The sequence below is a fragment of the Acipenser ruthenus genome, chromosome 17 (assembly GCF_902713425.1).
Source record: "Acipenser ruthenus chromosome 17, fAciRut3.2 maternal haplotype, whole genome shotgun sequence".
NCBI classification, from domain to species: domain Eukaryota; kingdom Metazoa; phylum Chordata; class Actinopteri; order Acipenseriformes; family Acipenseridae; genus Acipenser; species Acipenser ruthenus.
The window spans coordinates 22,566,593-22,812,947 of NC_081205.1; the positions used below are offsets into that span (position 1 = coordinate 22,566,593).

The 246,355-nt window shown below is 37.7% G+C and overlaps 2 protein-coding genes across 3 annotated transcripts; both read right to left on the reverse strand.

The window, feature by feature from the left end:
• Window positions 1–6,073: 6,073 nt before the first annotated feature.
• LOC117423409 (fibronectin type III domain-containing protein 3B-like) lies at window positions 6,074–240,096 on the reverse strand. Of its 2 annotated transcripts, none has more exons than XM_058990133.1 (26): window positions 240,009–240,096; window positions 162,326–162,464; window positions 157,434–157,509; window positions 99,813–99,889; window positions 93,627–93,870; window positions 93,069–93,350; window positions 76,284–76,342; window positions 68,106–68,263; window positions 64,461–64,520; window positions 62,296–62,434; window positions 61,400–61,453; window positions 54,614–54,738; window positions 52,234–52,408; window positions 51,768–51,854; window positions 47,256–47,394; window positions 46,235–46,306; window positions 45,132–45,250; window positions 43,762–43,867; window positions 36,441–36,613; window positions 35,303–35,416; window positions 33,461–33,610; window positions 32,306–32,586; window positions 24,478–24,696; window positions 20,152–20,318; window positions 19,444–19,571; window positions 6,074–9,559 (listed from the first exon to the last, which is right to left on the reverse strand). In XM_058990133.1, the coding sequence occupies exons 2-26, from the start codon at window positions 162,434–162,436 to the stop codon at window positions 9,248–9,250; spliced, it is 3,627 nt and encodes a 1,208-aa protein (XP_058846116.1). In that variant the 5' UTR covers window positions 162,437–162,464; window positions 240,009–240,096; the 3' UTR covers window positions 6,074–9,247. The 2 variants fall into 2 exon arrangements, with proteins under 2 accessions (XP_058846116.1, XP_033895028.2); XM_034039137.3 differs by lacking the exon at window positions 240,009–240,096 and adding an exon at window positions 219,502–219,611.
• LOC117423664 (transmembrane protein 212-like) lies at window positions 235,981–242,647 on the reverse strand. Its single transcript, XM_034039735.3, has 2 exons — window positions 242,488–242,647; window positions 235,981–238,155 (listed from the first exon to the last, which is right to left on the reverse strand). Exons 1-2 carry the CDS (start codon window positions 242,645–242,647, stop codon window positions 237,992–237,994), a joined length of 324 nt encoding a protein of 107 aa, XP_033895626.1. The 3' UTR covers window positions 235,981–237,991.
• Window positions 242,648–246,355: the final 3,708 nt, after the last annotated feature.

A 246,355-nucleotide genomic window follows, 5' to 3' on the forward strand; every position in this document is an offset into this window, starting at 1 on the left:
TCGATCTCCGCTCTCCCAAACCGTTTCCATATGAGGCTGACAACCTCGGGATGGAGTCTCCAATCTGCGCCGCCCGGAACCTGCCTCGAGAGGAGGTCTGCGGCAATGTTCACCACTCCAGGTAGGTGTACCGTTCGGAGTGAGAGGAGATGGGTGTGTGCCCAGACCAGAAGCCTGTTGACCACCTTGTTGAGACTGGGATATCTTGTACCACCCTGGTGGTTGATGTAAGCCACCACTGTTGTGTTGTCCATCCGGACAAACACGTGTCTCCCCCTGATTTCCTCTAGAAAGAACTGAAGAGTGAGAAACACTGCTTGCAGTTCTAGAAGATTTATGTGTCGGCCCAGCCACGGAGGCCGCCAAACCCTTGTGCACCCCGACCATTCCACACTCCACCCCAACCATGGTTGGAGGCGTCGGTGGTAACGACTTCTCTTCTTGTGACCGCTCCCAGCCTGACGCCTAGGCGTAGGTGGGCCGGTTGTTTCCAACAAGAGAGTTTGGAGACAATATCTGGACACTGTCACCAAACGGTTGCGGTTCAGCATTGGGTGAGGGACCATCCTGTTGAACCAGGCCTGAAGGGGCCGCATATGCAGGAGGCCCAGGGGAAGGGATTGAGAAGCTGCTGCCATCAGGCCCAGAAGTTTCTGAAATGTCACCACTGGTAAAGCTCTGCCTAACTGGAATAGGTCTAGGCAGGCTGATATGCTTGACACCCTGTCGTCCGACAGCACTGCTGTCATGGATCGGGCGTCCAGACTCAAACCCAAGTAGCGCGCTACTTGAGCTGATGTCAGTTGACTTTTCGCATGATTCACCTTCAGACCTAGTCTGGATAGGTGATCGGTGACAAGTTCCGTGTGTTGCAGCGCCTGACCTGGCGACTCCGCACAAATGAGCCAGTCATCCAGGTAGTTTAGAATTCTGATACCGTTGAGTCTCAGAGTGGCCAGGATAGCGTCCATGCATTTCGTGAAAACGCGTGGCGCTAGGGATAGGCCGAACGGCAGTACACGGAACTCGTAGCCTTTCCCTTGAAAGGCGAACCGAAGATACTTCTGGTGCCCTGATTTTATGGGAATGTGGAAGTAGGCGTCCTGCAAGTCCACTGTCGTGAACCAGTCGCCCGGCCTGATGGACTGCGACAGCTGTCGCAAGGTCAACATCTTGAACCGCCTGCGGCTCAGATACAGGTTGACCTGTCTGAGATCGAGGATCGGTCTGAGGCCACCGTCCCGTTTGGGCACCAGAAAGTATTTGGAGTAGAACCCCACGACCATGTCGGAGGGTGGTAAGATGCGAATAGCCTGCTTTCGCAGAGAGCCAGTGAGTCGTTGGCACAGGGGTCCCTGACCAGCGTATGGCTGAATTGTAAGGAGTACCCCCGACGTATAGTGGTGAGCACCCACGAATCGTGGGTGCACTGGCCCCAGTACTCCAGATGGGCTTTGGAGAAGGGGCCCTGGGCCTGTGGCAGCAAATTCCTAGGGCTGCTGCTTTGGTTTAGGCGCCTGCGGTCTCTTATCAGGCGCATTGCGCTGGAACCACCTTTGCCTACCGCGTCCCCGGCTTGACCTATCAGTGACCGCTGGAGAGCCCCGTGGACCGCCCTGAGGCTGCCACTGTGGCCGAGGCAGTAGCCTCTGATACCACTGCTTCTTAGGCGGTGGTGCCGGCTTAGGGGCAAGGTCACTAAATGCCTTTGTCGCTTCCCTTGCCGCTTTGGACCGAAGCAACAAATCGTCCACTGCAGGGCCGAATGTATGCCCTGGCGTGATAGGCGCGTCCAGCAGAGCAGCCTTGTTATTCTCCGTCAGCCTGGCTTGAGAGAGCCACAGCTGACGGCGCGCAGTCACCAATGCTGCCATACTGCGCCCTGTTGCTTGACTCAGAAGCTGTGCTAGTCGTAGCAACATTCGGGAGATCAGCCGCAGCTCCTCTGTCTGATCGAGGGTCAGTCCCCCCTCAGCAGCGGAGCCCCAAATGTGGCTCCCAAACAGGTATTGTAGTTGCCCAACCGGGCAACAAAGGCATTAGCGGAGTAAGCCTTCTTTAGAAGGACCTCCGTGACCTGACATTGCTTGTTTGGGCAAGCCGCATCTTTGGACAGCAGCGCAAGGTTCGCTGGTTGCGCCAAAGCTGGAATAGTGGACCCGACAGGGGGAAACTGGACTAGACCCCTTTTATCCCCCTCGTGAACCCTATAGGTCGTACCTGACCTAGGGACCGCAGGGGCTGAGGCCGGGTGCTGCCACGATGAGGTCAGTTCTTGCCAAAAATCCGGGTGGATGGGCGGGGCCTCAGAGGGTAGCTCCTTACGCTCGTCATAAACAGAGCACCTCTCAATTGTCGCACTCGGCCATGGCACCCTAAGTGCGTCATTGGCTCGACGCATCAGGGGTATGAACTCCCCAGGCAAGGGAATCAGAGGCATCAGAGGCAGCGAGTCCAACACTGGATCCTCTGAAAAGAACACCTTACGCTCCTCAGCTCCTTCTGAAGCGAGGACAGAGAGAGCGTCCTCCCTAGAGCGCCCCCTACTACTACCAGCTGCCTCTGCAGGAGGTAACTGCGCCGGGGTAATTGAGACATCACTGGACTGGCACATAAGCCTGGACCATAGTGATCGCTTGCTGAAAACAGCGCACTGCACACAAAAGGCAGGGTCTGCCAGAGCTCGCTCTGCGTGTTCCTGACCTAAGCAGCGCACACATCTTTCATGGCCATCAGCCACTGGCAGCTTGGCGCCACAGTCAATACAACCGTGAAACATAGTAGTGTAGGTACCAACAGGCTTAGTAAACTAGTGTGGGTACCCAATGTAAAGTACACCCAACAGTTAGCTTGGTACCAAACCTGGTACTGAGCGTTTGTTCTAGGTACTGAGGGAGTAGGTACCAACAGACTTAGTAAAACTAGTCTGGGTACCAATAAAAGCCTGGTACCGAATGTCAGTTCTGGGTACCGTTGGTATCAACAGACCTGGTATGAACCAGTCTGGGTACCAAATACAAATACCTACCGTCGGTACCGAAGCATATGCTAATGCGGTATCGTCCGTACCGAAGCGTATGCAAATGCGGTACCGAAGCGTATGCAAACGCAGTAGCGTCCGTACTGAGCGTATGCAAACGCGGTAGCGTCAGTACCGAGCGTATGAAAACGCGGTACTGAGACGCGGTACTGTGTTTCAATAGAGAATAAGTCAAAGGCTGCGTCAACTCTGGTACCGAGGTACAAAGAAGAAAAAACGCAAACCTATGCTAATGCACAACAGCAGCAGCCAGCAATCCTACAAAAGCAGGAGATCTCACAAAGAGATGCACGCCAGCTAACCGTACAGTGAAGAGACTGTGTAACAGTACTATACTTCAAAGGTTGCGTCAGCTCTGGTATGTCAGAAAAAACAAGGGAAGGGGTATACAATAATGTAAACAACACTGAATACACAAAATAATAATACAACAGCAAAACTCTCAGGGGATAGATTTTTTTTTTTTTTCTGGAACAGAGCCCTGTCCAGATGAGAGTTATCTGCCGTAATAGTGAACTAGACCCAGGGGAGGGCGAACGCAAGTCGCAGGCTCCCGCTGGCGCACTGCCAGGTCGGGCTGACTAGATCAAAAACTCGGCAATAATATAATATTTTAAACAACGGTAGCGACCATAGTAAAAACACTGTTAGAGACAGAATACTGCAAAGCAGGTTAAACAAGGCAATACTATTAAGTAATAAGAAATACTTAGCTCAGATGCTTTCACTCTTAGTGAAAAAGGAAAAAGAGAATTTGCAAGAGAATTTGAGAATTTGCACTCTCGCAAGAGTTTGTTGGCATAATGCTTTTCAGTTCTTGGGTTCTTAAAGGGGAATAACCCATTAGTGATGGTTAATATTTCATACTTGAAAGAGAACTACGTCAAATCAATATTTGGTGTGACTACCCTTTGCCTTCAAAACAGCATCAATTCTTCTAGGTACACTTGCACACAGTTTTTGAAGGAACCCGGCAGGTAGGTTGGCCCAAACATCTTGGAGAACTAACCACAGTTCTTCTGTGGATTTAGGCAGCCTCAGTTGCTTCTCTATCTTCATCTAATCCCAGACAGACTCGATGATGTTGAGATCAGGGCTCTGTGGGGACCATACCATCACTTCCAGGACTCCTTGTTCTTCTTTACGCTGAAAATAGTTCTTAATGACTTTTGCTGTATGTTTGGGGTCATTGTCATGCTGCAGAATAAATTTGGGGCCAATCAGATGCCTAAGTATCTGCCTGTACTTCTCAGCATTGAGGAGACCATTAATTCTGACCAAATCCCCCACTCCATTTGCAGAAATGTGGCCCCAAACTTGCAAGGAACCTCCACCATGCTTCACTGTTGCCTGCAGACACTCATTCGTGTACCGCTCTCCAGCCCTTCGGCAAACAAACTGCCTTCTGCTACAGCCAAATATTTCAAATTTTGACTCATCAGTCCAGAGCACCTGCTGCCATTTTTCTACACCCCAGTTCCTGTGTTTTCGTGCATAGTTGAGTTGCTTGGCCTTGTTTCCACATCGGAGGTATGGCTTTTTGGCCGCAAGACTTCCATGAAGGCCACTTCTGACCAGACTTCTCCGGACAGTAGATGGGTGTACCAGGGTCCCACTGTTTTCTGACAATTCTGAGCTGATGGCACTGCTGGACATCTTCCGATTGTGAAGGGAACTAAGCATGATGTGTCTTTCATCTGCTGCAGTAAGTTTCCTTGGCCGACCACTGCGTCTACGGTCCTCAACGTTGCCCGTTTCTTTGTGCTTCTTCAAAAGAGCTTGGACAGCATATCTGGAAACCCCTGTCTGCCTTGAAATTTCTGCCTGGCTGCTGTGCTCAGTCTTGCCATGGTGTATGACTTTTGACAGTAAACTGTCTTCAGCAACCTCACCTTGTTAGCTGAGTTTGGCTGTTCCTCACCCAGTTTTATTCCTCCTACACAGCTGTTTCTGTTTCAGTTAATGATTGTGTTTCAACCTACATATTGAATTGATGATCATTAGCACCTGTTTGGTATAATTGTTTAATCATACACCTGACTATGCCTACAAAATCCCTGACTTTGTGCAAGTGTACCTAGAAGAATTGATGCTGTTTTGAAGGCAAAGGGTGGTCACACCAAATATGGATTTGATTGAGATTTTTCTTCTGTTCACTCACTTTGCATTTAGTTAATTGATAAATATAATCTATTAACATGTCTATTTTTGAAAGCATTCTTACTTTACAGCATTTTTTCACACCTGCCTAAAACTTTTGCACAGTACTGTATGTATTTATTGGTGGTCAGTTTATTTGAACCTGAGGTACTTGGTTGATTGTGATCGGTTTAGAGGGGTAACTGTGCTAAAAGCTTTACTGAGTTACTTTTGCTTCTACTAATGGTTGAGAATGCTGGAATTCATTGTGCTGTGCATTATTTAATTTTGGCATTAGAAATGGTAAACTGTGATAAACAACTTTTAGATTGGTGCATACTTTACAATTCTAATTACACCAATTGTAATCAGAATTGTCCTGGAATAGTGTTTGTTGATTTGTTGGGAATTGTGTATATAATAGGGATTAGCAATTCCTGTTCACAGGGCCATTCAACTGTAGGTTAAAATGTATAATTATTAAGTAATTTAGAGCATGGCTAGAAATTCTAAACTACACAAAGACAATGTACTTTTCATATTGTATAAAACTGTGGTGAATCGGTGTGTCAAATAACCCAGTGGCAAACATCACACATTGTTGTTTATCCATTACCTAATGGCCTGTGGAGAACTGCATATTCTTTTGGACAGCCTTTTCTTAGCATTTGATTAGACTCTGCATTTATTTATCACAATCCCATTAAAGCTAATGTACCAAGCCTAATGAAAAAAATGTGGTCAAATTCTGTGTCAGAACCCTAAGCCAAGGTTTGTGATCTAGTGCATCTGCAGATGTCCTGAATGATGGTCTGTTTTTAATGATTTAAAACCAGACACAGTAAAATACCCTCATTGGGGAAGGGGGCAGGTTAAAAAATAAATTGAATCGACTTCAGAAAAAATTAACATTTATTGGGCATAAATATATTACATATACGCTACAGATACAGTTTAGTCTTACCTACATAGGGTAGTATTTGCAAAATCTATACATTTAAAATTGATATGGCAGTTTGTATATAATGCATATGAAATTGTCTAAAAATGTACATAACACAAATGTCTGATTTTTGTATTTTGAAAAAGCTTGGAATGTTTGTCTATCTGTGAGGTAAAAAAATCTTCATTTTTATTTTTCAGTTTAAAGATAATATCGAAAGAGTTCTTCTGCTAAACATTTCACTGGGAATACATATGAATCAGCACTGTACAGTAATCAGGCTCGTTGCTATTAGGATTCTGTAACATTAGCCCAGTCAAATAAAGAAACAAACATGATTTCAGCATTTTTTTTTAACAGTGTTTTCAAACTTAACTCGAGGGTACGTTTTCACTTTAGTATAACATTTGTGTTTTTTTTTTTAAATATATTTGTTTTCTTTAGAAATCTGATATTAAAACAAACTTGTATGCTGTATACTTAAGCATTACAGCTTTATATATATGAATATGAATGACTGTCATATAAAGACAATTATTTTGTTGAAAAAGTGCTTAAGTTCGGTTAGTTTCAATTACCATCAGACTAACACACACATTATATGTATCTATCTATATCTCTCTCTCCTATATATAATCTATCACAGGGTTGTTGGTTGTCTCAATATAATTTGGTTTGCTTTTTATCATACCTATTTTTTTAAACTCATCTCACAGGGTTAATAACGGCACTTACTTTTTTAAAGAATGACTTAATCACAGAAATAACAACATAGTGTTACAAAACATCTCATCACATGTAACGTTTTAAATTAAAGAAGAAATAAAATTAAAAAAAGAAGCTAAATAAAGTGGACAATTCTTAGCTTTGGCAAAATGCACAAGTTTATAAGCTTAATATAATAATACTATCTTGCATTGCCAATTTAGCAAGTTATATCCCAAAAAAGAAACTATATGTTGGCTAACATTGGCTACATCTACATAGGCACATCAAATACATGTTCAGCACTTTTTTTGAAAGGAGATAAATAAGTGTTTGGAAAATATGTAAACCTTTCTGTTGCTGATATTGGCATTAAATGTATTATGTGTTCCCAATTATTATACACAAATAATAAAACATAAAAAGGGTAATTGAATATTAGGAATGGTGGCCTGTAATTATAAATCTAAAATACAACAATACAAAACAGAAAAACAAAAATATATAACATGCTACAAGGAAACAAAAAATAGTACATAACTAAACACTTAATTTTTAAAATAAATAAATGAAGATTGCACTGTAATTGGCATTAAAGTACTGTATGCAATATTTAGTATAAATAAACCTAAAATAAAAGAATTATACCTTGGTTTCCCATTAACTTTGGTTAAGGTATTTGTTTTGAGCTAATAAATGACCTTGCTTATGGACAGAACAAGGCGCAGCTTAGGCAATGGAGAAAAAAAACAAAGACTAACAAAGAAAGATATTGAAAGAATACACAATCCTAGTCTTTGCAGCACCCTCCTGTAATAAATGACCTTGCTTATGGACAGAACAAGGCGCAGCTTAGACAATGGAGAAAAAAAAACAAAACAGACTAAACGATATTAAAAGAATACACAATCCTAGTGTTGGCAGCACCCTCCTGGAAATCATTTAATATGTACTACCTCACCTCTTTATGTCCCTGAGGTACATTTGTACAGGCTTTCGTATAAGAGCTAGGATATGACCCCCACTTCTTATATGTTCTTATGTTCTTAATACTACACAAGAGGCCTTCAATTTAATGGAATTGAATTCTTTGGATCATACGTATTTTTTTTTTTGGAAAGACCACTACCATTGCCTTCAGATATGTTTGGTTTATGTATTTTTTCTGGTATATAAAGGTTGTAAATGAGAAGAGACTGTTTCGCCTGTCAAAGCCTGGTTAGCACTTCATTACTGTACCTCTAGGGTTATTCTAGACAAATAGCATGTACAGTAGCTAACTACATAGACTACAGGAATGGTTTTATTCCAATGTTAACATTGAGTTTTAAGGCCAGTTTATATAAGGCATGGTCCCACAGTGATTAGGAGTATTATTGATTACAAAGTATTCTACTGGGACTGCAGCAGGATTTGGAGGGACTGGGTGGGCTAGGTATTTAGGTTTCGATACAATGGGTTCAGCTCAAATCACTGTAGTGTGACAAATTTGTGTTACAGCTCCTCTTCTTTTTAATGACAAAGTATGGCTTTAAAAATAATATACTTACATTCAGGTATTTCAGAAATGTACCGAATTACACTGTGAAGACTTTATATAGCCTCCTACATTTAGAGTAGCAGTGGATTACTGTAAATTCAGACCAAGTCAACTGACCTCAAAGTTTAAGCACCAATTATAAAATGCATTGAATTTTTTTTTTAATTTGATATTTGTTTGTGTTAATATGTAACTTGTGTTGCTTTGTATATAATCTATATATATATATTCATTAGATAACAAATGAGAACAACATACATATAGTGTGATCGATTTTCCTCTTTTTAAATATAGGATAGCAGCATTCATTAAAACATGACCACTGCATGGATTGTAGTTGGCTTTGGCAGCTTCATGCTGGCATTTGTGGCCTAAGTGTCCTGATAAAATATATTCTTCACTTGCAGTTTGTTTTGTCTTTTGATACTGTGATTTCAATAACCCTGACACATGTTTAGAACTGTATACATTTTGGATAACACTATTTGACAACTAACACAAGTATTTAACTATTTAAAAGGGCAGTGATTGGTTGCCATATGGTAAAGGTATTGTTCCTACATGCACAGTATATCGCTGAAAAAAAAAAAACACAAAAAAGCTAATCCATATAAACAGTAAACAAAGAATAAGGCCATAACTTTTTTTTTTTCTTTCTCGTAGCTTTAAAAAATATCATGCACATGATTTTAACCTGTTTTTGCGTACAACTTCTTTAGGGTTTTAAAATCAGACTTTTCTTTCCCAAACAAGGTGCAGCAAAACATAAGGCTGCTAGAACACCTTAGAAAAAAATATAATAAATAAGTGAAGGACAAAAACTAGAGCGAGGAAATGAAAAGAAGAAAAATCTGAATTACTTAAAAATATGTATGTGGTTTTACTTCATAAAGAAGTATTGTAAAATAAAGGCAATCAAAATGGACAGAGTTGCGAAGCCAACTACAATGATGGCTGCAAACTGTTCATCAGTGGGCATCATGCTCTTTGATTTGGTGATGTCTGTTGACCCCAGCTCTCCAGCCAGTGCCAGCTCGTTACGTCGCAGTGTGAAGAGGGTTGAGGGGCTGAATGCTCCAGTCAGTTCCTGCGTGGTGTCCGTACAGCGGCGACACACACACACACGGAAACGGTAATCCATGTTAAATTGAAGGCCTGAGATCTGGAATGCGGTGTCCTCCCCCTTGAACACCTGACAAGGAAATGAAACAATAAATAAACACACAAAACCCCATTTCTTTAAAAATAGGTTTTTCATAAATGAATGCTACCATATAAAACCGTTGTTGTTTTAGTTTTTTCACAGATAACAAACCAGGCCCTCTTTATTACTTATCAATTAAGCAAAAGCTGATTGTTTTACAATTGGTAAGAATCCAAGATCTGTAGGTAAATTACAAGTTAATGGAGATTCCTCTGTCTGTTCAAATCCAAGAGTAAAATTTCAAGGACCGGACTGCTTGCTGCTGGCATGAGGCTTTTTTGTCTCTTGTTCATGATCAAGGCTTTCGTTGCAGCACTCTTTTCTCAACTGTACGCATCATTTGGGAGGAAAGTACTCTATATGAAACACGAGAGCAGTAATTAAGAAAATAAAGACATCATGTTTTTTAATTTTGTTATTTTATTTGCCTCTCTAGTTTTCTAATATTCAGGTTTGCAGGCTTTTTGTATTATTTAGACTGTGGGTTACCCACTGTTACTTTCTAATTCTACATGATAACATGGTAAAAAGACAAGGGTTATAAGATAGAGAAATGGCCCATGTGAAAAATGGAATATTTTATGAATATTACATAACTGTTATTGCCATGACCAACGACTGCTGCATAAAGTAGTGCACCACACTACAATACACTATATAAACTTGCTAATGCTATTCTAATTGGTATTGGTGCCAACTTTATTCTCACATGCATTGTGTATCTCTCTCTCTCTCTCTCTCTCTCTCTCTCTCTCTCTCTCTCTCTCTCTCTCTCTCTCTCTCTCTCTCTCTCTCTCTCTCTCTCTCTCTCTCTCTCTCTCTCTCTCTCTCTCTCTCTCTCTCTCTCTCTCTCTCTCTCTCTCTCTTCTCCTCTCTCTCTCTCTCTCTTCTCTATATATATATATATATATATATATATATATATATATATATATATATATATATATATGTACAACATGTGTTAGAATACATTTTCATAGATAAACCATGTTATTTAACACATGTTATGCGTATCATAGCAAAAAATTATCATATGCTATGATCGTCAATGGATTCGTCACAATAGAAGAATGTTTTGCTCCTTGGTTGGATCTAATTTTACTATATTTTTTACATTTTAAATCACATGACACAAGCAAAATGTTTAATATTTCATTCACCACAAAGATTTTCAACCCGTATTTTAGTTTCAACAAACGCGAAACGCTTACAGAGATATATAATTCACTTAAAAAATGTTAAGCCCGACTGAGACCCTTACAATATAAATAGAAACCATCAAAATGAAAATAAGGGAGTAACTGTGACAATTTATTTTGAAAATAACACCAAACTAATTAACTAATGAACGAGGAACAGGAACCAGTGCAGCTCTGAAAGCAGACGGCACACGGCAGAGCAACTAGACTAGGCTTGGGTGAGCAAATCCATCACTTTGACAGGACATGTTGCCTTCTCCTCCACTACCTCAGTGGAGGAGAGGGGGGGGGGGGGTACAGTGTAGAGCTACTTATTACAATGTTAGTCATAATAAAATAGCATTTAAATCAAAATATTGTGTATTTGCAAAAACATATTACTGGGAAAATACATAGACTAAAAATCGGGTATAAATCAGTAAAAACTGAGGTTCAGTTAAAATAAAAATAATAAAATCCTTTTTTTTCGGTAAAATTCGGAATAAACTGGAAATAAGGAACACTAAATGGTAAAATTGGGTGTCCTTTTGTATCACTTCTATGGGAAACCAGTAGCTTTAAGGAATATTTGATTTAACTTGAAGCGAGGCAGATATGTATTCAATGTGTGTTATGGGTTGTCAACACATGCAACATCCATAAACTGTCAAGTTTTACTTTCACAGATTATAGGAAGACCACATACAGCCTTACTTTTACAATTACACATGGTTCTGGTGAGATTTAATTTCAGAGCATTTCATTAGTATTTAAATGTCAAACTTCTTTTCTTTATTTCTGGCACAGTATTTTAATATTTTGAAAATTGTCTCTGCTTGGTTGCTGCACTTCACTTAATGTATGCTTTATGAATGTGCTATTTAGAGTTTATTAACGGATATTAAACTTTTAACATTTCCAAAGCTACTTCAGTTTAAAGAGACAATGTTCTTTTCCATGAACTCTTGCCAGTGGAGAACTACAGTCTATAAAATGTATCTGTTTACCAGAATACTAAATCGGATTTCTGGAAATGCCTACCATTCAACAGAAATAAAAATAAAAACTAAATAACTGCTTTACGTTGGTACACCAACACACATATACAACCTTATTAGAGTACTTAAATTCAGTGATTCATCTTTTTATTGCTTATTTTCCTTTAGAGGTAGTAACAAAACACTTATAGACATATTCCATTTAGCTGGAACATTCTAGCCCAGGGGAAAGCCTACAAGCAACAGTTTTAATAGGAAAACAAGATACCAGTATTTTAATATGTTTACACACAAACCACAAAGTTTGAACACTGCTAAAAGGAAAACATATGTTGTAACTGGTAAAAGTACAAAAAAGGTTAAACAGTTGGTAAAAGCATCGGCAATTAGAATCTATCAAAAACGATTCCATACACAATAGAGAGGTGCTGCTGATTTAGTCTTTCAATTTACACACTTAACCAAATGCAACAGTGTTTGTTTTCCCATGTATTTTATTTCAAAACTGTACATGCTTTTGGTGTAGCAGGATTCAGGTTCCTGTGACTTAACCTTTCCTGAAAGGATGTCTTGCAGTCATTCAAATGTATGGTCCGCCCACGTAGGTAACTCTTACTGTATTTAAGAAACTTTTACAGCCATTGTCCTGGCGTTACACCAGTAGCTTGTGTATTAGGGTATACTTTCTTGGTTTCTGAATGTGTGCTCATCCTAATGTAGTCTATCAAAGTGATCATACACTACTGTACCTATACCAGGGCTAGGCAACCTAGTTTCATACAGTCTACAGCAGGATTTTTTTTTTTTTGTTATGGACAAAATATCATGGCATTGTCAGAAATGTAATGGGATTTTATGATTTTGGTATTTCCTTATAACACTTTCACCACACTAACACATATAAACAGCATACTAGAGAATTGGTGCAGAATATGAAACATGTGTTTTCAATTCCCTGGTCTTCATTGAAGCAATATCGTACTCTAGGATGAGTTGAGGGATATTACCTCATCTTGGGGTGTGTTATGAGGCATGGGTCATAGGAGCTTGAGATGTGGCGATATCCCACAATGACACACACACAAAAATAATATTGTAGGTTTTCAAGAGATATTATAGGACATAGTCAGGGCAATGACATCATAGTAGCACATAATTAAATGAATACAGTCAGCACTCGCATATCCGACCCTATAAAATTTTGACTTCAGTGACGGTTAAACGTTGTAACCTGCCTCCTACTACCCAAACAACCCCCCTGCCCTGCACACACACACACACATTTCGTACAAAGAAAAATTCTGACTTGCGTTTGAGGAACTGTACAGGGAGACGTTCATTCTTTCATTGAAATTTGTTGGGGGGGGGGGAACACTGCAGTAAAAGAAAAAATCTGTCTTTCAGGGAACACAAAAAAAATACAATGTCAAAAATACATAGCTGAAAGGACTGTTTTAAAATAAGTAGGCTTCCATTTAGATCTACTGTAGTTGGTTTTGTTGGTATAGTACTATATTTTCAATAGAAGTAGTGTTTTAATTCAGAACGACATGATTCTGAAAATATCACTTCCCAAAAGAGACGAATGGACATGTGAACTGTAATACTGTACATACTTTTAAATCCAGTACGTATTGTAGCAGTATGTAAAATTCCCCGTTAGCGACCCAACAACAGCAAAATGAAATCAAAATGTTACCCATGCACAGAACTGCTTAAAACATAAACACAATGCAATTTAGCAAAATATTTAAAAAAGTCTCCAGAATTAAAACTGTATCTAAAGTCAGTATTCAAAATTGCAGAATATAGCGCTCAATAAGGACCTAATGTCACAGTTCATTTGCAAATGAAAATGCACAAAAACTAAAGATCACAGATATATATTTTTTAAATGCATTGCAGTATCTAAGACTGTTTAATGATTACCGTGCCTTGTCTCGTTCGCTTAGTTTTTGGAGGAAGCGCTGTGTAACTGCAGTGCACGATAGACTGATTTGCCATCCCAGAAAAAAAAAGCAGACAGTGACGGTTAAACAAATCAATTGTAACACTGAAGAGATAGGCTTTGTATCAGAAAACTGGTGACGAGAGTCGGAAATCGAGTGTGACGGGTAAGTGCATTAATTTGTTTATATATATATATATATATATATATATATATATATATATATATATATATATATATATATATATATATATGGGGATTGATTTTATTCTTAATACAAGGATGGTAAAACATGACTGACTTGTATCTGAGTGTCGAAGACTTTCAATACAAAAGAGAATGAGATGATTTGTTGTGCAGCAGCATATATACTCCAAATGGAAACGCTGTTATCAGTAATAGCAGGTCTCATTGGGATTCTAGCCAGACCCTTAAATATGAAATTACCATGTTCAGAAGAGGGGGAGTAATGTATTCAGTTCTGCAACAGTTACAGATGTTTCCAAGTACTGTAAGTACAAGTTAAAAACTTGGAAGCTGGTTGAAGAACCGTCTTACATCCAGACATTCCCAGAGAAGTTTAAACAGGATGCTCAAGACATCGTTATGGCTCCCCTGATGCTTCACTCGAAGCCCTCCAGACATTTTTCTATCACTTTTCAAGCAGCTAAGCAAATACTTTCCCTATAAAGAAAATCCCTTAACAGCCTAGCCGATGAACAGACAAAATACACTGCTTATTTTAGGATTAAATTTATATAATAAAAATAAAAAAAAGTAATTAATGAATGCATGTGGATTAAATGTTCTAATACTTCCATTATTTGAGCTCCATGGATTAACCCATTTATATCCCAGAACAAATTAATGCACTTACCCGTCACACGCGATTTCCAACTCTCATCAGTTTTCTGATACAAAGCCCATCTCTTCAGTGTTACATTTTATCTGAATATCCGTCACAACCTGTGCTTTTTTTTTTTTTAATTCTCTCTAATATTGTGCAGTTACACAGCGCTTCCTCCAGTTTCACCTGATGAAAATGCAGCCAAAACAATGCGAACGAGACAAGCTAGGCTAATGCAACAGTTAATCATTAAACAGTTCTAGCTACTGTGATGTGTGTGTGTGTGTGTGTGTGTGTGTGTATATGTGTGTGTGTATATATATATATATATATATATATATATATATATATATATATATAATCTGTGATCTTTTGTACTGACTTTAGGGCCTTATCGAGCACTGTATTCTGCAATTGTGAATACTGACTTGGGATATTGTTTTAATTCTGGAAACCTGTTATTTTTTTTAAAATCTTCTGGTAAATTTTGCTAAATTGCACTACCTTTTACATTTTACGCAGTTCTGTGCATGGATAACATTTAGATTTTATTTTTCTGTCAGGTCGTTAATGGGAAATTTTACATACCGCTACAATTCGTACCGGATTTAAAAGTATGTACTGTATTACAGTTAATGTGTTGTCTCTCTTTAGTTTTAGCAAGTTATGTTTTCAGAATCCTATCGTTCTAAATTAAAATACTACTTCTGTTGAAAATATAGTACTGTACCAACAAAACCAATACAGTACATATAAATGGAAGCCTACTTATTTTAAAACACAGTCCTTTCAGATATGTGTTTTATTTTGTGTTCCCCAAAAAATGGACAAGGGTTGGAACGGGTCAAAATGAAATAATCAGATATGCGTCACACGCTTTTAACCGTCACTGAGGTCAAAATTTTATAGGGTCGGATATATGAGTGCTGACTGTATTGTGTGTCACAGTTTTTATTTTTCACTATTAAACACTGTAAACAACTCACTTGCCCCATTTGGGCATGTGCTGGTTATTCAGCCATTCTCATTTGTTCACAGTACTCCATGAAGTTTGGTAGAATATCCTCTGTGTAATTTAAAAATGAATGCAGCATATGAAACAAATAATATAATATAAATACAAGTCAATGGTATAATTTAATATTAAATTGTCATGGCAATGGCTGTTGACACTAAAGGATTAAAACACTTACAGCCTCAGTTTAAAAAGAGCATCTTTTTGTTTTAAATTAGTAAAATCACAGACAAAGCATTGCACATAATAATAATAAAAACATTTTGTAAGAAAGCGCTGTATTCTTGTATTAGAGTACACAGCGCTTTCTTATGTGATGTATTTGCTAAACATTTTTGACTGCATATATATGTATTATAAACCTATTATACACATTATTATTTATTGTTGTCAATGTCATTTAGCAGACGTTTTTATCCAAAGTGACAGAGACTAGGGGTGATCTATGCAAGTCGCACATCTCATCCGTGACTTAAGCTAGTGTACAATGAATTGCATTTTATTGCTAAGGGGAACCGAACAATCTAGTCCTACAATGTTTTAGATGCGCACTTACTGTAGCGCGTGGAACGTGTGTGCTACGTCACATACACTGTGGACAGAGTGATGACTTTCTAACCTGCATGGAAACTCAGCCACTGTTAATACCAAGTGTCATGACAATTTGATAACCAGTACAGATATTATTACTGGACCCCTTTATTTGTCAATTTTATATTTTGCGTGTGTGTTTTAAAATTTTTATACTATGCATGCATTTGAAATAAAGCTCTGTAGAATAAAGGTGTGGTTGCTACCTGCTACCTAATCACGTTCTCTATTTCAAAAGGCAGCAGTGTGATTAGTTATATTTTTTATTTGATCTGTATTTAATAAACAATATTCAATACAACGACAGGGGAACTAGTGACCAGGTTGCTTGCTCTAATAGGATTTTAAATCTTTGGTTAGCATTCATTTAAACCCTCCTAATCTCATTAACTTGAAGTAAATGCTCTATTACAGTATATTATCTAAAAGGAAACAGTTTTATTATAGTAGACGTCTAAATTAATTCTCTAGTATACTACAGATTAGTATACTACAGTACTACAGATTATACTACAGACCGCACCTACCTTGAGTGTGCACGTTTCTATTATTGTATCATTCAAGGTCAGACATCAAGTAAATCATTCCTGACCACTGTCTGCCACTGCAATTATTTATGAATTTAAAAGCAAGCTTGTCAGTCACCATTTCACTAATGTTTGAGAAATTGGCTGTCCTTTCTGGCAAAAATGTCTAACTTTATTCCCTTTATGATCCTTTGCATCACTGATTAGTACACTGATAAATGTATTCACTGTGTGCTTTAGCTCTGTACTAAACCTGCCAAAAAAGTGTCCACAAACATAATGTATAGACTGTCTGGTGTGCCAGTCTGTTCCACATGGAGACTTTAGGCTGCTATAAGTGGAGAATAACAGCTGGTAATAACATATTTGGCACTGTTGGGAACGTTTGCTTACATGACAAAGTGGTCTCCAGGATTTTCAAATACCAATAAGAAGAAAATAAAGGGTTATTTTGCCATTTGAAGGTGTCTCATCATGATTGTGCTTGTAATGCTTGCTTCCAGAATTCTGCAAAAATGATGAACTGGTGTTCACATCTTAATACGTGCACAATTCAAATTCAACAGAGGGGTGCTAAACTAGATGAAACTAGATTGAATTTCGTTTCAGTGCCCCCTGCATCTGTGAGCTATTCCCAATGGGACAAACCTCTATTTTTATAATGGCTCTTAAACTCCTGACATAGTTGCAACAAAAACATAAAAAAAACTCCAGGCTGAATTCATGAGAAGGGAACTAAATTAGACTAAACAAGTTAGTATGGTCAAAGTTTAAGGGCCCACACAGGTTTCAGGAATGAAATAAAAAAATCTTTGTGCTTGATTTCTTTTGCAGTCTTCCTGGTTTCTACTGCTCTATTACAACACTTCGTGAAGGGCTGAAGGGTACAACAGTAGGACGGATACTTGCAGTAAAGCCATCAGAACATGCAAATACTGGTAGGCACACATTTCATATATTTGCAATTGCAACCGGATATGTTGTACACTAATGCTTGATTTTAATATCCATTCTTTTTTAATATCCCTTTTTGTATTACAATATTTGCAATCTGAGTAGTCCCTGAAATGTTGATTTATTCACTTTCTATAAATGTCTCAACCTGGCTTTCAAATTTGCTTGGCTTGTCCTTGTTTGGTCATTGTCTGCTGTATATTTCCAAATTCCATAACAAGTTGAATAGGTCAGTGTCACATAATTCTTCTGGAACTGGGAAGCACAAACAATTTATTTAAATCCAGACCTGATTCTTGTGTTTACAGGATCCGATACAGCTGACCAAAAAGGTGCACACAAACTAGAGCGCACAACCTTGTTGGGTAGTACTAGCTCCAAATGCCCTTGAAACTTCTGATGTTTAAAGTAGCCTACGTCCTAGCACATGTTCTTGATTGTCGGTGTGAAACATTTAATCTACTGATAGACATAAATTGTTCAGTCCAAAAACCTTCTCTTTTTAAATTTTAGAGGCTCGATTTAAAAAGCAGTTCACTTCCTTTTTGAAAAGCTTAATGTCTTTTCTATACAAGTTGGAAGCAATAAAACTGAAAAGCAATAAACGCCAACTGAATTTATGCTTTCCGAGCTGCTAATTTCTAGGAGCTGTACCCAAGAAGGCTTGGCAGTTTTATTAATAGAAAATGATAAACTGCTGCAGCCATAATTTTTGCACTTGTTAAATATTAATTAAAAGCCAAGGATGCACTACAATGTAATTAAACCTTAATCTTCTTCTCCAATTACTTGCATTTAGATGTAACGTTCAGAGTATTAAAGCAACAATTACAACTGACCATAAAGCCTTACGATATTAATGCTCGTTCAGATTCATCTTGCAGTAAAACCTGAAGTGGCTCAAGCTGCGATGCAGTATCCTACTATATTTCTATAAGGTTGTGGTACTTTTATAAGGGCCAGAGAAAGGCATTGGATTGTGAGGAATTCAGAAACCATTGAACTGCTTCCTTCTCTGGGAAATTATATTCTAACTAGTTACATCAATACTTGTACTTGTGGTGGAGACAGTGAATTGGGGTTTTGGGTAACCCGTGCAGAACGGTCACATTTTCTGTGTATCCAACCTGAAAAGCAATACCTGTATTTTTTAAAAATGTGAACTGCAACAGACAGGCCAGAGATACTGGCTAGTGTTCTTAGAGTGTTTTTGATTTGAACTGTCCATTTCAAATAGGCAAAACCCCATTACAGTCACAGTAGATGACTGTGATTTAGATTTTTCTTCTTAAATTTTTATGGAAAACAAATTATTTTTAGAAAACAAAAGTGCAAATGATACAAAATGTCATTCCTGAAAAAGAGAGTGTAAAGTGGGGTGTCTGTTGGGACAGTGAGCCGTGATGCTTAGCACCTCCGCACCGCAGAAGATGCAGTACAAACAAGTATTTGTAACAATCGAGACCAGTGTTTTTAATAATTGGAACACTTACTTCACAAGTGCCATCATTCCAGGAATGGCAACAAAGCTAGATGCCAATTATAACCAGGTAAAATCCTGGGTGGTAACACTACTGACATTCATACAGTTACGTTGAAATTAGCCCCATTGTACACCCATTTATTTATATTCATTTAATCTTACAGTTCCTGCATTCAATGGAAAGGGACTGTTATGGATATGGATATGAAGTTTTAATTCAAACAGGTGCAGTGGCTTCATGACAAGATTATGATGCTAACAAACCTCTACTTAATGAAGATGAGTTTCCATTTACATCATGGGACATATAGTTCTCTTCTGACCCACCCACCTGTTTGTACTCTGATTCTCTCCCGACCAAGACCTGTAGAGTATAGCTGACTGGGTCGCCTCTCATTGGTGGAATAGCCTCCCACGTGACTTCACATGTGTTTCCTTCTAACTGGGTCACCCGGGGAGCTGAAAGCAAGTAACATCCAACTATTAAACTACAGCTATCTAAAAAGTGTAGATGAAAAATGATCAGTTACATCAGATCTGCAAGTAAGGAATCTGCATTGACAGGCACTTCTTGTGTAGTTGACTAGTAGAACAGTCAGAATCTTTTGCTTATGTTAAGGAAACTTTTTTGGAAAATAGAATTCACTTTGTCTTTGTGCTCCCAAATTGACTCGCTGCCCATTCTCAATAAAGTGTGAGGGGGAAAAAAGTGACATAAGCCCATATACCACATTGACAACCATAGTTTAATGAACCAGGGCATACCAGCCTCTCGGCACTGCACAGTGGCCTATCACTACCAACCAATCCTGTAATTGCATGCTATTTACAAGGTGCTTGATTTAAAAATATTACTGTGGTTGTGTGGTTGACAAACCATTAAAAGAAAAAAAATGAAAAAAAGTCCTGGAGTTAACTTCATGTTGTCTGTTCTTGATGGTTCCTTTAAGATACAATCTCCTGAGAAAATCATACATAACTATGAATGAATTGCAGGTAATGCGCTAGTTCCTGGAATTCATACAGTGTTTGTATTTACCTTTGACAGCTGGTGGGACTGATTTGGTTGTACTGAAGGTGTACACTTCAGAGAACGGGCCCTCTCCTGCTTCGCTGATTGCTTGCATTCGGAAACTGTAGCTGGTGGATTCTGTTAACCTCTGTACCTTGTAAGTATGACTTGGTCCTCTGTAGATGGTAACGAACCTAAAAAAGGAGACCAAGAAGAGGTAAAGATAGTCAACCCTGTGCCATTTTAAAAAAAATAACAGCATCAACTGTATGACTTAATGGAAAATCTATGACATGCTTCAGTTGGAAAGCTTGAGCAAAAAGGCCACAAGTTTAGAATTTGGTGCAAGGTGTTATAAAACCAGTCTATAAAACAGCTGAAATTTAACACGGTTTTTGGTCACAAAAAACCTCATTCAGTACTTGTTATAAACACTTTCAGATTAGAATAAAAAAAAAACAAAACATTATTGTTAGGTGATTCATTTCCAACTTCAAGAATATATTTATCTCTAACCTTGACTGAACCTGCACTGCTCACATTGCCTGATTTAGCTGTTCCTTGAGCAATGTTCTAAATCGCCTATTTAAAAAGACTAATGTATCTTTTGTTCAAAGTACATTTTATAGCGATAAATGAAGTCTACTATATGTACCACCCCAACACTTCAGCCTACAGTAACTTTCACAAGAACAGTTCAGCATTTCAATTTAAAGGAGACTGCATAACAAAAAAAAAAAACATTTTAGTTAATGTCATGAAATGCACTAGCTGAATAGTGTTACTTGTTCCTTTTGTAATTTAAATGTCAACACTTCACAAGTATTCTTTTTTAATTGGTGAAAGGAAAATATTATTGACCCACAATTAATTTGACTTAACAGGTAACAAACGCAGGTTGTTTGAGACCGTATTTTTAGACTGCAAAACCTTTTAAGAAAATCTAAATCTTTTTTAAAACTTTTTTTTTTATTATTATTGTGTTTTGCATTAAAACTGCCTAGTACTGAATCTTTTATTCCTTCTTGTACTTCTCTTTTTCTGTATTTCCAGTTTCAGTCACAATGGGCAAGACAGCAGATCTAACAAGCTTTTATAGAGGGCAGATGGTTGGCACTTGGTTGGCCGTACTGTTTCCAGGCCTGCAAAAATTACAGGTGTTTCCTTGGCTATCTGCCTCATTAAAACATTTCCAGGTATAATTCTGCACTATTGAACGAGTTTGGCACTTACGTGGTCCAAATGAAAAATATTTAAACTGCTTTATATCAACGTTCTGGATAACTTGCACCTCCAAATTTCACATATTAGCAGCCAGCTGAGCTTAGCAGTGTTGGATGTATTCATTTCCTCAACCTCCTCTATGAAAAACAGTTGCATCCTTCCAAGCGTCAGATTGGAACCTAAAATCAAATTGCCCCTCTTGATTCAATCTGAACCACAGCCTGACAGGATTCATTCCTATATAACCTACTGCAGCCATTTAACACATCCCTGCTTGCTTATTTGTTATTAGCGCTACATTTATCTGTCGCATGTTTCTTTTTAAAGGAACAGAACTGTTGCTCACCTTGAGCATTTAAAATCCACCAGGCATTAATCTTTCCTGAAGGCATAATCCATATATTGGATATTGCATTAAACGCAGCACGGCTTATATTGCTCCACTCTTTACAGTATGCGCCTTTTCTACATCACATGGCGCCTTTGAAGAAATTTGGTTTGCAAAAGCTATTGCTGCTTGCCTCCATGACTTTAAGAGCCAAGGTTGTCTTTGTCAAACGGAAAGCACTTTCCCGTCATGTTTGCAATTTAAAAGCTGAAGGGAAAAACAATCTTGTACCAGGTTGTGATTAAATACTGCTCCTTTATCTAAACTTACCAGAGGGCCTTCTTATTCAGACTGAGATGACTTTGTCAGGTGCTTTAATTGTAAACTGTAAAACGCCAAGGCAATACGCCTGTGTCGCAAGAATATGAGGAACAGAAAGTTGAACTGCACTTCTCTGTGAATAATGATGCAGTGCTAACGAGAATAGGAGATATAATTGAAGGAGACTAATACTAAATACTGAAGTATACCAAATAAGAAAACATACTGCAGTGTTGTATCTACGTCGATGCAGAGGTGAAATATGGGTCAGGCATATGTTTCTGTATGTTGAATGTCAGTGTCAAAGTGTATCAAAATACCAAGATTAATCTCCAATACTAATAGTATTCTTATTGAAGCAGGCTGGTTATATTTGATTTCCTTCAGATTGAAATGGGAGCCAAATATCAAATCTTTGAATCTTCTACTTCCAGTTTCAATAAGTTTGTTTGCAAGAAACCACATCCTCGAAAAAGTAAATTACCACAAGCTTCATCCACGGCATGTCCTGACGCAGACTCGTCAAACCGCTGGATTTGAAGTAATATATTACAAAGTCAATTCTCCATTAACAGCTTTTCTTGTTTTTTGGTAAACCGATCAATCTCGTTCTCCTCATCAGTGTCACTAAATAGCAATGCAAGGTTTGCTATAATTTAAATCTAGCCGTAATTTATAATTGGCTGGTCAAATTAATTCCCTGTCCCTTATACCTCAATGCTCTCATCTTGCCTTGTCCTTGTTATGTTTTACACATTCTTATTGCTATGAAGATAATGAAACTCAGAAAATCAAAGTACAATCCATATCGCTACCATACAGTCGACACTGCTTTTGTATTTTCACACTGTTAGAAGTGTGCTGACAGACAGCATGGAAAAAGCCCAAGTGAAAGCAGTCCTGAGAGGCTATGAGCCTGCAATGCATCATTATCGATGTATGCTGCACCATTAACCTTTAGCTTGCCTACATATAGCACAGCCTTCATTAACCTGGGCATGTCATATAAACATGTGTCTCTAAAAGCAGTTTTTACAACTACTTTAATACTCTGTACTGTTTATATAGATGGGTAATATGCTCAAAGTCTTTTAGTTTTAACAAGAGGTGAGTGGATGGGTAACGTGTTTGTATTACTATAAATGAGCCATACCCCTGGCATTAGGATATATGAAACCTTTTCAAACCTAGTTAAGTAAGTACAATCTATCTAAACCTGAATCTACCCTTTAAGCCACATTCAAACTTACCCTAAACTATAATTCATGTGTTTGTTTTCTATAGGGTGACATAAACGTTCTGTACTTTCTACTTTTTCAGACCTTATGAGTTTAAGCTGTTGGTACACTAGCTTCCTAACCCATTGAAACGTGCTTGTCCATGCAGCACTTACTATGTGTTACACACTGCAACCCAAATAGGTATATACTGCGACTGTCCATTGCAATTTATAAACTACACTTAGTCTGTTTATAGCTCAGGAACCAAAACTGAAAAAAGAAATAGGCTGTCCTTAATGTATGGAAGAGTGTCGTCTGCAGCAAATAACAGAAATCAAATGTGTCCCCGATTTTTTTAATTGTGATCAATCGTTGGTGCAACCACTGCCTCTGTGGCAATTAAGTTGTAGTACATGTTGACCTTTTCCATGTTTTTCTTTTTGACTTTAACTTGAGAGTGCACTGAATTGCTGCGTGTTCCATTAAGCTTGATTTTATTGATTTGTGTTTCTCTTTCAGAATAACTGGAACCCATAATTTTTTAGAGCACACTGAGTTAACAAAAATTGTAAAATGTTTTAGGTCAGTTTACTTTCAGTAAAAAAAGACTTTCAGTGGTTTTTCCACAGTGGGCAAATTGCCCATGCAATTTAATATGGAGGGGGAAATTTGCCAGCAATTTGCCCATCTGGGAAAATATAGGCTGATGTTATCTGCTATATATGATGTTTATATATTGACTTTGGAGAAAATGGCTGTGTTATTTTTAAGATTACAATAACAAAAATAAGGGGGGTGGGTTATACAAATATCCAGATAACATTAAATGATGGGCAGGGTTGGTTACAAACTCAAAAAACAATGCTGACTGTGTGAAATTTACAGCAACATGTTGTGTTGAAAAAAACGGTATAGTGCTCATGGTGAGTGGCGCAACTCGGGGAGGGGTGCAACTGATCATGTACCAATGAATGGGGAGACTTCCTTTACAAGAAGCGGTTAATACAATGCATAGGAACCCACTCCGTAGTGCGCCTTATTTCTTAAATCCATTGTTTTCAATGCAAAGCCCTTGTTAAACAGCCACCTGATGTACTAGACTTCCTAAGCACTGGGTGCCGGCTTACTTTAGCTCCCCAAGCGTCGACTTCAGTGTTGTTTGTTTCTGTCGCTTATTTACAACATGTGCCTCTATAATGTATTAATATAATACACAGCATTAAATAAAACCACAAGCACACAACTCGGTTTGCCTCTCACCCTCTGTTTTTGTCCTCTATTTGAAGCGCGTACACCATGTCGTCCATCACGAGCACTTTGGTGGTGGTGTTGTTGTCTCCCCACTTGAGTTTGAGGCTCTGGGGTCCGGCTGCAGCACACTCAAGCCTGGGGGGTGCGGGAGGCAGCGGCCTGGTCGTGCCCTGCACTGTCTGGCTGAAGGGACCCGCTCCGATCCCATTCACGGCCTGGATTCTGAAGCTGCACACACAAAAACAGACAGAAACTTTTAAAGACTTTCAAAAAGACTTCTAGTTTTCAATGTTTGTCATCAAATGTATTAATCTCTTTGCACTTCTTATTTCAGTACCGTGTAGTGTTTTATTGATTTATGGATGAAATATAAACTTTGAATAGATGTCTTTTTAACTGACATTTTGTATTCATTTCCCTTGCTATTTTATGACAATCATTGCAATCATTTGAGCTGGAAAAGCTCAAAGCAATCTCAAATCTAGATAAAAACTAATTGAATTAACAATTATAATAACTCCAATAGTACAGCAAGAGCCCAAAACCGCTTGGAATAAAAATCTCCATCAAATATTAAAGGTAATGTAACAATTGAATATTGTTTTTTTAAAAATATATCTTTCCTACGTTTCAAGCCCATGTCACAGTTTATGTCACAAGGTCATTTCTAACAAACTTCTAATAATAAAAAATAATCCAATATTTCAGTTTGGCCAGAACATATTCCTTATATTTAGTAAACACTGAAAAACCATGAGCAATACTGTTGTACGATTTAATATGAAGTGGACCACACTACTACAGCCAGGATATTATATGTTGTCCTTTTGATGCAATTGGTTTTATTTATTTATCTTTTCAAAGAAATTTAATTTAGAACAGGCACAGGAAGGAGACTCCACAGGGCCGCTTTTAAAAGCACTCGCTGTAGCAACCAAATATTCAATTTTGAAACTGCAGGATCAAAAGGATGCTTTCTTCCTCTTCTGCACTTAAACATATTGCACTTAAAATTGATACATTAGGGGGCTCCACGTAGAGTGCAGGATGCTCCCTATAGCCTGGAGATCGCAGGTACGAATCCAGGCTATGTCACTGCCGACCGTGACCAGGGGTTCCTAGGGGGCGGCACACAATTGGCCAAGCGCTGTCCGGGTAGGGAGGGATTAGGTCGGCAGGGCAATCCATGGTTCACCAGCGACCCGTGGCCGATAGGGCGCCTGCAGGTCTGCAGCGGAGCCATTCAGATCTGTGTTGTCCTCTGGCACTATAGGTCTGGTGGCTTCACTGTGGATCCGCAATGCAAAAAATGTCAGATTAGCAGGAACGCGTTTCGGAGGACGCGTGTTTCAGCCTCCGTTTCCCAAGTCGCCGGGGGGTTGCAGCGATGAACCAGGATAAAAATAATAATTGGGCATTCCAAATTGGGGAGAAAACTGAGGTAAAAACCATTGGCGACAACTAAATTAAATAAAATAAAATAAAAAATTGATACGTTAATGAATACATTCGCTGTGGAGATGCTATTTTGATGACAAAGAATATGTAACTTTGCCCTTTTTAATAAGCTCCTAAAAGACTGAATTGATGTCACTTATAAATGTGTTACCACACTCAACACGTATACATTCACGGTTCAGCTAATCCTGTTAACATTTACTGACTGGGACACTTCTGATGATTTTTACCTCGCTTGGGGTTTGTTAGGGGTAATCCTAATCACGGATAAGTGGTTAATGTAATCAAAGATGATTTTCCCAGTGCTGTAAAATCCTGGCAAGGTACAAGTATAGGTTGACCAAATCAACACCAAGACTTACTGCTCTCTAAATATCTTGCTATTCCTGTCTCAGTATTTTGAATAACTGTAAAGATGTTAATGCACACCTGAGTGGGCCATTTGTTTGCTATTCATCTATCTAAAACTGCTTTGAAGAATTAAAAAGGTAATGGCACTGCTTAAGTGATGTAGTGAAAGATATGAAGCTGGAATCAAGCCATTTTGATATAAAGGGAATTTATAAAAACGGCATTACTATTATAGTTTTGCTCTATTTGATAGTGATGTGTGTTTAGAATATGTGCTTTAAAATGAAGCGACCAAGAGAATGGCGCGCTCATGTGTTTACTTTAAACTGAGCATTTGATTGAGTCAGCTGGATCAATGAGGTATTGTATTTCCACAAACAAAGGGCTGCCTGGTTCAAACACGAGCACTTGTCAAATACTCAGCTGTCTACTCGATTTGTGTCATGTAATTTTGTTTTGTGAATCTGGTTATTGTTTCATAGACTTACTGTTTTAAGCATTCTGTAAAGTGCAACTCCCATATTGTGAATCTCAATCTCCTTTCCATAGGAATAAATGGTTCTGTTTTGGGGAATGATTTGAGAAATAGCAATGTTATTGTGGCAATAATGTCATAAATGAAAGTATTTATGTATATGTATATATGTATGTATATTTTTTATATAATTTTTTTTATATATATTCATATTTTAACGGATATTCTACCATGAATTATGCAGCCGTATGTTGATGATAAAACATGAACACACATGCAACCGTGCTGATGACCAAGATATAGATATATATTTTTTTACTCAGATATCTGATGCAGATATCTTTTCCAAAATAATGCACAGAGTATATATGTCATGATGTCCTCATATGCATATGACATACTACCATATTTGTTAACCCAAGAACAAATTATTTTGGTATACAAGAGTTAAAAATCCTTGGGAGCTTTTAGGTAAGGCCAATGTCACATCACAGCAAAATAAAGTGAAATGGAAATGTGAAAAATATATGCCTCAATGATATGACAATACAGTAGGTAAAAACAATGTGGCAGTGGAACTTAACTGAAATGATTGTAGAATGTAACTTCACACAAAATATGAAGATAACGATGTGTAGTAGTTGTAGAACGACAATACGACAGCAGTTGGTGGTCATCCTTTGTGCTAAAATTGTTTTTCTTTAGATTTTACAAATGTAAAACACTTGATTTCATGGTCAGTGTTGGGATAAATTCCTATTTTTCAATTCCAACTTCAATTCCCATTCCTTCGAAGTAATTGAAAAGGGAATTGCTATTTAAGAGACATATTAATAATTGTGCTTTGCTCAACTGCTTTCATTTAAAGCCAATTTAATTGACTAACAGTGTCTTCAATTTAAGTAATTTGTTGCCACTGTGAGAAGCTCATTTTAACAGAATACTGCTTATTGCAATTTTGATCAATGATGTGTTGGAATTGATTAAAAGGGAATCGTAGTTGGGGGGGTTTCATATGTAACATTGGCTGCTGGGGGTACCAATTCATCAGGTCTAAGCTGCCTTTACTAGTCAGGTGTCCTGACACATTTCCCAGGCTGGGTTCAGTAGCTTGGTAGCCTAAAAACAGCTGTAGTGCTTGGGTACAGTAGTTTAAACAATGTTATTAGTTCAAAGGTTCTGAACTAATAACGTTGTTTAATATCGTTTTGGTATGGTGTTTAGCCGCTACATTTCTTCTCCACATACCGTATAAAACCATACTGATCTAGTCTGTTGAGACTGTTTCCTCATTTTAAAAATGAGCAATTATAACTAAATAGCTTCTGCTGCAGATTAAGTAAACCAGGATTTGGGAATGAATAGGCAACACTGACATGTGCCAATTCATTTCAGAACAATAAAAATCAAGCCCCAGAGGTGTCATTAGTGTAATTCAGGCAGGCTCGCATTAATCTACTATTAGCAACAGAGGGATAGTTACATTCTAATTAAGCAACTGATGCACTATGAATTAAAAACAACAAAACATTTTAAAATGTCTAAGTAAAGTAACTACATACCATACTGAATGTATGAAATGCTTGCCTAAGATATTTAACCAGGTCAGTATAAACAAAACAGTGAAATGTTTAAAACTTGCATCTCAATTTAAGTGTTCACTGGAGTCTCTGAGCACTCATAGTTTAATGCTGAGATTCTCTAATCAATCATCTGGAGGCTGACGTGAGATGTGTTTAATAAGTAAGTTCTCATACTACATCACTGAAAGTCCTGTCCCACAGTGGGAATGCTAATGGAGATGTTTAATAGCTTCCACATCTGCAATGTGTTATGGTTCCTTAACGTATACTTGTGTTCACAAACCAGTCCTAGGAGTATATATATTCTGAATTTTCATATATATTTTTTTGGGACTTCAGTACTAAGTTCATTCGAGACAAGACTAGTTCCCATCTGTTTCTACTGTATAGTACTGAATATAGCCTTGGACACCTCAAGATCAACACATTGACTTTACAGTAGCATAATACTTAAGAATTTGCCAGAAATAGTTTGCTCTTTTAAATAAAAACTTTTCTTATCCAGCTGACATTTAAAAAAAATGTACAGTTATCAGGGAAATGTGTACACAAACTGCAGTAAACTAATGTTTAAATGGTAAACTTCTAACTTTATTTTTTATTGTGAACAAAGTATAAAGAAATATGAGCTAGGGCCATCTCACACAGTGTTTGAAAATTATATTTCCTGACATGCCCGGGGCATGTACAAATTTTGGTGGGGCATATAAAAAAATTGCTTACATGCTCAAGTCGAGCACCTACAATTTTTCAATGCCCTAAAACAAAAACCAAGCGATTACTTTGTTACAGATTTAAACTTCTGTATTTGCTCCCACATAACTCTCTTTTTTTACCTACATCACTTCCAGCCAGCATCTCATGGGTTCTAGTATTGGGTCCATGTGCACCTACGCGAACAGCAGAAAATGTGATGACCGAGTGTTTTGAACTGCTGTTGGTTAAGCTATTCTGCTGTCGGAGGGATAACGGATTGTATTTGCAATGGATTACCGAAACTGGGGGAAAATAACAAAGAGTTTAAGCAGAGATTCAGCACATTTTGAGCATTCTTTAAAGTGTATTTTAAAATAATTGTATTTTGTGTCATTGAGTACACCATTGTTAAACTATTTTGTCCGTCTGTCCCACCCCACAACACTTCGTTTTCGTGATAGTATACTGGATGTATGCTTATTTGATGAAAATAAAGGCAATTAAGAGGATGCAGCAGTGGAACATTGGATGTTTGAGACTGTTGGCAATAGACATACTGTTGACACACAGCAGGACATGCAATCCAGAATTCCTCTGTGTGGAATCACCAGCAGCAGAAAAGTTATTTTCAGTTTCACACTTGGGCGTGTAAAATTGTGTGTTGGGCATGTAAAATTTAGAGCTACATGCCCGACCGGGCATGTTAAAATTTGGGGACTTCTCTGCCCGTCACGCAATTGTAATAACAATAGCAATAGCAATAATTAACAGCAGCTGCCTGATTTTAATTCAAAATTAGAGCGACACAGTACAAATGACATATCGACAGCTTTAACAGAATAATGACAAATAAGAAATAGCAATGCATACAGTAGTTTTAATGTCATTTAATGTAATTTGGTAAGCAAATGAGGTGTTATACGTTATACTAAAGTGTACTAAAATGACTGATTTACAGTATGTGGCATTACTTCTTGTATAGACGGACGGACACCATATATTCCAACAGTCTGATGCATTTTTTTATGTGCATGTATTTTTTTTATTTTTTATTGCCTTGTACCAATTACTTGATATTAAAAGAAAATAAAAAACAAAACTGTTTGTTTGGCCAAAAATTAGGGTTGTTTGGCAAGAAAAATTTAGCCCAAATGGCATTTTATAATGGCAAAAATTTTGGGTTGACAATTAAGCAATAATAATTCCTGATAAATGGGCACTAACATCTGGCAATATCTGACATTATATAGTATGGGCATCTACCATCAACTCAAGTCTGCTAAACACTGAATCTGATTGCCCTGCTGGATACATTTGTGGTAATTTTATAATATTTGATGAGAGATAGTTACATGACCTTACTTGGTACGTTATAATGGAAGCTCAAGCATGCAGGCACAAGATTTGACTTCAGTATGGATGACTTTAATAACGACATAAGAAAAATAATGAAATTAGCCTTGCATAACTTCATCTGGGTAACTGCTTTTCTTGTAAATAGTCTAGAAGGATGGTTCAGAATACATTTAGAAAGAGTAACGACTAGGTTCAGTGCAGATTATGTGCTGTGTCAAAATTACCAGTATTGAACAATGCAGAACATCTTGGTAGAATTTCTTTCCCGTAATTACTGATAAGAACTGATGTATAACCTTGTGGCACGTATCCAAGATAAAAGGTGACCTTTATGTGCCTCAGAGAATGCTGCTTTTGTACTGCAAAATGCTGTGTCTCATTGTGTTACAGGAACATCTGCAGACTGAAATGTTACACTTTTTTGGAAAAACAATGAATCTTACTTTGAAATTAACAGGTTTTTTATTCTGTCGTTCTAATGAAGACTACCTAAACCACTTAAAGAGAAGATGTACATCTGAATATATGCAACTAACTAAGACATCTCTGGCAATTTATAATGTTGCAAATTGTGATTTGTAATGATATAAAACATCATTACATTCTAATATGTGAAATGGGCTAAATAAATAGATATTTTAAATAAGAAACCAAGGTTTCAGATGTGGTGGTGGGGAATATATTGATGAAAGCACATTCATATCCAAAAATTCAGCATGCACAATATAGTGGGAGTATCAGAAAATTAAATCTACTGCCACTATATATTTTTTGTTATGTTTTTGCTGATGCTTCAAAATAGTTTTAGATTAGGAAGAAACAACCTGCTTGGAATTTGCGAAGTTGCTCTGTGAAGTAAAAAGGTCTACAATTTTATAAATGTTTCAAATAAATCTAGTCTTTGATCTACTAGTTAGTAAATGGTATTATTGTGACAAAAAAACTCATGTGTTTCCAGCTTCAGGGTATCCATCTATAAAGGGAAATGCCAACACCCTGGCAAAACTCATCCTATTCTGTTCAAGTTTACCAAGTGAATTGCTAGAAAGGCTCTTGCCCAGAAGCTAAAACCATTTTTTTGACCACCTGCACTGTTCATTCACAGTAATTACTATTAGTCAAAGTGCAAATGTACTCTCTGTGACAACACTATATAGGTTGTTATTGTTTTTCAGTGTTTGTAAGACCACAAGGTGGTCTCACTTTGTTGTCTCCCCTGAAGAGCTATACAAATTGTTTAAGTATTTTCTCAGATAATTACAGCTTCACTTGCAATCAGTAATGACGTGGAACCAACCAAGAACGACATAGGGGAGCGTCATTCTACACTGTGATACAAAAGTTACTGGACATGGATATCACAGGGACAAGGTCTGCCCATTGGAGCTCCTGGCAGGTGTCCACATTAGATGAGGATGGTACTGTATGGTTTCCACCTTGTGTCATAGTGGGGTGCTGTCATCGCATGCTGTGCAGCACCTTCACTGCATCAATGTGAACAGTGTTTGTTTTCACAATGGCTTGCATCTACTGAATAACATTACCCACAGGAGAATGCATAAGTGGCAAGTACTCCAATGTAATTGACTGACTGCATGTATATGGTACAGGTATACATGGCGACAACTATCCCATAGATTAGATTGAAATAACTGGGGTTTGGTGACCAGGTATTACAGCATTCTAGTAGACACCCACTGTTTATATTAGAGAGAGCTTGTCAAGTATAAGCATCAAAGACAGCCACACTTGTTTGAGTTATATTTTAAATGTTTCAATGCTCAGGCTTTTTGAATCACGAGTAATAAAAGAAATGTGCACAACACGTTGCATTGCTCAGCAGGGTAATTTACAGAGAGAACCAACACTAATAATAGCAGTGGCGCACATCTGGGTGAATTATTTAATAGGTGCTTACCTGTAGTCGCTATCTGGCTGCAGACCCTTAATCACGAAGCTTGTTACATTGTCCACTTTGATCTGACTGCTTCCCATTTCGATGACATATGCAATAATTTCCGAACCATTATTGCAAGGCTCTTCCCATTTTAATGCAAGGCACATGGAGGGGGAAATGAGGAGTGTGTCTATGTGATCGTCATCTAGGACAAACAGCACAGGCACCACTCCTGGCTCCGTGGCTGGGGTGCTGCAGGTCACCACATCGCTGTAGGGTCCAGCGCCTGCTTGGTTTGCTGCCTGCCATAATAACAAAAACAAAATCAGGATGTTAAATCATCCAAAATAGTGGCTAGTTTCTAGATTGAACAAAACCATAGATGCCAACAGTCCCTATATGGTCGGGGCAGTCCCGATTTCCTAGCAAATGTCCCGGGTCCCGATGCATAGGAAGAAAGTCCTGATATTTACCCATAGAAAAAAAATCATTTATTCTGCACAGTAGAGTTAGTGAAAACCACTCGCTGTGCTCTTTGTGCGGCTAACACGTCTGCTGATCACTAACTTATACAAAGGTAAGAACGCTTCATTTACTCTCATGATGGTCGTGTTGTGTTGAGTTGGGGGGATATGTCTATTACATGATAATGAGTGTTTTTTTGCGTATGACTCCTCCCATGTGTATGATGCTGTACATGACTTCATAAGAGAAGACAGCGTTAAGCTTATACCTCTTGACTGCAAGAAGATTTTGTACCTTGCAATAAACGAACGTCAAAGGAAGTTCAGTGTTCAGGACTTCTGCTAATAGGAAAGAGACGTCTGCGAGTCAGTTTATCTACGCATCGAAAATAACTATTCCCGGCTCGGATACACATCTTTAAATAAAATGATTATGATGAGGTCTTAATTAACGTGAATGAATATGCAGATTATTTAACCGATAACTAATAGATTGTCTGTGTTTAGTCGTGATCTAATATGGCAATGGTCATATAGTATTCATTCAAGTTGATTAACGCACATTAATTTGAACTATTGTATTTCAACTTAATTAATTGTTAAACAAACAAACTAACGTAATTAGCCCCACAATGCGTATGGACGCCCCCCCTACCCCCCCTTTGTGTGAAGAACCTTTATGTAAATCAATTCATTTGCTTTAGTGTCCTACCTGGAGCCTGCAGCAGTAATGTGTTGCTGCAGCGAGATCTGTGATTTCATATTGTGTTTCTGTACCGCAGTAAATAAGCTCCAAAGACTCCTCTTCTCTGCTCCACTCCAGTCTGTACTCTGAAATATCTGCTCCAGTGTTCTCAGGGCTCTGAAAGAAAAATTTACTGGGCTATGAATATGAGAGAGGGAGACATTTGTCTCCAAGTGTTTTCGGGTTACACCTTTTTATATGACAAGTGGTCTTTTCTAAAAAAAAAAAAAAAAAGGAATTTACAGTAGGTGCCTTCTGAGTTTAACTTCAGTCAAATAACATCATTGTGCTCTGTGACAGGCTCCTGTTGCTATGTCAAGAGTCAATTGACTCTTTGTGACTTTATTCTGTACTGTTTTGTCGCTGCATATCAGGACTTGAATAACACAGAGACTCAGTTTGCCATGCAATAAGTATTAAGCATGAATAATGAACAGTACATTACAAGTTATCAGTCTTCTATGCAAGTGCCTTTCATCTCAGTACTGCTGAAGTTTAATGTATGTTGTTTGCGGTACCTAGTCAAAGCACAAACTTTATTTACTGTACAATCACAACCGGTCAAACAAAACAATTTTCTCAGTTTTTAAAATAAGTGAAACTCTGCTTTCTTCCATAATACTTCGACTTCTCTTACTGATGTAATATAATGTGTTTTAAATGAACACTGCAAGATACTGATGGATGATATTAATCAAAAAATATATATTGTAGCAGATTCATTAAAAAAAAAGTCAGCCATGTTAAAGTAAACAGTAAATGACACTCTGAGCTGCAAATCTCTATGTGGCTGTCCAATTAAAGCACATAGACTGCTGTGGATTAAATCGAGTCAAATTAAAAGCACAATATATCAATTCATTCTGAACAGTCATGACTCATCTTTAATTAGCAGGAGGATACAAAGGTTGCTTTTCAACTGCTTTTCAATTGAAGCTCATCTATTTGCTCCTGTTATTTTGCAGTGGAAGTTCAGTCTTCGGAGGAACTATTCTGGATGTTACATGCAAACTGTTCTAATGTATTGGCTTAGTTTTATAATAATTTAGTTACATCAAGTTTCAGAGTTTTTAAAAAAAAACCTTGGTGGTTTACATCATATTGGTGAGGTTGGATACATTTGGACTACTGCTGGTGGCCTAAATACTGAATACAGTGGTGCATCCTTAAAACTGAAGATAACGTTAAACCGCTGTTAATAGGAGCAAAGTGGGTCTTTAAAATGTGGTCTTAAAGCAAGGTTTTTCTCTACTTGAGTGCATTTGTTCAATGAATAACTCTTTATTTTACTTCTCTTGTTCTCAGAATCTGTTCAAAATATGGTAGTTTGGGGCCAGTATTCATTTTTTTCAATAATAAATCCATCATCAACAGAGACAAAAATGATGATTGCTGTAAATTGCTCTTCGATAAGCTTTGAAATAGAATTGGTACCGCATTTGTCTTGCCTATAAAAATCTATTGCAATAAAGCTGGAAGCCACAATGCAAGACAAAAGCTCATATTCAGGATTGCTCTGCAAAGAAGAAAATCTATCTTAACTGGTAGGCCTACATAAAAAGGGGTCTGTTTACTGGTTGTCATGAACCATTAGCATCTTTTATTTATTTAAAATCGGTGTTACTATCAAACTTTAATATAAAGTTGTTGGATAAAATACAGCTTTTTCATGTACAATACTGTATTGCTAACAAGACACCCCTATGTCCCTCCAACTCCAGCAATAATTATGATAGACACACAACCAACAACAGTTTATTTCTGTTTATTTCTGTTTTATTTATATAATCTATATTAACAGGGACTTACCTCCCAGCTTACAAGAACACAGGTATTAGATGTTAAGGTGAGAAACGGCGCCCTACACTGGCCTGGAGGTCCTGCTGCAGTAGTTACTTCTGTTGTTCCAGAATAGGGGCTGTACTGTATTTAAAAAAATAATAAAACATGAGGAACAAGTAACAATACTTAAAAAGAAAACAAGTACAAGCCAAATAGGCATGGTTGTGCAATCAATATATGTTTCTTGTAACCTAATTCATGTTTTACTGCAGAGACTGAGACGCTAAGCACCTCCTTGAGGCTTAATTGAAAAAAATATACAGAAAACCGTGAACCAACTGGAAAACACAGTGACTCAAAGTGTGTGTTCTGTATCATTAATTCACACAGATGATAAAACAACAAAGTGGTTCATTTTTACTGGACAACACTGATAATGCAACTTAATTGAAAAGAAATATAGAATACAGGTAGCTGTGTGCCAAATAGTAAGATAATAACTAAAACTGTTCTGTACACCAGATACAAAAGTCAATTGACTGCAATATAGCAGCCTCATATGGAGCTTTCGGAAATAATACAAACACAATCTATCTATCTGTCTGTCTCTAGCTATCTATCTACCTACCTACCAGTAGGTATCTACACATGAAAAAAATGACACTGTGGACCTACTTGTGTGCTTAAATGTGACCGACTCTTTCATACAACAATTGCCTCTGTGAATTTCTCAGAAGCATCAAAATTAATGGGCTTTTATGTTTCTGAGGTGAGAGTAAGGGAGTCAACTTTTGATAAAGTCAGGGCTGGAAGGGCACCTTCTGGTTTCATGATCTGCTTTTTTCCCCGTCCTATAGAGATGTTTAGTCAAACAGACCTGAGAGCTAAAATAAGACTGATATTCGACAAACCGTTCAATAAAGACATTGAGAAAGACTTTGCCGAAACTAGTGACAAAAAAATACTAATAATAGTTTTGCTGTAGTGTTACATGTAAAAGATAAATAAATGATACGGGTTGTGTAAAAGGCAGAGGCTGGTCTTGAAGTGGACTTAAACCAAGCAGGAGTCTCAAATTCAATCCTAGAAACCCCAACCCCCTCCTATTTTATCTTTTTTTCCAGTGATACAGTATATGTAGATTTCACCAGCTGAACACCCCTACCCCAGCCTCGTTGGTGGATCGGACTCTGAAGCTGTAGGTGGTTCCAGGGAGAAGACTGCTGACTGTACATTCCAGGTCAGGACCACGGTAGACCTCGGAGGGGTCTGCGTCTGCTTCGCTCATTTCCAGGCTGTACTCTGTCACCTCACAGGCACTGTCTGAGGATGGACAATCTGAAAACAAAGAGAAATGCAAGCAATCAGTAAGAAGATGTGTCCTTCTTATATGGTCCTTTTCAAAATAATCAATGAAACGTGATATAAAAATTCACCAACGTTTACGTCTTTTGTGGTAGGATAGAAAAGAATGCTATGTGAGAGAGTAGGTGTTGTGTTTCCTGACATCTATAAGTAAAATGAAGCTTGAATATATAATTTATAATTTCCTTTTATTGAAAGTTGCAGCACAAATATGCCCATTTGTCTAACATGGTGACTTACCCTGGGATTCGATTTTAAGGAAATTACAGCAGCTTAATGTACCAAATAAACAACAACTGTGATATATTACGGTTTTTTGTATTTTATGCAGTGTTAGCAATATGTTATTATGGGTTTATTTGGTCTTTTACTAAGGTACAATTGCTATGCAATGGTTTTGTTGTCGCAGTCAAACCACTAGCCAAATAATCTCTGGTCCTATCTTACTGTTTTATATTCTGCTACTGGCACTGTACTGTGTTGTTGTGCCTGTTGTATAATTACAGCAGTCTTGTGGGACAATGCAATTATTTATGAATAATACATAAAACAGGAAAACAAAAACAAATTGAAACATGGTAGAAATAGTGTTTTAAAGATGCAAAAAAAAAAAAAAACTTTCACAAAGTGGATGAATAAACCAGAATAATTTATGAATAATACATAAAACAAGAATTCATTAAAATAATAATTGAAACCTGGTAGAAATCGGTAAATGGTTAATGTTGTGTTCTTTCAGTTTTATGCAACTCATGAGGAATGACCTTTTAATAATTTCACTCAACAGCACATCTCTCTTAATAGAAATCCCATCTAGTTTTTATGCATCCCCTTGAGTAGTTTTAACCAGGTTTATTTCCTGCAGCTTCTTAGAAATATGACATGTGATTTCAAACTCAGATTCCAGGAAGGGTTTTTACAGTGACTGTATTAGTGTGTGCTGATGAACAGTCAGCCATGGAAAGAATAGATCATCTTTCAGTAACAGATGACTGTCATTCTGAATTAAGACAGTGGGAAAGACTTACTGTACCAAACACTTGACGTTTCAGTGGTACATGTTTATTTCTCATTTTGAAAGACTTCATGTAGTCTTCAGTGGATCACATCACAAAATTAGCAAACAGTTTGGTAAAACGTGGCTCAATTACATGATAGGGCCTTGGGTCAGGATTCGCTGGTGAAGCCCTGTGGGGGACGCTTGTTCAGCACTTACCAGCATATTAACCCCTCGCCTCTCACAAGCACTAAATCCATATGCATATGTAAAAGGGAGTTGGCCTTTGTAATCAATTAGCAGTGCACTGGGGAGAGGACTGTGCCTGTTGATATGGTAGTGTTACATAATCACTTCACTTTTTTGCATCCTGTGAAATGTATTCTGAAACCTATCCTGATTTTGTTTTGATATTTTTATGCATACATTATAGGGCATAACATTGGCTGGAAATATATTCCTCAACTTTTACTCATGATCATTCAGTAGGAGAAAGGTAAATTCTCATCTGAGCATCACTGTGTATCCAGTTCATGCTCTTTGACCTGCAACAGTGATGGTGCTCTTAATTGAAATTAATAATGTATTATAGTAACAGCAAAACAGAAGCATTGCAGGAGGGATCGACCTGGATACACTTCTATGCTTTCAAGGGAACATTTCTCATGTTGAAAGCTTGTAAAAGTTAATAAATGTTATTTATAGCACATGTTTGATTAAAAATATCAACACAATCAGGACTGAGTTTTGAAATGTATTGCAAGGTATATAGCAACTCCTGTTGCAACATCCTTAAATAGAACCTGAGAATTTAATAAAAACATCACTTCTAGTACAACAGAGGGGATTTCAATAAAGATAAAACCTGAAAGGGAGCAGTAGTAATAATCTTTAATTATAATGTCTTCTAATCTTGCCTAAACCATTCAGGTTAAACCATGCATTCTCAGAACTCCTGCATAAACATGTCTCCATTAAAAATGTTATTGACTTTAAACACTGCTAATGATCAATTAAAATTCACAATTGCAGTAAGCCAATTCAGTCCAGCTTTATCCAGCCCTTTGGATTTCCCAGAAAAGAAAACAAACACAGCATACAGCAGTACCTAGAGATCAGAAAAACACAGAACATTTTTTGGTCTTCAGCGGTGTAAAATTCAACATGTCAGGCAATGACATCTAAATGAGCAGCTGTCACATAATGCCTTCAGCTCTACCCGCAGATATCCATCACTTTAATATCCATCCAGTTTCACTTAATACTGTGATATATTCTGTTTTACAATATTTTTTCAGGGTTTGTCATTCAGGGGTTATTTAATACACTACATGTATAATTGGATACTGCATGATTTCAATCGCTATCTCTTACCTCACGTGATTATCTCAAAAAGAGATCTGTCACTTAGCTAGCTATTAAAGTAGTTGTATATATCTATTATCTCCCAACTCATGTGATTCACTGGGAAAAAAATGCTTCTTGCATTTTGTTATTTTCCTATAACTTTTTTTTTTTTTATAGCAATGCACTAACAAGGAACAAAGTGCAGTGTAATACGCAAACACCACGGTGACACCCAGGTTGGTAAATTATAGGGAGAAGCAGGATATGCTGGAAACTAGATGCTGTGTCTCAGTAGAGAGCCCTTTGCAAATTTGTTTCTAAATATAGTGAGAGCAATAGGATGGGGGTGACGTCTGCTCGATGGCTTAACCTGTTGGAGCATGACCCTCGGAGCTTTAGCATTGCAATGAGCTGAACGTCTGAATCTCACTCGCTCGACTGTGATTCCTATGATGTATGAGCTCAATCAAGGCTATCTATTCTCATCTTTTTCCAGATCATAATCGGCAAAACAAGTCTGGCATCCATCAATTTGTATTCCACACCTGTAGGGACAGATGGTCACTCAGACTGTGATTTGCTTTATTGGCACGGTGTTGTAATTCAAAGGGTTCTGGACCTTTAGCTGCAGATTATTTTGTGTAAATATACTGAAATGTTTGCAGAACTTAGGGATCGTTGACAATACAGTTTACTTTTTCAATAGATGGCTGTTTTTCTGTATTAAAACAAACTTAGAACAGTAACATTATTATTATTATTATTATTATTATTATTATTATTATTATTATTATTATTATTATTATTATTAAGCCAAGTATAGACAGGTGTTAAAGGAAGTAGTTGAACTTAAATCAGAACCCCAACTTCCAATTCATACAGTCAAATCCGTTTAATGTCACTTCTGTTAATGTCCCACTCCGCTTATTATCATCAAATTGAAATGTCCCAGCCCGAATATAATGCAAGTCAATGGAAACAAACACCTGATTTATACACTTCTGTTATTGACAGACTCCGGTTAATGTCAATCGAATTTAACAGACACACAATTAATTTAATTCTTACTTCATTTTATTCCTATTTAAGATCACTTTCAACTGCCAATCTATGACCAACCAATTTTGGCACATTCGGTCTACCTTAGTCTCGAAAGCCTTTTGCTTTCACGTGATCAATGTGGCTACATTCTGTAACTGTTATTGTAACAGTTAAGGCCTCAGTAAGCGTATGGATACAAAACATTACTGATCTCGAATGAAAATGGAACAATCAGATGTAACTTTTTAGCCACAAAAGCTGAAATAATTGCTCTATCAGAGAAAGGAGAAAAAAAAAAAAAACTCTGTCTGAAAAGTTTTCCATCCGAAACACACAGTAAACTGAAAGTAAGTATTATTAAAGCTGTTTGGGGTTTTCTTAAATTTACGGAAGCATAATGTATTTTTTTTTACTAAGTTATCGGCTAACTTCTGATAATGTCAACTCCGCTTATTGTCATAGTTTTGCTCAGTCCCTTCAATGTGATATTAAATGGTTTTGACTGTATTTTTTATCCGTTTAAACTCAGGTTTGAAATAGCCTTAGAGACATTATATATATATATATATATATATATATATATATATATATATATATATATATATATATATATATATATATATATATATATATATATATATATATATATATATATACACACTACCGGTCAAAAGTTTTAGAACACCTCAATTTTTCCAGTTTTTATTGAAATTTACGCAGTTTAATGTCTCAATGTACTCTGAAATTAAAGCATAGAACAAATAAACAATTGGAGATAAAAAAGAAATCATGGAATCGTTTTGTTTAACAAAATTTAATCTAAATTTTTGACTCATCAAAGTAGCCACCTTTTGCAGATATAACAGCCGAACACACTCGTGGCATTCTTTCTACAATGGAAATCAAATATTGTTCGGAAAGTTCTTCCCAACACTGTTGCAGAAGTTCCCACAAATGTGTTGCTCTTGTAGGTTGCTTTGCTTTCACCCTTCTGTCCAGTTCATCCCAAACCAGCTCGATGGGGTTTAAGTCTGGAGACTGTGCTGGCCATTCCATGATTTGAAGCCTACCGTCTTGTTCTTTTCTTCTAAGGTAGTTCTGACATAGCCTGGAGGTATGTTTTGGGTCATTATCTTGCTGTAGGATGAACCCCTGACCAACTAGAGTCGCCGACTCTGGATCCAGCAAAAGAGCCCCAGACCATCACGCTTCCTCCTCCATGTTTGACAGTTGGTGTCACACACCGAAGAACCATCCTTTCGCTTACTCGACGGTGTACAAAAACCCTGCATGATGAACCGAAGATTTCAAATTTTGATTCATCGGTCCATAAGACCTTCTTCCAGTCTTCAGTAGTCCATTGGCGGTGCTTCATGGCCCAGGCAAGCCTCTTTTTCTTATTTTGCCATCTTAGCAATGGCTTTCTTACTGCCACTCGACCCGTCAAACCTGCAGCTCGAAGTCTTCTCTTCACAGTTGAAACTGAGACTTGCTTACTCCGACCAGTGTTAAGCTGTGCTTGAAGCTGTTGTCCTGTGAGCCGCCTATCACGCAAGCTGTTGACTCTCAGAAACTTGTCTTCTGATTCTGTTGTGGCTTTGGGTCTGCCAGACCTCTTCCTGTCAGAGTTTCCTCCAGTTTCCAAGTGCCTTTTGATGGTGTAGGAAACTGTACTCACTGACACCTTGGCTTTCTTTGCAATTTCTCTAAAGGAAAGACCTACACTTTTAAGGGTTATAATGGTCTGTCTGTCTTCCTTTGTTAATTGCCTTTTTCTCGCCATTATGAGAGCAATATACTACTTCCTGCAGTACAATACTGTCCAAATAATGCTTAAGAGGGTGTAGTAACACAGTCTGTTCCAACACTGCTTTTATACAGACAGAGGGTTTGTAAGTAATCAACAAAAGTTGGGACACCTGTAGGAATTGTTAGCATCAACTTTCAAGGCTTAATTTACTTCCATTGCTGCAGAACAGCTGTAAGTTGTTAACCCATTACTTGTTCCCTGAAAAAGGCCTTTTTGTATAACTCTGAAATGTACATTATTTTTCAGTTTTTGGTAACCTAAACTTTTTTTTTCTAACCTCTGGCAGTTTACCGCTTACCTTTGTACCATTTCAGGTTATTCACTGGACTTGAACTGCTTAAATTTCAATAAAAACTGGAAAAATGGGGGTGTTCTAAAACTTTTGACCGGTAGTATATATATATATATATATATATATATATATATATATATATATATATAAGGTTTTGACAACTACTGCACCCAGACTCAATCTCAACACTTTCATATTCTGTCCAGTAACTGTTTTCATCTTGTAGTACTGTGGCAGTAAAACTATTTTCTTTGTTTACCTTTTCCATGCATTTGTATTTTCTTCTTGTTCATGTCATGTACTGTATGTACAGTGCGGTAAAAACATGCATTGTGTTTGTTTTGATATCTTTGGGCATTTTACTTTAGCTTCAGGAGATGGATGGTTGTAAGAAAAGGCAGATCTTTTGTGCATGCTCCCTGTGATTGAAGAACATTAGCCAATTAATATGGTCTAGTTGTACACAAAGCCCAGTGCTGTTTCCATGGTGATATATACCCTGTGCACAGTAATAAAGATGCTTCATGGTTGTATTTTTAATGATGGTGTACTGAATATGTGTTTGAGTGGTGTTTTCCGTCAGAGTTTTTCTTCAATTCCTGTTATTCATGAGAAACAGTAAGTGCAAATTTCCTGGGATTTATTCCCAGTATTATGGCATTCTATTGCACTAGCAGGACTACTGTGCAACATTTTGTTTGTTGTTGTCTGTTCTGTATAATAAAGTAGATTATAGTCAGCCACATGGGACATAAGCTTAAAACCTACAGGCCACTGCAGCACTCCATTCGAGTAGAACACCCAAAAGAGACAACATGCTTTGTCTACAAGGGACAGTACTACATAAACCTATTCATCACACTTTGACATCTAATTGCAGTTGCAGAAGTACATGGAAGTGGTGGGTCAGTGCCTCTACATTAGTATATTTTTAGTGCAAAAGCAGTCTGTTTCTGCCTGTAAGGATACAAATGGAAGTAAATTACACTGGTTCAGATCACTCTAGTCGCTGGATTATATTATCCGTTGTTTTTGTGAGATTCATCCTTTGGTTTGAAAGGGGGCTTTGCAATAAATTAATGGTTTCATTTTCTTACCAAATATATCCTACAGGAATAATCTGTAATGTCCAGAGTATCTCTGTATTCAGACACACAGTTTATTACAGCAATGGTTGTTAATAGTGACTAATTTGCTGCATTTCAATTGGCTACTTTTTATTTAAAACAAATACAACAGAACCATGTTGGTTTTATTGTGTTATCTATCCCACGTGAAGTATATGCATTAAACATTCTACTAGTGATGTGATTGATGTGGATAGTACTCTATGTTCAATAACTTATTTAACAAAACTTTGATCCAATTCAGACAAACGTTCCCAAGATATGTCTTGCATTAGTGTAACTGATCGCCAGAACTTCTGTACTATCATAATAATGTTCCAAAATTGGCATCTAATAATCAACTTCAGTGTGTTGGCCACCTTTGATAATCTGGTGAACAGTTGCTAATGATGGTCCACTTCAAGTTTCATCACAATTGTATCATTTATAGATACCTGCCAAGTGTGACATAAGGAGATACTATTCCAATTGGGAGGGAGGGATTGGAATACATCGTTAATGTCTTACCCCATTGTAAGAGGACTTCCTTGTGTTTGGGTTTTCCTACAATTGTTGGGGGTTGACACGGCCCTGGTGCAACACTTAGTGTGCGAACAGGCAGGCTTTCAGAACACTAGGAAATAAAATAAAATAGATTTAACATTCGTTAACATATGGTAAAACCAAGCACAGCAATGAATGGGCAGAAAGGAAAATGCATGTTTTGTAAAAGACAGCTGTGAAGATGCAGCATTAAGAGACATGCGACACATCTGGATTGGTACAACCATCAAATTAGTTATGAACGGCTTTACCACAGAAGCATTGCGAAGTGCCCATCTGACTTTATAACAGCCGTGGAGATATACAGTAATTTAAAGGCTATCAATGTTTAACACATTTATTAAAAAATAAATAAATAAATAAAACCATCTCTACATTAGTTGTACTTTATGTAGTATACTCTTTTAAATTAATGATTGTTATATTTTATGTTATTTACTTCTTAATTCTTGTGCCAGTAGCCAAATTGTTTACAACATAATTGATGGATGCTAAAACAGCCAATAAAAAGATGCAGAGAAGGAATATGACACTCTTTTTAAAATGTACCATAAGTTGCCCCCCGCTCCCTTTTTGAGGCAACAATTTCAGGAAAAAGCCTATAGGTCACAACAGTGTATAAGTCGCTCCCCCCTTTTTAGGAAAATACTTATACAAAGGGTTTTACAGTAGTTTAAAGGTTGAAAATTGTAATTCTGAGCGAAGGCTTGCTGAATACTGTAACTTAATACACACACACACACACACACACTTTTACAAATTGTTTCTTCTGTTTATATACAGATTGCACATTATATACAAGGTGCACAGTAAACTGTGGTTATAGTACATTATTTTTATATAGTATCTTTGATAGAATAATGGACAATAATTCCATCCAAGTACTGTCATTTAAGCGTATGCCATTTTAACAATTCAATTAAAATGCTGTTTATATATAATGAAGTTAGTTGTTGAATGGTTCATGTTCTTTCATGTTTCGGATGCCATCATCAACGTAACATGCTAGTCCTGCACCAAGGCTTTCTAGGACTTGTATGCTTTGTACTCGCTTGAACCAACAATAAATAATTAAAATGATGTGTGGGCCACCTGCACATAAAGCTGTATACTTTTCTAATTAATATGGGGTCAGATTTCCAAAGCCTTTTCTCTGGTAGTTTAATTACACGATATATTTTTTATAATTGTGGTTTTGTTTCTATTGTATGTTTAACATTAACTTGAAATGTCATTCTTGCAAAAATCATTGAGTAAAAATATACCTCATAGGTTCATATTGTGTTCTACATGAACTGTCATGCACTGCATATAAACAGGTGCTTCCTCCATACCTGACTGTGCCCACCAGTGCTGATGCAGCATGCCCGCAGTCTATACAAAGTGCCTGGTTTCAAGTGATCACACACATGCTCTGTGGCAGATCCACTGTATGCTATCTCCCATTGGTTTGCTGTGAAGGCAAATACATTAAAGCACTAGTCATTCTTTATCAGTACCTTTCCAAACCATGTAGCAGTTATGTTAACACCATTCAGAAATGTCTACTTACAATGAGTGACCAACAAAGAGGGAGAGTGGCCTGTAATGAGGGTCATAACATGAGGTTCCCTCTTTAAACTCTATTACTGCCTGTTTTTCACAGTTTATGTATGTGTAACTACTGGATAGTTTGTGCTGCATGCATGTAATTTATATCAAATGAAAAGCCACACAATTTCCTTTCATATTATATAAGTTGCAACAGGATCAGGCATACTATATGTGGTTGATGAGAACGTGAAGCAAATTGTGTGAAAAACAACTGTTTTATTAGCACTTTTACCAATCACAACTATCTGTCGCTCTCTCTAGTCTGTAGCTTCATTTACCAATATAGCTAGGCAACCAAGACAAACAGCATTGGAAACACCTAACCCTAACCCTAACCCTAACCCTAACCCTGCCCTTTCAGAAGATATCTCATCTGATTGACTGGGCTTTGTATTTTTTCAGTCACAGCACTGTAATACACCCACTGATCTGACGTGTCTCACAGGACTGTACTATTGCATTCAGGAGGCTGTAGTTTTCTGAGTAACATGCACTTAGTTTGGTGTGCCGGTGTACCGAAACGAATGGGGCTGGGTTTAAACAAGATAACAAAGGAAATGTGGGGCATATGTGGTCAATAAAAAAGGCTCAATGGATTAAATCGATCTCATAGCTGGTCATTAATTACCCAAACTCCTCTGGCAACATATGTATTGTTCTCCATAAGTGGGCATTTTGGATAATCAGTGTGGTATGACTGTACAGGATGAGATATTTGTTTAGAAAATTCAGAGCTGTGTTTTGGATAATTGAGAGCAATATGTATGTGCTGCGCCTCTCGATGGCGTGTTGCCATAAAATAGTGAAATGGTGCAAATGAATCTGCATGATGACATGTGCTTACCATCTGAGTTTCCTTCTGATATTTCCAAGAGGTATTTCAAGATTTCTGAACCTCCATTGTCTTGCGGGGGATCTGTAAGGTAAACAAGAGCTCAAAAGAGGTTTTGTTTTATATTAACAAGATAAGAACTATTTCTCAACCCACACCACAAAGTGTACTGGCCAGACATAAACAGAGGATACGGCATGAACATTCATAGTCCTGTAGTTGTTCCACAATGAACATTCACTGAGAATTCTGTTTATACAGCAAGTACAAGAGATGGAAAATAAAGTTCTAAATTAAATAGCAGGATTACTTTCCTTACAGAGAAACTCTGCTTTTGCTTAACATTTGGAACTGTGTGATTCACCCAGTCATTCTGTCGTTGGATTTGACTCCAAAATGAAATTACAGTTAAAAAATATATAAATAAAAATCAATATGATAGCATTATTCAACACTAACACTCAAAACTGTGTATAAGGTATAGGGTTCATTCTGGTCACATGATCTTTTCATTCACTATCTTGATTACAAAAATAAAACTTCCAGGAACACATTAAACACCCCAATAGATCAGGCATATCAATCAACACCTATGTCTTGGGCACACAAATTCAAAATCACATTTTATTAAATACTGAAATCCCTCTCCTGACAAAAAGACACTGGGTATGTGTGATGCTGAGGAATCTATCTTCAAACAGTTGACCAAGAACATGGTTATGAATAATGAGGATCAGGGTTGGAGACAATTCCTGTTTTTCAATTCCAATTGTATTTTCAATTCATTTTTCCTTCAAAGGAATTGGAATTGATATTTTAGAGACGTAATAATTGTTATGATTGCTCAATTGCTTTCATTTCAAGCTCATTTAAACAGAATACTACTAATTGCAATTTTTTATCAATGATGTGTTGGAATTGATTAAAAGGGAACTGGAATTGGCTCCAACCCTGGTGAGTACTGACAGAGACAATAGCCACAACTTTGTTGGTTATGTTTCTTTGAAATGCAGATCTTGAGTTGCCAACATACCCCAGTTCACACAGAAGCTGTGAGGTGTAATGGCTCCTTTAATACAAGGCCTGGAAGGAGGTCCGGGCCTGTCTGGACTTGTGGTGCAAACAAGAACCTCACTGGGGCTGCTTTTCCCTTCCACATTGGAGGCAATGAGCTGGAAAATATGTGACAAACACAGAACATTTGATATCCAGGGTGTAAATTAAGTCACAGGATATGAGCAAATGAATATTGCTTTCTACTGCCAATATAGGTGTGGTATATGTGTTGCAGGAATGGGTTGCTAGGATGGCAAGCAAAGTGACATTACCTTTTCATTTTAAACACTTCCCTGATTCGTAAACACTTTGTTTCTGTCCTGTCACCTTATTCACAACTAATTAACTGGGATGTCAAATCCACTGGGTGTCAGTGGACCGCTTCAGGCTTCCCCTAGATGTGCAAAGCTGTTACACTCCTTTAAATCAAAAAAGGATTTTGTATTAAAATGACAATGATATGGCAATTGATGGTTTTGTGTTGAAAGACTCCTTGCCTTTCCCAATCTTTCTCATTTAGTGTCTCAACCTAACTATGTACTTATCCATTATACGCTTTATTTTAACTCTTACAAAACATCTGAGTCAACGCTCTGTAGTTCTCACTTGTTGAAAGAGCCAACAGCATAATTCATGCAGATTTTAAGAGGATAAGGAAACACAACAAATTCTAATCTGTCAAACTCAAAATACTGTCATAAAAATATCCAACATTTCATTCTTTTAAAAGACAACTTTTAAGAAATGTATAAATGGATAGATGAGCCATAATAAAGGCAAGTGAAGAGTGAGAAGTTAAAACTACACAAATCTATCTGTCCACTAGACTGTGATGGCACTAGGCTGATACAACCTACATTACATTAGTCTATGACAGGCAACTAGAACTGAAGAGTACCTCTCCGCTTATCAAAAAATATATAAGGGGATTAAACTTGTAAATTGTCACTATTTACTATATTGTGTTCTTTACTGTAATCTAGACTATGACAAATGTTTGCCGTTAGGTCATTGCAATATAACTTACAGGTCTCTCTGACCTGCAGTATTAGAACTACCTCATGACATACTGGTGCACAAGTTCAGCTGAGCATAACTAAAGGAAATGTGAATGCTGCTCTGGTATTAATCATTACAAATACTCTGCTTTTTACAATCTAATATCTCCATGTACACACAATTAAGAATCCCTAAACCAACACTGTATCACATTTCCAGAACTGTGAATAGTTATAACCTGCATAAATCCAGCTTATTAAATACATGTTTATTATAAATAATATCGATCTGTTTGTTTTATAATATCCATCACACCTGTGTGCATATTCAAATAGCAATTCTAAGACAAATTAGGTATCAAGTTTTCAAAAAAGGCTAATGGTTAATATTCAAAAACAGCTACAGATTTGTCAAATACACAGTGCATTCTCTGCACAGATGTGCCTTCATTTCCTTCAGTAAAACGTAGCCTGTACTTTTGTTTCAATCAATATTCACTGGCTGCACTTTTGCTTTTAATCAATACTGTATCCGTGCCAAAATTAACTAACCTAAGAAAAAAAACAAAAAACAGTGAGGCTCAGGTCTTGCATAGCACTGCAGGGGCACACAAACACTGCAAAACAACGAGAAGGATATGTGGTGGGGGGGTGGTGAGGGTGGGGGCAGATGAACCAATAACAAAAATGTTTTTAAAAACATTTCCTGATTCTCTTTCAATTTCTAAGAAATACATGTTTTTTTTTGTTGTTTATAATGTGAAAAACAAAATCTTGTGGTTCATGATTATCACTGTTTTACAATACTGTAGATTACAGTGTGTGTGGGGGGGACTGTGAGGAATTCAGACAACAAAAACATTTGTTTTAATACTTCATACAAGTAGACCATGAAAACCAGGATATTTTGAAGTTTCATCTCTACAGTTTTCAGTCTGTTACAACGTGTATTGAAAAGTGCCAATATGATTACTTCCTAGCAGTAGTTGTCCTTATCGAGTCCAAACAGTGATGAGTTTGTCTTTTTTGTTATGAATACATTTGGTTATTGTGTTAAACAGATTCACATAACTCTTAAATGCTTGTCTAACAAAAGCAGTACAGTATGTTGTTCAGTTTGTATGATAACAATCACATATATCTCATCATAATTAGACTACATATATCGCATAATTTTAACAGTGTATGGCGGTTCATTGCCAAATGTGAAATTACTTTAACCCTTTCATGTGTGAAATATTGAAAATAGCTTAAAAAAAAGATTTGGACACAATAAATATATTTTACACTGAAAATATTTTCATTGTTTCCCATTGGGGGGGGGGGAAATGGCATCCTCATATGAGTCTATCCTGCATTTGCGTCTTCCATATGTTCCCATATAAAGACTAGAACAGATTTTTTTTTTCCTGTCCCCATATGACAGGGTTAAGTACTTCCTCTGCCATTATAGAAGGACTCAGTTAGCAATTGGATACGTTGATATTCATGTTATTGATATTGAGTGTACTACTACAAAAGTATTGAATACATTCTTTGTATGTCATTCTTCAAGTACAATAGATGAGCTGTCTCAACTGAACAGATTCAATGGAAATCAATGATGAAACATATATACATTATATATTAACATTCCCCTTCCACCATTTGTTGCAAGGATATTTTAGTGTGAATATAGTGTGGGAATGCAAAATAATTTGTTTACAAATTAAATATCAATAAGCAGAGAAGTGGTCTTTGGTATCCCTGGTGTGGGGTATGTGTTCCTGGTATACCTTGCGTCCCTTGATTACTCTGGAAGGCAGAACCAATGGTGTAGTTTACTTAAGCATCTTTGCGGGTCACGTTCACCCAACAATGCCGCACTTGTACGCTGCTGGTCATTTTTACTTTTAAAACAATCATGTACCCATCCATCATGCATCAATGCTTTCAAGAACATGACATGTGTGGGCATCTCAATCCAGTTGAGCATGTTCGAGATGAACTTGAACAAAGCATTTGGCATCACATCTGACCTGAATAGATTGACGTCCCTTGAGACACTGTTCAGCATCTTGTGGTCTATACCACATCGTGTCAAGGTTGTGATCAGGGCAAATGTGCACAACTAGATGGATCTTAACATGGCAAGGAAGTGTATATGCATTATTGTGCAGTATATTATTATTATTTATTTCTTAGCCGACGCCCTTATCCAGGGCGACTTACAATTATTACAAGATATTACAAGATATCGACCCTCCGGGTGGTAAGGAAACACTGCCTGGTGATACCCCATTCAACTGCACGTACACATTTATCTTTTTTCAGCAGGACTTAAAACATTAGCAAACATCCCTGACTTTAATAACATACCCCCTGTGCACTGCTTATTGTATGTAATAATTGTTTTTATTAATTTAACCAGATTATCTGAATGGTGGTCACACATGTTTGAAATGTTATATTATGACAAGTGTCATCCCATGGAAATGTTCAAAAATGAGGGACACACCACTTGGATCTCCTCAAAATTATCATAGACTATCAGACTCCTAGACTTAAGATTGCATTTGGGTTTAATCCGATATACTGTTTTTTTTATAATAAATAAATACATAAATAAATGGCCTATAGATTGATGTGGTGTGTGTCTGTGCACTGCTTATACCTGGTCCTTCAAATGTGATTTGGGTTTAACTGGTGACTGTATATGCCCGTCTGGGGATAGAATGGTATCAACAGTCGGGTGTCGCCACGTTTGTGCAGATGTTAATGTATCTAACTCACACAAGCCCATCACTCCACCTCAACTGTAAAGCACTTTCAACTTATGAACTCATTCCAGGCAAGTATCAGTGTACGTGTGCTAACTCCTTAACAAGACACTGTCTTAGCTTGACAAATGAGTCCTTCTAACACTACCAGTAAAGGCACCTTGTCTGCCTCTGCTAAGTGCAAATACTTTTGCACTTTGCTAAAAAAAAAAATTTGCTTTCAACTCATTCGTAAATTAATTGCCCAATATAATGAATAGGGAATCATAAACGGCTGGTATTGTGGAAAGAGTGTAAATAGTGTTAGTCTTGTTAGTATGGATGAATTAGTTAAACAAGAATTGTCGACTAAATGTTGTGTTATAGGTCAACAATTGGGGTAGGGGGGTGGGGGTGTTCGGGGTGTTGCTGTGTCACTGAAAATCTTTGACCTCACCCTGGTTCACCTTGTTTCTTTTGAAAGACAAATCAGATGTACAATTTGTTGGTGAACATAAAATAAGAGTACATTACAAGTCAAGATGGTTAATTCTTATAAGGATTTAGCCAGTGCACTGAAAGTAACATCCCTGCTCTTGCCTCGACTTCCATGTAATATCTCCTCAGTAGAAAAGTGACACCCAAACATGATTGGGGCAATGAACACAATTACAATAAGAACAAAGCTTCCTGCAATATTCGGCTTTCACCTGATGTCACCCATACGTATAAGGTTCAAAGGACACAACTCACCTTGAATTTATACTGTGTACTCCTCTTGAGGTTTTTCACAGTACATGTCAAGTCTTCACCAGTGTACTTTGGATGAAACCCATTCCCCTACAGAAACAAGTAATTTGGTCAATTGTCTGATAAAGTACCAGTAGCTAACATGCATCAATGACATTTCTCTTTGCTGGCCATTTTACTGCCATTTTAATGTAAAGCTTCATTCATCAGAAACTTAAAACTTGAATTCAAGCCTCAAATTAAAGAGGGAGGACCCTAATGTCACAACTGCACAGCATCCAAACACCATGTGGGTGAGGATGGTTGCTTTAAATCACTCCATGCTTTGAACCTCCCACCCTTCCTTGATATTAATGTGCATGGGAACTAAAACAGTAACAGTTACACACAAATGAATGTAAATACAGAACACACTATCAATGATTAATGATTCAAGGTATTCTGAGAGAGTATTAAAAACACCACCTACATTGTTCTCCTCCTGTATTTCCAGAGTATATGTGATCACCTCCTCAGGTGTACAGCCATCTGGCCGATTCCACTGTAAGGTGATCCAAGTAATGCCAGCCCGCACAAGTCTGGGAGCCAAGGGCGACTGAGGGATGTTTCCACATGTGTAAAACACAATTTCCTGGCTGTAACCACTGAGAAGAGAATTTAATAAGCAAGCATGTAAGTGATATCCCGTGCCACGTCTGTAATTACCATATTAGAAGCATCCGTAACATAGAAAAATAGATTCAAATGACTGCATCTGCACGTATCATTAAAGTTTGACATACAGAGATGCCTGTATATACCAAAAGAATGTCCATACCAAGTTTCAATGCAATGGAATTCGATTTTCTCTAAATCTACTGTCTGTACAAACGTAATTGTCACAAGTAGACAGCCTCCATGTATACAAAAAGTGTGACATAAGAACTGGAGCTACCATTAAAAAGTAGATAGAAAGTGCATTATCAGAGGTGCACTTTGTTTAGTGGTTTCTTTTTTTTATGGGGGAGGTTCTGATTAACTGTTTTTCATACAGCTGTGACTAAACTGTGACTCATCTATACAATGTGATAAACAAAACCTACATGGATGAATAATATGAGAACAACCCTAACACAGACTGAAAGGGAAAAAAGCAGAGAAGGGCATGATCACAGCTTTGAAAACTGGGAACATGTAGAACTAGAAAAAATGGTAATTAGGGAAAATGTATACCAAAACATTCAAATTAAATGAATACATAAATCAATATCAATAGAGAATATTTAAATATAAGAGACTCTAAGGAAAGAATGAGCTTGTTATTTATGTACATCCAATTTATAGACATGTTTAACACTAATAAATGAATCACTAGGTGTCGCAATTTTAAATAAGAAACTGATTTGACAGGAATATTAATCACACACATTTAGACTTTGCACATTCCTTTAAGGGGATTGTTGCTAACATAAATATCAACAACTTCATTTCACAGTGTGTTGACTTGATTAAAAATTCTTAAGCCTTTTATTATTTTAAATATGACCATATCGTGACAGCTTAGTTGGTTTAGTAGGCTAATGTTTAGTATATTGAGGGATTCATTTTAATATACAATAAAACATTTAACACATTTTTTGTAACACATGCTTGATAGTTTAACACAATTCCTAAAGGCATAAGGTGTTTTTTTTTTTTTCTTTTAAATAGCTAACCCCATAGGCTACTATACCAAATCTTCATCCCTGAAAATGTAAGGTTCTACTGTCCTAGAAAGGTAGCAGCAATTTCTATTATCATGTGAGGCGTTAACCAGTTCACAGGTATACACAGTATGGGTACTGTAGGAAGTGCCCCTAAAGGCAGTATTTTGCAGAAAGGTATAAGCATTGAGAAGCAAAGCCAACATTTCTTGAATTATTCATCAGTTTTCTGGTACCCCGCCAAAAACAGCAATATTGTCGACTTGTGTTGAGGCTTCATTTAGAGTGCCAATAAACTTTGTACAGACAAGAGTGAATTTATTTATTTAAGAACACACTTGTTCACCGATGTCTACATATCTTATTTATTTGTCTGTGGTTGCTCTTTGTTGCATAGTTAAATCTTGCTCCTGTTTTAATCAATATGAAGGAATTAAATTATTCCATTTGCTACCAGTCTTCAAACATTGTTAATGTCCTGCAGATTGATGCAACACATTTAATCACTTAAAAAAACAAAAAAAAAACCACATATATTACCTCAGTAGGTTTAAAGATGCCATTTTGGGTGGTGGGGGGTCATATATTTATTTATATATATATAACATTTATTTCTTAGCTGACGCCCTTATCCAGGGCAACTCACAACTGTTACAAGATATCACATTATTTTTACATACAATTACCCATTTATACAGTTGGGTTTTTACTGGAGCAATCTGAGTAAAGTACCTTGCTCAAGGGTACAGCAGCAGTGTCTCCCACCTGGAAATGAACCCACGACCTTCCGGTCAAGAGTCCAGAGCCCTAACCACTCCACACTACTGCCTTCATTCATATATATATATATATATATATATATATATATGAACTGAGCGTCCTCAACTGAATCAACATGCTTTACTGTCAACAGTTATGACAATTTCAAATGTATAACATGTACTCTTCTAACTATCTATTAGACGCGAATGCTCGAAACCAGGGCTGTCCAATATACAGTGTAACTCACTGAGCTCCACAAGATGGATATATATATATATATATATATTTTTTTTAGGTGAAGACTATGAAATCTGTAATTTTGGGTAGTTGGTTACACTTTCTATGGCTCTTTGAGAACTCCCTTGATAAATACATTTATACATAAAGCACACAATCATTTCATACCTGGTGCCTATGTCGTTCCGTGCTGCTAGTCGGAAAGTGTATCCAATCGCCGGGCAGAGTTTGGTTAGCTTACAGTGCCTTTGGCTCCCAAAATAACAATCTCTAAAGCCACTGTTCCTTTTTCCCTTAAAAGAAAGGCAAAACAAAACACAGTTCAGTACCCTATCAGGAACCTGACACAGCTATTCTGTAATCTGCTCAAATTGCAAACCTACTAATACTTATTCGTTAGGACCAGCTTGCCACTAGAACCAATATATTATTTCTAGTAAAATGCTGCAGGCTGATTGAAATGTTACCAAAATAAATGCAGTGACTGCCTTTTTGTCTAATATGTGAGAAAAATGAGTTTGATGCTACATTAGGAACAGAAGGACACCTAGGCGATATAAAGCATTAAGAATACTGGCAGGAAATACATGTTCAATTATATGTTGCCAGCAATTCCAAATACAAGCAGATGACACATTAAGCTGCACTTTAACATTTATCAGTCATTTTGAAAGCTAGCAGGTTCATACTGTTCCAGTTTACTTCATTGTGTGTGCTGAAAATGCACATCTTTTATGAAATGGATACACAAAAAGAGAAGGCTTTTATGGTATATAAAGTCCTCATTACCAGAACAGAAGAGAATGTGCTGCTAAACAGGCTTGCAGTTATTGAAAATTTCTCAACCTTTTAGGATGGTAGAATCGATGGATTGTTTTTCAGAACACTCCGTCCACCCCCCCCACCCCCCCACCCCCCCACCCCCAAAAGAAAGAGATGCAATGAGATGCCTGCCAGCCACAAGTTAAATTGTCTTCAGACTTAAATCTGTGGCTGTCTTGCAGAGCAGGAAAGCAGTACCAGGACATTAGGGCATGATGGATGTTCGGTTTAACTTAATGTCTTTGGTTCAGGATTGCTGATAACACAACATAAGGCTGCAAAACTTTTCTCTCTTCTGGATAATGATTAATGTGTAGGCTTATGCTCCTAGAATAGCATAACAAGTACCCAGGTGCATCTGTTCCACTAACCACTTTTTTACATAGTATTTCACTTATGGGGATCATATCTAGTACGTCTTGCTGGACAAATACTAATTTTGGAACTGTCACGTAAAACCTGTTCTACAGTGACACATTTTCTGCATTGTCTGCTGCAAAATTATTTAAAAGTATAACACTGAACATGCAATTGTGTCTAGTATTTTATGGGGAAGTTTAACGCAGGTTGTTGATTCATTTGTTACTAAATGCTGCGGGAACATGCACACTATTGGAACCTGTTGTATAGTGAATAACAATTCAATCATCCTGCTGGGGGACTGAAAAGCAATTTTGGTTAGATACAAGTTAAATGTTTGGGGTACAAGTATTTTAAGGTTGGGATACGTTTTATGTGTAGATGCCTCTGGAAGTATGGTTGGTCCTGGATGATTTGTTTGCAAATCAAACAGATTTCTGGTGGGGATTCAAGATGACAGTTGATTCTTATTGTGTAATGTGATTTCAGGAGTCGAAGGTTGTCTTGAGGTGCATTCCCTTGACATTGTTATTCATTTTCTTCTAACAGGATCAGCAAAACTTAATCTCTTTGCTGATCTCTCTCAGGGTGGGCAAGTGAACTTGTGGAAGAAGATTATAAAATGTTCTCTTGGAAGCCATTTTAATTTATGCCTTCACTATGTACACTAAATATTCTCTCCAGTGACCTGACTCAATTTCAGATTCTCTCTTTGCTCCTAAGCAGTCACACTGAAAAAAAAAGTCAATTACTGTTTTCTACCCAGTATTTTCAATGTCCTCTCACAAGAGTCTTCATTTCTAGTGCTCAACAATGAAGCAGACAACTTGGACATCATTAGGGCACCCCCTGTAAAGGCTGATAAATATGGATTAAATGGAGTAAGGAAGGTGCTGTCTAATAGCATGCATGCTTTTCCATTTACTGAGCTTGTGGAAAACCCATGGAGGCTGTAAAGTACTGAAACTGAATGCAGCCTTTAGTGTCTTTTTATAAGGGCAGTTGAGAAATGTTCTGACAAAACGTTTTTGATCACGTTTTATAATAATACTGCACTTTGTCCTTCCAAATGTATCACGTTTTTCTATTTAATCTCGCCCTGTCATATTTCATTAAACTTATCACACTTTATAATAACTGCTGCGTGATAAAGGCGGCTATTACTAACAGCATTGGGTATTATGTGTGAAATAAATACTATTGTTGTGTAAGAGGATGGAGCGCTGTGTTTATTTTATTCCTGACAGATTTATTTTCATGTAATGTTGGACAAATTGAAAGCTGCAGGGGGACAGGCTAATGGTAAAACTCTAGTGAACATATTGTGAGTTATACATGGAAGCTCTGTTGGGGCCTAGGGGTGCTTTAAATCTTTGAGTTTTAAAAAGTCACCAGGATGTGATGAATGAAACAGAAAATGATACAAAGTGAATAACAACAAGAATATGTTAGTTAAGTGTTCTGCCCTTAAGAGTAACATGTTGATATGTCAAAATGACACATGAGCAAAGCCAGATATAGGAAGCATACTGAAACACTCATGTCATTTAAGGGATAATGAGGGTTACTAAGGAAACCACAATACCTCCAAGAGCAGTGTTTACTGGAAACCATTCTTTAATGAAAATAAATTAGAACAGTGGTTGAAAGGCACCCCACTTTGGTTTGTTACGGCTGAAAATTCTAAACATTATGTTGGACTGTATTATACACATTTACTTGGTCTTTGCATGTCAATTTATATCATTACATGCTTACAATACATAAACACTGTGTCTTATTTTGTGGGTTGACATTTCATAGTTGCAACTTAATAATTGATACATGCACAGATGAACTTCCAGAAAAGAACTGGAGGCATTAACTAAACTATTGTGTATACAAAGTTGTAAGTTGTGTTTTGCAGAATCGTTACACAGTGAGGAATGAAAGAGAACAGTTTTTGTGCAGCAGGTCTACCCTGTCAATGGGGACATTTTATTTATCTTCCTCCTTCTCTTTATAGTAGTGATTTTGGCAGAGCTGTAACGAGTCACCAAAATTGGGACTCGTCGAGTCGAGTCATTGGGGAGTAAAGACTCGAGTCGACTCGTGTCTTTGACATGCCAAGCTCGAGTTGAGTTGAGTCACTAAACTGCTCGAGTCGAGTCGAGTTGAGTCACCAATCTGGCTCGAGTCATTAGTTCTGACAAGTGCTTAATTAGTAAAGAAGGTGCCGAGGCACAAGCAATGACAATAATACCGACCTTAAGAACCGCACAATCAAAATCATAACACGTTTATTTGAAAGAGTATTGTATGTACTAGTGTTAGATGTTTGCATTCACGTATACTACATCATATACAAAGTAGTAGTACGTGCAGAATAATTAATTAAAGGCAACCAAAGGACAAATAATACATTAAAAAAAAGCCTGTATACATGTTTTGTTATGGTTTTGCATTTAAATGGTTTATAAAACAAACAAATTAAAAGCCATTCAGAGGACTCCAGAAGGATGACATTGATTTAAAAAAAAAAAAACAATTACGCACCCCAACACGAACATTGGTTTGACCCACGGTCTGCACTATTATCAGTGATGTCTATTATCAGTGATGTGTATGCAACAGAAGCCGCTGGTAGATTACAAAAATGATTAATTAAACTTAGGCTAGGTAGTTGTTATCTTAGTATGTTTTTAGTCTCTATTAATCAAATTTATATTCATTGAAAAAGGCAAGAGAGGACCAGATCGTTATTATTTTTTATTGTTTTGGTTTAACATAATATAGCAGGCTAATGTTCTTATTGAAGTAGGCTACAATATATATTTTTCATTAAAATGTTGTTGTTCTTTGTTGTAATTCAGCTTTCATATTTTGTTGTGTACTACTCATTTAATCAAACCAAGTAGTGTAAGAAGTTGCTTGTATCGTTCATGATGTTTTTAAAATCAAGTAAGCTTATTTAAAAAAACGACAATAGAGTTGCAGCCAGTGTCATCTTACTTAAAGGTATTCATGCTGAAATTGTAATTAGCAATCTATACATAAAAAAACTGTTAAATACAAAATTAGGATGCACAATAATGTGGTCATACCTGCCCCACTTATGTTCACCATTAAAAGTCCACGGTTTCTGCTTTGTTTTCGTCTTTCCATTTTAGTGAATTTGATTCCTTGATCTATTTATAAGCACATTTTGCCACTGTATAAAGACCCCTTTCTCTGTGGTCAGTTGGGTTGGGTGTTTAATAATGAATGATACCACAAAACAAAGAACATATCTAATGTTTTCTCACTTGTCAACACTGACACTCCCCCTTATAGTTTTGTTTCAGATACATTAACCAAATGAAAGGAAATTTGGTGGCATTTAATTTCATGTTGAGATATTACTTCAAGGTTTTAACACATAGGAGACAAATAGAAAAATAAAGAAACTGAGGCAACATTTTATATAATTCACAGGTAACATATAATCTGTACTACAGATCTCTCCTCTTAGTGTAAGCTGAGCTATGGAGTGTATTTTTCCATTAAATGTCAACTAGACATTTAAGTAACAGATACTGTTTCACAAAAGCACAAAACATAATAAAAAGGTGTTTGTTGGAGTCCTAATGGCAGAACAAAACATAATACTGTACTGAAAAAAGTACAAAAAAAAACGAATCTTTTAAATTTTCTCTCCAGTCACGTCTTATACTTAATATGCATAGACATAAAATTTTAAGTTACAATTTTATGTATTATGTTAAAATATAAAATGTGAATGGAAAGATAGAAAAGAAAAACGTTTTAATCCTTAATTAAAGTCTTTAACTAAGACTTTAAACATAACCCTCTAGTTTCACAGACCCTGATTAGCACTGACCTTGGACAAGCTAATATTAGTTTAGGTAAACTTCCAAATGTTTGTAGTTTTTATTAGTTTGCATTAGCTTAACAAATGTGTACTGTAAACAATGTTTTATTCAGAATATAAAAACAGCTACAAAGCACCAGCTCCCTTAAGAGATATGGTGTCCATAAATAAATAGATAAAATACATACAACCATACATACATACATTAAATAAAGAGAATAGTGAGCACAAAATACTTCCCAAATGATTTACTTTTCAAGCTTTCACTAGGCAAAATTTTACTTATTAGAAATGTTTTAGATGCATTCATTCATTTGTGTGCTAACAAAACCTGACAAATAACTCCTAATCAGTGCTTTTTCTGCGGTGTTGTTTAATTTGCCCTGGCATTATTATTTTTATTTTATTAAATTTAATATTGACTCCCTATTCATTTTGGAAAAATACCGCTGTTGCAGATTCTCATTTTATATTTAAAAAATAATATAAAACCTACCGGTATAAATTAGTGGCAGGTACCGGTGCTATGTTTTGAATGCAGTTTATTCATATTGTTGCTTTAGTGCTGGCAGGATGCAGCCTGCTTGTTTCTCTCCTGGTCGACTGCATAATTATTAAAAGCCAACTCCACCACCGCAGGTACTTTTAGTGTACTCTCCATGTTGTTGTTGGTTTGTTTTTTTCGTGTCTGTGACAAACTCAAAAATCACTATTTCCTAAGGATGTTCTGTGATCAGTGATCAGAAATCTGTCTTTGATTCCGGGGCTCCCTGCTGTTTGTGATGTTATGATCACAGTGCGGTGCTATAGGCTAGAAAGGTGTTTTCTATTTCCTTAGCAATGGTCTGAACAACCATGGCAGGAACCTGTTTATGTGCAAAATGACAAAATGACTGCATGTGTTAGAGAGGGGCTGCATGTATTGAAAATGAAATACGTTTGTTATTGATTTTATCATAAAGAAAATGACGAGTCAGATGGAGACTTTTTTGCATGACTCGAGTCGAGTCACGTCTTTTGAGCAGGGAGTCTTAGCCTGCAGGGACTCGAGTCAAGTCAAGTCATTTGATGGCAATGACTCGAGTCGATTCGAGTCATGAAAAATTGTGACTTGATTCCGAGTCGAGTCATTACAACTCTGGATTTTGGCACAGTGGAGGTAACACAGAATCTCAAACTATTTGCTTTTGAAACTTCGGACATGCAAGCTGAAAAAATAACAGCTGGACAAACACATGTAAAATAATATAAAGCTCTCTGTGTATTTATAGATGCAGTGGTTACCCAGCACTCCCCTACACCATCACTGTAAGGATGTTGATCCATTTCGATTGCAATGACTACAGTACATTTATAAAAAGCATATTTTTAATACTAGAAAATGCACTTTATTTTTTGTGCAGTAGGGTGCTAGTCACAGTAAGTCAAAAGGGGCATTTGTTTCCTATTTCTCCTTGCACCTTGTATGTAAAATGCAACCCATATACATTATATAATAAAAACAAAATTTTCCTGAAAGTGGAGATTAAATTGAAGAAAACAGTACAGGAAAGCAGAAGCTCACTCTAAACCCAGGGGAAGTCTGTTGTAAATTAAAGTAGTCTGTGAAGCGGGGAGGATTTGTACATACCTTCAGTACTTGGGATTTGTATTCATTTTACCTTACAATCTGCGATCAAGTGTTTTTGATGAACTCACATCATAATTAGATTGTGTTTCTCCAAATGCATGCCAAGGCTAACCCATATCAGTTCAGGATTATAAAACAATCTACGGTAGATATCTGTAAAATGTCTAAGCTCCTATGGCAAAAGCTGTACACAAAGATCCAAATAAAACCTGTACTTGGTTCAATACTGACCCTGTTTTTGTAATCGTTCCTCTAGCTGTATATTGCAATAAAAAATACATATATAACTCACCTCATCCCATTCTAATAGATAACTGGTGATTTTTGAACCATTGTCATTTGGGGCCTGAAAGTTAGAAGAAAAAAAAATTAAAACTGCAAAGAAGTCGTCATTTTATGTTCATTTTATGTTCATTTTTTCTCTTGTAATACGCATTTGTAAAACAAATTGTAAAACAAATTACCAATGAACACATAATGTCCTGCAATTTAAATGCAGCTTGTTTCATTTAAAAGCCTTGTTAGATATGTCATAAAACCGTTATATAAATACTAATTTCAGAGTGAAAGCAAAGGGGTGATTGTGTGTTCTTCTAAAACTCTCGGACAACAGGAACTAGTAGAACATGATAAATTCAATTTTCATGTTAAAAAAATGAACCATTATATGTCAGGCTCAATACAGTTCAGTAACCTTTTCTCATAAAAATAAATAAAAATGTTTCCAATTTCCTTTTGTTCTTTTCAAGTCCAGTCTCATTCGATTTCATTGTGCTGGGAAAGTAAATGGCGGGGTGGTAGACAGAATTTATTTTACACCTGTGCACTGCCCTTTTGAATACAAAGTCAAATGCTTTTGTAAAGGTGCAAGTTACTGGGTATAACATTTTCTAGATGCCTTTTTGATTTTATTATAGTATATGGGCCATCCGTTTAACCTTTTTGAGATTTTATGAAACACATCGACCGTTGCTACCCCATATTTTAATCTGACACACAAAAATGTGTTCTCCTGTTATTGGTTTTATAAAATAGCCTCTCTGGTATGGTGATTCATTTAACTGGTACTGCAGAGGATCTAGGGGTACCTGGCACCGTCAAAACAGATACTGTAGATTCTACTAGTGTACATGTTCTAACACAGCAATACAAGTGGTAAGAATCAGAGACTCCTTCATTCATACTTACCTTCCACTGCAGTGTAAGGGAACTCTTGTTTCTGTGCGATAGTTTTGGAGGTAAGGGTCCCTCAGGGCTGCAACTGTGTGTGGCAAAGCTTACTGGCTCTGAACACGATCCCTTTAGGGAGTTGTACATTGCACACACTCTGCAAAGAGAGCAAATAGCCACACATTAATCAGCACTCTGCACTTAATCTTTAGCTGCTCTACTGTTTTACCCACAAGTCTAAAACACTCAGTGGTGGAATATGTAGCAATATGACAAGAAAATCTGACAACTCTATAGAAATAGAAGTATTTTTCAATTCTCGTTGTGCAAACAGTACTGCAGGAATGCCATGTGTATTTTTCAAGTTAAGGAATCGTTTCCTGATTTCTTATTCCTATTACTATGTATTTGTACACTACATTGTATTGTAAATATGCTTTGTTTTCAGTGGTGAAAAATGGGCTCCCCACATACAAAAAACACTAAGGTAAGTTGGCTCATTTGCGGAACAGACAGACTCATCTTCACATTACTCAACTCAGTCAACCACTGGACACAACGATTCTAAGCAACCAGGAACTGGAACTAAAAACGAATGATTAAAGCACTACCTTATACAATTATTTCAAAAATCAAATACAGCTTTAAAACTTGAGTAAAGTGTGACAAACTAGCCCACGTTTCAAGGTGAGATTGATATATTAGCTTTAGGCTCTTTAAGTTCTGTTAGCTATCTTAAATAGGTAATTTCCTTTGACATAGAGGAATGACATGGGCATTTGCTGTAGACACAAAGTTGCCTGATGGATATAATGAATGGCTCGGTGCCACATTTTTACAGATACAGCATGTATCGAATTGGCCACAACCTTTTAAGAAATGACACAGACGAACACATTAAAAAAAGGTCAATTACCCAGGACAAAATGCAAATGGATTGTTGCTTAAACATACACAAGTCAGCCAATTGCATTAGGTCCAAGAGACTATCGTGCTTTGTAATTTGAAATTGATGATGAAACAGAATATTTGCATCATTAAGGCATCACACCATCTGGACATTACAAAGTTTGTTATCGTCTAAAAAAAAAAAAAAAATCTATACAGTCGCTAACTGCAGGCTTGTGAAGATAACCTCCCTGACAGGTGTGAATGCTAAACCATACATAATGTTTGACAGATGGTACCTGGATAATGGCTGCAATTTAGAATAAAGGCAATTCATTTTGTTAAAAAAACATTGATCTTTTCTGGGATGAAGTGAGCACTGGCCACTGGGAGCTGGTTTGAGCTTAAGTGAATATTCACAAATTAAGTGTGTTTAATATAAATTAATCTTTAGAACATTAATAAAAAAGAAAAAAAAGCAGTTTTAACGTGCACAAACAGCAAAGTATTACACAACTGTACAAGCACAAATACAGCCCCAGACATTATCAAATACAGGATTGTGGTGGGGTGCCTTGTCCCTGTGCGTATTTTGCGTTTTATGTTGTGTGTGGTGTGTTAATGTGAGCACCCTGCCACATTTTTTTAAAGTGTTGACTATTCGACAGATAAGCAGTCGTACCCCTATTCTCCGTTACACATAACAGTTCTGAGCAACTGCTCTTGAACAGAGTCTAATGTGATATATTCAAGAATACATGTTAACAACGTAAATCGCCACTGTGACCTTTAGAAGGTTATACAAATCAGTATGCAGGTCAGCTATGGCTTGTTGTGAGTAAGGACTGCCAGCCTTACTATGGGAAAGCGAACAGACATGACCAAACAGAAACTTCAGTTGATTATTATTTTAAATGTATTTTAGACCTTCAGCAACACTCAGGAACCTATTATGTAAACAACATTTTAGCGCAGTCAGTATCATAAAATGTACTGTAGGTCACTGCATATGCACAGCATGTAAATTTGAATATTACCATATATTCAAACAATCAAAACTGGACAAGACATTCCAGAGATAAAGCCTTAATTAACCAATCTGGTTTCATAACATCAGCCAATTTGGGATATCTTTAGAATAAGAGGTATCACTACTTGTAGCAAATCCTCCTGCAAAGTTCGGTAATATATGCAAATATGTGTATATCAAAATGCACTAAAGCAGTTCCTCATTATTTATGACATGTAGCCTTTTAAAAGCTTTTTGAGCTTTTTACATTACCCTGCTTACTTACTTTACATGATAGTCTGTTGCTGGCCTGAGATCCTTCAAATTGCATTCGAATTCTTCTCCACTGTGGGGAAAAATTAAAAATAAATAAAATTTAAAAATACAACATTATTAATTATGTATGCAAACTGCATACTACATTATTTTACTGCATACTATATTATTTTCACTCCACACATTATTACTCTACAATTTTACTTTTATTTTGAAATATATTTTTCAATTTCTAACTATTGCATGACTTTTAGAACTGGTGGAAAAACATTGAAGTGATGACTCCTCTGACTCCTCTGACAACTTGGACCCTTTTTTGTTGTTTTGATGGATTAAATAAAGTTTGCTATTCAACAACTGTGTTTCAGTATATTTAACAGCAATCTAAAAATGAATGAATGAACAATATTTAATTATGAAAAAGATATATTGGGGGGGGGGGGACGGGACCAAGTGCTCACTACTGCCTTTCCACGAGGGAGAGATACAGTATAGTTTTGTTTTCAAAGACAGTAACTGGTAGAAGGACACTGTTGGCATAATGTAATTACAATGACCACACATTACAGTCATGATAGAAATGCACACCATTTGTTGTTGTTGATCCTAATCGTTTAAAAGAGGTTATTCTTGCTAAAGGTGCCTCAACTAGCTATTAATTTCATTTTCCTTGTCAGGGTATGAATACTTTTGAATTAGCATTTTTTGAGTTTTGCAAAAAAATGCTGAAATAAAAAAATGTAGACATCTGTCTTGTAACTTTTTTTCCCTCGTCCACTAAAGCAAAAATTTTGCTACAAAAGATTTTGCCTAAAATTCTATTGCTTTTAAGAAATTTCTAGAAATTACAACTGTGTGCATATATATATATATATATATATATATAATATATATATATATATATATATAACGTGAGAAATGTATTTTATTATTGCCTTGCTTTTTATAAAATAAAGAAATATTATATATAGTAAATGAATGAGATGTGACTGTGAATAAAAGTAGAATTACATGTACTGTAACTGTTCATCTCATGTATGCTGTATTCTGCCTTTACTTTATCCTATTCGTTAAATAATTAAAACGCAGTACAAAAAGCAATAAATCACAAATTGAAGCTGAACTTTTATTCAAAATCAATCTGACACTAATGATATCAAAGTGTATCAAATCTTAATCCAACATGCAAGAATCCCAAACTGATCTTTTATTCCAAATCAATCCAACATGAAAAGTTCATCAGTCCATGAGTTTTTTTTAATTGTTCTTATTTTTTCTTTGATCAACTTTGCTGAACAAGCCAAAAATAGAGCTTTTTGTGCACCTTACAGACATGCTCAAATTTGTTGGTACCCTTACAGCTCATTGAAATAATGCTTCATTCCTCCTGAAAAGTGATGAAATTAAAAGCTATTTTACCATGTATACTTGCATGCCTTTGGTATGTCATAGAATAAAGCAAAGAAGCTGTGAAACGAGATGAATTATTGCTTATTCTACAAAGATATTCTAAAATGGCCTGGACACATTTGTTGGTACCCCTTAGAAAAGATAATAAATAATTGGATTATAGTGATATTTCAAACTAATTAGTTTATTTAATTAGTAACACACATGTCTCCAATCTTGTAATCAGTCATTCAGCCTATTTAAATGGAGAAAAGTAGTCACTGTGCTGTTTGGTATCATTGCGTGCACCACACTGAACATGGACCAGAGAAAGCAAAGGAGAGAGTTGTCTGAGGAGATCAGAAAGAAAATAATAGACAAGCATGGTAAAGGTAAAGGCTACAAGACCATCTCCAAGCAGCTTGATGTTCCTGTGACAACAGTTGCAAATATTATTAAGAAGTTTAAGGTCCATGGAACTGTAGGCAACCTCCCTGGGCGCGGCCGCAAGAGGAAAATCGACCCCAGATTGAACAGAAGGATAGTGCGAATGGTAGAAAAAGAACCAAGGATAACTGCCAAAGAGATACAAGCTGAACTCCAAGGTGAAGGTACGTCAGTTTCTGATCGCATCATCCGTCGCTTTTTGAGCGAAAGTGGGCTCCATGGAAGAAGACCCAGGAGGACTCCACTTTTGACAGAAAAACATAAAAAAGCCAGACTGGAATTTGCTAAAATGCATATTGACAAGCCACAATCCTTCTGGGAGAATGTCCTTTGGACAGATGAGTCAAAACTGGAGCTTTTTGGCAAGTCACATCAGCTCTATGTTCACAGACGAAAAAATGAAGCTTTCAAAGAAAAGAACACCATACCTACAGTGAAACATGGAGGAGGCTTGGTTATGTTTTGGGGCTGCTTTGCTGCGCCTGGCACAGGGTGCCTTGAATCTGTGCAGGGCACAATGAAATCTCAAGACTATCAAGGCATTCTGGAGCAAAACGTACTGCCCAGTGTCAGAAAGCTCTGTCTCAGTCGCAGGTCATGGGTCCTCCAACAGGATAATGACCCAAAACACACAGCTAAAAGCACCCAAGAATGGATAAGAACAAAACATTGGACTATTCTGAAGTGGCCTTCTATGAGTCCTGATCTGAATCCTATCGAACATCTATGGAAAGAGCTGAAACTTGCAGTCTGGAGAAGGCACCCATCAAACCTGAGACAGCTGGAGCAGTTTGCTCAGGAAGAGTGGGCCAAACTACCTGTTAACAGGTGCAGAAGTCTCATTGAGAGCTACAGAAAACGTTTGATTGCAGTGATTGCCTCTAAAGGTTGTGCAACAAAATATTAGGTTAGCGGTCCCATCATTTTTGTCCATGCCATTTTCATTTGTTTTATTATTTACAGTATTATGTTGAATAAAAAATCAAAAGCAAAGTCTGATTTCTATTAAATATGGAATAAGCAATGGTGGATGCCAATTACTTTTGTCAGTTTCAAGTTATTTCAGAGAAAATTGTGCATCGTTTTTTGTGGAGGGGTACCAACAAATTTGAGCACGTCTGTATATTTTCACGACAGATATATCCCTCTACGTTACTGCTTTTTTTCAAACGATCTATGTAGTTTCCAGCTTTGTTGCAACATAAAATTTATTTTAGTTTCGGAGGCATAGTTAAACAGCATATTGTTTATTAAGACAAAAGAGTTGACTTCACTCCAGAGGTGGCATCCCTTGCGTACAGACCGGGATGTTGACAGTGTGTTTATATTATCTTTTTTATTATTATTATTTAGGGTCCAGGGGCCAGGTTCGGTATAATGAAGGGCATTATAGTGACGGTGTATTTTATGACATTTTTCTGTCTTTCGTATAAACTTGTATAGACTTTTGATTGAGAACTCTGGTTTGTTTTTCACCAGGGCTGTTAGTTAATTCATTGAATCAATGTCCTTATTTGCTAGGATTTTACACACATTTCTGTGTACACTGCCGAGCAGATTAAGCTATTACCCTTGCAGTAATACTTTCATTCCAAAACCAAACCTTTTTAAACAGAGATTTTAACATTTTACACATTAACATCCACAAAAGAAGATGCACAATTCACACATACATTACAAACCTACAGACTACATTAACCTCTTTCTTAAACCATGAATAATCAGAGAGCAATGTCTTTGCTTTAATCAATTCCCAGCTGGAAATACAACCATAATAGACCCAAAGGTCAAAGACGTTAAACTGAAGTCTCCGACTCACCTGTAAATAATGTGGTACTTTCCATCCCTCCCCTTGTCTGACAATGTGACCTCATAGCTACAGGTGTAAGGCAGGCCGTTGCTATGTCTGTCCCCATTCAGGAGCCCTGATGGTGGGGCCCAAGTTAGGCGGGCGCTCCTGGCTTGGACATTAGACACCTAAGTAAAATAAAAAGAAAACAAAATTGGTATTTAAATATAAAGTGGTGGTGGGTACACATTTTCATGGTGGTGGGTACACATGGAGGATAATCAGACTTTTTGGGGGGGATAATATTAAATTAATTTTTGTAATTTTCCAAACAGATTCTCTTTGGTGCATATCTGTCTGTAAAAATATGAAAAACAAACGCCGGGGAGGTATTTAGAGGCACCAGGGTTTGACTGTCAGTCAATCGAACAGGCCCCTAGGTGTGACTGTGTGCTGCTGCTGTCTTCCAGGTACCCACTTGTAAAAGACATTTCCATTCTAGTTAAACAAGAGCTGGAATTGACTTAAATATACAAGATAGAGTAGTTTTTAGTTTTGTGCCAACAAACCGTCTGGCATTATTAGAGGAGTAAGCAACTGAGCTCGTGATTTATACCCCATACTATCTGGAGTTTTCATTTGACTGCTGAAATGTGGCTGCAGCTCTAAATGATACAATAAATAACATTCAATATAGATAAGCAGATGGCTTGGAAAGGTATGATATGCGACTCTGCTGTTGTTCCGATGAATGGGTTCAGTGACAAGAACTTATTCAACTGTAAAATGTGAATCACGACGAGAGATGCATGTGAACTCTTTCTCTGAACTAAGTGTTCGAGGTTGCCGGATACCTATCCAACAGCAGAACATTAGAGACAACTCATTAACCCCCATCAATCCACAGCCCGCACATTCACAGCAGCAACTGTTGCTTTGTGTCACATCCAGCCTACATAGTCAATAGCGAATCCATCCAGAACAGACTGTTAATAGCAAAACTGTTATACTGTTACACGTATGTAAACTACTGTTTACATTTAAAAAGTGAGCAGAATGCTAAAGACTTCAACCAAAAGCCTCAGAATTTGCAAAGATTGCCAGGGTGCTAAAATAAATCAGGGCGCGTGTGCTATCAAGGAAGTTTAAACACTGGGAAACTTTTATTTGGGTATGTTTAGCAGGCGTTTATCATAAAAGCAGGTTGAAAAATCACTGTTAAAAAAGATAATTGGTTAATACCTGAATATGATTTAAAACCCCAACAGATTGAAACTGGTTTACATGCAGATTAAATTGAGTACTTGATGTTACACAAACATGCTGTTGATATGACATATACTGTATAAACATAAGACACATGACCCAAGGGAAATGAGAAATGGCACCCTTGTAAACAAGCAGAAACCTGTACTGTTTCCAGCTGAGAATTTTTTGTTTTTAAAAAGGGCAAAACTTTGATTGTTGAATGTTATAAATAAGGCATTTCTAAATGTAAGAGTACAATTTAATGGGACCAGTAGGACATCCTCTTCATTTATATAAGATTTGAACATAATCTTTGCAAATTGGGACTCCAGCAAGCTATCCCAGTCTTGATCAGCACAAAGACATAATTATGTGAAAAAGGAAACCAGATTACTGACACAGTGGTGACCCAGTTAAATTATTATAAAAATGATTGTGTTGCATAGTTATGAGAAAAAAAAAAAGCATTATGGGAATGTACTATGGTATATGGAATTGATTGCATTTAATATGGTATATTTAACAATAATAATAATAATAATAATAATAATAATAATAATAATAATAATAATAATAATACAAAATCATAACATAAAATAAAAAAAGAGAAGGAAAAAACAACAGTTGGGATGCAGTTGGTAAAAATGCCAAGCTGTGCAGAGCGTTTCAGACCATTTGTCACAACAGTATGAGGGATCATGCTGCGCTTCCTAACATTCTGTGTTGAACTGTGGAAGATTAGATCAAATCAAAAGCTTTTAGAGCTTCAGACTGAACGTGAAGATGTTTGCATACCCCTAAAGTCTTGAGTAATGAGTTGAATAATTTAATCCCACCGGGACCACATCACTAACATTAGGAAACCACATCTTTTACAGCCTGATTTGCTTTGCAGTCCAGCACAAGTAAACTGTAGGGCTCCTAGTTTACAAGCAGCATGATGTGAACTGATCACACTGATTTGTAATCTGTTATAACAATGAACATGGAGCACAATCATGATTTTGACCTACACCATTATATTCTATATCCACTGCATCCATTACACTTTGTATGATATGTAATTTTGGGGTGATTCAGAGAAACACTGAAGGCACCCACGCCACTGCTGCAAATTCAAAATTAAGAGCAAACTGTTTTGACAGAGCAAGTTGTTGACCGTAACTTATATTTACAATATGTACAGAATAGGATAGAATAAGACATGGATACGAATAGTTGAATGGGAATTGGATAAGCAGTAAATACGACTAAATGAGGTGTTATCACAGTGAGCAATAGTAAAATGACTATGTGGAATAACATGTAAGTGTGCCATACACATGGACAGAGAGATATCTTCACAATGCAATACTCTCAATAACCTATGCGAAATAATGTTAATACCAAGTTTTATCGCAACTGGAGAAGCTGTTTTTCAGATACATGGAACAATGTAAAGTGTAACAAACTGTACAGTACATACATTCATAGGCCCACCTGCACTGTATCCCTGTCACTGGAGAAACAATGAAAGCTGTAACCTTTTAGAGGAGACTCTTTGTATCACCCGGCTCGACAAATATAGACTATCGAGAACGTGTATAGAATTAGAATATTGTTGTGTTAACCCTCCAGCAGCACTCAAATGTGTGGGAGGTGAAAAGCGTATGTGTGGGGAGCAGGTGTGCCCTGTTCCTTAGGTCACAGTTCTCACTCAGTTGAGTGAGATTTAAAAAATAAATAAATAAAATAATAACAGTTTTTTGGTGTCAGTTAGATTGTTGGAAGGAGACAAAGAGAAGCACTTTACTTTTGAAGTGTATTAATGTTTTGTTAAAAAAAAAAAAAAAAAAAGAAAAAAAGTATTTTAATGTTGTTGGTTTATCTTGTAAGATTCTTCCACAGAGTGTAATGCATTAAAGTAATTAAAGTAAGCTTTGCGTTTTGTGTGACATGTTAATAGCCAGAACAGGTCTTAACACTGTTTGGAAAGTAATTGCAGTGTTTAACTGCCACAAGGAGAGTGGGGGTGAATCCATCGGAGAAAATACAGCTATTTCCATTTTTTCTATGTGTTAGACAAGATGGGCTTTAAAAATAATTCTAATAAAATTAATAATGACATAAAATAAAAAAGACAACCTAGAAAGGTCACAAAACAATAAGGAAGAGGGCCATACTGCCAGAGGCAAATGTCCCTGCTGAGTTTTCCACTAATATGAAATGTCAAATCTGAGAGATTTTATCAAGTGACATACAAAGGTCATGGACCAGCAATACTAAGCTAAGGGATAAGAACATCTCACAAAAACCTCAACCATAAAAAAGAAAAAGATAGGGATGGAATTCCATCGAGTGAACGACAGCACCCCTGGCCATGTTTGAATGACCCCAGTGTCTGACCCGCCATAGGAATCACATTATTTTCAACATGGTTGATTTTATGGCTGTTATACAGTATAAGCTTCATGAAAGTGTTGGTCCAGAATATTGGTAACAATGGCTTTGAGGGGAAAAATAAAACTATACCATGTTAGTACCAATTAACCTCTACATGTAAAAAGTATAGATGCTGTTTCATGTGATAGTTAGTCATCTCCAGCATGTATTAAGTCCAGGGCTGTAAAAGGAGAAAATATGATATTTTAGGGAAAAAATGCATTTGCCTTTTTTTAATACAGTGATTGCTATTTCAGACCCAAGTTTACGCCATTACAAAATGCAATTGAAAAACTACTTTATTATTATTATTATTATTATTATTATTATTATTATTATTATTAATATTATTATTGTTATTTATTTATTTATTTATTTATTAGCAGACGCCCTTATCCAGGGCGACTTACAGTCGTAAACAAAAATACATTTCAAGAATCACAGTACAAGTATTAATACAATTAAGAGCAAGATAAAATACAATGACTTCAGTTCTAGTAAGTACAAGTATACGTTAACAATATTCCAGAGTATTACTGGCGTGTATTGGTCCCTATTGCTATACCATTAGCTTGTAACATTGTAGCAGCCCTTGTGCTGCCATTGTCTTTGCTATAGAACCATAGCATAGTCATTTATCAGCAGGTGGCTTGGAGCTCGATTCTGAGAACCACAAGTGCAGTACACCAAGTACTCCTTCATAATTTCAGGAGTGCTTCTGAAGATCTTTAAAAGAAAAAAGTAACATGAATATGGGCGTGCTGATACACCGTGACCTATATTCACAGATTGTGAAGAGTGTGACAAGTGCACAAATACATCTGCGCATCCACAAGAAAGGCTGTCACACAAAGCTGTGAAGTAATTATTCTCAGAATGCGGCCCTCAATTATTATTATTTTTTATATATATGTATTAAGGGCCACTACAATATTAAAATAAATGTCTGTTTCTCGGTATTTCAGGAACTTGCTGATGAAGGGTTATAAACTGCTAATGGAAAGCTTCCTGCAACTGTTGCAGCTATAATTATCCCAACACAACTGCTTTTGTCTCAAAGCAGTAACAAAACATTGGTCACTTATTCTGGATGGCTCTTTTTTAATGGCCTTTAAAGGTGTATTTCTGATAGGTTTTTTTGTAAAAGCAAAAATAGCAAGCACACAGTTGTGCTACTCAGGAGCTCAGCTACCCTTTTAGATTTAATATAAACCTAATGGACTTTTTAAAATGGTGTTTGCTGAGAAGCGGTCATAAACTATTGCGTAGGACTATACATGGAAATATGATGCAGATTAAAAACACACAGCCAAGCCACTTCATTTCAACTTTTTAGTTAAAATACATACTGGTAATTTAATATGTTCCACAGTTTAAAAGTACCCATTTTAAAATAATATAAAATACAGTGCAAAGACTATTTTAATACAACTAAGACTAAGTAAAACAAAACTCCCTAGTATTTAAAATAAATGTTAAACGAAAAATGTCCTGTTTTGAAAATAATCTTTACTCAAAAAGGTTATTTAATCTTGGCGCATTGTAAACGTCAATTGGACTATGTGAAAATATATGAATATGGAAGTAAAATAGAGATTTGGCTATAACTACAAGTCTTTTATTGAACATCTATCTGACAGTTCATACAGTAAACAACTATTTAGGCAAAAGGTTTAAACGTCTATTTCCTTTGCTATGTAGGTTTCACATAATAAATGATACATCTTCAGAAGACAGACAAGGAGACTGGTGATAATGTTTCTATTGTGAATAAGCAGTTGCTGATACATAAAAGAAGGAAAATTGCCATGACCTATAGTATATTGACTGTATGCAGGGGGACAAGGGGTCCTCTAAATGCAGTAAATGATAAACATGTGAGACATTCTGAACACAGGATGAATCCTGAATCTCTGTTAATGTTGGTGGAAGTGGTGGTGCTGATGCTGAGAGGCAAGAAAAGAAAATGGTTTGAGGAGAAAACAGGATGTTTTATATCGATCACGCAGTAGCCCTTTGGAAAATGCACTTCAGACACTTGTGATCCTCTTGCAATAATAAGACGTGTAAGAAAGGGGCACATTGAGGGCAGCAACTCTTCAAATACAGTTAGTCCCATTAAAACTTCTTGTCAACACAGTGTATCAATATTGTTTTAATGAGAGTGCAGCATGCCTGGAATCTGATTTAGACAGCTGCAGTGCAAAGTCTTTGAAACCCACTTAAAGGTGTTTTCTCATACAATATTTACATATTAGGCAAGGCTGTACACGGAGCTGTTGTGAGCTACAACAGACCCAAAAGCAGAGGTGCAATAAGCAACCGCTTTTCAAATTCAGAACACTTTAGTATTGAAAAGCAAAAATGACAAAATGTGCAAAGTCTTTGAAACCCATTTAAAGGTGTTTTCTCATACAATATTTACATATTAGGCAAGGCTGTACACTGAGCTGTTGTGAGCTACAACAGACCCAAAAGCAGAGGTTGAATAAGCAACCGCTTTTCAAATTCAGAACACTTTAGTATTCAAAAGCAAAAATGACAAAATGTGCAAAGTCTTTGAAACCCATTTAAAGGTGTTTTCTCATACAATATTTACATATTAGGCAAGGCTGTACACTGAGCTGTTGTGAGCTACAACAGACCCAAAAGCAGAGGTTGAATAAGCAACCGCTTTTCAAATTCAGAACACTTTAGTATTCAAAAGCAAAAATGACAAAATGTGCAAAGTCTTTGAAACCCATTTAAAGGTGTTTTCTCATACAATATTTACATATTAGGCAAGGCTGTACACTGAGCTGTTGTGAGCTACAACAGACCCAAAAGCAGAGGTTGAATAAGCAACCGCTTTCCAAATTCAGAACACTTTAGTATTCAAAAGCAAAAATGAAAAAATGTGCAGGCTCTTCAAAATATAATATTACATGCATATTGTTATCCATATAATGCATCAGATTTTTTTTCATTCGATTCTGTCATTACTCATCACAAAACAAATAGTTTTAGTCTAGCAACATGAAGAAAAGCACATGTTTTGGTAGCTAGTTACATGACAAACTAAGGCTATTAAAGCATGTTTAATTTAGCATTGGGAAATAAAAGCCAAGGCGATAATTAATCTATTGTTGCATCTCCACATGAAAGATGCAATTTACTGTATATCTCCCACTGCAGCAAAGGATCGATGCAGCAGCAGCTTGTCTAATTAACTCAGAGACAAGCCGGTTTCTGCAGCTAACAAACATGTCCGTTACTATATGTGATTCTTCAAATCTGGAGAATGTTAGCGCATTTTTAAAAAAAAAACACTGTAAGACTACACTAGGAAGACTGTAGAAAAATTGTATTTCAATTTTTCACAGAACTACGGGACTGTGCATCTTTAAACCTAATGCTTTAAAACAATCTATTTAAGTGTGATGCTGTATTCTTAATCAATATCACAATACCACTTGAGAGAATCTGAGAGATACTGTATTGTACAGAAGCTGTGTTTTTTTATTACCACTATCAATTGTTAGGATCTTCATTCGAAATGTTCCAACCTGTGGTACGATACACAGTACTGGGATACGAATACAATTTGGAGTACCACTGCACTTGTGGGATGGATTCCTCATTAAATAAAATCCATGGGTGTATTTGAAGATGGGGTGATTTTCAATTCAAGACAACTGTTGTTTTTTACATAAGACTCATGTGAGACAACTGTTATTTTTTAACATGATTTAAGTGTGTACATTTGATAAAACACTGCTCTCTGGTGGGAAATGTTTGCATTTCACAAATTCATAAATTACATTTTTAGGTGGACTACTATATGTCTGTCTTTGCTCTTGATGTAAGCCACTGTGACCTAAGATAAAGAACTAGAGAAAGTAAGCAGAACATAAATCAGGAATCCCTTTTCAGTCGCAGACAAGTATTGTAAACTTGTAAAATGGCCCATCGGGGGGGTACTGATGTGTAGTGCAGACAAGTGAACTCTGATGGAGTGAATGACTTTTTCTTTATTACAACAGGGAATCACAATAATGAAGGGTGACCGACAGTATGGGTCTTGTAGCCTTTTGGCAGTGTCACCTTCCTGAGTGCAGGGAAACAAGCCTGTATAATCACTGGCAAATTGAATTGGCTGCATATTGTATAACCCATGACTTCCTTTACTGTTACACAAACTTGAAACCCCTACGATACTGCTGAACTCTTTCCAAGAACGGTATACACATACCAGTTTATCTGAACTTTCGAAAGAAATTCTACAAACCCAGTAATGTTTAACCCAGCTGTGGGTTAGATGCCAGACCTTGTAAATCACCCAGATGGCTGTATTAGACAGATTACAAAGGCACTGCTAACATTAATAGGTCATTAGTCTGTGGTTAAATTTATATGCTTAGCCATATATAAAGTAATTAGATCATTTTTTTTTAATCCCACCGTCCACCTAGTAAAGCCAAGTATGTTCTGGCAACATTGTGATGTTTAATATAATATGTGTCTGTCTCTTTAAAGGAGATATGATCTGTGGGGACATACCTGTGGTTTCTCAATTCCTGTAAGCATGTCTTGAACTCTCTTGGTTTCCGAGTCATGATCTGTGAAGAAAAAATAAACAAACTTGTCATTTCATAAGAATCCACTAGATGGTGCCAATGATACTCAGAACAGCAGAAGCTGTACTTTTGACTCTTGATCGTTCCTGATGCTGAAACAAAATGTAAAAGTCTTTAAGTAGATCAATACTAACCTTTAGACCTATAGAGGCATTCCGTGTCAACCAAATTCAAAAGGTCTCCGCACTTGTTTTGTATCTTATCTATATACTAATTACAAAATAGTTATACCCTACTTGTAGGAATAATAGCTAGCTAGCCAATTATAAGGGTGGTTGTCCCCTAAAACTATGTCCTTAATTGGCGGCTGTTTTTTTTTTTTTTTTACTTATTGAGATATTACATTAGAAGCAGGAAGCTTTTGTTAATTACTTAATTCATGGGGGAATAAGTCCCATATTACCAAATGTTGCAGAACTGGGGAATCACCCTGGATTGCATAAAACAGCATGTGGTTATATCCCAGGATTAGCCCTAAAAATAAGTGGTTGATGCATTCCAGGGTGATTCGTCAGTGCTGGAAAATGCTCTAAAAAAACAAACAAACAAAAAAAAAAACTGTGAATCAAATCAACACATTTGACCACATCATTGACCGTGAGCTTTTTTTTTTTTGTCATATGCAATCTCTTCTAAAAATGGAACCTGTTTAGTCATTTATAGGGACTCCTAACTTTCGATTGATGCAAGATAGAGGTATTTGTTAAATATCTACAACCAGGAGATCACAAAACACAGAAAACAAAGTAATACATTTGACATATGGTTGACAAACTTGTAAAATATTTTGTATGCTGTGGTTGAGTGCTATCACACCTCTTACTAGACCACAGATGTGCATTTACTTGTATTGCTGAAAAATACTTTCCGTGGTTTACTGGCATGTAAGAACATTTTTAGTAGCTGTTGTACTTGTCCTATTTTAGTAATCTGAAAATGAAATGAAAAAGCCAACAGACTTAGCACCAAAAATACATATACATATACTGTGTTTCCTAATGGCAAACGCGTGCTGCTAGTAAAGCCTGTCTTTTTTTTATTTTTTTTTATTATCCCAGAATAAGGAAACAAGTGGGCCTCCCCTTTCTTGAACCTTATTGTTAACACTGAAAATCCAAACACAATCCAGAAATTCCTACCAGGTGGTTCTGATGGGGCATCTTGAATATCTTAGGACTCATTGTCTGACCACTTAGAGCCATCTTCTTTTTATTACACTGCCTCACACAACAAGAGGCTGTTCCTTGACCTCTCTGTACTTTCACGATTGAGTTACGGACACAAAAGCACTCAAATGGAAGTAGAAAGAAAAAAAAAACCATTCAAGTGAACCCATCAACGCCAACTAGCAAAGATATCTAGCATTCAGACAAAGAACCATACCATACATGTGCATTCCAAGCATTTTGGAGATTCTTTTTTTTATGATTATGTTTTAATTTTAAGTTATTCATTTCCATTATATAAAATCTGATTTTGTCTTATGTATTATAAGTGCAGTAGCGGTAGCTTTATGAGAAACACATTTATAGCTTAACAAAAATCTCAGTTCCAATAGTGAAAATAATATTTTTTTTAACCCTCTTTATCTCATTAATAAAACATTTTTTTACCCCTGTTCCGTTCCCCACAAGTCCACAACACAGTGAAACAAAGTACAAAATGCACACTAAAATATGTTGCTGTGATGCACTTGAAAGCTGTTATTTTAACAGGCAAAGTTTATACTGGAGATAGGGATAAAGCATACAGGAAAATGCCATGTAGGTAGATGATGTTGTGATACTGGTTAAATACACAGACATCCGTGCCAAAAAAGACAACGACCCTACTGTACTATACCACAATGCACTTTGTTCGGCCTTCAAAAGCAAAATACAAACAGGAAATTAAGAAAAAAAAAAGCTTGGCTTAACTGATCCAAAAGCGTATTTCCAAGGTCATTTAAAATGCCCCCCAGCTCTTCAGTTTTAATCACTGTTGCTAAACTGCCTATTTGTTTGCTTGTTTTGGGTTTTTTTTTTCTCAAGGGCTTTTATCTGGTTGCTTGATCTGTATTTGTCTCAGCGACAGAGTGAAATAAAGGGTTGGTTACTGAATTTGATATGGAGAACATATGTATGTCTTATTGGACATATGGGACTGATTAGGAATGACTGGTGTGATGATGTCACTGCAACGTGACACTGAATTACCTCCAAATTGACAACTGTTTACTTAGTCACTTATTTAATGCCATTGGTACTTTTCATCTTCTCGTTTGGTATGTCATTCATCATTTTTATTGAGAACGGTGTATCCAGCTAACATGTGGATTTTATTGAAAAACAGTTTCCTTTCTAAGAATGTATTATTATTATTATTATTATTATTATTATTATTATTATTATTATTATTACATCTATTAAGAAACTTCCACCGAGTTCTGGGGCTGCTCTTCAGTTCCCAATATATCATTATAGAATAGCCATAACTCTTTTGATCATGTTGTCTTGGTTACCGACAATACACTGCTGTGCATTAGATGGGGGTGGCACTTACATTGACATATTGCCTAATATAGCTTACATTATATACATTATATAAAGTATGTCTAAAGAAAGGTAATGTGAAGTTACTTACTCTTTCAGTTAACCTAAGGTACACATACATTGCAAATGAGTTGCAGGTAACCTCTTGTTTGCACCAGAAAATGGCAGATAAGTCACGTCTCTGACACAGAATGGCAGCTCTGCTTTGTTACTTTGGCTACTTAAGCTGCAATTTACTGTTGCTGAGGGAAAATGAAAAAAATATTCGGTTGATTTGCCACTTTATTGCCACACACTCGAAAGATATTCATGTAGGAGCTCAGATATATTAAATACAGTATTCATGAAGTTACAGTAACAACATTGCTGAAAAGCAGTAACATTACAATCTGCACTGCTATATATAAGAGTTAGCCATGAAAAAACACAGTGTGCTCCTATAGAATGCCATTTAAAACAAACTACTTTGGTACAAAACATTAAACACACACACACACAAAAAAAAACCTAAAAAAGGGAGGATAAAAATGTTTTGTGCCATGCTACATAATTGCTTAGCAACAACTTTTTTTATTTGTACTATTATTATTATTATTATTATTTTTAATTGTGCCTGTACTGTTGTAAAAGGGTTTTACAACAGTACAGGCCTTTACACAGGTTGATGGAGTGATAGCCAAGGCTTTCAAATCAACTTTCTCCCTCTGATGTGTAATAATCTTGTACATATTTACAGTGCCCCAATGGCATGGAACCATTTTTTCTGCTGCACATAGCTAGGCTTTGAGTTTAAGCTTTCTAGTGCTTTTTACTCTAAATTTCCTGTGCTGAATGTCAACTTTGTGATCTAGCCTCATACATGTGTATGGTCCCAGCCTATTATCATATGGTAAGTGATAAGGTAGCAATTATAATTGCTAAACGTAATTGACCATCTGCATATTCACAGCAAGGGGACTGTTTTAATGTTGCTAATGCTAATAATGCTGAAGCATTGATAACCTGTTTCTTCTCAGCAGTAGGATAGCTGGTGCTTTGTTTTCATACAACTGAAGACAGCTAGTACCACTTAACAGGAACTGCTTTTTTTTGTTACAGCAGGGAAAGAGTGAAATACTGTAACAGACTGGCTGTCATTGTCATTATCGTACCCGCCTTGGCCATTTATTCAACTGTTTAGCTAACAGTGTACTACTGCAGCACAGACTATCCATATCCAAAAGAAAACAGTCAAGGTCTGACATGTTTGTGGTGATGATGTTAAAGAAAATGTAAGTACACCTGTTTAGCCTTGATGTACCACCAAGGCAGATACCATTTAAGCATTTGGAGGTCAACAGTTAAATATGTTAGAGCTGAATTACTGTTTGGCACGGCAACGTATTGCCAGATTTTCGCACATAGTAACATATTGTTTTAAGAGCATTTTGAACTAAAACATAGTCAGAAACAAACTTATATTATAATTGGCAAGTATTTACAGGCTGGCACAGAAATGAACACCCTTTTTCCCAGGATAGTTGCCTTGCGCATGTGGTAAGCAAATGTGATGAAAGAGAGATAATGGGAGGCTGAGAAACAAGGGCAAGCTGATAGAGGAACAGAGGAGTGGAGAGGGGTCAGGGGAAAAGACAGAACAATCAGTGAAATGCCAGACACAGACAGTGGGATGAGGAGAGAGACAAGGAGAGCTTTGAGAGACAAGTGAGAAATTTATTTGGCTAGACAGCAGCCTGTAGGATGCAGAAAACCCTGTGATATTTACTGTTTAAACAAATCCTCAATTCCAAGGCAGTAACATCATCGTGAAGGTTCTGCATCTGGTTCTCAAGCTGTGCTGTTCACTTGCACTACATCCAGCCATAACACACCGTGCTCTTTGAGCCTCCCTCTTTCTCTCCCAAAGATGAGCCCCAGGGCCTGATTCACTTCGCTTTACCCCACACTGTATTCAAAGACAAATCCAGAACTTCAAAAAGTCAATCAGAGATTCCAATGTAAAACCTTAAAAACACAAAAGGGTTGGTTTGATCAACCATTACCCCTCTGCAATAACAGCAAGCTTTTATTACAGCCTTTTACATGACTGGGAATTATCCTGGATTGTATCAACCACCTACCCCTGGCTATCCCACGACTGACCCTCAACAGGAGGTTAATGAAGTCCAGGGTGAATCCCCAGTGCTGTATTATACATGGATAGGTTGATCAAATCAACCCGATTCGTCAAGTGGACACGCGATTTAAGACATGATGAAACTTCATCTAAAGTTGTACATTTTTACATCTTTTAAGAATAAACATTTTCAGACTATTCCCATGGATAAAAAAGTATCAATTTTGTTAGCCTAGAACAAAGATGGATTAGGAGGGACTTCTTTTGAAATTCTAAAGGATAGCCCTAGTCACTATTTAAGTGCTGTGAAGAGACCAGGACCAGCAGATATTGTAAGAAACTGAGTGGAGAGATACTTGGGTCAGAAGGTAGGATGCATTTTATTTCCACAGAGAATGGAGAGTGTTTGGAATGGGTTACAAGGCCACATTGTTGCTGGTATGTTAGTGAGATCCTTTAAAAGTCGAACAGACAAAGTTCTGGACTGAATCGGCAACAGTCGGCGCCACCTAATCGGGTTACCGTTTTTATGTTCTAATGTACAGAACTGTGCATTATGAATATGTAATGACAGACCATTTCATTGGCAAGGCTGAGTTTATATGAAGTACCTTTAAGTACAATGGTTTTGAAACTGGACAAGATATAAGTAGAAGTTATAAGTATACAGTTTACTGAGCTTCATCGCATTGTTGTATTAAGTATATCTGGTGCAGGGGGCTCGCGAGAGGCGCATCTGGTAAAGTCACTCTGCGTGGAGTGCAGGATGCGCCCTATAGCCTGGAGGTCACTGGTTCAAGTCCAGGCTATTACACTGCCGGCCGTGGACAGGAGTTCCCAGGGAGCGGCCCCGAAGTGGGGAGGGCTTAGGTCGGCCAGGGTGCCCTCGGCTCACCGCGCACCAGCGACCCCTGTGGATTGGCCAGGTGCCAGGTGCCTGCAGGCCTGCCTGCAAGCAGCCCAGAGCTGTGTGGTACTCCGATGCTGTAGCTCTGAAGTAGCTGCATGGCGGGGCTGCAGAGTGAAAAGAAACAGACGGCTGACGGCACACATTTCGGAGGACGGGTGTGTTCATCTTCGTATCTCCTGAGTCATCGCGGGGGTTGCAGCAGTGAGCCAGGCTTACGAATTGGGAATTTCAAATTGGGGAGAAAATTGGGTAAAATCTAAATATATATATATATATATATATATATATATATATATATATATATATATATATATATATATATATATATATATATATAATCTGGTTCAGCCACCTGCTGTTTTCTTTGCCCTGTGTTTCTTAATAAACTAAACCATGTTTCCAGTGTACTGGAAGTTTTAGTCCCCTTAAGGTCATTCATACAGTATGTGGATTAGAAAATCCCATGCAGATCAAGACTACCACAAATAAGTAGTTTTGGTTAATTAGTCCAGCCAGCTTCCTGGCTCTGGGAATCTGTTGTTCTGAACTCAAGAGACACTGGAGAAATCTTCACTAAGCTCACAGTCCTGCAAATAGTTAGAAGTGATTACGAGCTGGACATGACAATTTCCAGTACTGACTAAATGAGCCGTCCAGGCTCTTTCTGATTTAAAAACATGACTATAGAGACACCAAACACTTTTGGAAGAGGCTAAATCATGTTCAATCCAGGTTCTAGAGAGACCAATAAAAACAGTAGACTTTTATACTTTAACTATAGTGTGTGTGTGTGTGTGTGTGTGTGTGTGTGTGTGTGTGTGTGTGTGTATATATATATATATATCAATTCTGAGGTAAAAACTGTAAGACATGTTTTAGGATATTCCCTTCATCAGTCTAGTCTTATTACACTGGGGCATTCTCGAATGGACTAAGGGGTAAATTTAATCAGCCTACAGTATATCCCGCCTGGAAAAGCCACAGCTGGATTTCATTCTATAGGCTGATCAAATCAACTGCTTAGTTTCTATAGTTTTACTTCAAAGGTCACATTTTCCAAACCACCATTTCTTTGTCAAAAGTGATTTATAATCTAATTGTAATATTATCTAACTGTATCTGTAATATATAGTAACATTTCATTGTCAAAAGTGATTTATAATCTAATTGTATCTGTAATTATATATATATATATATATATATATATATATATATATATATATATATATATACACACAAAATCAGTCTACAGAATTTGAACATCCTAACAATCAGTGTATTTAGGAAAAGTTAATGCAGCATGCTCCAGATAACTCAATAGGAGGACGGCATGGCCTCAGTCTGGTCCAGGTTAGCAGCCAAAACCAACAAAGCGCTTAGCACCAGTCACTTTTCTAACACATTCAGCATGTCAGAACTACAGCTTCAAACTGCCTTATTTTTTACATAACTGTAGGCCTGCTTTAGACCTGTAGCTGTTTAACAAATAGCAACTTCTCTGTGTGTTTTTACTCTTGACAATCCAGTTTATGGGGTTTAAGACTTGTTTTAGAGCTATCTTCTATTTCAGTTGGTTCACAAAGCAACACATCAGACAATGTTAATGATACCCAGTGTCATTAAACTACCCTCCTCCAAACATATTGCACCCCCAGCACCAGACTGGCACTTACATGTATACCGCCTGGGGAAGTGTGTTCGTTTTGTGTTGTCTGTTTTACCCACTCAAATCAGCTGCTTACTAAATACATTCATATTTGAATAGATAATCATCTGCTCATTGAATACATGCAAGTCAGCCATCTGCCAAGAGCAGTGGTACCCTCAAATCAGTTTTTGAGGAATGTGGATTGGTGGTTGGATATTTGTTTCCTGTTAAGCCCACTATACAAAACTGTTAGTAAAAAAAAAAAAAACTTTGAAGTGTTCAGGGTGGGGGGGTGACTGGTAATAGATAACATTAAATGCTGCTATTAAGATTTTTCTGTGACCAAAAAGGTTGTCTATTGCCTCATGTCTCACTCCCTCTGCAATATCAAGGTTTCCTTCATGGAATATGGTAAAGACAGTAGCGTGTGAGGTTTGAGAGTCTGAAAGAAAAAAAGAAGGTGCCAAATACCTGAATAATATAGCAAGGCCGCTTTTACATTTCTATGACTCCTTTTAGCCAGTATTCCAGACAGACGGTAAATAAGAGGCTGCACGTCCTGATAGAATGGGACTGAGGTCTGGAAACCAGACGTGAATTCCAGCTGAGCAAGTTTGATCCCACTTCAGGTTTTGGAGCAATAATTAATTACATTATGATGACTTGATGGATATTCTGTTTTGTCTTGATTATACTTTTTTCTGTAAGATAAATAATCATGTTTCTAACAGTCATCTAAAGCTAAAAAGGATCAGTGCCAATGCAACTAATGCTAATATTTCTTTCTTCCTGTAGACAACTTATTTGTCTTATAAGGGTGGTGTTCAGTGCCATGTAATTAAACTGGACATTGGGAAATTACATTCATTCGGTCTACTGTGGGAGAGATCTGTGGTATGGCTTCATTTTAAAAAGCCGACTAACAAAAGGCAGGCAGAGGAAGGAGGGAAAAAAAGTTATTTAAGACAGAATGAACTACAAACTGGTAGTGAGAACGTCAGGATTAAGTAAAAGCATAAAATCAGGATTATTGTAATAAACTGGACATTTTATTACCCTCCAACCCTACCCCACTTCCACTACAAAATCAAAAGAAAATGAGTAGCTCAACAACTAACCTGGGGCTGTATGCAAGAGGTTGTTTGAATGCATTAAAAGGGCTATGATGCTCGACTTTCTATCAGTCTTATGCTACTTTCTATGTTCTAGGTCCCAGGAGAGTGCAACTGTAAACAAGTCATTAAAAGTAGAAATAAAACACTGGTGTATCTATTTTTAGCCTTTGTTTAAATAAGTATGTAGTTGTTTCTATGCCTTAATTAAGCATTCAGGGGTCAAAATACATGCTTCTCAAATGAAGCAGAAAGTTAAAAATCAACCTTAGTGTGCAAAAGTAAATTCTGCAATGGCTTTGGAAATCAGTTGCATATTGTTATTCCACACAAGTCAATCTGGGTATGCATAATGCCCGTCTTCAGCATCCACTTGTGAACGTTAAGAAGTATCAGTACTGCTTTTTAAAGCTTTTTAGCATTTATTTCCACTCCACCAATCGATGCAATATATTTATAAAACGGTATGTGTTTTTGGTTAAACGATTAGTAAAATTTCGTATTTCTTATTTTTTTTTGTATCTACTGTTTAAACATTTAAAGCTTTAAAGCCTGGCTCAAATGAAATAAGTTTTGTGGTCTAAGATCAGCCCCTAATGCACATCACAAAAACAGTACACATAAACTCATTACAACTGGCAGTCCGGCCTTGAGGGAGGACCAGGCCTGAGTGGTAGAGAGTGGACTATTCAGTTCAGGACTGAAGCACTATCATATTTGACATTTTCCTAATAAGTTAATATGCAATTATACAAATCAAGCAAGGGACAATTAGGGCTGTTGGTTCAGTTGGGTTTTGTTCACGACCTATTCTTTGCAAAAAGATGCTGCATCTTCCCTGTACAGAGACCAACTGGAAGGAAGGGATAGTCAAGAATAATAAAGTGAACTAACAAGAAGATATAAAAAGAAAGACCATCTATGTATTCAGTTCCAGAAAGGTTTTTCTTTTTCATCTCCGAATAGCACAGATTTTATGTGTTCACCAGCTGTGGACCCTAATCCTCCTTCACAATCAAGGCTTGCTCCAAAAACTCTTTTCTTCAACATTTATTCCACACTGTCTGTCTGACTCAACTCTGAAAGGCATGTCTTTACTGCACGGACACAAGATGTCTCCCCCTTGAGACCTGCTTCCTACTACATCACCCAGTGAGCCAGATACACATGCATGATTGAAGACATTGTCGGAACATTTGTCATAGATTCTATTAGCTTTACTAAATGCTTGGGCTACTCTTGCAGCAGCTTCTTATGACAACAACCTTCTCAAACACTGTATCCACCAAATGGGATATATATATATATATATATATATATATATATATATATATATATATATATATATATATTGGCGAACATCTCTACATTGTTATTGTTATTATTGTTATTATTATTGTATTGTATATATGACGACAAAAAGCCCTTATTGTTTTGCAGGACGAGCGAGGTGCTGTCCGCCATTATTTTTAAAAATGCCTCGTGAGAATGCATGACTATCAGCTACTGATTATTTAACGAGCTAACAGTCACACAGAATTAATAAACCTGTGCAAAATCTGACTGAGGGATAATAAGGTAATTAATAGCTAGTTAATCCCTCAGTCACCACCACAAAGACCTGCAGGTGCAATGGGGTTGGGTGTTCAGTGAGTGGAGAATGGGAGTAGAGAGGAGTTAAAGAAAGGAAAACCAGCACAATAATTGTTTGTATTAGTGTTTTGTTTGTCTGTTTATTTTGGCCCACATGCCCTTTTGTTTTGTATCAGTATTTAGTTTTGTTTAAATCTTTTATTTTGTAAATAAACACGCCACAGTGCAGCTGTACTCCAGTCTGCTGTAGTTGTGGTGCATTCATTTTCTTTGTCACAGTATAGTATTAAAACACTTTAACATTAGATGTTGCGCTTATTTAGTGGTTATAATGCAGACATGTATTGTATGCTGAAGTAGGCTTTCTGATCAAGTGTTGCTGCTTTTCTGTCAGATTATAATTTAAGAAATAAGATATCGAAATGTGTAAGAAAGTAACAGGGTTAATCCGAGAGCGCACTGCTGACGGATTGTTAAAAATTCTCGAAATACTTTAAAACCTAAAGTGAGAGGTATAGTGAATAAATAGGTACTTTTTCCTTCCTTCTCAGTTACTGCTACCTTCTGAATGGTCTGCAGAGGCAACATGCTGAGGCAGCTGACACAGTTTAGTTATTCACCGGTCACAGTTTATGACTCAAGGTGGCGGGCTTCATATACTCTTACACAGCAGCTAAAAGACCTCTTTTATAAAGATGAGTGGCAACACAGTTTAAATTTGAATTCTGTATAAAGCGCTTTCACAAAATGAAACCTTTGTTTGACACTTCAGTAGTTTCTGGATTTATGGGCAAGACAAAGTCATAAAACCCTAACAATCAATATACATGACACAAAACAAATCTCTGGCATTTAAACAGCTTCAGATTTACTTTATGATTATTAATTATATAATATATATTTTCTCTTTTTTTTTTTTTTGCCCATCAAACAAATGTCACTGGAGTAATTTCCAAATACATTTAACTCAAATATAAATGGTTTTTTTTTTTTTTTTTTTTTCTGTGTTTTGTATTGTTCTGTGTTGCAGTGAACTGGAAGATGCAGTTCATTCTATGAAACACAAAACCAGGGTGATTAGCCAGAACAGGACAGCAGGATCCTGGGTGGGGGACCAGGATAAAAAAAGAGCACAAGACATCTGTAAAGACAAGGATTAGGAAAAGTTTGGGAATGAGAAGAGGTTGTTTGGTCCATCAGCGACCATCTCTTCATAGCACAGCATTGGTCACTACTAAGATGATCTACTGTTGTAGCACAGAATGTAAATGTTTTGTTAATGTTTGTAATTCTTTAGATGATACTACTTGACCTGGTAGGCTATTCCATGCATTTATTTAAAAAAGTGCGTCCTACCTGTTCTAAACTTCCTTGTACTCGGCTTCTGTTTACCCTCTTGTCTTACTCTGTGCTGAGCAGTAACTTGGGTTCACTTATCTGCAGTATAACATTTACGATTGTATACCCTTCAACTAAGCCCACCTTCCCATACTATTGGCTGAAGAAATGTAGTTATTTTAACTTGTCCTCATAGCTCATGCCTTTGAGTCTAAATGTCCTTCTCTGTACCTTCTCAATTGCAATACTGTCTCTTTTGTAGTGAAGTAACCAAAACTGGACACAGTATTTAAAATGATGCAAACTTTGCTTTCTACTTTGAAAGAGAAAATAAAAATAAAAGTGATTTGTTTTAGAAATCTGATAGCAGTAGACTTGGTTTGAATCATTAAATAGTCCACTTAAACAGATATATTTTCATCGATTTCATTTTTACCACTGTAAAATGAGAGGGGACCCATTAATTCTACTTTTAAGACCCTTCAATTTAATTTGGAAATAAATTGTCTGAGCACTATTTTAAGTGCTTAACTTTAGCTATATGCCAAGTTTTCATAGATCATTGGTGCCCCTGCCCCCTCCATGTTACCGGAGTATAGATTCACCTAGTCAAAAACAGCAATGATCAAAAAACCACTGCCCTATAACCCTCAGTGGTGATTTAGTACAATACAATACAAAAAGTCATTGACGGAGGAACTTCACAATTCAGCACATTATTTCTAGTTAAAGCTAGTTATGGTAATTGAACAATGCTTAGGTCTGCTCATAATTCAAATATATTGTGATAGCAATGTATTGTCAACACATTTGTCTAAATGCTTACCAGGTTTATTTTAAATACAAAACTGTGGCAACCTTTTTTCAACCCACTCATACAGTGGGATCACAGCATCGCCAGTACAGACAACACAATGGATAAGGAACCAGCGATTCTAGTACAGTACCACATTTAGTACTGATAAGGCACCATGTTACTGCAATGGATTAACAGGGTTTCACTGTAAAGATAATTTGGTAACAGGGAGTGGCAGATATATATATCTCCCAATGCCTCAGCATGTGGTTCTCAAGGGGGCTTTTATTTGGATTTGAAGGTATTTAAAGAAATCTGATGATATAGCCCAGTATAAGAATAATACACTCCCTGGCCACATCAGTGTCAGATTCCATTGGAATCCATGGTGCTGTGCACTAACAAGGTTAAGACAGGTTTTCCTGGTTACAGTCTTACAGAATGCCCTGAAGCTGAGCACAGGAAGCAGTAGCTATATGAAAATAGTATTTATATGTGAATGTGTACAAGTGTTTTAATACCAAAGGCGGACAGACATGAATAGAAAATTCTGCCCTCCCAGTATCCTGTGCTGTACAGCATGTCCTGGCTAGGACAGACAAAATAGTGTTTCACATTTATTTAACATTGTTATATAACACACATAAAGCCACAAGATTAGTCTTGTGCCAAGACCTTGAATGTCCAGTTAGGTCAGAGACAAAAAAACTCTTGCTCTGCTGTGAAGGGATCTCTCTATTTAGTGCTGTTGCTTTTTAATTACAGTCCTCCTGGACACACATGCTCAAATGAAGCTATCACAGTCATGCAACCAAAAGTATTTCTGTTATGAGCAAAACTATGATTGGTTATTTTCCCATTTCAGGCTTTGTTTTGTACTAAAAACTTTTAAAAGCTAACAAAATGGCCAACCGTTACATATTGAAGGGATAGGCGTTTATATTCAAATGCCTTTTTTTCTAGCTCTTTTAGTTCTTTAGCCTTCTGTGACACAGTGCCATCAGGCTCCATGAAAGCTTCCCTTCCTGACCTGAACACCGCCTGAAAACCCAGGCCTCCAGAGGTGAAAGGCAGGGGGGTCTAGTGAAAGCCAACAGAGCCCCTCTTTCTAGCTAATTTCTAAGAGCAGGGAAAGGGAGAAATGGATACCTGTGTGTTTCTGCACCAGCCATTTATAGGGATCCCACAGCACCATCCCTTGGCAGACACAGCTACAGTGTTAAGAGACAGCTAGGAGTCTGCCAGAATCACATCACTGGAAGCTGGCTTTATTTCCATGCCAGCTCTTATTACACACATATATTTAACATAATATGATGCTAGAAACCTCACATAAAATGTACAACTTCTAACAGCAGTAACCAGGTTCATTTTTGTGTGTGAGGGCATGTGTACACAGGAAGTGTATATGGCGGTGTCTTTCTGGTTGTGCAGTATTTGTGAGTGTGTGTTACACAAAAAAAATTACAAAGCAGCTCAAAGACCATCTGCTATTCCTTTTTAACATTACTAGTGTGTCTAGGCCTCTAGATAAAGTGTATAGAGACAAATCTGTGTTTGCAATATCATATATTGTCCGTTCATACTGTTGGCAAAACTCACTGTGGAATCATGAATCATGTCCCCCAGTGAAATCGTTTTATTTGAGCAAGCATGAACGACAAGGATATAAATGAAGTGTAATGTCTACTGTCATGCACACATGGAACTTAGAAGTCAGCTAATAAAACTACTTTGAAACGGGCTTCCATATGTCAATAAAGAGTTTAAAATAAGAAAGAAAAGATCATTTTAAAAGGTGTATTAAAATACAAAAGTCACTTGGGTAAAAAAGGGAGTCAATAATTATATTCCTTTTCATTTTTTCTTCCATGCAAAGTGAAATCAAATTCAAATGGTTCCCAAGATAAACAGCTGCCTTACCTAGAGTAACTTCTCACACACCAGAAGCCATGCATAAGTACAGTAGGTCAAAAAAAACCAAACAAAGTGACATACAGAAGGACGGACCATGACATTCACAATATGTGGAATTAACTTCCTGATTAAAACTGAAGAGACCGATTTTGTGACAGTTGATTCATTGTTTGATCACAGTTTAGAAATACCTCTATTACGACAGCCAAAGTACGAAGTAAAAATGATCTTAATACTGTAGAGTTGGCCCTGAAAGTGGGGGATCTTCAGATCCATCACAACTAAACTCCCAAAGAAACTATAGGCTGTACACTACTGCCATGCACCAACACTATGCTATCAAGCTGAATAACAAGAAACAGACAGCTGCTCTTTGTATACAACAGGATGCTCGGTGCTTCTGTGACTTTTTTCTCTTAACATTTTTACGCTAAATTCCAGCACATACATTATGGAAAATGGTGATCTGGGACAAAACCTCTCCTTTGCTGGTCAGAGAGCCAAAATAGAACAATAATAACAAATCATTTTACAGGCTTAATTTGATGGAATTTCTGGAATGAATACCATTGTCATTGTTTTAGGGTTACCATCAGCAGTCAGTACCACACTATGTGATGTTTTCAATTGCTCTGGATGCATGTGCACCCATTTCTCATTAGTTATTGCTCCTAACTCCCACAGCAAAGTTGGGAGTAGAACTTCACTTTTAAGAAAACAGCATGAGACATCTACAAGTTGTGCAGTTTTGGATATGGTGCATTGCTCTTCATGGTTTTTGCATATTACAGAGCACAGTGAATCGGTGTCTTTTTTTTCTTTTTTTGCTTAACGAAGGGAAATAGGACAGTTACAGACCACTAACTCCAAGGCAATTTTGTTAACAAAAAAAGAGAGCGCTGCCTTTTAGCTAGAAGCATGAATAAATGTTCAGCCCAAGCTAAAGCAAACAAATAACTCAGATTTTGGCACTCAGTTTTCAAACCAATCTCACGCACAAAAGGGTTTTATGAAGCAGTGACACAGGTAAAAACCTTACCCCTGTTGCACACTTCCAGACTGCTTGGCTACAGTTTGGTTAATTTAAGGTAGAAATGAAACTCTGGGCAGACAGACACACACACACTGGTATGCACTGTATAAATGTACCATGGCTTCATCTGTAGCGTCCTTGTATGCAATCCCAGCAATACTTTGCTATTAAAAATAGAAGGGGACAAAGAACACTATGTGCTATTTATAACAATTTAAAAGTGTAATGACAGCATTCTTGCCATTCACCTTTTAGTTTATGTTGATATTTTTTCCAGGGTTCCAGGGTTAACCCACTTTTCTTTGCCACTAAATTATACTTTAACTTCCTGTGTTGCAGACAATAGGACTTTACCTCACAATCCATGCACAGCATAACATCCCAGAATATGAGACAAACACATGGAAGTGCACTTAGGTAAGATTTATCGAAATAGTTTAATAGCTTTGTAAACTTTTAGCTTTCATAAAAGTCAGTTACCATGGAATGACCTCCCCTAAAAAACAAACAAAAAAATGGCCTGGTTTACGTCGCTGTTATTTATACATGTACATTATAGAAACTGTCCCTTTTTTTTGCAGTTTGAAGTTAGTAACATTTTATTGATACATTTCTTGTATTGTGAGGCTGCAACTTTCAAAAGTCAAGCCTCATTTCTGAAACAGAAGACAAAGCTTCACCTGCAGTGCAGGTGTTCCCATTTTAATAATGTATCATATATTAGCTTGCTGAGAGATTGTGTCAAATACCCTGTATTAAATATCACCACTCTGCCCTTTCAAAGGTCTGATGTCAAATAAAACTTAAAAAAACGAAAACTAAAAAAAATGGTTTTAAATGCCATGACATATGACACTTAAAAATTTTCCATCTAAATTTAATTGCATCTAAATTAGGTTGTTCAACAAGTATGTAGGCAACTATTGAACAGAACCTTACCTGAGCATAAGTGGTGCATTGTGGATATGGAAAATGATAGTACCTCTGCTGTTTGGAAGTATGCAGTTACTATGACAACGTAGCTTTTTCTAAAGAAAGGGATTCCCGACAATGAAAACTGGCACACTGGGACAATAGGGAAGGCTGTGTGTACTGTACAATCCTCTGCAGTGTGCTACCAGAAAGAGCCAAATAATGTACCTTCTACGATTTGAAATATAATTTCCAGGAATTACTTACGCAACAGTGAAGAGAAAACTGTTTAGTTTTAGAGTTGTGTTACTTTCTGTCTAGACTGTGTTTCGATCTGTGAAATAATTACCAGAGACTGAATTAACTGCTCCCGAAGTCATATAGGGCAGCAGTGTGGAGTAGTGGTTAGGGCTCTGGACTCTTGACCGGAGGGTTGTGGGTTCAATCCCCGGTGGGGACACTGCTGCTGTATCCTTGAGCAAGGTACTTTACCTAGATTGCTCCAGTAAAAACCCAACTGTAACCCAATTGTATGTAAAAATAATGTGATAAAATAATGTGATATCTTGTAACAATTGTAAGTCGCCCTGGATAAGGGCGTCTGCCAAGAAATAAATAATAATAAATAATAATATATAAATCAACAGTGATCTTATTTCTTCAATTGAAGACCTTGAGAAAGACTTTGTCAAATAACTTCACAAGATGTTATATACAAGTAGTTTTGATTAAAACTTTAGGGGTTCCCTTGTGTTTTATGCAAAATGCAAATTAAAAGCTAATAACCTAATTCACAGCTTACCTGGCACATCTTGCTCGTTGGACCTTGGGCTGCTCCTCGCTCTGCGCTCTGTTTTCTTGATGCCTGGACTGCCTCCTCCGCTGCCCCCCGCCCCGCCATGGCTCTTGCCGTAGCCGTTGTACATTGTACAGGAGGTTATGTGGGATTTGTAGATGGACGACGGCGGGCTGTTGAGTCGGTTCTGCCTGTCCAGCTGTCTCTCTTTAATCTTCTTGTGCTGTGGTTTGCCGTACTGATCCTCTCGGGTAATGTAGCTGGACATTCCATAGAATGGTAAGATTTCTTAAAAAAAAAAAAATGGTCAAAGAATTTGTAGGCTATGAATCTTACAATGCTATGGTTTAGAAAACAAAATGGAAATTAAAAAGCAGAAATCGCCTCAAGATTATTATTATTTTTTGTGCCCCAAAACACTAGAACCGCCACGGCAGTCACGCCAAAACCCTTGCATGATACTTTCATTGCTAATGCTTCAAACTTACATTTTATGGTCTTGCTTGACCTTTTGGGGTCATATAAATGTAATTGAACCCACAGTTTCTCTTGGTGTTCTCTTACCTTGCTCCCCATATATTGTGGGGGGGAGGTGATGCTGTTGAAAGAACTGGGGGGGCATGTCTCCTGGTCCGGTGACCGGTGGGTAGAAAGCAGTGTGTGAGCTGGGTATGAAGTGGGGGTGGTGGGGAAGGTATGGAGATATGTGGTGTGTGGGGGAGATTGCTGAAGGGTAGCTGGGAGGGTAGCACTCTGGAGACTGTGGTGTCACTACAACCCTTCGTACCCCTGTGTTATCTTCCAGCACCTGCAGAGAGAAAGTCTTTATTAGTGCTGACATTTTCAATACGATGCAATGCGAGCTGGTGTAATCTGTTTTTTCATGGATGTTGAACTTACACAAACAATTATTCCATTGTTTAGTCTATCTTAAGAAAGTGTGCTGATGAAACACCAACAAGCCATGGTTTCATTTAAAATGCAAAATACTTTTTTTAAATATTCTACCTAAACTGTCTTTGATATATTGCTGAAGATTTACAGTAGGCCTTGATTCTCAAAGCTCTTTACTCAAAATATTTTTTTTTTCCCAGAAAGGAACTCCTGCACTTCATTTAGGGACTTAAAAATAGTCTTACATTGTTTCTTCTCCATTTTGAAATTGTACTTGGTGTTGTCTTATGATGATTTGGAGCAAACAGCTTTGAGAATATGGCCCTTTTATAAGTCTGTAAACAGCTAATATATTGTATGCATATCTTTTCAAATTCAAAAATATGTATTCACCTTAGAGCTTGGAAAAGATTTGAAATCATAGCTGTAAGTCTCAGGAGAACAAAGGTCAGTCTGTGCCATCTGTCTGAACTCAAAAGCCCCTGTTTCTTTAACACAAATATCAATCTGCATAAGACTGTGTTATGAGAACGTCAACTCTGCTTATCTTGGACTTGGATCATGTTCTGACTTGGTTGGCATTCTCGACCTGAATAGAAAAACTCAAGAGCAGTTTCATCACTCTGCTTTAATTAGGCCAAGGCTGAAAGAAGGTCTGGAATGTACCAGAGGAGAGACAGCTCCTCTGTGCCAGGCACAGATGACTCATTATTACTGATGCACACGGCCTATAGTTTATTGATGCAGCAGTTATGCTGAGATGTCTCGACAAAAGTCTTGCCAAAATCACTTTTCCCAATCTCAGCATTCAACAAGAACACTGGGTAAAGCAGGTGCTGCCTTTTTTAAATGAGAATTGGAGACACACACCTCAAATTTGAGTTTTTAATTCTTTCAAGTAACTACAAGTTACAAAATCACAAGGAAAGCTTTCTTAAACTCAATGCATGAGCATATATCCCTGTTGATGTTACTGTGATTTCCATTATTCTTGTAGTGGATGTTCTTTTCACTTTCTACCCACAAGTCAAGCAGATAAATGCTTGGGGCAATACCTTTTTAATAGCTGTTGGAAGCATTAGCCCAATTGTTTCTGTCTACATGAGTTTATTCCAATATGTACTGTAATTCACTCAAAGTTTCTTCAGGGATAGAAATAAGACATAGCAATCTGATCCATCCCTGATTTTACTATGAGTTTAAGACACACCTGAGCTTGTTACCTATACAAGCTCATAATAAAATCTAGCATGGGTGAAACTGCCCTGTTCTATGTCCTTTCCATATCTGCATAAATTTAAGTTACGGAGGACTCCTTAAATGATATAGGGATGAGCACTAGTAGTTGTAAAAATTGAGTGTCAGTAATTCTTCAGCAGCTTGCAGTGCTTCTCCTTTTTAAAGACCCCCTAAACAAATGTTTATCCAAATGTGACTCAGCAAAAGCACAACTTCCCACTTGCAGTTGGCACTGTATGGTATTTGTCACACCTGAAAGCTTCCTGACACCAGAACCAGGTAACATGGAGCAGTTATTTAAGTAAAGAACATGCATGTTCAATGAAGATACTGGTTCACAGTTTTTTTTTTAAATTTTCTTATTCTGTTTTTTTAGTTCATTTGGCATTAAAATTACATTTAGTGGTATAATAAGATTTAGCTAATTCAGGAATTAGGTAAACTCTTCCTCAATTTTCCACTGATGTAAAGACGAACAGTAGCTTGTCTCCAGTGCGCTCCTACACCTGAATGCAAAGTCGAACGCGGCACAACAGGATATCAGTTCTCTATTGCTCTTGAAAGTCTTCTAGCTAAATGTACAGTATAAAGGGGATAAAAAAAAGGTCTCCTACAGCTTTTATCATAGTATGTTATGGATTGCTGCTGAGTACAAAGGTCATGCCATTAGAGGAATCTTGTAAAACAGCTGCATGTACAGTACAGTATGTACTAAGAAGAACATATGGGACATTTTAACTTATGGTAAATATTTTGAAACAATGAGAGCAATGTTAAGTGCATGCAATCTATTAGACCGATGTATGCTGTACTAATATACAGAACTTGCAATACGTAGAACTTCATAATATTAGCAGCCAAGAAGCAAGGTTCAGTATGTTAGTAACATATATCTACAGCCTTGTGAATTATTTGTATCTGTTATAAATTTTCATTTTATTTTTCACAAATTTTGTTTTATTACAGATACAAAAATAAAATAATTTAGTTACCATAATTTCTCATTAGTGGCGGTAACATTAACGTACAGTCCCCCACTCGTTTTAATTAACTGCCTATTTACAGTAAATACTGCCCATGCCCTCTGTAAAAATACAATGATCAAATAAAAAAATATATATTTACACTGCCCTACTATTGTGGGGCTGTCATAATAATTGCACATACAGCAATCTACCCATTAAAAAAATGTAATTGTATTTCAATCCCTTTGCACTGAAGCAGTGCTCCATTATACAAAACAAGCTTGGGGTTTCTCAGTATTTTAGAAACAAATATCCCTTCTCTTCCATCACAATTTGAATTCCCAAACGACTCGCTCCAAATTATGCATCTGCGCAAGTGCTAGTCAGAGCTTCCGTTTCCCTTCAAACCGTGTCTATGGTAACGACTGAGCCTTGACAACTAAGATTGCAAGTATTTATTGAAAGTATTTTTTGTATAAACCTTCCAATTTGAAAATGTCATTCCATGCTTGCTTCATAATGATTTTTCATTTAATATTTGCATTTAGTTTTATTTTGTGCTATTTTGTATTTGCGAAAAACATGGGGCTCTACATATATCCAATGTAATATAAGATACAGCAGTATCTTACAGTTGTAGATCACAATTATCTACATCCACATGCATGGACAGACATGGGCTTCCATTTGCCGCCAGAGTAAATAACTTGATCTAAAGGATACCATTATCAAATTTCAACACGATGATGAGCAATTCTCTAGATATATGTACAAATATAGTGCATACGAATGGGCGGACACAGAGATGCATCCAGATATACCCAGATTCTGATGCCCTCAAGAAGTATAAAAATAAAAATATGTAACATACGTACGTTTAAATTACTGGAGGCTGGCTGTCAAGTATGATGAGGTATAATTTAACCCATGTCTGGAGGCTTCCCTTCATTGGTCCTTCAAAACGTATTTTGTTTCAATAAAGAGAGTGGCACTGTTAGGACTGATACACAGATTTCTTTTTTATTTTATTTATGGCTACAGTATCTCCATCCTGGAACCTCAAATGCTGACTTGCAACTGACTAACTGTATCATTTTCCCTGAGATATGTGTAGAGAGAACATTTAAATCTGGCAAAGGGTTCTCCCAAACACTGTTTCTCCTCGGGACTTGTCAGTGGAAATCATGTCTCAGAGACGTATACATTCTGAGTATCTTGACCAAACCTTGCAGTCTGTTCTGGAACTGCCATGAATCAAGCCTGTACTGATAGATCTGTCCGAGGACACAGTTTAAGACAACAAACAATTCTGCTCAAGACTGGCTTTCCAACGGTTATAGAAACCCTACTGGGATAAGTAATTATTTTTGTTTTTAGGGGTGAAAGCTTGTTATTGGCCACATAATAGAATTTTACAGTTGTGGTATACCAGACTCATCTGATCTGTGGTAAGAAGCAAATTATTTTTTTTCTTAGATTAGATTAATGTGCAGTTAATCAGAATCAGGAAGGGAAGGCTGAATTTAGTCTACATTTTTTTATTTTTTTTTAGATTCAAACCTGAGTGGTGTGTACATTTGGAAGCAGAAACACAGGCACTGTTAGCAAATCTGTGCTTTCAAAATCTCAGATTTAAGAAACCATTGGAAATACAGACTTCATATTTGCAGTAATATAGACACCTCCCAGTGACATTGACCTCTGAGTTAATATGGCTGCCAAATTATTGTGACACAGCATTATTTTTTGTATTGCAGAGACCACATGCTTTGAGATATTGGCTTCAGATTTGGAACACAGCTGAATTCAATTGAGTTTACATGCTTGGTTTACTTATCCTCCATGACAAATCAGGTCAGTATCCTTAAAGTACTTAAAGCTAACAAAATAACTCCAGCAAATCTTACCTACAGTATTGCCATTACTGTGTAAGATTTCACCTTTTCCTATATGAAAGATGTACATGTTATGTTTTATTTGATTTCTATTGTTTTGTTTTGTTTTTTTTAAGAAAACCGGCCAACTTCTCTCTGGGAATTCTTATAACAAACCCTATAAATACATTGAATTACAAATGGAATATTTCATAAACATCACACAAAGAAGCAGAAACAATTCCCATTCCACAGTGTACATCAGAACATACAGAACTACAGTCCTCTTTACAAATGGAAAAAATAATTCGATTGTAAGAGAATGTGTTGCCATAACAACCTGGCCTGCAGCAGCGCTCCGGTCAAGCACCCTGGTTTGAGAGAAACATTTTGTTTTGCTCTTGAACAAATACGAAAATCAAACTCTCCTTATGCACTTTAATGTATGATTGTAGAGGATGCAATGAAAATACTGGCTCACGAAACTGCACAAGAATAGCAGTTTTATTCTTTTTACATATTACTGGAAAGCAGGTACAAGCTTCTAAAAATAATGATTCATGTTTTATGTGGACACAATGACTTTCATTCTCCTATAGAGTACAATGACTGTGTGGATTTCCCAGGCTCTTCTAGTACAATATGAAGTGCGTCAATTAAATGCGTTGACCCAAAATGTCATCGCTTTCCATTCGATGTGGCACACACCTGCACAGCATACATTTTAAAACAAAAACTTAGTTCACAGGGATCCTGTGAGCCAGGTATGGCTAATAAAAATGAATCCATGTCTGCTCTCCCTCTAATTGTCTCATAACCTTTAATTGGTAAGGCAGGATAATTTAATAATAAGAATTATAAGAGAGAGAAAGGTAAGGTTTTTAGTTTTGGTTTCGCCATTCTTTGTGTGAATGGATTAATGAAAAAGAAACAAAGGCCGATGCCGACGGGCAAAGGGAGTTAAGGATTATAATAGCAACGTGTGCCAATCCATGATTCCTGAAGCATGTTAGATATAAATATATCTCTCTATGAAAGGTACATTTAAAAATGAATATTGACACTACTACTAGTGTTGGGTACAAATTATTCCCCGACATACAAGCATACACTGGGCAGATTCTCATGGAATGTGCTGCAATCAGATCTGAGAATGGTATCTAATCTTCACTTCTCAATATTGTATCTTGATCTGAGTTGAATGCTACTGTGTGAAGTTTTCTTCTTTTTTTTGCATCTGAACTAAAGTTTACAGATTATATTTACCGTATATTTTAAAGTAAATCATTTCTAAAAGTTTCTACTGGCCCTAGTCCTATCATGATCCAACATGTTTACAATGTTTTAGTGTACCAGTTTAATTGCAGATTGCACATGCACAGCATTTTAAAATGTTGTATGTCTACTACGATCTGCCGAATAATTATTTAAGACATAGTTATTTATTTCAAAAAGCACATTCGCTGGACCCTTTTTGTGTAAAACTTTCTACATATTTTATAGGCCTTTAGAAAGGGGAAGGAGTAGTTAATACTAACTAACACAAGGTTAAGTGTAAGAATCAAGAAGGTAGCAGCCTATTAATTACTTAAATATGCTTTAGATCAGTTTAATTGGGGTCAATATACAGACAACGAAAGGTAAAGGGCTGACCTGCAGGTTAGTCAGTTTGTGCAAATTCTGGCATTCATTTTTACAGGCCATTACTGAAGTGCAAGCCAGTGTTTACTGAAGACCTACAGCTGAATCATGGGCACCTCTCTCCCCTCCTCGCTCACCTGTGAAATGTAACCTGGGGGCACATGGATTGGTGGAATGGAGCCATTGGGTGACATCATGGGAACTTCAGCAGGACCTGTCAAATAAAAAAAATCCAGCCATGAAATATACAGTAAGGCAGTAACAATCCACAGCTTTGAGCAAAAACAAACCTCACTTTATCCAACGAAATTGAAGTATATTTTTGTAACATATCTACTTTTGACTTCCACGCCAGTTAGTAGGAGTTATCGCTGAGCTGTAACTCCTTGTTGGTAAAAATATATCCACAATCAGTGGTGGTGTTTAGCAGAAAAGAGTCCCAGACAGGTAGAAGGCATGCATGCTGCTTAATATATTGCTGTGCTTTACAGATCACTACATTTTGGCTTTAACCTCCCTCTGTAACAATTTATATTCCAAAGATGTATATCAGTTAATGCAAAGCACTGCCTGTTATCCCACACTCAGTCTAACTATAGGGGGTGAGTGGATTTACTGGACAATAATGTGGAAAGTATTATGTCAGTAGGATTTAAAGACTTGATAGATAGGTACTTGATCCCCCCCAAGAAAAACAAAAATCCTGAAGTCCTTCAGAAATGGACAGCAATATTGGTCCCTTGACATTCGTAAAATATAAAAGAATATTATTCTTTGGCACTGAACCAACACAAATTCCTCCATGTTTTTTAATTTTTAAAAAAAAAAATTTTGATCAGATTTTAACAAACTTGTAAACACAAACAGTGACTTACTATTTGATTGACGATATTTGATTTTTTTTTTTTTTTTTTGGTTCAATGCGTTAGATACCTGATATATGCAGGGAACTGTCAAGGAGTAACCATAGAAACCACCAGACACAATGTGGGCTTTGGCAACATATTTGAAATAATGTCAATCATGCACAACTCTCTTTCTACAAAAAGAAAATGGCTTTCAGAAGACGGGCAGTGTGCAAAGACCCTGCAACGGACCAATCATTACAGCAGTGTGGAGTAGTGGTTAGGGCTCTGGGCTCTTGACTGGAGGGTCGTGGGTTCAATCCCCGGTCAGGGACACTGCTGTTGTACCCTTGAGCAAGGTACTTTACCTATATTGCTCCAGTAAAAACCCAACTGTATAAATGGGTAATTGTATGTAAAAATAATGTGATATCTTGTAACAATTGTAAGTCGCCCTGGATAAGGGCGTCTGCTAAGAAATTAATAATAATAATAATAATAATAATAATAATAATTACTACGTAATACGGGTAATTTGTGTCAATGAGTCATTTGCTTAGCAACGGGCTTAACGACCACAAACCCAAACAAACCAGTGACATGGCGTTACGGTTTTATTCAGTGATACTGTAAATATAAAAGTGCTGTACAGTTATGTTTCTACTAATACATAGTAAAGTTGTTCTTGTGTACGACGACTGCCTAATAATAATAATAATAATAATAATAATAATAATAATAATAATAATAATAATAATCATTAGTATTATTTTTATGATTAACATTACTATTATAGCTACATAAATATCAAACCTTAAATCGGAGTACCATTATGAATGTTTAATCTTTGGAAAAAATATAAATAACTTCTTGCATGCTGAGATTAATTACTAGTATGCTATAGTCATACGATGGGGTGGGCAGAAAAATAAAAACATGAACTGTGATAGACAAGCGGTCAGTAATGGGTGTAAAATGAAATGTGATACTTCTCACAATTCTCGGATTCCTAATGCCTCCAGAGTTCTACGTTGCCGGAATCCTAGTGTGGATATCCTCACTTCAACACAGTAAGTTAACTTTTGTATATGTATCCGTGAAACGTACATTCAATGTATTATAGAAACTGAAAATTGATGTGTTTGAGTGGTGTTTATTTTTAATAACCAAAAATAAATGATTCAAGCCCTAATTATAATGTATATTACTTCCAGAACTTTGAAGTGTCTTTTTAATCATAATGGTGCTGTGGTACGATTTGATCTCATTGGAACATTCATCTAACGTTTTGCCACAGCTGCAGAATGGGTCATTACCTATAGATAATCAGTGTTAGACTAACCTAACAACTAACAGAGTTCTGCATTTGCTCAGGCACTTTGTATGGTGGAAGTTTTATTCAATACAGATTTTTGCTGTTTGTCATACATTTTAATCTGTAAAGATTTTAAATCCTTTTTTTGTACTTTGTGTTTCTGCTCCTTCCTTTCATCTCTTTGCTTCAATGCTACTGAAAACAAGTACAATCCTGTAGTAGTTATACAGCTGTGCCTTTCTATCTGTGAGCATGAGCTTGCCTGCAAGGATCACGTATTACTGCTGGCACGAACAAATAAAAGAAATGTTACTATGGAAGACAAGGCTTCCCGACCCCCCACAAATCTTAAGTGATGTCAAGGGGACTGAATCAAGAAAAAGGAAACTACATACTTGCCAAAGTTCTGTAAAGAATGTCGGAAGTATGTTTTTTGGGGGTTTTTTTGTGTTTGGGGGTGGGGGTTGTCTTCATCTGGGAATGTCATTTCTGATCCGTTGCAGGTTACCCTCCCCATATGAGGTTAAGTAATGTAATAGTACTTGGCGTAACACACTGATCTGTAACCTACACACATTCAAATGTGGCGTCATTATAATTAGGGCTGTAAGGGTTTAAACGATCACTCTAAATATATGTATATTAACGTGGAATTAAGTGCTGTATGAAAAATGATGCATTTGGCAGTAGAGCATTAAGCTTGACATATTTGAAGGGAAAATATGAAACTTTAATTGTCAGTACAGGCAGTGACGTAATTTTATTTTCAAAAGTGGGGGGGGACAGTTTCTGTAGCTGGGTTATAAATGAGGCAGGGTATTCTGTAAGGTATAAAAAACGAGAAGGGTTGAATTGGTGAAAATAATTCACTGGTCTAGTGTGATAAATAAATGCAGTCATGAAAAATAAATAGAAACCTTTTTAAGGACTTAAAAAATTAGACAGCATTGTAGACTATTTTTAACATATGTATTAAAACACAAAAAGTACTATTCACACAGACTGCTATTACAGTACAGTCCCTTTTGAACAATAAGATCCCAATGTTCACACAGAGAAGATTTATGGTAGTGAAACCATGGGCACAACAGTAAAGTTAACAATACTATTTTTCAATACAAAAAATTGAATACAATTTTCAATACAAAAAACAATACTCTTAATCCAATGAACATGAACACAAACCAAATGGAAAAAGAAGAAGCCTGTAGATTTACGGTTTTGTGTTGTTAGCCTTGCCTGTGGTGTGCATAAGTTCATTTAAATAAACCTAATTACATTTTTTAAAATGGTAAAAACAGAAATCTTAGTACTGTACATTATTTCAGTAACGTGAATAGCCTGTGTGATTAAGGCACCTCACGGCTCCATTCATGCCACAAAGTAAAACATTGTAACACATTAGAAAACAAAAACATGTAGCTACTATTTATTTATTTTTAAAAAGCACGGTGATTACGATGTCTGTTAGAAAGTGCTTATACTGTTTTAATTGTCCATATTGTATTGTGTGTGTTCAACAGGACATCTGTAATTACACAACTTATAATTATTCAAGCAAGCTGAACCGAGCAGCCGTGAAAGAGAGGGACGCTGGGAAATTAAGTTTTTATTTTTTCATGTTAATGCGCAAGCGCCGTTGTGAAGAGGAGGGACGCTAACGGCTTTGATTTTTAATGAAAAAAAAAAAGGTTTTGTGTTCTGGACATATTTTGTTTCCTGCCAACAATATATGAGTGAAACTACAAATGGAATCTTGTGCACTGTGTTTAAGTTTAATTTAAATATTGATTTTTTAAAATGTTTTTTCGATGTTGGATACGCACACTTTATATGGTGCTTATGGAGAAATGGTACGTCGTAAAATCGACTATGAATGTTTTTTATGCTATAAAAATAGATTACATTTTAGTGCTAACCTACAATCCTTCTTTATGCTTTTATGTTTCCCATTGTTTGTCTTTAAGTGGATCTATGTGGTATGTGCTTTGAATAACAAACAGAGGTTAAAATATTACTTAAAATATTGGAAGTAAAATTAAAAAATATGAAATGAGTGAAACATTAAATTTATGGCAGTTAACAGTTAAACGACCGGATTAACAATGGGTTTAAATGTGTAGTCAATTAAATGTAGATTTGCAGCCCTACTTATAATACACTTCTTGTATTCTGTTCAATGTTGGTTCTACTTAGATCATTATTTGCCATGCCTATGAACCATTCCAGCAATTACAGCTCCTGAAAAGACTCCTCATGGCAGATTTTGTGAAGTGATGTGGGGAAGCATAGACAGTGTTCCTCTCACTTCAGTGTACAATACTTCATATGTGGGCTTCAAGACACAGTGCAATGCTTTATATTAACAACAGATCTGAGATGTCTTTTCAAAAGCATTTATTTTGTGTATATTGAGCTGCTTGGGTTCTGTAGTATACCATATAGAATACAATTACTGCACACCTGGTATATAACATATGACGAGTTTTATAATACACATTATTTGTAAAAGAGTGCATGTTATATATAGAAAATGATGTATGCAAAATAAACCCGTTTTCAGTTTTTCTTTTCCAATACATATCAAACACTGTCTTTATATTAAGCTACAGAGGTTTATCTGCGGCTAAACAAAGGCAATGTGGTGGTTATAAGATCATTGATCAACCACACGCAGCATTTCATCCTATCTACAAGATAAACTGAAAAAACTAAAGCACAAAGCAATGGTGAACTATTGGTTATCTGGTATTGCATCCTGTTTAGGGAGGATGTACATATAAGCGTATAACAGCATTCTGATTCTTAGACTCGAAGTATGAGGTTAGGCATTTGAAATGAAGCTATTCAAGGAACAGTAAAAAAACAGACATCTTTCCCTTTAGCAAAAATCCACAAGTAATTTACTGTTTGGTTTTCCACAACTGCAGCTCCGGTAGCAGATCTCCAAGCTGTAAAAGACATTTCATTTCTCTTGAGGCTGAAACAGTCAGCTTCTATTAAAGGAGGCCTACAGTATGATAAATCATTCAGGTACACAAATGAATCGTACAGCTCATCCTTAATTCCCTTTCAGCTTTTGAAAGCCTGGTAGAATTCAGAAAGAGAGAACTTCTAACGAGGCTCATTGACATAGCATAAGGGGGGGGTGGTGTTCTAAATAATTACTGAGAGTACTGGCATTGCCATTTGTGAATAAGCTTTCACCAGTGGTAATTTCATTATGGTGGCAGGAAGCAATGGAAGAGTGTCTCACAAGATCTATACAGACCTTAAGCTGATTTATGGCCAGTTAGACTAGCAAAGCAAATATCGGAAGCCATTGCGTATATGTAGGGGTTTGGGCAAATAATTCTAAACACTTGCAATAACACTGCTGGATGTGTACTATACTGTATAAGGGTTCTTCACTTGGTTACTGTTCAATATTTCACAATGTTTTGATGTGTTGTTTGGAGCATGGTTCATTTTAAAATGCATAGCATTATTTACACAGGTAAATAGGGGTTGTGTTTATTTATTTTTTTAATATACATGCCAGGATTGTCATTAAATGGAGCTTTCTGGATCCATTGTGTGTAAACACGTTATTTTCTTTTGTTGCATAACACTTATACAACACACACCTTTAATGAAAGCATTCAGTAGACACACCAGAAAGCAGACTCAAACTTGATCAACCTCTGTAGCTTTATATAATTAAGAAGAAATAAAAAACAATCCTGATGTGTCTGGTTTCAGGGAGTGTTTCTTCATATAATTAGGAAATCTGATGAGAGCTGTTGAGAAACAGCCAAAAGACTCAGCACATTTTCCACTTTTTTTTTTTTTTTAGCTCGTGCAGAGACCTAGAGGGATAATAGGATTCAGATCAGGTTTGCACAGAAACATGAATGCATGCAGACAGCCTACAGATGCAACAGTTCATCTTATTATTTTGGTCCTAGAAGGAATATGCAGTGCCATCACAATTACGATTTATCTGAACATCAGCTATGCATGTAAAACATACCTGTAACTTACCTGGGGAAATAGTAGGATAAAAAACACTGGGAACATTAAAAAAAGACTACATTCTGTGCTTTTAAATTAATCCCCCCCCACCCCACCCCCCCTTGATAGGCCTTTTCTCGTTCTCAAACTTTTCTTATGTTCTTATGCTGTTGTAAATTACCTTCATACAGTACCGTTGTCATTTTACAAGGGAGCACCTTGCTGTTTTGTGATTTTCTTCCCCTACAGACCTCTACCATAATATACAATAAAGCATACCCACTGGTACTGCATTCCACATTGTAATTGCCTCGATCTCTGGAATTACAAAACAAGTATGTCAGTAACATAGATCCCCTGCAAAATGTATCAGTGTCTTGGAAAAGTAAATCACCAAGACACACCCACTGTTTTGCGCATGTAAAAAAAGAGACAGTTGCCTCTTTATACCCTCCATTAACTTCATCTTAATTGGCGATGTCATTTTATTGATATATGTAACCTGCGTACAGCATGGGCACCTACACTTTATCTCAGTTGCTGGGTAATTAGAGCTATCAGTATGACTGTCACACTCAACTGCATTCAGTATTTCTGTTTCAGTTTGTGTAAGGGACATCTTCATTTACACACCAGTGTACACAATATGACATTCAGATGGTTAAACAGAGGATTGTAAGCACTCCTAAACACAACACAAGAGGTCGCCAAGGAACGTGTATACTGTAAGACTATCCTACTGTAGTGCAATTTCTGTAAAAACAAATTGACGACGTTAGCTAGTCAGTTTTCAATTGAATCATATGGGAGAATACCATAGAAATAATGAAATTATGTACTACTTATGGATGTGTGCGGTACACCAGGGATGCACAGGGATGCACAACTGCAGCTACACCAGCACACTCTCAGACTGAAAAATACTTCAAATATAACACTGACCAAACATTCCTTGGCTGGCACTCCAGCAGTTTGCTCCTTGCTAGAGATTATTAGTCGCCTCACTCATCAAATTCATTACCCCAGAAACATTTCTGTTTAATGTCTGGTTAAGTCAATAAAATCAAATCATTCCAAACTGAACATCTCACCTCAAGCACTATAGGGGTTGTGAAATTAACAACAAAAATAGGTTAACTTATTAATAGCATATGCATGCATATCCCATAACACACTGCATTATGAAAACATCTTGCAGAAAAGCGTAACATAAACAAGACCATTTGAAGCCAGATTAACAATACTTGGAATAACTACGAGTAACCTTGTCAGTACCTTTTGTATGTTTTTTGTTTTTTGGGTGTCCAGTACAACTCTGTTCCAACTTTTCAAAGCGGAACACGTTTGATATCTGTAAATATCAGAAATGTGATCTTATCCAAATTATATGCATAAAAAGCTTTAAGCTAAATTATAGCATTGATGAGAGTAAAAATAATATTGTGCAGACGCTGACAACCACTTGCCCAATTATTTCACTGCAGCAACAACTCCCCTTCTGCGGTCAAAGGGACGAATAAAGTTTAATATTTATTTAAGGAATTAAAGATCATTTTCAAGGTAAAATGTTTACCGGAACCATTGTTTACACATCTTACCTGCACAAATATCAGAGAACGCCAAACAAACATGTTGTGTCTTTAGCTCAACATTACTGATTAAATTCATGCATTAGCCTACAGAAGAACTACAAACACAATGTATTGAGCAATGCTGACTGTGTGTGGGTGCATGTGGGTGGATTTTCTGTGTGTATTTAGACAATTTTTAACAGAATGAGGCAACATAGGAGCCTAGTTGTTAAGAATAAAAATGAATGGTAATAACAGCATCAGATTTCTTGTTATTGTGCGAAGAATCACTAATTGGTTACAAAAAGTAATTGTGCCTTCTCATTGACTCAGACCTTTTTGGTTAACAATATTGTATATGTATTACAACACATTAAATCCGAGTACACTGTAAAAAACATCCTAATAATAATTATGCAATTTACAAAAAAAAAAAAAAAAAATGTGGAAAGAATTATTTCCCAGACAACACTGCAATCCATAATAATACACAATGTTAAAACAAATGTAGATTCAAATGCCATTTTAATTTCTTTTTTACACTTCATTCACTATGTATCAAGCAAAATATGTTTCATTTTTCGCTCCCCTTTTCTTTGTGTCAGAAAGCTGAAAGGAATGCTTTTCAAAAATGTCGAGTGCAATTTTTTTGAACTGCTGTCAAGCTTTTACTAGTTGTGCAAGGGATCAGGGGTATTAGCACTGACCTTCAGTTGCCTGAAATGCCTCAACAACTATACAACTTTTATTAAGCTCACAAAATGGGGTTAGACAGTGTCGTCACAATCCCCGCAGATGGCATCTTCACCAGGCAGGATCACCTCACACATCCTGTGAGCCTGGAGCTTTCTCCCAGGCTTTTCTGAAAGCCTATGTTTTGATTTGAAAAACTCAGTAAATCAGCTAAGGTACTGCCTGACTGTTTAAATATATTCACTGCATTTTAAAAGGTTCCCTCCCTTTTTATTTAAGAAAATATCCTCTCTATAGTGTAACAAAAACCATTTGGAAAAACAGCACAGCTACCTTGGTCAAATGTATACAAACTGGACTGTTAACACATTTTGTTGTGATTTAGTGAGCAGAGACCACAAATAATAGTAGTTATGAGATTTGTAGGGATATCTGTTACAAATAAAGCAGGACAAAAAAAATCCTTATATACTCTCTTGTGGAATTAGTGTAGGCCCTCGATAATAAAGCTAAGATCTAAAAAGTAATTACACGTGCAAAAAAATAAAAAATCATATTATGATTACTACAAGACTCTTTGTGTTGCTGTAGGAGACATACACCACAATATTATCCCTTCCTATACAGGATAATCCTTTTTTGTAAGGGGAAGTCAGGGGTTGATGTAAGACAAATTGCCATCAAATTCCTTAGAGTTAAAAGCCGAGGAAGTCTAATCTTCAAAGGAATGTCCCTTGATGGCATTTGTGAGGCTGATAAATCCATTAGCAACTCATTCCCTTTTATCTTGAAGGTTTAACATAGGTATGGCATTCCAACTCATCTCAGCAAAACAACAACAAAAAAAAAAGTTCTGTCCTGTAGAAATCCTAGAGGGCACTATGGAGGCCCGGGCCTTAAGAAATGTTGTCTTTTCAGCCCCAGCACCAGAGTACAAGAGCCCCCATTCAGAACTTGATCAAGTGCCTCACAGAGACAGCAATATGTTCACAGTTGGCAAACAGTGGTGTTGTTTGGACAGTTAAAGCAGCCTTCTGCTTGGCAAACATCAGCATTCCAGCGACTCCACACTGGGGAGGAGCAGACACTGTGTTCCCAGGCTCGGTCTCCAAGGCCCAAAAGGACTGGCCATGATAACAAGCTGCTCTTTGTGTTTCACAGCCACCAATTTTCAAAGCAGCTACAGGCTCTCCGTGTATGTGTGTGTGTACATACACACACACACACACACACACACTGCTGTAAACTGGTGGATTCATAAGAAGCAATATGTTCTAGTAATAAAACACCACCAGTATTCTTGCATGATTATGAAGCAAATAACAAATAAAATAAATAAATAAACAAGAAAGGCTGATTATCCTTGCCTGCATTCTTTTGGACATAGAAGAAAAATAAAACATTAAAACAACTCAAATGTATATAAGAATGCTGCTTGCACTTGGAATGCAGAGTGAGTCATGTGAGCATGGTTCAAAATTGGACTTGCACCAGGCTTAGGGAGGAAAATAAGTTGTGGCTAGTTCCCCTTATTGTGCTTCAGCTAACTGTCCTGGTCAGGTACCCGTGTTCCCAGGCTGAGCTCTCCAGGGTCCAGTAGCTTGGTAACATCTGCTGCTGAGGCTAGATGACTAAGCGGGAATAGAAGTCACCTCTTGATCTTCAGTCCTGACTTTTGTAAGCCAACACACCTACTGTAAGGTCTCCATGACAGCAGTAAGCAGCACTATAGCAACACTGAGGTCAGCTACAGTAGCAAAACGAAAGGGGGTTCGGTGTAAACTCCCTCACACAACCCCTGAAAATTGATATTTTTGTTTCCCTGAAGTCAAATTTCTTTTTGCTGCCCCTGGTACTGACAGTAGGTTTTGTCTATGTATACATGCCTAAACAATACAGTATCTTGTCTGCATGAGAAACGTCCACCTCTCTTAGAAATCAATTCCAAAACAACAAAATGAAAAGTAATATATAAAAACCTCATGGTGAACCCCTTGAGTTCCCATACTTATGAGGAACAAATTATAAGTACTCAGCCTGGCATGTCTTCAGCATGAATATTTATGCCATATGTTTTTGCCGTAGTGCCCTGTCAAAATATGGAGTGAACTACAAAGAAATGACTGCCAAAAGAATAAACAGGTTATGCAATTATCACTAATGTTTTGTTTTAAGGAATTTCTATGCGCTTCTCTCGGAATGCGCTGGCACTTTGATTCCTTTCATGTACTTCACTCAAGCATGCAATACAGCATGGAAAGGATACAGCTATTACGAAAGAAACCAGTAGTTCACACTTTGAAAGTGCTGAACTTCAGATTACCCTGCAGACTAGAGTATACAATAAATGTAAATGTCCCTTTGCATTTGACATATTTAAACGTGAAGCTTTGCCATTACATCTAATTGAAATGTATTCGCTTACGATTGTAAGTCGCCCTGGATAAGGGCGTCTGCTAAGAAATAAATAATAATAATAATAATAATAATAATAATAATAATAATAATAATAATAATAATCTAGTCTTTTTTTTTGTTTTTGCTTTCTCTTCCAAAAGTGCTGGCAGCCTCTTACAATAATGTCACTGGAAGTTATCTTAGTAAAGAAAAAGAAGGCATTCCCATAGTACCAGTAAGCCAGATGTCTGCATATTAGTAATCCGCTGATTTGAAAATGGTTGTCTACATGCAAAGCAAATTACTGAACTGTGATCCTGTCCTATTCACACTCACTGATGCAACATAATGCTTTAATCAGCCAAGACATCCTGCATTTTAGCTTTAAATTATCTTGCATAAATCAATTTGCCCTATGTTTCAATTAATAACATGACTAGATAAAAAAATTAATTGAAACAAAAGAATGACTGGTTAGCTCCTAACTTTGAGAGGTTTACTACTTTGAGATTCTATAGTCCAGCATTAAAAAAGGTTTACATCTTCAGTTTTCAAAATTATTTCTTTGGCTGTTGTGTATCCCATTGCCTTACAACAGCCATGACAGCATAAAACAGATTGAATAGAGTGAGCATGATCATAGAAAAGGTGCACACTGTCCTGGCATATGACCCCACAACCCATTCCAAACGAATACAATCTTTTAAGAAGTAGTATACTCTTCAATAAGGTTGTGTAGTACTTGGTTGTAAAACTCCCTATGTATATTTGTTTGTAAAGGTCAGTGCTGCTGAAGCCTATAGAGTAAAGTTGGTTCATTTGAGGAAATCATTGTGCATACAATTTTGTAATAAAACTGACATTGACTATAATTGTAAATATCTCTTTCCCTGGATGAGGCTGTCTGGCAAACGTTCACCAGATGTGGGCTGTTCCACGTAATGATTTCTCACCCAGCCTAAATTCAAAGGCGTTTGGTAATGAGCCTTAAAAATGCATTTTAAATGAATGTGCTACAATGTATTTTTTAATTGCTACAGTAGATCTTTTCAAAGCATGCCTGATATTTGTTCAGTTGCTTAATTATGTACAGAATTTTGTATGGAACTTTAAACTGTTGTGTACAAACCTAATGGCTGCAATCAACACAAATTATCTTATCAAATATCATATAATCTCGACACATGCCAGTGGGTGCTGTCAAAACCGAGGCAGTTCACTGTAACAATCATACAGCGGATTCCCGACAATATGCATTTCATTCTTACTAAGAATATTAAATGACAAGTCATCATTGGGGATTTTAGTTGTGCAGGCAAGCAAAACACTAACATAAAAACTCATGACAAAATATGAAAATGTTTCTTTTGTTACATCATTTTGCCAAGGCTCAAAATAGTCTGTCGTCTATTCAGTTTAAATCACAATACTCTCACTTGAGTTTTACATATTTTGAGACTAGACGGCACTAAACAGACTCAGGTGTATTGTTAGGCATATATTTTAATTCTCAGTAGCAGCATTTATATCAATTGAATAGACCCCCATAGCAGCCATAACTTGGTGTACAACAACATTTCGTTACAGACAGACCTTTTAGATAGAACTCACTGTCCCAGTCATGTTTATTTTTGTTTTGTTTTAAATGTTTTTTTATTATTATTATTATTTTAAAATGTCCAATTAGGTTCACCCACTGCAGAACTTCCCCACACCACTCAGGAGAACAGAAGGTGCAGTGGGCATTGTCCAACCAGCAAGCTCTCAGCCTCTGGAGGACCAAGGCCAGCCTTGCAGGTGTCCACCTCAGTTCACAAAGCGCCTGGCCAGTAGGATCTGCTGTAGTGCAATAAGGAGAAACAATCCTTGTTGTTTTTTCCTGCCTAACCCATGGGAGCGCCAGAGCCAATAAGATGCTCCCTCTGAAATCCTCAGCAAAATCCTTCAACTTCGCAAAGCCAGGAGGCAAACCTGGCTCACCTGACTGTACAACGCACCCTGAACGCCCCGTGGCCGTGCTTTTACCACGTGAGGCATGCTGGGACAACAAGACATTTTTAGTATAGTACAGATTAGGATCAATACTCTAACAGGGTCCAGTCCCAACTGGTTTGGATTAGCAAGAGTCTGCGGTATAGTGATTTAGCTACTACAATCTAATTTTATATTGCATGTTTTCTGTGATATGATACAGAACATTCTTGTCTGTCTATTTATCCACAACAAACAACAGTGAAAAAATGTCAACTATTGATATCGCATGCTGCTTAAAAAAACAAAAACAGGTTTTTCAGAAGTCCATAAGGACAAGAATGCCCTGTATTTAATTGTGAATGTGGGGCTTTTCCAGTCCGTGCAGTGTTACAGTCCTTGTTATCTGCACCACAAGGGAGTAGAAAAATGACCACACATCTAAAAGACAAAGAAAACTCAATTGTTTTATGTTGGTGGAAAGCCTCTGCCTTTATTAACTGCTTCCAATGTTTTTTGTGCTGGCCAGAGGTACTGTTAGTCTTTTCATTCTCTTTATATGTCTCTCTTCACATCTCCCGCCTCTCCATTCCTCTTTCTGACTGGGAGTTCTGTTCTCTCATAGCAGGTCTGCTCTCACCTTGCTGTGAAAGTTCTCAATCCCTTGCTGACATCCTTCTAAAAGAAATGCACCACTGGCATGCAGTAACAATGCATGTATTCAGTGATTTCACATATGAATTGAACTTCTATACTAAACTGGGTTAGTTATTAATCTTTCTATTACTGTGATTTATAATAAAAGGTCAATTTTGTGGTACAAGTACATACCGTTAAGCCCAAATAGTCACACACAAGATTAAGGCCCTGTCCACACTATGCCTTTAAACCGTATTAGTTGCCTTTAAACCAGCTTAAAAGTGCTAAATACGGGTAGCGTCTACACTACACAGAGTTTAATACCGTACTCAAGAACCATCTCAGAGTCTGAGTCTGATTCTAAATTAGATTACATCAGGTAGTGCTGTTTGTCAGAAGTGTGGACGCTGTAGTACCTAACTACACTTTTTGTGTATCTTTCAATATCCTAAAATGCTTTCCGATATGTTTTGGTGCATGGACATTATAAATACAGTACTCAGAACAGGCGTCTGAAAGAGTTGAGAACGACTATCAATACTGCTGTACAGTACATCATTTCTGAGGCTTGTTGTAAAATGGTGGATCATGGAGCGATGTGATCAGATGCCGAAATCAAGGCACATTGATATATGCAGCGATGAAATCAGTCAAGGAGAACTTCAGAGTTCAAAACAAAACGCACACATTATGATAAAATGTACCCTGTGTTTTTAAGAAACAAAGCCATAACGTTCATGCTAAGAAACGCATTGTCTTCCGTGGGCACGGGCTCCATTTTTGGCGGGTTGTAAACATAAAATGCAGTGCATGCTGGGATAATGTCCCACAGTCTATTGTGCTGCTTGAAACTGTAAGCGACTATTTTAATAGTTTTGGTACGCAGTAAGCCTGACTAAACATGAAACGGTACTTTAGTGTGGATGCTTTGAGCTGGATGAATTACAAGATTTTTGAGTACGGTTCTCGAGATCGGTTATGTAGTGTGGACAGGGCTTATGTGTAAGCCAGTGGTTAAAGATTCAGACTTGACTGTTATATAACCCTTTCTCATGATTTATGTGCTATTTATTAATCTATAAATAGCAACTGTCCATTAGTCAACAGGGATACAATGCTCACAATTAAATCATTGCCTAAGGGATCCCGCACAATGTCTATGTTTAAATTGAATGTTACATTTTATCCGGTTGGTGGCACAAAAACACTATTCAGCTTAGACTGCATCCCATGTGGCTGTATTATTTGATTGCCAAGTATGCGTTCTTAATATTTTACCTAGAACTACTTCATAATAAACCAAGTATGCAACCTTAACGTTAATGCCTTTCCCTACCTCATAAGACAAATACATTGCTTTTAACTCAGATTTCTTCGTACACATTTGCCCACAATAATGTTTGGTTTCCAGAACACAGGAATATGTCATAATTGTGGTGTATCCAATAGGTGTGCCCACAAAATACAAAGCATGCTGAAAGATTTATAAAATGTCTGCTTATAACAAAAAAGTGGTTCAAAGATGTGTTTTTAAAAAGATTTCTAATATGTGTTATCCTTCAGTCCCAGATAATAACATGTATAATTTTTAATTGTTGCAGGCTGTAGAACCTCTTTAAGTGAAGTAGTCTTTTTATGTCATTTGTGACTCATAAAACAGGGATAGAGAGCGTAGAGCTTTTAAGAAGAGAAAAATAACTTAAAACCTTGCACTCTAACCCTCTTCCACTGTGCTTTACAACAGGAAGAGGGGTGAAGTGCCGGATGCTATGCAGTAAACAACAATAACAATCCTCTTCAGTTCTTTCCTACAGCTGTGGCCAAATACATGGATGAAGGCTATATTTGCATCCTGAGCCATTCAAAAAAAGGCATAATACCACAGTAGAGACATCAAAAAGTGATAATTCCTCTAGAGGAAAATATACTTGAACTTTGACCCATTCGACTCCTCAAGACCATCACTTTCAATTCAAACACAGAGGGCCTAATTTACTAAAGGTTCTTAAAAGTAGCCATAAGATGCGTGTTAACACAATCCCGTAACACGCGTCTTAAAACTATAAATAAGTTGGTATTTACTAATCTGAATGCCGCTAATTAAGGCGCATGCTATGGAAATCATTAGCATATTAAGACATGCCTTATCACAGAAGATAAGGCACGTCTTAACGAAATGACGACATAGGGGCCACTGACTATAAAGGAATGAGCAGAGATTGAGATACACAGTTGTCAGTTCATGACTTTTACTAAATATATGTATTAAATAGAACAGCGTTTGAAAGGCAGGATCGCAAAAATAAATAAATAAAAAGTTATAAACAACCCTATCTAGACACTGTCATGGCTGTACAGTATATATAAAAGCATTTCGTTTATACAGTATAGTAGCCTATTCATTTTTTTTTTTTGATTAGATCCATCATTGATTAGATCAGTCTGCAGCCCTTAGGCTACATTAAATGAAACTGTGAATACAATGAAGTATGGAGTTGGCATTTAGACCAGGTAGCATTTCTGTAAATTGAAATGCCGTTCATGTGTTTTACAACGTGGATCTCGCAGACACAATTTGCAAGAAATGCACAGGTAATAATAACTAGGAGTAACTATACTGTACATAGCCTACTGTATAATCTATTGTAGCTAGACAAAGAATCATTTTGTACAAAAAAGTACAAGGGCTCCCGAGTGGCGCATCCAGTAAAGGCACTCCACTATTGCCATATTTTCAAAGTGTTCCCCACATTATTTAATTAACTCCTATTTTTTTTTAAAAAAGGAGCAAAAATCATGTAATTGTTACAAAATTAAAAGGAAAACGCATTTAGGAGATATTAATAGAACTTGAAATAACTTAATTGCTTGTTTCTGGTTTTGTAAAATTAACAGGCGTTTTACTTCTTTAAAAAAATGTAAGTTAATTAAAGAAGGGAGTAAATGCTTTGACAACATGGCCCTAGGTCTCCTCTGCCTCAGTGGTTCTGACAAGAGAAGTTTAATTTAGAATATAAAAGTGTTATCTGATTGCAGTGAGTCTTCCCAGACTTAAATGTCACACTGCATTCACATTGCAGGCTTTGCTTCTAGCGTTTCAACAGGTCACAGTGTATACATTGCTAACTTCCTCTTTCTAGACAGTCGATTGGGGCATGCAAGCTTCTTTGCAGAGGTCAGCGCTCAGAGTGCTCGTGTTACTGTTCTATTGCAATTAGGGCATGACCAGATCAAAGGCATGTTTCTGACATGCCCGTACCTCCAAGGTAGCACAGCTGAATTCGGGCTCCAAATCCGCAAAGGAAACTTGCATTGCATCAGAATTGCCAAGAAAAATGCGGATTCCGTCTTTTTCCTCGATCATTTTGAGTGATTTAAATTGTTATTATTCTGTAATTGTTTCCTGTGAGGCTTGTTACTTTTTTTCAATCCAGTTTGATTATTTTTATGATATCACAACCACATAGCCTTAGAGTAAGTAGCTGGGTTCTGAAAAAATATAGCGTTGAACGCCCCAGGTGTTGCTACAACTGTTTAAATAACATACCTGCAATTTTTCTTTTCATTGTTAACATCCTGACAACTTTTTACACTTATAACTATAGTCTGTTTAAAAGCTCTGTTCAAAATGTCCGCTGTAGTGCACTGGGGTTTGAGATCCTCTAATTCACTGCAGGAAGAGCGATAAAGAAAACCTGTAACAACTAGTGCTCTGGCTTTTCTGGGTCATGGATCGCAATTTCTGTATTACCTGTTTGACAATGTGGGCAATATTCCTTACACTATCAGTGCACTACAGCGGACATTTTGAAAAGAGCTTTGAAACAGACTTGAAAGTTTTAGTGTAAAAAGTTGTCAGGATGTTAACAATGAAAAGAAAAGTTACAGGTAGGTTATTTAAACAGTTGTAGCAGCACGTGGGGACGTGTAATTCTATATTTTTCGGAAATCCGTTACTTAAGGAAGACAAATAACAGTCAATAAATTCAAATAAGGGCTATGTCATCTGTAATCAAATGGTTTGGAAACGTGACCTAAAAGGAATATATGAAAAAGTGTGTGATCCATACCATTGATTTTAGTGTGTAAACGAATGTGTCAGTGAAATGGGTTATATTTACTGGACAAGACCTGTAATGAAATGTACTGAATCACAGAATACAGTCGTGTACAATCACTAAATACAGTATCTCAAAATATATGGGCTGTATCATTGCTATGACCAAAGGTACAACAAGGTGGCAGTGAAATGGTATTTTTACTGGACAATACATGTAATGGATTAACTGAGAAAGCAATAGAATACAGCTATGTATAAAGTACATTTTCTTTATACTACAGGCTTTTTAAAAGATGCTATCAGGATATCAAAATAATGAAATATAATTATGTTAGGTACTGATCACAGACAACCTGAACTTTATAGCATGTACTTACATTGTTTTCTAATCAGTGCATTATACAAATGTCTAATCCAATATAAGTTTTTAAGTGGTTTTCCCATATAGACTATATAGACATATAGTACACAACAGAATTTTTTCCCCATTATTGGATACAGGTGGAATATAATATTAATATAAGTATTTTAACTTCTAAAATAAATGTGATTTTGATCAAGCTTTTTCTCCTGCAATAATGGAACATTACTAAATAACATGCCAATATACTTTATATCTCATTGTGTGGCTGTTTGAAAAATAAAAATCTTTCTTTGTTAGTCACCATAACAAACCACATGGTCTTTTGATGTTGTTGTGTAAGCATAGTCTCTTAATCAGTTATGTGCCACTCTTAAATGGGATTCCCCCTGTTTGCTGTGGATACAACCTGCGTTACTTCAGTGGATTTCGAATAGGGTACTGCGACTGCACTGGGATATGCCTTTTAAAGGCATCTTTTTAGTGACGCAATATTAGGTATTTGGTGGCACCATAGTAGCTGTAGGGGGATATCCTTAGAGAGTGCATGGCAGGCAGGTGACATTGTGTGCTGTTTTAGGTAGAATGTGTTTCTAGACAGGATGTGATCTTGGGAAAAGAATTTAATGAAAATAGCCTGGAATCGAAACTGGTTTGCAGTTCTCTGAAAATCTCTTTCTAGTTGACCTTTACACAGGTCACTACAGTCTGGTTAGATGATTTTCCAGATAATTGACCCACACCCACAATATAACAAGAACAAACTACTGAAAGTGCCTAGCTTTACCTGCTTTAAAAGCACAAAGCTGCCAGTGACGAAATTAAAAATGTAATGTCTAATACATGACCATTTAAAATGTTGTCTTCTATTGGGAACAGGTAGTTGTTTGGTGAATATGGTAATATACTTGTGGATAGTCTACTGTTGTGCAGTATCACCTCTTTTTGCAATTGTTTTTCAAGTGCGTTTTCTATTTGTACATTCCTTTCCTAAGCCAAAAACTCCCACAAGGTTGTTGATAGCAAGTGCATTCTGACAGCAGCCTTCGAAATGGAAATTTAAAGTACGTACTCTAGCCTTTCTACATCGAACGCCTCAGAACATAATTGCTGATTTTTTCATGATTCCATGTATTCAGCAGACCACCTACTGGCTCTCGGCCCTCCTGGAATTCATGCCTGCACGTTCAAAGTGTGTCACTATCATGTGAAAGAAAGTATGTATGTGGGTACTTGCAAACACACTCAAAACCGTCTGCTCAGGAACTCCTTGAGACTACCTCAAATAACTGCTGTGCAGACAGCTCAATGTTTGTTTGCCAGATAATATCCACACAGATGAAACTGTGTTTAATGCAATGAAGAGGGTTTCATCTCTTTTGGCAAATGTTATATCCTGGCTGGTACCTCTTTCTCTTGCGTTCTACTGCATTCTTCAGACAAAGATGTTTATGTCCTTTTACCTTTCTTATTCTACAATATACAGCACACAGTATTTAATGAGTAAGGTTAGTGGGTGTCAATGTGTCTTTAGGTAGAAAAAAACTGATGTGGCACAGTTGGTTATTGCACACGTCTTTCACCTCTGATGGCCTGGAATCTGAATTAGAGAAAGACACTAGTCACACTATGTGGCTAAACAGGAGACATCTTTGTAATAGAAAGTGCTAATAAACCTGAAAGTCCATACTGGGAGAAAAATGAGTAACTAATAACAATAAAACCTCTCGTTAGCATTTCACAGCCACTGTTATGATTGTAGATGAATTACACAGCCAGATGGAACAACCAACTTTTAACAGAATGGAAGAGGCTTAACCTTGCTCTCTTTTAAAATAGTAAATACAAAGCTTTTCTGAGAAAAAGCTTTTTATTTGCAGACTTTTTCTAACATTCACACACCTGTCTTGGCAGTTTGCTTATAAAAAAAATAAACTTCATTACAAAAGCACATTTAAACCAGTGATGCTAGAAAATGTTAACCTACAGTGGGTAGGGTTCAGTATTTTGCATTTTGATTGTGCAAAATGCATGTGGAAAAGCATAGCTAGCTTAGGGAATAAACAGCACTCTTTGGAGTGTATAAAAAACATACAATAAATTGTACTGCTTTGGAATAAATAATACTAATTTCTATCTTTTTTATTAATTTATGTTGAAGTAAAACTTGTAACAATTCATTCAAATTCTATGTGTTAACGTGTCTTAAAACTAACCTATAGAAACCCAAAAGCCCTATAGTTGGTTTTACATATATGATGCAATCAGCGTCCTAACCAGAGCTGACATTCTGCCACTTCCTAGCTGCAGCACTCAGGCCCTGTGCGCCCATCACAGTAATCGGGCCCTGAGCGCCCTTCACAGTTCATCAAACCATCTACAATTGCAATCAAAAAAATCTCATCCATGGCGGATTCTCTGTGCTGAAAAACGTTTTATTTTTATTTTTTTATAAATGTGGTCTTCCATGTTTATTTTGTGTTTGTTTTTCATTTTTAAAAGACAGAATTTCAATGACAGGCCTAAAACATGTTCTCTTTATGAGGTCAAAAATATTGATAAAGTCTTCATGAAGCAGCTGCCCAAGTTCATTGACAGGATTTAAAAATTAGAAGGGCGTGCCCCCTGACTAAAATTAAAAGCTTTTTCAGAAACAGAGCGCTGGTGCTGTTTCTGTTGCCTAGCAACCATTTTAACAGTGAGAGCCTCCTCTGCCTCTTATCAACTCTGAAGAGAAGACACAGTATCTTGACCCTGCATCAGACAAGCACAAGAGCAGTAATTCTTACTTCATAAAGCAGAAACATCTGCTTTGCTTTACCTCCCCTCGTTGCTAAGTGTGAGAGGTTAACCCCTTTCCACCACTACTGAATCAGGCATGGTACTGCCTGTATTCATTACATGGTAGCTTTTTTTTTATTATTAATTTAGTGCGCCCAATTATTTTACCCCTGATTTTTCTGCCCAGTTTTGAAATGTCCAGTTATTTTTTCCACAGCAATTCCCCACAGCTCGGAAGAACTGAAGATTCAGTGGGCATCCTCCAATACAACAGCCAAGCCAGCTTCCTCTTTTTACACCCAGGAACTTAAGAGCGGATGTCAGCGAGTTACCAACCTCTGGAGGACAAAGGTCAGCCTTGCAGGTGTCCGCTTTTGAGCTCACTGGGCGCCTGGCAAGCAGGGTTCACAAGACTGCCAGAGCCAATGCAATGCCCCCTTCAGAATCCCCAGCGAAGACCGGTGACTTCGCACAGCCAGGACTCTCTTTACTTTTGACTCTTAGTGTTTGTGATTAGCTTGTTGGATTGAATTGAAAATGTGGAGACTGTTATAACAAAGCCTTCCCCCAAAACACCAAAAGAATCGTAACAGATCTATGAACTTGTATTGCTGTGATTTGCCATGTATTTTATAATGGGGATATATTGAATACCTTACAGCCCCATTACAGTCAGTGGTAATACTGTAGATGCTGCCATTGCCTGTGCCTTTTTTTCTCTAGCTTTTAGTACTTGGTTAGCTATTATTTAGTTACATTCAAATGCCTTGGCCCAGCATTGTTACAGTGCTAATTAAGGTTTATTGTATTGTACTTAGCAACTAAAATTGTGTCTGAGAACATTAGTACTTGACGCCGAATGCCTAGACCCTCTGCTATAGAAGTTGCTATTTTTAAAAGTCTGACCTATTTTTGTTTTGGACTAGATCCAGAAATTCTATGTTAACGTAATGTCTGGATGGGTGGGGAGTTCACTCTTTAACTGCAGAGAGATCAGCGCTCCTGTTAATAATTAAATCTAGCATGGCCAGGTCCAAGGCTGCCATGGTTACAGTGTTTCTGTAAACATGTACACAAACTTCAGTAAACTGAACCGTGGCGTTTACATTTCAACATTGATTGATTGTGCACAAATCACACAAAAGAACAAGAACCCACTCACACAGTCAAAGCAAAAACCTAGCAATTAGAAATTGTGTGACTAAATTCTACATTACTAAAACAGTATTCAATTAAGTGTTCTCAATTAAATAATTGGCTAAAATGCTTAGGGATAGGTAACAGCTTAGTAGTAGTAGAAATTGTAGCAAAAAGTATTTTATAAAATGTGTTCAGTGTATTTCACTTCCTTAGTAATACATTTAAATGCCCAAAACAATTTGGGAATTCGTTTTAAATCCAGTATGTGTTACTGTGACAGGACAGCTTCACTGGCAAGCTGTTTCCACCAGGAAGGAGACTTAGACACAAGGAAGCTGTAGGTTTAATAACAAAATAAATAAAAAATGACACAGACAAACACTAGACAAAACACATTAAATAATGGCACAAGGGCCAAAACAAAAGGTCAACACAAAACACTCATAAAACGTAAGGATGGGACAGCACGGAACACGGAAACACAGAACACATACCTTCACCAACACTTTTTTTTTTAAATTTAGTAGTCACCAATTGTTTTGGTTATCATTTTCTCCCAATTTAGAATAGCCAATTATTTTTAGGCTTAGCTCACTGCTACCACCCCCGCGCTGACTCGGGAGCGGCGAAGACAAACATGAAGACATCAGCCGACCACTTCTTTTCACACTGCAGACCCACCATGCAGCCATCTCAGAGCTACAGCGTCAGAGGACAACACAGCTCTGGGCAGCTTACAGGCAAGCCTGCAGGCGCCTGTCCAGACTACAGAGGTTGCTGGTGTGCGGTGAGCCAAGCACACCCTGGTTGACCTAAGCCCTCCCACCCCAGGGCGGCGCTCGGCCAACTGTGCGACTCCCCCTGGGAGCTCCCATCCACGGTCGGCAGTGGAATAGCCTAGACTCAAACCGGCAACGTCCAGGCTATAGGGCACATCCTGCACTCCAGGCGGAGCGCCTTTACCGGATGCATCACTTGGGAGCCCACACCTTCACCAACATTAACTCTAATCATTAACAACTAACACCCGTGATCACCCTATTTATAAACCACTTATTCAATTCACGACTCCAGCCACATTCCCACATGTTTCGAAAGGGAGAAATTTAACCCCCTCCCTGCCATTCCCATTATTCTTCACACCAACACATACACACATGTAACTAAAGAATTCAGACTTGGCAATACGAAGGGAGCGATAACAGCTGGGAAGCCATCATGTTGTCAAAATATGTAAATATGTTATTTGTAGTTAAGCAAAAGCTTTTCACACTCACTCCCAAGCGCAAGACTGTTGGTTGCCACACAAGAAACTAAGAATATATTTATTTACTAAGATGTTAGTCACAGACCCAATACTGTCTCATTTTATGAGGACCTGGAGCCTTGAACCTTGGGTAATAAAAAAATGAATAAATAGAATGATTTTTAAGATAGACATGTCTGGGAAAGTCTTGCCTTGGAAGGTTGTATCAGACACATTAATCTGTGCTTATTAGGCAGGAAAATAACAGTGTGGACTGAGCTTGTTGGTATACCCCTGGCTGGCTTCCATCTACGCGCTTCTGGCATCCCCACTGTGCTATTAAACATGCAATGTCAGTAACATACAGCATCTGCTGTAGCTCTCTTCTAGGACATAGACATCATACCTGAGAGGGCAGTGCCATGAAAAAGTAGGCCACCATGACTTAAATCCATAGCATATAGAATAGTACGCATCACAAAATGTGTATGGCTGAGTAACTCAGAGAATAACTTTAGCGATTCATATGCCTGGCCATTAGAAACTAGCTGCATAACACAATATGCAAATCATAAAAATGGGGAGCGCTGTTGAGCAAGATACAGAAAACACACGACCGTCTTAATTTAACCCATTTGGAGAAAGAAAGCATGACACCAGCTCCTGCAAGCAATACTTGCTCTGTGAAAGTTTAAAATGGAAACAGTCAAATATTTTCTCAAAGAAAGGAAAAATGAAAGAAAAACAAAGTCAACTAAGCACCTACTATCATGTCTTGACAGTGACTGAAACAAACTTGTAACAGGGAGATGCAGCTTTTTTTATATATTCCAGAATGTCAGGGATGCCACAACAAATCAATATGCCATGTAAGGGATAGGCTATTTACACTAACATGTGTGTAAATATCTTTTTTTTTTGTCTGACACCCTGATGTCAGTGCATGCTTATCAAAAAGTTCTCACAAAGGCACTGATTACAAGATCCAGTATGTGAACAAATCTCTTTGATCTAAGCAATATGGCAACACTTAAGGCTTCACTTCAATGAAACTGCTCTAAACCCTCTAGCGTTGTTAGTGGTGGAAACATTGAGTTATCAACTACAACAGAACAGCACTTCAAGTGTATTTCCATATCAAAGCCACCAGGACTGCAGTGTGCCACATCTGGTTTGTTTTCTTGAATGAGTGGGTGGTATCACTGTTCCTTCCCAGGGAAGCTAGTCAACTTGAATTAGCTTCTTCATGAGATTGTTTTTAATTATTTAGTCTTGGCTAAATATCCAAGATAGCAATGACTCATCCTTCCCACTCATCTCAGACGACCCAATGCCCAATGTCACATCTGTTGGACTGTAAACAAATATGATTTATTAATAATTGCTGTTGCACTCTCCTTCCTACATAGTATTTTTCAGCTGTGTGTTTTCAGCAAAGGATTGACATTTTTGTTGTGGAAAAACAAATTATAATATTGAGGGTATTGTTCTTGAGGGGATACATCTTGGTATCCTCTCAGTTTATTATTTAAAGTTTTTTATCCAATGCTAATATTTTGTTTTTAAACTCTTTAACAACTAAGCGTACAAACAAATGTCTTGTGTCAATGTTTACTTAATATACAGTAGTTTCTTATTGATAAAGTTAAAAAAATATTGTTGTCTTTAAAAATGTTTTAAACCCATGTAAAAAAAATTCCACTCAGGAATTTTTCAAAATAATTTTGGTAGGAGAGGATCCCTCATGTCCTTTGTGTTCATCACCTGCAACATTAAGGCATATTTTGACAGGATGTAAGGTGGCTCTTAGCCAAGGACGGTTTACTTGGCGCCATGACCAGGTGCTGCGATGCGAAGACAAACGTAACATGACCAATAAGTTGCCACCTGTTCCATCAAAACATTACACACAAAAGACAACATTCCTCCGCCCAGGAGAGCAACCACCAAGAAAAGGTGTTAAATCCAATCCTCGCCCAGGACAACTGGAAGCTGCTAGAGACTGGAAAATGCTGGCTGATGTTGGTCAACGGCTTATTTTTCCACCTGAGATTGCCACCACTAACCTTCGACCAAATATTGTCTTGTGGTCTGGATCAGCACGCCTTGTTCACCTGGTAGAGTTAACAGTGCCATGGGAGGATGCTGTAGATGAGGCGTATGAGAGGAAGAAACTGCGGTATGCTCAACTAGCCACTGAAGCGGAACAGCAAGGATGGAGAGTCCGGGTTTACCCAGTGGAAGTGGGTTGTCGAGGATTTGTGGCACACTCTACAACCCGGTTTCTCAGAGACGTCGGATTCAGTGGCCAAGAGTTGCGTCGCACAGTGAAGAACTTATCTGAAGAGGCAGAGAGGAGCAGCAACTGGCTGTGGTTGAGACAGAAAGATTCTGGCTGGGGATCTCAAGCACAATAGAAAGAAAGAAACGCTGATGTACAGGTAAGTAAGCTGGGCTGAGTTGAGTGGGGGACGGAGGGGGGTGATGCTGGGACGCCAGAATCACCGTCGAGCCCTCTTGAGGTGTCGTGGGCTAGTCGACGAAACACTGAGGATGGAAGGTGCCCACTTGAAGACACCAGAGATGTACCCTACTTAGCTCAATCCAGACGGTTGTCATGCTGATGTGCTGGGGAGGCCGCACTGTGGTTGATCCCCGGAGCCAGCATCGCAGCCGTTGTGTGTGCTGATGCGCCAGGGAGGTAAAATAAGCTGATCCCTGGAGCCAGCATTACACTTCAGCCATTAACACCAGACAGAAGGATATCTACATCATCATATGGAAGGAAACGTAAATGGATGGAGACACATATGGATCACATTAGTTTACTGTAAAGCTACGTCTTAGTTGGTGCTTATCTTGGCAACAGCCAAGTTCAAATCAGCATGAAGTTTTAACATCTACTCTCGTGTAACGGAAATCGTGCATTTATTTTTGTATTTATTTATTTATGTTACAATCCTCTTACCTTTTTACAACATTTCTAGAGCTCCAGCTAACTCTTGTGAATCAAGTATCCTTTTGTATTGTTGCCAATATGAAGCACCTGAACACAACACATATTATAACTATACACATTGCTAATCCAGTCTGTATTACAGAGGTCTATGGTAAACAGTCTGGCAACTGGAGATGAAAAGCTGCTCCTGAAATCCGAAGAAGGTACCTCAACACGTGTTTACCAAAAATGCAATATGTGAGTGCTGTTAATGACAACCACTCAGATGATTGTATTTTTATGTAGCCCTTTTTATGTAGCTACATTTTGCACAGAGGAACACATTTTCTTCTTTTGTTGCTGTGGAATGACCACATTTAAAATGAAAGGGCAATACAGCAGCACTTTGCAATAAGTGGAGTGTTTTGGAGATGGCATAACTATCTCTTCCTCTCTCAATTCCCTGAAGAGAACTTCAGTTAAAACATCAGATATTAACACCACTTCCTAAATCAATACCCTCTAGCCTTTTGTAATCATTTTCTTTTCCTTTTTATGTTTTAAAAAAGAAACTGCTGTTCAACAGAGTCTGATTCAGAAAGAATAAATTCCCTGGTGAAAGAGATTTATTTTGAGTGTGGTTAAGAGTATTGTAGAACACACGATATAGGTAGGAGGTCATCGTTTTACAGCCAACCATAAAACAACCTCTTCAAAGGATTTATTGCAAGAGTCTCAATAATTTTAAATACACTGTCACACAATAAAAACAAGCTATATTTATGTGACAGGACCATAAACCTGAGGATCATTCCTCCACGACCTTTCTGTGATATGCAAACTCAAGACAACAACATGGAGGGCTGAACACATTACATTTAGATTCATGTGTGCTTACCATACTAATTCATGTTATTGTATAACAATACTGCAATACGTTCACAATGCTTCACAGAGTTCATATTCACACTGAACTAGACGGGGAGTGGAACAGTAAGAGAAGCTGAGTCTGTAGTGCAGAACAATGCGGTACTATCTCGGGGGTAGTGGGACTGTTTTCTGAACAACCTGGGTCACACCAGGTGCTTCTTGTGCATTGATCAGTAGCATCCTAAAACTCCATTATGGAGAGCAGACAAAGTGGGAGCGATGTAGCCAAATGTATTTCATTTGGAACAACAGCAGAATGACCGCACCCACACCATAATACAATGAATAACTAGGCCAAGATTCCTCAGATGGAAAACTTTGAGGAAAAAAGAAGCATTCTATCACAGTGTGAACAGACCTCCCTTACTGCCTCCTTATTTAAAGAAACAGAAGTGTTAGTGTTACTATATGGTTGAGAATGGAAAGGACATTGCATTGAAGCTCCCTTTGAAAACTATTATAGCGAGACTGCTATTCAAAGTACTGAGAGCAGAGATGAAAGAAGCAGCGCTCAAATCATTACCAGATCCATTCTCCTACATCGGATACAGTCTAACAGCAGCAGTAATGCCCTATCTGAGCCACAATCCCACAGCATTGATTTTAAATTGAATTGGTTTATCTATTGTCAGCTTACAAGAGCATTGCATTTTCTAAGGTATATTGTTCAACTCTGTATATATCTAGATACAGATGAGAGAGCATACCACCAACACTTTAGAGCCCAACATTTCAGAAAAAGGTGACTTGGCTTATGGTCCTTACATAGCATGAGGTGGAGGGGCAGTCTTTTAGCACTATTGATTTGGCTCGTAATCTTAGCAGTGTGTGTCACTACATATGTGTTTGTGTATTAGTTTTTGAACTACAGAATTCCATCTAGAATGTAGTGATGCTTCTAGCAATACTATAGACAGAAAGCTAACATATGGCTGGAGTACTGAATAATTCAAGATAACAAGGGGGGGGCTATTGTAACAATAGAAAAATAAAACAACTCAAGGCAGCTACTCAAGTCAAAACAAGAAAGCAAAGATGTATTTTATTCTTGTGTTACAGAGCTTCAAATAATTGAATAGCAATACAAAAACACTATACGTTATCATGTATTTAAGTACATAATTGGAAAAGCATGTCTCTCTGTCCTTAATTCTGCAATACACATGTTCTTTTATTGTACAATAGTTTTGTAGAAAGTGGGGCTGTAAATAACGCAACATATCAGCACTGGAAAAACATGAGTATCCAGAGATTCATACTGAAGCCAGCATCTGGCGTTCTCAGTCTGAGAAGCATCTGCTTTGTCTGCCGGCCAGGTGTACCTTTGGGCGAGGTCAAGACAGGAGGGGGTTGAGGTTAGACATCGAGCTGCAGGAGGAGATGAAAACATTCCCAGGCTCATCTGCCAGACAGCTGAGCGCTCCAACTGAACACAATGCACAGTAGGCTATGTGATTTAACATAGGCCAGCAAATTACCACAGAGACCAGGGAGTGATATTAGAGATTAACCCAGGGAAGAGCGCTTCAGACTGGGGAACTACTGAGAACTGCTCATTGTCTTGTTATGTGGAGAGAATAATGAATGAAAGGGCTGTTTTTGTTTTTTTTTTGTTTATAATGTTATCAGGTAGCTAATGTAACTATTTACTGTAATCGTATATTGTTGAGTAGATAAACTTTACAGCTGTGGGAAAAAGTAGTATTAAGACAATTCTGTGCTGAATTCTTATGTTTTGTACATTCATTATTTCTAATCAAGCCAACATTTCTGGAAGACAGGTAGCCCCACACTATAAAACATACACAAGCCTTTGGTCCTTCATACATAAAATGACTGTAAAATAGATAACACAAAAAATCTATCCAGTGTATTACCTGGCTGCCCTTATTTACTGATATGATTAGAAGCCAGTCATTATGACCCTTATCCACGGGATGGACTGTTCAGCCCCAACATGTGTGAGCCTCATCATTACAACCTGCAAATGCACTAGAGCACATTTCTTTTGTAGAGAATCCTGTGGTAATAGTGGACTCTAAACATTTCTTTCCAATGTGGTGAGGCAATTAAAAAGACAAATAGAATGTTAGGTTACACTGCTAAAAGTGTGGAATACAGGTTGAGGGAAGTTATACAAAGACTCTAAAACACTGTAGTTAGACCACACTTAGAATACTGTGTCCAGTTCGGGCTCACGAACAATAAAAAATACATTATTGCACTAGAGAAGGGTCAGCAAATTGCAACTAGGCTGCTGCCAGAACTTAATGGCATGAGCTATGACAACCACAGAGAAAAATGCTACCAAACACCAATATAAATAGTTTAACATTTTATTTTATACTAAACAGTACAACATCTCGCCTCAGGAAAAAACTAATCATCTGCTGAGGGATTATGGGCTTCTTGATAATGAAGCAAAACAGAACTGCTGTTCAAAAGCAACGTTAATAAAGCAAATAAGATGATCCAGCAGAACACACTTGCTGAAAACAGATTCGCCCACAATCTTTGGGTATCACATATCACAAAGAGTACTTGCCACCACAGAAGAACCCAAGAAACCAGCATGAGGTAGCAACAAAGCACCGCTCAACATGAAAACAAAAGTTTATTGTTTGTATAGTTTAAAGACATTTACAGTTTCTGTACCATACTGCAGCGCGATCTGTGTTCCAACTGTGCAACAAGCACATGATTTTCAGGCTTTATTTTATAAATCCAAGAATGCATTTAAATGCTACGAGCCCTTACTGCTGCAGTAATAAATATCGATTTAAAAAAAGAAGAAATAAAAACGGCAAAGTGAATTCCCCTAGGAGGATAAATTGCTGCCAATTATTAAAAATGCATAGTCAAGTTATTAAGTAAATCAATGCCATGTGCCCATACGCCCTCCAGCTTCTCTTCAACATTTGCAAGTTATTTTATAAGTAAATCTGTAACTCCGGGCATTTTGTGACATCAGGTTCCCCTCTTCCCCACTGTAATTGCATTCTGAAAATGGGCTTTAACCTTTTATCCCCCAATGTTCACGTATGATGTAACAATTTTAGTGTTATCGTGCGGACGCGGAAACCTGGCAGTTCAAATTGTTTGCAGGACATTTCTGTATCAGTGTGACCAGCTGGTACAATATCGTACTTTTAATTCTTACAACTAGTCAAATCTCTGGGCCTCAGCTCTGAGGAAAGTCAACAAAATAGCCTGGGAAAGTCAACTATAATTGACCAGTTTAAGGATTGAAACAAGCATGTCAGTCGCATACATCCCCTGCTATGCTGTAAACACAAAATTAGTGCTATCAGTAGCATGAAAAAGCTGATCCCTGTGACCGACAGTACATCCACTGCTACCAGGAATCGGGTGTGCATAAATGGGCAACGTCCTCCTCTTGTTTGTAAATGTCCTTATGTTATTATGCACATAAAAATGAACAAGACTGTTACAGAATGGTTAATCCAGTTTCCAGTCTGGAGAGGATCTTTACACAACCAAACTAGTGCACTTTGTTTATTCTGGTTCAGTGGGAAGAAACTATTCAATTTCTATTACCATAAGTGGAGAACCAGGTACAACATAGAACTACACCTCCAGTCACCCCAAAAATCACTAGACAACAGTCAACTGAGGCCTTTTGAAGTTGCTAACATATAATGCAGGAGCCATATGTTTTTTATCATTAAAACCTAGCATCACAAAGTTATAGGGGTTCTTGAATGTGTAAGACAACAGGGAGGGGGTTAAATCCTCCCTGCAGAAAACATGTGCGCAGGCACATTTGTTTGGTTTAGTTGTTTATTGTTTGATTAGATTGGTTAATTGTTTTATTATTAATTATCCCCTGCACCTGGTAGTTATTGTTAGATCGGACGGGTGCAGGGTATTTAAGGAATGCAGTTAGTGTAGTCGAGGCTGCTGAGTAGAAGGAGGTAAAAGAAGTGCTCTGCTTCTCAGAAAAAAATGTGTGCAGTGTAAACCTGTGTGGTTTGGTTGAAGCTTTTTGGTGTTACAGGTAAACGGCCTAGCTGTTCTGTGTTAGTTAGGTTCCTGTGTGTCTAGTTAGTGCTCGTATAGAGCTAGGTGTTTATTTTGTGTTTTGTTTTGTTTATTGTGTTTGTTAAATTAAAAAAATAGCGCATAAATCCATTTCTGGTGTCCTGGGTCTATTCTTAAAGGGGCAACGAACGACAGTGAGTGCCGGCCGGTTTACATATGATATACATCTAAGATTCGTAAACTTCCCTATTAAAAGGCAATACTGTATCACAATGTAGTAGTTCAGAAACATGACCATTTGGTAATCCACAGACTCGGCATGGGAAGTGTGCTTGGCTGACCTATGGTAACACCACCTGCAGAGGATGTCTTCATGTCAGCAGTACAGAGCACACCACAGTGCACATGCAGGCAAAAAAAAAAAAAAAAAAAGGCGACTGGTCAGCACTGCCTTGACAATGCTGTGCACTCTCTGACCTCAAACAGCAGCTAGATTTAATCTTTATGTGTGTAACATTTTATGTGTTGACAGAGGTTTCATTTTTTGTTTGGTACACCGAACAGGGTCTAGTTGCGTAACTATAGAAGCTTTTCACCCTGTACAAATATGCAGTAAATAACTGGGTTAAACAACAGGAGCTTCCTCTCTTCAACCCTGACCTCAGCACCCTCTGCCATTCAGTGGTGGGATGCTAATCTGAGACCATCAAACTCATGGCCCCAAAAGTAAAACGGAGCCATGTATACTGTACACAGGTCACATTATTGTAACAAACTATTGCTTCCTCTGTTTATCAATAAAGCCACACATTTGCTATTTTCACTTCCTCTTACAATTCTAAAAGTGCTTACTACTAATAACAATATTTTACATAAAAAAATGCTGTATGAGAACCACTTTATCAAAACAGGGCTCACGAGTTCAAAAGAACCCACTGAAAGTCAAGAGGCTTTTCTTCGAAAGGTTAGTAGTTTGAAAATGAACAAGCACAGAATTTGAAACTATGGAAGAATGCAGTAGAGACCCAAACTAATATACTGAAGTAGAGCTGAACTCTGAGCTTACATTATGACCCAGCATGCATAGTCATAGAGGGGAGGCTGCCCTCAGACCACCCGGCTGGCCTGGTCTTGTTACACAAGTCACATTCGGCTCCTCTGCTGGACACATGGGCTTGAAGACCAGTCACTCTAGAAGGTGTATCACGAATGGAAAGAATTCACACCAAATTGGTTGTATTTGTAAAGCATGTCAGTAAGCTTCATGATAAGCTGCAGGGAGGACAACCAGCAACAAACAAGTGATATCCGAATACATCAGGATGTTGTGAAGCAGTCATGGGTACAGGGGCTTAAACTGTCAACAGGCTGCAAGGTTACAGACATCTTAACATTATTATTATTGTTCTTCAGGACATTTATTCAAGGAGAAGCATCACTGAGCATATTTCCTGCAGTATTTTAACCATAAGGCCATATTTACATTTCCTCACAAGTAAAATCAATATAAAACAAGCAAGTCTGTAAAATACATCCCCCACCATAGCTGCACATTCAAAATTAGAGCTATCAGCATGTATTCTCTAGATACATGTAAAAATCTAAATGTAAAATACAAGCAGACAGATGAATGGACAGACAGACACCTCAAAATCATATATTCTCAATAACTTCAGCTAAATAATGACAATTCACAATTGGATAAGTGGTTCTCCAGATAGATGCAAAAGTGTACAGTGTAAGTGTAACAAACAGAAGAACAAATGTACGGACAGACAGACACCCCCCACTATATGAAGTGTACATACATATAGACGTACAGCCTCCCTATATCCGCAGCAGGGGATATCTAGCAAGAAGCAAACTTCTAACCCTACTACAATAAAAAAAAAGCTCCTTCCTCTAACAGCCTTTGCACTTTCAAATAGGGGTTAGGAAGAACTGGCCTATTGTCCTATTCAAGTAAAATTAAATAAACAAGTACAATTTTAGGAATGTGGATTTTTTTTTTTTTTTAGGAGTGCATGGATATATAATCAGCTATTCTACTACAATAAAAAAACATATATTTTTTTGCAGTTAATATAATAAAGTTAATTTACACTTAACAGGGTGGTGAGTGTATACTCACTTACATTTGCTGTGGCTGCTAAAAACAACCTCAACAGGCTAATCATAAATAGCAACATAAGCTTTCACGGTTAATGCTTTTAATTGCTTTGCATGCTCTGATGCTGCTGCCTACCAGACAGATCCTCGCTGCTATCTTACACATGGTTGCAAACAGATCCAGCCCTACATTTATAGCTCCTAGTTTTCCACAATTCCATGCCTTACTACATCATGTGCATAGGTTCCCCAGTTATTATTATGATTAGGGCTGATGGCTGAAAGCACAGCAGTGAGCTATGCACCCTGCTTGGTACTGCTTTGATCCATCGCTTACTATAAAAAGCTGAATGGAAAGGATATAGAGCACGCTTTATGACTGAAAAAGCATCCGATTTGAATTATTGTTGAAAAAAAAAAAGCTTACTGTCCGTCAAATCAAACGGTCAAGATGAATGACAGCTTTGAACTAGCTTTGTGGTGGTGAAGTGCTTCAAGAGGGCAGTTAAAGGGACACTTAAGGACAGCCGGTGTGCATTGTTGAAAGAACATACACTTTCCATGAGGGGCTGGCAAAACAGGATGAACTTTCTACCTTTATAAGATGCATTAGTGTGCTGTTGCTCGGATGTAGTTATACACAGGTTTAAACTCTACGACCAGCCTTGTGGTACATGTGGAAAGGTTTGTATCCCATAAAATGCATTCAATGAGACAACCTTATTCCTTTATTGTGGGTCTGTCCTAATTTCCTAAATTGGTCAGTAAGACAATAATGTATACTGCTGTTTTTTATATACATGGCCATATAAATCCTTCTCAAAAGGGTGCAAAAAATCCCTGAAAATGATAGACTTTGTTAAGTAGGTGTTGAAGTGGAAAAAGGGAAATCTTTGGAAATCTTGTGGAAGTCATTGGGGACTGAGGATCCGAGGAAGCTGTCTCCTCTGTGCTTGTCATCCAGCAGAAGAACCAGCAGGGAGTATTCTTAAACAGATTTATAAACCCAAACATACAGGCTACTTGACAGCTGCTTTCAGTGCTGTGCGATTCAGGGTACAAGATGACACATCGGGGAAAGGAGTGCTATGGAAACAATATAAAGTAGGTTCAGCGCTAGCAAACACTCCTGAGTTGGAGTGGCTTTGACACTCATTCTATATTTTATATATCAAAATCCCATTTTTAGCCCCTGGGGAGGATATGAAACTCATTAATAATACCTGCTCTTGTCAACAATATAGGCAGACCCCAACCATATACTGTAAAAGACAAATAACACTTAATGTGGGCTAAATCCCACAGTTTAAAAAGTTACTTGGGTGGGGGGCATTGCAAATTATATTATTTTAATCTTGAATATGTATGTGCCAGTTAAGTAAATATTTAAAGGCAGAGACATATTTAAATAATGATGCACTGTGTAACCACCACCCCCCTTTACTTTCCAAAGAGAACCTCAACAGTATATGCTTCAACAGCACTGATAGGGAAGGGCCACGTCAGCAGAAAGCTGTGCTGGCTGCCAGGTCACATTCTGTCTGGAGCAGCTCGCATGCAAGGTCCTGTGCTCTGATGTACAGAGTCAGACGGAAAGCTTCTATTGGAGGATTACCACCATGCTGGGGTTCTGTTAGTGCTGGGACAAACATAGGGGTTTTGTGTTCAAACACTCTTTCAGAAATGAAATATGTGAATATTCTTAAATTTTGTATGAGCTGGAAAACAGAAGCACAATGGGTACCATGTTACAGTAAAAAAAAAAATTTTAAAAAAAAATTAAAGAAGTAAATAAACTTGGTAAACCATCAATTTACCTATTAAAGAAAGCAACAATGTTCTGTACAGTAGAATGTGTTACTTATTTCAGATGCCATGTATGCATTGGCATGCTACCTTTTTGATTTACTTCATAATTCTGTAATTCAAACAAATACGTCATTTTTGCCATTAAACACATTTCCAACACTAGTTTCTAAAGACCAAACTTAGCCAAGAACAAAAAGGGAATGCTATACTGTTAAATAGAAGCCTATTTAAGCAAAACTAAATCAATAATGCAGCTCTACTAAAAAACTTCTGTTAAAAAGACAAACAAATATGCTACATTTGGTTAAACTAGGCATCTTTGAAGTGGCAGGTTGCAGGTTAAGTCATGGACGAAACAGCCCAGACAGTGCCTATAATGAATAGTCTTGTGCAGGCTTGGTGTGTGTCCAGGGGGGAGGAAAAGGAAGCAGTGCAGCCTGGTGTTTAAGTGTGGAGGACAGGACTAGACGTGCTATGACTGAGACCCAGCCAGCTGTCTGAATTGAAGGACACCATCCACCAAGACCTGCTATGTGCAATTTATCTTACTAAAGAAACCCTTTGTCAAGGTGAAAGGTAGCCTTTCTATACAGAAAACACACTAACACATACCTAAAGTTTCACAGACCCCAATAAGTACGAACCGTGGAATACCGAACGCTATCTTAGGTAAGATAGTCCAGGGCCTAATCAGGGCCTGTAAAATCACTATATAGACACTGACTTCCAGCCTCTGGTAATCTAGAATCTAGTTTGTTGTGCTCACCTTCCGAATTCCAGTGCTCAGCAGTTTTAAGTTTACAAATACAGTAAACTAATCTGCACTGTTTTAACTTGACATTAAAAAATCACATCAGATTCACAAAAAGTGAAGATAATGTAACACATTGCTAAAACAGTGATACCTATTTTGTAGGGAATACTAAATTGACCCTCACTGTAATATTTAAATGCATCTTATTGTGTTTATTATTCTTAATGTTATTGTACTGACGATAGCCATGGTTTATTATGTATCGTGCATTGTGTATTGAGCAAGTATATTTAATATATGACGGTGTACTGCTGTATTTAGATTAGGGCGCTACCCTTAAAGAAGTTGCCGTAGCTATAGATGTGGGAGTTTTGTTATAGCCATATGTTCGGCAATCTTCCAAGTTAAGGGGTATTCAGTTTTTACTGGCAATAGTTAGGTACTAGAGAATAATAATGACAATGTGTGGCAAAGCGCCCCGCCCCTGTGTGCATTTGTGTTATGTGTATGTATGTATGCGTGCGTATGTTAATGTTGGTGTATAGATTGGTACACGGGATATAAACGGGTCTGTGTTTCACGTGTATTTAAAGTGTAGATTTGTATTTAGGCACGAGGAGAGCACAAATCACTTCACGTGCTGGTTAAATGTAATATGTGAGCACGGGGTTGCACAGAATTAATTCACGTGCTGGGATTCAAGTGAATAATTAGTAATTGAATCCCAGCACAATAGTATATATAGACGCACATTTCTTGCACTCAGGGTTGGGTGTTCGGAAGAGGAGAACGGGTGAGAGAGAGAGGAGAGTTAAAATAAGTAAGATCGTAAACGTAAAGTGATTTGTGCTCTCCTCGTGCCTAAATACAAATCTACACTTTAAATACACGTGAAACACAGACCCGTTTATATCCCGTGTACCAATCTATACACCAACATTAACATACGCACGCATACATACATACACATAACACAAATGCACACAGGGGCGGGGCGCTTTGCCACACAATGATAATAACAACGAGTAAACAATGGAAGTTTAACGGTTGTGTTTATAAAGAAATACAGTATTCATGCAGGTTAAACAAATAGGTATAAAGGAGAAGAAAAATGTTTAATATATACCAGCTCGATGGGGTTTAAGTCTGGAGACTGTGCTGGCCATTCCATGATTTGAAGCCTACCGTCTTGTTCTTTTCTTCTAAGGTAGTTCTGACATAGCCTGGAGGTATGTTTTGGGTCATTATCTTGCTGTAGGATGAACCCCTGACCAACTAGGCGTATACCAGAGGGTATTGCATGGCGCTGCAAAATGCTGTGGTAGCAGTTTTGGTTCAGGGTGCCACTCACTCTGTGCAAGTCGCCGACTCTGGATCCAGCAAAACAGCCCCAGACCACCACGCTTCCTCCTCCATGTTTGACAGTTGGTGTCACACACCGAGGAACCATCCTTTCGCCTACTCGACGGCGTACAAAAACCCTGCGTGATGAACCGAAGATTTCAAATTTTGATTCATCGGTCCATAAGACCTTCTTCCAGTCTTCAGTAGTCCACTGGCGGTGCTTCATGGCCCAGGCAAGCCTCTTTTTCTTATTTTGCCATCTTAGCAATGGCTTTCTTACTGCCACTCGACCTGTCAAAACTGCAGCTCGAAGTCTTCTCTTCACAGTTGAAACTGAGACTTGCTTACTTCGACCAGTGTTAAGCTGTGCTTGAAGCTGTTGTCCTGTGAGCCGCCTATCACGCAAGCTGTTGACTCTCAGAAACTTGTCTTCTGATTCTGTTGTGGCTTTGGGTCTGCCAGACCTCTTCTTGTCAGAGTTTCCTCCAGTTTCCAAGTGCCTTTTGATGGTGTAGGAAACTGTACTCACCTTGGCTTTCTTTGCAATTTCTCTAAAGGAAAGACCTACACTTTTAAGGGTTATAATGGTCTGATTGTCTTCCTTTGTTAATTGCCTTTTTCTCGCCATTATGAGAGCAATATACTACTTCCTGCAGTACAATACTGTCCAAATAATGCTTAAGAGGGTGTAGTAACACAGTCTGTTCCAACACTGCTTTTATACAGACAGAGGGTTTGTAAGTAATCAACAAAAGTTGGGACACCTGTAGGAATTGTTAGCATCAACTTTCAAGGCTTAAATTTACTTCCATTGCTGCAGAACAGCTGTAAGTTGTTAACCCATTACTTGTTCCCTGAAAAAGGCCTTTTTGTATAACTCTGAAATGTACATTATTTTTCAGTTTTTGGTAACCTAAACTTTTTTTTTTAACCTCTGGCAGTTTACCGCTTACCTTTGTACCATTTCAGGTTATTCACTGGACTTGAACTGCTTAAATTTCAATAAAAACTGGAAAAATGGGGGTGTTCTAAAATTTTTGACCGGTAGTGTACATGACTGATAAAAAATGTGGTCAGTCGTGAGCTTGTCTTGTGAATGTCAGTCATTGTATGTACAACCTGTTAGTTATAGTTGTAATTTGTGTGAAGTACCCAGTGCCACAATAAATATGTATGCCTGTGAACACTACCAAGTGACTGTTTCATGCGTTCTAAAAACCTCCATGTTTTTGAGGATAATGTCATTGTGGTTGAGGGTAAGCTCGGACCGTTACTCTGTTACACTGACATTTAAATGTTTACACAAAAGCTTGAATTGTTTAAAAATGTTATGTTAGGTTAAACAGTGCTTTGAATATGGTGCTTTTAGTGCAAAATGAACATGAATTGAAGCAGACACAATAACAGTCACTCAGGGGATGTCTTAGTTATGGAATTTGTTGGACAAAGAAGAAGCACACACTTGCAGCTGGTGTTTGAGCACATCTGGAATAACCACCAGCAAAAAAAAAAAAACACACATTCACTTTTGCATTTGATTCAAATGCACTCCTTAACCTTCTGGTCTTCTCATTTCTTGTACTACACCCAGCAGACACTAAAATAATTGTGTGCGGAGTCCAAGTAAAATAACAGTGGCATATTTGGTAGTTCTAGAACTTTCAGAAACGGGAGGAATAATTTGATTATATTTCCATTAATTCTTGCAATGCATATTGAGCACTTTCTCAGATCATAAACATGTACAAAAAAAAACAACACAGATGTGTTGATACACTTTTAAAAGTACAAGGTGTAATTAACAAGGCTTTAAAAACATTTCACTACCTCTCAAGCCTCTCACAAGTTTAATTATTATTATTATTATTTGCATATTTAGCAGCCGCCTTTGTCCAAGGCGACTTAATGGAAGTACAGTATTTCCTTTGTCACAGGTATTACTGTAGGGTCCCAAATTTGAACTGTTTAAATGAGCGTCACTTTCACTGTACCTGCTCAAAATGAGAAGTAGGAAACCCTTGATTAAACCATGTTTAAGTAAATGACTGCACTATTTTCTTTATTTTATTTGCTTGGTCAAAGCAGAATATCCTATTGTTTTTAAAAAGGCTATCAGTAGTGCTGTTACGCTCAGGTAAAGCATGGACAAACTGAAAACCCATTGATTGAAAGAACACATTTTAAAGTGACCCTGACACTGTTCTCCTGTTCTTTGTTATATGTACTGACACACAATGACCTGCAGTACATACTGACTGTTTAGTTTGAGACTCTGAACAGTATAAATGTATCACCATACTGTTTTTGGAAAGGCTGTTTACTGTTTAGTCAAGTATATTTAATCAACTTCCATTTTAAGGGCCATTTGCAAAAATAAAGCCCACAATGAAAGCTAAACTGTATATGCTGTGTGATTTGCTTCAAATTACTGTTAATATTCCTGCTAATACAACGACAGTCAATGGCATTAATTATAATTGCTGTCTCTAATTAACATCAGTACAATGCAATCACATAGTTGTTGATTAGAAAAAACAAAATAACATCTGAATTAAACATGTACAGCACCATATGTGATATATACCACAGGCTGTTTATTTAACTTAATCCCAAGTGAAACCGACATTTAAACCAGACAATCCATGTCTGATAGGTGTGGCACATATGTTTATCTGTAATCTATACAACAATTAAAAAACGGTTCATGACCAAACTTTCAAGATTTAGTCAGTGTATCTAAACATACAGGATTCCCCTTCCTGACATTTTACATATCGTTACATTTAGGGACCCTCTGGCGCCACTAAAGTAGATTAGATTAATATCATATGAACATCAGGGCATTTCGTTTTTATTAAAGTCAGCAACTTGCCAACCAACTTACATAGTTTATAAAATAATCCCACAAATTGTACCTGCCGTACACTTCTATTCACTGTGTAGGTGTCATGTGCAGTTTTGAAAGAAGCGCAAACATGTGTTTCTATTTTACAAAGTGGTCCCATACTAGTTTAAAGAAAGCAAGTCTTTACTTGCAGGTAGTCTTATTGTTTCACTCCCTAGGCCATTTCACCTCAGCATAGTATTCAGGGTTAAACCATGCTATTGGTTACTCAGCAGTCGTTAGGGGATGACTACCTGAAAGGAAAACACAGAATTTTTAACCTACTGTGGTTCCAGATATCACTTAATAAAAATATGTGTAAGGAATTTTGTAATAGTTTTTGTATTAGAACTAATTATTGTTTTCTAATATGTTATTTTCTGTAACACATTGAACAAAGAAGCTGGGTGTGGTATTTTGAGCTCTGCTCTGCTATGTCTGTTGCATGGGGGAAGGGAGGATCTCAGAGATAACAGATTCAAAGGAATGTGAGGGGCCTTGCCTGCCTGACTGTGTGGTGTTGGTGAAGTAAAGGACTAGCTTTGTGAGTCTGGAAACTTGCCATCTACACAGGATATAGTGAGGAGGGGTCAGAAATGACATCATTGTAAGGGTGTGTTTCGGAATATACAAAACTGAAGTGAATGTATTTCCAGGGGCTCAGTTTCTCTCAATCTCACTGTAGCCCAGAGTGACTAGACTCTGTTCAATACAATTGTTCTATTCTGAGCTATACCAATAAACATATATATTTGACACTGCTAACAATGTTTATCAGTTTCGTTATTTCTTACATACTGTAACATGTTCTTCTTTAATAACTGCCTGTGTGAGATATACATGTAGTAAGTGAAAGTGCACATAACATGCTTGCATTTATTTTTATTAACTATAACCCCTTTAATACAAATGATTTATATGCAATTTACTATAATAGCAGCACGAAGCAGATTTGTTGAGAACAATATTTATGTTGCTATGGAAACAAACACAAATAAAACACAGTTCAGAGATGTCAAAGGCTGCGTTCCTAAATTCAACGCTGAGAAGCAACAACTCTCAAAATCGTTCCTAAACTCACGGTTGAGAGCTAGTGACACGCAGTGTTGGCTCAACGCTGACTCAACGAACTCACCGACTCAGAGCTGGTGAGCTCCCCACAAAAAGATGGCGACACCCACAAAAATTATGAATGGGATTTAAATGTAGATACTGATACCACAGTCCGCCGTCAAAACGGTAATTGTTAATAGACACACACACACACACACACACACACATATGCAGTATATATATCATTATTTTATTTATGTATTATTGTATAACAAATAAAACACAGCAAATATGACAACGTAACTACAACCTATATATATTATGACGTAATGCAGCATATTTAATACAAACTTGTATTTAAGATTTTGTAAGTTTCTTTTTAGAAGCTGCAGGCTGATATGCAGAATCGTTCATTTTAAATTTTACCGTTTAGTTTAGGAATGCAACGAAGTGTTCCTAAATACCCGGAAGTGTTGTCACAATAGTGACGTTTTTGTTGAGTCAACGCTCAACAGTACCGTTGAATTTAGGTACGCACACAAATATCTATCTACATATACCCTGGTTGACAAAGCATCTTAAGCAAATTAGCATGCGCAATGCACATACTACAGTATTATGATATCATTATGAGTAAGAGTAGGCTTGAACAACAGCAACAATGCCTAACTAGGTTTTTTGGCCAGTCAGAAATTAAAAATGCCCAATTTGCATTTAAATTCATACAAAGACCCGTGCAAACCCTTCTAAAAAGCTACTACTTGGTACTTTGATAATACTACTGTGCCACTAAAGTCAGACGTCATATTCAAATATTTGTAGTAGCACGTTTATAATAGAAGGTTGTTAGGTACTTCTGAAAACAGTATTAGGAGTACATTGTTTATAAGAAGCATTAAAGTGCACAGCAGCCATGCAGCAATTTAAAGTAGTTAAAATATTTTAGGGAGGGTATAGTCCACTAATATACTACTGGATATTGACTTGCACAGCTTAAGTGTCAGTAATAAAATAAGTTGTAACTAAGCAGTCATTTATTAATACTTTTGGTAAGTTAAAAACATTTTTCATATTTAACTAGCTTCTAAGTACATACAAGGCAATGCTAACAGCTGCTGATAATTATTAAGTGTACTAAAATACATTGTTTTTTTTGTTGTTTTTTTTAAACATATTTCCTACACAATTGCAGTACTGTACAAAAATATGTTTGTGGTGGTTACCCTTCTTTGTTTTAATGTTGTAGTTTCTAAATGTCTTATTGTAGTTATCATCGAGGACCCTACATCTTTTCAGCAGCCATCTTGAGCTCTGTAGGTCTAGAGACAACCTGGTAAGGGAGGCAAAAGTGGGGCATTCCCAGAAATAACTCAGTTAAAGCCTAGCAGTGTTTTGTGATTTATTCTAAAACACTTTTTTTTTAAATTGATAATGATATTTAAAAAAGACAAGAGAAAGAAAATACATTTATCCCATATTTAGAATGAAAAAAAAGAAAATGCAACCAAAATGTTTGGCTTCAAGGCAGCCTTGACATAAATCTTGGACCTTTCAGTATCCTGAATGTTTAGGAAAAATTAGCAAAAGAGTTGGTTCTTTAAAGATCATAAATTATTGCTGGAGTGACTCCCAAGAATTAGTCAAATATAATAGAAATGTAATGAATAGATCCAGTAGATCCAGGCACATACACAGTGATGTACCCCAACTATATACCCTGTACCCTTGTAGTAGTTATTCCAGATGTCTGTTGAAAATGGAAGCAACATAACACAGGCTGCAGGTCCCCGGGCTCCAATGGAGCTCTGGTAACTATGTCAAACTAAAATCAGTGCGTACAGCTAACAGACGTTAACTGAGATCCTTTTCATCACAGAAGCAAATAGACAGCAGTATCACTAAAAGGGATTTACCAATACATGGAGGTTAAAAGTAAACGGTGAGTACTGGTAAATCTGTTTAGGAGATGTTACAAAGAATTATAAAAAGGCCAGTGGTCTTTCTTTTTTCTTTTATACTAGCTCTTTATTTCTTGAAACCTGGGTTCATGAACAGCTCAGGTCACACGTCTGGTGGCCTCAGGTGGACTTTATTCTATGTCACAAAACCTCTACATAACTCAGCGCAACTGGCAGTCTGAAGCCTGGGTCAGAATGCCAGGGTGTGTTCATGTCAGGATGGAGGTGATCAAATGACACCTACGTACCTGCATTGTTCCTGTAGGCAATGCTATTACATTTTTTCCACAAGCTCTCTTTCCTACTTTTACCTGAAGAAGAGACATTTGAGGTCTTGAAAGCTTGTGATTAATTATTGTTTAGTTAGTCCAATAAAAGGTATCACATCTCCTTCTCTTTGTCTATCAGCTCTGGACTAATACGGCTACCATTTCATCTTTCCACAAGCTCCAAGGCACCACGGAGGTGAACGTTTTAAGATTAACCAAGTGTCACAGTGACTGACAGTTATCTCTTGGGATTTGGAGGTTTGATCCCCAGCCAGCGTTTATTCAGTCTAAACACTGGTCTAAAATGAGTTCACACATAGGGACAGGAAGGCTGACTGCCTGGTCGTCTGGATCTCCAAACCAATCCTGCTTTGTATGAAAACTAAAATTAAAAGAAAAGCTAGCAAGGAGATGGTAACCGACAGCTCAGACAGCAAACATTCTGAGAATACAAAATTACTGTAAGGTAGAAACTAGTCTGAACTATAATTTAATTGTTCTTTCATGCTAGATTTACTGATCCCTTGCAGCAAACTTTCCTTTGCACTTGTTCAAAATAAGACCCTGTCTTCAAAGAAATCCATAATACTGGGGTGTGGCAATGTGCCCTGCCCTTGTGTGCGTTTCTGTGTTGTATGTTGCGTGTGGTGTGTTAAATGTTGGTTTATTGTAGTTGGTACACGGGATATAAATGGGTGTGTGCAGCACGAGAATTTAAATTATATAATTATATTTAGGCACGAGGATGGCACAAATCACTTCACGTGCATTTAAAGTATGTAATATGTGAGCACGGGGTTGCACGTAATTCATTCACGTGCTGGGATTCAAGTGAATAATTAATTAGTAATTGAATCCCAGCACAACAGTATATATAGACACATTTTCTTTCACTCGGGGTTGGGTGAGAGAGAGTGGAGAACGGGTGAGAGAGAAGGAGAACGTAAAATTAAGGAAAATAATAATAATAATAAGTAATGTTTTGTACTCAACGTGTTTGTTTGTCTCCGTGCACCGTTTGATAAGTGTTAGTTTGTTTTGTTTGTCTGTTTACTTTGGCTACAAGTGCTGTGTCCTGTTTTGTGTTCAAACCTTTTATTTTCTGTTCTGTTTATTAAATGCTGAGCGAAACCATTCGCTCAGCTCCACCAAACCACACCTCTCTGTCGTTTTATTTCCTGCTTCTGGTCTGACGCCACCCACTCCGACCGTCTTTGTGACATGGGGTCAAAGATATTTTTTTAATGACCTAAATAAAACTTCTCGGGTTTAGGAAAGCAGGTGAAACCCAAGACTTCTCTTTACAAGAAGGGATTTAACTGATATAAAACCCTAAATAGTATAGATAAAGTTAACCCAAATTACCCATGTCACGTCTTAAAACATGCTAGAAATTAGGATGAAAGGGCATAAATGGAAGCAGTTCAAAACAGGTGAAGTGCTAAAATCTAAATCACTAAGAACACAACAAAAAAAGATTCTATCCTATTAAATTGAGTAGGGACAAATGGTGTGTTAGGATGGGAGGAGCATTGATGGCCTCTTGTGATTCCCAAACTTTTCTTATTTTCTTTTACACACCAGGTATACTCTAGCACAGGTTTGGCGATGCAGAATTGTGCCCTCCCTACTAAAACATACCTAAAACGTGCCTTGTTTTCTTGTCATAGCTCAAGATGCTTCAAACTTCCACAACGGAGATGTGTGGGAAGTGGGGAACACCTAATATGCATGACATGATTTCCGGGAATTCCCTTCCTTGCTTGAGCTATAGTGACGTTATTCCGCAAACAATTTCCTCTTCTAAATGAGTGGGCTATACACAACCAGCAGCCTATCCTTGATAATAGTATTCCCACAAGTGCTAATGTCATTGAGAAGATGGGAAAGATTACCTCGCGTGTTTTTTTTTTCTCAGTGGAAAAACATTGTGCTTGCTTTTGTTTCCATTATCATGGGATTTGTTACCAATTGTGCAGCTCTGCTGAGTATTAGCAACACATGCGACTTATAGATATTTAACTTAAATAGCAACTTGGTAGGAGTATGAAATATCACAATTATCTTAAAGTGTATTGTTCTAGTTTAGATTCACTTTGCATATCATTTTTCAGTCATCACATTCTGGTGACTACAGTATTTACAGCACCCCTGTAAAGCAACTTAAAAGCTGAATCACCCCCTATGGCTTTATAAATAGTTCTTACATATACAGTATAAGAAGATACTGTATACCGTAAATCCCAGTAAAATCAGAACCATTTGAGAAAATTCCCTCTCTTAATTTCTGTTTTGCTGCCTAAACTGTGACAGAGATTGACATTTATAACCACTTACTGCTGCAGTAGCAAAAGCAAGTCAATTTTGCTCACGTAATTGAAAAGCTTTTAGAAGGAAAGAGACAGTTTTAGTGTGTTTACAGCTAAAACTACCTATTGAGAAATGTAAACAAACACTAAATAATAAGGTCTCCATTATAATAAAAGCAGAAGGCAAAATTATTTAGGCAAAAAATGACTTCCAGTTTACTGAGATGAATTTCACAGTCTATTAAAGAGCAAACTAAACCAAGGGGACCAAAATCCCTCAAAATCCCACATAATGAGAAATATATGAAGCAGTATAATGCAACAATATGAAGTATGATGCAACAAGACTGGTGATCAATAAAAAGCTGCCTGTGGTTCAATTTAATACTGTAAGTGATTAAATACAATGTATCTTGAGCACCTAGAGCTGTTTCCTCGCTCCCCCAAGGGAGGAATATTGTATATCTAGCAAGACGGAAATTGGTGGAGAAATTGTCTTTGAAGTTTGCAGCTTTAAAAATATACTGCAACAAGAAACAGCAGTTAAAGAGTCCCTTTTCCTCACAACAGATGAAAACAATTATGTGCTTAAAATTGTTATAATCTTTCTTAATCATTGGAAGTGTTTTCTGACATTTAGGAACAAAGTATGCTGCCTTCAGTTCGCAATGACTGTATGTAACAAAAACAAAGCATTCCCAGGGTCAATCCCCTACTGTGCATCCCCAGGGCATTCTCTACTGTGAAGGCAATGGTATTGCTGGTAGAAAATAATTAACAGTGGTTAACTTTTACAAAGTATGTACTGTTAACAGTTTCTGAAATATGGCAGAAGGTTCAAAAAAATGTGGCCACTTTTTATTTTTATTATTGGGTGATACCAATACCAAGACAATATGGCAGTCATATTAGGTCACAGGTCAAAGTGAAGGGTGTTGTTACATTACATTAAGTGACCTATGAAAGAAGTTACATTAGTCAAATAAGGTAGTTAAATAAGCTTGCTAAGGCTCAGGGAGGGTGACACAGATTGACAGCAATAGGTCAAGTCCATGTTCTTGAAGTTTTACTTAGTCTTTTTTTTTTTTAATAAGTCACAACCTCTCTCTCTGTGACCCCTGTACAGAGGCCATTTCTCTTGAAAATGCTAATATAAAGAAATGTCTGCAGGGATTGTTCCTGACCAACTACTGTTATCTTACAAAAATCTACTGCAATCATTCTACAATAGTATTTAGATACACTTGAATGCAGTGCCATTGTAGATATTAAGCAAAAGTACTGTACTGCTTACTGCACACTACTATAACACTATACACACACACACAAAATACAGTAATAAAAGAATATTCAGATGTCACTGATGAATTTCTGTAATAATATTAATTACTTTAACAAGCAGGGAGACAATGTTTAAACACTGAAATCTAGGGTAAGGTCAACAGTCACAAGTCATAATAAGTCATTTAGGGTATAAGTGGAACAAAGACTAGGGGAGATCCAGGCCTAGACAGCAATACTTGTGCACCAAGCTATTGGATCTAATACAATACAATGTATTCTTTATTTCTCTGCTAAAGTTCCTTTTCATTGCTGTCATCTTTATGTGAGCCATTCATTACTTGAAAGTACTGGTAGACAGATAAGTCTGGAGTTTGGAATTTGTTTTGGTCCAACTGAAGTGCATGCTGAGTCACCAAGATACAAGATAAACATCAGTCAAAACATATCTTTCACTGCTTACGTCTAGCCATGGCTAGGCTTCTCAATGATTAAATTGGGATGGAGCTTGAATTCATGGAAAGCTTTCCTTAAAGTAAATATGTATATATATTTGGAATGAGGTTACTGAAAACTGAAACACCACAGCATTAGTTAAAAAGTGAGTTAGGCTGCACTATGAAAATTATTAAACATTGTAGCGTGAGGACATAAAACCTGTCGTAATGATTGATCATAAAAAGGGAAAGGTAATAAAACAAATCTGTACTTATTGAGTGAAAATTGAGTAATGCAGACAATTAACAGACATGTCCTGCCATATGATTGGAGAATTATTTCTTGACATTCTGATCTCAGAGGATTTAGACCTTGTTGTTGGAGATGACAAAAGGTAAGAACTGTAAATGATGACAGCGTCTTAATAAACACCACCTCCAATCCACCCCACCTCTAATGTTACCATTTATCAAATAGCAAAGCCTTTGAATGGTTGAGAAAAGGGTATCGCAGAAGCCATTGCTGTGATAGCCACCTGTTTTAATCAGCATTAAAAGGTTACTGTCATGCCAGTAGAAAATAAAGTAGGAGGCTGCATCATCCTATAAATTTACTGGATTGTTTGTCGTGATTAAAATGCAATGATCGCATCTGTCTGACCGTCACCCTTTACAAGGTGAACGAGGTAACTGCCTTGAATTTTCAAGAATCTGCACAAAGCTTTTATCCTGCAAGCCTCTCATATATCCACTGTTCATTTTATACACATTTCCTTTGTATACTGGTTCCAGAAATCCCACCTTGCTCAGGCTTGCTCAGAGACTTCCCCAAAGGTAAAAGAGGCCAGTCAAAAAAGAGAGATAAACAGATATTAAACAGATTCAAAATAAGATTCAGAATGTTATATTTTGCTAAAAGTATAAAGTATTCCTTTAGCGGTGTCAAGATACACATCCACAACTACTGTACTACATTTTTAATATCTTTAAAAAAAAAAAAAAAACAAGTCCAGGAACAGATGATACAGTCAGAAAACTACACAGCTGACTGGCAAACCACATCAATGATAGCCTCCAATTACCACATCTGCCTTAATACTTTCACAGTCTTACTTGATTGATTAACAAATCACAGATTTCATGTTTTTTTCTGTTTTGTTTTTTCATTCCCTTCTTAATCCATATGTAACTTTGCCAGACACCCTGTTTCATGTTCGAAGTTTAGTGATGAACAATGTCAACTATTCCTTTAAAGTTAACAGTACCTGAGGGCTGATGTGACCCACCCATGTTCTGGCTGTGTTTTTTTTCATGTTCTGGCTGTGTGTTTTTCATGTTCTGGCTGTGTGTTTTTTGTTTTTTTTTTGTACAGGCTCCAAGACAAATTTAGTTCAAGACAAATTCAAGACTTAGTTTCAAATGCCATTTCAATTTTAGTTCTATTTGTTAGATGTCTGTCATCACTGAGAGGGGTTCTGTTGCTCCACTAATGATATTTATAGACTGGAATAGATTGGAAAACTTGGTTGTGTTTCTAGAAGGAGAATCTGCCCACTAATCAACACATCATATCCAAGCGTCACAAAAACTCTGTGTGGTTTTCATTCATGTCGCTTCTTTTGTTTGGCCTCTCAGTCAACCACGGCGAGGCCAAACAGCTAGATGGCCGTCTTTAGAGCCAGGAGGAAGGGCTACCCTCAGCCATGGATTCCCTAAGGTTTCCTCCTGCCAGTGAGTAGGGTTTTTTCCTTACCTGAGTGCCGAGTGGTTCGTATTTAGTTTCTGCAGGGTGCTTGGCAGGCTGGAGAGGCCGGGTTCTCCCTCAGTGCATTTCATGCATGGGTGGCGGGCCCGTGTTTCAGCTGCTTACTTTTCATTCATTCTTTTCCTATTTTTGGGGGTAGGTGGCATTGCGCCACTGCAGTTGTTGTGTTAACCATTCATCATTTTCTTTTTTCCAGTCATGGTTTGCCGACCTTGTGTTTTGGGGGGAGGTGGCCCTGTGAGTCACTTCCTATCCGCGGCACTAGACTTCATGTTGTCCTCGTGTATTCGCTAGTCCGCCAGCATTGCAGAGAGCTGTCAGCACCCATGGATAAGTTCTCCGGCCAAATTCATCATCTGTCATTAATTTGTCTGTTCAATTGCAATTTAAATCATCCACATTGTGGATTCTCCGTCCTGAAAGAAATAGGCTTGGTTGATGTGTTGATCGATGTGTTGATGCTGTATGTTAATTTTATTACGTTTTTTTTTTTTTTTATGGACTACCAGGTTTAGAACTGTTGTTCTATCCATACAGCAGATGGAGGTAACAGAATAGAAAGGTCAGCCCAAAATTACAGCAGACCTCCGATATAACACTGTGAAATGACTATTGCACTGTGAAATGATAAATTGCAGATAGGTAACATGGCTTTAAATCAATGCAGACAATGGCAAATTAAACTGCATACATTTTTTTTTTTTTTTTTTTTTTTTTTTTAAAAAGGGTAAATGATAGTTCCTCTGGAATCCCAATGTTAATTTTTAGACAGAAAAAATGGACAGTTACAACAAGGTTAACAGTGTGAGTGCCATGCCTGAGTGTGGGAAACTTGACAGCATTCCTTATTTGAAAGGGAGTATTTTGGTACAAGGCTGTTAAACCCAGAACTTAAGCATAAAGGCCACCCTATGTTTAAATAAAACATAGATTCCAGTTAGCTGCTTCCCATCTAATTAACAAAAAAAATACCAGACCAAAACAACTGGCTTAAGCAAATGTAAACAAACCAGGGATCTGTCTCTGCTAATAAGATGCCACTCAATGCAAAACAGTCCAGCACAGGGCAGGAGGCTTCAATGGGATTATACAGACGTGCTCAAATTTGTTGGTACCCTTACAGCTCATTGAAATAATGCTGCATTCCTCCTGAAAAGTGATGAAATTAAAAGCTATTTTATCATGTATACTTGCATGCCTTTGGTATGTCATAGAATAAAGCAAAGAAGCTGTGAAAAGAGATGAATTATTGCTTATTCTACAAAGATATTCTAAAATGGCCTGGACACATTTGTTGGTACCCCTTAGAAAAGATAATAAATAATTGGATTATAGTGATATTTCAAACTAATTAGTTTCTTTAATTAGTATCACACATGTCTCCAATCTTGTAATCAGTCATTCAGCCTCTTTAAATGGAGAAAAGTAGTCACTGTGCTGTTTGGTATCATTGTGTGCACCACACTGAACATGGACCAGAGAAAGCAAAGGAGAGAGTTGTCTGAGGAGATCAGAAAGAAAATAATAGACAGGCATGGTAAAGGTAAAGGCTACAAGACCATCTCCAAGCAGCTTGATGTTCCTGTGACAACAGTTGCAAATATTATTAAGAAGTTTAAGATCCACGGAACTGTAGCCAACCTCCCTGGGCGCGGCCGCAAGAGGAAAATCGACCCCAGATTGAACAGAAGGATAGTGCGAATGGTAGAAAAAGAACCAAGGATAACTGCCAAAGAGATACAAGCTGAACTCCAAGGTGAAGGTACGTCAGTTTCTGATCACACCATCTGTCACTTTTTGAGCGAAAGTGGGCTCCATGGAAGAAGACCCAGGAGGACTCCACTTTTGACAGAAAAACATAAAAAAGCCAGACTGGAATTTGCTAAAATGCATATTGACAAGCAACAATCCTTCTGGGAGAATGTCCTTTGGACAGATGAGTCAAAACTGGAGCTTTTTGCCAAGTCACATCAGCTCTATGTTCACAGATGAAAAAATGAAGTTTTCAAAGAAAAGAACACCATACCTACAGTGAAACATGGAGGAGGCTCGGTTATGTTTTGGGGCTGCTTTGCTGCGCCTGGCACAGGGTGCCTTGAATCTGTGCAGGGCACAATGAAATCTCAAGACTATCAAGGCATTCTGGAGTGAAACGTACTGCCCAGTGTCAGAAAGCTCTGTCTCAGTCGCAGGTCATGGGTCCTCCAACAGGATAATGACCCAAAACACACAGCTAAAAGCACCCAAGAATGGATAAGAACAAAACATTGGACTATTCTGAAGTGGCCTTCTATGAGTCCTGATCTGAATCCTATCGAACATCTATGGAAAGAGCTGAAACTTGCAGTCTGGAGAAGGCACCCATCAAACCTGAGACAGCTGGAGCAGTTTGCTCAGGAAGAGTGGGCCAAACTACCTGTTAACAGGTGCAGAAGTCTCATTGAGAGCTACAGAAAACGTTTGATTGCAGTGATTGCCTCTAAAGGTTGTGCAACAAAATATTAGGTTAGCGGTCCCATCATTTTTGTCCATACCATTTTCATTTGTTTTATTAATTTACAATATTATGTTGAATAAAAAATCAAAAGCAAAGTCTGATTTCTATTAAATATGGAATACACAATGGTGGATGCCAATTACTTTTGTCAGTTTCAAGTTATTTCAGAGAAAATTGTGCATTCTTCGTTTTTTGTGGAGGGGTACCAACAAATGTGAGCACGTCTGTATGTGGAGTTATTTTCTATTTTTGGTTTGTGGTATTTCCTTCAAATTAGCATTCTGAATATAAACATTAGACAGCTAATAAATACACTTAAATACATAATTAGGAAATGCATTTATCTACTTGGTGATTGGGCTTATAAATCACGTATCACATAACTCAATCAATCACAGTTAAGGACTTTTCAAAATTCCAATAAATCTTATATATGTTTATAAGTATTTGGTGGCTACCTCGAATCAAGTTGAGAGCAAATTTTTTTTGCACACACTGCTTTGTCAGGCTGTGTGTGATACACAGTGCAAGAGAAAGTGCACTTCCAACTTGATTAGGGGTAGCCACTTAATACTTATAAACATTAAAGGGTAGATGTAAGGATATGCGCAAAGTGATTTGTGTTTAGCAGTTTAGTCTGATTTTAGCAGTACTAAAAATGTGGCGTATGTAAAGAATGGTGTTTACCTGCCGTTCTAGATCAGCTATCAAATCTGCATTTTGCCATCATTAATCCATTCAAACTGTATTGAAATGCATTCAAATGAAGGACAGAGCAGGGAATTGGGCAGGATCTGGATGCTAAGCGGGTACAAACATTATAATGAGATGTAAGGATTTTGCCTTGCACTTAGGCAATTGCTGACCCTCCAAAAACTTTAAACCTCTTCTTACAAGGTGCAAACCATTGTAGAAGCGAGTAATTAAGAGCTGTATAAAAGCACACACCTGCAGAGACCTGTCATTGGCTTCAGGGTGGCTGCTGTGGTACACTTCCTGATGCGGCGACACTTGGCTCTTGTTGTGGAGAGACAGGAACACGTTCGGAGGAGAAGGGTAAGACGAAGAAGACCCTGCATATTCAATCCCAGGGTCACTTTGTTTGGGATGCTTGAGGATGCGGTGCTAAAGCATTATCGTCTCACTCCGCAGGTCATCCTTGACCTCTTAGCTGAATTGAAGAATGAGCTAGACCCCAGCTTCAATAGGGGCCGCTATCCCTGCACGTGTGAAAGTGCTGTGTCTCTGCACTACTTAGCCTCACCTTTCAGTCCACAGCTGGAATGTCTGGAGGAATAGTCCAATCAGCTTTTCCAGAGTGCTAGGAAAATTTCTGGATGTCATGCTGAAAAGGGCAGGCCAATACATATCATGTCCTAAGCATATTAGCATAACTGATGGCTGAGGCTTTTCCAAAAAACTTTCATGCTGAGTGACCTATAAATGGTTTGTATTTTCGTGCTCCACAAATGTCATACAGCGATTACAGCTCTCTGTACTCCTAACTCTGCAAATGCAGCTGCTAAATGGACCGATGCGCTCATTGAGACCCTCATTATCATAATTGCGGATCATTATTTGTGAGTGTTGAGTAATTTGGATCTGAGATTATTTGCACTGCGCCTATACTTGCATCTACCCCTAAGAGTCATAAAACCTAAACAAAAAAAGAGACGAATATGAACATACTTAATTTTGCTTTGTTATTAACATTCAGAGTGTGAGATCTAGACTTTCAGTGAAATTATAATTGTAGTTGCTGCTAATAGGTTCCAAAGGGGATGTGACTTATAATGCATATACTAACTATTAATTCTAAACTGAATGCAGTGTAAATGCAAGTCTAGTCCAGTAAAACTTCTGTTTCAGTAATGTAGGTTCATAAAACTGTGCAATCCAATGATTACATATGTATTTCCTATTCAAACTCTCCCATAGTGTATATATGAATTTGTTGATCAATGGAGGCATCTTGATTAAACAGCCCCAGGTCAAAAGCCATGTTACACGGCTAATCCAACTAAATATCGTACTTTTTTTTTGTTTGTTTTCAAAAGCATCCAGTCTGATTGGCAAACATCTTTAAGATAATCCTGCTGTGTGTTTTGTTAACCCAAGAGTCCACAAACTAAACAGCAGTTACTTTATATAAAAACTTAAATCTAGGGTGCTGCCTTGCGGTTTTGGATAATGACAAAGAAGCGTCTTTAGTAAAAACAGTTCATCTCCAGCTATAGGACAATCGCCAGTAGACACTATTTTAATCAAATCTGCAAAACAAAATGACATTATGTTTGATAAGAACACTCTTCTCATCCATCACACTGGATATAGTTTCGTAGTAAACGTCTTCCCCATCAGTGGCACGCAATCACTAATGACTTGAAGGAATGCAGGTAGGAGAGTTTGGGGCTCTAGATACAGTACCTATTGATTTGGGGGTGAAAGGGTCAGGTCAGGGCTTAGCACTTTTGTAATTTTTCATTAATTTTAGAGATACATTTTCATTCACCTTGGTACTGCAGCGAAATGGGAACTAACATTCACAGTGGTCCATTGTAAAGTAGAAATCTAGTGGTTTTCTGGCACAAACGTACTTTTCCATCACTGAATGCAGTGGGCTTTCAGTTTATTTCTCCATAGTACTTCATCAGAGTTCTGACAGCAGCAGGAAAACCATGGTTACTGGTTGTTTTGTAGCCCATTTTGGCTTTCTTTAGTATTGAATCTGTTCTAAAAGTTAAAATATTAGGAGTTTGAGTACTGCGATTTATTACGCCTAGTGTATACCGAGTGTAAACAAACGAGCTGCCAAAACTTTACAAATCATTTCAACCAGTCAGCCCCTAATCCCAACAATGTGCCTTCAGCCAAATCAAAGCAAACAAGCCCAATCACATTTCATTAGGAAGCAGCCAATCACAACACTTAACTCTAGGAGTACAGCACTCATTCTTTAACAGGGCTGAGCATTCCAGGTATTTTTAGGTTACAGTACTTCAATAGAATAACAAGGTAAGATAGCATAAGATTAAGGTAGTGTTCAGATAATATAGGTCCTGAACACCTGTCTGTGAGCACACGTAGTTGTTAGTGCATATGGTCTGGAAAAAGAGAGGACATCTTCATTTTATTTAACTTCAGTTTCACAAGAATTTGAAGTTAGACAGCGAATGCAAGACCAATTGTAACATTTTGGAAAATAAAATAGCAAGTATAACGACTGGTATGTTATTTTAAAGAACAATGTGTCCTCCGGAACATAAATCCAACATAATTATACTAATTCCTTTGTTTGTATTGTTTTGTCCTGTATCTGACTTTAAAAGACAAACACTAGTACCTCTAAGGGTTACAAGGCAGCAGTGCGTGCAAAGTTGCAGGACTCAGCCACCCAGCCAGCCAGCGAGATCCATAGCAAACTTTAATCAACTATGTGCCAGCACTGTACTGGCGCCTAGCTAAGTCATCCTTGTCCTTTGTTTTATTCTGTTACCATGAGTTATAACAAATACAATTCACCCTATATGTATATTCCCGTAAGAGTGTAATTCCTTCTGTAGTTCTAGTGACATCACTAAAGCTTCAATCTCTTGGTTCATCAAGTCACCAGCACCCCTTGATGGAATTGCAGCCTTACTGTCTGGTGTATATGATTTCTTTAGCTGCAATGAACACAGCTATTTATTGAAAAACAATTCCAAAACAATACTGCTCAATACTGTCAGTAAGTTTAGTTTCATCTCTAAATGCAAACTGTTTGAAGTCTGGCCAGGTGAATCAAACTCCCTCTGTACCTCATAAAGCTACCTCAAACTCTTGCCAGTCTAATAATGCTTTCAGGCTATTCCTCATGTTGTATTGCTGATAGCAATACTATTTAAACCACCTATTATTAGAGGTCCATGCGTCTGTCTCACCTACCTCCTTTATTGTGAGCATACTGATTTTTCATTCACCACAGCCTCTGGGTTGACAGGTATAATCAGAAATGTGTACAGCTTTTCAACATTCTGGATTCCAGGCCCAGTTGCCAGCACAGCATGTTAATGCTTCCCTTTTTCGAGCCAGGGCAGACTGATTTTTTTTAAATACTGTGATTAAAACCTCTGGCAAACTTTAATTAAAAGCTATGATATGTCTTTTCCAAACCTGACAAGATTATACAACTATTGAGACGCCATATTTTAAATATTTTCTTTGGTGAACATGTACTTTTTATAGGCTTTTGAGAGCCTTAACTGCAGGTTGCAATCATCTACTCTCGATTTCCAGTCAGGCAGAATTTAGCAATCACTAAGAGTGGCTAATGCACTAGTTGAGGCAAATTAATAGCAAATTCTATTAGTTGGGGCAAAAGATGTTCAAGCAAGAAACTGCCTTATTTTGTGTGTATTCCTTATGTAATGGATTTGACTAGTTCACATTTGGCAAGTTTTCATCTGCCACTGGGACCGTGTTGAAAACCATTTAAAAACAGTCCTGTTTGTTTCCATTAGCAGCAGACACAGATCAAACGATTTGATAAGGACTCAATTGGCCACAGAAATCGAAATGTAATATAGTTCATGTAGTGAAATGGTTTGCAAAATGTATTGTGCAGTAGTAAAGGATGTTGCCGGTACTATACAGGGTTGAAAGGCTGAGTAAACCAGGACCTACGTTTGTTCAACTGCTCAATGTGTTTTCCAGCAACATGTTAACTGATGATTCCTGGCTAGTTTGTCGTAATGCAGGCTGTTTTTACTGCAGATCTTTGTTTTCAATTGCTCTGTGGTTCATTATTGTGAGCAGCTCCTGAATAACCCTGTACAGTAGAGGTTACGCAGTTCACAAAGTAGTTAAATAATTTGAAATAGAAAGGATTCCTAGTTGCTCAGAAGTATGTTCCACTGCACATATGTGTAAGTTTTGCCTTCAGAATATTACACACATTTCAGGACCATTAACTGTGACCTGAGTGTCGTGCTTGATTGTAATGAGATCATTTCTACATATGGGTTATGTTAAGCCAGGTTCTCACAAAGGAAGATGAGAGAGTTCCAAAGGCTGCACACAGAACTGCAATCTGTAGCTTTTAGGACCACCAGACAACCACTAATACGGCTGGTAGACTTCTATTCAGTTCACTCTTCAAAAAAAATGTTTGTTAGTCTCTTCCTGTGAGTTCAACCATTTAATAGGGGTCAAGTAATGTTGGATACAGGCCAGTGGCGGCTGGTGGCCAAAATTTGTGGGTGTTCACACCTCAGATGCAGGTGAGGGCGTGGGGGGTCCAGGGGGCCAACCTCACTGGCAGAAGCACTGACCAGTGGATCTGTTTCTTGTTGGAAGCGATACTTGTTGGAAGTTTGCTCTGCGATGTCTTATTGTGGCAAATCTTTCAATTACGTTATTATTTAAATTTAAGTTACATGTCACAATTAGCGCCAAAGGGAAAAAAAAAATGAATTAACAATGAAGTAGATTTTTATTTTTATTTTCAGGAAACAGCAGATAATTTATATAGACCTAATAATAAAAAAACTGATCAGCTACAAAAAAACTGTAAAAAAAAAAAAAAAAAAATAGTAATTTTAAAAAACAAATGCAAGTTGTCCCTGAATCTAAATCAATCCCAAGTTCAAAAGACCAAGAACAGGAAACAATAAGACCTTAAATGGAAGTTACAATTAAAAAAAACACTGTAATCAACAATTGTTTTTTGTTTTTTTTTAAGGAACCAGCAAATAATTTATATAGACCTAATAAAATACTGGTCAACTACAAACAAACAGTAAAAAAAAAATTGTAATTTAAAAACACCTAAAAAATTTAAAAAGAAAAAAGCCAACAAGATTAAAAAAAAAAAAAAAACATGCTCGCCAATCGCCTGATCACCGTGTTCGCTAACCGGCTGCACTCCATCTAGACATTTTTAAGCCAATCAGAGCCAGTCCTGGCTGATGGCTGGCTGCTACTCCACATGTGCACGGCGGGTTTGGGCGCTCGCATTTCTGAGCGAGCACAGCCCAGCTTCAGCCCATTAAACAGTTGGGATGAACGGCATTGTTGATGAGGCAGTGTCACATGAGAGGGGGAAATGAAACGCACATCACCCAGAAGAAGGAAAGCGCAATTCATTAATAAGAGACTGGGGGTTCAGCGAGCAAGTGAACCCTGTTAACCGGCCGCCCCTGATACAGACAGTTGTGATTAATTTAATATTCAACTGGCCACTGTAGTAGTGTATTTTAACAGCCATTTGAAGAGTTAAAAGCTCATATTATATATATATATATATATACACACACACATATATATATATATATATATATATATATATATATATATATATATATATATATATATACACACACATATATATATATATATATATATATTATAATTGTGGTAAATTGATCTACCTTGGATGCATTGCAGGGATCCATCTTCTGCCCTTATTGTGAAGGTTTCTCCTGGGTTGACTTGAACAAAAATAACCTGCCAAGAGAAAAGAAAACTGTTAAAAATATATATTTCAAACTCACTTTTCAAAAATGTCTTAAATGCCTTGCATGTCTCACGTAACTTAACATGGGACTTTTACATTGGACAGTAAAGATCAACAGCATTATAAACACTAAACTGTAAGGCTTTAGCCTATTCAACTGCGCATTGGAACCACACACATTCTGAAATGTTTTCATTGCCAATATTGCAGAAACACTTAACATGACAGAGGCCAATTCTACCACTTGAGTGAATGGCTAATGGCTGTAGTTTTCCACCCATGGTTGATAATCAGGTCTTAATTAGCATTTTGAAGTCTAATTTTAAACCCTGTGATTAAGCATTATGATATATACACTAGAGTGGAGTGTAATACCTTTGACTGGTTCACTTAATCAGTGCCATACTAGTGAACATCTGAAATTGTGTTCACCTTTGCTTATTGATACAGGTATGGCTTGCAGTAAACTGACTTGTGTTGGTAGGTAATACTGGTCTATTGGATTTTGTACTGCTTATCTTTAATAAATGCTTGTTGGAATTTCAATATGCAGAGAAATTTCAAGAGTGAAAATCCACAAATGGTCTGACCACAGGTCCCAGGCCCAGACAGGGACAATATTATTATATGACAACTGTATAGATAATGAAAATATAATTCCATGTGTAAAAAGTAATATATCAAAAGAAATGAAAGAGACACACACACATTTTAAATGCTTTTTTTCTTTTCTTTTTATTTTACAGTAAACAAGCCTTTACTGGTTTTCAATCCTGTTTCTCTCCCACTGGTACAGGTTTTGTTTCAACAAAATATCTGATTTAAAATGCATTTTCTTTCCCAGTGTACATCAGACACCATCTGAGACTTTAAAATGTGTGGAAACAGTGATTTATCCAGAATGAGACTATATCCATCCACAGACTGCAATACAACTGGTTGAAACAAAAAAACGGTCCGTACTTCATGGTGAAGATTGTGAGCAAGTCATTCATTCATCAATTGAGCGCATTATTGATTTAAATCTAGCCCTGCAGTTCATTCATACACACATAATCGTTTCACAATTAGCTTTGTGCATTACCTGTACAGTATTATTATTATTATTTATTTCTTAGCAGACGCCCTTATCCAGGGCGACTTACAATCGTAAGCAAATACATTTCAAGTGTTACATTTTCAGTAACTTAATACATAACAGTAATCACAGCTGACAATAAAGCTGATTACAGCTGCATACATTTCAACAAAAAACATCACAACTGATGACAAGTAAAAAGAAAAAACATATCAGTCAATAATAGTAAATACTTTTTATGTTGCTTGTAAAACATCTGCTTTACCCTCAAGTGTATCAAGTTACAGAACAGATTCTTACCATCATATTGTCGGAATGCGTGTTCCAAACAGTACATTTTTGGTTGTGCATCTGAAAAAGTTGTTTTGTGGCCTTCTCAGACTCTACAGGTATAAAATAGCTTTTTACCATCATTCTCCAGCATGCAATATCATTGGCAGTTCTGCATGCTTAATTCCGTGCTCCCATTTCCTGCAAAATTATCTGCTGCTCTGGTTGCTGTGTTAACCAGAATGTAATCTACAAAGTCAGCTCAGGTTTGAAAAAAAGAAAGTATGAAAAACTCAGACTCCTACAGTAGTACCATCAACATAACCCCAAAGGAAACACAGAGGACTAGAAAAGAGCAATTAGACACAATCCATACACACAAATAAGACCTGTTGCTTCCCTGGTGGTATCTAAAATACAGGTGGTACGAAGTCAAATAATAACAAATACACAACTGTTGAACATAGCTGACTAAGGCAGTATTAGCACCTCAGTGCTTGGTTTTTAATTTAAACAGAAACCAAAAAAAAATAACCTGATGACTCTTCCTTGACAACCGACAGGCAGTAGACAACATCAGGCCTTGCATCACGCACACTGGTAGGAGGGTGAGTCAGACATTGGCATAACTCTGTGAACGCTACAAGCCTCCTCAGATGAAATATTAGATTGTCTAGCCTGGCCGAATGCAAACAGCAGATCCATCTCTTGTTTAGCTCCCCGTCGAAAGACTTGCCTAAAGAGGGGAATTGATGGACCTGCAGATTTGCTTTGACAGTAAAAGGAAACTGAGACACTAGGCTCTCTTCCTGATACAGTGCATACACAACAATGACAATTCAAACAATTATGTTGTGTGTGTGTGTGTGTATGTATATGTGTGGTTTTGCTTAATGTTTACGTATTTCAAATTGAATTAATTGTACATAAGAATTCTAATATTTGAGCACTATGACTATTTACTAGAATTCTGCTATCAATAATATGGAGTGTGATTTTTCAAAGTTTGGTAACTATCTGGAAAGTGCAAATCATATTTTTGCATAATTAAAGGGCACAGACAACATAACTTCACTGAGCAAAACATTGATGTTGGGATAATGAAAAGCAAAGCAGGAGTATACTTCTGAAATGGATTAAAAGTAAGGAAATGCACTCAAAATTCCCTTACCAATTTTTGAAAACCAGGCCTCATGACTCCATATTTTGTGCCTTTTTGGACAGCTAGCCACCAGATGGTGATCACAATTGTATTGCCGACTAACCTGGAGCCTCCTCATTCCTTCTATCTGTTTCAAACTGGGGTTTTCATTTTGAATATATACATTATAGGCTTTTTGTAGAGATGCCACAATTTGTTGATTTATTGATCAATAAAACATTCAGCAATTGATCAATCACCCCGGTGCCCTATCTGGAGACTCACATATTTATTATATTACTAGCATGTTTTCAGTTGTATTTGGTAGCTTTCCGCAACAGTCTATATTTGTTATTGCTTTTAAATAATAATAGTGTTCTCAATGCGACAATGTTTTCCTGTCTGATATTCAATTTGAAAACTGGTTGCCTGTACTGGTAGTAGGAGCTAGAGTGCCAGGTATGCTCCTACTGAATAATGCTGACACAGTTCTCGGATGTTTGACTTTCAGGTTTAGACCTCCCAGTACTAAGAGGAAACAATTTAAGTTTGAATACAGGTTTATGTTTATGTGCTACTGAAATTAAATGGCTGCAACATGTACTGTATGGAGACTCGAGAATGTAGCCACACAGCAAGTAACCACAAAATATAATCAAGCTCCAATTATATTTTGCAAAACACGAAGCATGTGTATTCTAAGTTGTGAGTTAGTTCCTCGAAGCCCTTAAAAGGCTTATTACACACACTTACCTGTAATAATAAACTGTTATTGTTCCAAATACTGTTAATTCCAAACAATTGTACTTGTTTAAAATACTGCAAAGCTGCCCTAAACTGAACATCCAACTTTACTATTTGAGAATGGCTTTGAACCTTTGTTACATTGTTTCTACAGCCATATCAAACATGTCCATATGTTGTATGAATTCAATGCTTTAAAAAATGACCTATTATAAATTTAGTACATTCTGACTCTTTCTATTGATATTAATATTATTAGGATTGAGGTTATTATTAACAGTAGCAGTAGTCTCAGTTAATGAAAGTACACATTTTCTTAGAACTATCTACAGGAACAATAATGGGAAGTGACAGACAAGGAAACTATGTGGATTTTAGCTTCAGAAGGCACAGTTCCACAATATTCAGACTGCTAGACTGCAATATATGATTTCATTAAGGGAATGTGAAACAATTCTTGAAGCAAACAAATGTCTTTAATTTGGTTTCAATTCACTGGCACACTTCAGGAGGCTATGCAGTCTACCCAGCTGACATTATTAATGTTTTGTCTGCTTTCCATCAACCTAGTTTTCAGATGGAATTTGCATACTACTTTAGACAGTCTTGCTGGCACATGGGTAATAATAGACAATGGGCTGTTTTTATTCAATTTTAGAACCTTTATACAAAATGGAAAGACATATAAGGTTTGAGATAAGGCCAGTCTGTCAGTCAAGCAGAAAGTCAGAAGTGTCTGGCAAACTTGAGAGTTATCAGTCAATGTCCCCGACAGCTTCACTCCCCTTGTGAATTGTGAGGGAGAGGCTAAGACAACACAACCCTGGCTGACAGTAGAAAAATCAAGGATTACCTTGTGAAGTACTCATGCAGAGAGGTTTAACTGATTCAATCAGTGTCCTAAAATTAAGCCCTGGGGGTAGAGCATCTCAACAATGTTAAAAATCTAATTAAAAGTCTCCAACTGTTCTCTAAGATACAGCTAACAGAATCAAATTAGCTCTGCAGGGCACTGTCTGACTTGACTCAAACATTGTCTGATGGAAATTGTAGTAACACAGTTTCTATTATAAACCATTTACAATGTATCAATAAATATGTTAAAACAGTATTAGGACAGTTTTGATAATAACAAGATATAAGAATGTGTAAATAAGGTATTTATAAGATGCCCTATAATTTATTGATAACAGACAAATATATTCACACTTTATAAACAATAATATAGAAGACATTCATTGACTGCCAGTTCAGGGTGCCAAACAATTTTATTGCAACAGACTGCAGAACGAACTGCATGCAGAACAAATTCTTCCCAATAACTGTAACACCTTCACCAAGAAATCTCAAAATGACTACAGGGGTTTTTATCATGGCTTCCTGGTTTAACAGAAAAAGTGCAACAAATTAGTCATGGTTGTATCAAAACTAAGCCTGTTATTTTTTGCAAAGACCACTTGTGTTTAAAAGTGCCTCTTAAAAAAAAAAAAAAAAAAAACTTTGTGAAATAAATTGCCAGCCTCTTCAGAATATAAAAAGTCCAAAAGATGAACATAGCAACATGGTGACTCACCTGTTGAGATCCATCCCCATTAACCAAGTGAGGCATCATGGTTAACTCGCCGTTGAGTAAGGGAGGCAGGTCCAGCGGGATCTGGTCTGTCATCATCATTGTGACGTACATTCATGGAGAACTTTCCTCTACAGACTTTCTGCAAGAGAAGAGCCAGACCACATGGTTAGACTTATATATCAGGACAAACCAGGGGACACACTTATTAAGTCAAACTAGAGTACAGTAGATGGTAAGATTAATTGTCTTTGTACAGTAACACTGGGAAATGTTTCAACTGGAATGTTTTTTTAATTGACTTGACTTGATCTCATTAACCTATACCCTGCCAGGATAAACCAGCACTAGACAGAGCATTTTACAGCACTGGGGAATCCCCAGTAGTGCTGTAAAATGCTCTGATAAAATCCATATGTGGGTTATTCTGGGTATAGGTTGCTTAAATCAACCTCTTGGTTTCTTACATAGTAGATTTTTCTCAGAATGTATGTTTGAGTGTTTGAAATTATGGATAAAATAGAGTTATAGTAATTAAATGGTGGTAATTTAATGTGTTTATTTTTTTCTCAAATCTGCAGCATACATTTCACGTCGCCTAAGCAAACTGGTCCAAAATATAACCTAAAAACATTAAAGTAATGTCTTTATACACCTACACATTTGTTTGGTTTATAACAGCATTCGTATCCTCCACAGCGGTCATTACATGGAAGTAATTGACTTTGACTTTCTCTACTGTTGCAGGCAATCACCTCTGCCTCGAGAAGCTTTGCTTAATTGAATCACAGATCACTAAACATTTTACTTTCAGAAAAGGAAATCTCCGACACAAAAGGGTTGATAGGTCACATTATGCTGTTTGCCATAATCCACGAATCTTAACCCAGACTTCCTTTATGTATCTTCCGTAAGAAGTGTGTGGCATGAACCTTAGTGTTAGGGCTTGTAGACCGCCCAGGAGAGCATACTGTCATTTCAAACCACTCTGTAAACAAGTATCTCAACTGTACCTTCACTGGGCTACCTAAAGGTCACTTTAAGCCTTAGTGAATGTGTGGACTGTGCAGTATTTTTCTGTGCACCCATTTTCCTACACAAAAACACAACTGTCACTCAAAATGGAGCTCCCTTACTAACTCCACCATGGTCACCAATTGTACAGTGAATGCCTCCTCTTTGTAGCATGCATGTAATATTACAGCGCGCTACTTTCTAAATCAAAGTCCCTCTCAGACACCTTGCTGTGTTCTCTTTACCAAAATGAAACCTCTCATAAGGCTATGCAAAATGAGGGCAGTAAAAATAATTTGAGCGCAATCCCCTTTTTGACCCATTCAGATACCCATACTATAATGGTGTTAAAAAAGAAATCTGCATCAAGGAAAAGCGTCTTCCAATAATCTGAAATATTTAACTTCTCTTGGCGTTTTTAAGGACGCTAATTGCTGGCCAGAGCTGCAGTTAGTTTGCTGTATGTGAAACAAGCTATGTGATTAATTTAATCTACATTATTATGTAATGTGGCATGTATGATTATATGTAAAATATTAGAAAGTAATAAACTCTGAGCTATACAGTATTTAATTAGATCATTAAGTTATATGTCAATTTTATAACACAAAAATAAGTTGGTGGATATTGCAGAATTTTAAGTATAACTATAACTATGGTACATTATCAGAGAGGCCGTTACTTGCAGAGAAAAGTAGTCTCTGCTAACCTAAACCTAGTACAGATTTGTATAAGCCCTTTTTACAAACATACTTCAGAGGTACAACCAATTTCAGACTTTCATTCTGAAGAACAGGCTTGTCAAAGGCCAACTGGCTATATTTACCGGTCCAGGTTTTGGTACAAACAGTCTAAAAACTTAGGAAAACAAAATGGAACGCATGGGTGTACAAGACAATTGTGTATTAGATACAAGAGACAATGGTGACTATCCAGAGCCAATGATATGCTTTTCATGGCTGGATACAGACATACTGCCTCAGTGCTTGATGTTGCCAGATCTGAGTACAGTAGCGACTGCACAGTAAAGCCCACTTATTTAAACCTTCTTAATGTAATTTATGATATCCTACAAACAGTGAAATAGTGGCAATCAAGGAAGGCATAAGCTTGTATGCCAACATACAAACTACTAGGGAATACAAACAGAGGACCACCAACAACAGTCTTGAGCTAAAGACGAGTACACAGGAAGATAAAACATTTGGAATAATGTAGTAAAGGGGTGTATATTTAATATAAAACAACTGTGGGAAAGTGCAGATTGAGAGTTTCAAGCCACCTAATTGTGGTTTACTAGACCCCTTACTGTTTACATCAATAAAGATCATCATAAGGAGGGTGGCGCCCGATGCATGACCCTCTGCTCTCAAAAGCAAGAGTCATTTATAGACTGATTAACCACTGGTTAATTAACAGAGAAGTGATAGTTAACAGATAAATCAATTGGCACAGCTGTTGCCCAGTGATACTCTCTGCGAGTGCATCAATCAAACAGGATGAATGTTTCCAAAACACTGAACCGTCACTGTTTCCCTGAGTAATCCAGGCTTAGACACACATGTTCTCAATAGAATCCTGGCTCGAACAGTGCATTGAAGGGATTCTGCAGATTGGCTTGAATGACAACAGCCATCATAAACACCTCAGAGTTTAAAATGAAGATACAGGCAGAGCAGCTTCCACCAGTAAGGACTATTTTCCATTGTAGCTGGAAGCTTTCTACCTGGTGTCTGCAGTCTTAAAGCTGTACTGTAAAAATACAGCTGGCAGGACAAAGGTCTATAAGATGGGAATTATGTCTATAAAAATGTCTATTAAAATTGTTTCACTACCATTGGGTGTATTTGCAGAAATGTACTTCCAGGTATATCAGTTTTGCAATTTTGCTATTTTTCCCTAATTTATTTCCGTTTTTTAAGGTGAGCAAAAAATAGTATAATTTAATATTTATCACGTCTCAGAATGTTTCAAGGACAAATGGTGGCCCAACCTGTCTTTATGGTAAAGGTCCTATGAAAGTGTCCAGGTAGTGCATCATTTAGTGTTGGACAGCTTCAGGCTGCTTCAAAAACTTCAAAGGGTTTCCCTCATGAATACACAAGCTTTCAGGTAGTTAAGCACCCATTTTCCAACGCCTGTGTCATTTCAAGGTGCTACTCCGATTACAGTCTATTACTGTAAAAAAAAAAAAAAAAAGGCTTGCTGCCCTATTGTTTCCAAGCAGGCAGAAAATAATAAGTTACACTGCGTGTGTGTGTCTTTTAAGACTTGTTGTCGCAGCCAATGAGATGCATTGAATACAGTATGTTGAGAGAACTGTATGAAGAAATAGAGGGCATTTTCTTCCTGGTAGTTGACCATTCAGTTATCCAAGGTAATGCCTGAACTTCAGGCTTTCATTGCATTTAGAAATAGGAAAAGTGTGACTTGTTAAACATTTAAAAGATTTTAAATTCCAGATATCTTGTAATTGTCAAGGTTTTGTTTTGCTTTGCTTCTGCTTGATATTCTTTTTGTGAATGATCACCGATCATCTACTGTTTGTTGGTGCTCTGAAACAGACTTTCTTTATTGGTGGATGAGGTTTTTAATGTTATTTGTCATGTAACTTCTTGAGAGAGCTAATGGTGTGATATCCATGGTTTACAGACAGCCTTGGAGCTTGATCTTGTCAGCTCTAAGAAGCAATGCAATATTGAGTCTGGTCACAGCCAAGCCAGGGCTATAGCTATAGCCAATGCCCAGGTTGAGATTTTAAACAAACAGTCTGCTGTGAATATTAAAGATCCGACTGCCACTCTTTCAAGAAAAGCATGGGAGTCATACAATGTGGTTGTCCTGTCTTCCAGAAGGCTACTTTTGCATTAGAAAGTTTTCACAAATCCATCCCAACTAATGTGTATTTTGCCTCTCTGGCATACATTTTAGATGTCAAAAAAAGCAACCAAAAAAAATATATATATGCAACACTGACTGAATAAATGATTTTTTAATTTAAAGGATTTTGATTTTGGAGAACAGAATCTACAGTTTTGGGGTAGTGGCTTGACTGTACCAAAAATGTTGACATTACAGTAGCAGAACACTCAACACTACATAAATATATGACATTATGAGCCATTTACCCACAGCACTGCAAGATTCATCACATGAAGCAACAGGAAATGGAAAGTTCACTAACTCATAGCATTTTACAGGATTGGAAGGAACAGTAATTAATGACCTTTTTAAAAGAGCAAAGTGTTCTAAAACAGTTAAAGCCCTGGATTCAGACTGGGGGATGAAGTCAGCATGAGATCATCTTTATTTAAAAGAAGTTATCACAATTTACACACTGTCTTAGTGATTGTGGGGGACTGTGCAGATCCTAGGCACTGCAGTATGCTTGGCTATTAATGAATCACTGACTCTCCTTTTTCAAGAGTAAATGTAAATTACCCCCTTTATTAATACCTATACCAAACAATTCTAAGATATGCAACAATCAATTAATCCATTACTGATTGTCATGGCTTTTATTTTGCAAGCCTGAATTAAACATGTGTTGATGGATTTATTGCCCTGGTACCTTATTTGGATATATTACATTACTAGCATGTGCATGTTTTCAGTGGTATCGGAAGGCTTTCGTGACGAGTCTGTGTTATTTGGCTTTTGAATAATTAAGTGAGGGCGGCGCGGTGGATAGCGCTGCTGCCTCATAGCTTCAGGGTCCTGGGTTTGATTCCGGCCTCAGGGGTCTGTCTGTATGGAGTTTGCATATTCTCCCCGTGTTCGCATGGGTTTCCTCTGGGTACTTCGGTTTCCTCCCACAGTCCAAAGACATGCTGGCTAGGTGGATTGGCTTCTCTAAAATGCTGCTTAGTTGCCCTGCGATGGACTGGTGTCCCATCCATGGTGTAGTTCAGCCATGCGCCCTGTGTCTGCCAGGTTAGGCTCCGGCTCACCGCGACCCTCTATAGGATTAAACAGTATGGATGGACAATTAAGTGATCTCAATGCATTTTCTGTCCAACATTTGGTAAGGAAACTTTGTAATGTGGTTGTTGCTGTGTACATTAAAATAAATGTACAACAATAGTAACTAGTAAATATTTAAAAAAAGAGTCTAGGGATGTTCAATGCTTTACAATAGCTCTGTACAAAGCACAAGAGGAATAGGTTGCAATGCAACAGAGTAAGATTCCTTGATTCAGAATTTCAGCCCTTTTTTAAGTGCAGCCTGCTTGTTGATTTTCTATACAGTGACTTCTGTCATGATTAAGCACCTTTAAGTATCAGCACAGGCTATATGTTAGAGCAGCTGAAGCCTGGTGTTCCTGCTTGTCAAACTGATGATGATGGGAAATTCTTTTGGTAAATTCTGTAATAGCAGGCATGTAACGTGTTACTGAATATTACATCAACACAGAAAAACCTGGCATAAATCTGTTGAATATCAGAATACAACATTTCTGTTAAAATATAAAATGTCCATTCATAAAACACAGTAAAATCCTTAAATTCAAGACCTTCCTTCTCACAGACCTCTAGCACGACACAATGGGTAGCCTAGGTGTAAACATTTCTTCAGGGCATTTGGCGGTGGAACAGCCCACTTTTGAGACTGGATACAAAAGTACCTGCCAAGCAAGCACCTTACATGCGCTATTAAAGTCTGTCAAATCTGTCATGTGAAGTATAGCTCATTTACACAGTGTGTTAAATCGCCAGCGAACCCATTTAAATGTGTCATATAGGACACCCAATACCATAAAGAGATTTCTTACAACGAATGCCACTACATTCTTGATTCAATCATGCCTACTCCATGATAATCAGCTAGCCATAAGTTTCCCCTGTGTCCACACAATTAACACTGACCGCTTTCACACATCTGTGAATGTCTCTTTTATCAAGTTCGAGTTATGACTCAGATCCCTGATCCAAGGCCAAAACGCTATCTTTCAAGCAATGAGAGGCACGTCTACTCTCAATAGCAATATTGTAAGCCCTCAAAGTAATTTGATTTGAAAAGAAGTCATAGAAGAGGCCCCTCAGTGTTTTTTCTACCCATTATCCAATTTTCACAGCAATTTCACTAATTTTGCAACAAAACAAGAGGCTTCTGTCTGTGTGCGATTTCATTTATTTAATTCAGTTTCATGTGAGAGGACTCTATTGAAGATTCAATTGCCCTTACGGTTTCTAATCCAAAGTCAACATTTACTGCACAATGTAGCAGCTTTGAAACAGAAATAAATGGCTGTACTTTAAAAACTTTTTTTTAAAAGATTCTGCTCTTGTGTACAGGTAAAAAACAGAAAATCTAACCATAATATATTTAAATGAAGTTAAACTATGTAGTTAATGCTATTAGCATCAGTCAGGGCAGTTTACAGTTCAGGTAACTCTCCATAATAAACCTGAAACATTAGTCTTGCAATGTCTTCAGTCATTGATTGTCAAAGAATTTTACGTTTTAGTATTACTACCTGTTCTACTTAATTAGTGTTTTTATTTTTTTATTTTTTTATTTTGGATTAAGAAGTACAACATTCGGCAAACTTTGTAGTACATTCACTACATTCACACAACTTTGCAGTACAGGTATTAAACAGGCCTGTCATGAACAGCTTACTGCAGGCAGCTTGGATACTACATCTTTCATGTAGTATGGTATAGGAAGGGTTTCTGTTCTCAAGGTTCATATCAGCATGTACTGCATTACGATAGCATGATTTGAATTACAGTTCAGTCTGGACTAACAGGGAAAACTAAAATAAATATTAACAGTGTTTCAGACCTATAAAAGGTAGAGCTGGCTGCACAAAGCATGTCACAGTGTACGTAATGCTATATATTTTAATTTTAATATACTTTTTTTTTATTTCTCTTAGAATTTTTTTCTTTTTTTTTTTTTTTTTACCAGTATGCATTTCCATAGTAACCCCGGACCACTTCCTTCAGCTGTATGAATGAAGTGCTTTGTGTGCAATCTTTTTTTCTAGAGGATATTTTCACTACAAAACCTATGTATTTTCACCTACTTAAAATGTTTGAACAGCCAATGGTTTTCATTGTCTACTTTTATGCCTGGAAATTACAAGAGGACTACATGTCATTATTCTGAGTTGTATGTGTGCGGCCAGAAAAAAAATAATGTCCATCCTGCTAATGATAACGTTCTGCTGCTACTGCAAATATATTCATTACAAGAAACACCAGTTTTATCTCTTTATTTTTATTTTTAATTGCAGCCTAAAGTTGTCCTAGCCTCTTAAAATGAATAGGTTTGAATTAATAGCACATCATTTCCATTTTTAAAGCACTACATACACTGTGGCATGCTTTGGGCTGCTTGATCTACTTTCACAGGTCTGAAGCTAATATTCCTTCAGTTAGTTCACCCTACATGGCAGCACTGCAGCTTTGTGCCTATTCTCAGACAGTTATAATATCGCTTCTTTATGTAACACAAATTGTGCTCAGTGACTGCAGCTGACAAAGTTATTACATAAGAATAGAATAGACCCTCGCTAATATGAACCCCAGATATCATGCTTTTAGCAGTGTAGAAACGTTAATATCCTAATTATGTGATCAACTATTTACAGCTGTCTCTGTTTTATTTCAAGAGTTATTACTGATTTTCTGATTAAATAGAAATAAAAGTATGGTCCAGATTACAACCCGTATTTCGCACAAACCACTAATCTGAATAGAGTCCGATCCCAACTGGTTTGGTTTATTGTCTACTCTATTGCATTACACATGGGAGAATAGTGACATATTCCTTCAGAATAATTTAAACCCCTTGCAACGTGTCACGTCTATTATTTATGTACTACCAGGCAGCCCATGGTGGCCCTACGTACAGTGCCATCCAGGGACTTCAGTAATATTCCACTTGGCTGTTCATCATGAACTAGAAAGGTGGTGAAGTATTATTTGAATTAATTTACCAAGACTAAAGTGTCACTGAATAACAGACATGAAAAGATATTTTTAAATCATTCCAAGCCTTAATTACTACACACTCTGATCTCCATAGAAACCACACAAGACCTGGATGTAGGCTTCCTTCCCAGCAAAGATGGTTTATGGGCACTGACATCTGACATGAAAAAAACCCATCAACACCCACATGTATTTATACATAAACACTGCAAAAGCTAATTAAGTTGTTTAGTGTTTGAACAGATGAATGTTAACTGCTGCACAGCAAAATATTTCCTGTCACATGCAATAGTCTGCAGTACCTTCAAATCTAAAATGGGTACAAACACAATTAAGCTTGCACAGTGCGAAATCAGGGGCTGTCACTTCTCAGACAAAGCTGTATTGACAGAATGCCAACATTTACTTCAGGTTGTCTGCCACTACTGTTTTCACAAAACTAACAGAGCTATGAGAGAGCTCTACAGAGTTTGGTTCTCATACTACAAAAAATATGGTACTTTGTAAACTAAATGAACCTAGGGGAGCTGAAACAATATTATTGGATATTAGATACTTGAAAGTTTGTGGAGGAACTACAATGAGGAGCATACGATTATAAGCGAAACCTATACAGTTAAATTGTAATTTTGTGTGATAATCTCACAAAAATTCCTAGTTTTTCCCAGGTATCATCTTTATAATAAATGTAATAATAATAATTATAACTTCCTTCTGTTGAAAGTTGTGACAGCAGCATTCCTATTTAAACAGACACAAAGTGTTTTTTACTGTAAAATGCACATAGTTGTGAGACACTGCTGCTTTGAACACAGTGTCTGCAGTTCATGCAGTTGGTTCTGAATGTGAACTTGTTTGATTCTGCACGTAGCAGCACCCTTCAGATTTCCCCTCAATCATGTGAACATTCCATCTCCTATTGATATCTCCTGCTATTTGTTTCAGTGCTCCTGCTGTAACCAGGTGGGGGGGGGGGGGGGGGGTTCCTATTCATCCCAGCATCTCCAGCTATAAATCATTATCAGTGTTGACAGCACAGCTCTCACTCGGTGATGGATTCCTCAGCAGCTCTGATGTTTTATCCATTTTACCAGGACAAGCTAACAAGAGCACTTTTCTGTCTACCTCTGACTGCCTCGGAGTGCTTTAAGCTGTATACCGGTGCAGTGCTATATGTGATAAGATATACAGGTAAAGCTTTTAAAAGCAATTGTTACCTGACCGTCCCATTTCTAAATTCACAAGATTTAAATAAGTGCTCTTGGCTAGTGTTTGTGGCTAGTGCTTGCATAACACTTTGGGTGAGGTTGGGCGAGTGTCTTAATCACTGTATAATACAGTCAAGCAGCCGTTACAGAGCTTAACCTCAGAATTACAGCAGTGTGTCACACACAGACACTACATTGACTTATGCTTTGCCACCCACCCCTTTCTCCAATTCAAAGTGTTAAAAATCTTCAAACATTAGAGCAGGACTCACTCAGGACCAAGCTGCACACTGATTTAACAGAAAAATATGCTGTTCATGTAATTAAAGATTAAATCCCTTCAGCTGTTGTATATGCTGCAGAACACTGATTTGATATTTAAGAGACTGCATGGACTTGTTTGCTAACACTAACCACAACATAATCAACATATTAATCTATTTCCAAACACAGGCCATCGGAGCTGTTTCCTTAAGAGGAAGAGTTATACAAGCTTTAGGTTTTAGCTGAAAGGTTGAACATGTTATGACCACACTCTGAAAAGTGCCTTAAAATATGAACAAAAGTTCACACTGAAGATTAAAGAGCACAAACAAGTCTGCACGTTTGTTTACTTCGGGTCTCGCTAGTTATTTCCTACATCGTCTCAGTGCAAGAAATGTTTACATTACCAACATGATGTCATTGCCATGTTTAACTATTACAAGTTCCATTAAGCTGTCAGAGAACACCCTTTGTTGGCAGTCCAGTTTGTTTCCACCCCCAAAGACGGTTTCAGCTGTGGAGGGACGAGTCCCTCCCTGGAAACCTGCTTGCCACTATGTCACTCACTCCAAAAGCCAAATAGGTATGGTATGCTTCTACATGGGTTGCAGCCAGTCGCAGGATGCAAGTTACTTATTTAACATATGATAACCTTTTTAACAAATCAATTTTGTTCTCCGCTAATAACAGCATTTTAAAGGAAACACTGAAAGAAATGCATCAGTGGATTTTCTAAAATATTTATTAAAGCATATGGAGCTTTTGTATTTGACAGAACCCACAAAATGACATAAGCTTGCAATACATGTAGCTGTGTGAGGTCCAGTGGCTCAACAAAGCAGCAAAGACACCATCAAAGTACAGCTTAGCTCTCTAATTGCATGTCATTTAGTAAGAAGGATTTTTTCACTGTTGCCGTTCCAAGGGGGCACAGGGTTCATGTTAATTGATTAGGCTCTTAAACTGGCTAATCCAGTAACAGACACCTCAAGTCTCACGCATAAAAGTATAAAACTAAATTTAATCAGGAGTAGTCATCATCCTCACCCAAATATGGCTCCAAATGTTGAGACAAAAATGACCAATACAGGTTTTTTTGCGATATATGCAAAAAAACAGTAAGCTGTGCTCACCAAGAAAAAGGGATGTGGTACTGCACGTCAACAGGGAGGAGCACAAAGAAAAGAAGAAAAGTCTGGTGGGTATGGCTCCTTTACAAAGTTTTTCTTCAGTTTCTTCTCCTTTACAAGAAAAGGTGTCCAAGGCTGAGGTGCTATTTTCCAATTTCCTTGTCGAACAAAAACTGCCAATCGCCACTGCAAACCACACTTGGCCTTTAGTAAGGACTGCCTTTCCCAACAGCGAAATCGCCAAAGCCTACAACAAAAACGTGTTTTATAATTAATGACGCACTTGAACCATATTTCCTTGCACCTACAGTAGAGTCGATGAAATCGGGTCCGTTTTCAATCGGCATGGATGAAAGCAATGACTGGTCTGAAGAAAATGTATCCTGTCACTGTTCAACTTTTTGATATAAAGCGACATAAAATTGTGCACGACTAGTGCGGGAGATGCAGACATGCTTTTTTCTAAAGTAAATGATGTGCTGAGAGACCATGCTGTTCCCTGGACAAACTGTCTTTCATTTGCAATGGACAATACATCCATTAATATGGGGAGACGCAATTCTGCAAAGACCAGAATATTGCATGTAAATCCAGAAATGTATGTTGTTGGGTGCCCTTGCCATAACGCACACAATACAGCCAGGAAAGGAGATTGCATTTAGCAGGTGTATTGGGTTTTATGTGGAAGATCTGGCCATTGATGTATTTTTTAATTATTTAACATATAGCTAATAACAACTTTAGATGTATTTTAACAAACAGACTCAATATTCTTATTTTTTACTACAGTACATGTTTAATTTTTCCTAGGGCCAATGCAAGGTATTTGTTTGTCCACAATATCTGTCAATTTCTATATTATTTAAAACAGTGATAAAAGACTAATACAATCTGTATCATGAAATGGCCCCAATACAAAAGTACAGTGTTCTAAATAAAAAACAGAAGCTTTGATTTCTGATCCATTTTTCACATAAAGACTGGACTGAAAATATCAAAATACACACATAAAAATATCTATTTTAGCATATGCAAAGTGTAAAGGTTTTTCAGTTGTGATCCTGCTTATGTGCTGGACTCCTAAATGTTTGACCTTGACTACAACATGGCACTGCTATAATACTGTTACAGCAGTAATTTATGTATTTGTTTATTTTGGAATTCTAATGTACTGTCTGTCAAGGATAAAGACTGCCCTATCCTTAGCTATATCCCACCTCCACCAAAAGAGGTCCACATCTGCCTCCCACATTAGAAACACAAAGGCATCTATTTAAACACTGGCAGATCTAATTACTTGCTAACTGTGTTAGCCCTGCTGCTGTTTCTTCACAGGGGTGATTTACTGACCCACTTATTAACCTTATGACAGGCAGTACATAAAATGAAATGAGGTCCACAAAAAAAGGTGGACTGGCATTATTAAGATCCGCCCCGGTTTAGATTATTAAAATAGACCCCAGGATCATTGTACTGCACATTCAATGTTGGAATCACTGCAAACTGTATACACTGTACATCAGCTGCATATAAAAAGCACAGACCCCATAAAAATAAGTGACATTGCACAGGGTGAAGCAGTAATTTAATCATTTGTGTTTAAAAGAAGAAAAAAAAACTGCAGACATGAGTACTACCTGCAAGTATGCATACATACAAGCTGGCTGCTTCAAGCACAGACTGTATGGAGTTATGTCATCCTGTCTGATATCTGCTTATTAGTTCGGCTTAATCATACCCTGTCTGCCTCTCTGTTACCCAACAGCATTCTGCAGTTTCAATTTTCTAGTGCCAAAACAGTCGGAGTAATCCTAAACCAACAGCTCCTACATGTATTTTGCGACTTGTGGTCAAAGTCAAAGTGATTGATTTTGCAAGTCTGTTGTAGACCCATGTATGCAGGAGTGTGCATTTGATAAATGTTAAGCTGTACCTTCTTCTCAACTGCTAGCCAAAACCATGTCAAAAAATCAACATATGAATCTATTTCCAAACACCGGCCAAAGACTTGGCCATTGATGCTGTTTCCATGAGTAAGGGTCAATAGTACAGTGCAGGGGAGGTCCCCGAGTGTCTCACCTGTGCGGCGTGCAAGGTGGGTCTAACAACCAGAGATCACAAGTTCAAATACTGGTTGAGCGAGGCAGCCGGTCTTCTCTAGGGAATCCGGGGGGGGGGGGGGGGGGGGCGCCGCATTGGCTTTGGCGCTCCTGGGGTTGGGGAGGTGAGATCCAGCTTGGACTGTTTCTCCTCACCGCTCTGTGGCAACCCCTACAGGCCAGGAACCGAGTGAACTTGGGGGCAGAGATTTGCTGGGCTGGTCTTTGTGCTCCAGAGACCGGTAGCCTGCGGACATCCGCTCTCGAGTTCCTGGGTGTAAAAAGACGCAGATTTGCCCGTGGGATCGGAGAACACCCACTGAGCCTCGGGTCCCTAAACTGTGTGGGGAATCGCAGCGGTTAAAGCTGCATACACATTGGACAGAGCAACGCGAGTGACACTAGCGATGTGAGTGAAGTCGCCGAATGTCAATCCACACCAGACGCCACTTGGAAACGATCCAAAAGACTGAAAATAAATACATGACCCCGCCCATGCATTCCTATTGGACATACTAGAGATGGGCTGTCAAAATAGGTCTTGTTTTGTTACCACCCTGACCTCCAGCAACTCTGTTGTAAAATAAATGTTGGAGGTTTTTGAACATCCCTATATATCCAACAGTTTTATTGTTATTATTATTAGTAGTAGTAATTGTACAGTTGTAGTCGTAGAATTATTAAAATCTGTGATATTATGCGCATGTCACCACTTACCTTGTATTATTATTTTGTTTTTCCTTTTAAAACAGTCCTGTGAACTTGACAGAAAATGCTATATATAAATATGGGTCATAATCTTCAAAACTACATGTGAGCTTGGTAATGTTAGGATGTGTCACATAGAATACAAACGTATTGCTGTTTTTGTTTTACAATGTATATATAGTGTAGTAGGACCTCGATAATATTTTTGTTTGCTTGCTGAATCTCCACGTAAAAAGTTATTGCATATCAAAAATGTGCTGCTTCTGTGACACTTTTTAGGCATATATAGTGTAACATCGCTTTGACATGTGCCCTTGTTTTCACTTCCAGTCAGACAGGAATACGTTTTAAATGTAGGAGGCATATGCCAAAAAACAGAGACGTTTGCTCACAAATTAGAAATGCTGTGTTTCAATCCGATGCGTTTCGAATCTATCAAAGTAGCCTCTCTACCTCAGCTCGACAAATTGGTCCTGCCTGTGTCTCCCAGCTCCTTGACGCCTTAAACAGACACTTGAGTGAGACGCACCCCCACCACCACCACACCTATGTTAGGCCTGCAGGAATGTAAACATGACCAGTCTGTACACTATAGCCTCAATCATTGTGGTAATTCTCTCTCTTTTGTTCATAATTAAAACATGACACTCAATCTTGGAAAAAGGAAGAGTAAGCACACAAACAATTTCTCCCATAGCAACCACAGCAACCCCCCACAGCAACTGACTCTTCACAGATAAATGCACCTTTCAATCCATTCACAAACCACACTGATTTCTCTCATATTTCCTAAACAACCATGGTTTCACACTTCCAGGCGACAAATGACTACCTTAAAACACAGCCTCAGTCAAACCGAAACAAAGGTCCAATAAATGCTAATATTGGATAAAGCATTCTGATCATTTTTATTTTCCTCCTTTTTAAGCAAAGTGAAGGTTGTAATAACGTTTGAACATGTTGGTGTGAATTGTGTGTGTGTATATATATATATATATATATATATATATATATATATATATATATATATATATATATATACACAGTACTGTGCAAAAGTTTTAGGCAGGTGTGAAAAAATGCTGTAAAGTAAGAATGCTTTCAAAAATAGACATGTTAATAGTTTATATTTATCAATTAACAAAATGCAAAGTGAGTGAACAGAAGAAAAATCTACATCAAATCAATATTTGGTGTGACCACCCTTTGCCTTCAAAACAGCATCAATTCTTCTAGGTACACTTGCACACAGTTTTTGAAGGAACTCGGCAGGTAGGTTGGCCCAAACATCTTGGAGAACTAACCACAGTTCTTCTGTGGATTTAGGCAGCCTCAGTTGCTTCTCTCTCTTCATGTAATCCCAGACAGACTCAATGATGTTGAGATCAGGGCTCTGTGGGGGCTATACCATCACTTCCAGGACTCCTTGTTCTTCTTTACGCTGAAGATAGTTCTTAACGACTTTCACTGTATGTTTGGGGTCGTTGTCATGCTGCAGAATAAATTTGGGGCCAATCAGATGCCTCCCTGATGGTATTGCATGATGGATAAGTATCTGCCTGTACTTCTCAGCGCTGAGGAGACCATTAATTCTGACCAAATCCCCAACTCCATTTGCAGAAATGCAGCCCCAAACTTGCAAGGAACCTCCACCATGCTTCACCGTTGCCTGCAGACACTCATTCGTGTACCGCTCTCCAGCCCTTCGGCGAACAAACTGCCTTCTGCTACAGCCAAATATTTCACATTTTGACTCATCAGTCCAGAGCACCTGCTGCCATTTTTCTGCACCCCAGTTCCTGTGTTTTCGTGCATAGTTGAGTCGCTTGGCCTTGTTTCCACGTCGGAGGTATGGCTTTTTGGCCGCAAGTCTTCCATGAAGGCCACTTCTGACCAGACTTCTCCGGACAGTAGATGGGTGTACCAGGGTCCCACTGTTTTCTGACAATTCTGAGCTGATGGCACTGCTGGACATCTTCCGATTGTGAAGGGAACTAAGCATGATGTGTCTTTCATCTGCTGCAGTAAGTTTCCTTGGCCGACCACTGCGTCTACGGTCCTCAACGTTGCCCGTTTCTTTGTGTTTCTTCAAAAGAGCTTGGACAGCACATCTGGAAACCCCTGTCTGCCTTGAAATTTCTGCCTGGGAGAGACCTTGCTGATGCAGTATAACTACCTTGTGTCTTGTTGCTGTGCTCAGTCTTGCCATGGTGTATGACTTTTGACAGTAAACTGTCTTCAGCAACCTCACCTTGTTACCTGAGTTTGGCTGTTCCTCACCCAGTTTTATTCCTCCTACACAGCTGTTTCTGTTTCAGTTAATGATTGTGTTTCAACCTACATATTGAATTGATAATCATTAGCACCTGTTTGGTATAATTGTTTAATCATACACCTGACTATATGCCTACAAAATCCCTGACTTTGTGCAAGTGTACCTAGTAGAATTGATGCTGTTTTGAAGGCAAAGGGTGGTCACTCCAAATATGGATTTGATTTAGATTTTTCTTCTGTTCACTCACTTTGCATTTAGTTAATTGATAAATATAATCTATTAACATGTCTATTTTTGAAAGCATTCTTACTTTACAGCATTTTTTCACACCTGCCTGAAACTTTTGCACAGTACTGTGTGTATATATATATATATATATATATATATATATATATATATATATATATATATATATATATATATATAGTACAGAAGGTGATATAAGATTCAGGGCAGACTTTGCTGGTTCAATGGTTCTTAGAATATAATGCAGGTACTACTGCAATCTAAAGCAGCAAGTAGCTGATTTTGAAGCATGAACCTAAAATATGTATTGTTTGATTGGGTATTATGTTTACTGAATAGGTTTTCCAGACAACAGTACTTGCTCATACTCCCCTGATAACAGTGGAGGAATCGCCACTTCCATATGCTAGTACCAGTACCTGCCTTCTATTATTGAAGCCTGTTGGAAACCAGCCAGAAGAATCCATAGTGCAGCTGGTCTATACAATTACAGAACATGTTTAACTTGTCAATTTCTTTAACTTTTTGTCTGATTAATCTTTAATGTTGCATAACATGAGAGGCTAGTTATCAAAAAATGAACCCTGTCAAAACCTGTCAATATGGATTATAACTTAGGGGGTAGGGGAGGTGTTTAATGTTATTTGACAACCTTCACAATGTTTTACAAAACCCATTTAAACAAATTAGTTGGAAACTAAATTTCAACAGGACTACAACACTTTAAAAAAATGTGTCTGATTGATAAATAGTGTTATTCTTCAAGGCCGCTGCAAATTGAGTTTGCCGTTTTTACGGTTAGAACTATTAGATCAGCAGTCTTGGGTTTCATTCGGCAGCCAGTTTTTATATCACTGTAAATCAAGGGCTTCACCACCAGTGCAGACAGTGGGACCAGAGCAATCTCCCCACCAGGAGCGTGCTGATCATATTCCCAGTAATAAAGATTTTGTTTCAGAGTTCACACCAGTTTCTACAATGTCTGAAAAGCAAATAAAAAAGTCTAACTAGGTTGCCACCTCTGAGGTACAACTAATCTGCAATCATCCAAGGAGTATATACAGTAATAGTGACAATCTGTGGTGTCTATTGCAGAAATATTGTATCAAGCAGTCTGATTTACTGACATTGTGTTGATGCTGTTTGTAGTTATTTTGTATCAAACTGAGCCAACAGTGGATTACAATGGTTAACACAGTCTAATCTTATTCATATAGTATAGGCTGATGCTTGTTCCAAAAGCACTTATCTTAGCAAACATCAAACATTATATCTGATCAAATGGTTTATAAACAAAGCAAAATGACTATGTGAAAAAGATCTGTATAAGGTCTTCTCAATGCCCTTTATACCTTATTGTGTAAAGCTACTCTTTCAACAAGCGCAAAGACTGGTTTATGAGGCAGCCTCCATAAAAACCACAAACTAAAGCCAGGAAGCTGTCAAACAGGAAGTGCAATGTAACAATCTGTTGACCACAGGAAGACCACAGGCATCTCAATAAACTAAACTGGCATGTACCTCCACTGCATCTACGTGCCTAGCGACCTAGACAACATCCATCTTTCAGCACCCACCCTGTCTTCTGATGCATGCTCAGACTTTTCATAGTTACCTCTATCCCTCAGAACTTTGTTTAGTAAATATAAGACAACTTTTGATAAAGAAACCTACACCTCTAAGAACATATTTGTATTGTTGGACTCTGTGATCACAACATTGACAGTACTGTATTCTATGAACTGCATTTCAGGTAACCATCAAATCAAATGGCAAAACTGGTACACCAAATATTTCTACAAAAAGCTAAAAAAATGTATTTTAATAATAATGGTTATAGGCTGTACTGCTCCCTTAATAATATACCTGCTGCATATTTCAAAGTCATTTTATGCTAGCCTGGCCCCATGCTACAGTTTTATTGGCAGCGAGAAGGGTACTTTAATATTGTGGGAAACTGCCTCACACACATCTCCCATTCAACCCCCTGGTCTCAACAATAGGTATTCACACAAGGAGCAACTAAAGAGGCTGCATAATGGAGCACCTTTGTCAATTATCAGGAGGGCTCTGTAGGCCCGGGAGGAATGCCGAACCGCTGTAAACTTTGCAATGGGCAAACACTGAGGCCTATCGTCTGCATTTCAGAGGAAACAAAACCAATACCTGGCAGGCTAATGCAATAACTCGATCATATCTGCTTAACCCACAGTAAATATACAGTGCTTGTGGCCCAAAACACAGCTGTTGGAGGTTTTACCCCAGACTACAATACAGCAGACACTGTTCCACACAGAACAGCTATAAAAGTTAACATAATGGCTAACAGCTGTTTCAGTTGCTTTAGACTTTTTTTTTTTAACAAAGAGAATTATACAATTGATTCAACTTGATTAAAAGTACACTCAAATGTAAAGAAAGCATTTCATTGAATTTAGTACATTTTTAAAAATGTACTGAGCTACAAAAGTAGAGGAGGAAAGTGTTGTTTAATTTTAATTATATATTTATTACTAAAAGAACAAAAGCATAAGTATCCGCTAATTGCAATAGACCAGTATATAATGCAAAGACTATAACATATATTTATTTGAATGTAGCCATACGGCTAGGTTTGTTTGCCCCTTGTAAGCAGACCCAGAAATTGAACTTTTAAGCACTTTCATGGTGTTTTTATTATATACAAAATTAAAGAAAAAATCAAAACAAAAACAAAAAACTCCACTTTAGAGCACTAACTAAACTTTCTCCATCCTAACTATACACTGGACAGCTAAGCCATTTACCAGTAAAACATAAACACCTTTCACCCAGGCTTCACACACGCACGCACGCATGCACGCACACACACACACACACACACACACACACACTTCTTTCAGACAGTTTTCTTCTTTGTACTGATATATTACACACTATTCAAGTGGAAACTTGGAAACAGGATGGAAACAAGAGTCTAATTAAAGAAAGTCCTGCATTCAGGTCCTGTCTTGATAACTTTTAGGAATTATTTGCCACTGTGGCTAATTTTAAAGCCATTTAAATTGGCGCTTAATAGGGATTTCAAGAATTCACATTGTATGGCCCCTTAAAGTACTGTGGTAAAAATCTACATAAGGAATATATGTCTTAAGAAATACAGTTTCTGCCATTACATCATTACTTCAATCAAAATGAACACTTACCATTTCTGTAGACCTTATAATTTATTGTTAGGGATTGTGATTAACTGTTTCAACAAGTAATTCATTTCCACTTGTATAATATCTATAACCAATACATTTACTCACATAAATAAAATGTATGACTTATACTGGTAGCTTGGGTTACACCAGTCATGCGTGCTGACACAGAGGACTCATTTTTTGGGATACAAGTCAACCACCTACCCTAAGGCAATGTGGTATGGGAGTGATAAAATGCCCATTACTTCTGACACTGTGCAACACCTCGTCAGCCATTAAAACGCCATTGACTCAGCCAAGAATGTGAGCTTCAAATGTAATAAAAATCCTAGTCTCGTTTTCTTTTTTCATTCTTGTGCTTGTGAATTTCAGGGCTCATGAAGTCACTGGCTCTAGCTACAGGCATTCACTGTCCACTGGCAGAGAGCTTCTCCTCACAGCTCTGGAAGCAAACCTCAATCTTGACTCAACCCTTAGCCATTTAGTCCTGGGCCTCACTCAAGCAACTGTGCTGAAATGTGGGTGTTACAATAACTCCCTGGTAATCGGTTTGACTAATATAACCAAAAAGATTGGACAGTTTTGATGTGGACTAATGTCCAGTTAAGTCCAACAAACAAATTTCACTTTGACCTGAGACCTGTTTGTATCCATGTCTCCAAAAGGCCCATTCCACATTACGTGTGTGTTACAGTTGGCAGCTGAAAACTTGATGTAACACTTCTTTTTAAAGTTATACTGTATAGCCAAAAGCTTCCTAAAAGGAACATTTCCTTGATTAAACTTTTTAAAAACTCATAAGGAGTGATTTCCAGTGTCCTTAATGTTGCTGTAACACACATAATGCTAACTCTTTTCCTCATTATTTAGACTTAAAAACACCAACACAGACAACATCTGTTACTGTTTCAAGTGAAATAAAATGTTGAACCGCAATAGTTAAAGGCGAAACCACCTACATGTATTCCTGAACATTACAAGGGAGCCCTTTGCAACACGACTCCACCTATTGTATTAAATATCTTAACAAAGTCTAGCTATCAAGTAATATTTACTGGATTAACCTGCAGATCATCCCTAAGAACAATCTCTCCAACCTGGAACAAAAAAAAGTGCAGTGTTGAGAAGATAAAGGGTTAAGCAGAGCAGTGAAGCACTCTCTGAAATCCAACACCATGACAAGTCAACTTTCCCACAAGTTCCTCTGTGTGCTACGAGAGGACAAATCAGATTTCTCAGTCACTGAAAGCCGAGTGAATGATATTGTATAACATCTCAACACGAATCTAAATTCCTTCACTGATCATCTGAAACCCCTTAAACATATAGACCTTTTCTGATTCTCTAGAAATGGCTCATGTATTGTATAAACGATACAGTAGAGGTAGACTGCAAGAGAGGTCAGGTACAGCATATAGAAAGTAAGAAATACACCAACCAAACATCTCGCAAGTCAGTCAAGGGATGTCTTTCTTTCCTGAACAAAACTAAGGAAACAGTCCAATAGAGTGTTTAGACAAGGCATCTTGATTGATGTCTCAATCAGATATTGAAAAAAAAAGCCTTTTTACAGTTTCTTTAGTTCTTTTCAAGAATAGTTTTTTTTTTTTTTGTGAATTTGAACAGTGAGGGACCTAAACACACCCTGCTATTCACACTGATCAGTGCCGACCTGAGTGGTACTTTTGTAACGTGGCCTAATAGCTAGGTTGAGACCACCAAACGTTGAACCAAACTTAAACCCATGCCTCTGATTCTGTAAGTGTCCGGAGTTATTAATTATTTTTTTTCTGTATGTGCCTTTACAAGAAAACTGAAACCAGTTAAACTTTATAGGTGGTTGGTGCAGGAGACCTTCTAGTAATAGGGAAGACTTATTTAAAGTATTGTAACATCTGCCATGCTTGGTGAAACACAGTACAGATGAGAATTCTTGTTCTGTCCTGTCCTGCACTTAGGTATGAAGCCAGTCTCACACACACACACACACACACACACACACACACACACACACACACACACACACACACCAGTGCAAAACAACACAGTATTTGACATACTGTAAATAACTGGTCACAAAATTGACAGATATAAGTTCCACCAGTCAATCAAATCAAAGAAAATCAAATCTAACAGACGGAGCATTTTAAAGTCATTGGTCAGTGTTTTGATTTGTTTATTTTAGATAATATTACAGTCAGCAGTCTTAACACCATCACATTTATTACTGGTTTTATGGCACACATGAACCCCTGGTGACTTCAGAGACACTAAAATATGACTGTTTTCTCTGAACAAAGAAGCTTGGTTGAGCAGTAGTTCTTTTATTCTATTTTCAGGGGGAGGTCATACTATAGACCTGGGAGCCCTGTGTATCTAGGTAACTGGGTTGCTATGTGATGAATTATAATATAATTCATAGTTCATTCTCTACACTAGAATATGGGTTTGCATACTAAGTATGGAATCTGCGTATTGGATATAAAAGAAAGTCAATTAGACAAACATTTCAAAATGACATATTTTAAATCTACAGTACAGTCCCACAATTATGTTTAACTGTTCATGAAAATATAATTATTCTGTATCTATTTGCCATTTTCTATAGCCTTCCATGCACTCTGCTTCAAGACCTTGTTGACAGTGTGGTTTGTTAACACTCTACAAAAGGCATACATGCTCCTCCAGATTATTTTAACCTTCCAATTATTAAGCGATTATGAGGAGCTTCTGTATGCTAACCAGCACTATGCTATGCATGTACAGGTCACTGTTTGCAGTATTAAGTACACTTGTATGCAAACTAAGTTTCTACCGCTGATATCAGCATGCATTTCATAATGAAAGTGTTGTTTGGATTCTAGGTCCATTTTGATTACTGGGGTTAGGATTTGCAAGAGTTTACTGCATCTCAATCTGTGAGTCAGATTGGTGTGCACATTCTATTACTTGCAACAGCAGAAACCTATAAATCACATATTCAGACTGTGATAGCTCTCTAAACAGAAAAAAACAGAGGATTGCCTTTTTTACCTAACTTTGTTCAGAGACTGTAGGATATTTTCAGCAAGCATTATCAAGGCAACAACAGTCGTAATCCTTTCATGCAAAAAAATATTGAAAAAAGCTGGAAAAAAATAGTTTTGGACACATAATGAATATATTTTTCACTGAACATTTTTTCTTTTTTTTCTCCATTACTTTGTATGGGGAAGAAATGCATCATCATATGAGACTATCATGCATTTGTGTCTTCCACAGACTTCCATATAAAGACAAGAGAGAGATTTTTATTTTTGTATCTGTCCCCATAGGAGGTTGCCATGCAGGAAAGGGCTAAATAAGTGTTTTAAAAAATAAATAAATAACTACAGTATCCCTCTTGACAGACCTGTATGTGAAATAGGACTCAAAAGTCAGAATGGACACTTTAGTTCATATAGCTCCCAGCAAATACCTATCATTCCTCTGTATATTTCCAGAACAGTAGTAATTTTGTCCCCCATCCTGGATTCCTGCACTGACATGTTGCAGCTGAAAAGCCAAAACAGAAAAATCAGCACTTTTCAATATGGAAGCATACTCTCTCCGAGCTGCTGTTTTAACACAGATTGAGAGAGATGGGAAGACACGTTTGGTTTCCAATGCCATGCGTGGCCAAGGCAAACATTACCAATTTTTGTTTAGTATAAAGAGAATGGCTTCAAAAAGTGGTAGTAGCAGAAGCATTCCTGTAAAATGTGTGGAAAAACCAGAATACAAAGGACAGGATTGTGAATTATAGAAAAATAGAGGAAATAGCTACCCAGGAGTCCTATTTTGTAAATTAATTGAATATAATTGTGGGAGGCTGCATCTTTAAGCAGGAGGTGAGCTTGGAAGCCTATGAGGAATACAAGACTTGTAACCCAAGTGCTTTGACTTCAGTCGTAGACGTATCTTATAATGTGCTTCGGTATAGTGTACTTGCAGATTAGGTTGACCCAGTCACACCTGTTGACTTGGAATTCTGCAGGGATTACATATTTCAAATGTCCTTGGATGAAATACAGACCAATACAGCAACTGCCTAGTACTCCATAGCAACATCATGAATGCTGTAAAGTGCATATACTGTGTAAAAGATTAAATATTTCCATGTTAATATTGGTATATTAGCAGCTGTAAAGAAGTCATGTAGTAGATGATAAGCACCTGTAGACTATGTACCGTTTAGTCAAATTGTCATTTTTATTGGTATATAATTTAAATATTCACTGAAGTGCTTAGTTAACAAATGAATTCCATAAATATGTCCTGTTGGGCACTTAACACAATATACAGTAGGTCTCAAATACTATAGCAAACATGTTTTTCCATTTCAAAAAGTATATCTGCCACTGTTCTAAGTTAAAAGAAAGCTGTGTTTGCAAGACTTTTAGGTAGTCTTTCACTTCCTTGACCCAGGTAGTGCATGCTTTTTCAAACGAAACAAATCTTTCAAACTTGGCTTGAAGACTTTTTTTTATTTATTTTATTGTTTGGCCTTTGCAACTGTTTATGCCTCTGTATTTCAATGTTACAGTGTAGGTTTGTATATGTTTTTAGGTTGGGTCTGTGTCATATATGTACAGCTCTTAGAGGTGTCTTGACACAAAAAGGGCTTTAAAAGTCTAAATCTGTTGTTGTTGTTGTTGTTGTGTGAATTGATGGAAGCATTTTGTTTTGATTAAGTTATCTGGCTCCATTATTTAAGAATGCAAATGTTCCAGAAAGTGGGACACATACACCAAGAGAAAAAGAAGTCTACTAGAAATTATAACTGGCAAAATCTGTTTGATCGTTCACAAATGAGGAAGACTGCCAAAGCAATTCTTTATGAATGCTACAACAAGATTCCTATTTTCTGGAAAGTCATAATGCTGCATTTCCTTGGGTTAATTAACAGAATCCAGAACTACATATGCCACTCTCTTTCTCAATGATTGATGATTGACAATAGAAATGATTACTGCCATGGGAAGCAGAGATTAATACAATATGTTGATCCATACTGTGGGCTGAGAAGGATTGAATTTACCAACAGCTGAACACAGCCGTCAGTATAATACAGTATATGAAACAGATTGCCCAGTTATTGCCCAGGGGTTAGTGGTGTGTATAAAAAGCCTGTCCATATAATGTAATATAGTATTATAGTACCTGATTGAATAGATTGTATAATAGTAGATTACAGGTGCATGACCCAGTTTACATTTACATCTCACATCTCATAGTAAAAGCCCATGCATAGAATTTTAAAAAAGCCAGTCAGTATTGACACTAAGTCACCATGATTTATCAACAGAATGCTAAAAAAAACAATTCTGGATCTCAGAGAAAATCCCTTTCTCTTTGCTCCCCACCTTTCGTCATAATAGCAGGTGCTTTTTGCACATATCTTACTGATATAACAACACCATCAGATACGATTATTAATCCTTACAATGTAGAAGGCACTAGACAAAACGTTTGTCTGGCTGACTTAGTTTCTCATAAATTTGACCTCAAAATAAAGCTGAACGTGTAAGTACTACTTATGGATGCAGTTGCCAGAGATAAAGTTTGCATCCCCATTGGGATAGGATAATTAAATACTGTTGAGTGTAACTGACCAAAGAACACCTGTTCTGCTGAGAAACTATGTGAAAGGTTCTATGTTAAAGGTGAATCTGACTTCTTTTAACATATTGTATGGGTTGTGTCTTACCAGCAAGGGAGTACTCCTAAGACCACCAAGTGTGGATGGAAGTGACGTTGTTGGTTCCATGTTCCATACTCAACCAGTAGGGGCACCTTGTTATTGGAGGTTCTGTATTTTGTGTCACATAGATCCGGTCAATTTTGTGAAGTAATAATTAAAAAAAATAATCATACATTTAAAGAAAATGTTTGTATGGTGTTGGTATTTAAAATTTTCTTTTTGCAATATTGAATTTTATTAATTACCCCTCTATAGCTGACTAACAGCTTTGTTCGCCTTTATTAAGGGGTTAACTTGATCAACCTATACCCCTTAATTCTTTCAACTCAACAGATGAGGTAATAAAGTTGAATGCCAGTTTTAGGAGCAATTCTATTGCAAACAAGAAAAAACTGGCATTGGAAACGTAGGACATTATTAAAATTGCATTTAGAAGCTTTTTACTCTGCCCATAAGATAGAAAACTGATAATAACCCTATTGTACATGTTAAACCTGTAATCGAGGTAAAAATACCAGTGTGTGCGCATATACAGAGAGTGCTCATAATCGCATAATAATCACACAGTTTACAGGACTACAGCCAAATGAAATCTGAAATGTCTATAAGGAAGTTACCACGTAGAGTGTGACAGACAGACAGACCAGATCAGTGCATCGGGGCCCCTAACTTGGGTATGAGGATCCTAAAAAGTAATTATGATGAAATCCAATAAGGTTTGGCCAGTTCAATTCCAGAACAAGTGCATCATGACAGTATTTCTTTTTTTAAAAGCTGCAGCACTGTCCGTAATATGTGCAGACACTGCATTGCATAGGGACAGTTCAAAGTGTGAAAGTGAGTCTATGAGGATTAAGTATAGCAACTACCCCTTGAACATTCTTGCTTGACTTGCATTCACTGTTAATGGTTTTTATAGAGGCATGTGTGTTTTGAGAGGCCCTGGTACACAAAGGGGTCATAAGGCAAATGCCATACCAGCTGCATAAGACTTTTCCCACCAGCTACACATCTACAGCAGAATTGGTTAAAGGGCAAACATCTGGTGTGTAAATGAATGTGAGCTATACACATTTACAGAGAGAGTACAATTACGGATATGTTTCAATATAAGAAATAGTTCAGTAAAAGGAAAGGTCCGTAGTGCGGTTTCAACTGAACATTTGGCTTGTCGTGTTTCCAGCTGGAGAGGATTGACACAAGAGGGTTAGCTGAAGGAATAAATAAGTAAATACATAAAAGATACACTGGATATTCTTTTATTATGGTTTTACCCATAGTGACTATACTTAATAAAATATAAGTAAAGACATAAAGCCATAGTTGGGAGCCATAGTTATAAGAATGTTATTTGTGTTCCACCTTATAACGAGTAGAAAAGTGTTAATCTAATCTAATGACATTACGGGGCTAATGGGAGCTACGACCATGCCGCCTTTTGCACAGAAAACCAAGGCATATTTATGATAAGAGTGGGGAACTCATAAGCTAGTATGATACCTCTGTTAGCAGTATCTCAGAAGACTGGTTCCGTTATCCATTTCACTCTCCCAAGACTCCCACAAAGACAGAGACAGAGAGGCAGAGAGGCAGAACTGGAATAACTGCAGGTTCCCCCAGCAAATGCCTGCTACTGAGAATTAGCCAGTTTAGCTGTTGGCAGAATAATCTGTGATAATACAGCTGTTTTGGCTACCTATAAAGACACTGTAAAATGCTGTGCCTTTCTAATAAACAATTGAAGCCAGATGTTTTTCCACCCATAATGGTCTCTGCCAATAAACTAAAAGGACGAAAACTCTCTTGCATGTTGTTTTTTTAATGAAATTACTAAATATTGAAGTCGCTACTGTGATGCAATTTTGCTATCTGTGTTAAGTCTTCAATTGGATGGGGTCCAACTTAGCAAACAATCTTATCTTATTTTTTTAACTATTATTCACAACCTTAGGGTTTATATACTACTACAGTACCTCATTCTTTCTGACCATCTGCTTTGCAAAGCAACAGAGATGAGAGAACGGTGACACCACTCATTAAAACCTTCCTCTCATTAAAACAGAGAAAATTCCTGATTGGAAAATGACAAGGTCAGCTGTCCAGAATGCACCAGGATGATATCCCTGAACAGCTGTAGTAAACGCCCTCAATCTTACACACTGGAAGCGCCAAAAAAGACACTGATTCAGATAATCGAGATGTAGGACAATGAAATTAGAAACATCTGGGATGTTGTGACAAAGATGGCTGCAGGGAGGAACTCAGACCAGAGAGAGAAACACACAGACAGAGACGGTGGTGATGCTGAGCTGAGTGCAATGGCTGCACTCAGCGTTTATTAACAAAATAAAAAGGTTTACCAAACAGAACACAAAACAGGACACGGCACTACACGCCAAAATAAACAGACAGACAAAACGAACTACACAGACAAACACGGTGAGCTTCTTTTACTATTATTACTTTTAAATACCCTCCGTCTCCTAACCCGTTCTCCACTCACCGAACACCAACCCCCAGTGAGTGAAAACATGCAGCTTTTATGCAGTTGTACCGAGATTCGATTGCTAGTCAATCATTCAATTGGAATCTCGGTACAACTGCACGTGAATTAATTAAAGTGCAATTCCCCGTGCTCACATATTACTTTTTACTTGCACGTGATGTGATGTGCCATCCCCGTGCCTAAATACAAATATACAATTTACACACACGTGAAACACAGACCGCTTATATCCCGTGTACCAATGCCTATACACCAACATTTACACACAACACGTAACATATAACACACACAGGGGGGGCACTTTGCCACATATACCCCCCCTTGTGCAACGCACACATGGCCTCAACGGCCACCTCCCCCCTTAAATACCCAGCAGTCCAGGCAAAAGTCTCGGGCTGGGACGGGAGGCTTCAGTGGGCCCATGGCTGGAAATGCTGTCAGCTCCCCTGCCGGTAGTGGCACGGCTGACAGCATGCTGGTCCCGTCCTGCAGCGAAAAAGCTGCGGGGGCAGGTGGTCCCCCGACCTCCCCCTTCTTCATAGCCGGCAGCTCCCTCCTGTGGGGCTCCGGCCACAAGAACTCCTGCAGCGAAACTGCTGCTGGGGAAAGTGGTCTCCAGACCTCCTCCCCCTTCTTTGTGGCCGGCAGCTCCCCTTTCTGGGGCTCCGGCCACCGTACTCCCTGCGGAGGTACGGGCAGCAGAGGCAGCTCCAGCTCCTCTGCTCCTGGCGGTGGTGGAGGCAGAGGCAGCTCCAGCTCCTCTGCTCCTGGCGGTGGTGGAGGCAGAGGCAGCTCCAGCTCCTCTGCTCCTGGCGGTGGTGGAGGCAGAGGCAGCTCCAGCTCCTCTGCTCCTTGCGGTGGTGGTGGCGGAGGCAGAGGCAGCTCCTGCTCCTCTGCTCCTTGCAGTGGTGGTGGCGGAGGCAGAGGCAGCTCCTGCTCCTCTGCTCCTGGAGATGGCGGAGGCAGCGGCAGCTCCTGCTCCTCTGCTCCTTGCGGTGGTGGTGGCGGAGGCAGCGGCAGCTCCTGCTCCTCTGCTCCTTGCGGTGGTGGTGGCGGAGGCAGAGGCAGCTCCTGCTCCTCTGCTCCTGGAGATGGTGGAGGCAGAGGCAGCTCCTGCTCCTCTCCCTCGGGTGGTGGAGGCAGAGGCAGCTCCTGCTCCTCTCCCTCGGGTGGTGGAGGCAGAGGCAGCTCCTGCTCCTCTCCCTCGGGTGGTGGTGGAGGCAGAGGCAGCTCCTGCTCCTCTCCCTCGGGTGGTGGTGGAGGCAGAGGCAGCTCCTGCTCCTCTCCCTCGGGTGGTGGAGGCAGAGGCAGCTCCTGCTCCTCTCCCTCGGGTGGTGGAGGCAGAGGCAGCTCCTGCTCCTCTCCCTCGGGTGGTGGTGGAGGCAGAGGCAGCCCCTGCTCCTCTCCCTCGGGTGGTGGTGGAGGCGCTGCCGGCTCCTCCGACAGCGGGGGTAGGGCTGGTGGCGCTGCCGGCTCCTCCGACAGCGGGGGTAGAGCTGGTGGCGGGCGTCTCCGCTGGGCTCCCTTCAGCAGCAAAAACAGCGGCTGCTGTGGAACCTGAGCTTCACGCCCTCGTCCCTCCCAAAAAAAAATAGGGGTTTGGGCCTTCAGCTCCTCCCCTCCGGACACAGGACGCACCGACTCCTCCCTCTCGGGCCGTGGACGCACCGACTCCTCCCTCTCGGGCCGTGGACGCACCGACTCCTCCCTCTCGGGCCGTGGACGCACCGACTCCTCCCTTTTGGGACGTGGACGCACCGACTCCTCCCTCTTGGGACGTGGACGCACCGACTCCTCCCTCTTGGGACGTGGACGCACCGACTCCTCCCTCTTGGGACGTGGACGTTCGGGCTCCTCCCACTCGGGCTGTGGACATTCGGGCTCCTCCCACTCAGGCGCAGGACGTTCGGGCTCCTCCCACTCAGGCGCAGGACGTTCGGGCTCCTCCCACTCAGGCGCAGGACGTTCGGGCTCCTCCCACTCAGGCGCAGGACGTTCGGGCTCCTCCTCCCCTGGCTCCTGCTCTGGGCAGTCCTCGTCCTCATGCCCATATGCAATGCACATGGTGCACCACCTTGGCTCCCTCTGCTTCCTCCTCATTTTTCCCCCTCTCTGCCTCCTTCTGCTCACCTTCCTCCTTTGGGCTGGTTCCTCCTCCTCTTCCTGGAAGGGGCAGACAGCCACCGTGTGCCCATACACCCCGCAGGCAAGGCACCAACCTTGGTCCTCCAACCTGCCGAGGAGATCCTCCAGCTCACTGCAGCCGTCTCTCCAGTTCCAGCCTTCCATTTTTTTTTTTTTTTTTTTTTTTTTTTATTTACTTTTCCACAAAAAAAAAAACTGCGGTTCCCGCTCTGGCCTGAGCCCTGGAGGCGCTGTTGTCCCGGTTCTGACACCACGTGTCACAAAGACGGCCAGAGTGGGTGGCGTCAGACCAGAAGCAGGAAGGAATACAAACACAGAGACTTGGATTTTGGTTAGGCTGAGCGCGTGATCGCGCTCAGCATTTAATAAACAGACAGAAAATAAAAGGTTTGAAACAACAAAAACACAAAACAGGACACGGCACTACACGCCAAAATAAACAGACAGACAAAACGAACTACACAGACAAACACGGTGAGCTTCTTTTACTATTATTACTTTTAAATACCCTCCGTCTCCTAACCCGTTCTCCACTCACCGAACACCAACCCCCAGTGAGTGAAAACATGCAGCTTTTATGCAGTTGTACCGAGATTCGATTGCTAGTCAATCATTCAATTGGAATCTCGGTACAACTGCACGTGAATTAATTAAAGTGCAATTCCCCGTGCTCACATATTACTTTTTACTTGCACGTGATGTGATGTGCCATCCCCGTGCCTAAATACAAATATACAATTTACACACACGTGAAACACAGACCGCTTATATCCCGTGTACCAATGCCTATACACCAACATTTACACACAACACGTAACATATAACACACACAGGGGGGGCACTTTGCCACAGATGTGTACAGTTGCACACACTTCTGTGGAAAAGGGATGTCCCATACCACTGATTTATTAGTTATGCGAATGGCATTCCTGATGCATATTCCGATACAAACAGCTGCATCTCCAAGTTGCAAATCAGTTTTAGTCCCAATAGACAAGCAATTGTTCTCAAAGATTTAAGACAGTAATCCATAACCCATACATTCCTGCTTTTTGGAGATAAACTAAAACAATTACAAAAGGGGTAGGAGGAGTGCACATCCTGACGTCAGGTTCATTAGAATAAAGGCATGCTATGCTGGGATTAATAGCATACATTTTGTATTTAAAAACAGGATTTCATTAGCTTTTTCCAAAGGTAAAAATTAAGTTTTAAAGGAAAACATGAAATAAGATCTGATTTTATTCAGCTTTGCACTGGAACTCCCAGAGATTTTCTCTGTAAGCAGATTATTACTTCACATTGTGGGGTCTTTTAATTCTCCATGTCCAACTAATAGGAAATATAAAAACATAACACTAAGGAGATGCTACACTACCAATCCAATAGGAATACTTTATATCATAATACTTTATATTATTTGAAGGGTCTTTCCAGAGGCAATCTTTAGTGGAACAGTTAGTTACTAAGCATTGTAAATAATAAGATAAGCAGATAGTATATATCAGAATCAACACAAGTTCAAATAGATAATGCTATATTTCACGACTGGGATAGTAGCTACTGTAGGTGATCCCCTGTGAATGCATTAGCACAAGGACTAGGGGGAAATAGAAGCACTAATAAAGCTGCAGTTTATTATTATTATTATTATTTTTTTATTAAATATCTATATAACTTTGGTCATAAGGTAACAACCTTTTTAGAGGCAATACCTTAAAGTATATTATCACAATAGCTTGATCATAAAAGATCACTGTCATACAAACTGGAAAAAGAAAGGGTTTGAGAACAGATGGCACACCTATCAGTTGCTATAGAAATTATGCTCCGACAACATTTATATACAAATATGCTGATGGAATCATTTTAATAAAATAACTGCAACCAAACTTTGACATAATAAATCTGGCACCCCCCTTGAAAAACTCTAGAAACAAGCTCTCCACAAAGAAAACCCCCTCCTGCCTCAGCAAATTGCTGCTGGAGTGACTGCCTGAAAGGTCTCTGCGCACTGCAGTGAGTCATTCTTTCCCCTAACTAGGCCTAACCTTCATTGAACAGCTGGCACACCAACAAACCAAGGATAATCAGCCATAGGAAACAAAGAAATAATCTGACTATAAAGGCTTTATCTATGACCAGTTTAATTTCTATAAGAAACGCCATGGGTCGGAGATTACCTTAGGGCATTAGGCCACAGGGCATTAGGTTTTACTCTACAGCAGTAGCAAAATCAAAACATTAAATCACTCTCACTTTTTGCCAAGCTTTCGTGGAGTCCAATGGAGATGATGTTGATTTTGATTGCTCGGTTTTCCTTCGAACAATAAGATATCGGTTTCAAGTCTTTCCTGAAAACGAATTACAAACTCACCAAAGCAACACAAGGCCGGCTCACGGGACAGATCAGTTGCACAGAGGGTGCACACAGTGCACTTAGAGGACGCAGCAGAGCCCTGTAAATTATTTTGGTCCAGGAGGGACGATTAAGCCACTGCCCAATGATTTGGGGAAGCTAATCATATTCTAGCTGGTGCTAATGAGTAGAAGGTTCTGGTGTTTGCTTTAATAATTCAACCCAGGTCAAAAACAGTAATATGAAAACTTAACTGGTAAAAACGTTGAATTATTCTTAACAGCCGCTCATGCCTGTGGCTCAGATAACAGGTGAAAACCAGTTTGAGGTCTCAACTATGCCCCTGGTTCCGTTTTATGCTGAAAATGTAACTACACTGGGCTTACTTCAAAACTTTATAGGGATATCTAATAACTAGGGCTTCTGTTTTTCGGGTTTTATTAATTGTATTTTTCAGTGCTTATTTTTAGCTATTTTCGAGTTTTATGTAATCATTTTTTTCTCTGGGCTTTCGTTTTTTATATACTGTATAAAATTAGTGTTTTCGGTTACTTTCCAAAATGCTTGAGCGTTTTTTTTTTCTGTCAAAATACGTATAGTAGTAACTCGACAGTACTTGCACACTTAAGTTGTACCTTCTTTCCTTTGCTGTCTTCCACAACAAAATCCCTATGGTCATGGGCACATTCTTCTGTTTTTGTGTGTAGGCATCCTGATTGTAATCTCATTTTAAATCTCGCAAGCGGAGTCTCCAATAGAAATGTAGGAATGTGTTGCCACTCAGTAGTTGGGGCGGGTTTAAAGTATTCAGAACGAATCAATGATAGATCCAAGTCAGGAAGGCGGGACATTGCACAACAACACTGGGAAATGTATTTATTATTATTTTTGTAGTAGGTTTTATTTTTTTAATGGGAAAAGGGTAAAGTCAACGTGTATTAACTATTTTTCCGGTGTTTATTTGCTATCCACCGATTTATTTTTTTTTGTATCTGGGGTGTTTTATTGGGTTTTATTGGGTTTTATCGGGTTTTATCGGTTAAAACCAAAAATCATAAGCCCTACTTATAACAAATGAACAAAGTCAAACAGACAAAAATGTACATTGCTGGGTGACTTAGAGTTATGAATACTGTAAATCACAACATGGAGGAAAGCATGAGCCGAACCTACAATACTTATAGTTTTAGTGTCACTGTGTTTTTTAAATTATGGATAAATGACCACACATCAAAACTGGATGAGCAGACCTCTAAACAGAAGTCCAGGCGCATCCACTTTACCCCCAGGCTCAGTGGGATAGAAAGGAATTACATTATATCTGGCAGCCCTGGTATGCACGCCAAAGCCTTTGTAGTCAGGACCTGAATCTGAGCAATGCATTGAAGAAGAATACAAAAGAGAACTCTCACTAGAAAACCCATTTCAGCTACCCTCACATCTGTTGGAAAAGTATTTTAGACTATGATGAGTCTAGGCTGGCTTTACAGAGCGGTTATTTAATAAGGAAGGTAAACAACTTTTGCAGTAAATGAAAATGTAAATGCACTGCCTAAACTTATAATAAGCTGTTCCTCTTCTAATTATCATGATGAATCACAGAATGCATTAATCAGTTCAAAGTGGCAGTCTATAATATAAAGTAATTTTCTATTATTTAGGTAAACTTAGTGCATCCTTTTTTCCCCACAATAAGTCTTCTACAGTCATGCACATCGTATCTCTCTCCAGATTAATGATAAACAAGAGTCCTAGGAATCGGTTTGGGGGCGGGGCAAAAAACATGCAAGGCTTTCTTTGTTTGTTTGATAACCAAGTCAATACACTTATCACATATAATCATAAAACAGTGTACAGAGGTCAAGGTTGAATGAGACGCATTCATGTTAATATGTGGCTTGCAGTTTACTTCAGTCATCCAGACGTGCGTTGTTGTTACTGAAAAAGCTGTTAAAGATACCAAAAACAATCATATCAATGATTTGGCCAGATGACAAAGACTAACCGGGAGATGAACAAATATGAATACTATTTTTTTTGTTTTTATTATTACTACACAGACATACACTGCTGTGCAAAAGTCTTAGACATGTTACATTTTTCTACTCTGATGCATTATGAGCATCAACAATTTATTCAAAGCCTCCACTAGTGTTTTCTACTATTATAACAACCTTGACTTGCATAAAGAAGGAAAAACATTGAGTAAAATAACTTGCATCACTCGATTTTCAAGGTGTGATATCCGAAGCATAATCAGCAAGTACAGAGAAACATTATCTGTAATTGGCAAACCCAGGACGAAGACCCAAAAAGCTGTCTAACAAGGATGAGCAATACTTGAAGATAATATCCTTAAGGAATAGAAAGAAGACAAGCGTTGAATTGACAACAGAACTGACAGAAGCCACAGGTGTCGTTGTCCATCCATCAACAGTCCAAAGCACCTTTGACCATTGTTCCATAGTCCAATTTCTGTGTTCTTGTGTATATTTTAGCCTTTTAGTCTTGTTCCCCTTTCTTACCAGAGATATTCTTAATGCAACACATCCTTCAAGTCCTGATTTCAAGAGTGACCTTCAATAAATACCTCCTGTGTTAACAGTTATTCAGTGTTATGCGATGGGGGAGACTCAATTTTAGACTTTTATTTTAATTGGGGAATAACGCAGATTTTATTTTATTTTTTTAATCGGAGAATGTTGTTCTTTTTATTGCGGAAAACTAGGATCTCTGATGATAAAACACTCATTTTCTAACCTAACAATCAAAAGCTTGATGCAAAACACACATTAAAGGAAGGATGTGTTATTACTGTATATGCTGCAACAAGTTTTATATCTAACCCATCTAGAAATGTGAGCGCTTGTGAACAAAGACAAAGCATTCCCCAGCTGACTGTATTTGTTACACAAATGGTTTTGCACATGTAAGCTGGATCTGTTGAAAGCAATGACCCTTTAGGCCATTCTGTAGAACATATTTTGCTGCTTCCTTGAAGGAAAAAGAGGCGGTTATCATTAGGAAATGGTCTTGTACCAGCTTGTACCTCCCTAGCATTCCATGGTGATCCAACACCCTGATAGTGTTGTAGCTAGAGTTTACTGTATAACCCCTGCATACAGTGGTAAAAAAGCAGCCTGATCTGGATGTTGACCAAGTGTCTTTCCTCCTGAATTAGCAATATTACCAAGTAGAAGCTGTCAGCAAGTCATCCTAAAAAGTGATATCTTCAGAAGCAATCCATGTGTGGTGGCCAAAATAGCGACTGCGAGTGACTGCGAGTACTCGGTCATTTGACTTTTAACAAACCTTTATTTTTATATATGTGCAAAATTTACCTTAAAACCCTGTATTTACTCTCTACTGACAGTGGTGCTTCATTGACACAGTGCAAACATGCAAAAAATAACAATATATATATACCAACCACAAAACAATAAAAAAACCATTCACCTTATTTTCTACACAATAAAAAAAAACAGATCCTTAATTAAAAATCAGGAGATCAAAAAAGAAACCCTCGGAGGAATAGCAGCAGCTCATTATTACAGATCCTGGACTCCACAAGAGTCTTGAACACAGAGAGCGCACTCTGTACTTCCACATGCCCAGCCTGGCTCTTCCTGCTCTAAAGGATAGCAAGCTTGGCTTGCCCCACCAAGAAATTTGCCTTTTGGCACTTATGCTTGTAGTGCATTCTGTACTGCACCCTGAATATTAACACAGTGGGATAGAAATCCAGGGTGAGATCACTGAACACTTTGTCATTTATAACCTAGAAGACTGGGGTGAAATGACTAAGGAAGTAGCATTAGACTTCTTGGAAGGCAGAGTAAGCAAACTGTTCATTTCCTGTAATCTCATATAGTACTCAATGTCAGTTTTAAAATTAAAATACATTTGCTGCAACATATTTTTCTTTAAAAACATTTGAGAGCTATATAGCAAGTATACGTGTATAATGGGGTCTCATTAATGACATTTTTTTTGTTAGCTGCAATTACTTCTATTGTTAGAATGGAGCTGGTCACAGCAATGGTTAACAAGACTCATCCAGCCACTGTGCCGGATTGGGCTGATGCAAAGGATTGGCTTCGAGAGCTTATACTTAGGCTTGCTACTATTCGATTTTTATTTTTTTGCCAAATCGACGGCTAATATCGACGTTTATTTTTTAAAGAATTTACCAGGGTTTTTTATCATTTTTTTTTTTCAATTCAAGCAGAGAATGGGTGAAATCGATATTTATGCTTTAAAAACAAGAACGGACTGACTATTTATGCCATTGTGAAACCCCTTTATTATTCAACATGCAACAAAATCATGGTCACCAGCATTCTAACAGAACAACATTCAAATTGAAATGACATTTGGTCAATGCGGAGTTATACCTTGTATTGTACAATTTAAAAAAAAGGCTAAAATAAACCAAAGACAATGCAGCATATAAATATTTATTACACAGACTTTTATAGCATACATTTACTAGTAAAAATATGCACAGAACAAAACAGATAGTTAAACAGAACTAACTTGCACTTACTATTCAGAGTCTGAGCTTCCCTCCTCTCCTACTTCAGCACAGTTGGACTCAGATACCATGTTTCCATGACACCTCCCTCCTAGTTGCATTGAGCAGAATCACTTCAAAACACCGAGCATGCATTAAATCATGAGGGAAACCAGCACCAGATTCTTGTTTTTTTCCTGCATTTTCACCAAGCAAGCTTGTATTGTACTGTTTTAATTTCTGAGTGCTAGCTTTAATATCTTTATGACCTTCTGATTGCATGTGTTCAACCATTCTGTTTGCCTTTGCGGTGACTTCTGCTTTGCACAGTTACTTACCAGTTTACGTACCAGGATATTTTCTTCATCTCCTGTCCCACGTTTCTTTCAGTTTTCACTTCAAAGTCAGGGTATTCTGTACAATACTCATTAAGTGTTTTCCTCTTACACCACAATGACAGTGACAGTGAAACCACAGTACTAACAGACCACTGAGTTGACTGACAGTGATGCCTAGCTATTCAGTGTGGAACGGAGACAGGACAGACAGCAAGTATAAAAACTGCACACACTAGAGATGATTTCTAAATGATTCTTTTTGGAAAGACAAAAAAAATAGCGAGTGGTTTTACCAACGTTTATCCTATATAAATCTATTTCAGTTGAACTCATATTATTTGGGAATTCAACATTTAACAAGCTTTACCGATTAATATCGAAAAGTAGCAAGCTTACTTATACTTAATTGCCCTATATGGTCCTGTGACAGGGTGCAGCCCTGTTATATTACTGTTCTTCCAGTTTGGAAGGGATAGGGTTAATACTATCCCTTCAAAATACACATGCAGACTTTGGCTGGTACTTAATTGATTAATTAACAATCAATTAAACCCAGCCACAGATGCATACAAGGTGCAGTCGAACGAACGCAGGGCAAGGAGCAGAGCACAGCAGCCAAACCAAGGACCTGCTCCATTCCAAATCTAGGCTGGTTCACCCCTCGTTAGACGACCTGGCATTCACAAGCTCATCCAGAAATGACATGTCGATGCCAGGCACCATGACGTGTGCCTGTAATCCCAGCTACTGGGCGGTTGAAGCTGGTGGATTGCTTGAGCCCATTGCAGCTCTGTGCTGCGATGGGCTGTGCCGATTGGGGGGCCGCACTAAGCACGGCATCAATATGGCATTTCTGGCATTTCCTTTAGGCTTTTATGGCTAAGGTTTCATTGCTGAATGATCCACAGCTGCAATTGGGTCAGAAGGGGGAAACGTTTAGAGACAATTTAAGCATTCAGCATGTTACAATGTATCACAGGATACAAGCGGTGAAAAGAGAAAGACATTTGTAACTGTATAGGCTGCCATGACTTGAGCCACACAAGATGTTGTACATAAAGCCTGGGCTTCGATACTGTCCATTTCAAATGAGTCAATGGGGGGTAGAATGTAATTTAAGATTTTTTTCATAGAATATGAATGTAAAACAGAGCATTCACTTCTGTTTTACATTCATATTCTACGAAAAAAATCTTATGACTTAACCTCCTTGTGCTCCGTCTTTCGGGTGAGATGTAATTGTAAGTGACTCTGCAGCTGATGCATAGTTCACACACCCTAGTCTCTGTAAGTCGCCTTGGATAAAGGCGTCTGCGAAATAAACAAATAATAATAATAAATAATTGATGCTGCGCGTTCATGGTTTTTAGAACCGCCTTATACCCCCCCCCCCCCCCTCCCCATACCATTGTTGGCAGAGGGGCGGAATTATCATTTACCATTAATAAATACGGACGTTATGATCATTAGAACTATTGTTTGGACATTCAATCTTTACCCATATCACTCACATCCTGACACCCATCAAAATACCTGTCATAGAAAGGAAAAAAACACTCTTCTGGCAGCAGAACGTGTTATTTTTTTATTTCTTTTTGCCAGACGTCATTGATACACTGGTTTCCTTTGCAGGATATATTTTTGATGCACTCACACATTCTGTTACATGAACAAATACAAAGCACTACGTTTATTTTCCGTAAGGCAGTCATTACACAATGAAGCAAGAGAGGTGATGTGGAATAATGTTTTTACATTTTTATGATAAGACTGACGGTCAACTATATTAATAATTTTGACCTGACAGGAGACATGTTTTGACTCACTTCTGGATCACTTTGGGTTCCAAACCAAACACAAAGAGCAACTTGGCAAACCCCTAATTTTAATTAACTTTAGGGGGCAATCCATTCAAATTGTTGAATTCCAAAATGAGTGTCCAATTAGTGTTCCACAGTGTTATCAGACAGCCGTACAACTCTGACAATGTCAAGTGCAGGGCTTGGCTATTTTGCGTGCAAGCCAAAACTCTGCTTCAGTGAAGTCTTTATTAAGGCGTTCATAATAGGAGAATGTGCCACTCAACTTTCCTTCCAAATGCTCTTCGAATGCCTCAGGACACATGGCACACTGCTATTAGATGGAAATTAAGCAACAGCAGCCTCCAACAATGCAATTCTTTCAAAAGTAAAATTTCATTTTTTAAGAGTTAAGCCCTGCGGTGGGCAAGGAAGGTGATTATGAGCCAATCCATTGTGCTATTTTGATGGCTCAGATTCAACAACAATCGCCAGTTGGACTAGTGCCTGGTTTTTATGTTAACTGGCTTTGTAGTACAGATGGGTCAAACCAACCTACCACTTCTAATGAATGGGTGTTAAAATAGACAGAGGAAGGGTACAGCATTCTGTTGTTTCAAATCAAGTTAATTCAGCGGCAATTACTCACAAGACACTTGGCTTTCTGCTCGATGGGTTTCTGCTAATGAAACACTGCAAAGTCAAGTGTACACCTGATTCATCGATTAATTAGCAGAGGCGGCAGTAATTATGTGGTATTATGCAAAACAGTCAACATCAATCAATTCTTGATGAGACAACAGGCTGAAAATCACAGCCCCAGCAACGTCTGTCAAAACGGGATTGAATTCAATTCCCGTTTAACAATGGTGTACATATTTATTCCTGTATTAAAACACTTCTGTGATATTACCCTTTCATCTTTTGATTGATTAATTCTATGAATCTTTTAACTAAAAGTGGCTGTGTGGCTTCCTGCAATGTGAGAGACAAACATTTGAACTGTTTGAACTAACAAAGGAGTGAAAACCAAATACAGTCAATCATTTTTACCGATTCACATTATGCTTATTACCATAGATATTCTCTGTTAAATTTGGCAGCAATTGACTATCTGCACCTATTAAAATGATATGAATTGGTTCCTCTTAGACACTTTTAAAAATATAGAGGAACAACCAATATCAACAATTATGCCTATGATGACTTATGTGACACCCTCCGTATATTATTACTTTGATTAATCAGACGTGTATTTGTTTATTTATTGTAACCAAATAAATATGTTTGTTTAAATTTGTAATCCCTTTTCATTGTTACCACTGCAGTGGCTCTTAGTTGCCTCTTATTCTTGTGATTTCCGATTCCCCTAAGTGTAATTATTTGGCATATGTACATCTATCGTTTTTATTGTCCTTTAAGTTGCAATTCAATTTCCTGTTTCAAGCATCAACAAAGATAGTAACTGATCCTTTTCAAAATTGGCACAAAGTCTCTGATGTAATTAAGACAGTAATCTGAATCTTGCCAGTCTGTTAACAGGTTAACTAATTGCTGCTAACTCAGGCATTTAACTTCCTGTAATTTTATCCGGATTCTGTTGTTTCACAACAGAGGTTTATGACGACAATGAGTTGCACAATGCATTCTCCCAATCAGTGGCGTAGCTAGGGGTCATTACTCAACAACATGGGAGAAAAAAAAAACTCTGTCCCAACCAATGTAAGCTCTGAGCCATGAGCCATTTGCTTTGCTGCCGCCTAAGCTAAAAATTATGGCCTCAGCTAAAACTAGCACTACAGGAAAAAGAAAAAAACTCAAAAATCACAATTTTTTTCATTTGTCCTGCTGCCTTAAACCAGTGGTTTTCAACCTTTTCATCTCAAGTACCAGTGTTTTCAGCAGGGACCATCAGGTGTACCAGTAACTATGTGCAATGATTCGCACGGAACTAAAAATCACCACACATTATATACAGATGGTTTCTGAATTTTTTCCTGTGGAAACCGTCCATTTCTTTTTATCCCAGATAATTATCAGACGTCCTCCTCTGATCGTTTTACAAGACATCAGGGCCATCTATAAAATTTCAAACTCAGGTGTCCTGAGTCTTTTTACTAATGTGTGAATCGACCATGTCAGTGTTACATTACAATTGATATAGCATTTCCGGGGTATTCGCCTCAGAGCAATATCAGCCTTCTCAATGAACCATAATATAATATTAAAATTGGTAGGATCTGTCCTGAGATGTTACAGTTCAGTAAAACATGCGAATCATGCTTTAAATGGCTGTTGAGACCTATAAGTACTCGAGAAGTTTGCAATGAAAAACAGGAGGATGGACTTGGGGATCTAAACATCTGATAAGGTAGGTTATCCTTTTGTTCGTTATTTAATTTGTATGTTTGATAACTACATAGTAGTGTTTCTAAACATGATTGTGAGGTGAAACATCATGGTTCTTAATAGGGCGATTTTGAGTTCATTGCAAGTTTGGAGTGTAGTTAATTTTTACTTACAGAAACATTTTTACAAATTTTTACCCGTCTGCAAAAACCCCAATCCCCCTAAACAAAATCCTGGCTACAGCACTGCTCCCAATGCATCAAAATTATTCGAAATGACACTATACTGTATAGAGAACACAGAGAGAAAGGTGGCACTTGATAAAAATCAATATTAGCAGACTGACTGACACAGAAGTAAAACAGCTCCAAAAAAAACCCCAAAAACCAAAAAAAACACATTCTTGACATATGGAATTATGAAAAAGTAAAACCTGCTTGCCACAACATCACTGGAACTATACACCTTAAATATATTACATTACATTACTGTATGTAAAAACTTTTTTTCAATTGTATGGGTTACTACACCTTTAAAAAGTATTTTCATTAGCACATACTGTATCTTTTAATCCTCCTTTTTTCTAGATTGAGATTTTACTATTATAATCTGTCCTCTCAGATCATAGTGCAATCTAGTCGCCCTTCTCTAGTACAATAATGTATCAGCAAAATGCACATTAACATCTAGAGACGAATGTCTGACACTTAAGTATGTTTCAGTCCAACTCAAAATGCTGTTATAAACTTGATATTCTATATCCTTTTCCAAATAGTTTATGAAAAACTGGTGAAGGCTTTAAAAAAACAGCCTGTGTAATATACAGCAGTCCCCATAACAAAATGATCCTTTCACTGCAGCACCCTATGGAATAGGCTGTCTGAGGAGCTGGCAGCACAGAAACAGTGAGATTGAATGACTTAATGAGAAACTGGATCAGAAAGACAGAGATCATGATACAATGGGCACTGTTCAACATACCCAGTTCCACCAGCCTAGCAGCAGCAGCAGCAGCAATAATGACACTGCCAAAAATCCATTCCAACCATCTGGATTGAGACCGGGCAAGAGGCCAAGTAAATTCACTTAAAGTCATTGACAGATCAGTAACTGCCACGTAGCTAATGCACAGCTAGAGGAGTGGACCCTGCAATTTAAACAAAATGCATATGGAACACAGGGGTGAACAAGGCACTAAATTCCATTCGCTTACCTTAGCATTAGCAAAAAAAAAGTATACTCCCAAGTACGTGTTGACTTTTTGCTATCGAGCGTTCTTATTCTTTATCTTTAGTTTAAGATACGCTGATTTGTCATGTGCCGAACAGCAAAGGAAATTTAAAACTGTTGCCTTGCAGGAAGTTGTGCCCTGCAGCAGGAAGTGACAAGGTATCAGGAAGTAACAGTTTTAAAACATTCTAAATCGAATAGTGACGTACTTCACATCCCAAACTACTTAGTAAAATCAACAACATATAAAAAATATACAGTTGAATTTATTAAAAGGATATGGGAATTGGAATTGGAAATGAAGTATGAATATAAAGTTACTGAAGTCTTAACTTGAATGCAGAGCTATTCTGTCACAAATTACTGGAAAGAAAAAGGACATTTATAAATACTTCGTGGAAATTGAATAGGTATTGCACATATATTATACACACGTTTTATGGAGCTCCAACTACTGGTAAATGGTTGCAATGCGTTTAGTACAGTACATCAGCATTTCAGTCTGCCCAGTTGATCAGGCTCCATAAACCTGCTGTGCAAGGGATCACAATGCCCACGATTACCGTACAACCATCTTGAAAATGCTTTGACTGGGGTAAAACCAGTACCTATCCAGATCTACCAAAATCAAAACACTTGTTTAAGTGTCAAATCAGCAGACAGATCTAGAGTCACAACATCCGAATGTAACGAAATAACCAGGAGATGTTATGGGACAATTCCTCTCCTTCAATTGACACATAAGTGTACACCATTTAAATCCAGAGCCAGAAAAAAAAAAAAAAAAAATATATATATATATATATATATATATATATATATATATATATATATATATATATATATTGTAAGTATTATAAGTCTCAACCTCATTCAAATAAGAAAAAATAAATTACAAAATAAACACTAATTGTACTTCCAGGAAGTGCCTAATATTATTTGACAATTGCATAAACTCAGTTTCAGAAAAAACGACTGTCTTTAAAGTCAGGTTTTTAATCATCACATTTTCCACAGTAATTTGGAAGATACAGAACAGTGACTAGCCTTTTCACATTGAGAACAGTGGAGGCAATTGAAAAGGAAATGTCAAAAATAAATATTAATACCAAATTGAGATACAAAGTTAAGAAATGAGCAAGACACAGGCCCAAAAAACATACTGAAACACACAAGCACTCTCATGAAATCTCTTAACAGTAGTTAATTAAAGGTGTATTTTTAGTGTGGTTAAGTGTTTGTTTTAGAAGTTCATACATTGTGTATAGGATGTATATTATTGTATAAAATATGTCTGGACACAACATATTATACTCACTATAAACTTTAAATAAAAAGATCTCAGGAACTGCTGTTAAGCCTAAAAAGTTAAATTGTGCCATATGTACTGTAATATTGGCAAATAAGTCACTGTCACTGTTTATTTCTTGCATGTGACTTTTAACTCAAAACCCTGCATTAACAAAGCTTCTAGGTCGACATTCATAACCTTTAACTGCTGATTTCAGCATCATGTCAAGGCTAAAAATGCCTTCTGTTAAACTGGACTATCAACAAAGTCTGTTTTCTAGTAGTAGAGCACACAGAATATAGTAAAGTTATCCAGGAATCATCTTTTAGTATTAAACTGAACAACATAGTGGGACACTGCTGCTTTAAATAATTTGCTTTTAATCCAATACTAAATTATACATTGGCAAACATTTTTGCAGCGCATTTGGGGCTGGTTGAGGAATCTCCAAAACCAGTAGGAGGGCTGCTGTAAATTCTGGAAACCACAGAGAGCTGTAGACAATAGAAACATTCAGAAAATGTTGGTAAAAGCTGTGGTACTGTGTGAGGAACCATCTGCCTGAAAAACATTTTCCTAAGGCAATAGGAGATGATTCTATATAACAAATACAGAACAAACACCACAAAAAAACATGGTTATTTTCAAAAGGAAATGTTGCATCTGTACTTGTCCGTGAGGGTCATTTGATGTCCATTTTGCAACTGTAACAGTGACCTTGCAATTAATTTCTCTTGGATTTGTTTTGGCTTGGTGTATTTGTGTTTTGCTTCTGCCTGACAGGAAACAGCCTCACTCCCACTTGAAAAAGTCTATGAGTCACTCAGTACTCAGGGCTTCGTTTCCAGCATTCTGCAGAAATGAAACATTCCTTTTCCCTCAAGCTGACTGCAGCCCATTCAACTCTGGAGGGAGCAAGCATTGGAAACTTTTATCTTGGGAAAACCTGCCGTGGACATTTTGTTTCAAATGCCTAAGTCTATTATTTACAGCTTGTCAGAAAAATAAATAAATAAATAAATAAATAAAATACACAGTTGCAAATGGGGAACAAAGTTTTTCTTTATTAATTCTTCTGGTACATTTGACCAGTTTCATAATTTAAAACATACATGAAAAGATATGAACATATGTACCTATATGTATTCATACAACATTTTAATTGATAATATGTGATACAGCATACAGTATATGGTTTAAATGATTATATATAAAAAAAAGATGTCACAGCTATCATATTACTATTGATGAATACTAGCTGTATGTATGCAAGTCAGGTAATTGTGGCAACCAGAGTTTGCCACTTGGGCCCATATATCCTAGAGGCTCTCTCGCTGGTATTAGGCTATTCTCTTTCAAGCTGCATGAGAAGAATAGATATGAAAGTCATTAAAAACTGCTATATGATATCTGTACTGCAACCTGTACTTCTCAAAACAACAACTAGACAAGTCTCTAAGCTATAGGGTGGGGGTGAGTGGAGGGCATCTGTTTAACATTGCAGTTCGGCCCTTTGTTTTCAATGCCCTTTGAAAAAGGTACCTTTTAAAAAATCTTCACATGTCTAGACATACATTAAGAGTCGTGCTTTGCGCCTCTGACCTGTCTGGAACAAAAGGGCAACCCAAACACAGAAAAGGCAACACACTTTTATCCCATCAGCAACAAGTCCCTTAGATGTGGATTCATCAGATGTAAGCAATCCTGTGAGTTCTACTTCTTAACCCCTTTTGTTTACACACAACACACCACAGCAGGAAGGTCAAGACGGTCTGTATTACTGAGAGCTTGCAAGCTACACTCTTAGTTGATATTTATACTGAAAAAGAAATGTTGTTGAAAACATCTAAATGATTCTTTTCCCAGGCTCTGTTTAAGAGACCTCGGGGATGTACAACTGTGAGTGAGTAAGCTTGTCTGCTGACAGGCTGGAAAGGTGGAGTGTATATATAGTTTGCACTGATGTACAGCGCTGATAAATTTAGTGACAGTTAAGACATAGCCTTGTGCCATGACCTTAGCAAGCTTCACACATTTCAATGTCCCGATTACATCCGTTCCCAGTCCCAACGTGCAATGGCAGGAGAGATACAAGACTACTGCCCCACGTAATCTTGCAATCAAGTTGGCATTCATTCTCTCAGAATACTGTATAATGATGTCATCTTCTAACCATCTGGAGGTGCTTTCACACAGAGGAGTTATGAAAGTTCAGAACCGCCACTGTAGCGGCTTATAGGTCTGTGTGAATTGCTTATACCGCCGCAGAACTGTCATATTTAATGCTGTCTCTGAACCACCTCGCGAGGTAGTTCAGAGACGGCACTGAACCGTCATAACTGCCTGTGTGAAAGGCTATACTGCCACTGAAGCGCTATAGTGGGTGTGGTTTCAAAGTCAACATGCCATTGCCACATCACTATAGCGTAGTGCTTAATTTGTGCCTTAGCTTGAGTCATAGTGCCGGTACCTATAGTTAAAAATCTCATAAAATGCTTTCTTTTTAAAATCTCAACACTGTTGCATTAAGTCTGCAAGTTCTTGCGTGCGCGTTAAAGAGAGACAATCTGCTGCCACGTTAATTGTAGCCTACTTTAAATTACTTTACGATTTCAGCTTGAGTGCCTTTGAGTAAAATGACACTAGCTGCAATTCTATTCTCGTTTTTTATACACAAATAAGCTTACTTGATTTGAAAAACGTCATGAACGATACAAGCAACTTCTTACACTACTTGGTTTGATTAAATGAGTAGTATACAACAAAATATGAAAGCTCAACATTCATTTCAACAAAAACAAAGGCAACTATTTAATGAAAGAAAATATATTGTAGCCTACTTCAATAGGAACATTAGTCTGCTATATTACAGTAAACCAAAACAATAAAAATAATAACAATCTGGTTCTCTTGCCTTTTCCAATGAATATAATTTAATTATTAGAGAATAAAACATACCAAGTTAACAACTACCTAGCCTAAGCTTAATTAATCGTTTTTGTAATCTACCATCAGCTTCTGTTGCTTACACATCGCTGATAATAGTGCAAACCGTGGGTCAAACCAATGTTCGTGTTGGGGTGCGTTTTTTCGTCAATATCATCCTTCTGGCCTTTTTTTAAATTTTTAATGTAGAATACGTGATTGTAAACATCTAACACTGGTACGTACAATACTCTATCAAATAAACGTGTTATGATTTTCAATATGCGCTTCTTAGGGTCAGTATTATTGTCATTGCTTGCGTCCCGGCACCTCTTTCTTTACAAATTAAGCACTGAGTGCATGTGTTAGGTCTTGTCAGTGAACAATCTATTGATTGACAGGTTTGAAAGTTGTACTCGCGCGATCTCTTTGGCTGTGTGAAAGGGTTATGACGGTATTACACCGGCATAGATTGCGCGATTTCATGCTGTGTGAAAGGGTATTTTACACACTCGTTAAAACGTTTCAGAGACGGCACAGTAGCTGCATTTCTGTGTGAAAATGGTATGGGTCTTTTGAAATGCGTTTTAGTTTTATTTTACTTCAGATAAAGCTTTAAGCTTGTGTTCATTGTATCTGTCAAATGCGGAGAAGAACAAACCTTAGGTACCCGTTCCGGGGGATATCAAAATCCTGGCAAAGTCGAATAAAGTTGCACAACAAAATATTCAGTTTTGCTAATCCTCAAATATCCACAGATTTATACAGTATATTATAGTTTCAGTTGTGTAAAATGTGTCCTCTCTCAAACACTGTATTATGTGTTCTCTGTACTACGTAGCGTCTCCATTCTGAAGTATATTTTTCTTTGCTAATACTGACATTTAAAACTTGCCAAATAGCTTAGACAGTGCAATGTATCTATAAACATGGGTTTAGGTATGCCATCTAAACTGTAAGAATCATTTTTAGTTCAGAAAATGTTTAGTTTATTAAAGCCTTCTGTTAATGTTTTCAGACTACAGTTTTGGATATATCTAGGATCAGTGGTTCCCAACCCTGGTCTTGAGAACCCACTGTTTCTACTGGTTTTCATTCAGTCTAGTGAAGTAATTGAGAGTTCAGTTGGAATAAAAACCAGCAGACTCAGTGGGTCCTCAGGACCAGTGGGAGATTTCAAGTTAACTATACCATTTTATAAGTAACTTGAAATCGGCAACTTTTTTGGAGCTGAGAACAACTAAAAAGGTCTAATTAAGCACAGTTCAATTAATGGTTTAATTAAGTAATTGAGAATGCAGCAGGAATGAAAACCAGGACACAGTGGGTCCCCAGGACCAGGATTGGGAAACCCTGCTCTAGAGAACTGCCTGCCCAATAGTCTCAAAACGTTATATAAAGTATCATACGCTCTGGGTATATGGAGGCCAGCTGTCTTTCTGTATGTCAACTCATTTTACACAGCTACAGAAGCACGTGTTGAAAGTGATGAAACTTGCTAAGGACCTTCTGTAGCACAAATGGTTGAGTCTATTCATGGGATACAAGGAGGCGGTCTGTTTGCTTGCATTTTATGTATATATATAACTGCTGATACAACTGTGATGGAACTTACAAAGGACAAGTTTAAGAGTATCAGAATCTGGGGGGTTTATGGAGGCACTCCGTGTGTGTGTGCGTATGCGTGTGTGTCAAACTTACATAGAGTAGATTGTGGTCACAGTGCCCATCTTTTTCTTGTTACTGATGGATCTACTTTTGAATTTATAGCACGGTAGGAGATAACATGCTTGTTATGGAATACAATTATTGTTGCTGAGTAAACTGTTCCAAGAACTGTAAACACAGAACATTGTTAGTTTTCAGAAAACTACTTTGCATATTCTGATTCAATTTCCAAAAAAAAGAAAATTACAGTAATTTGAACACATGTGCACAATAGAATTTCAACCATTCCTGTTATATAATGGAATAGAAAGTAAATAACTATTTTACAAGTTTTTTTGGGGGGGACAGTTTTTTTTCCCCCAAAGGAAAGCCCAGAACAGTAAGACCACTTTTCCCTTGGCTAGGTGTTTTAGGAAATACTGTACGTGCAGTCCTGAAAAATATTCTTCATACCAGCGCAAGTCATCCACAATGCATTAACAACAGCAAAGTGTCCAGTCAGCCAGGTACGGCACGGACAGCTTAGCTTGCTCCCGCTAAAACGTCCCACATGGCTGAATGCCCTCAAAGAAGGCAGCTCAGTTTAAACAAACATAACGACTTCCTCCCCACTGCACAGAAAGCATTTAAACAGGCTGTGTCCCATCTACCAGGGTCATTCAGGGAAAGTTATGGAACTGGCAACACTGCCAACAGTACTCCAACTATGTGGATCCCATGCAAAAAAAAAAATTGTACCCATGAGTGCTATGGCTATAACATTTAAGCACATCGTACAGTACACGTTTCGAATTGCAATGTAAAATAACATCTTAATAGCTGATAATATACACATGCTTCGATTTCCTCAATTACATTCTGTATTAAACAGAAGGGTTAGCATGCATTTACGTACCGGTACATTGCATCATGCGTTCTTCAACTTATTTACAGTTACTGTGGTCCTATTGGCAAACAGTACACAAAAAGAAGGTTTTAATCCTGCATTCCTTGGCTCCACTGTGCACAGCTGCAGTTTAAAGTGCCGCTATACTTCCTGCTAGCGGCAACCTATGAACCCTGCCTGCCCCAGGTGTGCTGTTATTTGTAGGGCATTGGGTCTCTCTGTATTGAGCCAGGTAAACATCTGCTGATTACAGGTTTTCACATGCACAGGGACAGAAAAAGGCATATGTTCAGAATACTGAGCTAATATTCCACTAACAATCTATAAGATAGTTATCCCACATACCTTATTTGGAATACTCATATTCGTCTAGCCTTTATCTGAATATGTGGCCTATTGTACTGTAGATGAGGGTAGGAGTTGGAGTTAGGAGTTAGAAATGAATACAATTCAAATGTGTTCACAACCACAATTCATGTTAATAATGTTCATGCATTCAGGGATGTTTGTTTGTTTTGCCACTAAAGGACAGTTTTGACAGGGTGCTAATAAAGCAGTTGTTGGTCAGAGCATGATACAGAGGTTAGGCTACATGGTGCACATTTATTTTTGACAATTATTTGGGAAACAAATAATACAGTTTTGTAACAAAGTATAAAAACAGCGCTTATCTGCAGCTGACCTGGATGCAGAATGTACAGGGGCCAAACCCCAGTCAAATCCAATGGGGCTTCTTGTAGTACAGTGTGCTGTGGAGCTTAGAAATCCTAAAATGGAAGGAATTAGCTGACAGAGCTTTCTTAGGTCACCATTTAAGCAAATGCACCATGCTGTAAAGGAAACCAACAAAACATAAGTGGTTTTGTATAGAAGTAGCACCTCCTCTTGTGGCCCCCACCCCCACAGTCGCTAACCCCACGTGTCTTAAGTATAGATATCTCTATCTCTATCAGATGTCTGCACCTATAAAATATAAGAAAAGGAAAATATGTAATAGAAAACTGAAAAATCTTTTTATATAACGAGAGAGCTTTTTATGACTGTTCTCTTAAAATGTGTTCTGTGAAAAAAAAAATTATGGTGGATGTTTTTACTGGTCTTTTGAATTTCATACTGTGAAAAAAAAACAAGTAAAACAAACTGCAAAATTACAACAGCAATTAAATAGCTTTTGAGGGTATTTTTTTTATGGGAATTTGCCTTTAGACTGAAGTAAGCATGGAGTCTGCCTGTCTTATTTCCATTGAGGTTTGTAATATACTCTATATGGATCTCTCTCAACACTTTTCAGGATGTCCTACTGAGTAATGAAAAACACACAAAGGCCACATGAGGAAGTGGCTTAAAAAGCAATTAAAAGAAGGTCAAAAGAAAGGCAATGTGATCCAGGGACCACCTGTCTGTCACAGAATCCACAGACAGGGCAACATTCAAACTTGAGCTTCATGTCTGGAAAACTATGCTTTTTTTACACTTTGCTATGCTGTTACTATAGTGGAGTTTTTATAAGGGCAGTGCCAATCATGTCAGACGTATCCCCTCCACTATCACAGGCTAACAAAGAGGCCGACAGGTAAGCTGCTTAGCAACCCTGCTATCTTTGAGTAAGATTTCAGTTTCAAATGAATGATGACCATCAGAAAGTTAGTCACATTAGTGGGGCCTGCTACTTAAATAAAAAAATAAAAAAACAGATGGACAAAAAATCCTGTTTAAAGGCAGTCATTGTGCTATTCAAGTTACACAATATTGAAAGCAGTTTAATAATGTCTGAGGCAGCAACACCAGATCATCTCTAACTGTGATGTTTAAAGTTCAGAAACGTAATTAAAATCAGCTGAAGTCGCCCGGCCTGTGCTGTCTCCCACGCTATTACCAAATGCTCAGCAAATGAACATGCCCAGCTGGGTACCACACCATGTTACTCAAACTTTCTGACATGCTTTCATACCACAGTCCATCACCCTCCTCCTTGAGCAGGGAAGGGATGGGAAAGAAAATTATTTCATAACTCTTGCACAGCCCTTTTATGGCCTGGAAGTCATGTGATGAGTGTTAAAGGTGCAGTACGTCTTTCAAAATAGTTTTTATGTGTTAAAGAAGAAAACAAAACTATTGCTGCTAAGTGTAACAAAAACTACAATATCCATTTTGCTTCCTGACCTCTATACACTACCACAGCAAATACAGTAGCAGCAGACGTCTGTGGGCACAGGTTGTGTACTGTATCTACAATACTGCTAATTCACTTGCTATAAGGAATGACAATGGATCACTAATAAGATGTTAAGGATAGGTTAAGCCATGCTGGTCCATATACATTTTTTTTGGTGATCCTATTAAAAGATATACCCCAAAAAACCAAGATGTTAGAAACCATAATTATATTACATTTTTATTTAGACCAAGGTAAGGGTATAATGTTACCTGGTCAAGTGTTGCCACCCAAATGTATCGTGTTACATTTGAATATTTTCTATAATAAGACTATACAGTCTACTGTAATATATTATGTTTACATCATATTATTATGAACAAGGGGTCAAAATTAGGTAATAAACTTCTTGTCCTGGTTGTGTATTGTTGTCAAATAATACACGCCACAGGCCTTTAACCAGCCAAAAAGTGTTCTAGCAGGAGAAAGTGCACACCCTGGAGATAGCTTACAGCGATTACTACATGGCTCAATGTTTAGTTTTTAACTGCATGTATGCTTTTGCCCATGCAAAACAGTCCCTATGCTTTAGCTAAAGGCTATTCAGCTGGAAGAATGAATTACTGATGAATGAATGTTTAGTAGAGTTTATTATTATCAGTATTTTATACTGCACAAAACTAATGACTTACATTTGTATGCAACTGCAAATTGACGTTTGACAGTATGTCCTTCAATACAATGACTGTGCAATGTGCCGTTAACAGTAATGTTTAACCTGAAATTATTGTTTTATGAGGATTGAAAATGTACATTTTAGTTTAAATGTAGATTCCCAGCCTTACAACAGGCTGTGACAGTGCATTCAACACTACTTGACAGCTTCAGAAAAGCTGCCTGTTGTATAGACACTACTGTTTGAAATGAATGTTAATTGTTTCAGTTGTCATAAAGAGAACTGAGCTGTTCTGCTGGTGAGGTCACATTTCCATGAATATTTCTATGACTCAGTGACAGTGGTGACACTCATAATACAGACGGCATGGTGTCATTTGGGCAAAATCAGATAATGGAAAATATACATATTCCTTCAAATGCAATCATGCTGTTTTATATATTACAAATGAATAGTGGGCTAAGTGTCATAAGGGCCATTGTGAGCATCTTATGTAGGGAAATGATTAACAAGCAAATCATTCTTTCAAATTCAATGCCCTCAGAGTAACATCACTACCTGCAGAAGGGTCTGGGTTTTCAAAGTTTAACTCCAGTCTTGTATTAACTGCTGTTTTTTTTTTTTTGTTTTGTTTTTTTTTTTAAAAGGAGAACAAATCTGGCTAATTTCTCTTAAGTGCTCTAAAGTTCTTTTTTTCTCATTTTGTAACTTTTAACTTTTGTAACGTGGCATTTCTCCATTAAAAAAATAATAGTTAGTTTACGTTAGAACTTTGACAAAATGACAGAATACAGCAGTGTACCAACTGTACAGATACCATCAGCCTTTTCACACTTGCACACTCAAACTGAGCCGGGCCATGCTAGAACCAAGCCAAGCCCACCCAACATGGCTCTGGTGTGTTCGCACTACTGTTCAACGTAGAAGCTGCACTGTGGAACGTTATGTCAAATTCAGTGGACACAGGCGCACAGAGGAGTGGTGTGGATTTGTTTTGAGAATGGAACCTAAGGTCTTACTGTCCGAAATGATAAAGTCTACCAAAAGATTTCACAGGAATTGAGAAATATGGGACTAAACCGCAGCGCGAAACAGTGTTGTGAAAAAATTAAAAAACATTATTGTTTGTATCTTCTTGTTTGTATTTGTTTTTCACATGTTGCTGAATGCAAATACAAACCAAATAATTTAAATTTCATATTATTAAAGTTAGATTAACTACTACTAATAGTAATAACTTTAAAGTTAGAGATAGTATTTGAAAAATGTCAGTAAACACTTCAGAAAATAGATTTAAAAGTAGGCCTATTAAAAATAAAATCTAAATATAACATATTTAAAGATATTTTTCTTTACAACTTGTTTTTGTACATGCAATGTTAATAAATTGTATTTTTTTTAAATTACCATACTGAATGTGATTTTCAGATACTTTGCACATTTCCAATATATGTATCTTCATTTTTTTTTTTGTTTCTGTTTATAAAGGAACCACAAAATAATATGCGCAATTAATGATCACTTTATTCATTAGAAAAAATATATGGAATACAATCAATGAAACAGCAGTAGGTCTTGCAGTTAACACACTAAGATTTTTTTTGTCTCTGATTTAAATGATACCTGTCAGTGTTAAACAATTTAAAGGAGAAACACTTTTTATTTAAAAAATAAATAGCAGCAAAGCATAAAGAATTTTGTAATATGTAAACAGCTTCTTCATTCCATGTGGGAAAGCACATCGATTCCAAAAGACAAGTCGCCAAATTCAACATATCAGCGCCGGTCGTTGCAGGTCTGTGACCAAGAACTGCATCTAAATCATAATATTTACATTTTTTGCGGTCTGACCCGCATTTATTGTTATGATCTTTTGCTTTTTTGTAATCCTGTTTTAGTATTTTTTCATAGTGTTTCGCGCTGCGGTTTAGTCCCGTATTTCTCAATTCCTGTGAAATCTTTTGGTACGCTGCATCATTTCGGACAGTACGAGTTTACCCCGCCCCCATCCTTGTTCAAAACTGAGCCAGTACCAGATATCTTGCGAGGCCAGAGTTTCACAGTTCGGCTCTGCCCGGCTCGACAAAATGACTAGTGTGAAACTAGCCTTACCGTGAGGGCTCTGCTCGGGGGAGCTCGGGTGTGCAAGTGTGAAAAGGCTGTATGTCAATGCATGTGGTCTGTACCATTGATATGGTTAAAGTAATGGGGCTATGAAAGGGTTCATTCCTATTGTACAACACCAATATGGCGGCCGTCTTGAGCCCCTTTCACACTGGCATTCGTACCCGGATCTCGACCCAGGTTCTGGCTACCCGGGTCACAATCCCGCGTAGTGTTAAACCACGTAACTGGGTATACCCGGGTTGACCTGGGTCCCAGCGATCCACCTCAGGATGTGGGTTGACACACTTTGAGCGAGACAAAATGCATGCAGGCCGTTCGTAAGCCGACACAATAACAAACAGACAAGCCTGCGTGAAGGTTTTACTTCCACAAGGAACATTTCTGTTTATTCTGTTCAGCCATATTTTTGTTGATTGTCACACCATGAGCCAGATTGCTGCAGGGATGAAGAAACGTTTGCTCCAAACAACATATGGGCTGATGGTTCAATCCAAAGATGCATGTATCATTTTTAGGCTTCATCTCTTATTTTTTATTGAGGCATCATAAAAGCATCTGAAGGGCTATATTTGCACAATTAACAGTTAGCAAAATGAGCGAAACGTAACATAACAATATAGTTAGAGAAAATTAAAATAGGTAGATAGATGTCAGTTAAAATTTCTCCAAAACAGTCTGTCCTCAAAGGAGGATAATGGCACTTAATGGGTTAATGCACTATACTACTGTTGATGAAGGCATTAGCAGAAACATTTGTCGACTTGACTTGAAATTAAGCACCCCCATGAGGGCAGCTTGTCTGAATGTTTGAAGTTATGGATGATGAGTGAATGGACATTACTACAGCTTTAGCTGTTGTTGTGATGATGTTGGTGTGCCATCAAATCTCACACCTTTGTATTGCATTTTGCAAACAGCCAGTAGCTTAGCAAATCCATCAGAGACATAGCAATTCCAGAAAACCTGTAATACAGATCGACTCAATAACTCATCTGTAATCATGTGAGATGCTTCAAGCATGTAGCTACAAGACGTTCCAACAAAGTGACAGATTCCTGTTATATGCATTTAAAAGCAGATGCAAGTCAGAAGAATGCAAATGAAAAGTATTTTTCTCTCAATTTCAGAAATTACAAAAATACTCAAACATTATCAAAACTAGAAGTAACAAAGGCTAGTTGGTAAACGTTTCACAATAAAAGTACACTTGTGTGTATTGCAATAAATACTATAAATGTCCTAAACTATATATAAAAAAATAAATAAACACATGTATTATTATTATTATTATTATTATTATTATTATTATTATTATTATTATTATGTAAGCAAAGTCAGTACAAATATTGTGAACTTAAATGACATATAAGGTTTATTAATAAATCAAATCACTACCACACCGAGTTACTTGGAAGGTACACCATACTATTCATCCGTATCAACACAAGCAGGCTTGGGTATAATTTGGGGTTACAAACAGCTCTTTTATTGCACGGTGCTGCTTTTCAACTTGTTTTCAAGTTGTTTTTTATTGACTAATGATTTACGATTCCAAGGTAAACAGACTTGCATGTATTGGGAAGACATTCCGACTGGTCTTTAAAACAAACAAACAAGAAAATACAATGTTTATTTTAAAATGTCTCTGATACCCTGTATCCATCTCGTACATGTGTGTTTGTGTGTTCCCGTTTGATAAATTAGACTAATCACAAGAGACCACTGTAAAGGACAAGGCTGAAACAGTGCCGCGTCTCATCAATTTGTATAAACCGTAATGGTTGTTAATGCAGGTTAGATTTCTTAAAGAACATCCACCAATATAAATACCACTCGTCCCATTCGTCAGATAACACACACTAAACCTTGATCCTAGCCTAGGCAATCATTCTGGGAATACCTTTTATCAACCGGTTATCTCACACTATAATCATACACATGCTATACAGTTTGATATACTTGTTTAACTTACATTTACTGACCTATACGTATAGTGCAGAAATGTGTTTTATTTACATCCCGCGAGAAAACATGACACATTTTTATCAAAATTAGTTTTCAGATCCATAAATCTGGAAACCTACAGCAAAAGCATTGGGAAAACTAACTTTCAACGATTATCTTTCTCTCTCTGAAGTGGAATTTCAACTGACGTCACTTTCTGGGATCATATTTCGACCGAGTAAGGACTCTGCTTCTTTTTCTCCAATGAGCCCCCTGTATCCAGACATTTGTGTGTGCCTTATTATACCTAGCTCGAGGCTATGGATTCCTGGAGAAACCGCCTCACCTGAGCACATCTGGCAAGACCAAATTCCAGACAAGACGCGCCCAAAATAAAACTGCAATTTTACATTACTGCCCTTTAAACCAGGTATCCTCCATGGCGATAACTGTTGAGCTTTTCCACGTTACACACTTTTGAAATACTTGCAGTCGCCACTCAAGGCGACCGAAAGTAAGCATTCAGCAAAAATCAGGCAATTCAATTACCGCAATATGCATAGTCGTGTCTGGGTTTAAAAAAAAAAAAAAAAAAACCAAAATGCATCCTTTGTTATTTATTAATACTCTGACCACGAATCTCAGCCTTACCAGATACAACAGAGACGTCGTTCTTTTCTACTGTAACCTGACCCAGGCTCTCTGGAATACTAGGATATGATGGAGTGGGACACTATTCGCAACCTGATCGTTTAGTGATTTCAAATGTTCATTGGTATCCCCTTAAAACACTATCGCAACCATTTTAGTTGGTAAAAAAAAAGTTGCTTCTCATTCTTCTTAATTAGAAAAAAAATGTTAAATAGTGTACTGTACATTATTTTATAAATGTAACTGTATTTAACTATTATAATTAGCTTCCACGTTCATTACTTCTTATCACGCCTAACGGGGTCCACATACATTTTCTAAAATTGTTCTTATGGTCACAATCCTGCAGCGCAGCTGACCACATTTTTTAAAATAAAAAAATAATAATAAAAAAAACAAAGACATGTTCAAAACAACAACAAAAAAAGAATAAACGAAGCAATGTAACAAAACTCTTGCGCGCATTACATTTGTAGCCGTCTGCGTTAATAAAATATTTTGACTTGCAGCCAGATTCTCTGCGCACATCATATTAACAGTCAAAGTCGTTCTGCAGACACAAAATCCCTTTTTTCAAAACAAACACTTTAAAAACAAAGAAAAAATACAACACGCAAACTAAGTTTCGTTTTCACATCAGCTAAGCTACTGCTCTATGTATGTCTGTCTTTCTTTTCTGCCCAGACTACCGGCGTCTTGTATTTTCCAGACAGCAAAATTCCAACTTTGTAACTTCAAAAAGAAAAATATACATTTCTATTGCAATAACAGTATACATGATATTGAGTTTGACGTGTGCTAAACAACGACGTCACTTTTCTTACCTTGCTGCAATAAAATGGTCTTCAAGACAGCAGACCTCCACTTTTTCCTCCAGATTTAAGATTTGGGCAAATCCCAGTCAGTTGGCTACAGTGTCAGGGGGGTTTGGGGAATTCCGCCATGTCAATGATGTCTGAACGCACATGTGAGCGGAGACCAGCCCACAAATACCGTATTACGTGGAGTAAAAACTCCTTCATAATACACTGTACAGTGTAACAGAATATTGGCTTCAAACAATATCTCAATTTTGTTTCTCTAATAATATTAATATTAACACGGGCAGTAACAACAAATTGAGGTATTCTGCGGTGTGTGTTTACTAGAACGCTAACATGTTTGAAATAAAATTCCGTTTGTCAAAAAGTTGTGTTTCTTAAATAAGTTATCACACTGTTTGGTGGACAGGCACAGGTTTGGGGTCAGTATATTGGATTAAATAAAATAGATTCAGAGGAAGCTTTGTGTTTCCTTTTTTCCTTTTTTAAGTGTTAACCTCAACATTTATGCAGATTGTTATATCTTAGTACAAAATAAACTCGCTTTATTCATTTTAGACGGCTTCTATGCTAGTTTTCTTCTGAAGCGGTTGTTTATAATTAGCAACTATATATATATATATATATATATATATATATATATATATATATATATATATATATATATATAATCTACTACCGGTCAAAAGTTTTAGAACACCTCCATTTTTCCAGTTTTTATTGAAATTTACGCAGTTTAATGTCTCAATGTACTCTGAAATTGAAGCATAGAACAAATAAACAATTGGAGATAAAAAAGAAATCATGGAATCGTTTTGTTTAACAAAATTTAGTCTAAATTTTTGACTCATCAAAGTAGCCACCTTTTGCAGATATAACAGCCGAACACACTCGTGGCATTCTTTCTACAATGGAAATCAAATATTGTTCGGAAAGTTCTTCCCAACACTGTTGCAGAAGTTCCCACAAATGTGTTGCACTTGTAGGTTGCTTTGCTTTCACCCTTCTGTCCAGTTCATCCCAAACCAGCTCGATGGGGTTTAAGTCTGGAGACTGTGCTGGCCATTCCATGATTTGAAGCCTACCGTCTTGTTCTTTTCTTCTAAGGTAGTTCTGACATAGCCTGGAGGTACGTTTTGGGTCATTATCTTGCTGTAGGATGAACCCCTGACCAACTAGGCGTATACCAGAGGGCATGGCGCTGCAAAATGCTGTGGTAGCAGTTTTGGTTCAGGGTGCCACTCACTCTGTGCAAGTCACCGACTCTGGATCCAGCAAAAGAGCCCCAGACCATCACGCTTCCTCCTCCGTGTTTGACAGTTGGTGTCACACACCGAGGAACCATCCTTTCGCCTACTCGACGGCGTACCAAAACCCTGTGTGATGAACCGAAGATTTCAAATTTTGATTTATCGGTCCATAAGACCTTCTTCCAGTCTTCAGTAGTCCACTGGCAGTGCTTCATGGCCCAGGCAAGCCTCTTTTTCTTATTTTGCCATCTTAGCAATGGCTTTCTTACTGCCACTCGACCTGTCAAACCTGCAGCTCGAAGTCTTCTCTTCACAGTTGAAACTGAGACTTGCTTACTTCGACCAGTGTTAAGCTGTGCTTGAAGCTGTTGTCCTGTGAGCCGCCTATCACGCAAGCTGTTGACTCTCAGAAACTTGTCTTCTGATTCTGTTGTGGCTTTGGGTCTGCCAGACCTCTTCCTGTCAGAGTTTCCTCCAGTTTCCAAGTGCCTTTTGACGGTGTAGGAAACTGTACTCACTGACACCTTGGCTTTCTTTGCAATTTCTCTAAAGGAAAGACCTACACTTTTAAGGGTTATAATGGTCTGTCTCTCTTCTTTTGTTAATTGCCTTTTTCTCGCCATTATGAGAGCAATATACTACTTCCTGCAGTACAATACTGTCCAAATAATGCTTAAGAGGGTGTAGTAACACAGTCTGTTCCAACACTGCTTTTATACAGACAGAGGGTTTGTAAGTAATCAGCAAAAGTTGGGACACCTGTAGGAATTGTTAGCATCAACTTTCAAGGCTTAATTTACTTCCATTGCTGCAGAACAGCTGTAAGTTGTTAACCAATTACTTGTTCCCTGAAAAAGGCCTTTTTGTATAACTCTGAAATGTACATTATTTTTCAGTTTTTGGTAACCTAAACTTTTTTTTTTAACCTCTGGCAGTTTACCGCTTACCTTTGTACCATTTCAGGTTATTCACTGGGCTTGAACTGCTTAAATTTCAATAAAAACTGGAAAAATGGGGGTGTTCTAAAACTTTTGACCGGTAGTGTATATAATTTGCGACATTTCAATACCATTTTATAAAGTGCAAATTTCACCCAATTTGTTTTACTGTGTAGGCATATCTAACAAAAAGGCATGTTTAGTTGTAGGGCTACAAGCTTCTGCACCCATTAAAACATGCATTCTACTATATCAGATATTAGTCATGCAACTCATTTTAATCCCATTATTACTCTTATTATGATTTGCAAAAAAATATTAGAAGCTTTACATGCAAGTAAGCTGCTGTACAGTAAATATTGTGACATATACAATGATGGTAGGACAGAACATGGCACTGTGTATGGTATAGCTTTCTTGTATATGTAATAATTAGCATGTGTTCTGCATGTACAGTATAGCAGACTATATTTAAAATATTTTTCTTATCAATCAACATTGAACACTATTGTGTTCAATAACTAATATTAGGCCCTTTGAAGTAATGTTAAAGTTTGACTTCTCTGTGAAAATGTTGTGAGCCTAAACATGAATCCTTATATAAAAAAAATATATATTAAGTTATTTATTTGTTTATTTATTTATTTGTAATATTAGCTATATCCCTTGGTAACAACCCAAATATTCCTGCCAATTAGGAGTAATTGATTGACTTGTTTATTTAAAAAAAAATGTTTTGATTTTATTAAAGGTGTACATTGGAAAATACTACCCTAAACAGTACGTTTTATAGTTTCATCTCTATCACATACTATACAGAAACTTTATGGATTAAGTAAATATATAAATATCTTATATGTATAACTGGTTTCCAATAATTTTGCACAACACATATGTAAACCATAAAGTATATGTGTATTATAGTAATTATGCTGTTTCTATATTTGAATTTCCAGATGTACTCATCAAAATAGTGCGGAGATTATTTTGAATATCTCCCCAAAAAGTAGACTGTGTACCTGTGGAAGCAGGTGCACTGCTGTATAAACATTACACATGTAATCTCTAATCTTACCCAATACCCTTTCAAACATAACCTATTGACAAGATCACAGACAACTAGACACAAATTGTAAATAAATAAATAAATAAATACCTTCAACTATAGTAACATGCCATCGGTGCATTAGACCCTTCACAGGAGAGGGAAGATGGTAAACCAATAGGATGCTTCAAACTGGTGCTTCATAGGGTCACAGTTGTACAACACAGATAAAGTGAACTAAGTGCTGTAAATGGCCTGCTAGAGGGCGCCACTGAGTCACAAAACACACAAAGAGCATTACTTTCTCTCTGCAATCCGGATTAAAATTCTACAAAGGAATACTAGGATATTGAATTAAATGTTGCCCCAAAATAGCAAGTACACTTCCCTTAACCTTTTTTTCCACATTGAATCAAACAGTTCCCTTTCAATTCGAAGACGACCACCAACCATACTTTTGGGATATGCCTGCCACAGGTCAGGTATTTACTGAGCATTTTATATCAAAGCTGCCGATAGGCCCCTCCGTGGAGTGACATCCTCGGTCCTGCGGAGCTCAAATCTTCTTTTGTCTATTATAAACCAGGTAGGTAAGGTGGGTATAAACTAACCTCTTCCAGTTGTTGATTGTCTCTTAAAAAGAGCCATTCCCTCTGAGTTTTCTGTACTTCCCTTGCAATTTATTGCTGGAAGTTGGCTTGCCACTTCCACGGAATCAGAACTCGGCAACTGAATCCTGAGCAAAATGTTGCGCAACAGCGCTCCATTTAAAAAATATATACAGTATATATAGATATTATTTCTACGGCCTACATCGCCTAGCGACTGTAGTCTGTCTTTTCTAACCTTGCAGCTTGCTGCCTGTGTTTCTATCTTTCATCTGTCTTGAGCAGCTTTTTGAAAAATCGACAGAAAGACACTTTCCTCCAGCGAGACTCAGCTCAGCTGCGCCCGCTGTGGAGTCGAGGACTCCGGGCTACCTCGGCATGCACACTCGCTGTGCACTGCCTAGTCTGCCCCTACAGGTTGTTGATTATTATTGAAATTACTGTTGAACGGGACCATCTGTCCGCCTTAGGGCTCTCAGACGCAGTCGTCGGTTCACTGCAGAGCACTAGGGCCTCCTCCACAAGAGCATTGTATGCCTATAAGTGGAAATATTTTCAAAATTGGTGCAGGACCAGAGGTCATGACCCCATTTATTGCCCTATAGCAACTATTTTGCAGTTTCTGCAAGATCTGTTAGAGGCGGGTAGATCCCCCTCTACATTGAAAGTGTACATAGCAGCCATATTTGCATGCCATGTCCCCATTAACTCTCTATGAAAACAGCCTTTCTATTAGTCATCACCTCCGCTAAGCTCGTCAGTGAACAACAGGCTCTGTCAGTGCACAGTTCCTTTATGCGTATTTGGGGCAATGGAAACTACCAGAGGGACTACCGAAGGTGTGGCTACGTCATGGGCCCTCTTTAGAGGAGCTTCATTAACTGACATCTGTACTACGGCTAGCTGGGCTACGCCGCATATATTCACCAGATACTACCGACTTAATGTGGTAGATCCCTCTATGCCTTCATTAGGCACAAGGGTCCTTGAGGTTGCACGCTCATGCCACCAACACTAGTTGGAAGCAGTGAGACGTCCCTCATATGCTGTCCGCTCACACTCCCTCACGACAGCTTTGGTATACTTTTCCCAAAAGTATGGTTGGTGGTCATCTTCAAATTTAAAGGGAACAATAGGTTACAGATGTAACCCCGGTTCCCTGAAAGAGAAGACGACCAACAAACCTTGCAAGGTTGCATCACTCGCATTCGCGGGTTCGATGCAAAAGAGGATTTGAGCTCCACAGAGTGACTACTTATTCCCCCGGTAGTTGGGACCCAGGAAGTCAATCCCCGGAGGGGCCTATCAGCAGCTTTGATATAAAATGCTCAGTGAATACCTGACCTGTGGCAGGCATATCCTAAAAGTATGGTTGGTGGTCGTCTTCTCTTTCAGGGAACCGGGTTTACATCAGTAACCTATCGTTATACTGTATATATTTATCTGGTTGAATTTTGAACAAGTGAGGAATTGGTAACTACGCATGCTGGAAGGTCCAAATGGACACACAAATACACTTTCTAAAAACCTTGACAATACCCACCCTATTAGAAAACTACAATTGTTAGCATTCATTTTTAGATGCCTGGGGGAATTGCAATGCAGGTTTAGTGGGAATGAGTTCATCCCTTTCACACTGTACAGCACATCTGTAGATTTACTGTAAATATGTGTTGTGGTTTACGTATGTTGCCAGAATTCACTATCCTAAGAAGATATGTACTATCATACTTATCACAAAAAGTGTCACATTTATTCAAAGTAAACAGTTTACAGTACTTTGAACAGACTGCAGGCCATAACTGTTGAACTTTAGGTACTTGTAATGTTATATTACCACATTATAAAAGCACCAGTATCTAAACTTGTGAGACTTTCATTGTCAACCATTACTCCTTAGCTACCGTAATTAATCTATTTTTCCTAGGTAAATGTAGCCATTGCATTACTTGAGCTGCTGCTTTTAATTAGAGAATAATCCAAATATTCTGCAAATCTGGTTTAGGTTAAATACTTTGTAAGACATTATTGGAAGGTCTAGATATTTCCCATAAATAACTCTGAACTGTTAAGTAATGATGAATTGTACCCATTTTTCTTTTAACCAGTACCATATGTTTTAGTTATGATAAAATCTGTCCTCCGAAATTTAAGGTTAAGAACAAATGCAGATGTAACTCATACACCTAAAGATATTGTAGCAACAGTGGAATGCTGTGACATGATATGATCAAGTATACTGTTTTACAGATGTTTTTCACTGCTCATACTGTAGGCCATACATGTTATTACAGTGCCATTTGCTTAGGTAATGATATTTTATTTTTGTTTAGCATCATGCTCTGGTGTTGGACAGAACAATCATTTTGAGTAGTTCACTGTGTGGGAACCAAGGCTGTGAAAGGAAGGGAGTGTTTTGCAACTAGAGATTCGAGGCTCGGCCTCTAGAGCAGGGGAGAGAGAGAGAGAGGACAGGTCGGACTCCAACCGAGAGAGCCTTCACTATCGAGTCGAGACTAGCCCTAATGGCCTCCTCTGACTTCTCGAAGAGTCGTTATAGGCTCAGCCTCGCAACTGGGTCCTAGTTAGCGACCGGGGTTGACCCCCAGAGGACGGAATGGCTCATACGAAGCCTTGATGTAAGGAAGAAAGAATCTGAAAGAACACAAATAATTGTTAGTTATGGGACTCGAGCACTAAGATTAAGAGAGCCACGTCCCAGGAGGGTAAAGGAGGAAGTAAGACAGAGCCTTCTTTTGTGAGGCAAGATATATAGCGCATGAGCTGCTAAAGAATAGTGTGGCCGGTGGTCCCCTCTGACCACACAAAGAACCTGCAGAGTTACTGGAACTCCAGGTCGGGGAAGTGAGACTCCCTATCCCCCAGAGGGAACTGACACAGAGGCATGAGGCATATGTAAAAGTGAGGAGGAGGAGGGAGGAAGAGGGAAAAAGCAAAACGCAAGAGAAAGAGCTGAGCTGTGACTGTGATTAAATAGGGAGTCAGTAATGACAGACAGGTGAAATTAGTCAATGATGACAGGCAGGTGAAATTAGGAAATAGCGAAGCCCTGGTTCTAGCCTCCCGAATTTTCACAAGTTAACATTTATTATTCAATTGTTTTTTGTGTTTATTTTTGAAGTCTGTTTTGAGGTGAATGAGTTCAGTTGCCTCTTCTCCTGTTCTACTTGCCTGCCATAGACGTATGTAACATAGGCAAGATCAGCCAGTGTCTTTGTATTAAAAAACACCATCTAGAGCACTGCTCTGTACTGCCAGCAAAACAAAAAGGAAAGTTGAGCCAAAGTGGCAGATCCCTAGTTAGCTTATGTATCTGTGGCACCAACAAAAACTGAAGAGTAGCTCCAAAAGCACCTTACCACAGACTTATTGTATTAGGAACCAATCAGAATTATTAATGAACATCAACAACTGATGGACATATTGTTGTACTGGACAAAATATGTTTTTGGTGAAAACATTTGACTGAAGTTTTTTTCAAATTCTTTTATAAACTTAAATAGTGAGTCCGATAGAAAACTATGTTAGAGGGTTCTCAAGAAAGAAAGACAGACATAAAGAAAGAGAAAGAAAGAAAGAAAGAAAGAAAGAAAAACTACTGTGCTTTTGATTGGAAGCAGTTCTGATATAATACAAACACTTAGCAACTAAATTAGCTATGGGCTTTGATAAGATGAATGTCCATGTGTAACTACAGCTGTGACCCTCCAGTCCAGGCTGAGCAAGTCCAAGTGAGAAGCCATGGGTCTGCAGCAGTAAAGGGACAGTCCTGAGGAGGAGGGCAGGTCTAGGAATTGACAAACAACTAGATGTCACATTCTAGGGGATCCTAAGTCTTAGCTCTGTCTGGGACGGGGAGACAGGGAGAGATGGTGCCATTGGGAAGAAGAAGTTATATCAACATTTCAACTGGATATTACATTGTTGATGAGCCATTATCAACCCTCTACCTCTCCCCCTATCAGTGAACCGATTTGTAACCTCGTCCTTACCTGCTGGTAGTAAAAGCAGTGTTGGAGATGATTCACTGCAATCTCGTTAATATTAACAAACAAAATACCTTTCGGATAACAGAAGAGGAGTTTATATTAAAATAAACATTTTCTATATATAACAGAAATTAATTAGAACCTGGCAAGAAGAAATGGGAACAGGTTTACTGCGTTAAATTAAAATTTAGTCTAAAATAATGAGTATTGGAAAATGTTTACGGTAGTGTTTCATATTAATCAACAACAAAAATTGGCAAAACGCTAGGATGTCTTAAAACCTGTTTCAACTGGATTTTGTATGAACAGAGAAAGAGGTTGGATTTAGTTCAGTCACTATAAAACTATTACATTCTAACATGTTAACAATAGATGAAAATAACTGGACCTTCCATTGAAAGCTTAAATGACTTCATAACAGATCAATGGAATAAAACAAAATTATTGAAGTATCTGAATTGGAAATATATGTTATAGAGTCATTTAAAGTTAAACTGTTGAAATAACATATTAAAAGTTTATTATAATAGATGCTTGACATTGACAATGCTGTAGACAAATTGTTAAGACACATTTTAGATTGTGTTAATTTAATCAATTTAAGAATTAGTTCAGTTTCTGTCTCCAACTAAACAAAAAGTATTTTAAACATTAAAATATCAATTAAACTAAAGAATATAAGTGTTTAGTTTATATAAAGGTTTTAATGCAACAAAAAACAGAGGAACTGCTAAGTTTGAATGTAAGACAATAGAGTGTAAACTGTATTGGTTAACTTTAGCATACAGTAAGCTTGCTGAAGGAATATAACTAATTATGTGACCCCTTCTTCACCTGCTTACAAGCAAAAGCAGTACTTGGCATGAAAGTCAGAAGTTTTGAGTCCAAGGCCTTTCTACAATTAGCAAAATTAACTCTCTTCATTATATCATAGAAATTAATGAAAACTTGGAAGCCGAATAGTAAAATTTCATTTAAATTAGAAAAGTTGTCTACAGTATCAGTCCTTATCAGACAGGTAACTTGAATTGGGATAATGTTTGAGAAATTAAATTTAAATGAAAATAACTGAACTAACCACTGTATGATTAGTAATTTTATGCAAGGGCTTGTGATAAACCCCTACAGTCTTTGCCCAATACGTTGTTAACACACCTGTATATGAAAGTAAACTCATCTGAAAGGTTGACAAGATATGTTGCTCAGAGGGAATATATTGTAGACCCAGGTTAATATAATCACACAAAAAGTTGATGTTATATATAAAACAGCATCTCTTTTCATACACATGTAAACTTGTATCGTATTGTATTGTATTATAGCAAGGATCCTGTGAACTGTGGTTCACCTAACTTTTTAGAAAAAGGAGGGGTTGAAAAAAGAGAGCCATGAGATAATTTTCCAATATTTTGGAAATGAGTTATATCCAATTAATTTTGAATGTTTTTTATAAACTCCCATTAGTTTTAAAAAGAGCTGACCTGATCCTTCTAGAAAATATAATTAACTGTGAAAGCAGATTGATGATCAGATTTAATTGGGACTCCTGATGTATTCAATGGAGGGAAAATCCTATATAAGCCCAGAGCAAGACCCCATTTGATACCATTGAACTTGATCTTACAAGCTGACGTGGACCATACTCTGAGGGTCTCTGAAAAACTGATTGCTGTTTGGTCATATTTAGGATTCTCTGCCTTTTGAAGGCAGTTTTTATTTTTCATATATCTTACACTACATTCCATATACTGGAAGGTAAGCATATATTTAATTGATATCTCTTTTATATTGGATGCATTGCTAGAAGGTATAGAAATTATGTGTTAGTTTTAAGAGAGTGATATATTGTATGTTGTAGGACATAGCTGTGGGTGCTTTAGCTTTTTGATTAACTAGCCTGAAGGCTAAAAATATGATAAGCATATTTGTATTACTGTATTGAAGTATTCAGGCTGTTAAAGCTGTAAAGGCACTGGAAATGACTAGACTGCCTATTACCAGGGACCAAAGTGGCTTACAACCTCTCGATCAATTTTTAAAGCATTTAATAAACCGAAAAAAGAGCACTACTACTGCTCTGATTTGTTAAAACTTCAAATTAAATGAGTCTGTGTGATTTTCTTGATTATTAAAAAGTTGTCTGGATATATAGCACGCCCAGTGCACGAACAAAACCACTACAGGAGTTTAAAACATCTCTGTCCTCCTTAAACGTCTCCCTGAGTTTAAGAGTGTGCTCAGGGCATATATATATATAAATAAAAAGAGTACATGCGAATTCTGACACTACCAATCGATGAATGTCTGGAGAATCATCCTTGAGAATCGATTTCAGCAACATAACAGTACAGATTCAGCTCACGTATGAAAAGCATTGCTATTTGGCTCACATATAAGCAGCTTTCAAGGGGGGATAGTGTCCTACAGTTACTACCTAGGAATGTAAACAAGCTCACCAACAAGGTCCACTTTCTGGCAAAATAGAACGCGTAGAAAGCAAAACTAAGGCAGATATTAAACAGACAGCGAGTTATATTAGCAGTAAAGCTGAACAGGATTGTGCTATAGTTTAAAATAATCAAACCACATGCAATTCCATTACCAAGTACATGTAAATACTTTTGTTAAGAAATAAGCCACTCTTGTAAATACATCTTCTACCCATATAAACTGTCAGCAACAGATTTGGCAAGCGTGCACTTCAGACTGAAAAGCTTGAGATGCTGAGCATTTAGAGAATAATTGCTGTTTCCTGCAGATTTTTTTGACAAGTACAAAAGGCTAACAGGAAGTAGGAATAGGTCAGCCTTCTACAAGCCATCAGAAAAGTTCATAATATTCTACAGGTACTGGGTGATGAATGCTGATCCAACTCAACATTTTCTGACCAAGGGACAAATAATTTTAGTTAAGATAATGATTTGAAAGTGTACGTATGTACTGTACATGCAACTCTCAATAAACTGCTTCACTGCCTACTGATCTTTGAAACATTCATGACCTATTACTGCGTTTCGGCCCAGTCTGATTATTGGCCCTCTGTTTTCACAAGATTGCCTTTGTTCTAGATCAACTGCTGTAGAAACATTACATTTTAACCCATCAAAACAATGAAGTAAGTAACTCATTAGTTTAAGCTTTGTGATAATTTAATTCACATTGTTTCAAATAGAATTCCTGGAGATGTACTGGCATTAATATTTTTAATAACATATTTAGTAGGGATTAATATTGAAATGGTTCTTACTCTGAGCTTGAAACCAGCCTGTCTCCAGTCTTTCATCTTGTTTAGCTTATCACCTCTAGTGATAAAAATGCAATAATCGTTGTCTTTTAAATGTATATTGTAGTCTTTTAAATGTATATTGTAGTCTTTTAAATGTATATTGTATTTCCATCTGCTCTACACAGCAAGGTCTAATTGTGTACACATTAACTATTGGAATAGAACATAAGGTATGGCTGGAACAAGTGAAGAGTGTTCGGCGCATAAAGTCTTTTGACACAGCATTATTAGTCTCAGGGTAGGATTTCATTGTGTTCTTTTAATGATTCCAGTGTTTTAGCTGTTCCAATGGGTAAACTATTCCAGACATCCACGACTCAGCATAAAAAAGGCTTCCTACTTTCCATTCTGAACTTACTTTGAACTTCAATTTGTACACTCTGGCCCAACTCTTTGAGCTCCTAATTAACTCTCCTAATTGCCTTTTACTATTCTTACACCGAAGTTTACCAAAAAATGGACTAAAACAGATAGGCCAAAACCTTAAACAGATACAATGGCCCTGAATTGCAAAAACAGCAGCAAATAAAATGTTAGCAACTTGCACATAAAATGTTTTGACTTACAAACATACGAAAAGTGAGTGACAAAAAGGTATTCAAACATGGTACATTCCAATCACATACATATTCCTTTATGACAAATAACCATAAACCCTAATGATATGCACAACAGTAACAGAGTGTTTCTGGTCTCAAACTCTACAGTATCTCTTTTAAAATGGCCAGTCAAAGCTTGTTGCATGGTATGCATTTCTGTTTGGCATAAACTATTTGTGTTCCTATTCTGTTACACAAAACATATGTGCTGGATTTCCCTAAATCTCCCAGCTGTGCTGTCTCTTACAAAGGGAGTTCTCGCACTTTGAAGTCATTTACGCCCCACCAAAAGCCTCTGATCTCTGCAAAGTGGAAAATCTCCAGAGTTTATGACTTCATTGTACACAGTTTCTTTACAGGCCGTACTGAGCAACGGTTTCTACTTTAGCGTTCGATATAGTCTTTGTTTTTCCTGGACTGTTTCCCAACTCTCCGCGCTAAGCCCTAATTTGCTATTATATTTAACAATAAACTCTTGGTTAATTGTTGTAACTATCACTCCAGCTCCTGGTTTGAAAGAGTGTGATCTCTTGACAGCATCATTGCTGATTGCAGGGATTTATTTTGGCCTTCTGAGTGTTAATCTTGCTTCCTGTGGTGAAAATAGAGGCCTCACATTTTAGCTAGTGTGTATTAAACCATTTCACCAGAGTTTTACATGAATGCGTATCAAGTGACTGTACTTGGTGGATATCTATTGCTTTTAAGAACACAATATAAAATAACTGAGTGGACCACCAAACTGTATTTCTGACTATTTAAATCTGCAGTATACCAATCCAAAGTTTTAAAATCAATAATTTTTTACCTTTTATTAAGAACTTCGCAGATTATCCCATTATCCCACAGGTATATATCAATTGTAAAAGCTAGCAGGACTTTACAATCTTGAAACTTGCTTTGTTCATTTCAGAATATGCAGATAATAAAAAGATGCTATTGATTTGTGGTAATTGAAACTCACTCAAACGGTCTAGCACTGTGGACTGCTGAAATGTTCTGTATTTTTTGTGTATTTTACCTGTGTCCCCAGTTTAGAATGTCCAATTATGTTCCCTCACTGTAGCAATCCCCAAACCAGCTTAGGCGAACTAAGCAAATGGGCGTCCTGTGATCCCATGACAAAGTCAATTGCTCCTGTTGAAGCGCCAAGGCCAATGTGACGCTCCCTGTGGAATCCACAGTGAAGATCTTGGCACAGACGCAAAACTACACTCTCCTAACTGTATGGCTCACCCTGCACACCAAGCAGCCGTGCCTGTACCAGCTTAGCCATTCGTGGACCTCCAATGTTATGTTGTTTTTGTACTATACATCCCTTATTCTAGATTAGTGAAGTGTGCAAAACTGCCTTGTGCTTTTGCTAAAATAAAGTAAAAACAATTAGCAGGGTTGAAACAGGTAAATGAACCAAAGCTCAATCAATATTTGGCAAGAGGTTTGTTTACCGATTTGACTTTTCTAAAAAAAAAATTTATGATGCTGAAACGTTTGTTGACATTCCCTTTGCTTTCCTTTGAAAAATCGCTAAATCTTTTTAAGATATCTAAAATACATTTAGAGATATCTCAGAATGATTTACATATATCTTTAAATGGAGCTTTAAATGAGATAGCTAAAATGCATTTTTAGATATCTTTAAATTGTTTTAAGATATATCTAAATCATTTAGAGATATCTCTAAATAACTTCCTGTTGATTTAAAGATACCTCTAAAGCATTTGAAGATATCTTCACATAACTTCCTGTTCATTTAGAGATATCTCTAAATCATTTAGAGATATCTCGAAATAATGTCCTGTTCATTTACAGATGAGTGAAAAAAAAGCGGTTGGCTGATGGCACACACTTCAGAGGACAGCGTGTGTTCGTCTTCACCGCTCCAGAGTCCACAGTCAGGTAACCTAAACTTGAAATACAATTGGATATGTCAAATTGGGATAAAAAGCAGGATAAAATTAATTGGCGACTACTACATTTATAAAAAAAAAAAAAAGAAAGATTAGCTGAACTTCAAATCGCTCAATCAGAAGGTAAAAATGAATCAAGTTGACAAACATTTTGGCAAGATCCTTCCTCAGTGTAGTATGTAGTTTCTTATAAGTTTTACATAAGATAAGCATCTTCAAAAAACATATTCAGTAGCTCTCCTATCTACATTATACTAGGAGTACTATTGTTGATTCATATGGTTATCTCTTTTTCCACTTGTTGACTCTGTAGTGTTTTGCTGATAGTAAGTCAATGAGTTCAGCAGCCTGGTCTCTATTGCATAGCAGAAGAATAATGTATCCCAGATGTATAGTTTTGTGCTTACAGCAGTTTGAGAACTGGATGAAAAAATACAATTTCCTTAGTAAATGAACATCAAACGTGATTTGGCATCGTGTCAATGGCAATGCTTTTCCCGAAAGACCAGAGGTAAATTATCATTGTCATTTTAAGGTCTGCATCAGGAAAACTGCTATCAATGTTTCCTTTAGCACAATGAACTGTATCACATTTAATGTTGAAAATCTGTGTTTAATATATTCAATGTTTTTTTTTTCCTAAAGTTGTTTACTGTGTAAACTTATCACATACACTTTTGATAAAAAAGTAGGCTTGTTTTATCATTTTTGTCTTTATATTTTACTTTTGTTTGTATTGCAAATTTGACATAGATTTCCACATACATCACTCAATTTAAAAAGTTATGCCGATATAATGCCATTTAGGATTTTAAGTTTTTTGTTCCCATTGAAACACAATCATTCATATAAACTTTTATTGAAGACAATCATACAGACATTTTATAAACAAACAGTTAACAAATATAAAAACTGCAATGCATATTATGACAAATGATAATTACATGTATTAGACAATGAACAGCATATCATACTGTAATAATCTACAGCACTCCAGGTCACTGGTTCCCAAACTGGGGTTCCCTGGTAGACTGCAATATGGTTACTGTACATAAATGACCCTGACACTTGACAAAACAGTGCTCTGCAAGTGGACATCAGCTCCATTGTACATGTAAGATATTATTTTCTGTGCCAATTGTACCAGTATCTACCATAATACAAAAAATATATATATGATTATAATTGAGTTTGTCAGTCAGGATGCCTTATGTCAAGAAGTATAAAGAAAGTTTCAGGAACCCCTTCTCTGAGGAACAGTGGTTGCAGTGGGCTACCGTGTGTCTAATAATTGTGTACCAAAAAGTAATAATAATTTAAATTTAAAGTGTACTATACATTTTTTTCTTTTTTTCAAAAGGAACCTCTATAATTAAGATGTGATGGGAACATAATAGGATATGTGACAGGATGACAGAGGTTTGAAACTCAAAGACAGTATAAAGTTCAAAATAAAGCTTTTTAATAAACAAAAAATAATCAAATAAACAGGCACAAGGGCCAAACAAAAAGATTTCAATCACAAAATAAACACAAAACAAAACTTACAAAATAAAGGTTTCCAGGCTGGGCGATGCCTTCACTGGATGAGAAAATCCACAAAAACCAAAAACAGCAAACAGCAAACAGCAAACAGCAAACAGCAAACAGCAAACAGCAAACACCAACACCAACACCAACACCAACACCAACACCAACACCAACACCAACACCAACTTGCTTCCTCAGCTCCCTCCCCCTCATGGGAAGCTGAGGCCTCCTTTTATGTGAGGTGGCTGGGTGCTGATTGATCGTTAATTACTCTAATTAACTAATCAACCCCAGCCACCTGAACGCAATAAATTTAACCCCATAACTGCCAATTTCTAAACGGCTCCCTCTGGTGGCGGAGGCGGGGACGGCGGCCCGGCTCCCTCTGGTGGCGACGGTGGGGACGGCGGCCCGGCTCCCTCTGGTGGCGGAGGCTGGAACGGCGACGCTGGTCCTTCCGGCGGCGCTGGACCCCCTGGCCCCTCTGGCGACGCTGGACCCTCTGGACCCCCTGGCAGCGCTGGACCCTCTGGCCCCTCTGGCGCTCGGGATGGCGGGCCAGCATCCCCAGGAGAAAGCACACGAGAGCCTCTCCAGACAATGCGGGCAGGCAGGCAGGCAACCCCAGGCGATTGAGGGAGAGACAGCTCCGACTGTTCCCCCTCTGCTGGCGGTGGAGGTGGGAATAGCCTGTATTCTTCCCCTGCGGGTCCCTTCAGCCCTGGGCCTGTGGGCTTCCCCTTCTCGGGCCGTGGACGCACCGACTCCTCCCGCTCGGGCCGTGGACGCACCGACTCCTCCCGTTCGGGCCGTGGACACACCGACTCCTTCCGCTCGGGCTCCTCCCCCTCGGGCTGTGGACGTTTGGGTTCCTCCCTCTCGGGCTGTGGACGTTCGGGCTCCTCCCCCTCCCGGGGCGACGGCAGCGGCTCCCCCTTCTCTGGGCGACGGCAGCGGCTCCCCCTTCTCTGGGCGACGGCAGCGGCTCCCCCTTCTCTGGGCGACGGCAGCGGCTCCCCCTTCTCTGGGCGACGGCAGCGGCTCCCCCTTCTCTGGGCATCCTGTCCAGTTGTGGCCGTCCTCCTCACAACGGCCACACCAGTCTGCCGGTGGCACTTCTGGGCAGGACCTCCAGCGGTGGTCCACCTTCCCGCACCAGGAACACCAGGGGAAGAGGCTGGCCGGGTCCTCCAATGGTGGCTGTTGTTGCAGCAGCTTACATTTCTTCGGCTGCTGCATCTCCTGCCTTTGACGCTGTCTGCTCTTCTTCCCCATTTTTTTTTTCCAGAAAAAAAAAAACTCCTCAAAATTCAAAAAACAAACAAAAAAAAATACTGACCTGAGCCTCCAGGTAGCGTTGTCCCACTTCTGAGCACCAAATGTGACAGGATGACAGAGGTTTGAGACTCAGAGACAGTATAAAGTTCAAAATAAAGCTTTTTAATAAACAAAAAATAATCAAATAAACAGGCACAAGGGCCAAACAAAAAGATTTCAATCACAAAATAAACACAAAACAAAACTTACAAAATAAAGGTTTCCAGGCTGGGCGATGCCTTCACTGGATGAGAAAATCCACAAAAACAGCAAACAACCAACAACCAACAACCAACAACCAACAACCAACAACCAACACCAACACCAACACCAACACCAACACCAACACCAACACGCTTCCTCAGCTCCCTCCCCCTCATGGGAAGCTAAGGCCTCCTTTTATGTCAGGTGGCTGGGTGCTGATTGATCGTTAATTACTCTAATTAACTAATCAACCCCAGCCACCTGAACACAATAAACCCAGGCAGGTAGGGGAATTTAACCCCATAACTGCCAATTTCTGCTCTGCCACAGGATATTTCAAATATTGATATACTGTACATGCATGTTCTAATTTGATACATCCATAAGGTTCAACTAACCTTGACAGTTCAAGTAGAGTGGGTACCGTGGCAACAGGAACTTTCAAAAACATATCATTTTCCTTTGTTTTTATAAACTAATCAACAAAACTTCAAAAACAACAAAATACCTGCTGGCTAAAAGAAAATATAGCGAGACATTCATGTTTTTAAAACCCTTTAGGGAAATCATAAATCATAATCTATTCTAAGAAGCTTGTTTGTGCAAGTATTAAAAATTATACTGTATACTCTAAATGCATATACACAATATATGTTCTATGTTTTCAAGCCTGTCACAGGCCTACAGGTATTAGATTATTCAGTCCCTCTTTTTTCAGGGGCATATTTGACCAGGACCATCAGTGGTACAGTTTACCATCCATGCCTTGTTTTCTGTGAAAAAATAACAAGAATAAGGATTACAGAATCTGTCTACTTTATACCTACCATAACATGGAAAGAGATTATTGTTAAACTAAAGAGAGGCTAAATTATTTTCTCCTGTTGTGATTTATAGACCCACTAATATAAGACAATAAAAATACAGTGAAATAAGGTTTTAAAAAGCAGATTTATAAATTCCAGGGTGGTGGTGTAATATGATGTTTACTGTTTCTTAGGTCTCTCTTTGTATTTTTGCTGCACTATTGAGATGTACCTGTGCTAGCCCTGTGGGCACAAAGTGAATAAACTAAAACTGTTAAAGAGCTAGTAGCTTCAAATTACATTTTTTTTAACCTTCCCTTCCCTTTTTTGAATCGTTCTGAAGAGTACATTTTTTGTCACTACTGCAGAGAAAAAAGTAACATTGCAATTTCCTGATGGCACATCAGATGGGAGTCACATTGTATTTATTTTGGCAATGATCACGTTTAGGATAAATTAGCTAAACAATTCAAGCAATGTCTCAGTAATTAAAAATGCCATGATAACCATGGTAAAGTACACTGGGTTGAATTTCTTCGTGAAGGGTCATTCTACGAGCCAGGGCAGCAATACAGGGCGACAGTCCCTGTGCTAATGCCTGCTTGAGTTTTCTGTGTTTAAGTTCACACAGCAGATAAACCATATTATTCTATAAACTAAAATGGTAGTGATAAAGATCAATACCTGTACCTCAGATTACCTATGAAGAGAATGCAACTTTCCATAAAAAAACATGTCAATAGTTTAATTAACCTGATCTGCCTTGCAAGTAGGAAATCTGTGTTGGTACATGCAGTACATATGAGCAATACATAAACTCTCATTTACATATTTCCATGTAGTTTCTTTGAATTTTATAATACAGAAGAATGCAAATACTCCACGTAAAAAAACATCTGAGAGATCACGAAAGGGCCTTTAAAAAAAGCTTATGAATTGTCCTACACATGTGGAACTGCCCCAAAATTTGAATATTATTTTGTTGTAAACTTAGGGAAAAGGGAGCTCCACAGCGTAGCCAAGGTAATTGGTTCCAACGGCTCTGGCGAATGTGTAGTAGCAATAAGGGATAATCAAGATGGAGGCAATGGCGATTGCGAATTGTATTGTACTGTATAAAACAAAAAAGAAGATACAATTAATAAAAGACAAGGCTAGTTATCTGCCGGTAATGACATCTGTGGAGAACATGAATACTATAATAAACAAAATAAACAATTGTGTGTATTTTTTAAAAGTGTGATTTTTTTTACACCACTACACTATTATTATACACTTATACATAAGTGTTAGTTATCAAAAAATGTAATTTTGCCTGTTCTCCAAGGCCCCTTTAAACAGGGTTATCTCCAACCATAAGTACACAATAAGTATTAAAGCCCATTATAGAGCTAAACCCTAGCCAATAAATAGGTCACACGAATTTCCTCTGTATTATTTTGCCAGATTCAGTTGTACCCTAATGTATTGTAGAATGTGTGTTTGTCTGCATTGCGCCAATTGTTCAGCCCTGTTGTTTTATTGTATGTTTTGTAACTTTAAGAGCTAAACAAAGAAATTTAAATGCAATACATATAACAGAGGAATCAGTAAAAACATCCTGTAAAAGCTTACGTTTTTTAACAAGGGACAAACTTTCATATACAAGTTACTATTTTTTTTATATACAGTATATCAACCCTGCTTACATGGTTTTTAATTATTCTTATTATACGTATTATTAGCAGCATAGCAAAGCACAGTGACATAATGGTAAGGCATAGGTAAGCATTGCAAAGCCCATTTTTATTTGTACTAAATCTGTACTAAATAAATCTCTATTTGCAAACCTTGCTTCCAGGTCATCTTGCACTTCCTTGGTCATTTCACCAGGAGAGTTCAATGCCTTCTCTCATGTCACTAACCATCCAACAGCTTCCCCCCTATCAACTGGCATACTGTGCAGTCAGTAACATGTTGGATCACAAAGACACTGCTGAAGGGTAATGACATAGGAAGTGAAACAGTAACAGATTCCCTCAAAATAAGGCAAGCAAACAGAATGTTCTTCGACCTGGCGTAGTACCAGATGTCATTGAAAATCGTCACTGATGACTTCAAATTACATTTATTGGTGTGTGCGTTTCCTTCAAAACATATTGTAAGCTATACCCGCTGTAAAGTTGCAATGTCACACAATTCTGTTCGATTTTACAACTGCTCGACACTTGACTGCATTATTTTATTGACTAGCCTTCGGTGTACAACTTTATGAATCTTGTATCCATTCCCTAGAGGTAGTTTTAGCTACGCACACAATGGCCTTGTGTGTGTGTGTGTGTGTTTTTCTTTTAGGACTTCACTTGGCTAAACACATTGGTGTTCCTACTGATTAACGATGTTTTCATCTCCATCTATTAAAGTGTAACCACAAACTGTTTTTGAAATTATTTCAGCATGTATTTCAAACTGCTAACAGCGTTTTGGGCACACTGACAATAAAACAAAAAAAACAACCTGGTAAGACTTTCAGCTGGTTTCACAGGTGGCAGTCGTTCATGTTGACCAGGCAACAATGACTACTCTGCCCTTGAATTGCGTTCCCATGCAAAACTAGACAGATAGCTAACAACTGAGTCTTCAATAAAACTCCCAAGGCATTATACATTTCAAGTTGAAGTTGCATAAATACAAAGCACGTGCCAAGGTACCATATGTCTGGCATGACGCCAAACCAGATAGATAATTACCATATGAGTAGCAACTAGCCAACTCCTTTCATTATTCTAATAATGTGCAAACACCTCTGTACAAACAGAGCGTATTATACTAGAAACAGTAACAAAACTATAGTATAGTATGTTTTACAATTCGCTTACATGACGCACGAGCAAACTAATACAGCTGACGGCGTACATGAAAGGCAAGGCAATTTGCGTCAGTAAATGTAACCAACTAACATTGATAAGTTAGCAATTCTATCATAACAATATTACCATCACTAGCAATATGCTTGAATTGAACTTACAAACAAATATTTTCCGAGGCTGAAGCGTGACAAGAAATAGCTGCACAGTAGCGTTGTTTTTAGCTGCTTGGCTGCATGCAGAATGACTACTCTACTCTACTTCCTGTTTTCGTGCAGTCTTTCCAAGTACCAGAAAGCTCCGCTAGGGGGCGATAAACACCATGGAACACAATGAAAGTCAATCTTAACCACTATAATAAAATAATCTGTTGCCTTCTAACAAGATGGCAGCACAAAGACTGTACCAGTAACTACGATTGAAAAAAGACATTATCAAGCCTTTTTGTTTTATTTCATTTTAATTGGTTAAAGGGGTAGTTTCCATCATAAAATGTAATCCTATTGTGTTTCTCTAAGCAGTGTAGCTAGAACGGCATAGCAGAACACCATCTGGGTTAATCTGTATGTGAATATTAGACTCATTTGTTAAACCTGTTGAAGAAACAAAATGGTGTGAAAAGTTTATAATCATATTTAATGACTAGATTAGTAAATTACTTAATTAAGCACACAAGCGAAGGCTAATGTGTTCAAAACACTTGTGTGATACCAGTTGACAGCGGAAGGAATAATTGGGGACCTGACAACCAAAGAACTTGTCATTTTTTTTGCTTGGTTTGGCAATTTTGTTTTGTGAGGATTCATGTTACAGGTTGAAATTCTACTGTTTGATTTATTTCTTGTGGATACCTATAGGGGAAAAAATAGGAGTGATTTTGAGATGTTTTTTGATTTGTGTGTTTTTATTGGATGGAGAAGTTCATTTAACCTTTGACTCCAACTGTACTCTTAACTAGACCCTTTAACATTATTGTGAACTACAGATTACTGCATTAAATACTTACTAATTATGTTTTACTTTGTTAAAAGAATACTTACAATTTAGAATTTGCATAACATATAATTATATATTATTATATATTTCTTAGCAGACGCCCTTATCCAGGGCGACTTACAATCGTAAGCAAATACATTTCAAGTGTTACAATACAAGTAATACAATAAGAGCAAGAAATACAATAACTTTTGTTCAAGCAAAGTACAAGTGTGACAAACCACAATTCAATAATACAGCAGATAATAGTGATAGTTACATCAGGATATGATTAAATACAAAGTACTACAGGTTAAACACTTGGCAGATTACAGTATTCTGAAGTACAGGATTAAATGCAGTAAAATAGGGGGCAGATAAGAGCAAAATAAAGCACATTTAAATGAAGGGTGATAGTGTCCCAGGATACAAACAGAGGAGTTCTACAGGTGCTGTTTGAAGAGGTGAGTCTTAAGGAGGCGCCGGAATGTGGTCAGGGACTGGGCAGTCCTGACATCTGTAGGAAGGTCATTCCACCACTGCGGAGCAAGGATGGAGAAGGAGCGGGCTCTGGATATGTGTTTAGAATCCCAGGATATATGTTCTTAATCTTCATTTATTACTACATACCTGTCAACTTTTACAGGTTTCCCATATTTCTTCTTTTTAAGTTTTCAAGTCTCGTGGTCGTGGAAAAGCATGCAGGGCACGCGCGTCACTGATTGCTTCCTTCAAAAAAGGCTGAAGCAGTTCGCAAAAATGCCACCGCAAACAAAAAAACACAAAACCTTAAGGAATGGGAGGACTAAACCGAATTTCGTGGCTTGATAAGGGCTTCTCCTGACAACAGGGATTACGCATTTTGTATTACATGTAAGAAGAATGTGAAATATTAAAGATGTTAATAATAATGAACACAGCAAATGATGAAAAACCTTTTTTTCCGCAGATTTCAATTAATAAACTGGGAGAAGTTCTCTTTTTTCTTTCATATTTTTTATGCTATTATTTTTTAGTCAGAGCCAACTTTCTTAAGGTTTGGAAGCATTCCTTATGGGTTTGAAAGCTCTGGTATACAAGCTGGGCTCAAAAAGGGTTGACAGGTATGTTACTGTTGCAGCATGGAAATGAGTGTTTAATAAAGTCAGCAGATAATTGTACCTTCTCTGAATAAACTGTATCTGAGCAAGCCTGATGCAATATGACATTTTTAGGAATGTACCAGTGATCTTTTAGTCTGTTCTCTGTACACCAGCAGCACACACATGCCAGCAATGATAGCTTGAAACATTAACAAAATTAGTAAGAGTAAAATAAACAAATTACAAAATCAAAAGTATGTGTGTATCACTAATTGTATTACGAGCTGTGATGTGAATTTAGTTTTTAATTATGATTGTAATAAATCTAAATAAGCACAAGGGATTTTAAAGTAAAATCCCTTAGCGCTGCTTTTGTGGGTAAACATACAGGATGCTTCAAAGCAAAGACACTTGGCAGATGAAGCCCCAAAATTACAGATTCTGGGGCCATCTGCACTCAACTGACAACACCCCTTGCCAGATGGCGTTTGTAAATTGGTTTTCCTTTTCAAAATGAAGTACTGCAAAGTGTTCAACAAGTTGTATAACTCCTGCATCAAATATTAAAAATGAGTTTTCCTACCAAAAACTCCGTTCCAGATAGGAGTGGCGATTTTGACACTCCACCCAATGTACCAGCGCTTGTAGCTGAAAACTGGAAAGAAAGCAATAACCCCAGAGAACAAACTGAGAAGGCCAAAGGCAAGCAGTGTTCCCCCAATGCAGTGGTACATAGCCCCCATTTTGAACAGGTAAGCTCTGTGGTTTGTCCTTGTATAATACTCAATGTTTCTATGCCATTTCTCTGTGTAGAATGTATGTGGTCAGTGTCTTAGGAATGGTTGTTAACACACGCACAGGTATCTGTGTAAATAATGATTTCCTGATACCACAAGCAGTCTTTGTCACTTTGTTTGCTAATGTCATGCAGGAAAAACATTCAAAAGAACCAAAGCTTTCTTTAAGGATTCTGTAAGTGCACTTCACTTACAGAATCCCTTTACATCAAAAATAGTCTTGCAGCCCAGGTGTTAAATCTGGAAGAAAAAAACAACGCAAAATCAATATGGGTCAGAATAATGGACAGAAATTCAAAGGGCATAATAATAGGGGCATGCTATAGACCGCCAAATTCAGATACCGAGAAAAATAATTTGTTATACAATTACATTAGAAATGTGTGTAACAAAAGAGAAGCCATACTAATGGGGGATTTCAACATGGGAAAACCTGGTGGGGAGCACAACAGCCAAAATTGAAATGGTAGAAATGACAAATGACTGCTTCCTAACGCAATTTGTCAAGGCACCAACTCGAGGGGAGGCATGCCTTGATTTACTCTTTTCAGATAACGAAGATAGAATAACTAAAACAGATCACAACATGGTCTCATTTGAAGTGCTTTTTAAAATCCAAAAAGTAACAACTAAAGCTAAGGTTTACAGTTTTAAAAAGGCAAACTATGAAGGAATGAAACAGAGACTAACAGAAGTAAATTGGAGTAAAACAGAAAAAACAGCCACAGAGAAAGGATGGCTATTTTTCATAAATGTAGTACTAGAGGTGCAAAACAAATACATCCCAAAAGTAGACAAATCAAAATCTAAGACAACATAGCCAAAATGGTTTAATAGATCCATTAAAAAAGTATTCAAAGAAAAAAGGCACTTTACAGAGCATTTAAAAGGGACCAAGAACAAAAGTACACAGAAAGAGTACTTGAAACTGCAAGCGCAAGTCAAAAAGGAAGTTAGAAAGGCCAAGAGAGAGTTATAAATGAACACCGCCAAGGGGGCTAAAACCAATTCTAAAACGTTTTTCCAATATTATAACAGCAAAAGAACAATCAAGGAGGATGTCTAAGAAATACAAATGGCAATATAATAGATCAAGAGAAAAAAATTACAAATATATTAAATGATTACTTTTCACAAGCTTTTACAAAGGAGGATACAGACAACATGCCCCACATGTTGACCTGTTCCTATCGAGTTTTAAATAACTTTAGCAAAACAGAGGCAGAAGTGTTAAAGGGACTAGGAGCTCTTAAAATAAACAAATTATCTGGGCCGGATGAGATCCTCCCAATAGTACTCAAAGAAATGAAAGAAGTCTCTTGAGACAGGGGTTGTGCCGACAGACTGGAAAATTGCAAATGTAATACCGACCCACGAAAAAGGACACAAAGCAGGTAACTACAGACCAATAAGCCTGACTTCTATTATATATAAACTTATGGAAACTATAATAAGATCCAAAATGGAAAATTATCTATATGATAACAGTGTCCTGGGAGACAGTCAGCATGGTTTTAGGAAAGGGAGATGGTGTCTAACTAACCTGCTTGATTTTTTTCAGGAAGCAACATCGACAATGGATAATTGCAAGCATACAACATGGTTTATTTAGATTTCCAGAAAGCTTTTGACAAAGTCCTGTATAAAAGATTAATTCTCAAACTGAACACAGTAGGGATTCAAGGAAATGCATGCACATGGATTAGGGAGTGGTTAACATGTCGAAAACAGAAAGCACTGATTAGAGGAGAAACCTCAGAATGGAGTGAGGTAACCAGTGGAGTACCACAGGGATCAGTATTAGGTCCTCTGCTCTTCCTAATCTACATTTATGACTTAGATTCTGGTATAGTAAGCAAACTTGTTAAATTTGCAGACAACACAAAATAAGCGGAGTGGCATACACTGTTCCAGCAGCAAAGGTCATTCAAAAGACAGTATTCAGAACTGGGCAGACACATGGCGAATTACATTTAATACAGAAAAGTGTAAGGTACTGCACGCAGGCAATAAAAATGTTCATTAAACACCATATGAGAGATACTGAAATTGAAGAAGGAATCTATGAAAAAGACCTAGGAGTTTATCTTGATTCAGAAATGTCTTCATCTAGACAATGTTGGGAAGCTATACAAAAAAGGCCAACAAAATTAAATTGAAATCAAGGGAAGTTATTATTATTATTTTGTTTATTTAGCAGACGCCTTTATCCAAGGCAACTTACAGAGACTAGGGTGTGTGAACTATGCATCTGCTGCAGAGTCACTTACAATTACATCTCATCCGAAAGACAGAGCGCAAGGAGGTCAAGTGAATTGCTCAAGGTCACACAATGAGTCAGTGGCTGAGGTGGGATTTCCTTTTCTTTAACCACTGGACCACACAGCCTCCTCCTAAAAGTTATTTTTCAAACTTTATAATGCACTAGTAAGACCTTGTCTAGAATATTATGTTCAGTTCTGGTCACGTCGCTACGAAAAGGATATTGCTGCTCTAGAAAGAGTGCAAAGAAGCGCGACCAGAATTATTTCTGGTTTAAAAGGCATGTTATATGCAGACAGGCTAAAATAATTGAATCTATTCAGTCTTGAACAAAGAAGACTACACAGCGATCTGATTCAAGCATTCAAAATTCTAAAAGGTAGTGACAATGTTGACCCAGGGGACTTTCGACCTGAAAAAAGAAACAAGGACCAGGGGTCACAAATGGAGATTAGATAAAGTGGCATACAGAACAGAAAATAGGAGGCACTGAGAACTGTGGGAGTCTGGAACCAACTCCCCAGTAATGTTGTTGAAGCTGACACCCTGGGATCCTTAAAGAAGCTGCTTGATGAGATTCTGGGATCAATAAGCTACTAACAACCAAACGAGCAAGATGGGCTGAATGGCCTCCTCTCGTTTGTAACATTATGTATGTGTAATGCAATATCTACACAACAGTATCATGCTTAGCAGCCAGGAACAGGTCTACCAAACCACCTTAAAAGTGTCAGCAGGGAAGCTTGTTCAGATGTAGACTGTGTGCTAATAATCAAACTAGTCTGACTCTCGTATCTTTAGTCTCACACTGATGATGCAAAAAACTCTTGTGGGGAACTAATTTGAAGCATGTTCTAGTGGTCTTTAGTAGAGAACATATTGCTGTGAACAATGCTAAGCCCAAACTTTTAAAAAAGAAGTTTCAAAGATAAAGAGAAAAATGGAAACAAAACAAGTATGGAAACCAAATAACATGAATGATGTGTGTGTGTGTGTGTGTGTGTATATATATACATACAGTATAATTGTGTACCCCCTGTGTATTCTACCTTTACTGTACACCTCTCACACATTTTTGTTTACTATGTAGGACTCAGATGTGTAGTTTTGAAAGAAACACACGTTTTAGTAAAATTGTTTGTTCATTTAAAAATAATGATATATTCTTGCACTTCAGTAGAGAGTGGCATTGTCACTTCCCCTGGTGACATGCTAGACACATCTGAGCTGACCTTGGAAGTTAAACTAACAGACAACCTGAAAGTACGACATTTCACTTTCATTTTACTTTGGTAATAACTTGTGTTTCTTTATTTATTAACTTTTTGATGAGCTTCAGTCCAGACCATCTCTTTATCTCCCAAAAGCTATGTGTTTTTGCTATTACACTCA

Coding starts and splice junctions, on each gene's coding strand:
- LOC117423409 (XM_058990133.1), bottom strand. CDS start 162,436: ATGTACGTCACAATGATGATGACAGACCAGATCCCGCTGGACCTGCCT. Junction 64,521..68,105: donor AAGTACCACATTATTTACAG/GTGAGTCGGAGA, acceptor TTTTCCCCACAG/TGGAGAAGAATTCGAATGCA. Junction 61,454..62,295: donor CCCTTACACTGCAGTGGAAG/GTAAGTATGAAT, acceptor TCTAACTTTCAG/GCCCCAAATGACAATGGTTC.
- LOC117423664 (XM_034039735.3), bottom strand. CDS start 242,647: ATGGGGGCTATGTACCACTGCATTGGGGGAACACTGCTTGCCTTTGGC. Junction 238,156..242,487: donor TATCTGGAACGGAGTTTTTG/GTAGGAAAACTC, acceptor GCAGATAACTAG/CCTTGTCTTTTATTAATTGT.